Source organism: Pelodiscus sinensis, chromosome 9, assembly GCF_049634645.1.
Source record: "Pelodiscus sinensis isolate JC-2024 chromosome 9, ASM4963464v1, whole genome shotgun sequence".
Taxonomy (NCBI): Eukaryota; Metazoa; Chordata; order Testudines; family Trionychidae; genus Pelodiscus; species Pelodiscus sinensis.
The window spans coordinates 22,867,952-23,071,110 of NC_134719.1; the positions used below are offsets into that span (position 1 = coordinate 22,867,952).

The window sequence follows — 203,159 nt, forward strand, 5'->3', positions numbered from 1 at the left end:
ACAGTACGGTTCTATGGAGCTTTGTGGGGCTAGCAGTTTAGTCTTTCATATGTGAGGAAATTTTCAGCTTTTGAGTGCTAGGGGTCATGTGACCATCCCGTTTTTACTGATCTCTGTCTACCCATTACCTTAGCCACTAGAGCCAATGGCTAGCAAGACATATCTTCTGTAGCACAGCAGTAGTGAGCTTTGTCACTGTGCCCCACATCAGACTCATATCCAGAAATGGGTCGAGGAACCTATCCCTACAGTAGCGCAGCATCCTTGCTTTTGCATGCTTCCCGTCTTGCTCAAAATCTGAGGTCATTAATAGAGACGGGTGACTCTCAAAAGTCTCAGCCTTTGCATAAGTAACAAGTTGTGATGCTTATAATTATTAAATTGCTAGCTAATAATATGTTTCTAGGGCATCTCTCACCAGTGGATCACAAAGAACATTACAACTTACTGTAAGCCTCATGCCACGCCTGTAATGTTGATACAGTGAGAAATACTGGACTCACCTGCTTACACTGAGGAACAGAGAAGTGAAGTGACTTGCTCAAATTTACATAGCTTGCCACTGCTTTAGCCGCTAAACCGTTCTCCCCACTCACACAGTACGTACTCACATCCATAGTCCCCCTTTATGTCAGGACACATCATTGTACTATCCCCCTTGGCTGCGTCTAGACTGGCAAGATTTTGCCAGCTGTCTACACTGGCCGCTTGATTTTGCACAAAAGCACTGGCGTTCTACTGTCCAAAATCAGTGCTTCTTGCACAAATGCTTTGATGTTCCCGTTCGGGAAAAAGCCCTCTTGCGGAAATGTTTTTGTGCAAAAGGGCTAGTGTAGACAGGCAGCTAAGAAGTTTTGCGCAAAAGCAGGCTAAACAGAAAAACCCTGAGTGGACGCTCGGAGGCTCCGTAGCCACAATCAGCTCTCGGACTTCCTGGTAACCCGAGCCTCCTTAAAGCAGATGCAGGCTACTGAGGTCACAAGGCAGGAGGCCTCTGGCCACAGCTCTGCCACGTAGCCCTTGCCGTCCAGAAGACGCCCTCCCAAGCACGATGGCAGCTCATGGTGGGGATCAGCCACCCGCACCCCCAGCACAGGAGGCCCCCAGGGCCAGAAAAAGAAGGGCCCCATCCTGGTCCCCGGGGGAGCTGGAAGCCCTCCTGGACCTCTGGCAGGAGGAGGAGGCCCAGCATGAGACCCCGCTCCCGGCACTGGAAACCGACATTTTTTCCCACATGGCCCAGGTGCTTGACCAGCAGGGTCATCCAGCCCAGACCCTGGAGCAAGTCCAGGCAAAAGTCAAAGAAAGGCACCTGGGCTATGTGCGGGCCAGCGAGGGCCAGGGGGCAGGAGTTGACACCTGCCCCCATTACCAACAGCTCCACACAATCCTGGGCCAGCCAGCACCAGAGGCACTGGATGTCCCGGTGGACAGCAGCATGTGCCCCCTCCCATCACCAGGATCATCGAGGTGGGGGAAGGAGACAGCAGTGCGTTGGAGGACGATGTCAGCACTGCCATCCGGCAGGCCCCCTCCGGCAGTCTTGATGTCTCCTGTGCATCCTCAGAGGCTGGGGAAGGATCCACCGGTGAGTGTTGCACTTTGCACTCACAAGGGTGGGGGGGGGTGGGATAGCATGTCACTCAGGCCGCGCGAGCTGCACGCTGTGTAGCATTAGGCAGGAAGCAGCACGTGCCACCTGGTGACCAAGCAGGATGTGGCCACAGCAGACAGCTGCAGGGCACGCCTGGGACCGTGCTGCTCACACATATCCGGCAGAACCAGGGGGAAGGGTGGATGCCAGCTGGAACCAGCCAGGGTCCCAGGGACTCAGGCCAGAGCCCGCACCTCCGCAAGGGTGCAGCACGCAGAACGGCACACTGTCCCATGCCTGGCTGTGAGGCACAGCCAGCTGCTCGTGGGAAAGCCGCAGCCTCACAGTCCTGTGAGCTGCTCCCGGTGCCTTGGCTGGCTCCCCAAGGGAAATCCCCATTACGGTCACACATGTCCCTGGGCTACGTGTGTGAGGGAACAAATTATGGGGAGACACTTCCACTTGGGGGAATCATTTAATACTTTAATATGTTATCCCTACATACTAGTAGTGAGGAACTATTAAAATTCTAAGTAGTGTAAGTTTAAGTAGAAGGATATAAGTGTTTAGATTTATTCTTGTTAAAGTGTTAGATTTAGTGTTTTCAAGCTTGATAAATGTTTAGATTTATTATTATTATTATTAGTTAAGATTATTAAATGTTTAGATTTATTACTATGTAGCCAGAAACAGCTCCCCTCTCTGTGTCCCAGGGCATGCTCAAGCTTTTGCAATGGGCTGCTTGAAATTGACATTGCAGCGATACATTGTAACAATGCATTGTAAAGTCACTAAGGGTATGTCTACACTACAGCGCTAATTCGAACTAACTTAGTTCGAATTAGTTAATTCGAACTAAGCTAATTCGAACTAACACATCCAGACTAAAAAACTAGTTCAAATTAGCATTTTGCTAATTCGAACTAGCATGTCCACACAGAGTGGACCCTGAACCGGGGTTAAGGATGGCCGGAAGCAGTGCCAGCAGGGCATCAGATGAGGACTTAGAGAGTGGAGCTGCTTTCTCAGGCTAGCCGAGGGCTGTGCTTAAAGGGACCCGACCCCCACCCCGGACAGACAGTTCTCAGGGGTGCCCTGCTTGCAAAGCAGTCCTGGCTTGGATTGCCCGGAGTACCCACACTGGGCACATCACAGCACTCGGCCATCAGACCGGCTGCACTTGCCGCAGGCTGCCATCTCGGGAGAGGGGGCAATTGGGGGCTGCAGGAGAGCTTCCACCCCCAGAAGCCCACAGAGCCAGCCCAGTCCTCCGCATCGGGGGCTTGTGCCCCATTCCTCCCTCACCTCTTTCCACTTACCCTTCCCTAGCCCCTCTTCTTGACGTACAAAATAAAGATAACGTGTCTTCCAAAATAGAATCTCTCTTTATTGAACAAAACTGGGGGAGACTGGGAAAAGGAGGTGGGAGAGGGGAAGAGAGAGGCTGGGAGAGGGGAGGGCAACTACAATGATGAGGGGTTTGGAACAGGTCCCATATGAAGAGAGGCTAAAGAGACTGGGACTTTTCAGCTTAGAAAAGAGGAGATGGAGGGGGGATATGATAGAGGTCTATACAAGCATGAGTGGGGTGGAGAGGGTGCATACAGAAAAGTTCTTCATTAGTTCCCATAAAGAAGGACTAGAGGACACCAAAGGAAAGGAATGGGTAGCAGGCTTCAAACTAGTAACAGAAAGTTCTTCTTCACAAAGCAAAGAGTCAACCTGTGGAACTCCTTGCTGCAGGAGGCTGTGAAGGCTAGAACTAAAACAGAGTTTAAAGAGAAGTGAGATCAATTCATGGAGGTTGGGTCCATGGAGTGGTATTAGCCATGGGGTAGGAGTGGTGTCCCTGCCCGAAGTTTGTGGAAGGCTGGAGAGGGATGGCACGAGACAAATGGCTTGGTCACTGTCTTTGGTCCATCCCCTCCAGGGTCCCTAGGGTTGGCCGCTGTCGGCAGACAGGCTACTGGGCTAGATGGACCTTTGGTCTGACCTAGTACGGCCATTCTAAGCTCAGGGCTCAGGGTCGGGGGTTTCAGTGGACCATTTTGATTTTCATGCAAACCTGCTCCTGAGTGGCCAGGCTGGCAGCTCTCCTGCCCTAAATGGCCGCTTTCCTGTGCCTAGTGTGGAGGTCGTGGATGAGGTCCATGATGTCTGCACTGGACCAGGCAGGTGCCCGCCTCTTGCAGTCCTAGGCAAGCTCCCGGGAGCCGCCAGCCTGGTCCCGGGAAGAGGGGAAGGGCTGGGGGGCATCGGGTGGCTGGCTCAAGCTGTGCCAGGTGCAGGGTCTGCTGGCTGGGTGCTGGCAGGCTTGCACCTGACACGCGCATTGTAGCCTGCCCGTGCCCCTTTTAGAGGTCCGGGGCTGGGAGGGGGGCAATAGAGTTTCCCTGGTGTTGGCCAGAGTGGCCACCAGGGAAAGCTGGGGAGGGCTAGCCTCCCACTAGTTCGAATTAAGGGGCTACACACCTCTTAGTTCAAACTAGTAAGTTCGAACTAGGCTTAGTCCTTGTGGAATGAGGTTTACTAGTTCGAACTAAGCGCTCCGCTAGTTCGAATTAAGTTCGAACTAGCAGAGCGCTAGTGTAGTGCCTATCAAAGTTAATTCAAACTAACGTCCGTTAGTTCGAATTAACTTTGTAGTGTAGACATACCCTAAGTCTGCTCTGGGAGCCAAGCCCTGTAATTGACTAAGGGCATTGTTATAACTATAACAGTAACTAACTCAGCACTTAGAGAATGTTTTAAGTGCTTTTTGTAACTACAACTCTTGTATATGTAAAGTTGTTATTATACAAAATACTGTATGGGAAACATTAATTAGGGAATGTATGTAAGAGAGAGAGTGCTTGGACGATGAATGAATGGTTTTGAGAGGTGCCAGCCTGAGAATGCAGCAACAAAGGGCTGAAGAAGGCATCAGATGCCAGTGCAACCAAAAGGTGTCAAGTGGAAAAAACCAAGTACTGGAGGTCCACCCTATGAGATCACTGACGAGCACCTGACAGCTACCCTGGACACCAGCATGATGCAGCAATTCTTATAGACTGGCATAGGAAGAAATTCCTATAAGAACTGGACTAAAAGACTATGGAGTCCAAGGTTCTGCTGTCAGCCCACCAGGAGCTTCAGATGCGCATCTGATCAGGACTTCGCTCCCCACTACCATCACTTGTATACAGAGTACCTGGCCAGTATTCTGTCACAAGCAACTTCCAGGCTGGTAACTAACAAATACACAGAACCTGAATGAATGGATGAATGATTGAGTGTGTGTGTGTATAAGGGTTAAGTAGTGATATGAATAAGTAGCTAAACAACGTTGTTTGCTTCTATCTTTTCTTTATTCTTTATTATTATCTTTACAATAAATGTGGCTTTTTGCCTTATCCCCCTCATAAGATCCTGCTTGCTTTTATTGGTACAACAAGCCTGGAGTCTTGGCTGCCCCTGGGCATGGAGTGCAGCACCCTCCCCCCACCCCGCTCCCCCTGGGACTTACCTCCATGACGATGACGCTGACGGTGTATCTGCCCACCCCGAAATGGTGTGCCACCGATTGGTAGCTGTTCGGGGTGGCCATCTTCCAGACTGCGATGGCGACCCTCTTGTTGACAGGGATGGGTGCCTGCAACCGGGTGGTGGCTCTCTGGAGCACAGGGGCAAGCCAGGCACACAGCTCCAGGAATGTCCACTTTCGCATGCAGACGTTCCGGAGCCATTGCTGGTCAACCCATTGCTCCAGGATCAGCCGGTCCCACCAGTCCGTACTGTTGTCCAGTCTCCACAGTGGCCTCTCCACCCTGGGGTGGGGATGCCACAGGGACACCATGGCCTCCCTGGTGAGGGAGTCCAAAGCAGTCTGCACCTCCTGGTCCTGGAACACCAGGGCACTGGCCTGGAGCACCAGCTGCAGGCACTCCAAAATGGCCAGCAGGGGCCAGAGCAGGCATATGGCCACCCCTGGCTCCATGGCAGACAAAACAAGACAAAAGAAAAAAAAAACAGGCAAAAGCACTAGGTGGCAAAAGGCAGTGGTATCCAAAAGGCAGAGGGCAACCACCAAAACTGCTACAGCTGTCAGTCCCTACAAGAGGTACTAAAGCACGGAGCAGGAAAGAAACGGCTGTCCAGGGAGATCCCTTTAAGCACATGTCTCAAAGGAGCTCCAGCTCCCACCCCCTGAAAGCCCTCTGCAAAATGGTTCCGGGCTTCTGCTTTTGCACAAAAGCGCATCATTATAATGATAACTCCATGCCAATCTAGACACACTTTTGGGCAAATACTTTTAACAGAAAAACTTTTCCGTTAAAAGTATTTGCACAAAATCATGCCAGTCTAGACGTAGCCCTTGAGTCTTTGTTCCACCATGATCAGCTGCCTCCATTGCCTGGTCCTCCATCTCTCAGCCCAGTCTCTTTTCCATCCTTAATAGGAAATGAAATCTCAACTCAGAATGACTGTCTGGGCATTAAGGTCTATAATACACATACTAGTTCTTTATGGAGAACCAAAGCAAATATTGTCAGAGAATCATAGACCTGGAAGAGACCTCAGGAGGTCATCAAGTCCATCCCCCTTCCCAAGTCAGGACCAATCCCACCTAAATCATCCCAGCCAGGGCTTTATCAAGCCAAGACTTAAAAACCTCTAGGGATGGAGATTCCACCACCTCCCTAGGTAACCCATTCCAGTGCTTCACCAACCTCCTAGTGAAATAGTTTTTCCTAATATCCAACCTAGACCTCCCCACTATAACTTGAGACCATTGCTCCTTGTTCTGCCATCTGCCACTACTGAGAACAACCTCTCTCCATCCTCTTTGGAACCTCCCTTCAGGAAGTTGAAGGTTGCTATCAAATCCCCCCTCACTCTTCTCTTCTGCAGACTAAATAAGCCCAAATCCCTCAGTCTCTCCTCATAGGTCACGTGCTCCAGCCCCCTAATCATTTTGGTTTCCCTCTGTTGTATCCTCTCCAATGTGTCCATGTCCTTTCTGTAGTGGGGACTGAGGGGGGGAGCAGAACTGGATGCATTCCTCCAGATGTGGCCTTACCAGAGCAGAATAAAGAGGAACAATCACTTCTCTAGATCTGCTGGTAATGCTCTTCCTAATGCAACCTAGAATTCCATTCACCTTCTTGACTACAAGGGCACACTGTTAACTCATATCCAGCTTCTCATTCACTGTAATCCCCAGGTCCTTTTCTGCCGAACTGCTACTTAGCTATTCGATACCCAGCCTGTAACAATGCTTGGGATTCTTCTGTCCCAAGTGAAGGACTCTGCACTTATCCTTTTTGAACCTCATCAGATTTCTTTTGGCCCTCTATCTGTCTAGGTCACTCTGGATCCTATCCCTACCCTCCAACATATCTACCTCTCCTCCTAGCTTACTGTCATCCACAAATTTGCTAAGGGTGCAATCCATCCCCTCATTCAGGTCATTAATAAAGATGTTGAACAAAACCAGTCCTAGAACTGATCTTTGAGGCACTTCACTTGAAACTGACTGTCAACCTGAGATTGAGCCATTCATGACTACCTGTTGGGCCCAACAATCTAGACAGCTTTCTATCCTCCTTACAGTCCATTTATCGAATTGATACTTCCTTATCTTGGGGTACCTCTAGACTACAGGCTTTTCTCAACAGAGGCTTTGTTGACAGATACTGTTGACAAAGCTTCTGTCGGCAAAGAGCATCTAGACTACATCCAGTTCTGTCGACAAAGCAAGCTGCTTTGTCGACATGAGAGTGTAGACGCAAAGGACAATGTAGATGCAATAACGCCTTCTGTCGACAAAAGGCATTATTCCTCATAGAATGAGGTTTACCACCGTCGACAAAACTGACGAGTTCTGTCGATGTTATGTAGACAGAACTCTGCAGCAGTGTAGATGCAAGTATAGTTTTGTTGACAAAAGGCCACTTTTGTCGACAAAACCCTGTAGTCTAGACACAACCTTGCTGACAAGAATATTGTGGGAGACCATATCAAAAGCTTTGCTAAAGTCAAGATATATCACATCCACTGACTTCCCCATGTCCACAGAGCCAGTTGCCTCATCATAGAAACTAATCAGACTGATCAGACATGATTTGCCCTTGGTGAATCTGTGTTGACTATTCCTGATGACTTTCCCCTCTTCCAAGTGCTTCAAAATGGAATCCTTGAGGATCCCCTCCATGATTTTTCTGGGGACTGAGATAAGGCTGACTGGTCTGTAGTTCCCTGAATTGTCCTTCTTCCCTTTTTTAAAGATTAGCACTACATTTACCTTTTTCCAGTCATCCAGAGTCTCTTCTGATCTCCATGAGTTTTCAAAGATAATGGCCAAAGACTTCAATGACATTTGCCAACTCCCTCAGTAACCTCTGATGCATTAAATCTTGGCCCATGAATTTGTGTTTTTCTAGCTTTTCTAAATAGTTCTTAACCTGTTGTTTCTCCATCAAGGGCTGCCCACCTCCTTCCCATACTGTGTTGCCTAGTGCAGTAGTCTAGGAGCTGACCTTGGCTGTGACAACAGAGGCAAAAAAAGCATTGTGTACTTCAGCTTTTCCCACGCCATCTGTCACTAGGTTACTTCCCTCATCTAGTAAGGGCCCTGCATCCTCTCTGATCACCCTCTTATTGCTAACATGCCTGTAGAAACCTTTCTTGTTACCCCTCACATCCCTTGCTAGCTGCAATTCCAATTGTGTTTTTGTGTTCCTGATTACTCCCCTGCATTCTCAAACAATATATTTATACTCCTCCCAAGTCATCTGTCCATGTTTCCACTTCTGATAAGCTTCCTTTTTGTGTTTAAGCACATCAGGGATTTCCCCGGTAAGCCAATCTGCTCCCCTATCGTATTTGCTTTTTCTTACTGTGTATCAGAATGGTTTTTTCCTTTGCCTTTAATAAGGCTTCTTTAAAATACTTCCATCTCTCCTGGATTCCTTTCCCCTTCATGTTAACATTCCAGGGATCCTGCCCATCAGTTCTCTGAGGGAGTCAAAGTCTGCTTTTCTGAAGTCCAGGGTGTGTATTTTGCTACTTGTCAAGACAGGTGCCTGCTCAGGCCAGGCCTCACCTTGGATAGGGCAGGGAAAGCCTTCATCCCTGGCTTTAGCCAAGACTGACCTGTCGAAAAAAGCAGCCAGCCCTTTGTATCTAGCTTGATGGGCCCTAATTTGCCTCTACCTGCTCCTGACACTTCTAGGTGTCGGTGGAACAACTCTCGCTAGTTCTGCCTGCAGTTGATGAGGGTAGGCTTCTTTAAGCAAGCTCTAGAGGTTAGAACTTGCTGCTCTTAACCTTCTATTTGTGCACCTTCTTAGAGCAGGTTGGGCTAAGGCTGTGAGGCCTCTGGCCCAGAGCAAAGAACTTCTGGTACACCCTGGGTCACATGCTTCTCCATCCATTTGTGATGCAAGCCATTTAAGTATTGTACTGAACTCCAAATCAGACAAGTGGCTCTCTCTACTTCAGGCTCCTAGTATGGCAATATCATACAACATCTTTGCTTAATTCACAAACTTATGACGAAGATATAATACTCTGTGTATAAACACATCTACTAAAATAAAGGCTAGCAAGCCATTTGCTTCATGACACACACTTCTATAAATGTCATGAACTTTTATGTTGCCATAAAATGGTACAATGGAAAAAAATTTCTATCTCACGGTAAGGGGCCAAAGCTCTTTCGCTGCTTGCTAGGGCTTGTTCACTGAAATTCAAAAAATAAGCACTTAGAAATATACACAGAAAGAGTAGAAGGCTGTATATCTCTAGACAGCAACCTGATAATTGAGGTTTACCAGCATGGCTGTGTGTAGTGGTTCTATCAAATCACAGGTTTAGATTATGAAAACTTTGGGGCATGGTCTGCATCACTTTCTCTCATCATAACAATTTGCATTGCTATCCCAGCTTTCATCTTAGCTTGATGGACATTAATTCATTCAGCCTGTGAGGAATATGTAAATAATATGACTATTATTTTGAGGTTAAGGAAACTGAGTCATATTTAATGTCCGAGGTAGGAATAGAACCTAATAATGTATTTCTATTCTCACGAGATATGAATAACTCCTACAGCTTTGTTGTACCTAAATACAATTTATTTCAGTGGGGGATAAATATATACCAAAGAGGATATTCTGGGCCTTAGGGGTCCTGATTACTGTGCACACTGTCAGCACTCTGAAAAATAATGAAAAACATTTCAACAGCCTGAAAATAAATACACAGAACAATATCTGAGTATCATTTGTCTACATACCTTACACACTAGGGCTACGTCTCCACTGGCCACAATTTCCGGAAAAGCCATGCAAATCAGGTAAGTCAGGATAGGGAAATCCGCGGGGGATTTAAATAAACATGTCCGCCGCTTTTTTTCCGGCTTGGGGAAAAGCCGGAAAAAAAGCGTCTAGACTGGCGTGATCCTCTGGTATAAAGCCCTTTTCCGGAGGATCTCTTATTCCTACTTTGAAGTAGGACATGTTTATTTAAATCCGCGGGGGATATTTAAATCCCCCGTGGATTTCCCTATTCTGACTTACCTGGTTTGCATGGCTTTTCCGGAAATTGTGGCCAGTGGAGACGTAGGCAATGGGTATGTCTAGACTACATTCCTCTTTCGAAAGAGGAATGCAAATGAGGGAAATTGAAAATGCAAATGAAGTGCAGATTTCCAAATCTCATGTTTCATTTGCATAATCACGTCTGATTGCTTTTTCGAATTTTTTTTTAAAAAACCGTCTAGATGCGGTTCTTTTGAAAAAAAAAACAAACCTTTTTTCGACTCTGTAAACCTCATTTTTTCAGGAATAAGGGTTCTTTTGAAAAGGGTTTTTTTTCTCCGAAAACTTCATCTAGACTGATTTTTTTTTAAATCTTTTTTGAAAAAGCCATCAGACACGATTATGCAAATGAAGCGCAAGATTTGTAAATCTGTGCTTCTTTTGCATTTTCAATTTTCCTCATTTGCATTCCTCTTTTGAAAGAGAAATGTAGTCTAGATGCACTCTAAGGATGATCTGTGGAGGTGAGTCAGAAATGTTGTTAACCCTAAGTTTTTTGATGAAAAATGTCATATTTATCAAAATCTAAATGAGTTGAATAAATGTGTCAAATGACAAAATTTTGGTTAAGAACACAAAAGGAAACATTTCCATAATGCCAAAGTATCCCATTTCTACTCTGAAGTGGAACATTTAAATTTTAATTTTGAAAAGTTGTTTTGATAATAATTTAATTGCTTTTAATATAAAAAAAGTTTGAAAGGTCAAAATAAGAACAAATGTTTCAGTTTTCATAGAATGATAAAAGATTCTGGTTGGAGGGGACCTTAGGAGGTCATCTAGTCCAACCCTCTATTCAAAGAAGGATAAACCATAACTATAGCATCCCAACTAGGCCTTTGTCAAGCTTCACCTTAAAAACTTTTAAGGATGGAGATTACACACCTCTGCAGGTAATCCATTTTAGTGTGGTTCACCACCCTCATAGGCTATGTCTAGACTATGCCAAAGTTCCGAAAGAGGGATATGCAAATTCCTATTTAATTTGCATATCTTCTTCCAATCTCACTTTCGAAAGCAGAGCTTTTGAAATTAAAAGTCGTCAGAATGTGTTTTTTCGTCAAACCCTCCTTTTTCAAAAAGCCACTCATCCTCAAAAAATGAGGTTTACGTGGCTTTCAAAAAAGGGGAGGGGGGAATGCTGTAAAAAACATGTCCCAACTACTTTCACTTTCGAAAGCAGAGCTTTGCATATCCTCTTTCAGAACTTCAGCGTAGTCTAGATGAGCCCTTTGTGAAGCAATTTTCCTAGTCTCGCACTGCAACTTGAGACCACTGCTCCTTGTTTGGTCATCTGCCACCTTTTGAACTTCCCTTCGGGTAGTTGAAGGCTGCTATCAAGCCCCCCTGATTCATCTCTTCTGTAAACCAAGTAAGCCCATTTTCCCCAGTCACTCCTCTAAGGTAATATGCCCCAGCTCCCTGATCATTTTCATTGCCCTCAGATGGACTGTCTCCATTTTGTCCACATCCTTTCTGTAGCAAGAGTATCTGGATGCAATACTCTATATGTTTTATTGAAACAAATTTTTTTTAAACATTTTTGGTTTGTGGCTAATCTCTAAGTTTTGTTTTCATTTAATTTTAGAATAGAAAAATATTAAAAAATCTCAGACAAAAAATAAATCCCATGAAATTAAAACTGCATTTTTCATCCACTTCTAATGCCATAGACAAAGTGCCTCCAGTCTCAGCGTAAAAGTCATGAAAATAAAACTATAAAGGAATGGAGGGGGTATGTGTGTTTTGCAGACAGAGTGTATACTAAACATGATCGGGTGTCATATTGTCACCATCTCAAACTTTTGCCAACATAGGGCATTTTGCCTTGACTAATAGCCATCATAATTCTATTAAAGTTAGTGGGAGAAAAGGCCACTGATATAAATTTGACCAGAATGTGTCTGTTTATTTACAGTATTACATACCATATTTAAATTATTTAAACATTTAATCAATATTACATTTTTTTATCCTTCTGCTTATAAAATTGTCCTAATACCTGAACCATGAACCCAACTGTACAGACCTGTGAAAGGAAAAGTTAGCTCATTTTAAGAACCTCTCTAAATGATAGAAAAAAAGCTTTTCATTATGATAAAATCTGAAACCTGATTGCAGGCTAGGATAATTCAGTTAATAGGGTGAGAATGGATTCACAGCTGCCACATGTTATAAAGCAGGACTTTTTGGCCAACATGCTTCATGAAATATCAAGCTGTGAAGTGTCACTTGTCCCGTAAAAAAATTCCTAACTCTGAACTTTAGACCTGGGGGGAGAAATTCCACCGCTGATTTAAAAGCAGGAATCACTTTTGTGGCATGTTGTTTTTAAAAAAGTAAATAAACAAACAAGTAGTGCCTGTTTTAAAGTTGGATCAGATGTTTGTAATGCTATATATATAGTTGGAACTGAAATGAATGCATGGATATATTGCAGGCAAAAAGGTTACAGTTGCAAAATAAATGCAATATAAAGGTTGAACTTCTCTGGTCCATGACTGTCTGGTCCAGAAACATCGGTGGTACAGCAGGACCATGGATGTTGCTTGATCAGAGAGCCCTGAGACCAGAGAGCCTAGTGTCTGTGAGTCCCACGGGGCTAGGGACAGCTGCCCAAGGGTGGGGAGCCCAGGTGGTAGCCAGGTTGGTAACAGAGCCCAGCCGCAGGGAACCTGGTAGCCAGGGTTGGCAGTGCAGCCTGGCAGCTGGAGACATGGAGCCTGGCTGGGGGCATGGAGCCCAGAAACCAGGCCCAGTGGCTGGGGCTTGCAGAGGAGCCAGGTCAGCAGCTGGAACTGGCAGCAGAACCTGGCTGGTGGCCAGCAGGAGATCTTGGTTGATGGCCCAGAGGCACAGAGCCCGGTGACCAGGGCTAGCAGCAGAGTCTGGTGGCTAGAAGGGGAGCCTGGCCAGGTCTTCTGACAGAGCCAGGAGTCCATCAGCAGAGGGGCCAGAATTGACCTCACCTGGTCCAGCAAACTCCCCTGCTCAAAACCACTCAGGTCTAGCGGTGCAAGAGCAGGGAATTCCAACCAGTAACACATTATCCTACAACAGAACTATCAGATGTAGTATGCATTACATACAGAAAGTACTATACAATATATCAACTACACCTATCATTAAAAGAAAGATTATACACATATTCTATGATGAGTTGTACCTGTGCGTCATATTTATTATGAGAAGCTTTTGTTGTTACAATAAATTAAAGACACAAGCTGGCCCTAAATTAACACATTGCTTTAATTCACATTCAGGGATCTGCTACCATTTATTTCCAGCAGTTCAATGGCAGCCGAGCCCTGTAAGTGAATTACAGCAGCAGAATGACTACAGGGCCATTCATTATCCTTTATGTTCTATTTAGAAGGTGTCATTATATGATTCACAGAAGAAGAAAAAAACTCCTTGCATTTCTTAATTTAACATCATGTGTAACTATTATTTTGCACCTTTCCATGTACCCACAGGAGGGTGGAGGTAGACAACTAGCAACTTCACTGTACAGAAACCATGCAGTTGTTTAGGTTTTATGTACTAATAATGTTCAAATCCCAACTCCCAGCGTTCAGTGTACTGTATCAGCAATAATGACTAGAAGTATTGAAACTCATTAAAGAACTTAGCCTCAATTAACAGACTGATCAGTATCTACTTCCCATTATACAGAGACAAATTAAGCAGGTTAAAATGGTTCCCAGAAAACATTTGCTGAAGCAAGTAACAATTAATCTTCTATATATTTGAGAGAGCCTGTCTGTCCATCTATCTGTCTAGCTGTCTGTTCAAGAACTCCTACTAAATGTGAAGAGCTAGGATCACCAAATTTTGAATACAGCTTCCCCTTATCCTAGCTTAAAGCAAGGTCAGGTTTTGGTTGTGTCAGGAAAATGGGATGTGGCTAGAATGGAATTGCCTCTCAAAGTCATAAAAAAAAGGAGACAGAACACTAGGCAGGAGAAAGGGGCAGGCTGGGGGTGCACTACTACCTGTGTGGGACTTACCCAGCCCAGATCCCTTCCTCCCCCCCAAGGCGTCCTTGTGTTGAGTCTGGGGGTATGTCTACACTACCCCGCTAGTTCGAACTAGCGGGGTAATGTATGCATACCGCACTTGCTAATGAAGCCCGGGATTTGAATTTCCCGGGCTTCATTAGCATAAGCGGGGAGCCGCCATTTTTAAATCCCCGCTGCTTCGAACCCCGTGTAGCGCGGCTACACGGGGCTCGAACTAGGTAGTTCGGACTAGGGTCCTATTCCGAACTACCGGTACTCCTCGTGAAACGAGGTGTACCGGTAGTTCGGAATAGGCACCCTAGTCCGAACTACCTAGTTCGAGCCCCGTGTAGCCGCGCTACACGGGGTTCGAAGCAGCGGGGATTTAAAAATGGCGGCTCCCCGCTTATGCTAATGAAGCCCGGGAAATTCAAATCCCGGGCTTCATTAGCAAGTGCGGTATGCATACATTACCCTCCTAGTTCGAACTAGCGGGGTAGTGTAGACATACCCAGGGGGAGTAGGAGCTCCTCCACCCCCATTCATACAGGAACATTGTTGGCTGTTCCCCTTCATCACGGAGTGAGGGGGAAGCGCACAGTTTGCTGCATTCCTCACTCTGACTGGGGAACACTGCCCCAGCCAGGGGACATGCATCCCTCCCCTAGCTGTCCCCACTCAAGCTGCAGCAACCATGGAGAAGTGCTTCTCACCTGGTCCCAAGCTGCTGCAGTGAGAGAGCACTGGGTTTGACCTCTTTCCCCAAGGCAACCTACATACTGAACCCCTCATCCCTAGCCCAACCCCAGAGCAATGATTTAAAATTTCAGGGTGGGGAACCTTTTTTGGGTGCAGGACCACTGACCCACTGAAAAATAATTCAGAGGCCACAAAAAAGTTAAGAAATTTAAAAAAAAAAAAAAAAACATTCCCCTTGAGTTGCTCAGATTTTTTAGTAGATTGTGGCCCCATACACTCTGGGGTGGGCCAAAAAAATGTGGAGTTCAGTGTGTGGGAGGGAGCTTCTAGGAAGCAGGCTTGGGTTGTGGGATCTGAGCAGGAGGGAAGGTGCAGGAATGAAGAGGGGTTGCAGGATCAGGGTGGGAGAGGGGCTGCAGGACTGTTCCTCTGCGCTAAAAGGGGAGCTCCGAGCCATGGGTCCAGACCAGGCAAGCCAGGGGCCAGATCCAGGCCCTGGCATTGGGGGTTCCTGACCCCAGTGAAGTTTGTACATTTTCAAAAATCAGAAATTAATTGAGTTAAGGACCCAAGCAACACACGGTAAATCTTCTCATAACCAATAAAATGGAGCTCTCTTTTTGATAGATTTTTTCACTTTTGCACCTATAAAAATGCTATGAATGAATACTATTCATTATCTGTCAACCCAAAAATCAACTACACGCCATGAACTACTCTCCCAAAATAGTTAAATCAGAGGTGAACGTAAGCTGAAATACTCCCCACTTGTATAATAGTTTGTTACTAGCAAAATATCACCCATTCCTACTGAACAAAATTATAAATCATGCCTAAATTATTCATCAGAAAATTATTGCCTGGCTATAGCCTATGGAATATTGCATCAAGATTCATCTTCTTCCCTGGAAGGAAGGAGGAATACAAAAATTGGAACTAAAAAACTGCAGAGAGGGGGGATAAAAAGATCTCTTAATTGCACTGTTGCTCTGGCCCTTTTTTCAGATGGATCCCACTCCAACCCAAGTAGTGCAAATGACATGTGACATACTGCAGATGGCTCGCCCGTCACAGAGGCACACATGCGGCTTGCTCTATCCAGCAGCACAGGTGTTGAATTTTTCACTTGCCAGCTAGCCAGTAGCAGCCAGATTTCCCCTCAAGAGAAAGGCATAAAATCCCCCTCTTAGAATGCAGAGGAAAGAACAGTATTCCACCCCACTGCCCCCTCTCAGCCAGCTCACATTTTGATGGGTAAATTAAAGGAATAGATGTGTTTTAAGCTCAAGGAAGATTTCCAGATTCATTTAAGTAAGCCACATGCTCAACACTGTATGTGCTGTGCAAGGGTCTCCTGCCTGCAACGATGCCCCCAGCACCACCAAGTATAGAGCACAGCACACTCTGCTCAGTGGAGGGGGCTCTACTAGGTAACAATGATTCTCCCTTCTCCTCCCCCTCTCCCCCCGAGAAAGCTATGATCAGGCTTGTCACTAGATCAGGGAGTCTCCCTGACACTGATGAACATGTTGTCATGGAGCTATTGTTATCTTTAACACAGCTGCAGAGAATTTTGACTGGGTATCTGAGTGATGACAAATGGTCCCAGATATTCATTTGCTTGGTTGCTTATTACATTGTCAATTAATATCTCTGCTCCAATTAGCTGCATTGCTCTTGCTATTGTGGTTTCTGGTTTCCACAATCCCCATGAACAGCCGCTGCTTTGACAGTGGGAAATCAAAAAGGGCAACAAACAACAAAGTCTCCTGCAGCAACTCCAAAGTCTAGTATAATAGAATTGGGCAGCCAGGTGCTTTTGAAAATCCCACTGGGCACCTTTGGGTGCCTTATTCCCTTTGAAAATCTGGCCCTAAAAGACAATTGGTATCTGCATCATTGAGAACACCCAACTGACATCCTAAGCACGAACTTAGAGGCCTCATTCAGGGGCTCAGTGATGGGAACCAGAAAGGTATGCAGGAGCCAGAGAGGCAGCAGAATCAGAGCCATGTCAGCTTAAGGCAATGTCCACACTGCACTTCTATTTTTAAAATCTTTTGTTGCTCGGGGTTATAAAGAAAGCCCTATGAATGACAGAAATCTTAATGGTTTCAAAGAGGTAGCCGTGTTAGTCTGTTTTAGCAAAACCAACAAGGAGTCCAGTGGCACTTTAAAGGCTAATTAATTCATTACAGTATTAGGGCAAATGCTTTTGTGAATGACAACTCACTTCATCAGATGCTGAAGAGAAAAATGGATACAGAAGGCAGTGTGACATCACTGGTAATTAAATGAGAGAGGATGTGGCTTATCTCCAACAGAGATGAGAAACTGAGAGGACCTGATTGGAAAATTAGCTATTGTAATGTGAGAACCACTCAATGGGTCTATTTAAACCTTGGCTTAGGGTATCAAATTTGTATATGAATTCCAGCTCATCAGTTTCCCATTGCAATCTGTTTGAGAATGTCAACTTGCAAGTCAAAAACTGGGTGTCCTAAGAGATTAAAACACTCTCCCACAATTTTTTGTATGTTGCCATTCTTGGTCTGATGTGTCCATTTATTCTTTTGCATGGAGACAACATGGTTTATTTGATGTACAGGGCAGAGGGACATTGTTGGCACAGGATAGTATATATTACATTAGTACATAAATGTTGCTCTTTAGTCCTGCAGCAACATTTGTGATCCAGCATGATTTTAGTTAGCCAGGTGTCCACTTGTCATAGGTGTGGCCAAGTTTCCCACAGTCCCATAAAGTTTGTTTACAGCCACCAGTCCTGGCTCTCAGTGTTCTGTACTGTTATTTAGCTCTAATTTATCCCTAAATGTCTTCTAAGAGCCTGGTAAGCATCGGAAGTGTTGGTAATGCTGCTAGACAATATTGACTTCCTGTGGTTCGGCAAATTCTCTGGCTTGGCATCAGTCAGGTCCCAAGGGTGCCAGACTGGAGAAGATCAACCTGCAGATGTGCATGTGAATGAGCCTTTGATGATGTAGCAGCTGATGTGGTTAGGTCCTGTGTTGGTGTCACTAAGGTAAATATGTGGACAGAGATGGCAGGAGAGATTTTGCAAGGATAGGTTCCTGGATTTGTGTTTCCATAGTGGGCTGTGAAGTTGGTAGTGAGTGTGGACAGTGTTTCATCAGAAAGAAATACTCTTCTAATGATGAAGCTCCTCCTCCCCATTGGGTCTGGTTTTATTTTGTCAACAGGAGAGCTCTCTCTCCAGGCAACAAAGAGTGGCTTCACTGAGGGTATGTCTATACTTGCATCCTAGTTTGAAGTAGGGATGCAAATCCGGGCTTTTGAAATTGCTAATGAAGCGGGGATTTAAATATCCCGCGCTTCATTAGCATGATCTCGCTGGCACGCTAGTTCAAATCACAGCTGATTTGAACCAGGAAGTGCGTGCCAAGATGTGTTAGTTTGAACCAAACCCCTTGATTCGAACTAATATTACTCCTCAAAAAATTCTTGCGCAAGAGCATGTCCACACTGCCATGTGCTTTTACGCAAGAGATGTGCTTTTGTTCAAGAGCAGCCATGGCAGTGTGGACGCTCTCTTGCGCAAGAAAGCTCTGATGGCCATTTTAGCCATAGGGGTTTCTTGCACAAGAAACCCCTGTTGCCCGTCCACACTGCCTTCTTGCGCAAGAGCGGCTTATTCCTCACAAGGAAAGGAATAACTCTTTGCACAAGAAGCCCTCTCTTCTGATGCTTTACTGTAAATTTATTTGCGCAAGAACACGTGTGCAGTGTAGACACTCTGCAAGTTTTTGCACAAGAATTCCCGTTCTTGTGCAAAAAGCCTGCAGTGTAGACGTAGCCTGTGGGGTTTTGTTATAGAGACTGACAGGTAAAATGAGGGGAGTTATGGACAAATTTTGTGGCTCTTTCAAAAGAAATAGTTAAGTCCCCATGTGTTTTCCTTTGTTATAACATTTTGGTATTTACATTTCAGTAAGAGGGTTTTTATATTTTACATGTGCAGATGGCTCTGACACACGTTACTGAATTCCCTTTCCAGAGAAGCTGTTCTGTGGCTTTTTGAAGTACAGCACACAAGAGTAGTCTGTCCTCCAATTTCAGTAGTGCCAAGTTTCCAATCAAGATCCATCAGGAAACTTGCAATCATGAGTATCAGAAGCAGAGTTTTACTCTCTACTCCAAAGGAAGAAAAATCCCACCAGTAAAGCCACACTGTTGTTGTCAGCAAAGGAGCCTCAATGAAAATGGCTCCCCAGCTCTCAAATCTATTTTGAGCACCGAGATGATTGACTCTGCTCTAGCACTCCTACCAGCAATATGAAAAGAAGGAGCAAGGTGAAGAATGAGCCAAACATTCACAAGGCTATGAGATCATCAATGCATAGTGCATATTCAGTGCTATCTTTAATTGCGTGGCACTTTGACAACTCAGTAATAGGTACTTAGGCCAGGTTTACCCTGTGGGGAAGGACAAATTAAGATAAGATAAAGTCAACAAACTTTATTTTGAGTTTCTGCAGTCTCCACACCGGGAGGTTGACCTGAGTATTTACTCCTATTGGCTTCCTTTACTTCTTACATACAGAAGTAGTATCAGCACTGACAGGGGTGCCCTCTGAGTTCAACTTAGCAGGTCTTTACTAGACCTGCTAAATTAAACTCTGGAAGATTGATTGCAGCAGCATCAATCTTCCACATAATGAAAACAAGTAAAACACACAATAGACAGTTTGACTCTGTTGATGGTTATTGGTTACTGTAACAAATCCCAGTATTAAAAGATCCTCTACTAAAAATGTTCTGCTACTTGATATTTGAATCTATGGATTGCTACTCTGAGTGCCCTGGCTGCTCAATATCCATGGCAGATTTCAGGAAGATAGAGAGTCAAAAAACACTCTGAGTTTTCAAACCCAAGGTAAATAGTCAAATTTAGCAAACTTGTAACCAATTGAATGCAAACATAATTTAATTTTTGAAATCCAAATTCATATGAATTGGAGAGAGAAAGAGAGAGAGAGAGAGAGATGAGTGACTGATTCTCTCTGACATCATAGTTGTATTGCACAGGCAAAAGCAGGGGCCAGCAAATGGGCACTATATGGGAAAAGACATTAAATAAAACAAAAAACTTCGAGATTTTCCAGTATTCTGATTTTCCAAATTTCCTAAGAAACCCATAACAAACACAAAATACACCCTGGAGATCATTCCAAACACATTAAACAAGTGACTGAAATTTGGTCCAAATTTCTCATAGCATATTAACAAGTGTTCATTAAAAGGTCAGACACTGAGGGACAAACCCCGCAAAACAGAAAATTCTGATGCAACTTTAGCTATGATCTAATTATTACAATTGTAGTAAGTAACTGCAGCAGCAGGCTACCCAGAGTTATTGTGCTTGTGTTTGTGAAAAGAGAAAAATCTCATAAGCCATCTATTAAGAAGTAGTCTACACTCTAAAAAGTTTGAAACCTCCTTTGGCAAACAATGCTATTGCACTGACTAGGCAAATGCAAACACAAGTTGCACTCGTTTTCATTGAGTTGCCTGTTCATTTCTAGTAGAAAAAGAATTTTAGAAAACTGTTTTGGACAGACATGATGTAATTGTAAATCATCACAGCAAGTTAAGGGAGCTTTGATCATTTAAAGCAGTTTAGGATCTGTCCTCTTCTGTTCAGCAGGCTTACATCTGTACTGGAAAAATAGTGCTCATCCATGTTCTTCACCCTTCACTGCTGTATCTATACAGGAAGAGAACCAGGTGCAAGTGTAAATTTTGTAAGTTCTGCCCAGGCTTAACTCTGGGTCCAGTTTGCCTCCTTCATGGTAGCAAATATTATATTATCCTACCACAGAACAGAAAGAGGGACTTCCTGGTTTCCTGTGGGCTCCCTGCTGAAATGAATGAGATGTCCATGATGAATGAATTTCTACTATCTTTGATGGCTGGAAAAGTTAATTAGAACTTCTTAAACAATGAGCCATTCAATTTTTCAACTATGAATCATTCTGTGCCTGGACTGGTCTCCTAAGGGTCATTTTCATCATAAATTAATCTTTCTAATGTCAGACTTAAATTATCAGAAGTGACACATATGACTAGTGTGTTACTCAGCAACAGTAGCTGCTGCCATGCTGTGGAAAGGTGTGGTGAAGACACTGAAGATATTGAGTCTGGCATTGTGAAAAATTAGTTTAAAATTAAAATAACTCTGATAACATTAACCAAAATAGAGGCTCACTCATGTCTAGAACATGACTGTTATTAGCTATAAACTTTCTTGCCTACTTCTAGGTAATGAAGAGGGAAGGAGCCTAATGAATATTTCCAATATCTGGGGGTGGGAGGAAGTAAGATGAATAATTGACCAGCTGCGATATATTTGTAACCTTGCTATGTACTGGAGATGCATTGTCTTCTGAATAGTCACTCTTCTGTGGCAGAGAGAGACTTTAATACTATTACAGATAAAGGAGAATTTCTCTTAGCTCAAATGATAAAGTAATGTATATTAGGCTCAAAACAGCTTGAGGTGTGTTCACCAGTGAAGTTTCAAGAGATCATGGTGTGCAGTGGAGCTCAATGAATAATTTATAACAAATAATGTATTCAATGAATTTTGCCTTGTTCTGTCTGCACATGTGATTGTCTCAAATGCATTCTCACTTTGAAACTATTTACTGAATGAATTCTGTGAATGATTGGTTGAGTGTGGTCTTTACAGTCAGGTTTCCAGTGAGAGTATTCTTAAATTCTAATTTCATTCTCCATAAATATTCCATATAATTTGCTTAATGTTTCCTTTTTGGCAAACACTCTTGCCAGAAAATTCATTTCCTGGTATTTGCACAAAGCAAACATAAAAGGAGCTTTGTCAAAGCAAAGTAATTTGAAAATTCATATGAATATTAGTGGAAATAGCTTTTGACACTATTCTCTCAGTTCTAGTGTAGAGGATAAAGTAGGTGATAATTATTTGCTCATGGAATCTTTATCCAGGTAAGGTAACTTGTAAACCTGTTTGAAATTGTTTCTTGGATCTGAATGTGATATAATTGGATAAAGTAATCAATCCTTTGAATAAGCAGATAGTAACTTTCACTAATACTATGAAATGCATAAAGTGACATTTTACAATCAAAATCTATTCAGTGAAAATTCTGAAGTATTTCACTTGTGACTATCAGTTGGAGCTCATTCAATCACTTTTCTTCTCTTCAGCTATTTTGTGAGGCATGCCCTTTTCACTTGGATATCTCTGTTTATAAACATGAAATTTAAAAACAGGTGACATGTAGTTAAAGAGGACTTTTGTGAATTGGGAGCCTATAGAATTTGATCAATTTTCCTGTGCAAGTGTCTAATAGGAATTCCTATATGAAATAGATTATACAACATATAACAAACTGGACCCATAGAAAATTACATAGCTTAGATAGAACCAGATAGATGGAACCAAAGAGAAAGTAAAATTTGCATCTTAATCAAGCATAAAGAACTATGTATGCAAGCCACACCAAGCAGTGGCAATTTCTTCATGATAGTAAATACTGGATTAACAAAACAAGAATGAGTTCCTGACTTTCATATCTGTGAGATCCAGACTCTCATATCTGTGTAATTAATATCTACTCTTTGTAAACCCTGTAGATTAAAAGCCAATAAATAAACTATTGCACTGATCAAATTACTCTTCGTAATGTCCAAAATAGCACATACAAAAGGAAAACCAAACACAGTCTATGCTGCTATAATTGCCACTTTTTCCCTGACATTTTAAAAAACAATTTCAGTTCTCGAAGTTAAATGAGTCATGGAATACAAAGGATACTGGATGATCATACAGAGGTAAAATAGGATATTAACCCCACTCATGAGAATTAACTTTCATAATTCACTGGTGCCAAAAACTCATGAATACATAACCTGAGCAAATATTATGCAGACTCAGAGAGAGGAACAGACTTAAATCAGTCACAAAGAAACTCTGGTTCCTCTAATAAAGTTATTTTTAGCATATATTAATTTTAGTTATGCTATGATGCATGTAATGTATGCAGCTATTCTCGGCACCTCTAAATGTCAAGGAGATTGCTATGTGAAGAATGCAGTTGCCATTTAGGTTCAGATGAGATTCAACAGATTATAGAAGAGACTCATTCTGCTCTTTCTTGGTTACTTTATGTTTGTTCTTTCTTGTGCTGCTGTTTTCTCTCAGTCCTGTGTATAATCTTAATGACAGTCTATTGTGTATTTAAAACATAAAAGTGCATTCACACAATACTGGGTGTTGAAATGTTTCATTCCACTTTGAAGATAATACAAAGCTAATCAGAACCTCGCAGAATTAGGAACTAAATAACTCAACATTAATGAATATCTTTGATAGCCTAATCCTGTAAAATTAAAGCTAATGGCAAGATGACTATTGGCTCTGACAAGTACTAGATTGGACCTTTTCTGTGTGTTATTTAAGAGTTCATATTGACAACTGAGGATGAATGAATTGATTCAGTTAAATCAACGACCCAGTCAAAGTCCCTTCCCCAGAAGAAAACAAAATACAACAAACAAAACCTTTTCTGAACTTTGTGAAAGTTTGTCTGCCTACTGCCCATAATTTTTCTACACCTTTGCACATCTTGGCTTCAGATGGAACTAGAGTCAGAAAATAAACTCATAATTCTGTTACAAAGTTTCAGAGGGATAGCTGTGTTAGTCTGTAGTACCAAAAAAAACCCTTAATCAATGAATAGTCCTGCAGCATCTTTTACTAATCTCTAAGGGTATGTCTACACTACAAAGTTAGTTCGAATTAACGGACGTTAGTTTGAACTAACTTTCATAGGCGCTACACTAGCGCTCTGTTAGTTCGAATTTAATTCGAATTAACGGAGCGCTTAGTTCGAACTAGGTAATCCTCATTCCACGAGGATTAAGCCTAGTTCGAACTAGCTAGTTCAAATTAAGGGGTGTGTATCCCCTTAATTCGAACTAGTGGGAGGCTAGCCCTCCCCAGGTTTCTCTGGTGGCCACTCTGGCCAACACCAGAGAAACTCGTCTGCCCCCCTCCCAGCCCTGGACCCCTTAAAGGGGCACGGGCTGGCTACGGCAACTTTCTCTTACTAGTTTGAAGCTTGCTACCCATTCCTTTCCTTTGGTGTCCTCTAGTCCTTCTTTATGGGAACTCATGAAGAACTTTTCTGTATGCACCCTCTCCACCCAACTCCTGCTTTTAGAGACCTCTAACCTGTCCCCCCTCCGTCTCCTCTTTTCTAAGCTGAAAAGTCCCAGTCTCTTTAGCCTCTCTTCATATGGGACCTGTTCCCAACCCCTGATCATTTTAGTTGCCCTCCCCTCTCCCAGCCTCTCTTCCCCTCTCCCACCTCCTTTTCCCAGTCTCCCCCAGTTTTGTTCAATAAAGACAGATTCCATTTTGGAAGACACGTTATCTTTATTTTGTACGTCAAGAAGAGGGGCTAGGGAAGGGTAAGTGGAAAGAGGTGAGGGAGGAATGGGGCACAAGCCCCCGATGCGGAGGACTGGGCTGGCTCTGTGGGCTTCTGGGGGTGGAAGCTCTCCTGCAGCCCCCAATTGCCCCCTCTCCCGAGATGGCAGCCTGCGGCAAGTGCAGCCTGGCTGATGGCCGAGTGCTGTGATGTGCCCAGTGTGGGCACTCAGGGCACTCCAAGCCAGGACTGGTTTGTAAGCGGGGCACCCCTGAGAACTGTCTGTCCGGGGTGGGGGTCGGGACCCTTTAAGCACAGCCCTCAGCTAGCCTGAGACAGCATCTCCACGCTCTAAGTCCTCCTCTGATGCCCTGCCGGCACTGCTTCCGGCCATCCTTAACCCCGCTTCAGGGTCCACTTAATGTGGATGTGCTAATTCGAATTAGCAAAACGCTAATTCGAACTAGTTTTTAGTTCGAGATGCGTTAGTTCGAATTAGCTTAGTTCGAATTAACTAATTCGAACTAAGTTAGTTCGAATTAGCGCTGTAGTGTAGACGTACCCTAAGGTGCTGCAGGACTTTTGTTGTTTTTTAATTTTTTTCATAATACTGTTGTGTCATCAATCAACACCATCCCCATTTTATATTTGGGGAAACTGAGGAATGGAGCAGCAAAATGACTTTCCTAACATCACATAGCAAACCACTGGCAACACTGAAATGAGAACAGAGGTCTCCTGATTCCCAGTCCTGGGCTCAGTGCACTAGGCTACCCTGCTTCCCCACAATGTCACTTCAAACTGTATCTCAGCAATGGTCAGTTTGACATTAGCTCATTCACTGACCATTTTTAAGTTTACTTACTGATAGGCTGGGACATAGGGTGTGTGCTAAGGATCCACTAATCCATCCCTTCATGGCTTGCATTATTATCTCCCCACAAAAAAAATAGCACTTGCCTTTTTGATTTATTGGAATGTCATTGGCTAATCCCTGATTCCCCATGGGCATGGAGGAAGCTGTACTATATGAAGCAGAAGAACAGTTAATGTATATTAACATCAACAATCTATTAACTGAGGCAAGAAATGGGGAAGGGATTTAAGAAAGAGACAAGGGCCTCAGGGAAAATACTGTTGCTTTCTGTGCTTTTGACAGCTGCTAAGACCTTCTGCCATTGGGACAGTTTTACATAAGAACATAAGAACGGCCGTACTGGGTCAGACCAAAGGTCCATCTAGCCCAGTATCCTGTCTACCAACAGTGGCCAGCACCAGGTACCCCAGAGAGGGTTGACCGAAGACAATGATCAAGCGATTTGTCTCCTGCCATCCCTCTCCAGCCTCTGACAAACAGAGGCCAAGGACACCATTTTATCCCCTGGCTAATAGCCTTTTATGGACCTAACCTCCATGAATTTATCCAACTTCTCTTTAAACTCTATTATAGTCCTAGCCTTCACCGCCTCCTCTGGCAAGGAGTTCCACAGGTTGACAACACGCTGTGTGAAGAAGAACTTCCTTTTATTAGTTTTAAACCTGCTACCCATTAATTTCATTTGGTGTCCTCTAGTTCTTCTTTTATGGGAACTAATAAATAACTTTTCTTTATCAGCCCTCTCCACACCACTCATGATTTTATAGACCTCTATCATATCCCCCCTCAGTCTCCTCTTTTCTAAACTGAAAAGTCCCAGTCTCTTTAGCCTCTCCTCATATGGGACCTGTTCCAAACCCCTAATCATTTTAGTTGCCCTTTTCTGAACCCTTTCCAAGGCCAAAATATCTTTTTTGAGGTGAGGAGACCACATCTGTACACAGTATTCAAGATGTGGGCATACCATAGTTTTATACAGGGGCAGTAAGATGTTCTGGGTCTTATTTTCTATCCTTTTCCTAATAATTCCTAGCATCCTATTTGCCTTTTTGACCGCCGCTGCACACTGATAATAAAGTTTTGATAATAAAGTTGTGCCTTTATATATCATTTTAACATAAAATAGGTTTGCCCTTGGCAATATCCACTTTTCACAACTGTCCTATCACATTCAAATGCATCCCTCTGGTTGGCATGATTACCACAATCTGGCTGTAAAACTATCTTTAACTGTCCAGAAAGGATCACCTCAGTGTTTGAGGGACCATTAGTGGTGTATATCCAACACAAGATATTGTTGCCATTCAACTTCCTGTTAACATTGGAAAACCAGATATAGTTGAAGGAAAGAAGGTACAACTTGGACAGCTATGTGCTACACAAATCTTCAGCCCTTTCTGACCACTGCTCAAATCTTTAGTCCCTTCTGATCATTTCAGGCTGGCAGAAGTTAGAGTACCAAAAAGACTGCTTTATCATGGCACAGAACAGCATGTGGACCAGGGGACTATATGGGTGAATGTTAAATCACCTGGTACACAATTCCCTGATTTGTGGGAAAGACACCTTGAATAAAATAGAGTCTACTTCAGTTTTAAGGATGACAAAAAGAGTATCAAGTTTTAAAAGTATTTTTATTAAAATCATGTCCTTGTGCTAGAAATACTATGCTTATATACCTCTGAGTAAATAACAGCTTTATAAATAATGGATAATTAGCTCAACATAGGGAAAACAAAACAATTTAGCTAAAACAATATTCCTTTGCTGCTTCTGCACAGTTCAAATGACTACAGGTAATTTCAACAAGCCACTCATTTTTCAGTGAATGACTAAATACTAAATTTAAAGTCAAACACTTTTACCTTTCCCAAAATAGAAACACATAAAATGAAACCCAAGTTACCATTCAGTAACTACTATAATTTTATAATTACAAAACAAACTATGCAGCACAATAAATGAGGTTGGTAATTTGTTATAGTTCTATTGCTTTGTAAGTATACAGAATATTGTAAATTGGGCACTGTATTAAAAATGACAGAAAAACATTAGATCCTAAGCTAAGGGATCAATTTTCACTAAGCTCTTTGTGTGATTCATCTTATAATACAGAGGATTGAAAAAGACCAAAATTCTAATGCAGAGATATCTAGATACAGTATGTACTGACTGCTAAGTACATAGAAATAAAATACACAGTTGAAATAAAATACAGCATAGAAATAAAATACACAGTTGCCGTCCAGTATAATTAGCATGTTTCTGATTTTAAACAGTGTTTCATGAAGACAGCTGTGAATCACATTGGATTACATTGTCATGAGCAAACAACAGTGAGAACCTATTAATTTGTAATTGTAGGATGGTTGGAAAGTATTTTAGAAGAAAGAATTATAGGGCTCTATTATGAGGAGCTCTCTGTGTCACGCTAAAGCAGATTTTATGCAGTCATGCAAAACAACAAATTGTCTCTCCAAATGCATTGTGACATCTTGGACTAAGGGGTGAAAGGAGTACACAAGTAAACAGATTTAGTTAGAGAAACAGAATGTGAGGGCACTATTAAGGGTTGTGTAATGGATAGTCTATATAGTGCAGAATAACAGAGCATGTGGAAGAAAAATAAGAGTATCAACAAGAGGATGAGGTATTTTAGGAGAATACAGGTGCTTGAAGAGAAAGACCAAAACCATAACAATTAAATGAGTCTGGAAAGAAATAATAGGGGAATTGTCTGTCTGTAACAGAAGAGTTTGGTGGCTCCAGACATTTCTTGTTTATTATGGTTTGATCTTCCTAAAGGGATTTACTTCAGAGAGGGAACTCACATTATATGGCAGTATTACCCTTATTCTTTCTGAATTCTACAGAGTACAAATAATTATTTATGAATTATTGAGATTGCCATTTTCCATGCACATTCTGGATAATGGCAAAGTCAGACTGTTAAGAGGAAGAGCCATAGATTATAGAATTTTCCTTGGCTTTATTAACATAACATATCAAGTATATACACATCTAAAACATACTGAAACAAACTGCTCAAGTCCACATTGTGAAGTTGAGGAACACATTAAATAAAAAAAAAAGTGTAAGCCACCTGGAATATTTTAAATGGGGGGGAGGGGTTAAAAATATTTTAAAATAAATAAAATTTTAAATAAATAAATAAAATAACTTACAAAATGACACTTCTTTCCTCTGCCCTTTAGTAGTTTCAAGTAGCCCAAACCATTTTAATCTGTGTCCCTTCACTTTTCCCTTATGAAAGCCTTATGATGGGGACTGTAATCATTTCAAAATAAGCTGAATTCTTGGTCTGCTAAACAATTTAGGTTTCAGATGCATAACTACCTCTACAAAGCAGACGTCACTGGCTTAGAAGAAACTTGACATATACTATGTCAGCTGTTGGAAACAGCTCTGCCAGTATAAACACAAAGTATCAAACACACCCAATGTTTCCTAGCTTATTAAAATGGGAAATTATGGATACATCTCCTGTAATGAATGACCTAGGGGAGCAGGCTTTAAAAAGGCAGAGCGACCAGGGGAGCAAAGCAGACAGGGGAGTTTAAGGGTACGTCTAGACTACCGCGTTTTGTCGATGGAAGTTTTGTCGACAGATACTGTCAACAAAACTTCCGTTGACAAAGAGCGTCCAGACACATTGAGTTCTGTCGACAAAGCAAGCTGCTTTGTCGACAGAACTCCGTAGTCTGGACGCAGTGTTACAGGCAATAACACCTTCTGTCGTCAGAGTTCTGTCGACAGAAGGTGTTATGCCTCGTAAAATGAGGTATACCAGCGTCGACAAAACTGCTGAGTTCTGTCGACGTTATGTCGACAGAACTCAGCGGTAGTGTAGATGCTGGTATAGTTTTGTCGACAAAAGTCCACTTTTGTCGACAAAACTTGGTAGTCTAGACACACCTTAAGAGGCAGTTTGAAAGAGGGAGTCCTAATATGGTTAGGGAGACCCACAATACCTCTTCCAGCACCGCTTATGTCTCCTCCGTCTGCACCTGTAGCCAAACAGACCACCTAACCATGGATGCTTCTGCCCTGATCCGGGTGTGGTTTTGCAGGGACTGTAGCTTGCAATTCTCACTTACTGACATCCAGGCTGGAGGGACCATCCAATGTGAAAGATGCCTGCTGGTGGAATCTTTCAGGAAGCAGGTGGGAGAGCTACAGAAGGAGGTGGCTAGGCTGAAGAGCATCCAAATCCACGAGGAATTCCTTGCAAGTATTCATGTGGAGACAGCATGTCTGAAGAAGCTACCGATTACAAAAGACTACTGATACACCACTGGTGGAAGAGGAGATGGCTCAGAGGAAACACTGGCAGCTGGTCACTTCTGGGAGCAGGTGTAGTAAGTTGAGGGTCGGTAACATGGAGTCAGCTGGCCTGAATAAAGGCCTGTAACATGACAATAGCAACAGGCCTGGAATCTAGTGATCAAGACTTTGGTTCAATAACACAGGAGCCAAGAAAGGGCTCTATTAATAATTGTGTGATTGTATAAGATAGGTCAAGCATGGAAGGACAAGGGAGGCACTGGGTACAGATTGTAAGCCAAAGGGGAGTAGTGGAATGTCTTAATGAGAAATGTCTGCTGTGTAGGAAAGACAGAAAGTATGGCAAAAGACCGCATTGGCTTAACCAGGACATCTTGTATGATCTAAAAATCAAAAGGGAGTAATATAAAAAGTGGAAACTAGGTCAAATCACTAAGGATGAATATAAGCAAACAATACAGGTATGCCGGGGCAAGATTAGAAAGGAAAAGGCATAAAATGAGCTCAAACTAGCTAGAGACATAATGGGTAACAAGAGGACATTCTATAAACATATTGGAAGCAAGACGAAGATCTAGGATAGGGTAGGCCCATTGCTCAGGGAAGAGGGAGAAACAGTAACAGGAACCTTGGAAATGGTAGAAGTGCTTAATGACTTCTTTGTTTTGGTCTTCACCAAGAAGTCTGATGATGACGAAATGCTTAACATAGTGAATGCTAGTGGAAATGGGGTAGGTTTAGAAGATAAAATTTAAAAAGAACAAGTCAAAAATCACTTAGAAAAGTTAGATGTCTGCAAGTACCAGGGTCTGATGAAATGCATTCTGGAATACTCAAGGAGCTGATAAAGGAGGTATCTGAGCCTTAAGCTATCAACTTTGAAAAATCATGGAAGACAGGAGAGATTCCAGAAGACTGGAAAAGGGCAAATATAGTGCCCATCTTTAAAAAGGGAAATAAGAACAACCCAGGAAACTACAGACCAGTCAGTTTCATTTCTGTGCCAGGAAAGATAATGGAGCAGGTTATTAAGGAATTCATCTGAAAGTATCTGGAAGAAAATAAGGTGATAGGTAAGCCAGCATGGATTTGCAAAGAACAAATCATGGCAAACCAATCTGATAGCTTTCTTTGATAGGAGAACAAGTCTTGTGGATAAGAGGGAAGTGGTGGACATGGTATACCTAGACCTTAATAAAGCATTTGATACGGTCTCACATGATTTTCTTATCATTGATGATCTTCTTATCAATAAACTAGGCAAATACAACCTAAATAGGGCTATCATAAAGTGGGTGCATAACTGGCTGATTAACCCTTCTAAGGGTATGTCTACACTACCACCCTAGTTCGAACTAGGGTGGTTAATGTAGTCAATTGAAGTTGCAAATGAAGCCCGGGATTTAAATATCCTGGGCTTCATTTGCATCTTGCCGGGCACCACCATTTTTAAATCCCCGGTAGTTCGGACTCCGTGCCCGCGGCTACACGCGGCACGGAGTAGGTAGTTCGAATTAGGCTAATTCGAACTACCGTTACTCCTCTATCAAAAACGGTGGAGAAACACTGGTCTAGACCGTGTTTGGTCCTGGTGTGAGAGCAGGGGACTGGACTCAATGACATCTCAAGGTGCCTTCCAGTTCTTGTATTCTGTGATCCTTTTATTCTAATGCCAGGATGCAACAGAAACTTCAGTAACTACCTGTGTTTCATAACACAGAGCAAATACTTCACAAATGTATTCTTGGGATAATAGTTAAATAAAATGTTATTATTATCACAATTTTGATTAGCATTGTGCTACTGCTCACAATTATTTTAATCACTGTATATGTAGTTATAAATATGGCTACATGTAATTTCAATTTTTAAATGAAACAGAACAGCAATTTACAAATAATGTTTGCATTATTTGTTCAGCTGTTGGCTACAAGGTTTTAAAAATTTAAAATACATACTTACTGCAGTAAAAAGAGAGCTTGAGACATAAGTCCTTGTTTCAGAGACCTAGTATGAGGCCTGCAATCTGAATTGAAATAACGACAACCCCTTGCTGTGAGAAAAGTCAAGCTCCACCTGTCTGCATGCCCACAGAACCTGGCAAGAACAGGGCTGGTATTGCAACAACACACACAAACACTTTCCAGAAGGGTGCTGGAACACACCATACCAAGTGTGGTACCAGTCTCCTCATACCCCCAATATAGCAAGAATATCCTGACCCTTCCTAAAAGATGACAGCATGATGGAAGGCGGAAGGTGTGTCTTTGGCCAGCCAAGGGGATAGTAGAAAATCCTGCCACTAAGGGTGTATCTACACAGCAATTTTATTTCAAAATAACTAGCATTATTTTGAAATAACTTAGTTCGCGTCTATACAGCAGGTGGTTATTTTGAAATAATGTAGAAATACTGTCAAGCTGGAGGACTTCTTACTCCAACTCCTGTAACTCTCATTGTATGAGGAGTAAGGGAAGTCGGAGAAAAAGTGCTCTATTTTGAAATAAGAGCTGTGTAGACATTCCAATTTCAAAATAAGCTATTTTGAAATAAGCTATGCAATTGACGTAGCTCAATTTGTGTGGCTTATTTTGAGTTAAGCCCTGCTGTGTAGATGCATCCTAACTGAGCCACATCCATTGTCATGAGCATACACGCACTGAGTGTACTTGTAACAAATATAGGGCACCAATACTGTGATTTGTTGACAATAAACTTGACCTACTGCTTTCATATCTTGATGAACCTCTGTGGTCATTGGGCAGTTTGATCAATATCTGCTGTGCCAGCTGCCTGCGCAGAGCTGGGACAGCACACAGAGAGAACACATACCCACAGCTGAATATCTAACATATACTGTCATGTGTGATAAACTTCACATCACACATTACAATATCAAGATATAGGAATAACTTTATAAATATCTAGTGGTTATATGCCATTGGTTGTAAAAAGATCAATCAATCAATGAGTATGTTTGTTATCAAATATTGTATGGTAATGAAAGAGTGAATTCTGAAGTTCTGAAATTTTGACAAGGCTAGTTTAAATGACAACAGAAAATTTACTATCTACCTAAACCTGCTTCATGAGAAAAATTAATGTAACTCATCCAGACTAGATAATCAAAGCATTAAAAGTGAGGACATTCACAAATAAGCTCACGTACCAGAGCACTCAAGCATCTGTTGAACATTAAACACATGTAAAGTCCATCCCTATTCAGCAAGGAAAAGATTTAGTGAGGTATTTGAGCATATGCATTATTTAAAACACATAGGCACTCCTGTTAACGTACATGGGATTGTTCATAGAATTATAGAAGAATAATAGACAATTAGAGTTAGAAGAGACTGCAGGAGTCCCACTAGTCCATCCTCATCTAATCCAACTCCCTCCTCAAAGCGGACCAACTAAATCAATCACAACTAAATCATTCCAGCTAGGTCTTTGTCAACCCTTGCCTTAAAAACCTTTAAGGATGGCGATTCTACTGCCTTCCTAGGTAACCCAATCCATTGATTCACCCAAACTACTGAAATAGTTTTTCCTAATATTCAATTTATATCTTTCCCACTGCAACTTGAGATCACTGCTTTTTATTTGGTCATCTGCCACCACCGAGAATATCCTAACTCCATCCTCTTTGGAACCTCCCTTCAGATACTTGAAGACTAATATCAAATTCCCCCTCATTCTTCTCTTTTGAAGACTAAATAATCCTAGTTCCCTCATCTTCTCCTCATAAATCATATGCCCCATCTCCCCCAGTCATTTTTATTGCCCTGGGCTGGACTCTTGTCCACATCCTTTATGCGGGTTTGGGGTGTCAAAACAGGATGCAATACTCCAGATGTGGCCTCGCCGGTGCCGAGAATACAGGAAAATTATCAATTCCCTTGATTTGCTGGCAACACTTCTAGGGTTCTAATGGAACCCTATTATGGCATTAGCCTTCTTGGAACTAGTGCACACTGTTGACTCATATATAGCTTCTTGTCTACTGTAATTTCCAAGTATTTTTCTGCACAACTGCTGCCTACTAGTCAGTCTTTCATATGCTTAAAAATTATAAATAGGTTTAAAAAACTTGCTGAAACAGGCACCGTCTCAAGAAATCTAAAGAGATCCTCACTGAGGCTCAGTGAGTGGGACTTAAGCATTGATTTATGTGTTTTTTTCTGAACATGGACATACATAAGTACCTGCTTATCTACTTTGCTGAACTGAGGGCCATGCAAAGAGAACTATTAATATTTTTACCTTGAAAGGTAAACACATTTAACAAGACATATTCCAGTGTCACTTTTAATAGAACCATTCATGTAATATACTTATCCAAGTAATATATGCATTCTTTCTACCATATTCTTCACCTATCTGTACATAAATATCAGATAAAGTTGTATTTTGTTTATTAAATATTTAATTGTGAGCATAGCATAGTTATAAATGAATAGATAAATAATAAAAATCAATAACTGTTGTATAAAGATTATGAGTAATGCTAAGTAACGCAATTAAATGTGATGTTTATTTCTTTGTCTCTCTGTGAATGATAAGATTTCTCTTATGACTATCCAAGGATCTGATTCATAGCATTGGGGTAACAGTTCAGAGGGCCAATAAAATTCATTCTTAAATATGTCATTAGCAACAGTTTAAAATTAATGTAAATGATTAGTGGTAAGCAATACAATAGCATTTGGATGTGATCACTTATGATGACTGGCCTGGTGTTGGGATGGTTGAATAACTTTGAACTGAAATAAGAACTCCAAAAAGATAAACACGTAAAGTTATGGGGGAGGGGAGAAATTCTAATATGTGACCCTAATATGATGTGACTAGACTAGTATGTCCATATTCTCAGATAAAGAATCTAGACCAACAATTGTAAACAGCAGAAATTAATCAAAATCAGAAATGGATTATGAAAATAGGTAATTTGGAAACAGAACAGAACAGACTTTGCCAGGTACAATCCACAGCAGTGAAGAATCTGCAGCCTGTGGTATCTGTCACCCATAGTAGCATCGTCTGACCCACCACTGCAACTCAGATCCCAGCTTGCTGTGCAGGAGATAGCCCTTGGAACTGGGAGGGTTCTCCCCTCCACATTTCTATACTGTCTCCCCATTTAGTTGCTGCCGTAGGAATGGCAACCAGTTTTGATCGTGCATATGCTGATTTAGATGTAAGAACTGCTTTCATTTTATGTAAATCAGACTATGCTGTACCTCACAATACTTTGTGGCTGTAGTTCCCAACCTGGGCTCCACTAAACTGGCCAAAGAGAATACAAGTCCCACTCTGAGAGTCTGTATTTATCCATAGCCCTGGTCCAGAAATTCTAACCCCCAGCATCCTGTGAGAAACACACCAGTCACATTCTGGCTTCCAGCAGCTTTGGTTACTACTTGCTGGGTAACCCCAACATGCTCCCAGTCGCAAGCCCCTTTCCCCAAAATGTGTGTTCTGCACTATCCAGCCCTTTCCTGGACAGATATATTAGGTCCATTGCATCTCTAAAGGGATCAGTATACTAAAATTTGTTATCACACAGTTGAGTTTAAGGACAAGACTGGATTAATTTTAATTAAAGACTTAAACAAGTTTGTTTAACTACAAAGAAATTATTATTAAGTGAACACAAGTATAAGGGTTAAAGTCAGAGTCATCACAAGATAAATAAAGGTACCATGCTTTCTAAAATTAATTAATTAGACTTAGTTCAAGATGAAATTTTTACCACAGGTTCTCAGAGGAATTTCTGCTCAGAATCTGCTACAAAGCCATGGGGTTTCCTTTTGTCCTTGTAGGAACAAAAAAAAAAAAAAAAAAAAAAAAAAAAAAGATGAATAGGGAGATATAATTTGCGGTTGCGTTGCCCCTCATTTTTATAGTTCATTCACCCTTTGAAAAGCATTTTCTACTTATCTGGGGCTACTACTAGATAAAGTTCTTTCCCTCTGTGAGGACAGGGATAGGGAGTGGTGAAAGTGGTTCCATGATATTGTTTGCTTCTGCCTATCTTTCTTATAAAAAAACAGACACTTGATAGGTGATTGCCCATCAGCTTTAATAACACCAGACTAGAGGTGTCAGTTTGTCTTTTTTCTTTGAGAAATAAGATTACTCAGTCCCCAGCCTTGACTGCTAACCAATCTTCAGTCATGATTTCAGTTTATGTTCATAACTTTACAAATAATGTCACTGTGTACATTTCACCTTGATATTATTGGCCAGCAAGTTATTAGTTTTCAAATGACATTCATAAAGCATATTTGTACAAAGACAATTGCAATAGTGTATACACTGTGAATTCAGTCATCCTAGCCATCTACAGTAAAAGTTTCTGAATACAAACAATATTGTATAAGAGGCATTTGTTTCTATTAAAAGTTACTCCTTTACCCATAGTTCACAAACGGCTAAATACGGTTATTGTTTTCTATTTTAAAGTATAGGGAAATATTGTGATATATAAGGTCCCAGAGCCCTTAAATCTTAGCTTCTCTGAATTGTGTTATATTTTTTCAGAGAAATTCAATTTTATTCAAGGGAATTCATTCTTCTGGGCAAGAAATCTCCTACAGAAAGAAGTATTGCAATGTGAAAGCTCCAGGACATTTTAGCTAGTTGAATCATTCAGTGAATATCATTTATCCAAAGCATTTTAGATTCTTTACTGTATACATTTTCACTATTTTCCTCCCATTATTTGACCAGCTCTAGAAGAGGACATTAAAGGAACAGTCGAGTCGCAGCCTTGTCAGGTGTTCTGCAAACCGTACAAAACACCCATCACTACTATATAACCAAAAGTATGTCTATGCTTGTAGTGATAGAAATGTAGCCGTGTTAGTCTGGGGTAGCTGAAGCAAAATGCAGGACAATGTAGCACTTTAAAGACTAACAAGATGGTTTATTAGATGATGAGCTTTCGTGGGCCAGACCCACTTCCTCAGATCAAATAGTGGAAGAAAATAGTCACAACCATATATACCAAAGGATACAATTAAAAAAAATGAACACATATGAAAAGGACAAATCACATTTCAGAACAGGAGGGGGATGCAGGGGAGGGGGGAAAGGAAGGAAGGTAAGTGTCTGTGAATTGATGATATTAGAGGTGGGGAGAGTGGGATGTTTGTGAGTTAATGGTATTAGAGGTGATAATTGGGGAAGCTATCTTGATAATGGGTAAGATAGTTCAAGTGTTTGTTCAATCCTCTTTGGAGAGTGTCGAATTTTAACATGAATGACAGTTCAGAGGATTCCCTTTCAAGTGCAGATGTAAAAGGTCTTTGTAGCAGAATGCAGGTGGTTAAGTCATTGAGAGAGTGTCCTTTCTGGTTAAAATGGCACGAAACTGTTTCTTTGTGATCTTGTCTGATATCTGTTTTGTGGGCATTAATCCTTTGGTGAAGTGTACATAGCAGATGGACACTTTCGGCACATGATCTCTACATGAGAGAGCCACTTCCTGGACACCACAGTACAAATCAACAATGGAAAATTAGACACCACTCTCTACAGAAAACCCACCGACTCATACAGTTACCTACATGCTTCCAGCTCCCATCCAAAACACACCACACGATCCATCGTCTATAGCCAAGCCCTTCGATACAACCGCATCTGCTCTAATCCCACTGACAGAGACCAGAAGCTTCAGGATCTCTACCAAGTATTTATAAACCTCAACTACCCACCCGGAGAAATAAAAAAGCAAATTGAAAGAGCCAGACGAATACCTAGAAACCATCTACTTCAAGACAGACCCAAGAAAACCAACAATAGAACACCACTTGTCATCACCTACAACCCCCAACTTAAACCTGTCCAACAAATTATCAATAATGTCGACAAAGAGCATCTAGACTACATTCAGTTCTTTCCACAAAGCAAGCTGCTTTGTCGACAAAAGCCTGTAGTCTAGACGTACCCCTAGATGCAATAACAACTCTGTCGACAGAAGGCGTTATGCCTCGTAAAATGAGGTTTACCAGCGTCGACAAAACTGCTAAGTTCTGTCGACGTTATGTCGACAGAACTCAGCAGTAGTGTAGACGCAGGTATAGTTTTGTCGACAAAAGTCCACTTTTGTCGACAAAACTCTGTAGTCTAGACACACCCTAACTGTGGTGTTTTGCCTTACCCCTAAAAAGATCCTATGAAATTCTTTCCAGGTATAACACCTAGAAGGGGAGAAAGATCTGCATAGTGCATGGCCAGGGAGCTGCACTCCAAAGGGGATTCTGCAAACTAGGGAACAATATGAGTCCCAGAGATGGAGTGGAAGTGACAACAGGAAAGACCACACTAGAATAAGGCACACTGAGACAACTTCTACCAGAGAACTGATGTATGTACATCAAACTATGCAGGAAATGAACCCAAACCTATGCATTTCTGCGCAACCCAAAGATATCACCCGGAACAAAGTTACATTAACATTCAACCTATTACACAAAGAACCCAGCCAAAACTCAAGTGGGTAATCTCAATCTTGAGGACTGTGAGGTCAATAGATACTCAACGTCCTCTGGAATGGGCTATTACTTTCCTGCTGCTGGAATCTTGTTTACCGCAGAGTGAGGCTAGACTGCACTCTTCCCTTCAAAGCACACATTAGCACTCAAAAATTAGTACTCAGAATAAGATACTTAGGAAGAGCTTACAAATTCAAAATGGAGCACCAACCCAAGAACATTAAACTCATATTTTGCTGTTCACTCACTGAATACACCTATCTAGTGTGGAATAAATCAGTTCAATCAAAGAAGCCTAAGCCTGCACTGAGTGACAGCTATTGTTACATCACAGAATTTCTAAAACCAACACATTGAACAGCCTTTACATGTTTGCAAGAATCGTTCCATGGGATCTTAAGAGCCTGGTCACATTCAAAACAAATGATTGTGATGGGTCAAGTATACCTGATATCCACTACATGGCCATATCATGGCAGTTAGCAGGCTGAAATTGAGGAAAAGTTTAAGTGCAACAGAACTGTTTTAAAAAATCACCAATGATGGATATATAACTGGAAATGTGGTGCAAACAGGTCAAAACACTTCACACAATCCATGGAATATATTGGTCTGTCATTCCCAGAGGAAACATCATGGAAGATTTCATCCTTAAGATCTTGCTAAGGCAGCAGCAGACTGGGCCATATTGCATATCCAATGCTGGAAAAACCTGGGACTGCAATGGATGTACAGGAGAGCAAGAAGAATCAGCTCTAGTAGAGTCTCAGATTCCTGACTATTATTCATCTGTCAATACAAAGTATGACTATTTCTGTTGCTCTTTATCTCAGAACAGTAATTAGTCAGAATCAAACACAGTAGTGACAAATAGACAATTGTTGATGAAACATTAGCAATGGCCCTGAAGAATTGGAACAGTAAAATGAAATGGTTCTCTGTGAGCTAAATATTACAAGAAGGCCTAGGAAGCCTAGTCCAAACTACCTAGTCCGTGCCGCGTATAGCCGCGCGGCATGGAGTCCACACTAGCGGACATTTAAAAATGGCGGCGCCTGGCGAGATGCAAATGAAGCCCGGGAAATTCAAATCCCGGGCTTCTTTTGCAACTCCGGTTGCCTACATTACCACCCTAGTTCGAACTAGGGTGGTAGTGTAGACATAACCTTACTGAGTTAAATACTGGAGTCCAGTTCAAATAAAACTCCCATTCTATCATACTTAAATAAACTCTGTTTTTATGCCACAGTCAAGACTGAGAAACATCTGTCTTTTTAAAAAAAGACATATAGGCTCTCAGTTCCTGTTTCTAAATGAAGTGAAAGGGAATTTTTGATTGTCTGTTTTTAAGCAGGAAACCTAACTTGAAGAAGTGTGTATTGTATTTTATCCTGAAGGAGGTAACTTCAGTGGGGTTATGTCAACACTTTAGAGTTTATCCAGGATACCAAAGGTATCCTGAAAAAACACTGCCGCATACAGGGAATGTGTCTACTTTTTCGGATCAGTTTCTGAAAAAGCGGGCACCTTCTTTTGGAAGCCCTGTATTCCTCATTTTATGAGGAATAGGAGGTTTTTCCCCACATTTGGCCCCATGTAGATGGGCCAAATGTTAGAAAAGCCTCTTCTGAAAAAAGAATCAGAAAAAGGTACACAAATGGCGGTTCAGAATTTGCGTACCTTTTTCTGAAAAATTACTGCAGTATAGACATAGCCTGGAAGTTTAGCTCTCTTAAGGACTGAAAAATCTGGTCCACTAGGATAAACATGAACTACATCTGATATATTGAGATGAAAAGTTTCATCCTAGATTTTAACTTAATTGGACAATCAAAAAAGGATGCAGCCAGAGATGAAACTTTGTGTATGTATAAGCAGGAAAAACTGGATTAAACAGATCTGAGAATTAATCTAAACCCATATTTTACATAGGAACTAGGTCTAGATTTGCAATACAGTAATATGATATACTAGTCACACTTCTGCCATTCTAGTTGTGATCAGCCTTGATTAACCAAACCTCAAACAATTAAAACATTCTGATATCTAAAACAGAATTATGTCTTTCAGTGCCTATTAATTTTATTGAATAGTCTCTCAATCATCTGAAACCTCGTTTAACCAAACTTATGTAGTGTCCCCCAGGATATTCAGATAATCAAAGTTGCACTGTATATGAAATACAGTATGTGACTGATGTTAAATTGACTACCAGGTAATTAGATGCTAATGTCACCATTGTGTCAGGATAAAATGTCACTTTATAACACTTCTGTGTAATTTCTGAGTGACTGTAATGTCACCTTGAAGCTTGTGTAAGGTATTATGCTTGTGATAATGATGAAATGATTCTAATGTTACCCTATAAGTGGGTGTGTACTATTTAGGTATAGACAGACACTTAGATTGCTAATATTTTAGAAATATGAAGTAGAGTAACATACCATTTTAGCTAAAACTGTTAAACATTTTGCAACCAAAGCAAAACTAGCAATAAAATGTGACCCTGAACTAGCCTCTGTCATTCTGAGTGTGAAACTAACTAACGATAGATAGCTAGGATACTCAACTACAAGAAGCTATGTATTGCCATAATCTTTGTATCTAGAATATAACCAGGTGTGAAGCCATGCAATAAACCATTCCAATACCTGAGTCTATACTGTGTAGCTAGTTTAAGTAAAGGGCAAATTATTAAACCCTTGCACTGAATTTTGCTTTATCCTATAAATAGTTCCATTAAAGCCACCATCCCATGTGTGTTAGGTTTTCAAAATCTGACCCCAAACCCTACTCTCCCCTATAAATAAGCGCCTTTCTTCTCTGTTCTACAAATACTGTAGAACAAAATCCAGAAATAATTCTGTTATTTTGTTGTGTTCATTTCCCCATGCCACCAACATTTTTATTCCACTTTAAAACAAAACTGATTACTGTGCCTAACTCCTCAATCTTTCCTCTCAATTACACCAACATAACTCATGCACAAGGAGATAATTTATTCTAGTGATAATTAAACACACGTATCCAAATGCAAACTTGGCCCAAATTCAATTACAGCCAAAAGCAGAGACTCTACAAAACTGATATTGTGGATTTCCCATATATATATACTCTCTGAATAACTACCATGTTCCTTATCAGTCAAAAGAAAAAATTCAGTCACAACTTACATGACAATTTTCATATTGATGCTCAAGATAAACTAGAAACTCCCCAAAAAATTATTGGTTTTGTTAATAAAACATGTGGTTGGGACTTGATGACAGAAGATATAGGGGGACATTTGATCCTGAGCAGAGAAGCCTATGCACCACTTTAGTCTCTAAAATAAGAGTTAAATGGGATTTAAATGCTACACAAAACATATGCACAATGAGTTAGAAAGTGCCAGTTTTACACAATCAGTTTAGCTCTTTGTCATTGATTTCATCGAGTTAATTATAAATGCATTTTAATTTAGGATGGACTCTGCCACTCTTATACTGAAAAGTATAATTTTGGGCACAGACAAAATCTGGCTCTGAGAAAGTTAAAGTTCCTTTGTTAGGAATATCATTGAGTCCATAGGATTTCTAAAGCAGTCCTATTGCAGAAAAAAAACATTTATAGCAGATAACATCACTACTCTGGAAAAATAGCATTCATGAAATGGACTGTGGTAACACCCATCGTGTATTTGTAGTAAGCTGCTGAAATATTCAAAAAACACCTCCCAATCTTTTTTTTTTTTTTTTTTTTTTTGCTACCACCAGAAGCTAATTAGGTACTTTAGTCTCTTCCTATTCCCTTCTTCCCTCTTCCAAGTGTTAAAACAGCCTTCATTTCTCTCTCTTTGACCCAGTTAGCAAAGTAGGTGAACAATATAGGGTGTAATTACATTTGTCATTGAAATGAATTGCATAGCTTAAACCACACATAGGTGATGGGGCAAAAAAGAAAAAAAAAAGACACGTCCTTAATAAATTCATTAATAACCAATTAACAATAAAGCAAAACTAATTTATTAAATAAACATATCAAATTTAAATATCACATTATGTACTATATTCAAATAGTATATAGAAATATAGAAACTGTTCTTATTCTTATGTTAGCATCTCTGTGCAGGACTTCATTGCCTCCAAAGTAAGCTTATGTCTCTTTTGTTTCCAACTCTCAACACTCTTTCAAATTACCTCTCAGACAGAACCCTTGATTATTTCTACTGTTTATTTTTGCCTGGAAACACCTTCCATTTGGGATGCTAGACCCAAAATTCCAGTTTATGAACTTGATGATAGCCCCTGTAAACTGGTATATTTCAGGGGAAGTCAATGGAGCTACATGGATTGACACCAGCTGAGGATCTTATCCTTCATTGGAAGGTAAAAGGGTCAATGGTTTGTAAGTAGCAAAAACAAAGTTTTAAGTTGACAAACTTCATTTTCTAGTAAAAAAACAACAAGAACCAACTATATTCAATAAAATTTAAACTGATGAAGGGTCAGCATGTTGTTTGTTTATTTAAATGGTAAAGGGAACAAAGATACATAGCTAAACTCTGAAACAGGGAAGGCTTCCAAATCACCTCCTAGAGCACCATCAGCAAGCAACATTTATTCACTGCAATATATGATAGAAAACATTAATGAGCGTTCAGTGTCCATAACACATTTATCCCTCCTCCTTTTTATGAGACCTATACAGTGTTATTGTAGCTGTGCTGGTCCCAGGATATTAAAGAGCTAAGGTGGGTGAGGTAATATCTTTTATGGACCAATGTCTGTTGGTGAGACAGACAAGCTTTTGAGCTTCCACAGAGCTCTATAGACTTGAAGAGGATCTTTGTGGAAGCTCAAAAGTTTGTCTCTCTCCCCAACAGACGTTGCTCCAGTAAAAGATATTACCTTAGCTATCTTGTCTTTTTATGAAACCTGACATGTTAAAACTGATCCCTTTTGTACTGCAAATCAGAATATTTTTTAATCTCAGTTGGATCTTTTCTGGCATCCAGTACCTATCAGCTCTTTGACACAGACATCAAAGACAAACATTCAAACTATAAAAGTAAAAAAGGGGCATCAAAAATTAAAAGGAAAAGAACAGGTATAAAATGTGAATTTTATATTCATAACTATATATCAGAATCCTCAAATGGGTTTATCATCACAGACATTGTTAAAGCTACAGGCCCAGTTCAGACCCAGAGTAAGCCAGTGTACCTTCATTTACTTCAATTGAACCTACAATCCTTTACATCAGGCCTAAATTTGGTGTGACGATACTAGAATCTACTTTTTGATTATACCTTCAACATTTATTTAGCTCCTGAGCACTTAGAAGTGCAGACAGTCTAGATGTTAATAAATAAATGTGTCTGTGGTTTGTGAGATCCAGGCACATATGTTTGAAGCTTAAATGTTTTCTACTGGGAGCTCTATAGAAAACCTATTATCGAGAATTAGATGATTTCATGCCTCATAAGTTTAATACTAACTGGCAGAAGTCAAAAGGAATTAACTTTTTTTGCAACTGAGTCAGAAGTTGAACTCTAAGTATTGTGCCAACACGAATTTCACAAAGTCAACTGAATAGGGGCTTATGTTCTTGTTACCTTTATTAAACTTCAAGCAAAGATACTGTTTTGTATTACAATAAAGATTTATGTAGCATGAAGAGAGAAAGGGACAAATTCTGTTCAAAATAGCCATGTTGACGCATGTACTCATGGAAATTAATTGACTGATCCTGTGAACAGTTAACTCAGGTTCACAAAGGAAATGGTGGTAACCCGTATGCAATCCATGAGAGCCAGACATGGGCATGACTAAGGTGTGAATGTATCAGACAGGGAGTGATGCAAATCAACCTCTCCCTTGTCCCTACTAGTCCTCTCTAGATCCTGCTCCTTAACCCTTGTTCGCATTAAAGGACTCTAATGTAACAGGACTTGCACAAAAACAAGTCTACCTTATGCTGAGGAGAGATTTGTAACCTCATCCCCTCCTCCAATCACTTTGGAGAGGGGAGGCCTGGAGTCCTAATGGCTGACTAGAGATGGTAGGCCATTGGTGCTAGCATCACTAGAATGGAAATAATGTGTCCGTTGTGTTTGGGGAGGGGTATCATTTATGTTTCCACCCATGCATGCAGGTCTTAAGCAAGTGACCTCATACCCTCAGGCTAGGTGGGGCTCTGTGGCTGTTAGGGTGGAAAAGAGAACGTGAGTTGGATAGGATGGAACAGCACCATTTTGCCTGAGATCAGCCAGGCTGAAGGTAGAAACTGGGGTACTCTGGCTGGAAAAGAAAGACGTAAGTTGCTAATACCACCCCCATGATCCTAGTCTGGGCTGGATGCCCCCAGTCCTACCTGCAGAGTTGCACTCATTCTCCACATGTGCCAAGAAAAGCTCTCATCCTCCTTCTCAGATACCCCAACTGTCTCCCACTTCTTATGCAGAGCTCCACCCAACTCCCCTCCCTATCTGACACCCTGATTCCTTCACTCCCCACGGAGAATATGCACACCATTCTCCCTCCTGTCCCTGACCCCCCAATATCCCCCCGTTCCCCTGACTCTTTGCTCCCCATTCTTAGTATGTTTAGGTATCATTGTGCACCTCTGCCCTCCCCTCACCTCCTATTCAAAATGAGCTTCTGCTGCCTCTGTGACTGACAGCTCTGTTTCACAGCTGTTGTGTGGGTGATTTCTGTAGGAACTGTAGTATCACTGTAATGACCCCCAGGAATCCTTCTTCTCCTGCCACTTAAGTTAATGACAGTGTTTGACAGATTAAGCCCTAGGATGTTGACATGTTCAGGTACCCTAATTTCATCTCCTCTCTGACGCTCAGGCAGAGCCTGTGCTCCATGGTTGGGCATAGGGAAGCACTGGGCAGTCATATAGCTGCTTCTGAGGGGTGTTACCCACCTGGAGAGAAGTGGTGGGCAGCAGTGTAACATCTACATGGCTGCTCAAGCCTGGCCCTGGGCCAGATTTTAAAACCAGTCAAAACTCAGTATTCCACAGGCCCCAATGAGGCACCCAAATAAACAGATAGATTATCAGGAGAGTTCATCTCTCATGAAACACCAAAATAAAGTTTTTCAAAACTGCTCAGCAACCAGCAACTCCCATTGAACGTGCAAAGACATGTGTAACTGTGTACCTAATTTGCACAAGTAATTACAACATGAAAACAAAATGGGTATTTTTACATTCAAGTGGGCAGCTGGATGCAAAACTGCCCATTCACACATTTCATTCTCAATGGGAACAGCTGAGTGATGAGCACTTTTGAAAAATACCTTAAAAACATATGAGCTAGTACATAAAGCCACCCAGCTTAAAAGTCATTGCCATGGCTACATGACAAGTTATTCTGCAGTATAGTATATTCTGTAAAATATGTATGACCTCATTTATTTTTAGCACTTTAGTTTGGATAACAGCCTTCTAATAATATCCACAGTCTTCTAATTGTTGACATAATTATAATCTTATAAATTAAGGTGTTTTATGTGAAATATACTAAACTCTTTCAGAAAATATTTTTTTTCATGGTAATTGAAATGTTGCTTTGCACTTTGCACTGTGTGGGAACTATCTGTGGGGAATGGTATTTAAAAGTCTTGCTGGATTTTTATTTCCCTTATCCTGGCTGGGAAGTGTTCCTCATGCCCATTTTCTTTTACTTAAAGATGTCATTAAAAGGGCAAAGTCAAACATCAGTGTTTTCATATAAAATGCCATTGATCATATGACTCTACCCTTCATTTTTTGAAAAAAATCATAAATCATTACTGAAAATAACCTTAGAAACGCCTTGTAGGCATTAGAGCTAAAAACATTTAAGAAATATGGTCTCCACTCTGCCAAAGATATAACTTCTTGTCCTCAAAATAATTGATAATATATCTTTATTGATTTTTTCCACTTTTTCTGGAATAATATTAGATTGCTAAACGAATTATAACTTTTTCTCATTTTTGAAACCCCGTGTCTTTTAAGCTTTCATAGTCTAAAAATATTGACCAATTTCAGTAAGGCAATATATCCCATATTTGGAAAAGAAATTTCATATTATTAATTTGATCAAACAGTGCCCTATATTACAGAAGATGGTTTAATTATATATCTAACTCCTACTCACTTATTTTGCCAGAGTTTCATTACATTTTTATTAAACATATGGCTTAAGATACAAGTACCTTTATTGTTAATTTTTTCCTCCTTTATTTTAATTCCTCAGTAAAAGTACAATTAAGCAGTTGCAATGCAAGCTCCTTCTTGCTGTCTCTCCGGTGACCTCAACCTTGACCTGGCTCGACCATGATTTGTTGATGTAACATGTAGCTGACACACCTTGGTGTCCAATTCTGGTCTAACTTTCAACAGAGTAAATTAGGAATTTCTTTGTTACAGTTCAGGTAAGAAAAAAAACCTCACTCTATGAGGCATGAAGAACTTTTTACATTATATGATTTGATTAAATTTTCTAATTGTTGGCATAATTATAATTTTTTAAATTAACATGTTTTATGTGAAATTTGAGGAACTCTTTCAGAAAATATTTATTTTTCCCTATAATTGAAATAGTGTTTTGCAACAGCAACATAGTTTTCCTGGGTTGTCATCAATATATAACGTGAATAAAAACACTTGAACTTGTCTCTTATGGGGCTCAAACCTTGAAACATGTACACAATTGAGTAATGTTGTTCACACGGGTATCCATACATGTTTGCAAGACTGGGTCCTATGTAACTAGTGACTTTGGGCCCGACTAATTTGCTGTATTTATATTTTGTTTGGGCAGTTGCAGTGGTGGCAGGGGGACTTGGAGATATCAAAAATGCTTCACAGGCCTAGCCAAAAGCATCCTGCTGACAGAAATCTTAGCTTGTATTTTGGGTTTCTGAAAGTCTCTTTCTGAAGAATATATTTTCCTTACAAAGATCTGGCTTCCAGACCAAAAGAAGGAATCTGCAAAGTCAGTTCAGGTAATAACTGCTTTTATTTGCCCTGTATATGGTGACCCAACATCCTGTTTTTAAAGGGACAGTCCCATATTTAAGTCCTCCTGCAGGTGTCCTTTTTCTTAAAATTGGAAATTGTCCCATATTTTCCATCTTCCCAGGGGTCCTGCTGCTGACTGGTTCCCTGCTCACAAGTCACCTTCCTACCAGCAGTGAGTGGGAGGGTCCAGTGGCTGACAATGGGTGTGGGTGTGCAAGGCTGTTCATTAGCACAGCCTCTGGTGAATGGCAGCTCTCAGACAGCAGGACCCTGCCCCCCTCCCCCCCCTCCCATGCCACTGGCTACATGTGGTGAGCTGCAGTGGCTGGTGAGAGCAGGCAGGCACCAGGCAGTGACAGGTTTGAGCTGTTTCTGCTGCCCATCCATTGGCCATGCTGATTCTCTCACTCCTCTCTCCCCGTATTGTCCCTTTACAGTTTCCCCCAGTCCCACTACTCCTTCATATCCCCCACAGTGGGGCATATCCTGCTTCCAGTGCTGTGCAGAAAACTAATCCCTGGTTGGAGAACTCAGCTCACCAACAACCTGGTCGGCAGGCTCCTTCCTTCCTTCCTGCACTGCCTCTGTTTGGGCCAGCACCCTGAGAAAGGCCAAACCCTTGTCCCAAGGTGCCGGCCAGGCATCAAGCCCTTCATATAGAATCATAGAATAGTAGAACTGGAAGGGACTTCAAGAGGACATCAAGTCCAGTCCCCTGCCAAAGCCCTGCCCAGTGCAGGCAAGGGCAAGCCTCTTTGCTTCTAAGCTAAGCTGTGGAGGGGCAGAGGGTTGGGAGAAGCAATTTACAGCATGTTCATGCCCCAACCCCGGTTTGTGGCTTAGAACCCTCTTCTCCCCTCCAATCCTTTACCCCCTGGGCAGCACATAAACCAACATTTTGGAGAGGCTAACTCCTGACCTCAGCCCTTTTGCCTGAGGTCCCTTCCCTCCCTTCTCCCCAAGTCATGGCCAACTGACAGGTTTCAGCCACTGCCCCACCAGTAATGGACTGCTCAGCCTGAGTGCCAGGTAGAGGCTCCAGCTGTCCTCAGCTCCAGAGCAATAGGTGATCCCAGCTCCCTGAGTCCCAGCCACCTGCTCTCAAATCCATAAACCCAGCGCCTGCCTGCTTTGGGGAAGAGAAACAACCTGGACTGGTGCCACAGGGGAAGAATAAGAAGTCCAAAGGGGCCTCAGAGCAGAGCATGGATGGAGCAACCCCAGGCTGTTTGTGGAGGCTTTGCCTCTCCTGGCCTGATACACCTGTCACTCATGCTCACCCCCAACCATGGGTCCTGCCCCCAGGGAGTGCAGGGTTGCTTTGTTCCTTAGGCACCTTCCCGTTAAGTCCCCTTCTTTGGCCACACTCACCGAAGTCCCTACAGTCAGGTTATCTGGGCCCTGGTGCACAATGCATCCTTAGGGCTTGACCCTTCTGCCTATGCTGTAGATGGGAGACAGGAGGCAGCTGGATTATGTCAATGAGCATCAGCAGCCTGAAGATGTTAGCTGCCTTTTGACACTGAGCTGGGGAGGATGGTAGAGGTGGGGAAGAGATGAGCTCTACAAAGATACGGACCAGGCCATCCCTTCCTACTCAGCCCCCACAGCTGGAAGCAGCTCCCATTCCTTCTCTCCCATACAAAGGCTGCTACTGGCCACATTCTGGTGAACCTGACAGAAATCTGATGGGCACATGTGACCCTGTATGCCACCTATGTGTTGCCTCAAGAAGATACTCGGGGCCTGGTAACTCTTTTGGTGGCCCAGGGCTGTTAGATTTTGTGGAGACCCCCTAGGCTCTGGCATGGGGCTAAAATGAAGGGTTCAGTGTACAGGAGGAGGCTTCACATTGTGGCAGGAGGGTATGCATGGGGGTGAGGGCTTCAAATGGGGGTGCAGGCTTTGGGTGGGGCTAGGAATAAGGTGTTTAGGGTGCAGGAGGGGTAGGGTGAAGGGGTTTAGAATGTGTGAGTGGGCTCAAGGCAAGAGGTTGGGGTGGGGTGTGAAGTCTGGGTAGGAAGTAGGATGCAGGAGGGGACTCAGGGCTGGGGCAGGGATTAGCACATGGGGATCTTATCTGGGACAGCTCCCATTTGATGTGGGAGGGAAGCAGATAGGCCCACACTGACCTATGCTTGTCTGCAGGCACCACACGCATGATCAGTGGGAGCTGAGGGGGGTGGAGCCTCCAGGCAAGGGTAGTGCAAGGACAGAGGTTCTTGGTGGCAACGTGGCTCCAGCCAGGCAGAAAGGGGAGGCATGGCATCATGCCAAGCACTTCCCTCCACTCCACCAGGAAGGGACAGCCTGGAACACAGGGGAATTAGAGGGCCTGGCCTGCATCCCCTAAAGCCTTTTTCTTTGAAAACAGCTCTGAAGACATTGCACCAAAGTACCCATAGAGACAGGTCCACCCCAGGCCCAACCAGACATGGAGGACAGAAACCGCTGTTCAGGGATGGGCAGGTCAGTCACATATGCTTCCACCCCCCACATGAGACAGATGCATGCGAGTGTCTGTGTGTCCCCTCTCCTTATGTGAACCCTAAAGCCTTAAAGATAAGAAAGTAAATAAAAAGAATCCAACTACACAGCATTTCTTTTTAACAGGGGCTCAGTCAACTTGACGTTAATTTGAACGTTTGTACCGCATAGTTCTGATTGATGGCCATTGAATGCACTTCCATATAATTCATTTTAACAGGTTGCCCATATTCAATGTAGGGAAATATTGTCACCCTAATCCTGGATGACTAATAACATGACAAACAAAAGGCAGTTGCTACAGACAGTAATTCAGGGACTAATTCTGTAAATACTGAGGCACATAAGTAATTTGATTCCTATGATCTGTGTCATTTTCCTTCGATGGAACTGTGTATAATAGCAAAATTATTCACATGCATAAGTTTGCAACACTGGGATTTTGGGGATATTCAATGTGGATAGAAGGACATTGTTAAAAAAGGAGAGAGAGAAAGGTTCATTTTGAAGCAGCAGCAAAAGGAAAATTGTTATGTTGAAGTTAGACCCTCGCTCCCTTATACAGCTCCGTTATGGATCAAAATCACAAAGAGCACTTGCACTCACAGCTTTCATTCCTCAAATGCTATACTTATTTCTTCTTTTTTTATTACAAAAAGAGATCAAAAATGATAAAATGGTTTTAGAATCTCCAGCACTTGAAATCTAGTCCATTTCTATAAAACGAGTTAAAAATAGTTTCAGGGCCACTATCAGTTTTACAATCCAATTTCCCTACTTTTAAAGATATTTTTCTCTCCACAGCTGCAGTCTAAAAGACCCACCCAAACTACAGGGAACCATACAGGAGAAACAATGAAACTATCTACAGAAAGCACCATACAATATTGTAATCCTATGGGTCCTAGACAAAGCACTGCCAATTGATCAAAGTAAACAAATTAGAGCTAGAGAGAAAGAGACTTTCCCCTTATGTTCTCCATTTATAGTAATTCTAGAGGCCTAAGATTTCTAAAATAAACATTCGTGGAGTTAACTGTTGTGGATGAATTTGTCCATTCTCTGATATAAGCAACAAAGTGATCAGCGAAGAAACAGTAGCATGCTTTCAATTTAAGAGCAACAAATGTAACTTCTACTGGATTACTGAGGCAACAAGGCCACTGGGTCTGATTGTTTCCTCATTACTATTTACTTTTCAAGAGTGGCCTTCTGTCTAATTAACTGACAAGACCTAATTTTCAAAAAAGTTCATGCAATACAGCATGATATTATGATCAAACACCAAAGGAAGCCCAATCGTAAGCAATCTGGTTCCCACAGCCTCTGCCTGATCTTGCTGATTGTATGCACAGAAGGGATTTAGAATGGAAGCCATTTGGTTGATAGCCAGAATAGCAATGGGAAGGCCAAACCCAGAAAGCAGAAGTTAAATGACACTTGTCCCAGTCTTTACTGTACAGCCGGTCTCCGACTTACGACCACCTCCACTTATGACCATCCGCACTTACGACCAAAGCGGTTGTACATGCAGTCCCTGAGTTATGAATGCGATCCGCGCTTATGAACATCACGGTCGCCATGTAACTCAATGGGTTCCAAGTTACGAACACTTCGAGTTACGGCCAAGTGTTTGGTCCGTAACGCGTTATTAACCCAGGGACCGGCTGTAAAAACAAAACTGGGATGCAGAAATTTCAAGAGTATGTATTTTTGACACCAGAAAAACTGCATTGTTAGTATGGACTTATATGGAATATCTAAACTGTTTGGGTGGCTCAACTTAGGCTCCTACATCCATATTTAGGCAAAAAAAGCTGGAGAGCCACCTAAAGCCTTTATGTTCAGTCCAGTCTCTATTTATAGGCCTGCAGACATTTTATGTAACTCCATTTATACTGAAGCAGAGTTGACTCTACTTTACAAAAGAAAGTGCAAAGTAAACTATCTGTTCAACTGGCTTACTAATAAATCAAATGAATGCAGATGGGTAAGTAGAATGAAAAGTATCTAGAGGTTTTATATCACTAGTGCTATAACTACTGATTACTGTTCAGAAAACTGCAAATGCATAATCATTACTCTCTCTGATTTTCAACCTTTGCAGACTCCTAAAAAACTTCAGATGGAGGTGTGGACCTTGGAAATCTTAGACAATGTGGACCACCTTTTGGAAAGAACAATTCTATGGGAACAACAAACTTTCACAGATCCCTTAGATAAAGTCTGTGGCCCACCAGGGTCTGCGGACCAAGGGTTGAAAACCACTGCTCTAAAAGACAGTTATTTGCAGTCCAGTATCCTGGGATAGTGCACTGCAGAGTTATGCAGGACACCTGGGTTTAATTCCTATTCCCACACTTTCACTTTGTAGGCTGAGGTAGAAGAGTGTATCTGGCATTGTTTAGTGGTGACTTTGGTACCAATCAAGGAACAAGACTTCACGTTCCAACAGGAATCTTATTAAGTTTCCCTTACCTAGAAAGAAGGTGACTGTGAGGAGTAAAGAAAAAGAGAATTTTCAGTTTTAACAGAAGCCCCAGGGAAAAATGTACACAAAAGCTGAAGTAGCTCAGTGCAATCATTGCTGCAAACAACCATGGCAGAGTCAATAGTATGACAGTTTGGTCCATTGCTGTGCTGCCTCCCTTTTTCTAAAGGCATTATTGTGTAGTGTCTTCTAAAAAGTAATCCAGTAGAGTTATTGACATCACTCTCTTTCTGATGCTGAAGTACATTTATGGCTTTGTTTGCTTTGCTTCTGACTTTGGCACCAGCTTATAACTGCATTACAAGTCTGTGCGAAGTCTGACATAAGCCCTGTCCACCTTGGCAGTAAGCTAACCCAGACCTAAGTAGAATTTGCTTTGAAATAGCTTTCCAAACTGATGTAGTGGGTCCAATATAGCTCCCTAAGGGGTAGTGGACTCCATTAGTCAGGCTGTGTTTGAGACTAACCTCCATCGGTAATAGCACTCAAATGTAGATCTGTAACATGCATGCAACACCATTTAATAAGTGCATGGTGTGGACATAAAACATGTTGTACAATTTTAAATTATTATATTTGTTAATATATTTGTGAGAGATTTAGAGCAACAGATGGTTCACCCTGGAATAATAGGAAAGAAAATGATCTTATTAGGTGTCTTGCCGGAGTGGGACTACAAATAACACTGAAGAGTAGTAGAGGACAGAGGAAAGCCTGATACTGATTAGCTACCCCCCAAAGAATAAGAAACAAGAATCGCTGTTTCTTCAGGTTGGGCAACAAGTTGCTCACTGCCCTTTGTGGTTGGAAAGGGCAATGTAGTACCTAGCATGCCTGCATCTATTTGTGCTTTGTCACTCAGTAGCCAGTGATGTCTCTTTTTATTTGTGTTGTCATCACATGTCATGTGAGAAAGGACTAAGAACTGATCTACACTACAGAGTTAGGTCAACACATGGCAGTTTATATCAACCTAACTATGAATGAGTTTACTCTTAAATTTCATTCCTGCCAACGTAACTACCCCACTATGCTGATTTAATAATTCCATCTCCATGAGCAGCATAGAATCACCGTCAATGTACTTAGGTCAACATAGTGTTAGTACAGACACTGTTATTTACATCACCTGTTTCTGGTTTTCAGAAGCATCCAATAATGCCCCACACTGATGGTACAAATGATACAAGTGCTCCTGGTGAAGATGTGTACCACAAATAAAAGGAACAGAGTAGAGACACATATAAGTGATGTAACTAATGTGGTGGCTGTATGCTGATGTAAATTAGATTGACTTAATTTTGTAGTTTAGATATGGCCTAAGAGATGAACAATAGTATTTTACCTCACCTGAACTGAAAATAGAATATTTGGGTGGACCTGTTATTATATAATTATGCATCCACGGATATTTTAATTTTTTCAATGAGGAAAAACTCAATTTAAGGATAATTATAGAAGATATTTTCTCTATAGTAACAATAGAAAGAGACCATAATAACTATTATTTGTGGAAGCATTTTGAACAAAAATGCTAGAGAGAAAAATAATTAAAATAAGACACGCATGCCTGACACCCAAAGAAAACTAGTTATGCTTAATACATTAGAGAAATTGTTCAAGAACAGTTCTGCAAGAACCTGCCTTATCTGTTATATACAGGATAGTACATGCTGGTTCCACAAGTTAAAGAAGCCCACTAGGTACAGAACACATTCCAAGTATCTGTTTGCAGGAAAGTGAAGTGGCAAGAGGCTACATTCCCCATGGAAAACTACGTAAAATTGGAAGGCATTTTATTTTGATCGAAAAGAGCCAAATTAAATTGGGACGAGAGCAGGACTTCTTCAAAGCGTGAAGAGGATTACAGAAAAATTACAGCACTAGATTGAGGGGAAAATGTTCAAAACTACTTATGTGACTTAGCATCCTAAGTCTCAATTTCAAAAGAAGGAGGTAGGCTCCTAAATACAATGTTATAGGGATGTGCTTAACAGTCAATGGGAACAGCCTAAGTTCCTAAAGCCATACTGAAAGTGAGAATTAGGCACCAAAATTAGATGTTGCACAACTGAACACAACAATGCCTAACTACTTTAACAATCTGTGCTTTAATCATCTTAAGTTTCAAGCACCTACATCTTACATTTGTTTTGGGAATGGGATTTAAGTGTTTTTGAAAATATTACCATCTATATGCAATGGAATCCTAATGAATCAAAAGCTCTCAACCTTGCAATATCCATTGGGTTCACCAGTGTGTCTGATCTTGGATGAATCTACTAGAAACTGTCATTGATTATATATGATCAAGCCATTTTGACTATACAACTGTAGAGGAAATACATGGCTAAGTGGATAAGGTGTTGAACTGAGATGCAGGGCAGCTGGGTTTCATTCCTGGTTCAGCAACACACTTCATATTGGCTTCCTGGGAAAGCTATTTAATCTCTTCAGTTGAAATCTGTCAAAACTCATATTGACTTCAATAGGGCCAAAATTTCGATGTGGTTTCAAGGCTCTTTATCTGTAGGGTTCCTTCACATGGGACACAATGGAGATAAACAGGGTAATATGCATGAGGTTCTTTTAGAAGAAAAAAGTCCTTTGTGGCAGGGCCTATTATTATGTGTGTGTCCTGTAAGGCGATGAATATAAATTGTTTATAATACATCCATATAAGTTTATCCAGATTGCCAGGCCACTGTCAAAGCTCTAAAATGACATGAAATAAAATCAGTTATAAAGCCAATAGCTGCTCCTAATATGCTAGGCCAGAAAACAAACAAACAACATATCAAACCAAATCATTGATTCCCTCCCCCACAAACATCAGACCATATGTTGCTCCTCCATCCTCTCAAGCCTAAGTATGCAGTGTGCCCTGATTGCCAACAAATTCAGGGTATTTTGGAACAAGAGGAACCAATGGAGAGGGTTTTCACAGAGAATGCCATGCTGATAGCTTTCTCTCATTGGGTATGTCTACACTACAGAGTTAGTTCGAACTAACTTAGTTCGAATTAGTTAATTCGAACTAAGCTAATTCGAACTAATGCGTCTAGAACTAAAAAATAGTTCGAATTAGCGTTTTGCTAATTCGAACTAGCAAGTCCACATTGAGAGGACCATGAACAGGGCTTAAGGATGGCCGGAAGCAGTGCCGGCAGGGCATCAGAGGAGGACTTAGAGCATTGAGATGCTGTCTCGGCTAGCCGAGGGCTGCGCTTAAAGGGACCCGACCCCCACCCCGGACGGACAGTTCTCAGGGGTGCCCCGCTTGAAAACCAGTCCTGGCTTGGAGTGCCCGGAGTGCCCACACTGGGCACATCACAGCACTCGGCCATCAGACCAGCTGCACTTGCCGCAGGCTGCCATCTGGGGAGAGGGGACAATTGGGGGGCTCCCTCACCTCCTTCCACTTACCCTTCCCTAGCCCCCCTTCCTGATGTACAAAATAAAGATAACGTTTCTTCCAACATTGACTCTGTCTTTATTGAACAAAACTAGGGAAGACTGGGAAAAGGAGGTGGGAGAGGGGAAGAGAAAGGCTGGAAGAGGGGAGGGCAACTAACATGATCAGGGGTTGGGAACAGGTCCCAGATGAAGAGAGGCTACAGAGACTGGGACTGCTCAGCTTAGAAAAGAGGAGATGGAGCGGGGACAGGATAGAGGTCTCTAAAAGCAGGGGTTGCGTGGAGAGGGTGCATACAGAAAAGTTCTTCATGAGTTCCCATAAAGAAGGACTAGAGGACACCAAAGGAAAGGAATGGGTAGCAAGCTTCAAACTAGTAAGAGAAAGTTGTTCTTCACAAAGCAAAGAGTCAACCTGTGGAACTCCTTGCTGCAGGAGGCTGTGAAGGCTACAACTAGAACAGCGTTTAAAGGGAAGTGAGATCAAGTCATGGAGGTTGGGTCCATGGAGTAGTCTTAGCCAGGGGGTAGGAGTGGTGTCCCTGCCCAAAGGTTGTGGAAGGCTGGAGAGGGATGGCATGAGACAAATGGCTTGGTCACTGTCTTCGGTCCATCCCCTCCAGGGTCCCTAGGGTTGGCCGCTGTCAGCAGACAGGCTACTGGGCCAGATGGACCTTTGGTCTGACCCAGGACGGCCATTGTAAGCTCAGGGCTCATGGTCGGGGGTCTCAGTGGACCCCCTTGATTTTCATGCACACCTGCTCCTGGGTGGCCAGGCTGGCAGCTCTCCTGCCCTAGACGGCCACTTTCCTGTGCCTAGTGCGGAGATCGTGGACGAGGTCCACGATGTGTGCACTAGCCCAAGAAGGTGCCCGCCTCTTGTGGTCCCGGGCAAGCTCCCGGGAGCCGCCAGCCTGGTCCCGGGAAGAGGGGGTAGGCTGGGGGACATCGGGTGGGTGGCTTTGTGCCGTGCCAGGTGCAGGGTCTGCTGGATGGGTGCTGGCAGGCTTGCACCTGGCACGGGCACCGTAGCCAGCCCGTGCCCCTTTAAGGGGTCCGGTGCCGGGAGGGAGGCATAGAGTTTCCCTGGTGTTGGCCAGAGTGGCCTCCAGAGAAACCTGGGAAGGACTAGCCTCCCACTAGTTCAAATTAAGGGGCTACACACCCCTTAATTCGAACTAGTAAGTTCGAACTAGGCTTAATCCTCGTAAAATGAGGTTTTCCTAGTTCGAACTAAGCGCTCCGCTAGTTCGATTTAAATTCGAACTAGCGGAGCGCTAGTGTAGTGCCTATGAATGTTAGTTAGTTCGTTAGTTCGAACTAACATTGTAGTGTAGACATACCCATATATACTGAGGCAGCTCCAGCTGAAGTATCTCCACTCGTCAGAGGTGTGGCTCCCCAAGTATTCGGACTCAGGTCATGTAGGGCTTTGTATCAAATGCAGCAGTCAATGCAAATCATGGCATGCTGATGTCTCATGCTCTTGGCAAGCAGCAGGGCTTATCAAGTGCAATACTGCATTTTATGTCAGTTTCATTTTCAGCAATGCATTAGTGTAGTACTGTGTTGAGTGCATTACAGTAGTTTAATCTCACAGTGACAAAGAGAGGAATCACAGTAACAAAGCTTGCATGCGAAAAAAAATTCTTAAAGCCAAACAAAGATGGAAAAAAGCCTTCCACAGCACTGTTACTATATAGGCATCTAATAGCATATACACGGATATATAGCTCTCAGTATGTTAACTTAAGTAACAAATATCAGATAAATAATTGTGTCTTCTACTTTCATCTGCAAGCCTGCAAGAATTGTAACTTATTAGATTGTGTTTCAATCAGCTAGCTTTCATCTATGCCCAATCTTGCCCAGACACTGGGCAAGCTATTCAAACAGAGTGACTGGCACACCTGAGACATATATAGACCTGGGTGTTATCAGTATATAGAGATGTCCATACCCCATGCCTCCTCACTGACCTTCCCAATGACACCATATACATGTGGAACAAGAATGGGACAGGACAAGACCAAGACCCTTATAGAACTTTATATGACAGCACTTATATAGATTGAGACAATTGACCAAGACCCTCCCCTGGAAAGACTCAGCAAGGATGGAATGGAGCCACTGACAGCAGATTGTAACAGGCGTGGCTAGACAATCTATGGGTAAGTGTGGTGGGCCCCTCCCACCTGAGTCCCCAACACCGCTACGATGCAGTTTATAGCTGGCCCTTTAAGCAAGGCCTAGGCCCTCCGGCCTGAGTCCACACCACAGTCTATAGCTGGCCTTTTAAACAAGGCCCAGGCCCTCTGGCCTGAGTCCACAGCGTAGTCACAATGCAGTTTGTAGCTGGCCCTTTAAACAAGGCCCTCCGGCCTGAATCCACAACACAGTCTATAGCTGACCCTTTAAACAAGGCCTAGGCCCTCTGGCCTGAGTCCATAATGTAGTTCAGGGGTTATAGCGGGGCACACCCCCGGGTAGGGGGACCTGGGCCCACCCTACTCCACTGGGTTCCAGCTCAGGGCCCTGTCAGCGACCGGGTAACGGGTCACTCCCTCAGCGGGGCAGTCCGACCAAAACGCACCGAGGTTCTCTGGGCAGGAGAGGCGGCTCCTGCTCCTGCCCTGGGCCACTTCCTACCCAGTCCCCAGGGGTGCCTTCCCCTGTACCTGCCCAGCTGGCTGTGAGCTCCGTGCCGGCATCCCCTCGGTCGATAGTCCCAGGGTTGCCCCAACTCACCTCCGCTTCCCTTTCCGCCTCTCCTGGCGTCCCCAGCAACAGCTGAGAGGGAGCTCCCTGCCCCGGTCCTTCTCCTCCGGTCGTCTCTCCAGACTGAGTCTTTGCCCAGGCTTTTATAGCCCTGCTGCAGCCCGGGCATGCTCAGTAGAGCTGTGAGGGAGGGGCCTCTGCAGCCAGGTAACCCTGGCTGGGCCCTGTAGGTTCAGTGCAGGGCTGCCTCCCCTCGTCAGAGTAAGTCTAAACTACAGGCTTTTGTCGACAGAGGCTTTGTCGACAGATACTGTCGACAAAGCCTCTGTGGACAAAGAGCAGCTAGACTGCATTACACGGATCGAAAAATTGATTCGCTTTGTCGACAAAAAGCGTCCAAACTGGTGGACGCTCTGTCGACAAAAGGTACCCAAAACCGCTTCTGGCAGGGTATGGGGGCAGCATTTACTTCCTGGTACTGCTGCCTGCTCTTTGCAGATACGTGTTTTTAAAGAGAGCCCCCTGAACAGCTGTTGCTCTGCTCCTCCAGCTACCTTGCTTATTTCCTAGAGGGACAGCAAAGGTTTTGCAGTGCTTCCCAGGACACCACAACAGTTGGGGTTGTTGGTTTTTTTGGAGGTTTTTCTCATTTTGATCCATTTTTTCACCGTGGAGCCAGAGCTGCCCCTGGGCAGGTGATGGCCCCACACCATCATTCTGCAAGTTCTGCTGCATCTTCATGACACAGCCATGATTCTTCTTCCCCATCTGGACCCAGACCAGAGATTTGAAAGCTTTGCCGAGGATGCAGGACCAATGCCCTTGCCTCCAAACTTCTTCCTGGAGAGGTGTTTTTGGAAGCTTGACACCAGCTCCGACTGGTGGGACCGGCTCGTTATGGAGTTGTGGGACAATCAGCAGTGGCTCTGCACCATCTGGATGTGGAAGACCATGTTCCAGGAGCTGTGTGCCTAGCTCTTCACTGCTTTCCAATGACAAGACACGCACCTGTACCCCACCATCCCCTGGAAAAGAGGGTTGCTATTACCCTCTGGAAGCTTGCAACGCCCGACAGCTACTGCTCCTTGGGACACCAGTTTGGCATGGACAGGTCTATTGTTGGGGCCATCTTGATGGAGGTAAGTCATTCTAGGGGGACAATCACTGCTGGGGGAGTGAGAAAGGGGGACTGTCAGGAAAGGACAAGGAGGAGTGGGGGATGAGGTGGAGTGAGAGGGAGCTCCTTCACTCACCTTGAGCTGCTCTGGGGGGGGGGGGCGGAGAAGGGAGTCATGAGGCAGGGATTCCTGGGGTGTTTGCAGGAGCAGGTTGGGGGGTGTTCTCCTCCCAAGGGCTCAGGCACCCTGTCTAACATTTTTCTTGTCTATTTGTCTCTTTCTGCCGGTGGTGAGGGCCATCAATTCCAAGCTGCTGAACAGGCTCGTCAGTCTGGGAGACCTGGACATCATCGTGGCCGGCTTCGCTGCCCTTAACTTCCCGAACTGTGGAAGTGTGCTTGATGGGACACACATCCCAATCCGTGTACTGCCCCATCGAGCATCCCAATTCATTTATAGGAAGGGCTACTTTTCAATGGTGCTCCAGGTTCTGGTTGACCACCGGGGACAGTTTACTGACATTGGTGTTGGGTGGTCGGAGCGGGCACATGATGCCTGCATCTTCAGGAACACCTACCTCTACCGGAGGCTGCAGGCAGGAATATTTTTCCTGCATCAGGACCTTGCCCTTGGAGACATGCACAGGTCAGTGTGATTAAGGCTGATGACACTTACCCCCTGATGCTGTAGCAGCTGATGAAGCTTTACACCGGCCACCTGGATGTGAGCAAGGAGCAGTTTAATGCTCATCTTAGCCGAGCTCACATCCACTTGGAATGTGCATTCGAATGTTTAAAAGGGAGATTGCTCACATGGCTAGAAATGGGGGAACACAACATTGCTGAAGTGGTGGCTGCATGTTGTGTTCTCCATAACCTTGTGGAGAGAAAAGGGGAGGCCTTCCTCCCAGGGTGGGGTACAGGTGCTGATGGCACAGAGAGGCAATTTGAGCAGCCCCGGACTGCTGCCATTTACCAGGCTCCCAAGTCTGGCATTCGCATCCGGGAGGCCCTTAGGGTGTGATTCTCTGAAGGAGCCCACTGAGTCTCCTGAGGGCTTCTTCTATGAGGGCTTGTCCCTGGCCAAAATACAACCTTCCCTCCGTAACCCTCACCCTGACTCTCTTCGTAGAAATAATAAACACCAGGTTTTGTTTAAAAAGAATAAGTTCTGTTTTGTTGTTATCAATATCATTAACTGAAAGCATCTAGAAATGTTGCTAAAATATAAAATCTTTTGTTCATTGTTCATAGTTTTCTCTCAAAGCATAGTTTCTGATTCAAAAATATTTTTTTTCTTAAATAACCAACATTGTCTGTAACTGGAGTGGTGGGGGTGCTTAAAACCTGGAGGGGGGAGGGGGGCTTAGAATCTGGAGAGGGGAGGGGGTTCAGGTGGGACGGTGCTTCCCTGCTCTCAAGCTCCTGCTGCCTCATGTGTAGGGACTACCATGGCCTCGGTGTCGGGTGGGGTGACTGACAGAGTACTGGACAGGAGAGGGAAGGCGCACTTGGGTCTGGGAGGGCTGGGGGAGAGGAGGGTTGGATGACCGGGGTGGGTGGCTGGGGCAGAGGAGGGTTGGGGCGAGGGGGCTGAGGGAGAGGAAAGTGCAAGGGGAGAAGGGGGGGTTTGGTGGGGCAGGGTCATGGAGTGCTGGAGGACAGGAGCAGGCAAGCAACAGACCTCACAGATTGTGGCACAAATTGAAGTGTGCTGCTGTACAAGCTCTTCCAGCAGGCAATAATGCCACAGAGCTTCTGCCTCTGTCCTCTCTTTCAGGGTCTTGAGATCTTGTAGGGCCACCACATGCATCTTCAGAACCTCTCTATAAGCATGCCAGTGCCTGCAGCTCCCGTGTCCCCAAGATGAAGGTAGGGCTCGGGTGCTGCAGACCTGTTGCACAGGTGGTCCAGCTGTGGAGGAAAAGAGGAAGAGACAATCAGTCATGTGTGCAACAGCAGTCCCCGAGAGCATGCCCTCGCTGTAAGGGACTCTCCTTCAGACAAGGGACTCGGAGGTTCTGAAAGTAACACCATGTGTGAGCTGAGAATCAGCCTGAGCATCACACGGGCCCCAAAGTGCCAATGGTACCATATACCCCCTCACACTGCCAACCCACCCATGTGTGTTGTGGCAATGGCTCCTGGCACTATGTGGCACACACCCACGTTTCACACTCTACCACTGCACATGTTTGCACATGCACAGCCAGCTGCATGATGTCCAGGCTGAGCATGACACGTTTCCCTTGTGCATCACCCACTGTGCACCCACCTCCCTCACCTTCTGTGTTGCACAACCTCACGGCACTCAACTGCTGGTTCTTCCCCGATGTCCGAAGACACCTCGGAGGCCTCTGGAGTCTAGGTGACCAGCTTCAGGGTGAGGGTCATGGTGTTGTTGTCATCTTCCTCCTCCAGCAACAGGTCTCACTCTCCAGATTACCTGAATTGCTCGTGCTCCTGCTCTGGTTCATCCACCACAGGCTCCGATAACCCAGACTGCACGAGACTCAGTGGTGACCAGGCTTCCCCACCACCGAGAATGTGTGCCAGCTTTGCATAGTCCGGGCATTATTGTGGGGTTGTCCCAGAGCGGGAGTTCTCATCTCGGGCCTTCCCATACCCCGGCACAACTCTTTAACTTTGGCCTTCTCTTGCTCCAGTGTGCGGGTGTGTTGCTCTCTCCTGGCCAGTCCCTGGGCCATGCAGCCATAAATTTCCTGTGGTGTATGTGGAGGGCTTAGGATTCCTCCTCGGACCACACCTTGAGGAGGCTCTTTATTTCTGTCCCAGACCATGCTGGTGTCTGGCGTTTGGAGCCCCTGGGTGGGTTCTCAGAAGGGTCCCTGGAAGGGCCAGGACAGTCTTGGGGCTGGGGCATGGAATAGTCGTGTGCTGTGACTGGTTTCCTGCCACTAATGGCTTGCAGGGTGCCTATCCCTTTAAAAGATGGCTGCAGACAGGAACAATAGAGAAGCCAGGCATGCAGATGGACTGTCCACTAGGCTTCTTCCTGGAGGCCTTTTTTGTTGACAAAACTGGCTCCCTGCATCCATGCACACCCTTTTGTTGACAGAACTCTGTCGACAAAGACGTTATTCCTTGTATAATGAGGTTTACCGCTGTCGACAAAACTATAGTGTTCTGTCGACTTACTGTCGACAGAACATGGCGGTAGTATAGACACAGGTATAGTTTTGTCGACAAAAGGCTACTTTTGTCAACAAAACCCTGTAGTCTAGACACACCCTCTACGTAAGACAGCAGCTCATGATCAGCAATAAGCAATGCAATGAAGAATCCACCTAATAGCATCACTGATGCAGTCTTTGATATTGACCCAGCTCTGTATTAAGACTGGCATGGGTCAAGACAATGGAAGGCATATAAGTACTAAGAGTTGACTTGCCACAGTCTTTTCTATAATTTTAATAAAAATTGTAGATAGTGAATTAAATAGCTGGGTACATTAGCAATGGCAGTGTTTGTTTGTTGGATGAAAACCTCACAGCAGCGTCCATAAGAGAAGTTGACTACATGTTATCCTCAGGATGGCATTGATTGCCTCCACAAGAATTGAATTCTGTCCTTCATGACTTTCACTCACCAGGAAAGACATGAGTCCAAAGAATAGGTTGTGGAATAATAGTGGAATCAATTGCAGAGTAATGTAGTCACTGTAACCAATGGTGGTTGAACTGGGAACTTGAGTATTAATTAAGAACGTAAGAACAGCACTACTGGGTCACAGCAATATTTCTGCCCAGTATCCTGTGTTCCAACAACAGCTGGTATCAGATGTTTCAGAGGGAATAAATACAACCATCTAATTTTTGATTGAGCCATCTCATTATCTAGTCCCTGCCTCTGGCAGACAGAGACTTAAGGACACCGGGAGCATGGGGTTGAGTCCCTGACCATCTTGGCTAGAAACCACTAATGTACATGACCTCCATGAATTTATCTAATTATTTTTTAATCTGGTTATACATTTGATCTTCACAACATCGCCTGGAAACGAGTCCCACAGATTGACTATGCAATGTGTAAAGAAGCACTTCCTTTAGTTTCTTTTTTTTTTAAACTTTTACTTAGTTATTTCATTGGGTAACCCCTGATTATCGTGTTATGTGAAGTGGTAAATAACACTTCCCTATTAACTTTCTCCATACCATACATGACCTCTCCAGTCACCTACTTAGTAGTCTCTTTTCTAAGCTGAAGAGTCCCAGTCTTTTTAATTTCCCCTTATATGAAAACTATTTCATACCCCTAATAATTTTTGCTGCCCTTCTCAGAACTTTCCCCAAGTCTAATTTATCTTTTTTGAGATAGCAGCCAGAATTGCAGGTTTGGACATACCATGGATTTATATTGCAGCATTATGATATTTTCTATCCCTTTCCTAACGGTTCCTAACTTTTTGTTAGCTTTTTTTTTTATTGCTTTTTCACATTGATCAGAAGTTTTTTAGAGAATTATCCACAATGATTCCACCATCTCTTTCTTGAGTGGTAACCACTAATTTATAATCCGAACTATCCATACAAAAAGAAGGGATTTATTTTCCAATGTGCACTCTTTTGCCACTGATCATCACAGAATTTCATCTACCATTTTGTTGCCCAGGCACCCAGTTTTGTGAGGTCCTTCTGTTATTCTTCACAGCCAGCTTTGGACTTAACCTTTTAGAGTAATTTTGTATTATCTGAAACATTTGCCACCCCTTTGTTGAACAGCGCGTGTCCCAATACAGATCTCTGGAGGACACTGCTATGTATCTCTCTTCCCTGTAAAAATGGACTATTTTTTCCTACCCTTTATTTTCTATGTAATAATCAGTAACTGATGCATAAGTTAGCTTCCCTCTTATTGCAGAGCTGGCTTGCTTTGTTTGTGAGCTTTAGGATTAATTTAAAAAATGAATAAACTTAGAATTATTTAAAAGATTAAAGAAAAGCTATCAGAGTTCACTTATTTTTGACCCTCATTTTAATTGAATCAATAAGTAATGAATAATAATTAAACCTTTAAGTATTGCCTAATAGTAACAAAAGAAATGGTTTGGGTCTCTTTACATTAGAGCATTTCTTCATACATTGTAACTATAGATTATGAATCAGAACAAGTTATCTTTTAATAAGATAAACTTTTGCTATAAAATATTAATGCTTACTGCAAGAATTAAGAGGCCAGAGACTATGAGGGTGTCAAATATCCTGACCAAGAATTAAGGGTGCTCAGCATCTCAAAGGATTTAGTCCAAGGTGAAATTTGTCTATTGTCAGAAAAATATTTTTTATGCCATTTCGTCTGGGAAGAAAGGATATTTTTATCTTTCCAGTCCAGGCAATTATTTTTTTAATCAGTAGCATTAGGTGACTATGTAGTTATTATAATAATTCATTCTTGGATTGGTAGAAATGGAATCTTCAGACATTTCTGAACAACACTGTAATGAAGAGGCACCAAAACAGAAACTGAGTTTACAAATTACGTGCTTCTCTTTCAATTAAATCCTACCTGAATAATAACTTTTAGATTACACCATGGTTCATAGTGGGTTAATATTTTAAAGTGAATTAAACCTATAAAATCTAACATCACTTTTTCCTTTGTTATGGTTAAATCTTTTTACAGAACTTCATGCTGAAAACTTACAATTAGACAAAATATCTATCTACTGCAGACCGCCCGCCCCCAATTTTCCTTGTTGAGCTCCTATAGTATGGTTCTCTAGACCAATTCTTCAAAGTATTTATTAACACTAAAACCAAACAGAAATCAAATATTTGGGGATTGCATAAAACATAAGTACTGAGCAAACAATGTCTGAAATTTTGTTTTGTAGACTTGAGTTTTTTTCTTTACATTTATTTTTCACTTACTAAATTCAGATTTTCTTTAAAAAAAAGTTTGAATGTATGCTGCCATCTACTGGAAAGTACCACTTAATCAAGCAAAGTTGACATTATTTTCACCAGAAAACTTAACAGGAGCATAATTTTACTGCTTTTGAGCAGCTATTTTGAGTCAAGGAGGCTAAAATTAAGCATATGCAGAAGTGTATGCATGAATGGGGCCTAAATTACTGCAGATTATATTGGGAAAATCACTATTTAAAATCTACTGCATAGAATGGATTCCTTGTAAATTCTTTGAACTGTGGACTATCTCTTTCTACGCACAGGTACAGCACCAAGCACAAAAAAGAGTTGGCCCATTTGCCCCCATTAGGAATTGCCACAATACAAATAGTGGTATTAAACAGTCTAGTGATACAATCAATACATCATCTACTTTTCAGTTATGAAAAATAAATAAATGGTCATGCTCTACATAACAGTAAAAACTTATTTTTCTGTCACAGACGAGGCTATGTATTAAGAACAATTTTCAGCTTAGAATGAGGCCAGGATATTCCCTGCTGGCCACTCTGGACAACAATACTCCCAACCTAGCTTCAAAGGCATCAGTCTGGTGGATTTTCCTTGATTGAAATCTATGCTGTATAAGATGAGATCACCTCAGAGTTGAGCCTTTAGCATCTGAAAGGCGTTCTCACCTTCTTTCATCCAGTGGCTCTCTTTGGGCTACTTTCCTGGAGAAGACTGGTGTGAAGGGCCACATTAGGTGAGAATCCCAGCACAAACCAACAAGAGTTTCTCACCACTCCCAGAAACCTTCATACCTCAAAGACTCAGCGATGTAAAGGCCAGTAGGGACCACCTTGATCATCTAGTCTAACCTCCTGCGAAACATAGGCCAAAGAACCTCACCCACCCACTCCTATAATAAGCCCATAATCACTTGAGTTGCTGAAGTTCTCATATCTTCATTTAAAGACCCTGTTATGCCACCATTTACTGGAGTTCAGACTTGCAAGTGACTCATGCCCCACACAGAAGAGAAAGATAAAAAACCTCAATCAATCTGAGTAGGGGGAAAATTCCTTCTTGACACCAAATATGGTGATCAGGTATACCTTAGGCATATGGGTAAGACCCACCAGCCAGACCGCTGAGATATAATTTAGATAATTCAAAGTCTCATTATCTAGTGTCTCATCTCTGACCTTGGGAGATATTTGCTAATAGATGTTGTGGATATGCCATTGTAGGCAACTTCATTCTATCATTTTTTTATAAACTTATCAAGCTTAATCTTGAACAATTTCGGGGTTTTTCTCTCTCCCCCTCCCCCACTTCCCTTGGAAGGCTGTTCCAAAACTTCACTTTTCTCGTGGTTAGAAACTTTCATGTAATTTCAAGCTTGAACTTGCTGGAGGCCAACTTATATTCATTTGCTCTCAAACCTGGCCTCTCCCCAAGACGTTCTTCAGGTAGCTTGTCTTATCTTTGCCTATGTTGCATTTGTTGGAGGTTTTTGCTAGCATGATCTCTGTGGGTCCAAAATAAAGCAGCAATGTGCTTTAGGTGTTCATCCCAGCTCTGGCTATAAATCATGACATCATCCTTAAATAAGGTGACATAACTATTATGGGGATAAAGGAGTTGGTCAGTTAGCTGTTGAAATGGTTCTGGAGCACCAGGTACATCAAACAGCACAGGATAGAACTGATGCAAGACAAAGGGGTCAGCAAAGGTCATTTTTTCTTGAGCCTTTGGCATGGGTGGAATTTGCCAATATCCTCTGGTAAAATCCAAGGTGATCATGTATTTGGCTTTACTCAACTGATCTGTTAGCTCATCAATACTCAGCATGAATTATGTGCTAAAGTTTGATATGATATTGACATTTCTAAATTTGATGCATCTGGCTTAATTACCAACATGATAGGACTGCTCCAATTAGTACTGGACTCCTCATTTTCCCCCAGATCCAGAACAGATTGTATTTCAATGTAAAAGAAAAAGAGAATAGTAGACATGAATGTAGTTAAGAAGGCTAATAATACAAATGAAACAAAGATAGAACTACAGAAGAGAGGGAAAAGAAAGGACAAGAAATAGAGCAAAAGAAAAGCACCGAATCATTCTAATGAAGAGGGCTGAAGGAAATAAGAAAATTTCCAAAAATATAGAATTCCACAAAAAAGATAAAATTAAAGAGCTAAATAGGGTCTGTTAAATACATCTGAGGGTGGAATATTAGATAAAGAAATACAAAGGAAACTAAAGTAGTAAACAATAAAAATAAAAGTGTTAATTATGAGTTATTGAGTATTGGGGTTATCCATAGCAAGTTAGCGATAAACAGATACTACCGGGATATCAGCAGGACAGAGCAAGACATACCCAAGAGCAGATTAAATAGAACTACCAGCAATCACTTTTGATGAATGTTGGGAAACAGATTTGGCCACCCTAGTTCCAATCTTCAAAAGGGGAGAACTGGGGAAGTACTGACCAGTTAATTTAACTCTGCTCTATGTAAGCTATTGAATTACTAATAAGGAAATCTAATGTAAACATAAGAACATAAGAACAACCATACTGGCTCAGACCAAAGGTCCATCTAGCCCAATACTCTGTCTTCCGATACTGGCCACTGCCAGATGCCCCATATGTCATGCATCTAAGAGAAGATGATGGTAAGGGAGCACATGGACTAATCAAACAGGTTTTTCAAACAAATTTCAACTGTTTTGTTCTCTGTAACATTAGATAGCAATAATTAAGTAGATACAGCTTAACTTGATGTGAGTACATTTTTGAGAACTTTCTTTTTGAAAAACTTATTGAAAAATTGGAATCAGGCTGTGTGGCTTATACATGTATTTTGGGAAATAAACTACCCAAAGGTTACATAATTACTAATGGGAGTAATCTTCAAATATTGGAAGGTATCAAATTGGTTTTGCAGGATCTGAAGGACAATGTAAATTTCACATTAAATAAAACCTTTTGAGGATGTTAAATTAGAAGGACAGTGCTTAATTTTTTATTTACTGTCATACTGGACGTGTCAAGCCTTGAGTTGGTTGGGGAATGAACTGCCAAGCCTACAGGTACCAGGGACCAGCCCTGGCAAGCCCTGGGTACAAACTAAGCACTGTAGAAGGGATAGAAAGCACTCCAGAGAGGATTGATCATAAATAAAGAATAATTTAGCAATTGTAAAGAGATGGACAAATTTGCATAGGAGATGAGACATAATACAGGTAAACTTCCTGAGCTGTGCTCCTCAGATTTTGTTATAGAGCCTCTCAAGCAAATTACAGCCTTCAGTCTACTGTACTCAAGAGTCATCTCCTGTCCTATATTTTAGGATAAGAAACATATTTTACATTGTAGTTTCCTTTATTTTTATTTAGAAAGGGATCTTCAGATAGAATATTGATATAGCACTGTCAAGATTAGTAGCACTCACACTTGATCTACTTTATATCTTATTGCAGGCTAGACTGCTGCATCAAAATAAAAAGTTCAGCATTCTTTTTCTGTTAATAAACATAAGACAACAATACCAGTGTGACCAAGCAGAATTCTCAGACCACACTCTACACAGCACATATATGCTGAGTTAGCATTCAAATGCCCAGCCTCCTTTCTTGGAGAATAGTAATAGAGATGTAGCCATGTTAGTCTGCTCTTGCTGAAACAAAAGACAGTCTTTAAAGTGCTACATAGTCCTAACAAGATGGTTTATTAGGTGATGAGCTTAAGTGGGTCTGGCCCATGAAAGCTCATCACCTAATAAACCATCTTGTTAGTCTTTATAGTGCTGCATAGTCCTGTCTTTTGTTTCACCTTTCTTGAGCTACGTCTACACTGGCCCCTTTTCCGGAAGGGGCATGTAAATTTCACTAGTCGTCGTAGGGAAATCCGCGGGGGATTTAAATATCCCCCGCGGCATTTAAATAAAAATGTCCGCCGCTTTTTTCCGGCTTTTAAGAAAGCCGGAAAAGAGCGTCTAGACTGGCCCCGATCCTCCGGAAAAAGTGCCCTTTTCCGGAGGCTCTTATTCCTACTTTGAAGTAGGAATAAGAGCCTCCGGAAAAGGGCACTTTTTCCGGAGGATCGGGGCCAGTCTAGACGCTCTTTTCCGGCTTTTTTAAAAGCCGGAAAAAAGCGGCGGACATTTTTATTTAAATGCCGCGGGGGATATTTAAATCCCCCGCGGATTTCCCTACGACGACTAGTGAAATTTACATGCCCCTTCCGGAAAAGGGGCCAGTGTAGATGTAGCCCCAGGGTTTATTTTCTTTCCAGTAGACTAACATCACAACATAAATTGTAGCCTGAGCTTCCCTAGCCCAGGGGTAGGCAATAATTTTTTGCCGGGGGCCACTTCAGAAATTTTTGAAGTGGTCCTGGACTGCCTCCAGCAGAAGGGGTGGGTCCATGATACTTCCCTGCTTCCCCACCCACAACCATGATTGGTCTGGGGGTAGGAGAGTGTGTGAAGTCTTTGCCCCTCCCAAGAGGCTCCCCATAGGAACAAATGCCCCTGGGGTGTGAAGAGACTTTGCATGCTTCCCTTTCTGCCCCCAAGCCAATCAGGGCTTGGGGGTGGGTGAGCATGTGAAGTCTCCTCCCACCCTGCCAGGAGTGTGTGGTGCTTCCAAGTGCCTCGCACTCCTTCCAGGGTGGGGACATGGTAGAGGAAACTTCACACGCTCCCCTCACCCCCAAGCCCTGATTGGCCTAGGGGCAGGGACAGCATGTGAAGTTTCATCTTGCCCTATCCCCACCCTGCAAGAAGCGCAAGGTACTTAGAAGCCCCACCCACTCCTGGCAGGGTAGAGGAAACTTTGTGTGTTTCCCTCCACCCTCAGACCCTAATTGGCCTAGGGGTGGGAGAGTAGCAGGGCCTCCATGGGCCAGATCAACCCACTTGGCAGGCCAGATCTGGCCTGTGAACGCCCTTTTGCCCACCCGTGCCCTAGCTATTTATCATGTGCCTAGAGGCTGCAGACATCTAGGAGATGCTTACTGGGAGCTGCAATAAACACCACACCAAGATCCCACACCTCAAACTTCACCCCAGCCCAGAGCCTCTTCCTGTACCCTAAACTCATCCCTACGCCTGCCTTACAGTCTGCACCTTCTCCTGCACTCCAAATCCCTTGTCTGAATCCCAAAGCCCTCTCCTGCACCCCAAACACCTCACGCCCAACCCCATCCCTAAGCTTGTATCCCTAACCAAAGTCTTCATCCCAAACTCTGTGCCGCCCTCTCCTGCACCCTGAAATCCTCATTTCAGGCCCCCCCAGAGTCTCACCCCAGACCAGAGGCCATACCCCAATTCCTTGTCTCAGCCTCCTCCTGTATTCCAAGCCCTTTGTCTCCCATCCCAGCCAGAGCCCTTACCACTCCCCCACGCACAACCCTCTGCCCCAGCGTAGTAAGGTGTGCGTGGGGAGTGGGGCCTCTGAGAAGAGGGGCAAGGGTGTCTGATTTTGTGGGATTAGAAAGTTGGCACCCTTAGGTGTCATCCCTGAAACACCTCTGTGCTAGGATTTGTGAGGGGAAGCTGTGTACAGCAACCTATCACTGCCAACACTGGGCAATTCTTCCTCAAACTGATATGGAATTTTTATGACAACATAGGGGGATGTAGGAAAGTGAAAATGTCACTCTGTGGGTGTGTCTAGACTACAGGTTTTTTTTTGTTTTTTTTTTGAAAAAAAGTGTCCTTTTTTCAAAAAAACTTCACCTGCATCTAGACTGCTGCTGCATTCTTTCGAAAGTAAATCAAAAGAACGCGGCAGTTTTTTTGACCACGGAAAACCTTATTTTACAAGGAATAATGCCTTTTTTCGAAAGTACTTTTTCGAAAAATGGCGCTATATAATGCAAATTGTGCTTTTTCAAAAGAGAGCATCCAGACTGGGTATTCTCTTTCAAAAAAGCGGCTCACTTTTTAGAAAGTACTGGCTGTAGTCTATACACTCTCTTTCAAAAGAGGCTTTTTTGAAAGTATCTTTTGAAAAAGCCTCTTTTGAAAGAGGCTTGTAGTCTAGACTCACCCTGTGTGTTCTCTAAACTCTGTTTAGAAATTAGCAATGATTACTTAGCTCAATTCCATGTAAACTCTTACTTACATGAGATGCCTTTACCCAAAATGATTTTAATTTTCAAAACCTCTATACACACATCCAAGTGCAGTTTTTGTGACTGACACATCTCATGGCAGTGGGAATCATCACAGTCCAGTTTTGTTGGCCCTGAAACTAAGTTTCTCTCAAGCCTCCTCAACTGCATAGTCCTGGCATTCCACTGTAGCTCTGGACACTTTCTGAATTACTGTTTTCTTTTTCAAGGATTATGTGGCAGGATAAGCAAGTAACAGATTCTACAAAGGAATTTCTATCACCCACTCTTAACTCTCAGGCAGCATTAGATATATACTGTGCTAAGAAAAACAACAGAACCTATGCACTAAATCCCTGCCTCAATCTCTCTTCCATGAGCCCTTTGGGATTTACACAGTGTATTTTCAGAGTCTTAAAACCCACTTCTCTTCCTTCTTCTCTTTCTTGCTTCTGCTGTCTTTCCTCTAAAATATTTTTTGAGAGAGTTCTCCTTTTATAAAGTTGGTGTACCCTTTCTCAGGTGTCAATAGCTACTGAGCTATTTACAGTTCCTCCTTAGAAGATCTACTGCTTGGTACAAGGCTGCCTGGGAGAAAGGGTTTCTCTGAATAGTACCTAACTCATTGTCCAGAATAAGTTAATGAATCAAATACTGTGCATGGTTCACCCTCTGTCAATACCTCAAGCTATCCAGATCCAAGATGGAGAAAAAAAAGCGATGAAGGCACAGGCCAATCAAAATGGCACCTTCCAAACAAAATTGAGTTTGCATTCTGATATAGATACAGACATACACTAAATTATATATTCTAATGTCCCCTCATGTAAAGAGACTACAGCAGAAGCATAGGGAAGAGTGATCAAGAGTAGCCCAAATGCTTATAGAATTATCCTGTCAGGGTGGAGAAGGGGCACCAGAGAAGTGGAGAGAGACAGCTTGCCAGAGTGGGTGCATCCTTTTCCACTAATCACAATCATCCACGTAATGAGAATGATTACTCCTTGTATCCTCTATGGAATCCCAAACTACTCTACCCCCAAAGAAGCAGTCTGGCCTTTTGTACCATCGCCACAAGTTTGAGTCCATCAAGGCAAAATATCACCCCTGACATACATCAAATGAGTTGATAGGTAATGAATGAATAAGAATCACAGTAGGCTTTCACAGTTATTTAATAGAAAGTTCTATTACTTTACAGAGTATTTTTTAGCTTTTAGAGACAGACCTTCTCATGTTTTTATTTATGACAAGGTTTTAATATACTTGTGATTTAATATATCATCTCCTTATAGGATTCATTAGCAATTTCACTTAACACATGACTGTGCACAGTGAGCAGATCAGAAGACAAAACTTAGATCTACCGTTTGCCAAAAAAAAAAAAACCAAGTTAGATTCATGAAGAAAGATGAACAAAAACTGTTATACCACATCAAAGAGTCAAAATACTATTTGAAACAGGCTATTTAATAGTACATAAATGTCTAAAATTACAGTAAAATAGAAACAGCAGATATAATGGAATATTTTCATCCTAATCAGTTTATTCTGCAATTATGTATTCTATACTCCTGCTGAAAAAACTATTTTTGCTAGATTGGGTATTTCACTTGTTTTTCTCTCTCCAATAAATTACAGCTATTACTTTCCACTAGTTACTAATCAGAATTTAGAAGTTTCAAGCAGTTTTAATGCTTGCAAAATCATGTAAAAATTGCTTAAAACATGACTTTTATAAAATATTGGAATCTCAGTTTTCTATAACTTCCTACTCTGGATGATTTCTATATTCTGCTAATTAATTGATGCTACAGAGCATCTTGATTTCAGAAAAAAGTTCTATTCAAGTACAAGTTTTCAAATAGGCTCAGAAAATGAATGTACAAAATTTAAGATTATTTGAAATTTGGCCTTTTCTTAAAAAGGCTTAAAAAGGATTTCTATATTATATAAGGGATAATATAAACAAGCTGCCCCTCCATCACAGGTGGATTACAAAGTATGAGACTGAAAGACAAGTGCTTCCAATTAGCTCAGAATTAATCCCACTTATACAGGAACAAATGAGAATAAGCAGAGAACAGATCCAGAAAAACATGGCCAGCCACAGACTCTTTCTCCCAATTTCACTCATTGTTTCTTTCTTCTGTTGCTGAGACTGTGCCTTATTCATCAAAGAATCAACCCCAGCAGTCTATCCCAGTTAAGCGGTCAGTCAAAGCAAACAACTGTGCTGTCCCAATGCCTCCTGATCTGATTCTAACTCTCAGACTGCAGGTCCCCAAAGATTTTACCATAATAGATGCCTGCATTTATACAGTACTTTTGTCCTCAAGACTCCCTAGCCAGTTTCTTATCGTCCCATCACTCCTTCTTGTGCACACCCCCTCATCCCACCCTCTGGTACACACACATGTGTAACGTTAAAGATAACCATATACATAAATATGTTCAAGTTTGGGGTCTATATATGCATACAAGAATAACTCTCCGCCTCCAAATCCCCCCCCCCCCAAATTGTAATCAAATATGGGGTTCAAATGACTAGATCTCTTTTTTACATGCCATTGTTGGGACCTTTGCTTTACATGTCATCCAGAAGAAGGCCCTTTCATCCAACTGCCATCATACTGGGCACCTATGCCAGTCGGTCTCAGAGGAGAAAGTGGAACTTACATAAATGCTGGCACTATGTCCCACTTGACTTTCTTTGTAACTCTCCCTATAGCAGTTTGGCAGCAGTAGAGCATCCTTGTGGAACTTCTGGGCAGCCTGATATTACCACAGGTCTCTCTGGGTGGGTGGGAAGAAGTCTCTATTTCCTATACCCACTCAGGCAGGCTCTGGCCCAACAGCTCATTGTCCTTGGAGTAATATCTCCTTGTGGATGTGGCTGACGGGCTCTGCTGCAAAAATGTTCAACAACAAATACAACATGTAACTCAACACTGGCCCACCTGCCACTCTCCCAAGGGAAGAGAAGTATTCCCAGCCTTTTCTCTAGGCTTGATTCCCAGTCTCTGACTGGTGTGTTGCTCACTCCTTGAGATCTAACTATTCATCCACTATGGCTTCTCAAGCTAGCAGCCTCTCTCCATAACTCTGCAAGCAAAGTTCCTCTCAAGAAGAGAGGTAGAGCTCAATCCCTCCTTCTGGCCAGACTGGACCAGGCTTTCTCTTTTGTATTTCCTCTCAAGCCTTGTCATTGACTACAGGCATAGAAAGGCAGAGCAAGCAGAGCCCATGGGCTCTCCTTAATCCCTTTGCTGCTGGTATAGGACCTCTCTGTCCCATCACACTCCCATACAAGTATTGACTATGACTCATCCTGTATAGCTTAAGAGATCATAGCGGCCCACCTAACACTTTGATCTGGCCCGCGGACTGCATCTTGCTGTTTTCTATTTATATTCTGCTGCCCATGCTACCAAATTTCAGGCAGTGGCTCAGGCATTAGGATCCTATTTAAATGGCTTCTGGCTCCCAGGCACAGTGCTACCCCAGCAGGTGCTGAAGCCACGGGCCCTTTAAATGGCTGCAGCAACCTGGGCAGATCCAAGGCAATGTAGTAGCTGCAGGGCCGTGAGCTGTGAGTCCTTTTCTGTGTTTTTAATTCAAAGCCTTCAGCCCCAGACAACTCTGGGAAGACTAGTCTCCCGCCCTGCCCCTATCTCCCCAGACCTCATCCCTTTCAGTGGGGGAGCCAGCCCATGACCATGTAGCAAAATTCATGACGTGTCCGTCCTTCAAAAAATTATTGCCCACCCCATCATAGCCCTAGTCACTCAAGAGTATTGAATGTTTATGGTTTGTATATACAAACAACTAGACCACAGCAAGCTGGGGTGTGAATCTACCTTGCACTAGTCTGTGTCATTGTGAACCCTCCTGACACACTAACAGTTCATTACAGTGCTTTGATTTCATCCTTGAGAAACAAGATTAGCTCAAAGTGTATTCTTGAACTGTCAATGGACATAGATAGACCATGGCAGGGGAGGAAGGGTTGATTCCCAACTCCAATTCCATAATCTATTGTTTGGTAAAACAGCCCTAGGAGTATGATCTTTGGGGAGGAAGCAGTCTCTTCATTCCCATACATGGAAGGCAATGCCATTCTGCTTACCAGCTATTAAAAAGATGGGCTGTGTCTAGACTGGCCATTTTTTCCGGAAAATCAGCCGCTTTTCCGGAAAAACTTGCCAGCTGTCTACACTGGCCACTTGAATTTCTGCAAAAGCACTGACTTACTACTGTAAGAAATCAGTGCTTCTTGCGGAAATTCTATTCTGCTCCCGTTCAGGCAAAAGTCCCTTTTGTGCAAAGCTTTTGTGCAAAAGGGCCAGTGTAGACAGCTCAGATTTGTTTTCTGCAAAAAAGCCCTGATCGCAAAAATGGCGATCGGGGCTTTTTTGCGGAAAAGCGCGTCTAGATTGGCACGGACGCTTTTCCGCAAAAAGTGCTTTTGCGGAAAAGCGTCTGTGCCAATCTAGACGCTCTGTTCTGAAAATGCTTTTAACGGAAAACTTTTCCATTAAAAGCGTTTCCAGAAAATCATGCCAATCTAGACGCAGCTATGGTGTCTGTATAGCTGTGGCCTATGCTCATCTATAGGCAGAGAATTGGCAATAGGACATATAGTATGGAATGAATGAAAGGGACAGGTTTCAAGGAGCTGGAGACAGAAAAGAATAAAGGAAAACTGCATAATTTCCACTATGAAAGATCTAGCAAACAATGGGAAAGTAGGAGGTTGCCTTTTATTTTAAGCTATCATAATAATTTAGTTTTAAAAGATCTATCCACACAATAGTTATTTAGAAAAATTAATATGCTCAAGTTTATCTCCCTCATGACATGTGAGATGCTTGAAACTTGCTCTCACTTTCAAGAACAGTGTTTTCTTGCTGCTATATCCAAGTTGTCAAGGTCCTGCCATCCAAAAACTGTTTTTTACCAAGAACATTTATGCAGCATGAGGGATCAGTAGTGTTCCTCACCAAGCAGCCATTTTTATCAGAAGGGTAGCCTAATTCTGTTTCTATACCTGGAGACTTTTTTTTTAACAAGGCTAAGGATTTAATTGTGTTATCAGTCCTCTCCACTTTATAGGGAGCAATGGAAGAGACTACTTCTACCCTGTATGCCAAGTAATAATAAAGACTCTATTTTACATATGCAGTGTAATTGTTGCTGTGTAGGTCCCAGGATATTTAGGAGACAAGGTGGATGAGATAATATCATTAATTGGTGAGAGAGCTTGTCTATTGATCCAATAAAATATTTTAACTTATCCACCTTGTATTTCATATTTTATATAGACATGAGCATGCACACATACACATACACAGTCAGAAGTATTTATAAAAGGAATGTAAGCAGAATAAATTAAAAACATAATTAATTACATGTATGAAAGCAGCACATGAGACTAATCAAAGTACACAGTGTGCTAATGAAAGTTAGCAGCTAGCATAAAATGAAAGCAGGGTTTGCCAGAATGAACTGGAAAATATATTCTGGCTAGAGCTAATGGCTTGTGGCATTGTTGTATGTATACATTGACTGAGGCAGCATAGGCAAGGCTTCAGCAATATTGTCTGCAATAACTGTAGTCAAAATGTTAATTATCTTTTTGCTATTTGGCTACATTAGCAACTCATGAGGTCTCTACCTCTTATTTTTGTTGTACTGAGTAATTACAGATAACTGCATATACACTTGTAATGAACTCCGTTTAAAAGCAAACTTTTACCACCAATTACCACACACACACACACACACACACACACAAACTGCAATCTGAAATACATAGTCACTTCTAAGGTGAGGAAAATACTGAGCTATGTCCTACACTAGAGTGTGGAATCTAAAAGTAAATGTTGATTATTTTTTAAATAAGACGAGGGTTGAAAAAGCACTTACCATCATAATTTTATACATTCTAGAAGTTAACATAGAATTATCTTTCTTCATTATGTTTTTTTCTTCCTAAATTAAGACCTGGAAGCTCAGTTTAAGTGATGAGAGTATAGACTTCCACATTTAGCATTCAAATAAAAACATGCTATTTGGTTTATATTCATACACAGTATTGCATGTTAGCATCTTAAACACTGGAGTTTATTATACACGCTTTACCACACTGCAGTCCAATGGCAGTCTGATCATAATTTTTCATATTGGCTTGATGATCCTTTACAGCTGCAACTTTTGCCTTGGCTTGCTGTAATCTCTCATTGGTCATTTGAGAAACAATGGAATCCAGAACCAATTTTTCTGATAAGTTTTCTTTTCTTAACATTAATTGCCTGGAGAAAAATAAAGGAAGAGACTTTAGTCTTACAAATAGCAACTCACAGCCAAGGTTTACCATTCACAGATCAGCTGAGCAAATTTCCTGATAGAAATGTTGTCTCTAAGAATTAGACTCTTTTATATAAACATGCTTTTAGCTGCTTCTTTATATTTTATAACTGTATCTAGCTTCTTTTTTCTCCAATTAAACTAGACTAATTAAATTGACTTTAATGAACATTTCTGCTAGATTTGGAATTTGACATGCTACAGCCATGCTTTTCTTTCACCTCCTTTCCCATGGTAATTAATGTATATATAATTTAGACAGGCCACAGGAATAATTTTTGCTCCTGTGCCTGAATATTGCCTACAGTGCAGATGACCGTCCCAAGGCTCTCTGCATCAAGGATTCTCAACCAGAAGTACAAGACAGAAGCTATGCAGAGGTCTTCCAGGCAGTACATCAAAGTGGGTGGCGACACTGGCAGGAGGCATAAAAGGCAGGGAAAGGCAAGGCCTTCCCAAACTGCCAGCCTGGCCCCGTCTATATTCCACCCTCATGCCCTGCCCTCCAGAGCATCATGAGCCTGCCTCAGCTTCAGCCCTGCTGAGGCTTAGAGCCATGCTGCCAGCCCTCCTGAGACTGGGAAAGCTGGAATCGGGTGCCTCCCATGCTCTGTGGGCGGGGAGCCATCTGCAGCATGCCCACTAGGGCTGAGTACTACCTTTCCCATGCTTCAGGAAAGGCTGGAGCTGTGAGCCACCCACCCTCTTCCACATGTTCAGCCAGGTCCATGTGCCTCCCACCCTCTCTCCCCCAGTCCTGCAGGCAGGGCTGGAGAAGGCTGGGGCTACTTGCCCTTTTCCCTGGTGTTCCGCCAGAGCTGGAGAAGGCTGGGGTCATGCCCTGCCCACCCTTCCTCTCCCTAGAGCTCTGTTCAGGGCTGTGCACTGTCCACTCTCCCTTTTCCTAGTGTTTATTGGCCTGCCTCTACAGTGGGGGTGCTTGGCTTCCCACAGGGTCCTGGGCAGCAGGGGCAGGCCTTCACATGGCAGGAACAGGGTTGGGAGCTTAGGTTCAGCCACCACCCATGGGTGGCAAATTCATTTTTATGGAAGTACCAAGACCAGAGTTAGACACACTGGGGTCCAGGGCAGAAAGTCAAAATTCAAGCTCCACTACCTGAAGCAGAAGCCAAAGCCCAAGCAGCTTAGCTTTTCAGGACTCCCTGTGGTGTGTAGAGCAATTCCACTATCAGTCAGACTAAAAAGACACTCAAAAAGAGTTGGTATTGTCCTGTTTGTAAGAAATCCTCATTGACGAACTATTAAAACATGAACTTATTTAAAATGTATTGTGCTCTAATGGTAAAACTTGAGTAAGAAATGCAGCTGTGGTTAAAAGTCTCCAAGTATCTCTAGTATCAATCAAATTAAAGTGGTTTATAATTTGATTACTGCACATTTCATCAAATTGAAAATCAGTAGACAATGTAACTTCCAAAGAGGTAAGTATATTTTTAAAGAAATGTACAAATCAATTAAGCTGCAAGTAGTATACAACATAGGCCATATTCAACTTAGTAAATCTCTTTTTTCACTTTTGTACAGAAAGACCATTCCCCAAAAAGAAACCCTCCCAAATTCAATCTAAGTAACAATGTAATTAATTATTTTAAAAGAAGTGCACACGTACTGGCATTAATTTAGGACCCAATACTTAAATCCTTACTTAGGCAAAATTTTCCTTGAAAGCAATGGGAGTTTTGCCTATGCAATTCTTGAATGCAGAATTTATAACAAGGGAATAAAGGAGAAAGCCTGTTCAATCTTCCTTTGCCAGTGCAAAAGCCAGATAGTGCAGGGCTACATAGTAGCAAGGAAAAAATTGTGGAATCCATGGGGACAACGCTTATTGAAAAACCAGTTACTTTATATGGCCACACTCAAAAGCTCGAGGCATACTCTTATGGATGATTGTGGATGAGAATGTAGGCTTCTGAATAAGTCTACCACAGTCTGGACTCTTTCCGGTGGTAAATAAGCCCTTGCTAGTGTGGAATTTAGCACTTCCCCTATGAACTGTTCTCTGTGTTGGCAACAATGTGGTACTGAGTCTGAGTAGTACTGTAGAAAGATGTGGAATTAGGTGAACTAAATAGTTCACCTCTTGGGGTAATTTTCCTCAAATGAGTCAATTTTTAATTAACAGATATAGCTGGATCCCTTGTCCTCTGTGAGCCACCATGACCACTAACCACTTGGTGAATTCCTTTGGGGCTGATGAAAGACAAAGAGCAAAACTCTGTACTGACAGATACTCCCACGTGGAACCTCAGGTATTTTCTGTGTATCTATTGAACTAACTGTGTAAAGAAAGTGTCTTGTAAAATAGAGAGCCACCAAGCTACCCTGCGGATTTGGGAATTTAATAATTGCATTATAGAGACCATCCTTACATTCCTGCATTTGAAATGACGGATGAACTTTTGCAGATTGGACTGATTCATATCAAAGTGATTTATATTGAATTTTAATCATGACTTAAATCAGCAAGCAAGAAACCTTGATTCAAATAATCAATTTTAATCTTGTTTTGCATTTGTACTTTTTACTTATTTTCTAAAGGAAGTTTGAGTCTCACTGGTTAGTAACCATTAAACTATGTTGATTTGCAATTTAAGATAGCATTTATGTAACTCCAGAGACCTTTGTTAATCTCTCGTTTCCAAAGGTTGTGGTCTTAAATGTGATTTACCCATTTGTCCACATTGAGGTCTTTCTTGCACACATCTCTGAAACAGTTTTGAAAATGCTTTGCCAGATCACCATAGAGGATGTCTTTTAGGAAGTGGCCTCTATTCATTCAGTACATATGCCCCTAGCTAGTAGAAGCATCTCTGTTTGAGGATTGTTTGCATGCTCTGAATGTTGGACCATCTGAGCAACTCAGTGTTAGTGACTGGCCCTCCAGGAGATTGCAAAAGTTAGAAAAGTTGAGCCTGTTTTCCTAATGCCAGTATAAATTACATATCTCACTCCCATACAAAAGTGTGCTAATAACACATGCACAATACACACAGATCTCTGTGTGTTGTGTCACCTTGTTGTTTAGACATACCCTCTTGTTCAGTCTAGACACTGTGGCAGCTTTTCCAATGTGGATGCTGAGTTCTGTTTCAAGTGAAATGTTGACTGTGGCCCAAAATAGGACTGCCCATATATGTGAACTAGTCTATCAATTCAAGTTCATAGATGTCAATCTTGATGGAGAGTGCTTTTTCAACTCACTGGCATTTAAATTTAGTTTTCTTTAGGCTTATAGTAAGCCAAAAGTCTTGGAAGGATTTGGAAGTACTTTTCATTAGGCTTTGAAAATGAGCTTCTGTGTGGGTTATCACTATTGTCTCCTCAGCAAAGAGGATGTGTTGAACAAGAGCCTCCCAAGCTTTGGTTTTAGATATGAGTCTTCTAAGATTAAACATCTTTCCATCAGACCCTTCGTGCAAGAAGACTCTTTCGGCTGAGGAACCAAACCTTGTTTCAATAGCAGGGAGCAAAAGATCCCAGAGTTGGGGTAAATACACAACCTTGCTTACTTCCACTATTAATCTGGAAAGCTTCAGAGACTAAGATGTACATGTTTTCATGGAAGGATCAAATCATGCTTAAGAGCTTGGGGGGTCATTTAATCTTTTCTAAAATTGCGAGTTGTCCACTTCTACTGAGAAAGTCAAAAGCCTTTGTGAGATTGATGAAGGTTACATAGAGGGGCTTTTCTTGTTCTCTGAATTTCTAATGTAGTTATCTCATCAAGAAGATCATGTCAATAGTAGAGCTGTCAGCTCTGAAGCTGCACTATGATTCGGGATAGATTCTGTCTGTAAGGGTCTAAAATCTGTTCAGCACTCGGGCAAAGGCTTACGCCATAATACTAAGGGAAATGTCATGATAGTTGATATTGTCATGCCTGTCACCCCTGTTTTTGTGGAGAGTAATGATGTTGGCATTACTCATTTCCTGTGCTACTTTACCTTCTTTCCAGCACAGGTGGAGCAACTCATGAAGATGTTGCAATAAAATAGGTTTTATTATTTTATGACCTTTGATGGTATGCAGTCTTTTCATGGGGCTTTTCTATTAGGGAGGCCATATATGGCAAGGCTAAGCTTCTCAACTGTTGGTTCATTGTCAACTTGGTTCATAACAAGATGACTTTCGATAGTCTGATGTCTGCATTGATAATATTTTCATGAGAATAAAGTTCGAGTTAGCATTCTACCTAAGGATGAAACTGTTTGGTGCAGTCATTCATAGCTTCCCTTATTGATTTCAACACAGGTATCTTCTTTGATGCTAGACCTAAGGCATTCTTGAGCCTGGCATACATATTTTTGATGTTACCTATATCAGCATGTCCTGGGATACTTTCACATAAATGCAGCCAATAGTCATTGGCACAGTGTTGAGCATTTTGTTGTACCTTAGTTCTTGCACTCTTGTAAGGTTTTTTTTCATTTGGTTTTGGCTGTGTGTTTGGCTTCTATGCCTGGTGACAACACACTGACTGACATTTTGTTAACCCAACTGTTAAAAAGCTACATCTTATTTCTAGTCTGAAATTTGTCTAGCATCAGCTTCCACAGCTAGATCTAGTTTAATCTAGCAAAGATATAAGAGCGTGATCACAAATTTTTTCCCGACATAGGTGCTTACAAACCATGATCAAGTTACCTCATAATCATCTCCTGGATTAACTAAAGAGATTTAGCTCCTTTAACCTCTCAATGTAAGGCAGATTTTCCAAACCTTGAATCATCTTTGTAGCTAATTTCGGAGTCATTTTCACCACGTCACAATTTCAGCTCATGATCAGTAGACTACCTATCACAGAGTCACTGCTTTCCAGAATGCAGTCCCCATTCATGTAAGAGTGATCTATGCCTCTTTGTTCTTAGTGTACACAGTGGCTATATTAATATGCATTTGTTCAAATGAGTGCATTTTACCAAGCTGTCCAGATTGCTCTGTAGAACAGATCTGGTCTTTTCATTCTAAAAATTGCTTTTTATTCCCCTTAGCACAGCAGATCCAATAGCTAAGAGGTAGGGAGCTAGATTCTATTCCATCCTATGCATCATCAACAGAATCATTTCCAATCAGTTCCACAAGTGCAAGCCCACTGAAGACGATGGAATCATTCAACTGTCACTAATGGCTTAATTTGAGACAATAAGGTTGCAGAGGTGCAACTGGAGGTTTAATGTGGCTTGCAAAACCTTTGTATATGGTAAAGATACATAACATGGAAATTGGCTGTCTCACCTCTCAGATTGGAGGTTGAGTTTGTAGTTAAAGAAAAACATTTGTGTTGTAAAATAAACATATTTCATACGGCTGTCATTGAAAGCCAACAAACATGGACTCTTACAAGTAATTTTTCGTAGCAAAGCTATGCTTTAAAATGTGAATGGGTGCCTTTAGGGATTAGGAAAAATACTTTAAAATACATAATGTAATTGCCTGAAAAATGTAGTTAGTATGTGTGCAGAATAGTTATATTACACAATAGAATGCACTTTTTTCATACATTTACAAAATCCTAACTTTCATGGTTCAAGGCTCAACAATTCCAAATTGTACTAAGCTGAATTCTAATGAATGCATTGACAACCTCAGTTCAATTTTTGCCCCCAAATTGTCTTGGGCCTTAAAACTGTTAAAGATTTATTTGCACCACTGATTTCAATCCAACTCTGCTTAATAAAAATAATATGGCATTGTGCTTCACATAAAGGCACTGCATAGTAAGACAAAAAGGTTGCTATTGTGTCTTATCTGAACAGAGCACCATTAAGCAAGCAGCATGGGCATTGATTGTTATATATATTTGCTGTATATTTTCTACTACACAGAGTCTCAAGGAAAAAAATGAGAAATCTCAGCCACAATGCTGAAGTCTTGAACTAATAAATACTCTGATGCTTTTTTTTTCTTGGTTTATTTTATGCACTTTTCTCCATGTAATCCAGCACAGGTGACACTATATAATAAGAATAACGTACTGTCTGCTTTATTTTTATGGGTAAAAAAATCCAAAATGTTTTTGTGGAATTTTCCCTTTAAAAAGTCACATTAGTGTTGAAATTTGTTTATGGTCACTATTCTCACTTCATGTAAAGACACAAATCCTGTCCCAGCCTCCTGACCCATGGAAGATGGTGCACCCAGAGAACTTTCATGCTGCTGCTCAGTTGCGTGAGCTGAGAGAGGTGGCTCTGAATTCCACTATACAGGCCACTTCAGACCTAAAGTCTTCCCTTCCCAAGTACCCAGTACATGTACACAGCACTTATACCCAGATTTGGTGCAAGGAACAGGATTGGCCTGTGTAAGAGAGGAAATAAGAATGTTCTTAAAGTTCCCATTGATTTTGTGGTTTCTTATCTAGAGAATTACTTTGTTTACAATACTGTAACTCTGATATTTGTTCTGCTTTTGGAATTAAGAGTGTGATTAATTGGGCTACGTCTACATTAGCAAGATTTTACGCAAATACTCTTTAACGCAAGAGTTTTTGCATTAGAGTATTTGTGCAAGAGAGCATCTACACTGGCATGTGCTTTTGCGCAAGAGATGTGCTTTTGCGCAAAAGCATCCATGCCAATGCCGACGCTCTCTTGCTCAAGAAAGCTCTGATGGCCATTTTAACCATCGGGCTTTCTTGCACAAGAAATTCATGTTTCCTGTCTACACTGGCCTCTTGAGCAAGAACACTTGCGCAAGAGGGCTTATTCCTGAGCGGGAGCGTCATAGTTCTTATGCAAGAAACACTGATTTCTTACATTAGAACATCAGTGTTCTTGCACAAGAACTCGCGGCCAGTGTAGACAGGCAGCAAGTTTTTGCGCAAAAGTGGCCGCTTTTGCGCAAAATCTTGCCAATGTAGACAAAGCCCTGGTGTTTCTGTCTATTCTACAAATAAGCATCCAAAACATTCTAACATGTGGATGTAGTTCAGTCTAGAAAAATGATCCACTTTTGTGTGCAGCATTAATATTTATAACACTGAGTATTAAGAAAAGCATACCTGTGCTCTTGAAAATTTTTAATCAGCTCCTTCCATTTTTCTGCATCTTCTTTGTTTTCCTTAACAATGCTCTTTCTTTCCTTTATGGTTTCCTCACTTTTCCTCCATCTGTCAACTTTAAACAAACTCTGTGTCAAAGAAGCATGCTGAATGCTGAAGTTTTGAATTAACGAATACTCTGATGCTTTTTGGTTCTTGTTTTCTAAAAACTGAGCATGCCTTTTCCTTGTTTTTTCAATAAATTCTGATCTTCTCAATTGATGTTGGTGTAAAGCTTCTTGAATTCTAATGTCTTCTTCTTTGCATCTTTTCTGAACACTATTCTTTTTCTCCTCATGAAAACTCTTAATAAAGCAGTCAGCTTCATCTTTGGCAATTTGCATCTGCATAACCCCAGATATCTTTTTAGCTTGGACCTCACATCTCTTACTGTCCCTGTAGGCTTTATCAATAATATAAAATGGTCTAAGTCTCACAGCTCCGTACATTTTAGCAAAAATTCTCTTTTCTATATTTACTGGGTGATTCACAGCTTTAAGTTGTGGAGCACAATCAACAAGAGAATGGATTGGTTGTACAGCATGATACATTTCTTCCTCTTTCTTTTGAAAAATCATCACCTTATCCTTCACTGAATGAAAAGCAGGTTTACAAACAGAAAGCCTAAATTTAGTTTCTGCCTGTTCCTCCATATTACGTTTCTCCACATCCAAGAAACCTACAATACAAAGAATGCAATCTGTTAGTGCATATTTTATTATAAAAATTTACTATTTCTTAATATATCAGACTCATTAGCCTTTTAATCTGCTGATGCTAAATGTTCTATTTAAGTCAATCTATCCTTCTGTGAATTTCAGCTAAATTAGATTACTTTAAAAATAAGACATTATGGGTACATTAACACAGCAGGGCTAAAGTCGAATTAAACTACGTAATTTCAGCTACGTCAGTTGCGTACCTGAAGTCGAAATAGCTTAATTCGGCTTTTGGCGTCTAGACAGTAGGAAGTCAAAGGAAGAACACTATTCCTTCAACTTCCTTTATTCCTCCTGAAATGAGGGTTACCATGAATTGGAGTACAAAGTCCTCCAGCTCGCCATTATTTCAAAATAATGCCTTGTACTGTAGACACGCATTATGTTATTTTGGAATAACTAACATTATTCCAAAATAACGTGCTGCGTAGACATACCCATATTATCTTGCTATTTCACTACAGTATTATCATCTGCCAAAATTTGCTCATTCAAAACTCTTAATGGTGATCGGCAAAGGCTTAGAATTAAGTCTAATAGATTGCTTTTTATTGTGTCAAAATGGCTCTGCAAAATTGTAAAATGTTTAACAATAATAATAGTACGTGCCAGCTTAAAAATCATTTACTCTTCTTGTTGGAACCTAATCCAACCCCTCAATGAATTTAATTAGAATCCTTCAATTTACTTTAATACATTTTAGATCAGCATTAGATTACTCGTCCAAAGAAAAATTATGGTATTTTGATAGTTTCACAAGTTCTTATACCTTTTATCTTTTTAAAGGCACGGTTTTTAACATTCTGACATTGAAAAAAAATAACGGCATAAAATAATGTAACAGTTAAAGAATATTATTAGGAATAATATCTAATTTTATTCAGAGTTTTTAAAATATATCCCTTGTTCTACCTGTATTTCACTGCATCTCTTAAAATTCAATATCAGTCAGATTCAATTGGGTACTCCATCTTCTATATTCATGTCCACAACAAATTCTTTCCCTTTTTATACTCTGAGTATAATAGATGTTCAAATACTGTCGTTGGTTTTATTTATGGAAAAATCTTTACAGGAGAAGTGTATTCAAGGCAATTAATGGTTTTTTGCAGAGTATAAAGCACAAAATGAAGCTAAAGCTTGTCTGAGTACCACACATGCCTTTCATTTCAAGCATGTTCTAACTTACAGATATTCTATTTGTTGTGTGGTAAGGAAAATAAAATAAAATAAAATAAAATAAAATATTGTCTTGCTTTGTGAGCATTTTAAATTTCTTTGCTTCTACTTTCCAGTGATGTAATTTGGAGGTAGTGGGAGTATATTAAAAAACAAGTAAGTTTTCAAGGATGTGGCCTGGGTAGAAAGGAATGCTGAGATGGGATATGTTTATGGTAAATGAGGGCAGATATCTGACATGATCTCAAATTTTCATAAGTTTTTATTTAATAACTAATTCAATCAAATCAGCTGAATTGAATTAGACAGGGTGATCCTTGTTTAATTGCAGCCTGACCCATGTGCCTAGATGAGCCATGCCATCATATGTTTCAGCAAAAATCATGACACTCTCTTGATCTGTGGTTTATTCAGGTGGACCCTCTTCCCCACCTTCCTACAATGGTTCACCAGAGCAAGCATACAACAGGTTCTAAACAATTCCATTTTGTTATGGCTATGCCGGTCCTGGCAGTGGCCCAAACCTACCACATCAGCTTTCATACAGGTTTTCTCCCTTCTCTGTCTGTTGCAAATGGCAAGATTCTGTGCTACACTTACCAATTGGTTTAAATGTGTTTGCTTCTTCCCCTAGTCTATGTACACATGGGCCAGGTCATTTAATCCTTGGAACATGTGGTATCTGAAACAACTATAACTGACTATAAAAAGTCGGAATAATTAAATAAAAAGCAAACAAATTGTGACACACACACACACACACACTTCCAAGAATTCTCCAGGACCTCAGAGTTAGTCAGATCATCTAATTTCACATGCCCCTGAGATGCATAAAAATGTAGAGCAAGGTAATCGGAGAGAAAGACACTAATGAGGTCCAAAATATAGAATTTTAAGCCAAAGGAATTGAGTAAAGAATGCAATGAACTGACAAACAAGCAATTGGGAAGATAGGTAAAGAAAGCAAAGACGGTCCGTGATACAAAATGCAGGGACAACACCTGCTACGTGGGAGGGCCTTTTATATACTGTAACATAGGCAACCACAGACAAGTTAGAAGGCTGCATGACTCCAAGCACCAGCCAGTTGCCAAACATGTCAAATCAGCATCTGCAGTGCCTCATCCAAGGCTAGCGTGCTTATTCCATCATTGCCTTATCATCACCTTTAGAAGGGTGGCTGGATTAAAGTTCAGATGGGGATTACAGAGTGCATTTTGTTCAACTGTTGTGCAGAAAATCCAGCCACAGTCAGCAGAGCCAACAGCCTTGGCAGGCTCCTGGGCAAGGTAAGGGAAACAGCTCCATGCTTCCAGAAGGGATGGGCTCAAGGGCAGAAGGGGCAGGGCTAAGGGCTTCTGGCCTTCAGCACTGTCCGGAGCACAGCAGAGGCTCCCCCAGACCTTAGTGCTGGCCGGAGTGTGCAGCACAGTGTTCCAACAGTAATTTAAAGGGCTAGCGGCTCTAGCCGTCACCTCTGCTACTTTCACCAAACCCCAGGAAAACTGTCCTCTTTGCCCCACACTCCTGTCAGTTCTAGCCAAGCCTTCCCACAGGTCAATATGATCCCACAGTACTGCCAGTGAGGGTTAGTAGCAAATTGCCTCAATCAAGCACCAAATAATTGTGCAATATGCATAATATATTACATTTCTGAAAGAGAGCTAAATGTTGCCAAATACTTTATAGATTATTTTGAATTTTTTAAAACATCGCTAATCAAAATGCACTGATTTGAGATAACAGCAAAAACTTAACTACAGTAACTCAGAGGAGGTAGCTTTTTGAATAAGATAAAACAACTTCTAAAATATTTCAACATAATGAACAGGGGAAAAGTTGTCTCTTCTATGTGTTTACTTTTGTATCATGGATAGCATTCTCATTAATAACATAATGGCTTCTGTACTTCTGATTAGCAATACTACACTATGAGATCAACTGTCTTCATAATAAAGATTAAAATTTACTTTGATGGCTCTTATTTGGGTTGTGGGTGTAGTAGCTGAATGTTATTTTTATGCAATAATTGCATTTGCAATATAGTAAGGGTCACAAAACAATTTTGTTTTACCTGTTTTCTGATCAAATCCTTTTTTTATGTGTGTTCTAGTCATATTTGCTTTACTTACTCATAATATAAGTTTTAGCGCTGTAAGAAATGCAGACCCAATAGTCAGTAGCTGCACAAGAGCATGCTGTATTTTGTTCTACCTCATACATCATCATGCAAAGCAAGCCATATGCTGACTACAGAATATTTATTGTTGACAATGTCTGAGGGTAAAAAAATGGCTTGATTTCCAGATACTTGAAGCGCTGCAGTTAAAAAAATCTTGGTTTGATTTGAAAACTGAACAATTTTGTTACAGAGTGACTTATGGGAATAAATATTAAACACCAAAATGTCAATTTAAAGCATCATTTTTTCTAATCGTAATAATATAAAAAGTGGGTATAAACATTCTCTCTTTTCAACCTGAAAAGGATTTTTTGTGGATGAAAACTAGAGAAAGCTTTACATGAAGTTTCCTTTTGAAAAGAATATGTAGCTACATGTCAGTGACAGAATACAAGTTTTATCTAAGATTTCTGGCAAATAATGTAGTGTGTCATATTTCAGATTTTCCCCTTTGCCATCTCCAATACAGTAATCCTTTGATTGTGTCAACTGGAACAATTCAGTATGGCTACTAGGATGTTTTCTTACTCTTTGAGGTACGTGAGAATTCAAAAATAATTTTCTTAAAATCCTCCTATTCTCAGTTAAGAGGGACTCCTAACATACATATAAAGTAGACATAGTGGCCCTCTGTGTTTATTTAGCACATCACATACTGAATCAACATTTCCTTACGTATACTCGATTTTTTAAATGTCTACAGTGCTTTAAAGACTTTGTTCAATAGCAAGATGTTGTTATAGACATTACTTTGATTCCCTGGAATTATCATACCAATATAGTTGCCCAAGTCTTTTATGAAAGCTCTCAGCCTACACTGCATACAACGAATCATAACTTAAATTAGCCACTTGAATTAACAGAGTAACTAATAGCAACAGTAGGTTGTACTGGGAAGCAATTAAATACAATTATCTATCATGAATTAAAGTAAGAAGCACCTAAATATGTAACCAGCAAAAATTATGACAACATCGTTTAAATAATGTATGAACTTGACATTAAACTTTGAGTAAAAAGTACCCTGAACAGGCATGTTTGAGAATGAAAAAATGGTTGATGTTAGAGAGGCACCATATTCTCCATAATTTCACCATTCAAATAAAAATTAAAGGTCATGGTATTAAAAAGATGAGGTGGTGATATATCTTTTATTGGACCAACTTATGGTGAGAGAACAGAGATTAAAAATAAGCCAGCGTGCCCCGTGTAGTGCTCAGACAAGAAGCCATCTGGCTGGGGTACTCGGCTGAAGTGGGAGGGACGGGCGCTCCCAGCCAGGCTCCCAGGGCTTCCTGCAGGCTGCCACACTCAGCAGCAGGCAGGCAGCTTAGAGGGGCTGGCTGGGGCATGCCTCCCAAGACTGCCCCAGCACTGAGCTCCCATCCCTTGTCAATTCAGTGGGGGTGAGGGAGGCTGTAGCCGCACATACCAGGCCCCTGCTACTTTTCCTGCTTCCTCTGACTAGGGAGCAAGGAGAAAATTCATAGCTTGCTGCATTCCTCCTCTGCCCTTTTCTTGGGCAGTTGGGAGCGAGAGGAATGAAGCAGGCTCTGCACTTTCCCCTCACTCCCTACGCAGAGGAAGCAGGAAACACAGCAGGGACCCAGTATATGTGACTCCAGCCCTCCCCCTGACTCCCTGAAATGGCACCCTTGCTCTCCCCTACATTCACCTCGACACACACACAGCCTCCTACCCAGAGCCCCCTGCTCTGAGTCCTTCCCCACAAACCCCTTGCTCTGATCCCTCCACACAGTCCCAGCCCCCTGTCCTGACTCCCCTCACTCCAACCCTCTGCCTCCTCTTACCCCCAACCCTGACTCTTGAACTCTCACCCCTGCCCCAAACCCCTTCTCATACCCCCAACCCTGACTCCTGCACCCCCTAACCCTTGCCATAAGCCCCACCTCCTCCCAAATCTGGCTCCTGCAACCCCTATATCCCCCCTACTCTGATAACCCACACTTCCTGCCCGGATTCCTGCATCCTCCACATCCCCCATTCCTGATTCCTACACTGTACAACTCCAGTTCCTGCCCTGAATCCCTCATCATACCCCCAGTCGACTCTCATATCCCCCCCACACCAGCTGAGTTCCTCATTCCCAAGCTCCTGCCCTGACTCCTGCTATGCTCACCTCCACATCTCTGCCTGCCCTGAGCCTGGGCACTCACTGATGAATCTACAAATGACTATACTATTACAAAGCAATTTCAAAAATTACCTTGAGAGAGAAGCTGCAGAACTTGGTTTCATTTATAAGTTTGACACCAGTAATCAAGATAACCGTACTCAGAGAGTAGTTATTAATGGTTCACAATCCTGCTGGAAAGGCATAACAAGTAGGGTTCCGCAGGGACCGGCTCTGTTCAATATCTTCATCAATGATTTAGATATTGGTATAGAAAGTACGCTTATTAAATTTGCAGATGATACCAAGCTGGGAGGGATTGCAACTAATCTGGAAGATAGGGTCATAATTCAAAATGACCTGGACAAATTGGAGAAATGGTCTGAGATAAATAGGATGAAGTTTAATAAAGACAAATGCAAAGTGCTCCACTTAGGAAGGAACCATCAGTTTCACACATACAGAATGGGAAGCAATGGTCTGGGAAGGAGTACAGCGGAAAGGGAGCTAGGGCTTATAGTGGAACACAAATTAAATATGAGTCAGCAGTGTGATGCTGTTGCAAAGAAATCAAACATGGTTCTGGGATGTATTAGCAGGTGTGTTGTGAGCAAGACACGAGAAGTCATTCTTCCACTCTACTCTGTACTGGTTGGGCCTCAATTGGAGTATTGTGCCCAGTTCTGGGCACCACATTTCAAGAAAGATGTGGAAAAATTGGAGAGGGTCCAGAGAAGAGCAATGAGAATGATTAAAGGTCTAGAGAACATGACCTATGAGGGAAGGCTGAAGGAATTGGGTTTGTTTAGTTTAGAAAAGAAAAGATTGAGGGGGGACATGATAGCAGTTTTCAGATATCTAAAAGGGTGTCATAAGGAGGAGGGAGAAAACTTGTTCATCTTGGCCTCTGAGGATAGAACAAGGAGCAATGGGCTTAAACTGCAGCAAGGGAGGTTTAGGTTGGACATTAGGAAAAAGTTCCTAACTGTCAGGGTGGTCAAACACTGGAATAAATTGCCCAGGGAGGTTGTGGAATCCCCATCTCTGGAGATATTTAAGAGTAGGTTAGATAAATATCTATCAGGAATGGTCTAGACAGTATTTGGTCCTGCCATGAGGGCAGGGGACTGGATTCGATGACCTCTTGAGGTCCCTTCCAGTCCTAGTATTCTATGATTCTATGATTCTAAGGGTTGAACAAAGACCTGACCTGGATGGGTCGCTAGATTACACACTCTAATGACATAAAAAGCTAAGCACCAGGTACTTATGTTCCACTCAGTTTGCCTCATTTAGCAAAGACACCCTAAGGGTGTGTCTAGACGGAGCCATGTAAAGTAGTTTACCCGACATAGTCAATGAAACGGGGATTTAAATAATTCCCACTTCCTTAAAATAAAAATGGCTGCCGCACTGTGCCAACAATCAGCTGATCCGGCACAGTGCCGCAGTCTAGACGCAGCGTGGTCGACAAGGGAAGTCTTTGTCGACCGTTACCTTATGTCTCATGAAACGAGGTTTACAGGAGTGGTCAACAAAGGCTTCCCTTGTCAACCGCGCCGCGTTTAGACTGCCGCACTGTGCCAGATCAACTGATTGTCGGCACAGAGCAGCCGCCATTTTTATTTTAATGAAGCGGGGATTATTTAAATCCCCGCTTCATTGACTATGTCGGGTAAACTACTTTACATGGCTCCGTTGACGGAGCCATGTAGTCTAGACACACCCTAATTAACAATATTTTTTCCTTTCTCTACTATTTATTTGTACCTTGAACTCCTTACTCCATTCGTATGAAGAAGTGGGTTGTGCCCACGAAAGATCACAATACCATCTACATTTCTGTTAGTCTCTAAGGTGCTGCAGAACTATTGATTTTTTTAAAGTTTTTTATGCCTGTGAGAGGCACAAGCTTTCAAGCTCTTGTTAAGGTCAGGGAAAGGTACTACAAGCATCTCAGCTAAATACAAGATCAAACATATAGTTTAGCATAAGTAGTTAGCATATATTTTAAGGGGCCATTCAAGGTAAAGTAGCCCATTAGCATCTCTGCAGACATAGAATACAAAGGGGTGTTAGTGGGTTGCAAATTTTTGTAATAAACCATAAATCCACTATCTTTATCAAGACTATAATTTTTTGTTCATCTACCAACAACTTTGCTGAGCTGGTCACATAGTCTGAATGCTTGATCAGTGCCTCTCAAAACAGATTCTGTTTTCCGAGCTGAGGGAAGGACAGAGGAGTGTTGGGGGCCAGAGGAAGCAATTTAAGGACATGTTTAAAGCAAACATGAAAAAGTGTGGTATCAGTGTCGACACTTGGGAATTTCTTGCCCAGGATGGTCCCCAATGGAGAGTGGTAATCCGTGAGAGGGTGGCGCAATATGAGAGGTCCTGCCGCAGTGCAGATGAGGAGAGGTGGAGAAGGAGAAAAGAGCAGCAAAAACTGCTTTGTGTCCCTCCAATAACCACCAGCACCTGCCCCTTCTGCGATAAGACCTGCATTTCCAGAACTGGGCTGATCAGCCATCTACAGATTCATAAATAGGAGGGTGACAGGAAGACGTCCTACTCATTATTGAATGACTGATAAGAGTGAGAGAGATTTTTAGTGTCTAGCAAAATTATGAATTTAAGCTCCCAAGTTTGTCTTTTGAAAGTGTAGTTCTAGTTGTTCTGGTTTCCTTTGAGGATGAGGACTGATAAGTCTGATATAGAATGATTGCTTTGTGGAAAGTTTTCGCCCATTTTCCTGGACAGCACAGGAAATTTGATGGACAAATGTACACAAGAAAACCACGGATCACCACACCTAACTTCATAGACCCAGTAACTACCCCAAACAAATCAAGAAATTTGTTATCTATAGCCAGGACTTCAAATACCACATAATAAGATTCAAACAGAAAGTCTGAGACATAGACCTTAACACACTCAAAACTGTCTTCACCCTTGGGTATGTCTACAGTGCACACTATCACGCATCTACAAAAGCCACCCATTATTTCAAACATTTTTTGAAATAATGGGTGTGCTATTTTGCCATCCCGATAAACCTTGTTGCGTATCTTACTTCAAGCTTATGGTGCTGTGTAGATGCACCCCTAGAGAAGACTGGTTCATACAGAGATAAAACCCCATCTAACTGCAAACCTCTAGTTGTCACCTACCACCCCACATGGGAAACCATTCAGGAGATCATCAAACAACTCCAACCCATGCTCAGTGTGGACCGTATGCTGAAAGAAATCTTTCCTGAACCCCCTCTTCTGGCCTTCAAATAGCCCCCCAACCTCATCATCAGAAGCAAGCTTCTCACAGACAAGGCCACACAAACATAAAGCCATGCCAGATTCAAGAATATTCAGTTCTGTTTAAGGGGTGTGCTCTAATGGACACAGATTCTTCTGCTTGTTCTCTCTAAGCTTGATCTCTCTTTTCTTTCTTCCCTCCAACCTATCTCTGTCCCTGCCCCAGTTCGCTTTCCCAGGTTCATTTACCTAGTTTAACCAGGATTGCTATAATCGTTATTAGAAGCTTTGGCCAGGTCTACACTAAAGGGGAAAGTCAACTTAAGATACGCAACTCCAGCTACATTAATTACATAGATGGAGTCAAAGTATTTTAAATCGTGTTTTGGTGCCATCCACACAGCGGAAGGTCGATGGGAGCACACACTCCCATCAACTTCCCTTACTTCTCGTGAGGAGCAGGACTACCAGCACCAATGGGAGCATCCTCTGAGTTCAAATTAGCATGTCTTCAGTAGACCTGCTAATTTGAACCCCGAAAGATCAACTGGAGCAGCTTCAATCTTCTCCGTAGTAGAGACAAGCCCCTTATCTCAGTTATGGTTACTTAGATTTTTTGTTTTATAAAGTGTTACAAAAGTTACGTAACAAACCCTTCTTTGGGATTCTCTTTTCCTCAAGTTTTTTCTTTTTTTCTTTTTTTCTCAATGTGGGTGAAATGGAGAAAACTGGTTGTTTTTTTCTTCTTAGACATAAAAGAGGAAGCTTTTCAAAATTATCCATATATAGGACCTGTTAACAAAACAACATTTATTTTAATTGAACTTGCCATTATAATCAAGAAAAATGAAGACTTGTAGCAAGAATGCCCCATATACTACTTTTTCCTATAATTAAATGTTCTATATACTTTTTTTAACTGATCTGATTAAAAATCTCTCCATTGTGTTTCTGATTTTTGTAAACAGATGCTACCCTTTTTCTTTCAAAACTAATTGTAACTAGGCAAAGTCTCTATTCGTTTGGCTAGGTGACTACTTGTTCCAGCCTCACATTTCTATAATCCTGGAAAAAAATACCAGTTTTTAGTTTAAACAACTCTTTAGTCATCATCTGTTATACCATGATGCATTTTTCTGCATCTTGTTAGTAACAATGACTTTAGCTGTGTGATCAAAGAGCTCTAAAAACAGGTTTTAATATTCTCATTTTCAAGTTAATACAGTGCTTGCTGAAACAGTTGAAGCTCCTACCCTTTATTTATCCAGAGAACTGGTATATAACATGCAGTAACAATTAATGCCATGTTATATGGTTACCTGCCTTTTGGGTGGGTGGTGTATGTGTGATTTCACTGCAAGGAGCGCCTGGCCCTCAGAGACTGCATATGGGCTTTGGAGGCCAGGGTGGCTAAATTGGAGGAGCTAAGGGAGGCAGAAAGGCACATAGATGAGGCTATGGCCACTGTAGAACTGTCCCACCTCCATCAGACAGCCTCTGTGCTGTTAAGGAGGATGAAAGGCTCAGGATGTCTACACCACAAAGTTATTTCGAAATAACAGCCCTTATTTTGATATAACTTTCTTAGCATCTACACAGCCAAACCGCTATTTTGAAATTAATTTGAAATAGCGGAGCGCTTATTTCGAATTTGGTAAACCTCATTATACAAGGAATAACACCAAATTCAAAATAGTTATTTCAAAATAAGTGCTGGGTAGAAACTTATTTCGAAATAGGGGGCCTCCAGCCTTCCCAGGGTGCCCTGGTGGCCATTCTAGCCTCAACCAAGAACATTCCACTCCCTCTCCCCATCCACGGAGCCCTTAAAGGGGTAGACTCTGGGCAGTACCAGCTCCAAGCCTGCCAGCCCAGAGCCAGCAGTCACTGCTCCAGAACCAGTGGCCCAAAACATGAGCCAGCAGGCCACTGGCAGCCAGCCCTCCACTGCTCCCCAGGAGCAGTCTGCCAGCTCCCAGGAGCCTGCCAGGGCCCAGAGAAGGCAGATGCCTTCCTGGTCCAGGGTTGAGATCATGGACCTTATTCAGATTGTGGGGGGATGCCCCCAACGTCCACGATCTCTGCACTAGATGGAAGAACATTGCTGTCTATGGCAGGATAGCTGCCAGCCTGGCCACCAAAGGCAACATGCAAACCCAGGAGCAAGTTTGCATGACAATCAAGTTGGTCCGGCAAGATGCCCAACCCTGAGTCCTGAGCTTCCCCTTCCCCTTCTTCCTCCTGCTTCCCCCTTCCAGCTCCCTCCTCCCAGGTTTCCCCCTCCCCTCTCCCACCATCTCTTCTCCCCACTCCCACCTCCTTTCCCCAGTCTCAATAGAGTTTCATTCCCCCCACCACAGTTTTGTTAAATAAAGAGAGTTGGTGTTCATGAAAATACGTGCATTTTATTTTACATCAGGAAGGGGGGGTCAGAGAGGGGTAAGTGGAAGGACGTGAGGGAGGAATGAGGCACAAGGCCCCAGAGGGGCAGACCAGGGAGGCTCTTAGTGCTCCAAAGGGTGGAAGCTCTCCCGCAGGGCCTCTTGGATACTGACAGCCCCCCGATGGACTCCCCAGATGGCAGCCTGCAGAAAATGCAGCCAGGCTCACAGCAACGCGTCCAAGAGAAGCACCAGAGTGCCCAGGAGCAGCTCTGGCTCCATGTTGCAGAGTGCTGTGGTGTCCTGAGTGAGGGCAACCAGAGCACGCAGAGACAAAATGCTTTGCTGTCCCTCATCAAGGTAGACAAGCAAGCAGGGAAACCTGAGAACTGGCTGTTTGGGGGGGGGGGTCCCTTTAAGCACAGACCTCAGATAGCCTCAGGCAGCAGCCCCACACAGTAAGTCCTGACCTGGTTCCCTGCCAGAACTGGTTCTGGCCAGCCTTAAATGCGATTCAGAGTCCACTCAGTGTGGACGCACTATTTTGAAATAGCAAAATGCTATTTTGAAATTAATTTTGTGTGTAGTTGCCTTATTTCAAAATAACTATTTTGAAATAAGATATTTTGAAATAACACTGTAGTATAGACGTACCCTCAGGGAAGGAGAACAGTCAGCTGGAGCAGAGGGAAATGACCCCATAATTGGGACCCTCCTTCCAGATGATTTTATGGTATCCTCTCCCCCGAGGATACTTCTCCGGGGGAAGGAACTCCAGTCATTAGGAAAAGTCAGGTGTTAGTAATGGGGGATTCAATCATTGGAAACATTAGATAGTTGGATTTGTGATGACCAGAAGAACTGTATGGTGACTTGCCCACCTGATGGAAAGATAGCAGATCTCTCGAGACATCTAGATAGACTTAAGTATAGTGCTGGGAAGAAGCCAATGTTCATGGTACATATAGGTACCAATGACATAGGGAAGGGTAGGAGAGAGGTTATGGAGGCCAAATTTAGGCTGATAGGAAAGAGATTGAAATCCAGGACCTCTATGGTAGCATTCTCTGAAATGCTTCCATTTCCACATGCAGGGCGAGGTAGACAGGCAGAGTTTCAGGGTCTCAATGCATGGATGAGACAAAGGTGTAGAGAGGGATTTAGATTTATTAGGCTCTGGGGAAATTTTTGGGATAGGGGGAGCTTATACAGGAAGGATGGGCTCCACCTAAACCAAAATGGAACCAGACTGCTGGCACTTAACATTAAAAATATTGTAGAGCAGTTTTTAAACTAAGGGCTGGGAGAAAGCCAACGGGTGCGGAGGTGCACATGGGTCGGACAGAGACATCTCTTAGGGGAGGGTCTATTAACAGAGATTCTCTATGTTCTAGTCAGGATGGAAGAATGGGTCAGATCAGATGAGACACAATCAAATGAAAAAACGACTCTTAACGCATCAGGAAATGGCAGACAAATAAATAGTGAAATTTTTTTAAAGTGTTTATACACCAAAACTAGAAGTCTAAATAATAAGATGGGTGAACTACAATGCCTCATATTAAAGGAGGATATTGATATAATAGGCATCTCAGAAACTTTATGGAATAAGGACAATCAATGAGACGCAGTCATACCAGGGTACAAAATATATCAGTAGAACGGAACAGGTCATGCTGGTGGGGGAGTGGCACTATACGTGAAAGAAAATGTAGAATCAAATGAAGTAAAAATTTTAAATGAGCGAAAATGTTCTATAGAATCTCTATGCATAGTAATTTCATGCTCCAATAATAAGAATATAGAAGTAGGGATATATTATCAACCATCTGATCAAGACAGTGGATGATGAAATGCTATGGGAGATTAGAGAGGTTATCAAAATAAACTCAATAATAGTGGGGGATTTCAACTCTCTCTATATTGACTGGGTATACGTCATTCCAGGACAGGATACAGAGATCAAATTTCTTGATACCTTAAATGACTTATTTGAGCAGCTGGTTCTGGAATGCACAAGGGGAGAGGCAATTCTTGATTTATTCCTAAGTGGAGTGCAGGATCTGGTTAAAGAGGTAAATATAACTGGATAGCTTGGAAATAGTAAACATAATGTAATAAAATTTAACATCCCTGTGGTGGGAAAAATACCACAGCAGCATTGTGGCATTTAATTTTAGAAAGGGGAACTACACGAAAATGAGGAGGTTAGTTAAACAGACATTAAAAGGTACAATGACAAAAATCAAATCCCTGCAAGCTACATGGAAATGTTTCAAAGATACCATAATAGAGACCCAGCTTAAATGTATACCACAAATTAAAAAACACAGTAAGAGAACCAAAAAAGTTCCATTGTGGTTTAACAACCAAGTAAAAGAAGCAGTGAGAGATTTAAAACAAATATTTTTTTTAAAGTGGAAGACAAATACTAGTGAGGAAAATAGAAAGGAGCATAAACTTTGTCAAAGTAAGTGTAAAAATATAATAAGAAAAGCCAAAAAGGAGTTTGAAGAGCAGCTTGCTAAAAATTCAAAAATAGTAAAATGTTTTTTAAGTACATCAGAAGCAGGAAGCTTGCTAAACAACCAGTGGGGCCCTTGGATGACCAAGATGCTAAAGGAGCACTCAAATATGATAAAGTCATTGTGGAGAAGCTAAATGAATTCTTTGCTTCAGTCTTCATGGCTGAGGATATTGGGGAGATCCCCAAATCTGAGACATTCTTTTTAAGTGACAAATCTGTGGAATTGCCCTAGATTGAGGTGTCATTAGAGGCGGTTTTGGAACAAATTGATAAACTTAACAGTAACAAGTCACAGGGGCAAGATGGCATTCACCCAAAAGTTCTGAAAGAACTCAAATGGGAAATTGCGGAACTATTAATTGTGGTATGTAAACTATCCTTTAAATCAGCTTCCGTACCTAATGATTGGAAGATAGCTAACATGACACCTATATTTAAAAAGGGCTTTATTGGTCATCCTGGCGATTACAGACTGGTAAACCTAACATCAGTGCCAGGCAAATTAGTTGAAACTATAGTAAAGAATAAAATTGTCAGACACATAGATGAAAATAATTTGTTGAGGTAAAGTCATCATGGTTTGTGTAAAGAGAAATCATGTCTTACTAATCTACTAGAGTTCTTTGGTGGGGTCAACAAACATGTGGCAAGGGGGATCCAGTGGATATAACGTACTTAGATTTCCAGAAAGTCTTTGACAAGGTCCCTCACCAAAGCCCTTGAGTAAAGTAAGTTGTCCTGGGATAAGAGGGAATGACTTTTCATGGATTGATAACTGTTTAAAAGACAGGAAACAAAGGGTAGGAATAAATAATAATTTTTCAGAGTGGAGAGAGATAACTAGTGGGGTCCTCCAAGGGTCTGTACTGGGACCCATTCTATTCAACTTATTTATAAATGATCTAGCGAGAGGGGCAAACAGTGAGGTGGCAAAATTTGAAGATGATACCAAACTGCTCAAGCTAATTACAACCAAAGCAGACCGTGAAGAGCTTCAAAAAGATCTCACCAAACTAAGTGATTGGGCAACAAAATGGCAAATGAAATTTAATGTTGATAAATGTAAAGTAATGCACATCAGAAAAAATAATCCCAACTATACATACAAAATGATTGGGACTAATTTAGTTACAGCTACTCAAGACAGAGTCATGGAATCATTGTGGATAGCTCTCTAAAAACATCCACTCAGTGTGCAGCGGCAGTCAAAAAAGCAAACAGAATGTTAGGAATCATTAAAAAAAGAGATAGAGAATAACACAGAGAATATCTTATTGCCTCTACATAAAACCATGGTACATCCACATCTTGAATACTGCATACAGATATGGTCGCCTCATCTCCAAAAAGATATATTGGCATTGGAAAAGATTCAGAGAAGGGAAACAAAAATGATTAGGGGTTTGGAACAGGTCCAATATGAAGAGAGATTAAAAAGACTTGGAATTTTCAGTTTGGAAAACAGAAGAGTAAGGGAGGATATGATAGAGGTCTATAAAATCATGACTGGTGTGGAAAAAGTGAATGAGGAAAAGTTATTTACTTATTCCTACAATATAAGAACTAGGGGTCATCAAATGAAATTAATAGGCAGCAGGTTTAAAACAAACAAAAATTAGTTTTTCTTCACTCAGGGCATAGTCAACCTGTGGAACTCCTTGCCAGAGGATGTGGTAAAGCCTAGGACTTTAACAGGGTTAAAAAAAAAAAAGCTAGATAGATTCATAGAAGTTAGGTCCATCAATGGCTATTAGCCAGCATGGGTAGGAATGATGTTCCTAGCCTCTGTTTGTCTAGAGGTGGATGACAGGAGAGGGAGCATGTGATGATTACCTGTTGTGTTCCCTCCCTCAGGGGCATCTGTAACCAGTGTTGGCAGGCAGGATACTGGGGATAGATGGACCTTTGGTCTGATGCAGTATGGCTGTTCTTACGTTGCCATGCACATGTGTAATTCTTGTCCCAGTGTTTCCAACTTTATGGTAAGAGGTAGGTTTTGTTTCTCTGCTCTCTGGCATGCTGGTTTTATTGCTTGAGACTTTCATAAAAGGATGCCAACTGATACTAACTGAGATTATGCATTTTATTATAAAGATGCCAGCCAACTGGAAATTGACATGAAATTCATTTAATGTACACTGCCAAACAGCTATCAGATAATACTTTTCTTTCACTTCTCAAGTGAGCCAGATCCTAACTAGTGACCTTCAGTTAGTTGAAAAGGATTGGTAACGTGAAACAAAACATTAAGAGTATATCTAGACTACATGCCTCTGCTGACAGGCATGTAAAATAGGCTACCCAACATAGTCAATGAAGCGGGGATTTAAATATCCCCGACTTCATTAAAATAAAAATGGCCACTGTGCTGTGCCGGCTCAGCTGATCATCGGCACAGCGCACGAGTCAAGACGCGGCTCAGTCAACAAGAGAAGCCTTTGTCAACCGCTCCCTTATGCCTCGTGAAACGAGGTTTACAGGAGCGGTTGACAAAGGCTTCCCTTGTCGACTGATCCACGTCTTGACTTGCACGCTGTGCCGACGATCAGCTGAGCTGGCACAACATGGTGGCCATTTTTATTTTAATGAAGCCAAGGATATTTAAATCCCCGCTTCATTGACTATGTTGGGTAGCCTATTTTACATGCCTCTGTTGGCAGAGGCATGTAGTCTAGACGTACCCAAATAATCCAGTGCACCAGATCTATGATATTCTGTAGGTAGGTCAGTAAGATATTTGAGACCTTGAACACATGATTTGATATATATATTGTAACTTATATATGTCAATGTTAAAACTTATAATTTAAAAAACTCTTTACAAACTGTCTGGCAGTAGTGTAGGAGTGCACTACACTTTCTTCAGAACTTTATGACATCTACTTGTATGAAAACAGCCCCCACTGTCAATTTCCCCACTCCAGACTGTTTCCTGACTGACAAAGCTGTATGCCATTGCAAGCTTCTATAGGGCAATTGCCGCTTGCTTCTCCATGGTCAGAGTGGGTCTCATTATGGTATCCTGGCGCCTGGGAGAGCACAGGGAAGAGCGATTCACACAGTTCCAGGAATGTGGCCTTGCTCATTCTGAAATTCTGCAGTCACTGCTGATTGTCCCATCTCTGCATCACAATGCAATCCCACCAGTCTGAGCTTGTCTCCCGATGCCAGACCCGGAATTCCACTGCGTCCCAAGGACTGAGTTGAAGGAATGCTTGCATGAGCACCAGGCATTGCCTGAGTAGCATGTTTATGCCTCACCAACCTTCGTTCTCATCCTCTGTGAGGTGGAGCAATATGCATATGCTCTTGAAGTACAGTGGCATGAAGCGCATCATGACAGATATGAGCATGATAATGCTTTCATGGCAACCAGGCTTCATGCTCATGCTATTCTGGTGTCCATGCAAGTAAGCAAGGTACCACGAGGCATGAACACACTGCTTCTCCTTTATGTCATGCGAGCTGGAAGGGAGTAGGCAAGTGCCTTATGGGATGCTGCTGACATGAGCCCCTCCAACCACCCGCTCCAGAATTTTGGACCCAGTGGGCATCAGAAGCATAGCCTGGACTGCAAAGCTACCCATGGTGCCTCACCCTCTGAATCAACAATAGGCCCCCTAATGGGGATATACTATTTCAGACAACATTCAATTCTTCCCCACAGAGAGGACACAGACCTTTGACTTCTCAAAATTGGGTGTCCAGAAATCAACCATAATAGATTCAACTTTATCTCGTAAACATGCTCTCAGTGAGGAAGCAGTTACAACTCTATTTTGAGGCAATTTTAAGACAAAAATCTGGTTTAGGCATAAGTCAAAAAGAACAATGAAAACTGTATTTTTACTGTTCAAATAATCATATATAGAATAAACCTCTTTTTTCACTACATAAATACTTTTGTTAATATTGTGGTCAGATTACAGAAATACAACTTACTATGAAGGCATCAAGCAATAATTTTCCATTACACTGAAATAATTTCTAATGGAGAGTTAAGCTGCTGTCAGCCGAAATGGTCAGGGCAGTGTGTGTGTGTGTGTTACACCCAAGTCTTCAACTGCTGAGACGCAAAGTCTCATTGCAGTGGGCAGCCTAGGAGGCTGGAGGGTGCCCCGAAAAATAGTTTAACGTCTGTGACTTTACTGCTAGGACCGGAGTCCCGTCGCAGAGGGCAGCCAACAGGCTCTCAGACGCCCCAGTGTGTGTGTGCGCTATACACCCGAGACTTCAACTGCTGAGACCGGGGTCCCTTGCAGTGGGCAACCTGGAGGAGGTTGATGGGCGCCCCAATAAGTTTATAGGGAGAGCTTATAACACCTCAGATTTTAGCTGCTAGAATCCAAGATTCCTTCGCAGCGGGCAGCCTGGGGAGGCTGAGAGGTGCCCCAATGGATCTGCCACCTGGGAGTGACACAATCCAAAACGCCCAAGCTCTCCCTATACCTGTCCCTTTGACCGTCTGAATTTCTTTTGTTTGTGTTCGGTTTGGGTACAGCAGCACGGGTTCAAGTCAGAAGCTTGACACTCACTGGCTTATTATAGGAGAAAGAAAGAGAAAATAAAATAAAAGAAACTTGGTTCAATATATATATATTTTATAAGTGAATGAGGGCATCCCACTTATTCCCAAAGTTTATAGCTAAATCACCTTACCAAAGGCAGTTTACAATAGAAATGAAGCAGTTTACCTTAAGAAACTATAATAAAGTAACTAAACTTATAACAGAGAGACAATTAAAGTGTACACATAAAGAAAACACATTGCAGGTACAATTCTGGCATGGCCAGCGTCTTTCTCTCAATCCCTCGGGAAGAATTAGGGCGAGGTTGGGCGTCCCACAGACCTCAGGAGACAATCAATACCTGCCAGCAGGTGTAGGTGATTGGAGCTCAGATGGGGTGGGCAACTCAACCCCTCTTTATACCCCTTGGGTCACATGGGCTTCTTCCTGGTCTCAAGTGGCCAATTAGAAAAAATGGCTTTGAATGCCAAGTTTCCCACAAAGGGTGCAAAGCATAATTCACACCTGGGAAGATGCAGACAATGGGCACCTCTGGTATGTGATGGGCGAAGATTCCTCTCCTGAGACAGTGCAGGCGTGTCAATTACTGATACTAGCCATCAGGGCGACGGGAGGCCTCCCAGTCGTCAGCTAGCCCATTTACTGTCTGGTTTCTGTTTATGGTAGAGTCAGGGACAGGCACCACACTTGCGTTCCCAGGGCATCAAAGGCTGACTGCCTTTCTCTTGCTCTCTGGGGGGGGGGAGGGGGGGGGGGACAAGATGGGGTTTGTGTCTGGCTACAGCTGCAGACATAAACACTTTGATTATACTCTTTCTTTTTAGGCCCAAATGAACTTAGAAAATCACAGGAACAACTCTACAATCCACAAAGACTGCATTAGGGGTTTGGACACCAAAAGGGAGACACAGGTACAGTATAAACAATGAGAAGTCCCGTGGCACCTTATAGACTAACAGATTTATTGGAACATTAGTTTTCATGGACAAAGACCCACTTCGTCAGATGCATGTAGTGGAAATTCCAGAGGCAGGTATAAATATACAGGCACATGGAAAAAAAAGGAGCACCAATCAAGAGGAAGGCCAGAGGTAACGAGGTCAATTCAGTCAGGGAGGATGTGACCCACTTCTAGTCAACTAAAAAAGCAGTTTCTCCTCTCTTGGTGTTCATACCTCCACATCAGCTGCTAGAAGTGGGCCATATCCTCCCTGACTGAATTGATCTGGTTATCTCTGGCCTTCCTATTGGTTGACACTCCTTTCTTTTCATGTGCTGTATATTTATACCTGCCTCTGGAATTTCCACTACATGCATCTGACGAAGTGGGTCTTTGCCCACAAAAGCTTATGCTCCAATAAATCTGTTAGTCTATAAGGGTATGTCTACACTACAGAGTTAGTTCGAACTAAGCTAATTCGAACTAACTCATCTAGAACTAAAAACTAGTTCGAATTAGCGTTTTGCTAATTCGAACTAGCATGTCCACATTGAGTGGACCCTGAACAGGGCTTAAGGATGGCCGGAAGCAGTGCCGGCAGGGCATCAGAGGAGGACTTAGAGCGTGGAGATGCTCTCTCAGGCTAGCCGAGGGCTGCGCTTAAAGGGACCCGACCCCCACCCCGGACAGACAGTTCTCAGGGGTGCCCCGCTTGAAAACCAGTCCTGGCTTGGAGTGCCCGGAGTGCCCACACTGGGCACATCACAGCACTCGGCCATCAGACCGGCTGCACTTGCCGCAGGCTGCCATCTGGGGAGAGGAGGCAATTGGGGGGCTGCAGGAGAGCTTCCACCCCCAGAAGCCCGCAGAGCCAGCCCAGTCCTCCCCATCGGGGGCTCGTACCCCATTCCTCCCTCACCTCCTTCCACTTACCCTTCCCTAGCCCCCCTTCCTGATGTACAAAATAAAGATAACGTTTCTTCCAACATTTACTCTGTCTTTATTGAACAAAACTGGGGGAGACTGGGAAAAGGAGGTGGGAGAGGGGAAGAGAAAGGTTGGGAGAGGGAAGGGCAACTAACATGATCAGGGGTTGGGAACTGGTCCCAGATGAAGAGAGGCTACAGAGACTGGGACTGTTCAGCTTAGAAAAGAGGAGACGGAGCGGGGACAGGATAGAGGTCTCTAAAAGCCGGGGTTGGGTGGAGAGGGTGCATTCAGAAAAGTTCTTCCTGAGTTCCCATAAAGAAGGACTAGAGGACACCAAAGGAAAGGAATGGGTAGCAGGCTTCAAACTAGTAACAGAAAGTTGTTCTTCACAAAGCAAAGAGTCAACCTGTGGAACTCCTTGCTGCAGGAGGCTGTGAAGGCTAGAACTGGAACAGAGTTTAAAGGGAAGTGAGATCAAGTCATGGAGGTTGGGTCCATGGAGTGGTATCAGCCACGGGGTAGGAGTGGTGTCCCTGCCCAAGGTTTGTGGAAGGCTGGAGAGGGATGGCACGAGACAAATGGCTTGGTCACTGTCTTTGGTCCATCCCCTCCAGGGTCCCTAGGGTTGGCCGCTGTCGGCAGACAGGCTACTGGGCTAGATGGACCTTTGGTCTGACCCAGGATGGCCATTGTAAGCTCAGGGCTCAGGGTCGGGGTCTCAGTGGACCCCCTTGATTCTCTTGCACACCTGCTCCTGGGTGGCCAGGCTGGCAGCTCTCCTGCGCAAGCCGGCCACTTTCCTGTGCCTAGTGCGGAGATCGTGGACAAGGTCCACGATGTCCACACTAGCCCAGGCGGGTGCCCGCCTCTTGCGGTCCCGGGCAAGCTCCCGGGAGCCGCCAGCCTGGTCCCGGGAAGAGGGGGAGGGCTGGGGGGCATCGGGTGGGTGTCTCGATCCTTGCCAGATGCAGGGTCTGCGGGCTGGGTGCTGGCAGGCTTGCACCTGGCACGGGCACCATAGCCAGCCCGTGCCCCTTTAAGGGGCCCGGGGCCGGGAGGGGGGCATAGAGTTTCCCTGGTGTTGGCCACAGTGGCCACCAGGGAAAGCTGGGGAGGGCTAGCCTCCCACTAGTTCGAATTAAGGGTCTACAGAGCCCTTAATTCGAACTAGCTAGTTCGAACTAGGCTTAATCCTCGTAAAATGAGGTTTTCCTAGTTCGAACTAAGTGCTCCGCTAGTTTGAATTAAATTCGAACTAGCGGAGCGCTAGTGTAGCGGCTATGAATGTTAGTTCGAACTAACGTCCGTTAGTTCGAACTAACTTTGTAGTGTACACATACCCTAAGATGCCACAGGACTTCTCGTTGTTTATTCAGATTCAGACTAACACAGCTACCCCTCTGATACTTGTCACCATGACAGATACCATAGAATGCAATCCACAAAAGTCAATACACTAAGCTAGCCAATGGCAGATGCAAATGACAGAACTGTGTCCTAAATCATGCCCTCTCTCAGAGATTGGTGACTAAATTTGGGCTAAATCATAAGTGCGTATGCTTTTAAAAAAAATTTTCAGTAACAGAACACCCATCAGTGGCATTTCAATTATTTCATTTGTTTTGTACAATTAGACAAAATGCTTGCATATTTCTATATTATATCAACAGGCAGGTACATTCTTGAGTTTGATCCTTTCTCCTGTAGCTTCATCAGTTCTTAATGTGAATCAGTTAGCTTCCTTCTGAAATACTCACAGATAGTCACCATTATCACTAATATTTCCTTTGAATAACAGAATGTTATTCACAATTAGAACCATTTGTTCAGAATTCCAGCACTATTGCTTCACTAGATTGATAAATCTGCCTTCCTCATGTTCGTGTGCCTATAATATTTCTTCCCTCTCAAGAAATTATAATTTATATGTATGATTATTTTGCGCAGTCTTAACATTATCAGATTAGTATTTTACTTTAGAGTTCTAACCTTCCACAATATTAAGAAATACAACTGGATGATTTAAAAGATGCTGTAAACTAAATTGATAAAGGATGTTTAATTTAGGAATACTAGCTAAAAACAAAAATTAAACACAACTTGAAAAGATAGAGTACATAATTTTTAATTAAAGTCCTCATAAGTTTAAAAAGACATTTTAAAAGTTCTATAAAAGATTTGACAATAAAACAGAAAATATGGAATAGCATTACAAATTGCTCATTGTAAAATTTGTAGGGCACCACCACTATGCAGAATAACACGGTATGAAAGTAAATAAATTATGTTCTGCTGATAGGCATTGAATTTAAAGATGTGTGCACAGCATCTCTATAACTAAGCAATGCATGGTATAAAGTGTCTTTTTGTTTGGGTCTAACTGATGCAGAAATATTCAGAGGCTGAAAAACCCAAACACTGCAAGGGCAATGATTGTTACAGTCTTTCGCACCATGCCAAAATTTGACCCTGAGGGTGTGTCTAGACTACATCCTTCTTTCGACAGAGGGATGTAAGTTAGACACTTCGAAATTGCAAATGAACCTGGGATTTGAATTTCCCACGCTTCATTTGCATAATCACATCATGGCACTCTTTTGAAAAAGCTCTATTTCAAAAGTGAAACCGCAGTCTAAATGCAGTTCTTTCGAAAATAGAAGCCTTTTTCGAAAGATCCTGTTTTGAAAGATCTCAAGTTTACAGGATCTTTCGAAAAAGGCTTCTATTTTCGAAAGAACCGCTTCTAGACTGTGGTTTCACTTTCAAAATAGAGCTTTTTCAAAAGAGTGCCATGATGTGATTATACAAATGTGAAGCGTGGGAAATTCAAATCCCAGATTCATTTGCAATTTCATTTACAATGTCTAGGGATGTACTCTAGACGTACCCTGAGTGTTTACACTGGCTTGGGAATCAAGTACTGGTAGTTTATGTTGGTGATTCAGATTCTCCGGTTAAGTGGTCAAGCAAAGAGAACAGAGACTTCTCAATAGCCTAATCAAGGTTGGAATCTTATGTCAGTATGAGTTTCTCATAGCAACTAAATTGTAAGTCTTTTTCAAGAGGTTGTTGGTACGATGTTTTAAAATTTTAGAATTGCTAACAAATAGTCATTTTTCTGGTTAATAAGTTATTTTTGTAATATTTTCCTTTGCTGTATGTTTCCAACACATATGGAAGTGATAGCCACATAAATTGCAGCAGGGTGATAAACAATTGCTCTCCCAAATAAAATACAGCAGAGTGATAACTGCCCCCCCCCCAAATTCCAGACCATTGAACAGTTTCAATCAGTTATTACTTTTATAATCCAGTTCATTGGAGAAATATTTCCTTCCTCTCAAATGAAAATTCCTCTCCACCAACCTCAGATTATGCAAATTCACAAGATAAGAATCAATTCTCATTGAATAAATTGAAATACACATTTTGTAAACAATCAGCATTTCTGAAACTAGTGATGGAGACAACCATGTTGCCTAGCAATGGAAGCAACTACTGAAAAGTAGTTTCATCTACAATAATAATGACTGAGATGTGCTTTGAAAATGGCTTAACAATCACAAGAACAATTTCAGTATGTATAAACATTAAATGCATATATGCTAAGTGGATTGAAAAATTATATACAATCTTATAATAGGCTTCCACAGTACTAATGTCAAAAGTGACATGTTCTTAAAAAAAAAAAAAAAAAAAAAAAAGTCCACCGCTAGCATTGTTCTATAAAATGTCAATCTTAATTAACGATGAAAAAAATAATATTGTACAACTCAATAGCAATGAAAAGTGTTTTACCTGTTAAAAATGTAAATATTAGGCTAAGGAAAATGAGTGCAATTTTACTTTCCTTCTAATTCTTAAAATCACATTGTATTAATACCTCAACTACATTTAGTGTAAAATAAATATTGATTTTAGTTATACTTTTTAAAGAAAAACACAATATTAATTATGTGTACAAACACTAACCTAATTATTTCCAGTTGTTAAACCATTCAACTCAAGAATCTCTGAGCAATGCTTTTATAAGATTTCTGTAAATCAACATTTATAGGTTCACTAACAAATGTACCTGGAGTTGCTCAGGTCTTTAAGTGAAGGAAAATGTACATGCGTTATTTAAATTAGTGTATTTTTCAAAAATGAAGGAAAAAAGAAGTTTGTATTAATAAAAGAAGGAAAGTAATTCATATATTAGATAGAGCTTGTTGGTAGACAATATTTGCAAGTTTTCTGTCTTTTGCTAGAATAAAAAGTGCAGGAATGAGGACAGAGGGTTGGGGAGACTCAGGGCAGAGGGTGTGGGGCTGAAAACAGAATTTCATATGGGGGGCGGTCAGGGTAGAGGGTGGGGATTCAGAATTCAGGACAGAGATGGGGGGGCTGAGGGCAGGGAGTGGGGAGTCCCAGAGCTAGGGCAGAGGCTAAGAAGCTCAGTGTAGGAGGTAGGGGTGTAGGATTGAGGGCAGGAGGCAGGGAGAGTTAGGGGAGTTCAGGGAATAGAGTAGAGGCTGCTTCAGTGTGGACAGGTGGTGCAGGGTACAGGGTTTGATGTGTGATGGGGCTTAGGGCAGGGAGTGGCAAATTCAGGACTCAGGGAAGAGGCTCATGCCAGTGGGCTGGGAGACTGGGGGAGGGGAGCTTATGAAGACCATCTGAGGCAGCAAGGATGGTGCTGCTGTGGCAGTGGTTCCTCCTGAAAAGGTGGGGCTGTGCTCTATGACTGGCAGCTCCTCCTGGGGGGGGGCTGGAGCTGCACTCCTCAACTGGCAGCTCCTCTGGGGGCCAGGGCTACACAGGGCATGTGTCTAGACTACAGGGTTTTGTTGACAAAAGTAGACTTTTGTCGACAAAACTATATCTGCATCTACACTGCCACTGAGTTCTGTCGACATAACTCAGCAGTTTTGTTGACGGCTGTAAACCTCATTCTACGAGGAATAACGCCTTTTGTCGACACAGTTCTGTTGACAGAAGGCGTTACTGCATCTACACTGTCCTTTGCGTCTACACTGTCATTTCGACAAAGCAGCTTGCTTTGTCGACAGAACTGGATGTAGTCTAGATGCACTTTGTCGACAGAAGCTTTGTCGACAGTATCTGTCGACAAAACTTCTGTTGACAAAAGCCTGTAGTCTAGACATACCTAGGGTGACCCTGACCTCCAGATGCACCCCTTGACATCCAGCCTGCCCAGGAGGACAGGGCATCCAGCTGCCCCCTCTCTGCACTGCAGCTGGTCGGGTGTGGGCAGTGCTCTGGGGGCTGGCCCCAGCCTCTAGCTGACCCCTCCCCCAGCCTGTAGGTAGTAGGGGAAGAGCAAGGGTTTGGAGGCTGGCCCTGGCCTCCAGCAGCCTCCCTCCCCAACCTCACCCTGTGTTCAATCTGTCCCAGAGGGGAAGGAAAAGGTTCCGAGGGTTTGCCCTGGCCTTCAGTGCCCCACCCCCCTCCCCACTCCTGGCTTGCAGCTTGATCATGGACGGGGGAACACAAAGCAATAGCACCGGCCACCATCGGCCTTCCACTCCAGCCTGCAGCCAGGAGTGGGCCATGGTTCCTGGCTCTAGACTCTCCTCAGAAGGATCCTCTTCTCCAGGAAAGGGCCTAAGCCTGGTTCCTGGACTCTTCCTGGGGGCGTTTCTCTTGCGTGTGGGTTGGGCTCTGCTTCCTGGCCCTCAGGGTGGTCCCAGGGGGTCTGAGTCAGGGAGGCCACGGTTGGGGGTCTACCCCCAACATCTGGCACTGTTTGGGGCTGATGAACCACTTATCCAGTCCAATGGCTGGCTATGTGAAACCCCATCCCCAATTGGCCACTGTCAGGCAGATGTCGCTGCTCCTAGTGGTCACTCTGTAGTATGGATATAAAATACAGTTTAATTGGTAAAGTAATTAAATATTATGTTTATCCAGTTAATCAATTAAAAAAGGAGGCAGGAGAGCCACCACAGCTGGTCTGGAATGGATACCCTCTCTCCCCCGTTGCAATCAGGGGCTGCTCCAGCTCTCCCACCAGTTAACCGGAACTGGTAAGCATCACCTGTATTTCGTGATGTTCACTGGCTAACTGGTTAACTTTTCACATCCCTACTCTGCAGAATAGCATCCCTTATCTCTGACCCCTCCTTTTCTGTGTTCTGGAAAACATTCTCATTACAGGCACTTCCAGTTTTCCTGGCACAACCAAACCATGACCTTGATTTCAGTTAGGGTAATAGGAAGCTGCATACCAAATTTGGTGACCCTGGCTCTTACCATTTAGGAAGAGTTTTTGAACAAACAAGGATTCACAGACAGATGCACAAACTCTCTAAAATATATGGTAAATAAGCAGAACCAAGAAATATTGTAACAGAAGTGCAAACTTAAATGGCTGATTCTGCTGGGCCTTATCTACACTAGGACCCTAGTCTGAAATCAGCCCCGCAAGGTTGATTTTGTAAGCGATTCATCCACACTACCAAGCCTGTTATGCCAGAATAATGGGGCCCAGAATTCAAACATTGTTCTAGAGCTTTTCATCAGGAATAACGCTATTCCCGAACTTGTAAAACCAAAATAATGTTAGTGCAGACACTCTGGTACCACTAATTCAAACTAACTGGCTTCCAAAGGCCTCCCACAGCTCCCCGTAGTGCTTCCTGAGCCTCTGAGTCCGAGGTAGTGCATTCACGTTAATGGAGCCTGCCTCAGACTATATTCGATTCTTCCCCATATTGAGGACACAGAATTTTGAATTTGTAAAATCAAGTGCCAAGAAGTGACACTTAGTAAATTTGTAGTATAGACATGGCCCTGATGTCAGTGGAATGCCACTTGTTTAAAGTAGAGTTGAATTTGGCCTCGAGTCTGACATCTCTACCTTGTGGTGTAACTTGTCAGACACAACCCTGCTTCCTCCTTGCCACTTAAGTCTAGCTAACTGGACATACTCTTCTGCTTTTCCCTTCTTCCCTGATCTTGGCTTTCTTAGTTATAATTTATGTTAAGCTTTTTATCATGCCTTTGGCATGTTATCTTTAGGACAATGCAATTTCTTGTTACTCAAAGCCAGGAGGCCCAACTTTGCCTAGAAACCATATTGCTTATGAATATGTATGTAATCTGTAGAATGTGTGTGAGGTATGAATGAGAAATACCCAATCAAAGGCAGTTTAGGATCTGTGACCTTTTAAGGCAGACAAAGACCCTGCAAACAGATAAATAAACTGAGAAGTGGCCAGAAAATCTCTATCTCGCTCGCTCTCAGACAAAATGTAACATCACAGCAGAAGCCTGGGACCAGCCCAGAGAAAGAAAAGCCTCCTGCAGATCTGAAGGGATCTCCCAAGGAACATCATGGTTGAGTCTCCAGAAATCTGATGCCTGGCCAGCACTCCAGCCACCAGTGAAATCAAAAGTAATCTACACTGCACTGCCTACAAACTCCCAGCATGAACGAGGTGTGTGTGTGTGTGAGTATCACTTTACTCTTAAGAATCTGTACCAATAAACAACCCCAAAAGCAGTGGGCTCCAGCCCACCCTTTGTCCGGGTCTGTTCCTCAGCAGGTCTGAGGAAGTGCAACAGTGGAACAATCATCAGCTCAGGGTGTTTGAAGTTCATTGCACTTTGTCATTACATTCATCCTGTATAATGGAGTTTTCCATTTTGACCTAAGGAAGATTAATATCGAGAAGAAAAGTCAGAGATGCAATGTGTGATTCTGAACCCCATATTCTTCATAATGATATTTAAGGTATGATTATGGCATAATTATGATGCATTTTATGCAAGATGGGTCATTGCAAAAGTTATGATTTGTTGAATATGATTATCCTACTTTGTGATATACCATCTTTGTAAATGAAGTTATGTATATTGTTTTAGATCTGTTATGCATCTGAACCTGTTTTTCAATGCATTCACACCTGGGTAAAGTCCACTAAATAAAATGCTTTCAGTATAAAATGGTGGGAAGGGAAGGGCCCTTCATGGCAGTAGACCATTAGAGAAAAATATGCCTTAGGAGAAGCTTATCTTCCACCTGGTGATGAGCTTTCCTTGAACGCTCACGACAACCTGTAAGTAACGGCTGCTATGATTTTACAAGGACGCGTGAACAGGTTGCAGGATGCTGGACGTCATCTTACGATTGCAATGTTTTTCCACATACTGGTCTAGAAGCCAAGCTTTTAAACGAGTTCCTGCTATATGAAAAAACTGTATAAGGCAAGAAATGACATCAGCTGGGGTTCTTCACTCCCCACCCAAGAAGATAGAAAACTTGAGGAAAAAACCTAAGGAACAAAACCTGGACTGGGAGAAGCTCTGGACTCAGGCTAAGGGGTTTTTAGGCTGTGAATGAAACACCTGGAGAGTCTAAATTCTAAAACAAGTACTGCCTGTCCCTTAAGAATCTACAAACTGCTTAGGGTGTGAATCTGCTATTCATATCCAATCTATTAAGTATATTAAGCTTATTTTGCATTTTTTGTTTATTTGCTAGGTAGCCTGCTTTGATCTGTTTGCTATTATGTATAATCACCTAAAATCTATCTTTTGTAGTTAATAAAGTTGTTTTTGCTTTGTCTAAACTAGTCAGTTGGAGTGAAGTGTATGGGGATCTTAACTCCGGGGTCAAAGGCTGTTGCATATTCCTTCCTACATTGAGGGAGGGGATGAATTTGAGTATACACAGTACAGTTTCCTGTACAGTGCAAGATAGCAAAATTGTGGGTTCATACTCTAAAGGGGTGTGTGCCTGAGGAGCTGGTAGTCACCCTAGTGATAGCCTTCCTATACATGGACTGGTCAGTGCGCATGCATGTAATTGCAATTGGGCGAATCCCTACCTTTATGTATGTTTGTGAAAGTGCAGGCTGGGGGCTTTGCAGCTTGTCAGAGAAGTACAATGTTGGAGGGCTCAGCAGTACCCCGCTTTCAGGTGGCACATCGCAATATGTAACCCATCACAATATGTAAAAGAAAATATATGTAACAAATAGCTTACATTTAGAATAGTACTTTACATGGACTTATGAATTGGCAAAATGCCTTAAGCTTATGTTTACACGGCAGGTTATTTTCAGATTCTTTTTTCAGAAGAGGCTTTTTCAGATTATTTTTTCAGAAGAGGCTTTGCCAACATTTGGCCTGTCTACACAGGGCAAAATTTGGGAAAAACCTCCTCTTTCAGAAGAGCCTTTATTCCTCATAAAATGAAGAATATAGGGCTTCTGAAAGAGCATGCCTGAATTTTGGGCAACTGATCCGAAAAAGTGGATGCATTCCCTGGACGCAGCACTCTGTAGTGTAGACATAGTGTTAGACTCTGGGCCTGAGCTTCATTTACTCTAAGGTCTTAGCATGGTAAGGGAGATTTAATACAGTGTAAAGAACTTTACTATAAATGAGAAGCAGGCTGTCTATCATACTAATAGATACTAAAGTGTATCTATTTCTGGGATGCAAACCAAGCAACCATACTACCTTCAGCAGCACTTTCCTCTATGGTCCAAAATTTCTTTTTCCTAAGTTCAGAACTGTATTTATGGGCATATCTATGGAGATTTGCCATATTAATTCTAAACTAGTGCAAAAAGCATTGCTAGATTAAAGGATCAGAGACAGTTTTAAATTTCAATAACTCATATACGATCAGTGCTAGAAATTAATACTGTATATCATAGGCAAGTTTTTTTCCAGAGTTATATATCATGTGTATCTAGCGCTAGCAAGTCACAGAACATTGGAACTTGAAATCATATTATTCAGGCTACTTGTTTGTTTTTTCCACCCCGTTATTTCATTATCAGCTAAATCGAATATTGCAAGAGCTAAAATCTGAAACTGGGGTTGTATACATCTGAAACCTTTACCCTATCATTCAAATGTTATACAGCACAACCCATTGACTGAAAGGCCAAACTCCCACTGATTTTGAAGGAAGAAAAATAACATCAATAAAGCATTAACCATATTACATGTCCACCAGCTACTTTCTATTAAAATCATATCAAAATGTAACTGCAGAAAACAGTCAAATGGTAATAAGAATAATCTGATTTTAAGGCTGGATATTTCAAACTACCAGATATTGACATACTGTATGAACATCTCTGATTACTGCTCCTAGACTAGTGACCAGAAAGGAAAAAGGTTAGATTTCTGGAAAACAGATGACAGGGAAAGCAAATAGTTTAAGGCTGTAAAGCTGGTTATTAAAGGGGCTCTGTGTCAATTAGAGATTAAAAGAAACATAAAAAGCTAGAATCCAATAAGGAAATTTACAGGCAGTATCAGATGGAAGGCAATTGACAAGTACCTTTCCTGATTCCTGGAGTTCCTGAAGCTGTGACTAGAACCACCTCTGGTAACGTATTATTTTTTTAAAGTTCAAATTAACAACATAGGTGGTTTAAAATTAATCAAAATAACATTAAACATCAAACATGTTTCTACATGAAAACATCATAAACATCAACATTTTCTACATGAAATTCATTCAGCAATTATATTAAACTTGTAATATACAACCCTATTCACTTCATAAAGAGAGGCTATTTTGGTTTTTAACTTCAAAAAGGGAAGACTCTGATTCTCTTCTATGAGGAGGAAAACTACAATTATGTGCAAAAGTGGCAACAGTAGCATGCTATATAATATCTGACAGCAATAAGAAAGCACAAAGAAAGCACAGAGAAAGGAGGAAAACAGAAAATTGTATTTGCAAAAGGGAAACAGATATGCTTTTTGTATAAGTGGATTTTCTACTGCTCTTTACTTTTGTGCCACAGAATAGCAGCTCTGTATTTGCAAATTGTGTCAACAAATATTAAAAAGATTTAAATAAAAGAAGTGCACTGAATGGCATGTAGATTTTACAAAACTGCACAGCACTAACAACTAGAATACTATAATAGATAGAGCCACAGTATGTATTAGAATGTAAATGGGTAAGTGGTTTACCAGATACCCGGTAAGTATCACCCTAACTGGGTTAACTGTCAATACGGGCAGGCAGGAATAGCCCCCACCTAATGCACAGTGTAGTAGGCCCTGCCTGAGAAGTCCCCCACAGTGTGGTGGGACCAGCCCAAGCAGCCCCCACCCATAGCACAATGGGCTGCGACTGGCCTGATCAGAGCAGCCTGTGGCATGGTGGGTACAGCTGGGCTGGAGTAGCCCCCTCAACCGCACCACGTGGCAGACAGGGGGCTGCACCAGTCTGGCCGGCCTGCCACGCCATGCTATGGGTGGGCAGCCACTCCAGCCCCCCATCTGGAGGATCCCCGTTAATCGGAATGTTTTAACATTCTGTTTACCTTGTTAACTTTTTAACTGGAATTTTACATCCCTAGTATGTACACTAAATATTAGCAATTCTGTCTGTTTTATCCATTTGTACCACCCATAAGCATTTCACATGATATGTTCTAGACATACAGGAAGAGAGACAAGATGTGATGGTTGTGCTTTAATTAGGCTATAACTTGGTTAACTTAATTCATCTGGGAACTATCCTGTAAAATCCTATACAATGCAGTTCATGATTCCTTCCTTACTCATTCCCATCTGACAGAAGGCTCCCATCCTCCTTCCACAGGAGTTCCCCAGCCAGCTGCTGGGACCTCATCACTTTTCCCTCATATATGGGTTAAGGGGCTATCTTCTCATCATACCCAGACATTAGGAGCTTCATAATGTTCAACTACAGTTAATCAAGACACCTACCACAACGAGATGCCAATAATTAGCTTGGCTGCTTTCTTCCTCACCCTCAGCTAGTTTTCCAAACAGTTAACATTTCTGTCCCTAGCTTCAGCCAAAAATATATCCACTCCCCAGTAAGAGAGGTGTATCCCATTCTCCCTAAACATGGGGGCTCCTGTTGGAAGGATTGGGTGTACATGGTCTCCACTGGGTGCACTGGGACCAATATTTTACCTGCCCAACTGTTCCATTGATGCCTTCCTTGCCTCTCTCCCAATCCTCAAGGAGAGGGAATCCCTAAAGGAGCCAGTACTCCTTTTTGCGCCTCTGAGTCCAGACAAAGACCATCCTGTCTTTAAGGTTGTAAAGATTGCAAAGTGACTTGCAAAACAGAACCATAAATATCAAGAACAAAGTTTTTTCAATAGAAGCTCTTTATTCTTAACAGATTTTCCTGGAATATTTACAATGATCTTTAATACTATATGCAGAGTCCAGATTTTTCTGAAATAGTTATTAAATTAATATTTAATAGTACACTTACTTGTTTTACAGATGTAAGCATTTTGTCCTCTATATTCTGTTCTGGTTTAATGATGTGATACACAGAGCTTTTACTATCACTTACTGATAGCATGCTTTGACTGTAAATTTGTTTTGCTCTTTCCCTGATAAAATGTCTCTTCAGAAGAACTTCAGCCAAAGGAATTTTGCTGTAAAAACAGAACTTCTGTTATTTTTGTTCACAGTAGATAAAAATGTAGGTAATTCTGAGTGACTGAATAAGTTGGACTGTTGATGCTTTTATTGTTATTAAAGAATAAAATGAAACTCAGTACTTATAATTTCCTTCTGTACACTAATACTTAAGAAAAATGAAAAACAAAGTAAATTATATGCTAAAAACAATGGTACTTAAATATTTAGATTGAAATTTTATAGGCATAAAAGAAAATTCAGCTGAAGATTTCCACTTCTAAGTTAACTCAGTACCCTTGCTGATATATGAAGTAAAATAAGATATATAACTATATACAAAATAAGAAAAACTGGAAAGGCCATTGAGTTAAATGCAAGTCTCACAGTTGTATTTAAATGTTAACAGCTATAGAAAGCTAGAGGGGTATCAGAAAATAATTTAGTGATAGACACTGAGATTTGAAAAGTTAACACTTTGCAACCATTAAAATGTTAACACAAATTGTCAAAATCATATCAATATGTACAAATAAATGTCCTTAAATCTAACTCTAATAAATTCTCAAACATTATTTTTCTAACTTTACCTATCTACGGAAATTTTTTTATGGTGAAAATGGAAGCTTACAGCCAGTTATCAAAAAATCTAATCCTTCCGAGACTAATTATATTTACATTCACTTTAAGGATACTTTATACTATCAGTGTGGTATAAAGGGACTGTGATGTAAATGAAACTCTGACACATTGTTTATTGTAAACATGAGCTCCTTTTTCCACAGCTCATCCAGCTCCCACTGAAATCAACTAAGAGGTTCTCCCAGTATTTAGGTGAGCTCAGGCCCTAAATATAGGGTCTGTTCTCTTTGTTTCAGGCCCTACATAGTATTTCTACCTGTCATATGGAAAGTCAGCCTGTTGTCCAGCCATGACACTGTACAACTCAGAAGTCAGTAGATAAATTCAAATACATAAGGCTACTATTATGTCAGGGAGGTCACAGATTCCATGACTTTCTGTGGCAGGACTGCAACAGCCTCAGGACTGAAGGAAAAGTTGACACATGGTCAACCATAGGGCTGCTGGGACAGCACCCCTATTCTACGAAAGCCACAACTGAAGTTGGATCAGCCCTAGATGCAGGAGCAGCAGTGGGGCTGGAGCACCTGTAAGCTCTGGCAGCATCCTGTTTGTTCCTCTAAGTGTATTGTTAGTAAAAAGAAGTCAGGGGCACGTTACAAGCTTACCTTACATTTTGTTTATTGCCAGTGACATGTCCATGCCTATTACTAAAATTACCTGTGACAAAATCAAAGCGTTATGCAAAAGACACAAAGAGTTGTGACATCTTATTTATAAATATTTGTATAACAGTTAACTCATTCTCTGAAAGCAAGCCCCACAACATACATGTACAGCGTGTGAACTGCTGGCTTGGAGGCTTGCACCCTGCTCTGCCCACTGCTTCTGCATGCCCCAGAAGTTATCCAGAGGCCTCTTACCTCCCCAACCAGGCTGGCTAGCACCTGCAGTTTCTACCACCCCAGCAAGCCAGGAGGGAGAGCACAAGAGTATGCAGTAGTGCCACTGCAGACTCCCCAGCTCCAAGAAGGTGGATGCATGACCCCAGTCCCTGGAGCCCAGCAGCACCGCCAGAGCAGGGCCTTGGGTCGCAGAGTGGGCAGGGCCATACCTGGCTGTTTGAAGAGGCATACCCCCACTTGCTACCCATGCCCAGATCCAATTTACATCTGCCATTTAACAAGAAAAGGTCTACAAATATATCAGGACAAATTCCAGTGATAGTGTATGTTGTGACTGTTCCACTTAATGCATTGAACAAAACAAGAAAAAATATATTTTACTTCTGCTAACAAGGTGCAGAATTACAAAGCAGAATTTGAACTCTTTCAAAAAAGGAAGTATTTTAGTGGTGGGGGTTTCAGACAAATTAGGTTACACGTGTGGGGAATGAAGAGGGTATTTGTAAGGGGAAATTTAATTTTTATGTGGAATCTTAGGATCAACAAAAACAAGTTTTTGCCTACTACTGGTTTTCTTTTTATAACAGAGGGCAAATAGGGGACCATCCACTGCAACTGACTTCAATGGGATGTTGTATCAGCACAAGTTGTCATTTTACTAAACAAAACAAAAAAAATGGTTATTTTTATATCAAGATAGCTAAAGTCATGTAAAGCCCTAGTGGAGACAATGCATAAAAAGTCTTCAAGTCAGTGTGGCTAGTCAAAAATCAACCTAACACACTCCCCTCCTCCCCCACCCACCCACCCACCCACACACACACACCCCCCTGGGATTTGTAGTTAGTTGATGGGGGATATAGGTTTGATCTCTACTACACTGAGGTAAACTATGACTTTACATGAAAACAATTAGCTTGAGTTTTCTATGTTAATATAAAAACATACAACTTTTCTGAATTTATTCAGAAGATAGTGAAAATATTCCCGAGGCATTTAGTAAATGTCTCTATAACAGAAATCATTGCAAAAGAATGTATAACTGCTGTTAATATAGAAATGAGTGTAATATAGGGGAGGTAATTATATGCACTAGGAAATTAAAATCTTTAGTCCCTGCATGGAGATGATATAAACATATCATTAGATGCAAGAAATAAATCAGTATAACTAAATGGTAAGGTTCAAGAAGGTTATTCAGGCCAAACAAGTATAATTATGAAAATGGAAGTCCAACACTAGTGGAGCTTAAGGCAATAGGTAAAATGGAAATTAGGAGAGTTAAGTTGGAATTTGAAGAGCAAAAAGCCAAAGGTATAAAAATCAAGAAGAAATTCTGTATATCAGATATAGGATCTCTGAAATAGAATTGGTATTTCTGTTGTTGTCCAGCTATACAAAAGATGGAAAGGAGATACTAGATACAGTTTTAATCAGGCTGCAACTTTACTATTTGCTGTAAAAGTACACAGTCCAGGTAACCATACCCTCTGCCACACACACACACTTGTAAAGCATCCTCTCTTTCATCATGCCAAACAATGACCACTCTCCTCCTGCTAAAAAATGTGGTGGGATCAACTAACAAGTAAAGGGGACAAACAAGGAAGATAATGACACTGCTCAATGTGGGGAGGATGGAGTTAAACTGAAATTATTTAAATCACTACATTTAACCATGATTTTAAACAAGCAGAAAACCTGGATTTAAATAATTTATTTTAATACTGTTTTCTATTTGTACTTTTCAGTTACTTTCCCCAAAAAATGTTGATCCTCATTGGTTGGTAACAGATAAAAATGTTGATTTGCAATTAAATATAGCCATTGCACATATTTAGTATTTATTTTTGCTAACCAGCTGGGTATACTATATCTATGAATCTTAATTTAAGTAATTACGTAGTTTGATGTACATTTATTAAAATTCTTAAGTTTTAGATTTTATTAATTACATCAGAATCCTCACAGCATAAGATTTTCCCCAAGCTTCACCCTGCTGCCTATGCATAGTGCTGGGAGACTCATCTCTCTGACATCCTGGACTGTTACTCTACCTTTTCCCTCCTTCGTCTTATCTCCCCCTTTAATCAACCACAGCTCATGAGCTGGATTCCTTTGTTAACTAATTAATTAACCAGTCTTTAATCAATTACCTCTCAATTTAGCCCATAGGGGTAAGCTTTCACAGCAATGAGTCAGCCTTAGGCTATTCATACTGGCTACGTCTAGACTGGCATGATTTTCCGCAAATGCTTTTAACGGAAAAGTTTTCCGTTAAAAGCATTTGCGGAAAAGAGTGTCTAGATTGGCACGGACACTTTTCCGCAAAAGCACTTTTTGCAGAAAAGCATCTGTGCCAATTTAGACGTGCTTTTGCGCAAAAAAGCCCTGATCGTCAGTTTCGCGATCGGGGCTTTTTTGCGCAAAACAAATCTGAGCTGTCTACACTAGCTTTTGTGCAAAAGGACTTTTGCCCGAACGGGAGCAGCATAGTATTTCCGCAAGAAGCACTGATTTCTTACATGAGATCGTCAGTGTTCTTGCGGAAATTCAAGCGGCCAGTGTAGACACAGCCACTCTGTTTTAGGAAACATTAGGCTTATTTTATTACTCTTTGGCCAGGAGGTCAACAGCTGATGTTTGGTCACTGGTTTGATTATGTGAGCCATGGTTTGTCACTCACAGGGTGCATCACACTGAAGGTCATAATTTTTCAATTTACAAAAAGTGGGAGATAAATATGTACTCCAACAGCACACAAAGCAACAACTGCAATTTGTGTGTGCATTGGCAAGCCTGCCATCATTAACATATATACTATGTCTTCAAGCAGCTCTGAAGAATGCACAGGAATCCTGCTATATTTGTGGACAACTATAGTAGTCACCATATACAATGGGGCTATGCCTCAAAAACACTGCAGATGAAAAACTCACATAATAAGCATAGACAAAAGTATGATCCTCCTTTCTGATGTGAAACAGCAACTCATTTTCCATTCTGTAAGATGGAAGAGTATACTGCCCTCATCTGGCTTTCATTTCTAAAGATCATAGAGTCACACCAATACTTACATTGTGGATCACCCTCAAGGACTTCCAAACAGCCAGAACAGACCAGTCTTGATCTGTACAGGCACTCAAATCACAGATCTCTACTAAAAACTTGATGGCAGGCTGGAGTTTTAAACAAGCATAGTGGGCCACTTTCACTATGACTGTGAAGACTACAATACAATAGTGAAGACTTTTGGCAGTTTTACTGAACTTCCAATCTCTGCCACAAGGAATAACATCCCTGGAGACACAGATCATTGTACACTCCTTTCTGGACTGCAGAGAACCAAAACCTCTTCTACAAATATGGCAAATGTAGAGACCAAGAAATTGGAAAAACCCTCCAGGCATCACTGGATGCAACAAGGTAGAAACATGGCTTGAAAGTGTAGAAGGCCTTATGCATGCAATCAGACATTCCCCAAATGATAGCACAATAAATCTGAATGTGCTGATGATTTGGAAAACCAGGCCCGTAATTTTAAATAACTTGAAGTGATCCTTATATCTGACTTTATGATCATGGCAGAATACTTTCAAAAATGGTGGCTGAGACCAAATCTGAGCAATCATTAGTCTCCGCTTTCCATCTTGATGACAGAATCAAATAAAATAGTATCTGTCAAGTTTTGTAGCGAAACTGTGTGTTATGACCAAAAGCAACATATCTTGGTGTCATTCTTGACTGCACACTGACCTTTCAGGACAACCTTAAAAAAGTAGCCTCTAAAGCAGGGTTTCCCAACGTATGGATCAGGACCCAAATATGGGTCGCTGTTACATTTCAAAAGGGTCAGCAAGTGTCTCCCCAGATGGCTCTGCCCTCCCTCCTTCCCCTGTTTTTGAATTGCCTTAGGTCACCAAGTCTTCCTGAATTGTCAAAATGGGTCCCCATTTAGAAAAGGTTGGGAACCGCTGCTCTAAAATGAATGAAGACTTGCATCAACATTATTCAAAAATTAGCAGGAACAAGATGAGGATCAACTGCCCCTGCACTATGAATATCAGCTGTGGCCCTTTTAGAAGCTATCAGAAAAATTAATAATATCCTTAGAGATACCTGAAAATGTTGTAGTTGGAAATTCCACTCGAACAGGAGCCTTCAGAAGCCAGAGCAAGTTATGTCGGCCTTAAGGCTGCTCCAACTTGCATCACAGCACCCTAAGTATTCTGGGCACTGGAAGAACACATGGATAGCTTAAAGGTATCTTTTCCCCCCAACCCAGATGAATTAACTGAGGCCTGGAACACATTAAGACCTGAACCTGAGTGGGGTTTGTTTGTTTTTTCTGAGTCTTCAATTAACACACAGTTTGTGCACTCCTGCTGGCTGGGAACATCAATTAAATTACAGAGTACTTGTTATTTTTTGTTTTTCATTAGTTTCCTAAGGTCCCCGTTAGGCTCAGGCTCCAATCCACCATAAAGAAACTAAGGACTTGTTTCCACTATGCCAGGGATCAACGCTGCAGTGATTGATCTACTGGCTGTTGATTTATCACATCTGATCAGACACAATAAATCGATCTCCGAGTACTAACCTGTCAACACAGGTACTCCAACAGGACAAGAAGAGTAGTGAGTCTCAATGGGAAAGATGCTCCCACCAACCTTATTACACACAAATTGCCACGGTAAGTCCATCAACTTCAGTTATGCTATTTGCACAGCTGATGTGATGTTGAATAGACTGACAGTGGGGGTTAAGACTAAGGGTGCATCTACACAGCACCCTAAACTTGAAATAAGATACATAATTTAAGCTATGCAAATTGCGTATCTTATCTCAAACCAATTTCAAAATAGCTTATTTTGAAATTTGGTGCATCTACACAGTGCCAAATTTCTAAATAACATGCTATTTCGAGCCATTCCTTATTCCTCATGCAATGAGGTTTACCAGGATGGCGAAATAGGATGCCCATTATTTCAAAAGATATTTTGAAATAACGGGCGGCTTGTGCAGACACGGAGTAGCAGCTGTGCAGTGTAGACGTACCCTAAAACACAGAAAGTCCCTGGTCCAGAAGAATGTATAGTCTAAGAAGACAAAAAGAAACCTATAGCCCACAAAAGACTGCTGAGGTGAAAGATACTATGCAAGTACAAGCAAATTATCAGTGAGATGGCAGGTATATATCAGTTCTGCCTACCTTTTTCAAGCTATTTGCATAGATTATCATTTGTTATCAAAACTTAGTTTTAGGATTTTTTGGCAGCCCCAGGACAAACGTGAGAAAGGGTTGATGAAATAAGAAAGGGGAGTAGGTAAAAAGGTAAGTGAAACTGAGGAAGAGACAGGTGAAAATTGGAAAAGAAGAGGAGTCAGACTTAGACTGAGCAGGAAAAGAGGCTGGAGAGCTGAAGAACTTCAGAGTAGAAGTACCCTCAGCAAGATTAATAAAGCTCATGAGGTGAACAAATTCAGAACCTCAGTTTCAAGGCTGGATAAATGGTATGAGAAGGCTGTGAAAGCTCATCACAGTTGCCTCTGTTCCTCAAGGGGTGGAGTGAGGCACTGGGCATTGTAGCTTGTATGAGTTTTCTTGAACACAGTCAGAGTATTAGATTATCCTGATTTAACCCCTGAATCCTTGGCTGTTGATGCTAAGATTAAAATCTATTATGTTATTAATTTTAGGTTCAGTTACAAATATCATTAAAGCAAGAAAGAAAAGGTTAAAAGTGGCTTACCTAGTATAAATGAGTCTAAAATTATAATTGAGGAAAAAACTAAGACAAGGTTCAATGAGTTGTTTAGGTTACAAAAGAATAATTGCAAAAGCAAGGATGAGAACAGCATATTAGCTGACAGCATTAGGAAGAACAACAAGTCATGTTTGAGGAAAAGATTATTACAGGACCACTCAAATTTAAACTGACTTAAGATAGAATCTGACAGATGTGAGAATAGATCTGAGGATGGAAAAGGAGCTAAAAGTTCTGGGCTGATGAACATGTCCAAATAAACAAACATACTGCAAGCACTAGTAAGTGAATCAGTTCTCATGCCTTTTGTTGTTCATGCTCCACTAATTACTACAAGGTCCTCAATGACATGCATTCATTCTTCTGCCATAAAGACAACTTGGTGTTGTATCAGGTTTTTCTTGCTAACCTTACTTTCTATCATACTTCAATGGGAAGATAATTATCCCAACTTTGTTTTAAAATAATCTTCTAGTAGCTCTTGTATAATAAAAATCTCATTAAAGTCACTTCTAATCTTGTGTAGTAGTTATTTCTCAGTCTTAAAGTGCTGATATGCTTTATCCTCCATATTACTAATAATGAGCTATTAAATATTATTATTTTGTATTATTCTGGATATAACGATTACCACTAGGATGATAAAAAAAATGAGCAGCAAAATCATGAGGCCTGTTACACAAGGCTTTATTTTTCCATATTAAAACAATTTTTCCCAAACTATCAAAATGGCATTTTAACAATATGTTGGGTCAAACAAATTACATTTTTTACATTTACATACAATTTACCTACTAAAAAGCAGTAAGTCCAAAAGGCCACGAGAATGAGAATTAGTCTCCTTCATTTCAACTTCAGCTTCTGAGGAACATAGAAGACCACACTTGGAACATATCTAAAGTGGGAAATTATAACTCCTGAAATAACTATTTCAAAATAGCATGTCAACACTACGAATGCACATCAAAATAGTGCAGAATTATATTGAAATAGCATGTCCACACTCATTGGAGCCTAAATTGCATTTGAAGCCCCCAGAAGCACTCCGGGGAGGGCATTAGGAGAGCAGTCACTTCCTGTAGCTGCTTGCTGAGGCTAGCTGAGACTCATGCTTAATGTGGCTCCTCACTTTAGCCGCGTCTCACACTTCACTTCTTCACTACCCCTTGTGGAACACCGAACTCATGCCACATGCTCTGGTTGCCGTTAAGGCTGCCACAGCACTCACACCAAGGAGCCGGAGCTGCTGCAAAGCAGTGCCAGGTTCTTGGACCTCATGCTGTGCCTCATGGCGCACTTCATCCATATTGCCCACATGGTACTTCAAGAGTATGATGAGCAACCCATACCTCTTTACCCAGGGCCTGGCCCTCATGATGCACCAAATTCCCAAGCATTCTCTCCACATCATGGAACACTGCTTCTGGCAGTGGGAGACCAGTTCTGAATGGTGAGACCGCATCATCATGCAGCAGTGGAATGACCAGCAGCGGCTTCAGAACTTTCGCACATGGAAGGCCACCTTCCTTGAGCTCTGCAAATGGCTCACCCCTACCCTCAGGTGACAGGACATCCATCTGCAACCTGACATCCTCCTCCAGAAACATGTTGCCATCACTCGATGTGGAAGCTCAGCAACCCAGAGAGTTACCGCTCAGTGGAGAACTAGTTCAGCATGGGGAAGTCCATAGTAGGGACCATGCTCATACAGATTTGACTATTTTACTATTTCACTAGAAAGGTGGTGAGGCACTGAAATGGGTTACCTAAGGAGGTAACATCTCTATCCTGAGGTAACCTACCAGATAGCTGCAGTGGCACAGGAGCCAAGCAAACAGAGCTGTAAACAGGGGAGTTTGAGTGGGAGTTTGTAAGGGGAGTTTGGATATTGGAACTTGTTTGGAGTTTGTTTTTTCTGTGGAGAGGGTGTTCTGGTTTGTTTTTGTGTTCACCGGACTAATAGAATCATAGAATCATAGAATCATAGGACTGGAAGGGACCTCAAGAGGTCATCGAGTCCAGCCCCCCGCCCTCAAGGCAGGACCACCGCCCTCAAGGCAGTTCCACGAGGTGTACCGGTAGTTCGGACTAGGAAGCCTAGTCTGAACTATCTAGTTCGAGCCCCGTGTAGCCGCGCTGCACGGGGTTCGAACCAGCGGGGTTTTAAAAATGGCGACTCCCTGCTTATGCAAATGAAGCTCGGGAAATTCAAATCCCGGGCTTCATTTGCAAGTGCGGTATGCCTACATTACCCTCCTAGTTCGAACTAGGAGGGTAGTGTAGACATACCCACTGAGAGGGAGGAAAACGAAGTAAGAAAGGATATAGCTGGGGGTAGGAGAATGAACATGAGGAAGGGTGGGGTGGATACTAGTCTAATAGGTCATATTGGAGGTATAACATCTGTGCCAAATTGGGTAAAGTATGTGAATGAGGCCAAACAGCAAAAATTAAGATGTTTGTACACCAATGCGAGGAGCCTAGGTAACAAAAAGGAGGAACTAGAGCTATTGGTCCAGGAAGTGAAACCAGATATTATAGGAATAACAGAAACATGGTGGAATACTAGGCATGACTGGAGTACAGGTATTAAAGGCTATGTGCTGTTTAGGAAAGACAGAAATAAGGGTAAAGGTGGTGGAGTCGCATTGTATATCAAAGATGAGGTAGATTGTAAAGAAATAAAAAGTGATGGAATGGAGAAGACAGAGTCCATTTGGGCAAAAATCACATTGGGGAAGAAAACTATCAGATCCTCCCCTGGGATAGTGCTTGGGGTGTGTTATAGACCACCAGGATCCAATTTGGATATGGATAGAGACCTCTTTAATGTTTTTAATGAAGTAAATACTCATGGAAACTGTGTAATCATGGGAGATTTCAACTTTCCAGATATAGACTGGAGAACAAGTGCTAGTAATAATAATAGGGCTCAGATTTATAGGCAGTTGTGTTAGACCAAGCTGGATGAGCAAGCATCTCAGAGAGGTGATTAAGAAAAAGCAGAAAGCATATAAGGAGTGGAAAATGGGAGGGATCAGTAAAGAAAGCTACCTTATTGAGGTTAGAGCATGTAGGGATAAAGTGAGAAAGGCTAAAAGTCAGGTAGAGTTGGACCTTGCAAAGGGAATTAAAACCAATAGTAAAAGGTTTTATAGCCATATAAATAGGAAAAAAACAAAAAAAGAAGAAGTAGGACTGCTAATTACTAAGGATGGAGTGGAGGTTAAGGATAATCTAGGAATGGCCCAATATTTGAACAAATACTTTGCTTCAGTCTTTAATGAGGCTAATGAAGAGCTTAGGGATAATGGTAAGTTAACAAATGGGACTAAGGATAAGGAGGTAGATATTACCATATCCGAGGTAAAAGCCAAACTTGAACAGCTTAATGGGAGTAAATCGGGGGGCCCAGATAATCTTCATCCAAGAATATTAAAGGAACTGGCACATGAACTTGCAAGTCCATTAGCAATTTTTTTTAATAAATCTCTAAACTCAGGGGTTGTACCATTTGACTGGAGAATTGCTAATATAGTTCCGATTTTTAAGAAAGGGAAAAAAAGCGACCTGGGTAACTATAGGCCTGTTAGTTTGACATCTGTAGTATATAAGATCCTGGAAAAAATTTTGAAGGAGAAAGTAGTTAGAGACATTGAGGCTAATGGCAATTGGGACAAATTACACCATGGTTTTACAAAAGGTAGATCGTGCCAAACCAACCTGATCTCCTTTTTTGAGAAAGTAACAGATTTTTTTAGATAAAGGAAATGCAGTGGATCTAATCTACCTCGACTTTAGTAAGGCATTTGATACAGTACCACATGGGGAATTGTTGGTTAAATTGGAAAAGATAGGGATTAATATGAAAGTTGAGAGGTGGATAAGCAACTGGTGAAAGGGGAGACTACAGCGGGTCATACTGAAAGGTGAACTGTCAGGTTGGAGGAAGGTTACTAGTGGAGTTCCTCAGGGATCAGTTTTGGGGCCAATTTTATTTAATCTTTTTATTGCTGATCTTGGCACCAAAAGAGGAAGTGTCCTAATAAAATTTGCGGATGACACAAAGTTGGGAGCTATTGCCAATTCAGAAAAGGATCGGGATATCATACAGGAAGATCTGGATGATCTTGTAAATTGGAGTGATAGCAATAGGATGAAATTTAATAGTGAGAAGTGTAAGGTTATGCATTTAGGGATTAATAACAAGCATTTTAGTTATAAGCTGGGGACACATCAGTTGGAAGTAACGGAGGAGGAGAAGGACCTCGGAGTCCTGGTTGATTATAGAATGACTATGAGCCGCCATTGTGACATGGCCGTGAAAAAGGCTAATACGATCTTGGGATGTATTAGGCGAGGTATTTCCAGTAGGGATAAGGAGGTGTTAGTGCCATTATACAAGGCATTGGTGAGACCCCATTTGGAATACTGTGTGCAGTTCTGGTCTCCCATGTTAAGAAGGATGAATTCAAACTGGAACAGGTATAAAGAAGGGCCACTAGGATGATCTGAGGAATGGAAAACCTGTCTTTTGAAAGGAGACTCAAGGAGCTTGGCTTGTTTACTTTAACCAAAAGAAGGCTGAGGGGGGACATGATTGCACTTTTTAAATATATTAAAGGGATAAATACCAGGGAGGGAGAGGAATTATTTAAGTTTAATATCAATATGGACACAAGAACAAATGGATATAAGCTGGCTAGTAGGAAGTTTAGACTTGAGATTAGACGAAGGTTTCTAACCATTAGAGGAGTGAAGTTCTGGAACGGCCTTCCAAGGGAAGTAGTGGGGGCAAAAAATCTATCTGGTTTCAAGATTAAACTAAATGGGTTTATGAAGGGGATGGTTTGATGAGATAACATGATCTTGGTAACTAATTGACCATTCATTATCAGTGGGAAATAGGTCAATGGAGGGATGATAGGAGTTACTATAGAGAACTTTCTGGGTGTCTGGCTGATGAGTCTTGCCCACATGCTCAGGGTTTAGCTGATCGCCATATTTGGGGTCAGGAAGGAATTTTCCTCCAGGGTAGATTGGCAGAGGCCCTGGAGGTTTTTCGCCTTCCTCTGTAGCATGGGGTACAGATCACAGCTAGAGGATTCTCTGCATCTTGGGGTCTTCAAAGTATTTGAAGGCTTCAATATCTGAGATATAGGTGAGAGGATTATTCTAGGAGGGGTGGGTGAGATTTTGTGGCCTGCACTGTGCAGGGGGTCAGACTAGATGATCATAATGGTTCCTTCTGACCTTAAAGTCTATGAGTCTATGAGTCTACCCCTAGAGTCCCTGTTTGACAAAGCCTTGGCTGGGATCATTTAGTTGGAATTGGTCCTGCTTAGGGCAGGGGGTTGGACTCAGTGACCTCCCAAGGTCTCTTCCAACCATATGATTCTATGTTTCTATAGGTGGTCAAGGCCATCAATGCCATCCTGCTGTGGAGGGTCATCACCCTGGGGAACGTGGATCCCGTTGTCACTGGCTTTGCTGCTATGATCTTCCCCAGCCACAGGGTGAGGGGGATTGACAGCACCCAAATCCCCATTCTGGCCCCCGACCTCCATACCTCCAAATACATCAACTTTTCCATGGTGCTACAGGCCTTCATAGACCACAAGGGATAGGCTCAGCAGGTGTCACATGGTGGTAGAGTGTGCCTTCGGCCGCTTCAAGGGGAAGTTCAGGAGTCTCCTCACTGACCTGGATCTCAGTGATAGGAGCATCCCCCAGGTGGTGGCAGCCTGCCATGTGCTCAACAACATCTGTGAGAGCAAGAGAGAGACTTTCCTGCTGAGGTTGGGGGCAGAGGCTGAGTGGCTGGCCAGGGTTTATGAGCAGCTGCCATTTGGCACTCATCTGGGAGGCCTTGAGGGAGAGTTTCAACCAAGGCGAGCTGTGAGACTCTTTCCTGGGCCTCTGTCTACTCTGGCCTCTGCATTGCCCCTGTGTGCCTTTCCTCCCCCACTCCTCCATGCCCATCTTCCCCCCTCCCCTGCAGACCAAATAAAAAAGCACTTTTGTTTGAACACAAAACTCTGATTATTTATTTGGGGATATACAATAGGGAAGGGACTGAGGAAAGAACCTGGCAGGGGGTAGACGGGATCAGGGAAATGTTCCTCAATAAAATCCATCATGGAGCATGTGGTCACCTGTATGCAGCAGTCCACCAGCCACCTCTCTGCCCCCCCAACTCCCTGCCCAACTTCCTGCATCCCCAACTCCAAGCACCCACACCTGCCCCCTAGCTTCTCCTTCTAGCCATCCAAGGGGCAGCTGGGATCTCCCAGGCTCTGAAGCCTCCCAACGTACCCAAGTCAGGCACCAGTCCCAGCTCCATCCCTGAGCCCTTCTACCCCCTCCTATCCACTCCCTGGTTCATGATTATGGCTCCTACATGCTATGGTAATACAAATAATAAACAGCAACTGTGGAAAATTCTATTCTTATAAAGCATTCCATGGGCTCTTTTATGGCCATAAACAGCAAACCTGTCGTGGTTTTCAGTGTGCCATCTTAAAATCACACATAGAGTACACTACTCACCTTATCTACTACAAAAAGATGAAGAACATATTTGACCCTTCTGTAATTTAGAACTGATATTCTATTGTAGGGATAACATATTAACGTATTAAAAATGTGATTCCCCCAAATGGAAGTAACTCCCCATAATTTGTTCCCCACAACTTAAAGTGTTTAGATTTATTAGGATTCTTCTTCTTATTATTATTATTTGTTAAGATTGTTAAATGTTTAGATTTATGATTATTATTGCCCCTTTAGAATATAATATATTAGGTCATGTAACTTAGAACTGTTAAAAATATAATCTTAACTGTTAAGAATATAATCCTATGTAGCCAGAAACAGCCCCCCCCCCCCCGCCCCCTCTCTGTGCTCCAGGGCATGCGCAAGCTTGTGCAAGGGGCTGCTTGAAATTGACATTGCAGAGATACATTGTAACAATGCATTGTCAAGCCACTAACTCTGCTATGGGAGCCAAGCCCTGTAATTGTCTAAGGGCATTGTTAACTTTACTTAGCAGTCAGAGAATGTTTTAAGCAATACCACCCAGAAACTTTCTGTAACTACAACTTTTATTATTATACAAAATACTGTATGAATGTATGAGAGAGTGCTTGGATGATGAATGAATGGCTCTGAGAGGTGCCAGCCTGAGAATACAGCAACAAAGGGCTGAAGAAGGCATCAGGTGCCAGTGCAACCAAAAGGTGTAAAGTGGAGAAACTGGAGGTCCACCCGATGAGATCACTGATGAGCACCTGGCAGCCACCCTGGAGACATCAGCATGATACAGCAATTTCCATAGACTGGCATAGGAAGAAATTCCTATAAGAACTGGACTAAAAAACTATGGAATCAGAGTCCAAGGTTCTGCTGCCAGCCTACCAGGAGCTTCAGATGCGCATCTGATCAGGACTTCGCTCCCCACTACCATCACTTGTGTACAGAGTACCTGGCCAGTATTCTGTCACAAGCAACTTCCAGGCTGGTAACTATACACAGAACTTGAATGAATGGATGTATGAATGAATGGTTATATATATATACATATATATATATATATATACACACACAAGTGTATAAGGGTTAAGTAGTGATAGGAATAAGTAGTTAAACAACGTTGTTTGCTTCTATCTTTTCTTTATTTTTTTATTATTATCTTTACAATAAATGTGGCTTTTTGCCTTATCCCCCTCATAAGATCCTGCTTGCTTTTATTTGGTACAACACTATAGCATCTTGATATTCAAAACTGAGGCTTAAAGTGATGTGTAGGATTTGTTTGTTTTGTTTTCTGTCTAGTCTCAAAACTAACCTATATGTGTATGTGTATCACAATTTTAGTATTGTATCTATTGTATAGGAGCCTGCCTTTTGTCTTTCTCTAAGAAATCATGACCTGGATAGGACCTGCCTACCTATGGTTCATTATACTTGACATTGCATTCATTCAAACGTCTCAGGAGAACATTTTTCATTCAGAGATAAACAGGCAGAAAGAGTGCATAAATATGTAAGAGCAACCCAGAGTTTATGAGAACTACAAGTAGTAAATTCTATGTGATGCACCAAATCCCTTTGAAGCATCCTATGTTTCTTGCTAGATAAATGTATTTTCTTCAGTAATATAATCTAAACATTCAAAGGAGAAGAGTTTTCCCCCCTTTGATGTACAATATTGCTTTGATGATCTATGAATACATTCTTATACTAGATATCATGGATGATAAATAAAAACTTTAAAGGTATAACCCTGTTCTAAAAGCAATGAAAATATAACATATATGATGACAATGATAGCAGAACAACTATATGTTAAAATGCCAACTATGCAAAAGACTGAATTAAATGATTTCTCCAAGAACATGAACCACAGTAAGAGAACGAATACAAATTGTCACAAACCTTGTAAAAATACAAATAAAACACACAAAGAAGTGAAAACACAATATGTGGTATTACTCACAGAACCAAGATGCATCATATCGTATTTTCAGAACAGACTTGAGTGAAGTGGTTAAGCCAAAAAAAAAAAAGTACTAATTTAAACAGCAATCCTTTTGCCATGGGAAAGTAGGTTAAACATCAAATGGTTAGAACCAAATTCTGCCATCAGCCACTCATGTGACCCACCTGTGACATTGTGGCTCCATATTTTTATGGATATGTGTTTTTGATTATGAATTTGCATAATTCAAATATGTTTTATGCAAATTGGAGCATAAAAGGAGCTCTTTGAAAGAGCTTGTAATCTCCTGAATGTATGCACCCATATATAAATGTAGATGAGCTAGTGAAGATCATTAGCAGTACTTAAGGAACTTAATAGCCCAATACTAAAAACAATGATCTATGAATAGTCTTATTTTTCCTGTAAGCCCGGACTATGGTTGGTCCTACAAAGATATGTGGCTAAGTCACCTGATTCTGGAACCTATTTTGAATGTAGTACTTTTCCTTGGCAGGGGAGAAGGGGAAGGTTGAAGCTAAAGATAAATGACTCCTCCTACTTTGGGAAAATCTATTAATAGGCCGGAACGAGACAACCAGAATTTATGACACCCAGGCACCTCCTGTTTATCATCAAGATGACTAATGGAAACAATTATGACTGAATGGGGGAGAAATCAGACCCAAATTAGGAGGCTGCCTACTTTGTGAGAAAGATGATTAAAACTACTATTAGTGTGAGGAATTGCATAAAGCTAGTTTCTTAGAATATTAAACTTAGCTGGCGTGCTTTGTTTTATTTTGCTTAGTAACTTACTTTGATCTATCTGTTGTCACTTGCAAACACTTAAATCCATACTTTTTAGATTTAACACAATTTTGTTTATTAACAAACCCAGTGTAAATAATTGTTACCTAGGGGGGATGGTAGAAACAGCAGTGTTATCTTTCTTTCATTGATAAAGGGGGCAAATTTATTAGTTTGCTCTATTTAAAACTTTATGCAGATAGGACAGATTTATCTGGAGTTTTGATCCCATTGGAACTGTGCACCTGAGTGTTGTGTCAAGTCCCCATGACTGAGCTGTTAGAGAGCTGAGCTGCTGTAAGTATCTGTGTTGCTCTGTTGTGAGCTGTAACCCCAATTCTGTGCCTTTGGGGGGGGGGACCAGATCTTCTGGCGTAGCAGGACAAGGCAGTGGGGCACCCCAGAGGGCAGGCAGTGGGCTCAATGCTATAATCAGCCCATCAAGTAACAATTACAAGGGGATCTCTGTGTCCCAATCTGTTATATCATCACCAAAATCCTTTGTAATCTCATGGATGTAATTGAAGGCAGAATTTTCTTTTAATAATAATACTCTGCACTTTCATACATAGATCTCATGGTGCTTTAAAAAGGTGGGTATTATCCCCATTTCACAAATGGAGAAGAAAACTGGAGCATAGTATGTTTAAATAACCTGTCCAAAGTCTCAAAGCAAATTAATGGTAAACTCTGGAATAAAATTCTAAGTTTCCTAAGTCCCAGGCTCATATTCAGCTCTTCAACAATAATCCAAATTTTGGTCAAGAAACAGGGAAATCTGTCAACTTTTCTTCTGAGAGCAGAGCTTACATCAATTAACACGTGGTTCTTCACTACAGTGGTCACTGAATAGCTTTGATAAATCAAGGGGAGAGGTTACTTTTCAGACTTCCCACAACTATTAATTGCTCTGTGAGTAAAAAAAGTTACTGGATATTGTCTCATATTATCAGGGATCATAAGAATAAATGTACTTAACTTTTATCATTATTTCCTTTAAGTGAAGATACAAGAATTTTTCTACCAAACCTTGTATATAGGCTTATAATGAGGCCCTAGAAAGAGAGGTGGGTTGATTAAATGGACCCAAATTGGATTGTAATAAATCTATCAGTGAATACTAGTGAACTTAAAATAAATCCCAGAATTTGGAATTTAGGAAGTATTTATTGTGATTTGATTTTGTTTTATCCAATAAACTTGGCTTTCAAAGAATAAGTCATTTTACTTACTAGGCATTGACTCTTTTTAGAGTACAAAAGGTATAGATCTATAAGCAGTCTAATCTTCTGATTTCTACTAAATTAAATGTAATTACAAGCAAGTTTACACCTGACATTCCATGTTTTCAGGCCAACAATATTATTATATAAGATTAATCTATTATATTAGTCCTATGTGTTTATTTGTTCTCTTTGGTTTCCTCTTTTTATAAGAAGACTGTCAGCAAAGTTTGAATCTCTCAGTTAACCTGCTTCTGGAAAAGTTTCATCAGCAGAATTTTTTTAATGTTTTCTTCCATCTTAGTAAATTGGATGTTCTTTGTTTTTCCTCTTCTCTATGGAAAGGATGAGATATATCTCACAATGTACATTTCTTTTCATTTTAAATAGATTTTGGATGGATTTTTTGAATTATTAAGAGTCAATGATGATTCACGTGCACCTCTTGTAGAGTGAGCAGTGTGGTTGATAATATTGCAGTTGAATTTTAAATGATCTTGTTTCTCAAACATTATATTAGTTTTTAAACCAGATAGTGATCATTAACTGCTATGTGGGTGCATTTCTGCTCTTTCACCACTTTATCCTAAGGTAAATGATACCTCACTTCTGATTTAGAAGCTGTAAACTGAAGCCAAATTAAGTGGAATACAAGTCTAAAATCAGAGAGAAACGTATATTCAATTATTTGTGAGCTTGGGAGAACCAGCTTTTGGACCTTAATGACTCAGGAAAAGCCCACAGAGTGTTTTCTGAGATTGTTAACAAGTCAGTGAAGTCAGTACACAAATATTATATGGTTAAGAACACTGAGGCTTAAGATATTTTAACTGCTAAAAGTTTGTGCAAAACAAATATTTAAGAGGAATGACTGGGCTTTCTACTTAGAGCTCAGCTGTTTACTTTACGTACAGGTAAAGGAAGTTATGACTTTGTTCAAAGTTCAATACCTTTATAGCACTCACAGGCTCATCTGGAGGAACAACTTAACAATTTATAAACTTTAGATTTTTTCTGCTTTTTGCAAGCCCATTCCTTGGATCCCCAGAACTTGACTTGACTAGGACTGTGTGCATGCATGTGAAATCTATAATTAAGTTAGAAGACATTTACACACATTTGAATATGTCAATGACCAATAAAATAAAAAATGCCCTCTAAAGAATATTCAGAATTATGAGAAATATTAGGCTATTTTGAATAGCAGTATAGTTGTCTGGGGGCCTTTACAGGTCTTCGTTCTATAGCTGTGCAGTTGGCCTATTTAGAAAGAAGTTATGCTGGAACTGAGAGTGTGTCTAGACTACAGGGTTTTGTCGACAAAAGTGGACTTATGTCGACAAAACTATACCTGCATCTACACCACCGCTGAGGTCTGTCGACATAACCGAACTCATCAGTTTTGTCGATGGTGGTAAACTTCATTCTATGAGGAATAACGCCTTTTGTCGATAGAGTTCTGTCAACAGAAGGCATTATTGCCTCTACACTGTCCTTTGCATCTACACTCTCATGTCGACAAAGCGGCTTGCTTTGTCAACAGAACTGGATGTAGTCTAGACGCTCTTTGTCGACAGTGTCTGTCAACAAAGCCTCTGTTGACAAAGCCTCTATCAACAAAAGCCTGTAGTCTAGACGTACCCTGAGAGACAAAATCATCTTGGCCCATGTAGGTCTGACAAAGTTGAAGATTTAGCAGATTATCCACTTTCTTGTAGCCTCCATAACTTGTCTGAGAAGCTTTTTCTTGCACCAACTCAAAAACTAGAATACTCACTATATAATGAAAATGTTTTGGCTACGTGGGCTGTCAACCTATTTGTCTCAGCAGCAAAACCAAGAAAAACTATGTGAAGGAAAGGTTCCCTTATAATCTAAATGAATCAATTAATTTCTAATCATTGTTATTTTATTTTCATATGTTGATGGGGGGCATTCTTAACCCATGTAACTGATTCTTGGAGAAAGTTCTTGTGTTTTTATGTATTTCAGTTTGGTTGATTTTAAATTTGGTATTTTATTGTCTGTATACCCTAAATCTAAGGTTCTAAATTAATAAACTTTAATTTGTCTAAATAAATAACATTAAAAAATAACAAACAGTGTCAAAGAAACACCTGTGAAAATTCTGACGTTCCCATGTCAAAGAAAGTTATTTACTTCAGTATTGCTGACATGTCCTTTTGTCAGAAAACTCTAGTGAAACAGAGAAATTTTTCCACTTGAAGAAGCCAGCCAACTTTGAATACCATTTTAAAATAAGGTTTGTGTGTGTGTGTTTATATTTTAAAATTTGTAATTTTAAATTAGAAGGGATGGGGAATGGAGTTATTTAGTGTACCAATAGTTTTGTTTTAAAATTTACTTATTTTTATTTAGCTTATAGACAGAACTGTCCTAACTTCCTTCCTTGGTATCCACAGACAAAAAGATTGAGCTACTGGTATTTAAATTAAACATACCAAATTTCTGTATGAATATTTTGATTTCTGTGTAGTACTTCTCCATGCTACAGACAACCCCTTTATTACTTATTGTAGAGCTAAAGTAAAAGCAGTGGGAATTAAAACATTTTTGTTAGCAACTTCTTTCCCTTTCTCCTGACACAATACATAAACCTTGAAAAAACATATCAAAATTCAGAATATACAGCATATACAGTGCTCCCAAAATATTAACTCTGCCTTGTTGTACATGCTGTAAATATTAGTATAAATTAATAAAAATATGTTAAATTATATTTAACAAATGAAATGTGAATAGAAAACACTGCATATGTGCAGTATAGCTGAGATAATGTTACAGAAACAAGTTTAGTTTTTGGAAATTCCTAACTTGAATATATCAACTTCAACTATGCACTATTACTTTTTTTCCCATTTTATTTCACTTTTCTAAAGGAAACAATGAAAAAGACAACATCTACAGTTCTTTAACTCAGGAATTTAAAAATACCATTGCAAACACCAATGGATATTGTAAATTCACTGATTCAAGACTAAAGACTCCATGGTCTTCTTATAACTCTGAATTCTCCAGGTCATACTAATGAAAGCTTTTTAGCTAGGGAATCTTTAACAGCCTATAACTACTCATTCAAATTTATCAAAATACATGTTGAAATATGCCTAAAACAACTTTGTCAACTTCTTCTGAAATCGAAAGTAGTTGGGGAAAAGTTTTCTATATATCAGTGACTTGAACTTTTTAGTATTTGGAAACTTAGGCTCATGAAGAATACCAATGCCCATGTATTCACAGAATACAAGAGTGAGCTGTGCTGGCTTCCAATTAATTTCTTGGTAGAATTTCAGGTGTTAGTTTTCACATGTAAAGTCACAATTTATGTGGATCCTGGCAGCCCAGGGGTCTCTTTATCTCCATGATATTACTAAAACTGTGATCACTGGGATGCTGTAGTAGCTCTAAAGTGATTTAGAAGAGACAGCAGGGCATTTTATAAATAGTTTTTAATTCTCAAAATCAATGCTTCACTGAGACAGACTGAACCCAAGTTGTTAACCTTTAGGGAACAGTGTAAGTTTCATGTAACTGCTCAGGATTTTTCATTTGTTTGGTGAGGATTTTTTTAATGGCATATTGCTTTATAATAAATGAACTGGAATGGGGCGGGGGGACAGAAGTGAGCCAATAGTACTTTAACGTGTAGTTATTTTGTTTTCTTTTTTGCAAAGCATCTTAAAGTACTTTTGAAAAAAACAGTTGATTAAAAAAATAAATTATATAGTAAATTATTTCCCTTATACCATAAGAGGAAGTTACTCACTTTGTGCAGTAACAATGGTTCTTCGAGATGTGTCCCCCTGTGGGTGCTCCACTGTAGGTGTTGGCTCATCCTGGTGCCACAGATCAGAGTCTTCAACAGCAGTAGTCATGCGTGGTCAGTGTTTCGTGACGTTCGTGCCCTTCCTCTAGTGCACGCAATCCAGCTCCTGCCAGTTCCTCTCATCCTCCTAAGTATCTGAAACAAACAATTACTGAGAGAAAGACTCCAAGACGGGGAGGAGGGCGTGTAGTGGAGCATCCATGGGAACACAGATCTTGAAGAACCATCATTACTGCACAAGATGAGTAACTTCCTCTTCTTTTTCGAGTGATGTCCCTGTGGGTGCTCCACTGTAGGTGACTTTGTAGCAGTGGTCAAGAGCCCTTGGACAGCAGGGCTCTCAGATTCATGGTCCAATGGCCGTGGAAAGTACCGCAGAGTCCACCGCTGAATCTGTGGCCCAATGTAGTATGGCATAATGCTTCATAAAGGTGGCATTAGAAGACCATGTGGCTGAACGGCAAATGTTCGAAAAAGGAACTCCTTTCAGGGATGCTATGGATGTCGATATGGTTCTGGTAGAATGAGCCCTAAGTGTTGTCGGAAGTGGTTTGTTGCGGATAGTGTAACATCTCTCAATGCAGGAAACTATGAGGTTCGAGATGTGTTGAGAGGATGTGTCCCTTGGAGCAATCCGCTAGATACCCCAGAAGACAGTGGGACTTCCTAAATTCCTGAGTCTTCTAAATGTAAAAGGCTAGTGCTCTTCAAACATCGAGGGTATGCAGTAGTGTCTCTTGAACAGATGTATGAGGCTTAGGGAAAAATACCGGAAGAACGATGGGTTTGTTAATATGAAACTGGGAATAGACCTTAGGGATGAAGGTTGGGTGGGGGTGTAGTATTATACTGTGTGTGTTAAAAACAGGGTATGGTGGTACTGCCATCAGAGCTGTCAGTTCGCTGGCCCTACAGGCCGAAGTAATTGCCAGTAGAAAAATAACCTTTATTGTAATCATTGGAAGAGGTACTGTCACCAATGGCTTGAAGGGAGGTTTAGTGAAGGTGTCCAGGACTAGATCCAAGTCTCATGGAGATGGTGGAGGCCTGTGGGGAGGGTTGAGGTTAGTTAACTCTTTGAGGAAGTGCTTGGTGGTAGGGTGCGAGAATATGGACATGCCATCCACAGGCTGTTGGAAGGCAGTAATGGCCACCAAGTGCACTTTTAGTGATGCTATAGCTAATGCAAAGTGGGGTAAGGACAGGATATATTCAAGGATTTTGTTCAGAGGCACCATGTGTGGGTCCATGTGTTTGTTAGTGCACCAGGAGACAAATCTGCACCACTTATGCGTGATGGTTGTTCTTGTTGTGTCCCTCCTGCTATGTATTAGGATTTCTTTGACCTGACAGGAGCAGAGGTTCTCGGCATCAGAGAACCAGTGAGGAGCCATGCTGTAAAGTGGAGAGCATGAAACCATGGGTGGAGAAGGATCCTGCGGGTCTGGGTCAGTAGTTCAGGTAGGGTGGGGAGGGGATAAGGTGGCAGAAGAGACATTTGATAAAGAAAGGAAAACCATGACTGGCAAGTCCACGATGGCTCTACAAGAATTACTTTGGCTCTGTCCCTTTTGATTTTTTCTAGGACCCTGGGAATGAGCGTGGTAGGGGGGAAGGGATAGAGGAGTGGACCTGTCCAACTGAGAAGGAAAGCATCGCCCAGAGAATTTCTGCCAATCCCAGCCCTGTCGATATTTTGAGTTTTTGAGGGAAGCAAACAGATCTATTTGTGGAAAACCCCAGAGGTGAAGATGTATAGGAGAACATCTTCCCAGATCTCCCATTCGTGGCCTTGAGCGAATTGTCTGCTTAATGCACCCACTGTGGTGTTGCTGGTTCCTGGTAAGTATAAAGCTACGCATGTAATCTTGTTGCGGATACAACAGTTTCAAAGGCCTCTGTGCAAAGGGAAAGGGATCGGGACCCTCCGCGGTGGTTGATATAGTACATCGTGGTGATGTCAGTGTGAATTCTGGTCATGGTACCGGAAATATGTGCTCTGAAATGTTTGCAGGCATTGACAACCGCCCTGAGTTCCAGAATGTTGATATGAAGGGCTGCCTCCCGTGGTGTCCATCGTCTTTGAATGGACAGACCATTCATATGAGCACCCCAGTCAACCAGAGAGGAGTCCATTGTGATCTGAGCGGATAGCTAAGGCTGATGAAATGGAACTTCTGCAAGTTGGTTGTGTGGTCTGGTCCACCACTCCAGGGAAGATATCACAGCAGATGTTGGAGTGACTCGTTTGCTGACGTGGTCCCTTGTGGGAACATACACTGACTCCAGCAACTGTTTTAGGCACCAAAAATGCAGTCTTGTATGGTGGAACACATAGGTTGTGGCTGCCATGTGGCCCATGAGATGTAGGCACATGAGGACAGAAACCAGAGGGCTAAAGGTAAGTACAGCCATCAGATCTTGTATAGCTTGGTACCTCTGTTTAAGTAAGGCTCTCATTGTCATGGAGTCCAAACGTGCTCCTATGAATTCTAGATTTTAAGTTGGCTCTAGTGTTGATTTCTGGTCATTTATAATCAGACCTAAAGTCTTGAATGTCTCTCTCTCCATCACATCCATGTGGGAGGTTTCGGCTTTGGCTGGACCTTTCATAAGGTGGTCATCGAGATAGGGGAAGATTACCACACCTCGCCGGCAGAGGTGTGCAGCTACCACCACAAGTGTTTTGAACAAGACTCTGGGTGCTAAAGAGAGTCCAAAGCGTAGAACTCGATATTGGAGGCGGTCTTCCTCAACCATGAAACAGAGAAACCTTCTGTGGGCAGGATGGATCATCACATGCAAATATTCATCCTGAAGGTCGAGGGCTGCAAACCAATCCCTGTGGTCTAGTGCTGGAATTATGGTCACAAGAGTCACCATTTTGAAATGCTGCTTTTGCAGGTAACGGTTGAGTTTTTGAAGATCGAGTATAGGTTTCCAGCCTCCCATTTTTTTCTGGGAAGTAATTGGAACAGAAGCCTCTGCCTCTGAACTCGCACGGTACCTTTTCCACTGCTCCAATGGTAAGGAGGTGATGGACTTCTTGTTGTAACTGGTACTCATGAGAAGGGTCCCTGAAGAGGGATGGGGAAGGTGGGGAGGTTGGCGGTATTGATGTGAATGGGATGGTGTAACCTCTTGAAATGATCTTGAGAACCCAACGGACAGTGGTGATGCTGGCCCAATTTTGGTAAAAGAGTTTGAGCCGATGATGGAAAATGGCAACTGCAGGATTGGGTTGGTGCCTGGTGCAGAGGGTTTGCAAACCCTCGACCAGGTGGTCAAACATTCTGCTTGTTAGCAGGCTGAGCGGAAGCGCAGTTGTTTTGGGCATGCCTCTTTTGGAGTCTTTGCCTCATTCATTGGTGCTGATCGAATGGACATTGATGGTATCTTGGTTGCAAGAAGTCGTAACATCTTTGGAACAGCGTGTATCTCTTGCAGTGGAATGGGGGGCATGTATATCACTAGGGTTTGGAGAGTGGTTCTCAAGTCCTTGCTCGAGTGGAGGACGTCATCTGTTTTATTAGTAAACAGCTTTTGTTTATCGAATGGGAGGTCCTCCACCTTAGTCTGGAGCTCCTGTGGAACTCCTGCAGTTTGTTAGCATGAAGACCTCCTCATAAATAATGGCTGTGGAACAAGCTGCCGTGTCTGCCATATCCAATGTGATTTGCAGCCCAGTTGTGGTGAAGGTGTATCCCTCCTAGACGATGGATTTTAAAATGGACCTTTTAGCATCTGGCAGATGTTCCATTAGTGCCATGAGCTTAGTATAGTTGCCAATGTCATGCTACGACATGAATGCCACGTAGCTGACGATGCGTAGTCAAAGAAAAATATATCTTCCTGTCAAAAAGGTCCATATATTAGCTGTTTTCCTCCACTGCAACATTCTTATATTGTGGAGTTTTTGACCTATGCTGGGCTGCATCCACGACCAGAGAATTTGGTTGTGGGTATGAGAACAAAAACTCTGACCCTTGGTCGGAATGAAATATTTTTTGTCAGCCCTTTTGTTTGCAAAGGGTGTAGAAGCCGGGGTCTGCCAGATTTCCTCAGTGGACTCCATAATTGCTTCATCTATTTGGCAGTGCTTTTTTTGTATGCTGGGACGGTTGCATATTTTTAAGGAGACTATATTATTTCCTCTGGACTTCTGTTAACTGGACCTCCTGGCTTGCGGCCACTCTTTTAAACAGTTCTTGAAACTGTTTGAGGTCGTCCAGGGGAGATTTATCCCCAGGGATGACAGCCTCATCTGGTGAAGAGGAGTAGTAGTCTGTGGGTGATGTATCCAGCTGTTGCTCCTCTGGTTCAGATAGCTGACCTTCCTCCAGTTCCAAAGTGGTGTGGTGGGGAGTAAGGTACATGACGTGGGCTGTGTTGTGCAGGAGTAAGCAAAGGGGATGGTTCGTGGTGTGGACTCCTGGATCTGTAGCAACAAAGAACCAGTGTCTTGAGGAAGAGCAGTACTGATGTCAGTCGTATAACCAGTATGGTCGGTCATAATATTACCTATAGAGGTCATGGCACAGATGTCTCTGTGATGACTATCTAGAAGAATATGTGTTTCCGTGTTCCTCCCAGCTCATATCACAGCCTGATGTAATTGGAGAGTGGTGAATCGTCATCGAGCCTCTCGATGAAAGAGGAGGTGAAAGAAACATATGCTTCTGCTGAATGGTGCAGTGGAATGTGCGTCCCGGTGTAGGTGGTAGAGGCGAGGGGGACCTGTGATGTAGTAGCGGTAACCTTGGTGCCAGTGGTGAAGGGGACGGCACCAGTGAGAAGGTTGGTGAAGGGCTAGGGCTATATGGTCCATGCCTTTCTCAGTTCCGAATGTGTATTCGGTGCATCCGGTGCCAGGGAAGGGCAAGATACTCATGCCGGCATGGCCGGTGGTGTCAGTGCCATGGGTTGTAGCGCCGACGCCTTTGCCGGTGCGGATGCCGGTGCTGACAATGCCTTTGGCGCTGGTTGCTCGGAATCCTTTCCTGTTGTCAGCACTAACAGTGCTCGGTGCCAGCTCTTCAGGTCTGAGAGTGCCCTAGGATGTGGCAAAGCAGGGCTTATCCGCAGTACTGATCCTGCTAACTGGTACCTGTGGCAAGGAACATGCCAGAGAAGTGCACTTTTTTTATACAGACCCCATAGTGGGGGAAGAATCTCTGTGCTTTTGAGCCTTAGGGTGCTCTGAAGGAGCCGTGGGTGAAGCAGAGTCTGCAGGCCACAGCGCTTTATCAATCAGGAATATGCGTAATCGCATCTCCCTATCTCGACGATCTCTAGCCATGAGTTTGAACAATGTGGGCACTTCTGAGGCACATAGGCTTCTCCAAGGCATCTGATACATGCTGAGTGTCCGTCTGACTCTGGAATGGCCTAGCAACATGTGTCACATTTTTTAAAACTTGGAGAAGCCAGCATTGTAGGAGGGAAACTATCAGGAGTTCACCTCAATCTGTGTAACCTCAGTCTTTTCTTCTTGTTTCTCTTTCTTCCCCCGCCTCCCTCCCCAGAAAAGCAGCGAAAGCTGCAAACGGTTTTTTTTTTAAATGAGTAACTATAAACTAACTAACCACTATGCTATGAACTATAAACTCTGTACAGAAATAGTAAACTAACTAACTAACAGAACTCTTAATTTCATGATCAATAGTTGAGGAGAAGAGCTCGCTCCATCTGCGACCGAGGGTGGCACAGAAGGAACTGGTGGGAGCCGGACTGCGTTCATGAAAGAAATGGTGCATCGCGAGATGCTGACCGCACATGCGGTCCAGCTGACTACTGCTGTTGAAGACTCCAATCTGCAGCACCGAGATGAGACTGACACCTCCAGTTGAACATCAGAGACATTACTTGACGAAGAACTTCATCTTTTGTCTCTCTCAAATGCTTGTTCCTCTTCACTTTTAGACAGCATGTAGATAGATGACTTAGTCATATTGATTGCCATTTGATGGTTGATCTGTGCACTTTTCCTTTATTTTTAAATTTGGTTTTAACATATTTTCATAAATACTTAATGCCAAAATAACAGGAAGGAGGTGGAAGTGGAGACGAGTCCTCCTCACAGCCCAAATCTATCATTAGAAAAAAAATCCAGTGACGTGACTCTGCACTGTGCTAGTTTTTGGTCTAAACTAACTCCTAAATTGATGTGTTACTGGTCTTCAGTGAAGGTTGCAGTGGAGCTATATTATCAAGTTTCAAATGATCCACTCTACTCTACCATCTCCTGTCAAATCCCTACATATTTGCACCTAGCAAACTCTCCTCAAAAAGAATTCTGGGTTAGAGCCCTGCAGTAAAACTGGGATCCCGCAGGTCCCACATGACCTGCTTCCACAAAAGCAGAGGCACATAAAATGTACTTTGTTGCAAGCAAGACTGGGGGGAGGGGACCCACAGATTGTGGTAATTTGGGGGACAACACTAAATCTTTCATCAGTTTGTCATAAATAGAATTTCAGGAATGTACAGCAAGATTTCCCTTTATTTAACTAAAGGTTTAATACTTAAAGGTAAGCGAGAATAGAAAAAGATTTGATGTCTATTATAAGAGGAGTTATACAAGTATTTTTATGTGGTTTAAGCAAGATTTGTTTAATTTCTTTAGTGTTAAAAATTGTGTGTGAATTCCGTGTGGGTGAGTGGGCGTATTAACAAAATTAACATTGTAGGGTTTGGTGGGGGGATGGTTGTAGGATGAGGGAATCTCTCTCTTGCAAGATTTGAGGGATCTAAGATTTTTGCAAGTGTGTGTGTGGGATAAAATGCAAGAAACAATGCAGGAGCTCTTCCTTTATGATCAAAACCTTTCATACTTCTGGAACACTGGAGGATTTCTCTCTCTTTCAGACCCACATCAAGGAGACATGTCCTTCCATAAGGGTGCCGCTAGTCAGCAGTGCTATTTTGGGATACTTTGAGTATGCTGAAATAGCATTTTACGCATCTTGACAGCACACCCATTTGTCACACTACCGAATTGGAGGGAAGCAGCCAGATCGCTGCTGCACCCCTAGGTGGGGGTGTTGGCCCCAGAAATTGGTATAAAAGGGAGCCATGTGGGGTATTGAATGGAAGCTTATTGTTTGCTGATCTTATGTACGCTATTTATGTGAGTGTATAATGTCTGTGTGGGTAGGTAGGAATCTGTAATCTGTGTGGAAGCTGAATATTTCTCTGAATGTGGTTAAGCATTGCTATGGACAGGCTGATTAGCCAGGCCCTGTAGGACAATGGCACTTGATGGGCCAAGGACACACCCAAAGAATGGGGCTGTCACCTGAGAGCAGCCAGCAGGAAACACAGAGATTGGCCTCTGACCAGGTGACCTGCTGCATACAAGAAGAGGCCAGGAAGGAGGTATAAAGAGGCCATGTGGTCGATGCCATTTTGTCTTCAGCTCAGCACTTCATCCCAGAGGCATCATTGCAGGGATTGAAGGGCCCGAAAGACCTGTGGACCCATTCTGATCTTAGGATGTGCAATAAGAACTTTTAAACCAGCAGCTGCAACATCTCTGCTAGAGCCTGCATCGAGAACTGGGAGATTCGGTGCATGTAACGTACTGTACTTTAATAACCTTACTCTCATGCTTTTCTTTCTTGTTTTAATAAACCTTTAGTTGTTAGATGCTAAAGGATTGGCCCAGCGTGATTTGTGGGTAAGGTCCAAAGGATAAATTGGCCAGAGATCTGTGGCTGGTTTCCTGGAACCGGACAGTACTTGTTCGGGGTAGGTGGGATTGGGTGCTAGGACCCCCCCACCTGTGTATGAGGTCTGGGGCCATCTGGGGCACGGATATTGCTGGGGTGTCGGAGGGGTTTTGCTCGGGAGGCTTCAGGCAGGTTGCTGAAGCGCTCTGTGGGACTGGTTTGTGGCCTGTTTGGAGAGGTCACCAGTCTGGGGGCTGTAAGGAGCCCCGGATTTGAGCAATTCGCCCTGAGCGGGCGCCCTCAGCTGTGCCCAGACACGGCCCGGTCCGTCACACCGTTATTTTGAGATAGCTTTTGAAATAATGAGTGCACTATTCTTACATCCCTGTAAACCTCATTCCAAGAGGATTAAGGGATATTTCAGAATAGTCCTCTATTCCAAAATTTGGTGTTGTGTGGACAGCGCAAAATTTCAGAATAAGCTATTTCAAAATTAACTCAAAATAAGCACGTAATTTGTGTAGTTCAAATTGCAGAGCTTATTTCAAGCTAAGGGTTCAGTGTAGATGCACCCTCTGTGGGATACTGGATTCAGCAAAAATTTTAAAAACCAAGTTGTTAAATCAAAACAATTTGTTCTTTCATAATGCAGATAACACCCACATGTTACAATCAAATTTAAAATATAAAGACTTTTGCTGCTTTAGTGCTTCATGTTTTACACTTTCTTTGACCATTTTCCAAAAACACATGCATGGTGGGCATTATTTGCTCTATGAACTGCTTCCATATTAGACTGCAATTTCCAACCATTCTAGATGCAGAGCAGGCGTAGAGTCAGATTGTGAGAGTGATTTCAGAGCAGATCATTTCAGCAGATAGTAAAAATGAGCAATTGTGAATAAATGCTGTGAATGCTTTCAGCATTAGTCTGGCTCACTTGCATAATGACAAATGCCCTGATGTACTTATTTTGGGTGCAATCATCCAAGCGAACATTCTACAATGTAAGTACCAAACATCTTGTCCTTATTATCATTATTATTGATTGGCAGTGTTGTATAGCTGTGATATATGGACAACTCTATATGAAAATTAACTTCTTTCACATCTTTACAGGAAAATGCAATCAACTTCTAAGATATATAGAGATTAAGATAAAATGAACATAGAATCGAAATAAATAATGCACTAGAAACTTTATTTGCAGTGTGAAAACACTACTTATAGCAGCTCTGCTTTCTGACATTTAGTTGATTGCTATCTACTAAACTAAAGACACACTCAGAGTCTCTGCACTCTAGCCATCAAGCAACACAGTAGAATTTGGTTGAACGATTTCTTCAAGTATACGTTGCAAGCACACAGAATGTTTCTATTTCTGGAATGCCCACAGGTATATCATTCCTGAATATACCTTGATTGTCCTTAAATATGAATCTGTTGCATAAAGTGATTGCAACTGTGCTACGTATTATATAAATTTTCTAAATATGTACTTACTAGCACATGTATCCACCATTGCTCGGGTCTTTAATTGGACTAAGTTTTTATTTAAATAAAATAAAAATGCACATGCTTTATTTCAATTATTGTATTTTTTTAAAAATGAAGGAAAATGAAGACTGGAGTGAGGGTTTGGGGTAAGGAGAGGCAGGGGGTTAGTGGCTTAGGGCAGAGGATTGGGAGATGTGGGAGGGCTCAAGGCAGGGGGTGGGGGACTCAGGGCAGGTAGACGGGTACAGAAGCCAAGGCAGGTGGGAAGTACAGGACACAGGGCAGGGGGCTGAGGACAGGGGGCTGGGAGATGGGGAGGGGCTTACCAGGGCCACCCATGGTGGCAAGGGTGGTGCTGCTCCAGTGGCGACTCCTCCCAGGGTATGGAGCAGTGCTCCTCTGCCAGCGGATCCCCTAGGTGCCTTACCTACAGTCTGTCTGAGGGGAAAATGCTCTGGAAGCTGCTGCCTTCTCCAACGCCCCACCCCATAGCCGGCAGGCTGTCTGGGTGGGTCCTGGCTCCAGGGGCGTCGCCCGCTCCATTGCCCCACCACAGCCTGCCAGCTGTTGGGGGAGCCATCCCTCCTCTATGTGCATTTCACTTTTGCATTCTTCCTCTCTCTGCCCTCTCCCTTTCCATGTATGGAAAATAGTCCCATTCCCAGAAAGTCCTATTTTCCGGGTACAACCAAACCCTAACCTTGGTTTAACTTAGGGTAAGAGGAAGTTGCATACCAAATTTGGTGATCCTATCTCTTATGGTTTAGGAGGAGTTCTTGAACAAACAGACTCAGACAGACTGTCTCATAGAAGACACACTCTAAAATATATATATTCTTCAGCATAAAAAAATCTCCATTTCCATCTTGAAATTTTTTTTAAAATGTACCTACCCAAGTCTTTTTCTAGTCAAATATCCCCTTATCCATCTTTGAACAATCACAACTGGTGAATGATGAGCTAGAATGTGATTGATTTTTGAAATGATGTCTTTGACCACATTTATATTCTCCTCAACGATTGCTTCCTGAATGAATTCAATTGAAAATGTTGAATATCATGCCTTAAAATCTAAACTTCTCTAATAAATAATTTGAAACAATGTATTTAAAATTATTATTTTAATTTTCCTTTAATATCTAAAGATTGAAAGAGAAGAGCAAGGCCTTTTGCTTAAAATTTTTTTAAAACAAGCAGAATAAGACTATCAATTTTATTGAAACAGAGCTGAGAAATCATTTATAACCCAAAGCTGAGTCAGTACCCAACGTCCCATATAAAATAAACAGCTGTCAGTGAGACTATTCTGCCCGTTGTAGAAATTTCATTCATTTTAAGTTACAAAAAAGCCATTTAGCACTCTGAACATAAAAATAACCCTGGACTATTATATTATTATTGTTACAGTAGTACAATTAAAAATACTGTTTTCTTTCTTATAACATCTGAATAACTGAACAGATTATAAGGAATTATGAAAATGAGAATACAGTTTGATTATAAAATACAATAAAAAGTAATATAAAAGAAGACATAGCTCACTTTTCTATAGTGTTACATTAAGCCTAAAATGAACAAATATATTTTTCATTTTTCACAAAATATTGTGTCTTCTAAGCTACCAGGTCTATCTACTGACTTGTTTATGCCTAAAACTACACAGAGCTGGACTAAAATACAGGGTGCTATTTTAAACAGCCTGCAGCAGTTACAAACATTAAAATTCAGAAAATGTTAATCAAGTCAAAGATATCTTCAGCAGTTACTCAAATGGACTGACAAAATTGGTTGTTTAATAGAGGTGGTTGTCTACCATAGGTAGAGTAGAATTATACATAGTACATTTTGATATGCTTAGAAGAGTTCTCTTACATCAAAAGATGCCTTATATGATTGGGTTTCAATCACATTTCAATATAAAAATACATGGCTTTGTTATAATATCCTAGCATCATTTGGAAAATATGATAGGAGATAATATTTTCAGTGTCTACCCTGCCTCAAAAATAGAGTTGGTTCCTAATTTAAAGCCCAATACTCCAGCTATTACTATGTGTATAGTACCAATAAAACCAAGTGGTCTCACCCCTTTTAGTAGTTTGGGGTTTGAAAGGTTAATTTTTCTACTGTAAACCATCCCAAGAATCTATTAAGTTAACTGCACAAATCTTTTGTCATTATAACCCTTTCTTACCATCTTCAGTAAGATACAGTTTCCATTAAAATACTCCCACAAAGAGAAAGGGAAAATAACATTATTTAGGGGAGTTTTCCTAATGTCTATGTTTACTGAATGCTTTTTCTCAAGTTATATTAATACTTTTAAATTTCTCAGATTGTCATTATTCAAATATATTTAGTCACCTTTGGACTATTGGAACTTGAGAAACACAGGATTTACAGGCACCAAAAATACCTCTCAAGTCCTTTCTTCTTAGGGCAAAGCGTGTGTTTTCAAAAACCACTTTAATAGCATACAGTATATAAATTTTCTTTAAAGTTCTAAACTTTATTTTTGACAAAAAAATGGTAGGAAAACTAGATCTATTTTATTTTAATAGGAGTTATGCATATCTCTTATCAACTCAGCTCAAAGTTACAACTCGTTTCTAGTGTAGTGTAATGAAAATATTCATGCTTCTAGTTGCGTTTAATATGTTTGTCTTCTATTGCAAAAATCCATCTCTAATTGATGGAGGCTAGGAAGAAATATCCAGGCACCATCTATTACTGGCTGTTGTCAGAAAAAGAGAATACTAAACTACATGGTCTAATGGTCTGATGCACTATCTCAATACCTATTTTCACAAAATGAGAGGTGTGTGCATGCTCCATAGCAGCAGTGTATGAGAACAAACTATAATATTTGGATTCAGATAAGAATCTTAAATCAACCCCAGTTCAAGGTTGTTCAGAGAAAGGGTTTTTGCAGCCCTGCTGCTTAATATATTAAGATATTTTCTTTTCTTTTTTGTGATACAGCAGATTGCTCTATTGGTAAATGATATTGAAGTTTTTGCATCATATAATACAGGATTATTACATTTCTGCATCTGAGATTTATTTTGTGATGTCAGTGTTGTGGTATTCCAAGAATGACAAATTTTTGTAACACAATTTTTCAATTACTTTTCCAGTAAGAATGTCAAAGAACTATCCTTTTAAACTATGATACACACTACAGAGAGAAAGATGAGTAATTGATTATAGACAGTCTCTGGAAATTGTCTGTATAAAGCAGCAGATTTATTTCAATGGCATATGGTTCAATAAAATTAAAACTCATTTACAAAACATTAGTTATCAATTTAAGAAGACATTAGCTTGGATGAATGAGTTTCTGACATGGTGCAGTTATTATCCAAAGCTATCAAAGGCCACTGTACGTTTAAAAGTAGTGTTTGGCAAATTAATGCTTAATGTCCTATGTGCTGCTACTGAAAGGTTTTCTTAAATATATATATCAAGTTTTAACCAGAGTAACCCAACAACCTCATAATGCCAACTGACAAGTGAATGCAGAGGGGCTGCTGGAATATCCTGATTCTGGTACTTATATTCTTGTTCCCCACACTGCCATAGGAGGCGTCAAATGAAAGCTGGTTTATACTGGATATCAGTATCATTGTGAAATGTACGTAAAGGTACTTGTGACGGGGCCACTCCACCGCCCCGCACTTCGGCAGCATCATCCCCGGCGTGCTGGGGAGAAGTGGCTGCCCTGCGCCAGCCCCAGCAGTGCTCCGCCTTATCCGCCGTGGCTGGGGGGCCGAAAGAGGTTGCCCTGCACCCCGCGCCAGAGCCCGGTGGGACCCGAGGGGCAGGGGAAGATGCGGGCGCTCTGGCCTCTGCCAAGACTGTGCATGCCCGGGGTGGCCGGCAATGTCAGCCCAGGCCAGAGGCAGCAGGGAATAGGAGAGGGGGAGTGGCCAAGGACGTTGATGTGTCCCCTCCTCCCCTTCACGTTGGACACACCGGCGGTGGGACATTTAAGAGAGGCGGTGCCACCAGGAGATGAGGTCGCTGAGAGGAGAGTGGAGGGGCGACCCTGAACCGCAACAGACGCAAGGAAGGTAGGAAGCGACCCAGGGCAGGGTAATTACCCGGGGGGGGGGGGGGTTGGTGTGTTACGGATTGGAACCCCCACCAACCAGAACTGAGACTCCGTCCCAATCCTTAGGGCTCTGGGTCGGGGCTTGGAGTGAGGGAGGGCCCGGGAAGCGGACGATTCCAGGACAGTATGTTGTCAGACTGCCGATGGCATGGGTAGCAGGGAGCACACAGAGAGGGTTGGTCCAGTGGGACGTCAAGCGGGGCGTGGACTGTTGGACTTCTGGTGGGGTAGTCCACCTGCCTCCTGACAGTACTCTTAAGAATGTATGCATACATACTGAAAATATATTCTTAAACTTTGAATTAAGTTATTTCACCAGCAAAAGTGAAAAAAACATGTTGTTTTCTGTCAGATTATATCTATCCATTTAACCTGTTTATGTGTAAATCAAGTATTTTCTCATTCACAATGGGTCATCTATCACCACTCTGTACTGAATGCAAATTAAGGAGGGCAAGATCTCTCTGAAGTTCTTTATAAGAGGAAGAAAAGTACAATGGGGAAAGAGAATTTTATTAAAGACTCCATGGCACCCTTCAGCTGAGAAGGAAAAAGGAACAGTGTTTTGTTCATGCAAAAGAATTCTCAATCAGTGTTTGAAATATTAAAATTTTGGATGAGTTCAGTCTTTCAGGGGGAGAGATAGCTCACCGGTTTGAGCATTGGCCTGCTAAACCCAGGGTTGTGAGCTCAATCCTTGAGAAGACCATCTGGGGCAAAAATCTGTGAGGGATGATACTTGGCTCTGCTATGAAGGCAGGGGACTGGACTCAATGACCTTTCAAGGCTCCTTCCAGTTCTAGGAGCTAGGCAATCTCCATTCATATTGTTAGATAGTCTGATTTTGATTTACATAGAATTATTTGTTTCCAATACTCTTACTTACTATTACCTGAATCTCTATTCTTTAATTATAAATTTATTGCTTTCACTAGAGATATATTTAAGTCAGTGATGGCCTCCATCTGAATGGGCCACAAGATTATTGTAACCAAGATGGTCTCCCAATGCGCTTGCATTCCTAATATGTCAGGTGAGCCAATTGAACTATAGTAGCACTTTGATAGGATACAGAGTACACAGTTCTTACAGTCAGTGTTGCATGCAATCAGCACACATCTCACTTCACATGCTCGTTTTACATGCATCTCACTTTAGTAATACCGTTAGGAAAAAAACTGCACATGGAAACCAGTGGAATCTGGAAACCCTGCACATGGGCCATGATAAATAAAATGCCTCACGGGCCACTCATAGAACCACGATGGGCCACAGGTGGGTCCATGAGCCACAGGGTTGCACACTGCTGATTTAAGTGCTGTGGTGTTAAGCAAAGTGTTGAATCTTATAAGCTGGTGTGTACTTTTCCCAGTAATTCTGTAAATGTTCAATGAACACTATAGATAATGAACCAAATATTTGGGGGTAGTTGGTATGTACCAGTCTTTACTTGTACAGAAAGAGGAAGGCCTAGAGTTAGTACTTGTGCTGCCAAAGTCTGGTGGATTCAGGAAGCTGATCTACAGCTGGCACAGACAAGTCTATTTTATGCTAAGGGCAGGTAGCTGGAAGATGCCTCACAAACCTGGTACTTATGGGGTAGGATGGAACCTATTTCAAGTGTTCATATATTGTATGACACATATTAATGTTTTGGGTTTTTTTAATCAAAGCACTAGAAGATTTAACCGGTGTTGCTCAGGTCCTTAACTCAATTTTTGTTTTTTGCAAAATAAAATGAAAATGTACATGCTTCATCTGAATTGTTGTTCTGGGGTGGGGCTGAGGGGTTCAGTGTGCAGGCTTCCCCGGGGGGGAGGAGGAGAGAAGAGGACTACAGGTTGCACATCTGAAAACCGGTACTCTGGTCTGGCAACATCTGTGGTCCAGAAGCATAATGGCAGAAGGGCTAGCCGCCTGGTCAGGGGCAGCAGGGCCACAACCCCACAGCAGTGCTGGAGCTGAGGCCTAAGAACCCCAGAGGCCCGCAGTAGTGTGGGACTAGGGAACTTTAGCCACCCGTGGAAGAGCAGGGCTGGGAGCTGGAGAAGCCCAGCCGCCACTGGGAGCTTGGGGCCGGAGAATAAGATCGGGGCTGGAGGACCCCAGCCATCCATTGCAGCCTGGGGAAAGGACCAAAGGACTGGCAGCAGCAGGGCAGACAGCCTGGCTGAGGAGAGGATAGAGGGAGCCATAGGCAGTGGTTTGGCTGGCTCAGGGCCAGTGTCAGGGGAAACTTTCCCGGTCCAGCAAATTTTCTCATTCAGGACCAGTTAGGTCCCGACGGTGCTGGACCAGGAAGGTACAACTTGTACAACCCCACCTCTCTCACTGCAGCAGCTTTGGGCTAGGTGAGAAGCACCTCTCCATGGTCACTGCAGCTCCAGTGGGCACAGCTGGGGGAGAGATGCTTGTCCTCCTACCTGGGACAGGTCCAGGTTCCTCTGCCCCTGTGTACCTCAGTCAGAGTGAGGAATGCAGAAACTGTTCATTTCCCCCTTGCTCTTTGATGAAGGAGAACAGCCAGGAATGTTCCCATACAAATTCAGGGGGAGCTTCAACCCCCTGCACTCCCTAAAGGGCACTTGAGGGGTGGGAGGCTCGGGACAGAGGCGGTCCTGGTCAGTAAGAAGATAGGAATACAATGGCAAACCAATGGTTGTGTACTATATAGATTAAGATTTTTATTAAATATAACTGTTTTAATATACGTGCTTTATGCCACGTGTTGGGAACCTTTTTTGGGTTGAGGGCCACTGATCCATAGGAAAACCAGTCAGGGGCCACACACAAATGAAAGTAAAAAAAACCATCCCCCACTGACATGGATCCCAATTGAGGAGATAGACAATCTCCACATTCCCCTTGCCAATCAGAGCTTAGGGGGACCCATTTTAGTAGATTTTCTGTGCTCCGGCCCTGCAGTGGGGCAGCAGGGGGCTGGAGTACTAATGCAAGCTCCCCAATGCAGGGAGGGCAGTATCTGAGCCTCGGGGGCCTGATCCAGGCAAGCTGGGGGCCACATTGAGCCCCTGGGCCTGAAGTTCCCCACCCTGCTTTATGCTAACCAAAAAATGTGGAACAGTTTTAACATAGTTATCATAAACTGTATAATAATCAGTGCAACACATTCAAAGAAAACTACATCAATATTGTATTAATATATAATAATAATTGTTGTAACATAATTGCTTACCTTTCTAGGAGCAGGGCAAAAATCAAGGAAGAGGCTTGGGCTAAATGATTTATATTTTGCAGGGAGTTTCCAATTCTCAACAATTTCCTCATCAGAAATTACATAGTAATCCAGTGCTTTGAGCGAGAAAATGCTGTTAACAACAATATGCCTATATGCTTTTCTTAGGCTTAGTGGAGTATCAAACAAGGTAAGGCCTATCAGATTGGGACAGAAAGATAACGAACGCACAATATCCAGTTTTCCAATTCCATTGTCATGAAGATAGAGTAGATTTAATTCCTTCATGCCTTCCCAAAACACAGGGCCAGGAAGACTCTGAATCTGAAATAATGATAAAAATGAAACTTGAAGTGTATAATTTATTAAATCCTGCATTATAAAATGCCACAATGACCAAAGTAGCTGCAACTCCATTGACTACACCAGGGCTATATGTAACCCTAATTTTTATTCAGAATTAAAGCTACTTTATGATTTGACCAACAAGGACACCATTTTGGGAGGATAGAAGGGGCTGCAGTTGTGTGCTCCAGGATGCACCTTGCTTTTCATCCCATTCCCCAGACGCTAAGGGAGTGAGGAGAAACTGCTTGAATTCCGTGCATGCCTCTCACACCTGGCTGGTGAGCTCCCTTTACCAGGCAGGTGAGAGGCATGAACAGAATATAAGTACTGTCCCCTCACTACCTTAGCATTCAGGGAACAGGATGAAAAGCTAGCCACATCCTGGAACACATGACTGCTGTCCCTTCTACACATCCAAAATGGCACCCTTGGTGACCAGAATGTCACTAAATATGTAAGCCTTCCAGGGCATCATGGCTGTTAGCTATTAACAATGTAAGAAGATGAAAAATTTTGGAGCTAATCACTTTTTAGTGTAATCAGTTTACATATGTATAAAGCCACAATCTCACACAAACCACAATAGGTAGCAATATTGGATTTGCTTCTTCTGTTTTGTTTTTCAGCATCTTTCTGTTTGTGGCTTCTCTCATATCTCCAGCTCACAAAAAAGATCAAAAGGTCAAATGTTGTTGAAAACTTTTGCTCCATGAATTGAAAATCCATTTCCAGTGACATTTCCAATGCCACATGCCAAAGGCTTTATTCCCAGTAGATGATACTTTTTTCAACACTAGGAGGATAGATTTTTCTATTCACTTACCCCTCCCTCCCAAAAAAACCCCAGTTCTAATCTATTATATTTTAAGAGTATTAATGGAACAGACCCATAAAAGGAAGATATTGACCTAATATAAACAAAAAAGTTGCATAATAATGTAGAACTGACTCCCTAAGGAAGTAGTGAAATCCCTACTGTTTCAATCATTTAAAACAAGACTTAGAATAGCTTGTTAACATAGAAGAAGGAACAATCATTTAAAGATGTGAGAAAATTAAAGGTATGTCTACACTGCAATTAAAAACCCACAGTTTAGCACATGCTACCTGATTCAGATTCACAGGTCTCAGGTTGTGAGGCCATTTAATTGCCAGGTAGAAGTCCCGGTTTGGGCTGAAGCAAGATCTCTAGGAGCCTGCCAGGTGGAAGAAGGCCAGAACTCAGTTGACAGCCTCAGCTGGAACACCTACACCATAATAAAACATCTCTGCAACAAGAGTCAGCTGGCATGAGCCAGCTAGGTGTCTAATTCCAGTTTAGATATGCCCTAAATGGAGTAGGTCTCTTCCACTGTTAACATCTATGTATTAGAAGATGAATGGAAAATTGGGGAAAACTCTATTACATGCTATCACTCTTCAACCCACCAAATTCTGTATTTGTATCATCTTGACAGACCTTTTTAAATGTTATGCAAATGTGTGGAATTATTACTATTATTGCTTAAGACGTTAGCTATAGAGGCTCCAGAAAGAATGAGAACCCCCTTGTAATAGGTGCATTTTTAAGGCATGTCCTGCAGTTAGAAACTATTTTGAAATTATTAAATTTGACTTAACTCCTGATTTACAAAATTGAAATAGCATGCTCACACTCAGGGAAAGCCTTGAAATTAGTCCAAGGTAGGCTCTGTTAACGTGGACATACTATCTCGACTTAGAGCCCTAGGAAGTACTGAGGAGTAATTCATTCAAATTACTCTGGGGAATAGTTATTTCGAAATAGCAGCACCAGAGCATCCGCACTAAGGCTATTTTGAAATAACTATTTCAAAATTAGCATTGTTCCCCAAGAAAAGCAGGAGTACAGATTTCAAAATAAGCGGCTCCTTATTTCAAAATAACAGGCTTGGTAGCGAGGATGCGCCGCTTATAAATTCGACCAATGGGAGTTATTTCAAAATAAAGCCCTTGTGTAGACCAGGGCATAGAAAAAAGGTAGACATAAGGTAAAATCCTGGGCCCACTTGAGTCAATAGCAAAACTAATTATCTCCACTGCATCCAAGATTTTACCAACTGTTCCTGAATAGAGATTTTCATAGCAGATTTAAAATATTAAATCAGAGAGAAACTGCTATGAACAAATAATGCCATTAACGTCTGCATTTAAAACCTAATTGCTTCTAAGAAATATTATGAAAACACACAAGTTTACAGATTAATTTACGTCACTGAACTATTCTGTTTTGCATATCTTCAAAACAACTGTTTACCTGATTTCCATGGAGATCCAACTTAACTAAATGAGTACAACACTGAAGTGCATCAATATTTGTAATATAATTATTAGACAAAATGCATACTTTAAGCAAAACACAGTATTGCACATGTTTCACGTTCTTTAAATATAGCCCATTTAACTGAACTATAACAAGATCTTTCAGTTTCTTATCGTGGGTTTGATTGGTAGTTTGTCCATATTCAAGTAACAGATTTTCAGAAGTAGAGACAAGATGTTCAGTTAATTCCTTCATGGCTGGTTATACGCTTTGTGGCTCATGCCCAAGAGATCTTAAAAAAAATAATAATATAAAAAAGGGCTATATAATGTGTTACATTTATTCAACTTTAAAAAAAAATCCTTCAAATACCGCGAACAAATATCCAACTATTCATTATAGATCAAGCCATATTGTAAAACATTATGCATCAATGGGGAAAAAACTCTTATGGGACTAATTTAAAAACATAAAAGTGAATGAAACAGTACAAGTGCATGTTATTCATATTAAGCATGTTAAGAGGCGGGTAATTGGCTAATCATGTAGTCGATATAATTTGTATTGTCTACACAATTAGTCAATGAGAGAAGGCACTCTATCCTGGCTCGTGCTGGGTCCAGGAGCTATCCCCACTGCAGCTCTGCAGTTTAAACTTAGTAGGAGCAAGGCATGCAAACAGAGCTGCAGTGGGGGTAGGTCCTGTATCCGGCACTAACTGGGGCGAACTGGGACTGAGCCGGGTTTGCTCAGGCCCAGCTCGCACTGGGTCCAGCAGCCCTTGCCCACTTTGGGTCCCAGCAGGGATCTGGAATGCCCTGTGGACAGAAGCCGCTGCTGGAGCAGCCTGTGTTTGCAGTCAGCCCATCCACTGTACAGTGGCAGCTTTTCGTAAGCCTCCTCTACCCTGCATCCCACACTGCTGCCTAGAGGCAACAGCATGGGAGGGGAGGCAAGCAGCACCTCAGAGATGAAGCTGGGCAGAACCAGCTTTTAAGCTGGCTCCCCCCAGCACTGGCTCCTGCTTCCCCCCTTGCTGCATCTGATAGAGATGCAGCAAGGGGTGGGAGGGGAAATGTGAGTAATTGACTTAACTACCCGATTTAGCCTCAGGCTTATCAAGCAGTAGACTTCTTGACTAGTCACTTACATCCTTAATTCATATAGGCTGTGTCTACACTGGCATGAATTTCCGGAAATGCTTAAAACGGAATACTATTCCGTTTTCAGTTTTTCCGGAAAAGGAGCGTCTACATTAGCAGGCTGCTTTTCCAGAAAAGCCCTTTTTCCGGAAAAGCGTCTGTGGCCAAAGTAGACGCGCTTTTCCAGAAAAGAGCCCCGATCGCCATTTTCGCGATCGGGGCTTTTTTCCGGAAAAGACTACTGGGCTGTCTACACTGGCCCTTTTCCGGAACAGTGTTCCAGAATAAGGACTTATGCCCGAGCGGGAGCAGAATAGTTTTTCCGGAATAGTGGCTGATTTTGTACAGTAGAGCATCGTTGCTTTTCCGGAAATTCAAGGGCCAGTGTAGACAGCTCGCAGCTTATTCCGGAAAAGCAGCTGATTTTCCGGAATAAGTGGCCCAGTGTAGACACAGCCATATAGCATGTTTTATTCCAAAGGAACCTAAGCTGTGCTTTTGGAAACTAAGATTGATTCTTCACCATTTATATTTTGTAATTACTTAACCAAGCAGTCAATGAATTGTACATGCATAAATGTACTGAGATATTTATTAGTTGATCCTGCCTCTGGATTTTAAGGATGAATTAATCAGCTAAAATGCAGCTACCTTGGAAGCGAGGCAATGTTTAACAATGCAAAGTAGCACAACATAATAAAAACAAAGAATACCATAAGCCATTGAAACTGCATGGAAAAATATGATGGTAAAATGTAACTTCCTGAGTTACACTGTGGACACTAGTGCTAACTGGCCTACTCTTAAAACAAAAAACCTTCTCTGAATTCCTTAATCACAAATGGTTAACAATTTTGGTTTACATCTTATCCAAAAGATACCCCCCCCCCTTTTAAATAAAAAAATAATTGCAAAGAGCAGTTGACGTCAGCATTTTTAAACTTTGGTTACTTATAAATTATCAAAGTCAAATAATGCCACAATATTAAAAATAAAAAATTTAGTACAGCAACATTTTACTCCAATATTAGGGAGCTAATTACAGATTAAAATATTTCAATTAAACAGAAATCATATTACCAATAAATCTTTCATTAGTTTTATGTCTTCTGCAATTTTCTAAATTTCTTGTAAATTATCATACATTTTTAATCACTGTGAAAACTATGCCTCTGTTGAGAATACAGCATACTAGTTACAATAGACACTGCTATACGCTCAACCTTTATTTAATATATACAAATTAAATGAAGTATCTGTGGCAGAGGTGTATGTGAGGGAGGCAAGGGTTGAGTCAATGAGAATCTTTAATAAAGTATTAAACAGCACTGTAAATCAGTCTTCAGAAGGATGGGAATTTTCTCTTAAAGGAACCATTCCATCTGCAGAGAATACAATACATGAAAATTTGCAATCTTTTTGATGAGGGTACAACACTGTTACAAGAGGCACTTTTTACTATCTTTTTACTTAAAATCTAAAAATGTGTATCACTATCTGGGATGTGTTTTTAATCCATTTTATACAACATACTTTTGAACAAAGATATAATGTTCATAAAAAGAGAAATAAGAGCAACTCAGGAAACTACAGACCAGTTAGTTTAACTTCTGTGCCAGGGAAAATAATAGAGCAAGTAATTAAGGAAATCATCTGTAAACACTTGGAAAGTGGCAACGTGATAGGGAACAGCCAGCATGGATTTGTAAAGAACAAATCATGTCAAACCAATCTGATAGCTTTCTTTGATAGGATAACGAGTCTTGTGGATAAGGCAGAAGCGGTGGATGTTGTATACCTAGACTTTAGTAAGACGTTTGATACGGTCTCACATGATATTCCTATCAATAAACTAGGTAAATACAACTTAGATGGGGCTACTATAAGGTGGGTGCATAACTGGCTGGATAACCGTACTCAGAGAGTAGTTATTAATGGTTCACAATCCTGCTAGAAAGGTATAAAAAGTGGGGTTCCACAGGGGTCTGTTTTGGGACCAGCTCTGTTCAATATCTTCATCAACGATTTAGATATTGGTATAGAAAGTACGCTCATTAAGTTTGCAGATGATACCAAGCTGGGAGGGGTTGCGACTAATCTGGAGGATAGGGTGATAATTCAAAATGACCTGGACAAAATGGAGAAATGGTCTGAGGTAAATAAGATGAAGTTTAATAAAGACAAATACAAAGTGTTCCACTTAGGAAGAAACAATCAGTTTCACACATAAAGAATGGGAAGCGACGATCTAGAAAGGAGCATGGCAGAAAGGGATCTAGGGGTTATAGTGGACCACAAGCTAAATATGAGTCAGCAGTGTGATGCTGTTGCAAAAAAAGCAAACATGATTCTGAGATGCATTAACAGGTGTGTTGTGAGCAAGACATGAGAAGTCATTCTTCAGCGCTACTCTGCGCTTGTTAGACCTCAGTTGAAGTATTGTGTCCAGTTCTGGACTCCGCATTTCAAGAAAGATATGGAGAAATTGGAGAGGGTCCAGAGAAGAGCAACAAGAATGATTAAAGGTCTAGAGAACATGACCTATGAAGGAAGGCTGAAAGAATTGGGTTTTTTGTTTAGTTTAGAAAAGAGAAGATTGATTGGGGACATGATAGCAGTTTTCAGGTATCTAAAAGGGTATCATAAGGAGGAGGGAGAAAACTTGTTCATCTTGGCCTCTGAGGATAGAACCAGAAACAATGGACTTAAACTGCAGCAAGGGAGGTTTAGGTTGGACATTAGGAAAAAGTTCCTAACTGTCAGGGTAGTCAAACACTGGAATAAATTGCCCAGGGAGGTTGTGGAATCTCCATCTGTGGAGATATTTAAGAGTAGGTTAGATAAATATCTATCGGGGATGGTCTAGACAGTATTTGGTCCTGCCATGAGGGCAGGGGACTGGACTCAATGACCTCTTGGGATCCCTTCCAGTCCTAGTATTCTATGATTCTATGAAAGCATAGCAAACTAATAGGATCCATTAATAATTGTACATGTCTGCCAATTGGGAAATCAGAATGAAAATGGTACTAAAATCTAAAACTTCAGGAATATTCACCTTAATTATAAATAAATTGCATAATTATATCTGCAACAGTGAATGAAGTATCCAATTTTCTCTCACCAACATGAATAGAAGTTTTTGCCATTCATTCCAATGGGAGTCGGAGTCTGGAAAATAAATAAGCATGCATTCTGTAAAAGTATTTTATGCTTTTACCTACATTTACTCAGCAATATGGGGAAATTTAAAAGTGAAGGACAAAAAGAGTAAATTTTAAATGATTTTTAAAAGCTTTTTCAACCTATATTGCCACTGTGATATCAAACTATATTTAATGGATCACTGAAAAAGCTTCATAATTCCAGATCAGTAGCACTTTGATATTTTAGGGTCTGTCCACATTTATACTCTATTCCACCACTTTTAGCATGTTATAACAAGGTGATAAAAATGGCTTTTTAGTAAAACTAGGGTATTTTTCTCATGATGACATACTTTGTTTCCTAAATTCCTGATTGTTTCCATATTACTTTTAAGGACTTCCTTTATTTCATGATTTGTGTACAGTGATATTTTATTTATAGATACCAACACTTCATTCTTTTCTGTTTGTATTTTAAATTCAGAAATGCAAATCAAGATTACAGATTAGGAGTCACAACATCCAAATAAAAGTAATAAGACAAGAAAAACTTTCAGAAATATGCATTATAATAATAACCTACAAGCAATTGTGCAGTAAGGGCCAGCTCTGTGTAAAATTAAGCATACATGTTATGTCTTTGAGAATCAGGAGAACCCCATTCTTTATTTGCAGTATCACTGTGGTATTACGGAACTGAAAATTACTAATTTAGTACTGAGCAAAACAACTCAGCCTCACAATAATGATGTTTCCCCCCCCTCCCCCCCCACTGGTAGTGATAAATGAACACCAGTTAATATTTGAAAATTAAAACCTGCCTATCTGGTCCACACTAGAAAATTAAGTTGTGTCAGCTGTGCTGGTCAGCAGTGTGAAAAACCTAAACCCTTGAGCAGCACAACATAAACCCCCGTATTTGAAGGTCTCCATCAATGGAAGAATTCTTCTCTCAACCTAGCTACCATGTCGCCGGCATTCCCTACACCCGTGGTCACCAACAGGTCGATCGCGATTGACTGATCGATCGTGAGGCCTCGACCAGTCGATCGCGAGGCCTCCCCACCCCCATTTCCCTCCCACCTCCGAGAAGCCCTACTACCTACCTCCAGTGAAAATGAAGGTTCTGTAGGCTTCCCAGGGGTGGACAGAAGTCCCACAGCTTAGCGCCACTTCCGGAGATTCCGGAAGTAGCGCTAGCTGCTCTGCCGGGTGTACTGCAGGAGGGAGCATCGGCTCCCTGCACCGCACAGGAGGGGTGAGTCAGCCCTGGGGCAGGCGTGCACAGGGTTCTCCTGCGCCGGGGGGTCGGCACCAGGGCAGGCGCACGCGCGTGGGGGGCTTCCCTGTGCGGGGTCGGCCCTGGGGCAGGCGTGCGCATGCAGGGCTTCCCTGCGCCGGGAGGGGGGGTCAGCCCCCGGGGCAGGCACGCGCAGGGTTTTCCTACGCCGGGGGGTCGGCCCCCGGGCAGGTGCATGCTGGTTTCCCTCTGGGGGCGGTGGAATCCTGGGAGGAGGCAAATACAGGGGACTCTCTGCCTCCTCTGGCACCCCACTCCCCAGTGCCCACTCCCCAGCCACAGAATTCTGTCCCCACTCTCCTGTCCCCAGCTACAGAACTGTCCCCACTGCCCTCCCCACTCCCCGAACGCTGTCCCCACTGCCCTGTCCCCAGCCACAGAACTCTGTCCCCACTCTCCTGTCCGCAGCCACAGAATTCTGTTCCCACTCCCCTGTTCTCAGCTACAGAACTCTGTCCCTATTCCTGTCCCCACTGGCACACTGTCCCCAGCTGCAGAAACCTGTCCCCACTGGCACTCTGTCCCCTGCTGCAGAACTCCATCCTCTGCCCTCCCAGCACCCTGTTCCCTCTCCCCTGCCCCCAGCCGCAGAACTCTGTCCCCACAAAATGTATAATTATAAATGCTTCATTTTAGATTTAAATAGCATGAATAAAAACAGACCATTTATTTCATAACTATAAACATGTGATTTTTAATTTTATACATCGCATAATTTAAAAATAAACTGTTTATCAGAGTGTGTAAGTAAGGGCTGGGGATAGCAAATGATGGACAGGAGGTGAATAGAGAGGGTGGGGCTTCAAGAAAGGGGCGGGGCGGTAGATCTTTGCCTGTTCAGAGATTTTAAAAGTGATCTTGGGTGTAAAAAGGTTGGAGACCACTGCCCTACACAAATGGGAGAACTCCTCCTACCAGTGTAGGAAGCATCTACCCTGAAGTGCTACAGCAAAGCAGAACCTGGGGGAGGGCTCAGCCTAGTAGATTTTGTGTGCTCCAGATTTTGTGGGACAGCGAGGAGGCTGGAGTATCAGCAGGTGCTCCCTAATGCTGGGGGCAGGGACTGAGCCTAAGGGGCCAGATCCAGGCAAGCCAGACCCCCGGGCCTGAGGTTCCCCACCCTGAGCTAAGTAAACAGCTGCACATCTGTAACTATTTGAGTGTAGACATACCCCAGCCTTTGTAGTTGAGCCAACACACAGAAAATACATTTATACATTCCTACAAAGGGGAGCCCTTAATAAAACTAGAAGGAAAGGGGTTTTTTTAAAACAAAAATTAGTAATTTTTGTTTGCACTGCCATTATATACCTGCGCGGTTGGTAAAGCTTCCACTTGGGGAGGCAGTAATTTCTCAGGTTAGGCCCTGCCCTCTTCCCAGCCTAGGCCCCACCCCCTTCACACTGTTTCCCTTCTCTCTTTCCTGCACATTCTGTGTCCCTACTCACTGTGTGCTTGTCCCCTTCCAGCCAAATCCCTGAACCCAAACAAATTATTTTTTAAAAAAAACCTCCACTTTTCTGCAATTTCTTTCTCAACAAAGAGAGTTTTAGAAAAACTAGGCCGGGGTGGCCAACCCACGGCTCTGCTCAAAGAAATGCAGTTCTTAGGGTTACAGCTTGTTTGGAGCTGCGCGCCCGGACTGCTCACAGCTACTCTGTACATGCGCCCCAGCGCCTGAAGGGAAAAGCGTGTGGCTGTGACAGCGGCTCCAGTGAAGCTAGGATTTTTAAAATCCATGGGGCAGTGTGTGGACACATTGGAGAGGGTCCAGCGAGGGCAACCAAAATGATCTACAGGGAGAGGCTGAGGAATTTGGGCTTATTTAGTCTGCAGAAGAGAAGAATGAGGGGGCATTTGATAGCAGCCTTCAACTTCCTGAATCTCTAGAGGTGTAGCTGAGGTAGTTTTTTGTAACAGAAAAAACTTAAAAAACAATAAATAGACTAGTAGCACCTTAAAAGACTAACAAAACATGTATATGGTATCATGAGCTTTTCTGGGAAATCTCTAACCTTTCTTCACACAATCAAACAAGGTGTCAGGTCTCGCCCTGAGCTGGCATTTGCCCCCTGAGATGAAGAAGATGACTACAAGGGGACTGAAAAAGTTACCACCTCATTTTCACTTCACACAAACAAGTGAGGGCTTCTTAAGTTGATTGTTTGAACAGCAGTAAGTACCTCAGACAATGAGTAAAAACTGCCAAATGACTTGCCAATAAAATACCCAGGCTGCCTGCTACTTTAACCCATTCAGCTCACAGAACCAAGAAGAAAAATCTTAAAAAAACAACAAATACTCTGGTAGCACTTTAAAGACTAACAAAACATGTAGATGGTATCATGAGCTTTCGTAGGCATAACCCACTTCTTCAGATGACCAGTGTTGGAAGTCCAGAACAAAGAACAAATAAGGGAAGGGGGGGAGGAGGAGACACTGGGTAGATAAGTTTCAAAGAGATAGCGGAGCCAGTCTGTGACAGGAAAAACTTAAAAAACAACAAACAGTTGTTTAACACTTTAAAGACTAAATAGTTGAAAGAGACTGATAAGAACCATTAGTTTGCAAAACTGAATACCCACCTGGTGAAGTGAAAAATCAGACTGACAGAGCCAAAAAAGTACCCAGACGTGAACTACTTCAAGACAGACCTAAAAGAGAAAACAACAAAATTCCACTTGTAATTACCTACAATCCACAACTTAAACCCCTCCAAAGCATTATCCACAATCTACAACCTATCTTGGGAAATGACCCCTCACTCTCAGAGGCCTTGGGGGAAAGGCCTATTCTTACTTACAGACAACTCCGTAATCTGAAACAAATCCCTTCCGGTAACCACTCTACACAGCTACATCATAAACATCCAGGAATCAACCCCTGCAATCAACCCCGGTGCCAACTCTATCCACACATCTATACAAGCGATTTCATCACTGGACCCAACCACATCAGCCACCAAATCAGAGGCTCATTTAACTGTACATCCAGTAATATGATATATGCTATCAAATGCCAGCAGTGCCCCACTGCGATATATATTGGACAAACTGATAGGACAGTCCCTACGGAAAAGAATTAATGGACACAAATCACATATCCGAAAAGGCAACACACAAAAACCTGTTGAGGAACACTTTATCCTCCCTGGACATTCATTAAGCGTTCTCCAAGTTGCTGTTTTGTTTCAGACCAATTCCACAAGCCAAATACACAGAGAAGGATTGGAACTCCACTTCATTCTCAAGTTTAACTCTCATGCAAATGCTCTAAAATTATCAGATGGCTCGCACATTATCAACCAACCAACCAAAGAAGGTGATAATAGTTCTTGATGTCTGTGTAGAATCTGGTGTTAGTACTCTTCCTTTCCTAGTGCAAACTAATGGTTCTTATCAGCCCCTTGTAACTATTAGTCTTTAAGGTGCTACTAGACTATTTGTTGTTTTTTAAGTTTTTCCTGTTACAGACTGACTTGGCTACCCCTCTGAAACTTTAGAACCAAAAAGGTAAAATGTCCCATTCAGGCAACATGATGGTGCCAGCTTTAAATATCAGACTAGTAGACCCAATATCTCCAGGGGTGAAGGAAGCAAATCCTCAGCCCTTTTCTCACCAGACAAATTAATCTCCCAATCACTGAAAAGAGTTGGGACCTATCCTACCAATAACTCCTCTCATCCTTGCCACCCCATCCTTATCCACTATTAGTTTGGTTTCTTTAATCAGTGGAAAAACTCTCCTTGAGGCCAAGCTTCAAACGGTGGGTCCCATGTTCTACTGGAAGTCTGTGACAGGAAGGCATTGAGAAAACCCCTCATCTTCACATTTCTAGCAGAGGGGAGCACAGGCCACTGGCTGCAATGAGGTGGGGAGATCATTTGAATCCCCAGCTTCCCCCAGTATAGGAATTCCACAGTGAGGCTGCACCCATCCCTAACACAGTGTAAGGGATGGTCCTGCCCCTCTGTGCCAGGCATACCAGGTGTGTCTGGGCAGGCTCAGCCCAGCATGAGCTAAGGGTGGAGAGGGTTATTGTGGGGGAATCCAGATGTGGGAAGCTTAATGGGAGCTATGGATGCTCAGGAGCTCAGCGGGGTGTTTTGGAGTAGGAGCAATGGGACTCTAGTTCAGCTCAGCGGAGGAGTTGAGGGGAGGGGAGTTTGATATGGAGTCCAGGTGCTGAGGAAGTGGGACTTAATTTCATAGGATAGGGGGCCGAGGTGCAACTTGCTGGAACTCAGTGGGCTGAGGGTCTGGGGAGCTTGTTGGATGAGTTCAGGTTTAGGAGATAGGGCTTGTCAGGATGAGGGTTCGATGGGACTGCTTAACCAGGGAGCCAGTCCCAGCTGGTGTTGAGGGGACACTGCATGCTGGACTCTTGCTGCTCCTCATCTCCCCAATTCATCATCCCCTTTCCTTCTCCATCCCTCTCCTCATTCCTTCCCCACCGCCTCTTCCCCCCACTTCTCTCATTTCCACCCACCCCCATCCACTGCAGAGGACGGAAAATAGAAAGCATGGGGGGAGAGGGCAAGAAGGGGAGGGGATTGGGCAGCTATCACTGCAGGAGCTAGACAATCCCCACCACCACTCCACACACTAGCAAGGGGGAAGCCAACTAAGCAGGGAGAGTGCAAAGGAGAAGGGGGGGCAGCAAAGTGGAAACCCAACCCACCCTGGGTCAAGATGCAGGGAGGGGATGCTGAATGGGGTGAGAGGCTAAGCAGGAGCAGAAACTGGCAAACAGAAGAGGTGGCAGCAGCAGGAACATAGCAAGCTAGGTAGGGCAACCTGCAGAGGGCTAGCAATCCTCCTGGAGCTGGTGAGATTAATGGAATTGAGGCTGCTGCAGTAGCAGAGAGAAACCAGATGACTGTAATTGGAGCCTGGTGTCTGTCCCATGCGGGTTCAGGGACAGGCTGCTGAGGAGGCTCCCCTCTTCTTTGCCTTCCCAGGAGCCCTGGAACCTGCCTGAACCATACAAACAACATTCCACAGCAACCCCACCTGGCAGATGGAGGTGTGGAAGGGTGGTGCCAGCAAAGCCCCAGCTTTTGGTAAGCTGTGCCTTGTTTTGCCTTACAGATCACACGCCCATGATTATATACAAATTGTTTAACAATATTATTCAAAGCTTTAATCTGAGCAGTCACAAAACTTCATTGAGGAATGCTTATGGTTTTAAATGTACAGGTTGTTGTTTTTCCTCATATGTTTTTAATTAAATTATATAAACATTGTAATTTTTTTTATCACTGGTGACATCTTTAGACACTAGAACATACAAAAAGAAACAACACTTTCTCTTTCAATAAATAACAAAGGGAAAATAAGTGATACAACACAGTACAAACACATTTTAGTAAATTCCAAGTTTTCCTATCAGTGTGAATCAGAAAGAGAACCAAGTAGTCTACTCGTGTTGTTCTTGAAATTCAGCTAGTAAAAACAGAAAACAAGGGCCCTGAGCAACTTGGGTAGACTTTGTGTGTCCATGTGAAACCTCAAGTGCATCTGCATGAATCCAGTTGTAAGACTGGGCCAAAATACTGAGATGCATCTGAATATTATAAACTATTTCTAATCAGATAATTGAAAGATACCATGCTACTTTAACATAGCATCTATTACTATACTTCTCAGTGTACCTTTTTTAATAAGTTACCATTTCTTCTCAGTCAAAGATGACAGCACTTCACAGTCTTTTATAATTAGGCCTCATAGGGTATGTCTACACTACAGAGAAGATTGAAGCTGCTGCTGTTGATCTTCCAGGGTTCAAATTAGTGGTCTAGTGAAGATAGGGTAATTTGAACTGAGAGGGGCACTCCGGTCAATGCTGGAGGTCCTGCTTCCATGAGGAGTAAGGGACGCTGAAGGGATAGTGTGCTCCCTTCAACTTCTTGCAGTGTGGACAGCACCAAAAGTCGAGTTAAGGTACTTTGACTTCAGCTATGCAATTAACATAGCTGAAATTGCGTATCTTAATTTTACTTTATCCCATAGTGTAGACATATAGAGCACTTAATTCTGCCCTATTGAAGTACATGGGTGTTTTGCCACTGATTTATATGGAGAATAAGGTTTCTACTACTGTTGGACATCTACCTGCTCCCCTTCCCCACATATATACCCTTGGGTACTACCTTCCCCACATCCAGAATACTGTCTCCCCATCTCAACTCCCAGGAGATGGAACCACCACCTGTGGGCTCCTACAGGCACCGACCCTCTCAAGCTTGCAGTGGCGCCAGCCTCATTCACCCTGCAATGACCCTCACACTTGATACTTGCCTGATAATAATGACTGGGTACTGCCAGTCCTGAGCCCCTATGCCCACTCACTATACATGAGCCATCCTGTCACTGTGGCTTCCAGACAACTCTCTCTGTACAGGAACCACTGCCCATAAGGCTCCCCTGCTACAGCCACTGACAAAACCCAGAAGTTGTAATGTCCTGGGAAGACTTACACATTTCTTTTGAACAGATAAATAGATGATATATAAATAAATTGGTCCTAGGAAAACCAAACAGGTAGGAGCAAAATCAGACCCATAAACAAGGCAGGATTTTGGGCAAGCAACCCAGGTATAAATTATTCAAACATTTAAGAACTGCAGGGAAATGGTGCCAAAGATGATGTTTCCTGTCTGGCACACCATCGGGACTATTTTAAGAATGAGTACATGGAGATAAAGTGGAGTTCAGTAACTTGTCCACACATAAATATATAAAATGAGTCAATAGCAGAATTGAGGCTACAGGTTGAACCTCTTTAGTCCAGCACTTTCTGGTCTGGCAACATCTAAGGTCTAGCATAATTTTAGTTATCTGGATGTCTATTTATCCTGGGTACAGCCAAGTTTTCACAGTAATATAACATTTGTTTACAGCCAGCAGTCCAGGCTCTCAATGTTCTGTGCTGTTATTTAGCTCTAATTTACCCTTAATTGTCTTCTAAGAGCCCAATAAACAGTGAAAGTGTTGGTAATGCTGCTAGACAATATTGATCTCCTGCAGTTCAACAAATTCTAGGTAGTGGTCAGGTCCCAAGGTGTTAGACTAGAGAGGTTCAACTATGTAGCCTTTGTTCCCAATTGCTTGCTCTCACTATTAAATTACACCATACCTAGATGTGTCACTTGTTTATTGCTGGAGCTTTACCTCTTTTGATCCACAGAAACCTACTGTTTTCTCACACTTCATAAACTGACTTCACAGGTGCAAGTTTTTTAAACTAAAATAGCTTACAGAAATGTTTTAAGCCTTCATTATGTTTGGTCATCTACCTTATTTTGAATCTTCATGACGTATTTACAGGCCAGAAATGAATGTCACACATTTGGGTCTCATGATTATTTTTTGATCTTTCACAAATACTTTATTTTTAATAAGTGTTTAATTTATAAACAAACAGCTACAGATTGACCAGACAGAAACAAACACACTTGAATATACAGAGCCCGAATGATGCCCAATTAGAGGTAAATTGCTTGGTGCATCAGAAACCATATCACATTTTATAACAAAGTGTTAAGAAACTTAAAGCAAGACACACGGATTACTTTTTGCACTACTGACATGCAGCCACTTCTGGGCCAGCGGACTGCAGCTTGAGCGAGAAGGTGAGGAACCGCACAGCTACTGAAAGGTGAAGATGGGCACTCAGGGACCAATGCCAGAACCACTCAAGCGGGAATACAGCCAGGGAATGGAGTTTAACAAACTCGCTCTTCCAAATGTGATAGAAATGGAGCCGTGTTAGTCTGGTGTAGCTGAAACAAAATACAGGACTATGTAGCACTTTACAGGCACTTTAAAGACTAACACTTTAAAGACTAACAAGATGGTTTATTAGATGATGAATTTTCGTGGGCCAGACCCACTTCCTCAGATCACTAGTGGGTCTGGCCCACGAAAGCTCATCATCTAATAAACCATCTTGTTAGTCTTTAAAGTGCTACATTGTCCTGTATTTTGTTTCAGCTCTTCCAAAACAACGCCAAGACACCTTTGGGGTTGCGCGGTCGCTTGCCAGTCTCGGCCACACTTCTGCAGGCAGGGTGAAATGACTTTGCATTGCCCCCAACTCGGCGCTGCGCAATTACCAGCCAAGCTGGGCAGCCCTCAGCGACCACCAGGACCCCGCTTTAAATCTTCATTCATTCGTGTCTGTCGGAGACCCCCGGGGTGGGTTCATCCCCCCCAGCCGGGCGCGACCCAGGCGCCTCTGGTTCCCCGGCGTTCAGTCCCGGCCTGGGCTGGTCTGCCTCGGTCCCCGCTGGCTAGTGACCCCAAGGTTGAGCCCCGCGGCCGGGCGCACGCTCTACCCACCTGCTTCCGGCAACGCCCGCTCCCAGCCGGCCGCGAACACCGAGATGTTCGGCTGGGAGCTGCGGCCTTGTTTGCCTGGCGGTTACCATGGGGACCGGCCCGAGAGACGCCCGTTGCTCCCCGCCTCCGGGCAGGACAGCGCGGGGAGGCGGGGCCGGTAGTCGAACCCGGAAGCCCCTGGCTTGGCGCCGCCGCGATGCCTACGGAGGAAGAGCTCGATATCCGTCTCCAACAGGCCACTCGGCGGAGACTGGCGAAGTTCGACGAGCTGCGAGGTAGGGGCCGGGCGGGGGCCACTGGCCCCTCGGCCGGGGTGATGGAATGGAGCCGCGGCTCCCACCCTGGGCACCGCCCCCCAACCCCGCTTTCAGCTGCGCGGCTTCCGACTCAGGGGAGTCAGCCTGACCCTGCAAAATGTGACTGGATTCCCTTAGGGCTCGGCCATGGGCTGCCTTAATCCTGGTGCACTAGCCCCAGTTGAAACACGTGGGCTTGACTCCCCTCAGTGGCTGTGTCTAGACTGGCCAGTTTTTCCGGAAAAATCAGCTGCTTTTCTGGAAACACTTGCCAGCTGTCTACACTGGCGGCTTGAATTTCCGCAAAAGCACTGACTTCCTACTGTAAGAAATCAGTGCTTGTTGCGGAAATACTATGCTGCTCCCGTTCAGGCAAAAGTTCCTTTTGCGCAAAACTTTTGCGCAAAAGGGCCAGTGTAGACAGCTCAGATTTGTTTTCCGCAAAAAAGCCCCGATCGCGAAAATGGCGATCGGGGCTTTTTTGTGTAAAAGCGCGTCTAGATTGGCCACGGACGCTTTTCCGCAAAAAGTGATTTTGCGGAAAAGCGTCCGTGCCAATCTAGACGCTCTTTTCCGAAAATGCTTTTAACGGAAAACTTTTCCGTTAAAAGCATTTCCGGAAAATCATGCCAGTCTAGACGTAGCCAGTGTGTCCCTATTGATCTCAGTTGGAAGCACTGGAAGCAAAGCTGAGCACGTGTGGAAGTGTTTGTGAGATCCAGCCGAGGCTTGTTTGTGTAGTGCTCTTTAAAATCGGAAAGACAAGAGTTTAACACAGAAGGAAAGTAATACCACTCTTTGTAACAGATAGAGAATTTGAGAGGCAAAGTTGTGTCCAACAAGATCACTCAGCAAGGCTACAGTCTTGCAGACACTTTTACACACACTCTTAATTCTAAGGACAGGAGTATTCCCACTGAGTTCATTGCAACTGCTCACATATTTAAAGTTAAACACATGCATGGATGTTTGCAGGCTCAAGGCCCAGGTCAATCTGGGAATAGAGCTCAGGACTCCTCTGTATTCTGTGCTGTATTCTCTGTTTTAGTCCCCCGGTGCTTCAAACGAGTGCACATGATAGTTTCCTACATCAATATGACTCCATGGATTTAGATCTTTTGGTTGGATCACAATTTTATAGTAGGGTGTTAAAAGTAGAGAAGAAAAAAAGCTTCAGGTCTGGCCTGCAATAATGAGTGCTGGGGAAAAACTGTAGAGTCTATATAGAGTTTTAGGGGACAAAGGAGAAGTAAGGAGGGAGTATTGCAAATTATTTTTTCTTTCCCCATTTTATTGGCAAGATTTGTTTTCAAAGCCACTTTTTAAAAATAATTTCTAAGTTTAAGATGACTTGTATTACAGGAGAAATGCTGGATATTGACTATATGAACTGCCCTATACAATCATATACATATTTTCAGAAAAAATAATTCCATTGAGAGTCTCAGAGGGGTAATAGTGTTAGTCTGTAACTTTAAAAACAATAATTATATTTTTGTTAATTTCTAAGGTGCCACAAGACTATCTATTAAGAATACATAATGTAGAATGATGTAATTTTCATTGGATTTGAATTACAATGGGTTCCTGGGTAGTTCTGAGCTTAGAGTAGGAGTCGTCAAGAGGCAGTCAGCAGTCACCAAGCCATCGGATCAAGCTCACAGTTGCCTAGCCGGGACCCTTAGGCACAGAGCAGTTGGAACCACTTTAAAGGCTGGCTGCTCTCTGCTCTCTGCTCTGGAGTCTGCGGAGGGAGGAGGAAGGCTTTACATGCTCCCCCCATCCCTCCAGCAAAATTTCTCAGCTCCCATTGGCCAGTTTCTGGTCAATAGGCGCTGTGAAATTTTGCTGGGAGCAGGAGCAAGATGTGAAGCCTCCCTTCTATGTCCCCTCCTCCCCCCGCCCCTGGGCAGCCATCCCCCTCAATGTTTGGAGTAGAGCCACATGGATCAGCCGGCCGACCAGCCTGGAGCTTCAGCACACGGCCTGTTCCAGTTCCTGCAGGGCCGCTGGCTGGGAGCCACCTAAGTAAGCACCTCCCAACCAGATGCGCCCTGGACGCCTCTCCATCTCCCCGCTTACCTGGTTCCGCAGGGGCTTGTCTTGTGGCTGGATCAGAAAAACAAAATGGCTGCCAGCAAAAAAGCCTCTTCTTAAAGGGGCTATGCTGGTTTGTTTTGTTTTTTTTGCTTAATAACTGCTGTCAGGGTCCTTTTTTTAACAACTTTAGTCTCCCCCTTTTTTTTTCCTCAACAGAATTTTTTTCCTGGTATTTTTTTTTGGGGGGGAAGGGGGAGCGGAGGGTTCGGTATTTTGAGTTAAACCATCTGGCAACCCTACCTTAAGCACACTAAGATTTTTTGAAACAAGATAGATACATAAAATGCTACGGCTAAGTCTACCCTGCACTTTATAGCATGTAACTTTCTGGCACAGGGGTGTGAAAAAAATACTGCCTCCTTGGCTCCCTGTAAATCGCCAGTGTGAATCACGTTACAGAGCTGAGAGCTGTGCTCCCAGCACTGTTAGCTACTCCCCTTATGGAGGTGTTTTACATAGAGCTGTGTCTTGGCCACACTTTCATGGCTGCACTTAGGGTTGCCAGCTGTCTGGTTTTCTACCGAATAGTCCAGTTTTTTGGGGATCTGTCTGGTAAAAAAATTCAGAAAATACCGGACATGTGCAACGTCCAGTATTTTCTCGTTTTCCAACTGGGTGCCCGGTAGCCTGGCTGGGGGAGTGGCTGGAAGGCGGTGTGCGATCGGTGCTGGGAACCCTGGTTGCATGTGAGGAGGAGGGGCAGCCCGGTCCGTGGTCCTGTGCGCTGGTCAAGCACAGGGTGGAGCTGGACTGACTCGCACTTCACCTGGACTGTGCAGGGGGCGGAAGCACCCTGGGATCTGCACTGCCCAGGTCAGTCCCGCTCCCCACCGGCTGATAGGCTCCTCCCCTCCACCCCCTCCTGGCCGGTTGGTTCTTCCCCATTTCTCCTCCCAGTCTCCCCCAGCCAGCCCCGCTGTACCTGCCTCCAGCTCTACCTCCCGGTGGCCGGTTACTCCTCCCGATCTTCCCCGGCCAGCCCCACTGCACCCCCCGCCAGCGCTGCTTCCAGTGGCCAGTTCTCCCCTCCTCCTCCTGAGCTCCCCCAGCCAACTCTACTCCCCCCTCCCTCCACCGACCAGCTTTGCTTCCCGTCGGCCGCCCCTCCACCCCCGATCTCCCCTGGCCAGCCCCTGACACCTTTCCGCCCTCCAGCTCTGCTTCCTGGCCCCCCCTTCCTCCTCCCAGACAGCCCCCGACTCTCCCCCCCCAATGAAGTGTGTCCGGTATTTTTTTTAAGACTACCTGGTAACCCTAGCTGCACTTTAAATTTTTAAGTGTAGACAAATCCTAAGGTGACATTCTGGCTCAACTGAACTCTATGATAAAACTCCCATTGTCTTCAATGAAGCCCTGATTTCACATCTGGTGTAAACAGCAAGTTGTAGCCAGTCCAGGGGAATCCTAGTAGGAAGGTTAGGATTTCTGTGATTTCCATCTGCATTTCCACTTAAAAGCTATGTATCGGTTTTTGGACACATCCATCCCACTTAATTAGCTTCATTAACACAGGTCTTACAATTGACAGGTACTTCTGCTATTATATATATCTCGTGGTTTCCACTCCAATTCATCTGATGATTCTAGGATAGCTCATGATTCTATCTATATTAATAAGTCTTTAAGGTACCACAGGACCACGCGTTGTTTTTAAAGTTACAGACTAACATGGTTAGCACTCTGTGATTTTGTAAGCAGTATTGATCAAGTCTGACGTAAGAATATGCATGAAGTGATGAAATTGAGATTGTATATAGGCCCTGTTTAGTGGGGCATTCAATAATTTTTGAGTGCTTGATTTTACAATGTAAGTTCCTATAATGTAGTTTTTGTATTAGTTTTGGACTAGAGAGAATGCCATTAATTTCTCTTTTTTATACCCTGTTGATGGTCTGTCCTGTTAACTCTTTTCAAATAGGTAAAGTCACACAAGCTAGAGAATTCTGGGATGCTGTTGTGATTACAGCAGCTGACCAAAAACAGCAATTGGCTTATGAGCAACAGCTATCAGAAAAGTTGAAAAGAAAGGAACTTCCCCTTGGAGTACATTACCATGTTTTTGTGGATCCCCCTGGACCAAAAATTGGTGGGTATTTTACTGCCTTTTTTTTTTCTTGTTTTCTCTTACATGCCATAGTCATGGATAGGGATGTGATAACTGGTAACCGGTGGGGGCTGGAGCAGCTCCCCAGCTGCCACAAGCAGCCTGGGTGCTTCTGTTTGCAGGGAGCCCAAGGAGCCGCATAGGCAGATGCTTCAATGTCCAGAGTATTCTCTGTTCTCGGTAGGCCGGGCACCCTGCAAGCAGGGGCTCTTCCAGGATCTGGAGTGCATCTCTCCGCAGGCCTGCCGTGGACACAGGCTGCTCTGGTAGGGGCCAGGAGCTGATGGCAGCCAGAGCTTCCACACAGGGTCTGGGAGCCAGCAGCCAGCCCCACTGCAGGACCCCACAGGCTGGGGGCTTGAGCAGTCCTTTGCCCGAATCCCACTTAGTCAGGTAACCTGTTTCACATCCCTAGATAAAAAAGACATGCTAACAATCAGTCAAAGAAATTAAGTTTACCAGGTTCTAACTACATTCATTCAGTAAATAGATACCAAATAGATTGCAAAGCCCGATGGCAGCTTTGTCACAATCTGGTCTCTATCCTTCTGTATAACAAAGGCCTTAATGATTTCTGTGAGCCCTAATCTCTTAGAAAAATAGCCAATCTTGATTTTAAATGTTTCCGGTGATGAAGAAGCCACCTCAACCATTGGTAAGATTCGTTGTTTAATATTTCACTATAAATTGACTAATTTTCAGACAAACAAAATTGTAGTAAGTATTATGACAGTTGTCTCTTATAGGGAAAGATTTCCAGAAATCTATTAGAAGCTTAATTGTATTAATTAAATCACAAGAAATATTCTAACAGCATTAAGCAATATGTTTTGATTCAAATGTCTAATTATTAGCATTAATGAGTCTCATGTGCCTTTGGACTTCACATAAGTTCAGTAGATATATTAAAAGTCACTTAGAAACATTTATATATTGCCCTTAAAGTGCATTCACACTACATAACCTGGTTAGCCTTTGCATGTTAATAATAATATAAAGCATGTATATATAAGTGCATAACACAAAATATTACTGCTTTTCATATATTCATATTGCACATCATAACAGATCTATTCTAATCTGTACTGTAATGTGTTTAAACCTATTAGGTCCAAAATATTGAATCCATAGCAGGAGTCTTAATGAAAAGTAGTCATTGAGCATGCACAGTGTCATCTTGTAAACTTCAGTAGCTCAGCCATTTGTTTTTAGAAAGTAATTAATCTGATTGAACTGTAGAATTATTTACAAAGATTTATTTTCAAAAATGGAATTATTTTAAATGATAGGATAGGTCGGCAACATCCGGCACGCGTGCCATAAGTGGCGTGGGAGCCGATTTTCAGTGGCACATGTGGCAGGAGCTCAGTCCTACCCAGGAGCAGCCTTAGACGAGCTGCTGGCAACTGGTGAAATGCGTGATCGGCACCCCCACCTCCAAAGCCTTCAATGGCCGTTTATCTTGGCGCCCTAGACGACCGCCTAGTTCGCCTGTATTGATGGGCCGCCACTGGTCCCGCCCCTTCTCCCCAGCACAGCCATTGGAGCCCTCCCTCTTCCCTGGCAGCAGGTTAGGCTGCAGTGGCAGCAGTCAGCACTGCTGCTGAGTAGTGGTGCCTCCGGGTCCAGCATGGGATCATGTGGCCATGGTAGCAGTGGGTCCAGGGCCGGCCTGGGACCATGTGGCTGTGGTAGCGGTGCCTCTGGGGCTGGCCTGGGATCATGTGGCCGTGGTATCGGCACCTCTGGGGCTGGCCAGGCCCGAGTGGCTCCTCCAGTTGCTGCAAGGGGGCGCAAAGCCTGATAAGTGTCCCCCGTCATGCCCAGATGACCCCATGCCCCAATCCCCCTCACTCACTTCCCTCCCCCTAGCATAGGCCCCACATCCCCAGCTTCCTCCAACATCCTCCATTGTTCCTGCACCCTCCCTCCTGGCCAGATACCCTACCCCTGTCCTAGTCCTGCATCCTTTCCCCTGGCCTGACACCTACCCCCACCCTGCTCTTTCATCCACCATTGCTCCTGCACCCACTCTCCTGGCCACACACTGCACCCTCCCTTGCTCTTGCTCCTGCTCCCTCCACCTGGCCAGACATCCTACTCCCAGCCTGCTTCTGCACCCCACCTCCCTCCCAGATCCTGCACTCCATCCCTATCCCACTTGCTGGCAGCCCTGTGTCACACACTGAACCCCTCCTTTTTGTCCCTGCTCCAGAGCCTAAGGGGGTCCCTAAAATCAACTAACTCTGGAACTCCAGAAAAGTAAATCTGGCCTATGGGAAACTGTGAACCTCTTCACTCCTGTGGGGCTGAAGCACCAGAAGAGTGAAGTGTCTCAGTTTGGGGCCACATCAGTGAAGGTTGGGGGGTTTTGGAGGAGTTTTTTTACGTCTCACTTGTATGGACCTCAGCTGAATTTTCTGTGGGTCAGTGGCTCCCAACTCAAAAAAGGTTCCCCACACCTGTCATAAAGATAACATTGAAACCTTTTGTTTTGGCTATAAATTAATATTTTACTTTATTTAAAATGAAGTTTGATAAACCAACATAAAACGCTTAGTCTGTTTAATCATTTAAATTAGACCATTCTCCCCAGCTGCAGCTGGTTCAGAAAATATTTTCACTGTACCCAGCCTACCCCTTCCCCCACTTTCCCCCAGCACACAGATCCGTAAATAGAAGTGAATAAGTTAAATCTAGGCACGCCACTTCTGAAAGGTTACCGACTTCTGTTATAGGAGAACAATAAGTATCAAAATACTGGTAAACTAGGGGTGGAAATCCTCTTAAAAAATTAGTTAGTTAAATTTTAATCACTTAACTGGGGTCTGGACAACCTATTCCTCCAGCTGTGCAGGGGTTGGGAGAGGTTTTCTCCACGGTCCTGTTGCACTGTGGGCAGGGATGCTGCTCTGGCCCACCAGAAAACCCCATCAGCCAGGCTGCCACAGGAGGAGGGCTGCACCCCACACTGGTTACTGGGTAATCATGCCAGTAAGGCTAGTGCTTACCAGGTAACGAGTTACCTTTCCTCCTTCCTCCTCCCCAACCCTTTTCTGTACTCTACCTGTCAAAAAGTCCTTTTGAAAACTTTCTTAAAATCATGAAAGGCCACAAGTTAGAGCCAGTTTTTGTAGCTGAGTTTTCCCCCCCTTGACCTGATGGCAGATCTTTATTGATGTCACTCAGGGGATGAAGTGGAGGGGAGAAAAGTGGTTTTTTCCCCCCAAGACCTGAATATTTGAGATGCTGTTTATAGTGGATTGTGCAGACAATCATAAGGTGACTCCCAACCTCCTTCCCGCAAGGTTTGGTCAACATTATTGGCATGGAGCTGAATAGTACTCTCCTTTCAGAGTTGTTTTATGCAGTCTCAGGTAGACCTTTTCACATCAATAGATACTCAGTTCACAATTTAAAAATGATCTTTGCAGCCATGAGGACTAGAGAACTCATTTAAAAATAATTAACAATTTATGCTCTGAGCAAGGGGTCAGCATCTTGAAAAGCGTTTATATGCCCAGCTTCTTCAAGCCAGCCTGGTTCAATTCCTGATACAGGTTGGACCTCCTTGGTCCAGCACCATCAGGACCTGATCAGTCCCAGAAAAGGGAATTTGCCAGAGGTCTCCTGACACCAGCCCTTCAGCCTGCTGCCCCTCCCCGCTGCCAGCTCCTTCAACTGCCTACTGGCCAGCCTCAGTCCCGGCACTGCTGCCCGTTGGGTGGCGAGTGGCCTCGGCCATCTTCTGCTGGGCTGCCGTGGCCCCGGCCAGGTTTCCCCTCCCAGGCTTCTGCGGCCACAGCTCCAGCCTCACTGCCAGGTGGCACATGGTCCCAGATGCACTGATTCTGTGACAGTCCCAGCTCAGCTTCCTTTCCAGGTTGCTGCAGCTGCAGACCCAGCCCTACTTTTACTGCTGGGCAGCAGGCAGCCCCAATCATTGGCTGATGAGGCCCCGGACAGGCTTCCCCTTCTGGGCTGCCATGGTCATGGCCCTGCTGCTGCACAGAAGGCAACCCCGATACCACTCCCCCGCTGCCAGGGCTGCCTCCGCACCACAGCTGCCCTGGCTGTTGCAGTCGCACCGCTACTAGAGTCACCGTGCTCCCAGCTGCTGGCCTTCCTGCTCCAGGGCTGTCTTATCCAGGAATATCTGTAGTCATTCCTGACTATGGATCTTGCCTGATGAGAGATTCACGGTTAAGGGGGGTGCAACCTGTACTGCTTGCATATAATTTTTGTACTCTTGACAGGTTTATGTAACTAATGTTGATGTTCTTAATTTATGTATTGAATCTTTTGTAGGAAATGGTGGATCAACACTGCATGTCCTTCAGTGCTTGGAAGAGATGTATGGTGATACATGGACGTCTCTTACAATCATATTAATTCATTCTGGTAAATTGTTTTCCTGTTGTGAATTATCTGGTGCATTGTGCTATTTTTTTTCTCTTGAATGAAAATATGGTGATTGGGAGAAGAAATTGTCAGATCTCTCTCAAGTGAGCTCAGATTTGGCTGACTGACTTGGAAATCTAATGGCATCTGAACGTGGGTTTGCAGTTCATGTCCAACTATCTCAGCTAAAGGAATATGGAAATGCTGTGTAATAGCAACCTCAGCTTTTTAAGAGAAAGAAACTTATGTCACCATATAGCAACATCCTCTGGAGGAGATGAGTTGTTTGGCTCATCTATGGTTCAAAATTGCAAAAGAGCCTGCTTACATGTTGTAAGAAGAGAGACATTAATGCAGTTTTGCTTTATGCCGGATATTTTCTGACTTTCAGATAGTGAGAGAAGTAAATATCGAAAATAAAAGAACATAAGAACATAACATAAGAACGGCCGTACTGGGTCAGAACAAAGGTCCTTCTAGCCCAGTATCCTGTCTACCGACGGTGGCCAGCACCAGGTGCCCCAGAGAGGGTGGACCGAAGACAATGATCAAGTGATTTGTCTCCTGCCATCTCTCTCCAGCCTCTGACAAAGAGAGGCCAAGGACACCATTTTATCCCCTGGCTAATAGCCTTTTATGGACTGTCATGGGGCGCACGCCCCCCAGTAGCCTCAGTGCCCCCTGACTGTCTTCACATGGCCCATCTCAGGGCAAGTTACAGTCTGTATGGGTTGCTCATCATCGGCTTCACCGCAGTTTATACTGGCCCTTTAAACAGGCCGAGTCTCCAAACAGATTCTCGTCGTAGCTGGGCACCTCCCTGGTAGGGGGACCCGGGCCCACCCTACTCCACCGGGTCCCGGCCCAGGGCCCTGTGAGCGACCGGGTATAGGGTCACTCCCTCGGTGGGGCTAGCTAGCCAAAACCCACCAAGTCTCTCGGGCTAAGAGGGGCGCCTCCCGCTCCTGCCCTGGGCCACTTCCTACCTGGCCTTGCCCAGCTGGCTGCGATCTCCAGGCCGGCGTCCCCTCGGCAGGTAGTCTCCAGGTGGCACCAACTCGCCTCTGCTTTCCTCCCGGCCTCTCCTGGAGTCCCCGGCAACTGCTGAGGGAGAGCTTCTCTCTCCAGTCCCTCTCCTGCAGCTGTAGCCCTCCCAGGAGCTCTTGCTGCCTCTGCAGTCAGCCCTGCCTCCCCTCCAGCAACTGTGCCTCTCCTTTTGTAGCCGGCAGCTGGGCTCATTAGCCTCACCATCTCAGCTGGTCTTGCAGCTTCCCTCAGGCTCGGGGCCTGAGCCTTGGGCTTAAAGGCCCAGTGCAGGGCAGGCGCCCTGTCACATACCTTCCCCTTCGGCTCGTGCTTCCCTTCTTCCGCCAGTCCCAGCCGGGCCTCTCTTATCCCTTCCCTCGGGGCCTGGTATCCCCTGGAGGCCTTAACTGCCCTCGGGCTCGCCCTCGCGGCCTCTGAGCATGCGCCACAATGTCGGCGGGTCGGCAGGTGTGCTCCCCAGAGGGTCACCCCGCCAATGCTGGTATGGGACTCCACTGCCCCCTCTCTCGCCCCTTCTCCCAGGACTCCATCCCCTTCCGCCGCCTCGCTATTGGCTAGGGACCTAGAAAAAAAATCTGCATTGTTATGGGTTTTCCCCGGCCTATGACAGACCTCAAATTTATAAGGCTGCAAGGCCAAGTACCATCTCATGACCCGCGGATTGGTTTCCTTCATCGTCTGGATCCATCGTAATGGTGCGTGGTCTGTTATCAAGGTGAAGGTCCCCCCTAGCAGATAATAGCGGAGTGCCTCTATTGCCCACTTAGCTGCCAGGGCCTCTTTCTCGATCGTGGCATATTGTAGCTCCCGGGGTAGTAATTTCCTGCTCAAATACAGGATGGGGTGTTCCTCCCCTTCCTGCTCCTGCGAGAGGACGGCTCCTAGTCCTCGGTCTGACGCGTCTGTCTGTACTATAAATGGTTTAGTAAAGTCCGGTTGATGGAGAACCGGTGTCTGCATCAATCGGCGCTTTAACGTTTGGAACGCTTTCTCACATTGCGCGGTCCACTGGACCCTTTGGGGTCGTGCATTTTGGGTCAAGTCTGTCAAGGGCGCCGCAATCGTGGCAAACTCTGGGATGAACCGCCGATAGTAACTGGCTAATCCCAGGAATTGGCGGACTTGCCTTTTTGTGGTGGGGGCTTTGTAGCTTCGTAGGGCCTCCACCTTGTCCACCTGCGGTTTTATCCTTCCCTGCCCCACCACATAACCTAAATAGGATACTTCCCTTTGTCCAAAGTGACACTTACCGGGGTTAGCCGTGAGGTTGGCGTCGACCAGGGCCCCAAGGACCGCCTTTAGATGTTGCAGATGTTCCCGCCAGGTTTCACTATAAATGACAATGTCATCAATATATGCAGCAGCATATTCCTGATGTTTGTATAATACCTTGTCCATTAACCTCTGGAACGTCGCTGCGGCCCCGTTCAATCCAAATGGCATTGTGGTGAACTGGAACAGGCCAAATGGTGTGGCAAATGCGGTCTTATCCTCCGAGGCTGGCGTCAAGGGAATCTGCCAATACCCCTTAGTGAGGTCGAGCGTAGAGATGTAATGTGCTTTACCCAACCGTTCCAACAGTTCATTTACTCTGGGCATAGGATAAGCATCAAATCGTGAAATTGCGTTGACTTTCCAGAAGTCTATGCAGAAGCGCATCGTGCCGTCAGACTTAGGCACCAATACGATGGGACTGCGCCACTCGCTTCTCGACTCCCTGACCACCCCCATTTGCAACATCCGTTGCAGCTCTTCCCGAACGGGCTCCCACATTTTCTTGGGGAGGGGCCGTATGTGGTCCCGGATCTTTTTACCTGGGGTTGTCATGATATGGTGGCTCGTCAAGGCCGTCCTGCCCGGTTGTGTAGTTAAGACCTGTTTGTATTCCCGCAGAAGGGCGTTCATCTCTCGGCGTTGTGCCTCCGTCAACTCTGCCCCGATATGCGTTGCCCCTTCTGCCTCCAAGTCGCCTCCCCAGGGTCCAAGCTCCGGCTCTGGTTGCTGTAAGGTGACAAGCATACCCTCCCGTGCATTCCACTTCTTTAGTAAATTGACATGATAGATCTGCTTGTCTTTCCGTTTTCCTGATAATCTGATCTCATAATCAACTGGCCCCACCTGCCGTATGACCTCGAAGGGTCCTTGCCATTTGGCCAGTAATTTCGAGTCTGGTGTTGGTAACAGCAGGAGTACCCTGTCGCCTGGTTGAAATGTTCTGGATTTGGCCCCTCGATTATAATATTGGGCCTGCCTATTTTGGGCTTGGAGAAGATTCTCTTTAGCCAGTTCACCGACGGTTCGGAGTCGTTTTTGTAGGTCCAAAATATACGGTACTGTACCCTTCACCCTTGAATCCTGTTCCTCCCAGGCCTCCCGCACCAAGTCCAATATCCCCCGGGGTTGTCGGCCATACAGCAGTTCAAATGGGGAAAAGCCCGTTGAGGCCTGGGGCACCTCCCGGACTGCGAATAATAAGGCCGGTAATAACCGGTCCCAGTCCTTTGGGTCTAGCTCCACAAACCGCCGCAACATCCCCTTTAGTGTCCTGTTAAAGCGTTCGACAAGTCCATCTGTCTGGGGATGGTAAACTGAGGTACGCAATGCCTTAATGTTTAATAGGCGGCAAAGTTCTGCCATCAGCTTAGAGGTCACATTGGTCCCTTGGTCTGTTAATATTTCCCTCGGGATTCCCACCCTGGAGAATACTTGCACCAATTCCTGTGCCAGCGTTGACGCTGTCGTATTCTTAAGGGGGACCGCCTCCGGGTATCGGGTGGCATAGTCAATTATAACCATTATATATTGATGTCCTCCTCGGGACCTCTCCAGAGGTCCTACTAGGTCTACAGCCACCCGGTCGAATGGTACCTCTACCACGGGGAGGGGGACTAAAGGGGCTTTTGGTACCCCTCCCTGTCCCGTCTTCTGGCAGTCTGGGCAGGACTCACAAAAGTCTCGGACTTCCTTATAAATCCCCGGCCAAAAGAACCTTTGTGTTATGCGCTGTAGGGTTTTTTCGCGCCCCAAATGGCCTGCCCAGGGATTAGCATGCGCAAGGTCTAATACCCGCCTTCGGAATCTTGCCGGGACCAACAGCTGGGTAACCTCCGTCTGCCCTTCAGCCGTCCGCGCGACCCGATATAATCGGTCGGCTCTTACCTCGAATCGCGGGGTTGGTCGGGGCGCTGTCCCGTCGGGGTCTCCGTTCTCTCCAGTCGCTTGTTCCCAGGCATGGGTTAAGGAGGGGTCTTCTCGCTGGTCTCTTTGGAAGTCCTCTTCCCCTCCTACCTCCTCTGAAGCGAGGGTTTTCTCCGGTTCGGGCTCCTCCCTTGGCCCTTGTGGCATGCCCCTTGTCGAGTTCGCCACCCCAGCTGGTGGCAGTTGCTCCTGCGCATCCCATTCATGCAGGATGCGTCTGAACCCCGGCCAGTCCCGGCCCAGCAGTACCGGGTATACCAGTTTCGGGGCTAACGCTACCCGGCAGATCGCTTCGTCCACCCCATCTGACAGGCGAACCCACCCCGTGGGGTAGGTCCGGACATCTCCATGTATGCATTGCATGGAGATGTTTCCCCCTGCTGCCTCCCACTCTGGGACCAGCTCTGTCCGTACCATTGTCTGGCTGCACCCAGAGTCCACCAGGGCGGTCACTGTCTTCCCCTCCAGCTTTACCTGTAGGGTAATCTTTGTCCTATCCTGTGGTCTCGCTCGGAGGTCTGCAGCCATCACCTGGCCATACACACCCTCGGTAGGGGCGTCGCCGGCCCGCCGGGGTCCTATGGGTACCGGCCCGTACGACCTCTGTGAGGGCTTCCCGCCTGAGCTCCCTTGCTCCTTGATTCCACCTGGGTCCAAACCACCTTCTGTTCGCCCTTTGGTTCCCCTTAACGTCAAGGGCTGGTGGTCCCCCGGCCTCCTCCCGGGGCTTTGGCTCTTCATCCTTCCCCTTGAGCAGGCTGGGGCTTCCCTGGTCCTACTCGGACATGCCCTCCGTAGGTGGCCGGGCTCCCCACAGGCCCAGCATAACTGTGCCTCCCCGGTTACCTTCACCGGGGCTGCTCTCCCTTTGTTCCTCTTAGTTGGGTGGGGCCTCCTGGCTCCCACCCCATAGGGGCACTCCCTCCTCACGTGTCCCTTGCGCCCACAGGCCCAACACGTTTTCAGGCTCGGCCCTTGCCCCCAACTCTTGGGGCCTGGTTTATTATGGAGTCCAGGGTCACCCCTTTTCTGTGGCCGGCTCCCCTTTTTCCATGGCCAAGCCTGTAGGGCCTCCCAGGCCCTCCAATACTTATTCATTCTCATAAGGAAAAAAAAGGTTTTTTTGTTTTTGTTTTTGTTTTTTGTTTTTTTTCCAACTCCCGGTCTAGTCCCGCGGCCGACGGACCACTATTGGTTCATGAAGACCCCTCTTTTACCTTGGGGTTGGGGTATTGCCCATATTCTCCACCATCTGTCATGGGGCGCACGCCCCCCAGTAGCCTCAGTGCCCCCTGACTGTCTTCACATGGCCCATCTCAGGGCAAGTTACAGTCTGTATGGGTTGCTCATCATCGGCTTCACCGCAGTTTATACTGGCCCTTTAAACAGGCCGAGTCTCCAAACAGATTCTCGTCGTAGCTGGGCACCCCCCTGGTAGGGGGACCCGGGCCCACCCTACTCCACCGGGTCCCGGCCCAGGGCCCTGTGAGCGACCGGGTATAGGGTCACTCCCTCGGTGGGGCTAGCTAGCCAAAACCCACCAAGTCTCTCGGGCTAAGAGGGGCGCCTCCCGCTCCTGCCCTGGGCCACTTCCTACCTGGCCTTTCCCAGCTGGCTGCGATCTCCAGGCCGGCGTCCCCTCGGCAGGTAGTCTCCAGGTGGCACCAACTCGCCTCTGCTTTCCTCCCGGCCTCTCCTGGAGTCCCCGGCAACTGCTGAGGGAGAGCTTCTCTCTCCAGTCCCTCTCCTGCAGCTGTAGCCCTCCCAGGAGCTCTTGCTGCCTCTGCAGTCAGCCCTGCCTCCCCTCCAGCAACTGTGCCTCTCCTTTTGTAGCCGGCAGCTGGGCTCATTAGCCTCACCATCTCAGCTGGTCTTGCAGCTTCCCTCAGGCTCGGGGCCTGAGCCTTGGGCTTAAAGGCCCAGTGCAGGGCAGGCGCCCTGTCACATGGACCTAACCTCCATGAAATTATCTAGCTTCTCTTTAAACTCTATTATAGTCCTAGCCTTCACAGCCTCCTCTGGCAAGGAGTTCCACAGGTTGACTACACGCTGTGTGAAGAAGAACTTTCTTTTATTAGTTTTAAACCTGCTACCCATTAATTCCATTTGGTGACCTCTAATTCTTCTATTTAGGGAACTAATAAATAACTTTTCTTTATCGGCCCTCTCCACACCACTCATGATTTTATAGACTGCTATCATCTCCCCCCTCAGTCTCCTTTTTTCTAAACTGAAAAGTCCCAGTCGCATTAACCTCTCCTCATATGGGACCAGTTCCAAACCCCTAATCATTTTAGTTGCCCTCTTCTGAACCCTTTCCAAGGCCAAAATATCTTTTTTGAGGTGAGGAGGCCACATCTGTACACAGTATTCCAGATGTGGGCGTACCATAGTTTTATACAGGGGCAGTAAGATATTCTGTGTCTTATTTTCTATCCCTTTCCTAATAATTCCTAGCATCCTATTTGCCTTTTTGACCACCGCTGCACACTGCGTGGAAGTTTTCAGAGAACTGTCCACGATAACTCCAAGATCCCTTTCCTGATTTGTCGTAGCCAAATTAGCCCCCATCATACTGTACGTATAGTTGGGGTTATTTTCCCAATGTGCATTACTTTACACTTGTCCACATTAAATTTCATTTGCCATTTTGCTGCCCAATCACTGAGTTTGGTGAGATCATCTTGGAGTCCCTCACAGTCTGCTTCTGTCTTGACTATCCTAAACAGTTTTGTATCATCTGCAAACTTTACTACCTCACTGCTTACCCCTTTCTCCAGATCATTTATGAATAAGTTGAAAAGGATTGGTCCCAGGACTGACCCTTGGGGGACACCACTAGTTACCCCTCTCCAATCTGAAAATTTACCATTTATTCCTACCCTTTGTTTCCTGTCTTTTAACCAGTTCTCAATCCAAGAAAGGACCTTTCCTCTTATCCCATGGCCATGTAATTGACACAAGAGCCTTTGGTGAGGGACCTTGTCAAAGGCTTTCTGAAAATCCAAGTATACTATATCTACTGGATCCCCCTTATCCGCATGCTTGTTAACCCCTTCAAAGAACTCTAATAGATTAGTAAGACAGGATTTCCCTTTACAGAAACCATGTTGACTTTTGTCCAACAAATTATGTTCTTCTACATGCTTCACAATTTTATTCTTTACTATTGTTTCGACTAATTTGCCCGGTACTGAAGTTAGACTTACCGGTCTGTGATTGCCAAGATCGCCTCTAGAGCCCTTTTTAAATATTGGTGTCATGTTGGCTACCTTCCAGTAATTAGGTACGGAAGCCGATTTAAAGGCTAGGTTACAAACTACAGATAATAGCTCAGCAATTTCCCATTTGAGTTCTTTTAGAACCCTTGGATGAATGCCATCCGGTCCCGGAGATTTGTTAACTTTAAGTTTTTCTATTTGTTCCAAAACCTCCTCTAATGACACTTCAATCTGGGACAGTTCCTCAGATTCACCACCCACAAAGGACAGTGCAGATTCGGGAATCTCCCCAACGTCCTCAGCCATGAAGACTGAAGCAAAGAAAGCATTTAGTTTCTCTGCAATGGCTTTATCGTCCTTGATTGCTCCTTTTATAGCTTGATCATCTAGGGGACCCACAGGTTTTTTAGCAGGCTTCCTGCTTCTAATGTACTTAAAGAACATTTTGTTATTTCTTTTTGAGTTTTTGGCTAGCTGTTCCTCAAAATCTTTTTTTGCTTTTCTTATTACATTTTTACACTTGATTTGACAGTGTTTATGTTCCTTTCTATTTATCTCACTAGGATTTGACTTCCACTTCTTAAAAGATACCTTTTTGTCCCTCACTGCTTCTTTTATATGGTGGTTAAGCCACGGTGACACTGTTTTAGGTCTCTTGCTATGTTTTTTAATTTGGGGTATACATTTAAGTTGGGCCTCTATTATGGTGTCTTTAAAAAGTTTCCATGCAGCTTTCAGGGATTTGGCTCTAGTCACTGTGCCTTTTAATTTCTGTTTAACTAACCTCCTCATTTTTGTGTAATTCCCCTTTTTGAAATTAAATGCCAGGGTGCTGGACTGCTGAGGTGTTCTTCCCACCACAGGAATGTTGAATGTTATTATATTATGGTCACTATTCCCAAGCGGTCCTGTAACGGTTATTTCCTGGACCTGATCCTGCACTCCACTCAGGACTAAATCGAGAATTGCCTCTCCCCTTGCGGGTTCCTGCACCAGCTGCTCCAAGAAGCAGTCATTTAAGCCATTGAGAAATGTTATCTCTGCTTCTCTTCCTGAGGTGACATGTATCCAGTCAATATGGGGGTAATTAAAATCCCCCATTATTATAGAGTTCTCTATTTTGGTAGCCTCTCTAATCTCCCTCAGCATTTCAATGTCAGTATCGCTGTCCTGGTGAGGTGGTCGGTAATATATCCCTACTGCTAATTTCTTATTATTGGAGCATGGAATTTCTATCCATAGCGATTCTATGGAACATGTTGATTCATTTAATATTTTTATTTCATTTGATTCTACATTATCTTTCACATACAGTGCCACTCCGCCACCCACCCGGCCTGCTCTATCCTTTCGATATATTTTATATCCCGGTATGATTGTATCCCACAGATTTTCCTCATTCCACCAGGTTTCAGTGATGCCTGTTATGTCAATCTCCTCATTTAATACGAGGTACTCCAGTTCACCCATCTTATTAGTCAGATTCCTAGCATTTGTGTAGAAGCACTTTAAAAATTTGCCACTGCTTATTTGTCTGCCCTTCCTTGATGCATTGGATTCCTTTGAATGCAGTTGTTTGTCTGCTCTGGCCCATGGTTTGTCCTCTCCCCTCCTCTCTTTCTGACTACAGCTTAGAGAGTCTCTATCAATGGATTCTCCTCTAAGAGAAGTCTCCCTCCGATTTATGTGCATCTCTGCACCAATCGGCTTTCCCCCATCTCTTAGTTTAAAAACTGCTCTACGGCCTTTTTAATGTTTAGTGCCAGCAGTCTGGTTCCACCCTGGTTTAGGTGGAGCCCATCCTTCCTGTATAGGCTCCCCCTCTCCCAGAAGTGTCCCCAGTTCCTAATAAATCTAAACCCCTCTTCCCTACACCATCGTCCACGCATTGAGACTCTGAAGCTCTGCTTGCCTACCTGGCCCTTCACGTGGAACTGGAAGCATTTCCAAGAATACCACCATAGAGGTCCTGGATTTCAGTCTCTTTCCTAGCAGCCTAAATTTGGCCTCCAGGACATCTCTCCTACCCTTCCCTATTGGTACCGACATGTACCATGACCACCGGCTCCTCCCCAGCACTACACATAAGTCTATCTAGATGCCTCGAGAGATCCGCAACCTTTGCACCAGGCAGGCAAGTGACCATACGGTTCTCCAGGTCATCACAAACCCAACTATCTATGTTTCAAACAATCGAATCACCCACTACTAACACCTGCCTCCTCCTAACTGGCATTCCCTCCTCCTTAGAGGTATCCTCAGTGCAAGAGAATACCGCAACATCATCTGGGAGGAGGGTCCCAACTACGGGATGGTTTCCCTCTGCTTCCATTGAATGCCCTGTTCCCTTCAGACTTTCATCCTCCTTAAGAGCACTGGGGCTCTCAGACTGGAGGCGGGACAGTACTACAGTGTCCCGGAAAGACTCGTCAACATAGCTCTCTACCTCCCTTAGCTCCTCCAGTTCAGCCACCCTGGCCTCCAAAGCCCGAACTCGGTCTCTGAGGGTCAGGAGCTCCTTGCAACGAGTGCACACATACGCCACCCGCCCACAGGGCAGGTAATCATACATGTTACACTCGACGCAATAAACAGGATAGCCCCCACTCTGCTGCTGGGCTTCTGTCTCCATTTTTCTAATGAATAAGTTTAGGTGTAAATGGGATTCTTTTTAAACCTCTGGAATATAGATTATTCTAAGAGTTATGTTTTAAAGAATGCCCGAAGTCACTTGTGCCCTCTAAACTCCCTCTCCAAACTCTCCTGTTAGCTGTTCCTGGTCACAAGCTCCCTGGTCGCTGAGTCACCGGCTTATATAGCTCTGGTAGCCCCCTCCCCCTGACTGAGGCTCAGCCAATTAACAGAGGCTTCTAGGTTTCAAACCTTTTAGAAGCTCCTTCAAACAAACAAACAAACAAACAAACAAACCACCAAACAGACAAACACAAGCTCAGCACACAGCAAATAACTCCCCCACACACAAACACACACTTCAGACAGCCACTTACCACAAGGGTCCCGTTTTTACTCCCTCTTTTACCTGGAGAACTCCCTCTCCAAACTCTCCTGTTAGCTGTTCCTGTTCGCAAGGTTGATATGGGCAGAAAAAGACAGTATGGTAGAAACGTTTATCTACCAAATCGAAGATGATATGGAAGTAATTCATTTTTGTTGTTTCCATTGTATGCAAAAAGTCCTTTTAGTTTACTAGTTTAAATTGAGTACAAACTATAGAGGATGAAGTCAATACAGTAGGAAATGCCCCCTTTTATGCATACTGTCCTTTGAACACTGAGAATTTAGATGAGGATCCATCATTAATTCTGTTTGAAAGAGTTTGACATTAAATAGGTCAGTTCTTTAAATCTTCATTTTTCTTTTTAATAACATGCTTAGAATACATCTACATGCATGTGTAAAATAGCTACTTAGATATTGTAACCTATAGCTAGTTTTTTATAATTGTATATACCAATAAGTGAGATTCGTAAAGAGGAGTATGTGTGTGTATATGAAACTTGTCTATAATAAAATTTTCTTTTTTTAAGGTGGCTATAGTCAACGTTTACCAAATGCAAGTGCACTGGGGAAAATTTTCACAGCTTTGCCTTTTGGTGACCCTATTTACCAGATGTTGGAGCTAAAATTGGCAATGTACATTGATTTTCCTGCCCATATGAATCCAGGAATTCTCATTACTTGTGCAGATGATATTGAACTGTATAGTATTGGAGCAACAGAAGTTATCATGTTTGATAAACCTGGATTCACTGCATTAGCTCATCCTTCAGATTTGGTTATTGGTACCACTCATGGAGTATTTGTGTTGGATTCATCTGGTATTTCAGAAAAGGAGCTTGAATACAGATCTTGTCATCATTTCCTACATAAACCTAGTATTGAAAAGATGCATCAGTCTGGTGCAGTATGCATAAGGAGGAATTGCTCTCAATCAAACTCTTCTGGAGAACATAGTGACTTAAAAATGGACTATGAGTATGTGTATACAGACAGCTTATTTTACATTGATCATAACATTGCAAAACAATTACTAATATTTTTTAAGCAGCTGGATACTCTTTGCTGTGAAATAGATGCATATGGTGATTTTCTCCAAGCTCTGGGACCTGGAGCAACTGAAGATTACACAAAAAACACTGATAATGTCACAAAAGAAGGATCACAGTTAGTAGAAGTAAGACAGAAGCTATTTTCTTTTCTTAAAGGAACATCACTTAATGTTATAGTCTTAAATAACTCTAGGTTCTATCATATTGGGACTACACAAGAATATTTATTTCATTTTACTTCTGAGAGTAAATTGAAATCGGAGCTTGGCTTACTATCTAAAGCATTTAGCATCTTTCCAGATAAAACGGAAAACTCAGATATATCAGCATGTATCATTCAAAGCATACTGGATTCAAGATGTGATATAGCACCTGCCTCTGTTATTGAATATTCTAGGCTGGGACCTGAGGTTTCAGTAGGAGCAAACAGCATTGTCAGTGGTTGTTGCATAAGTGCTAAAGCAGATGTACCACCAAATACTTTTGTGAGTTCACTGAGCGTCAGGATTAATGAAAAAGTAATGTATGTGAGTGTGGTGCTTGGCATCGAAGACAACTTGAAAAAGAATGTGACACTGTTGTCAGACATACATTTCCTTCAGCTTTTTGGAGTCAACTTACTGCAGTGCTTGGATCTTTGGGACCTGAGAATTTCAGACCAACTCTTCTCTGGTGACAAGACAAGCTTAGGTTTGTGGAGTATTCGGATTTTTCCTGTTTGTTCTACTTTAAGTGATTCAATTAGTGTGTCATTAAAGATGTTAAGTGCTGTACAAAATAAGTCAGCTTTCAAACTGGGTAGCTGGAAGCTCCTGTCTATTGAAGAAATGCTCTTCTACAAAGATGTAGAATACATGCTGAAGTTCAGGCAGCAAATTTATGAAGAAATCACTCTAAAAAGACAAAAAGAGAAATCTGATTTATAGATGTGCTGCATTTTAAATATGAAGATGATTGATTGTTTTCAAGCTTGTAAAACCCAAAAGCAAAAAGTGAAGAACTTTTTTCTGATTTAATTGAAGTAGAAATAATGAAATTGCATTAACAGTGTTATTGTAGCATAACATTAGTAATGCAGAAAACACAGATAAACTATTCTTTTGATGAAAGAATTAATGAAATATTTCAAATATATGAAAACACGAAGAGATGAATATTCTTGGCGTATTCATAATGGGTCTTTTTTTTAGCTTTGTTAATAAGAATATGGAATGAACATTAATTAGGAGTTTGAAAAAGTTTTAAGTAGTTTTCAGTCTACAGTGTTGGCTCCTGCAACATGGTGTGACCTAGCAAACATCTTTTCACTATATCCTTCGAAAATTAGTATTTCAAAATGTGAAGGAAATTGCATATATTTATATCTGTAAGCCAACTCAGAAATGGTTTGGATAAAATACCTCATGTAACCTATCAATTTTAATGTTACAATCTGTTGGATCTGTATATCCAGATTTGGTGCATGTTAGGATATAGTCGTGTAAATAATTAACTGATAAGCCTGGGTTTATCGGTTAATCCAACAACTGCATGCATTTCCTCCCCATTGCTGCCTCTGCAAGGGGGAAGTGGGAGATGGAAGATGGTGCCTGTGGGGAGCCAGCTTTTAAGCTGCAGAGCTGCCTGCCCTCCCCACCACCACGCTGCTGCCTGTGATGGAGAGGTAACAGTGCAGAGGGTGAGAGGAGCAGGCAAGAGCCAGTACACATGGGGAGCTGTATTACGGGCTGCTGAATGTGAAGTTAGAAATATGAAATATGAGTCTGTTTATAGCTTTAAATGTGCTAATGAGAACCATTACCGATGCCCTAGAAACCTAATGACTTGGTGATCAACTTAACCTGCAAACAGCCTTGTTTGTCCTTTAAGTCCATAAGGTGGTTGGTCCTATGAAAACATGTGACCATACCACCTGATACTGGGATTTATGAACCTGGTATTTTTTCATGGAAGGGGAAGATATAAAACAAAAGATTCCTGCTGGGGGGGGGAAGAGGAGGAACGGGGGGGGGGGGGGGGGAGTCTTTTTAAGCAATGGGAAGCTATCAGACTCTGACTTGGAGATTATGACTGAAATATCTGAAATAATAAGAACAACTCTTTAGTTTAAGAATCTAAATGACATAAGTTTTAGTGAATTAAAACTCGTTATATGTTTTCATTTTAATTTAGTAAATTACTTTGATCCATCTGTTCACACTTGCAATCACTTAAATCGGGGTGGGCAATAATTTTTGACTGGGGACCACTTCAGAAATTTTTGAAGTGGCCCTGGGTGGGACCAGGACATTTCCATGCTTCCCCGCCCACAGACCCTGATTGATCTAGGGGTGAGGGAGTGCATGAAGTCTTTGCCCCCATTCCTCTCAGAGAGAACTACCAGCTGTTCTGAACAGCTGGCAATTCCCTCTAGACGCCCACATCCCTGGCAGTGGAAGGAGACTTTGTGCGCTTTGCTCCCTACCCCCAGGTCAGTCGGGCTGGGGTCGGGGGAGGAGCACACGAAGTCTGCCCCCACTCTGCAAGGGAGCACCACACTTAGAGACACCTGCCAGCTGAGCAGCAGCTGGTGGTGAAGTGCCGAGCCCCTTGTAGGGAAGGAGGAGACCTGGTGTGCTCCCCCCGCTCCAAGGCCTTGATTGATCTGGGGCCCACAAAGTCTCCTCCCACCACCAGGGCATAGTGTTCTAAGTGCTGTTTACTCCTTTCAAAGCAGGGCGGGTGGAGACTTCACACACTTCCTCCCACCCAGCAGCAGATACAGGGCAGGACGAGCGGGGCGGCTCACCCGGGCCCCGCGCTTCAATAGGCCCCGCGCCAGCCCCGCTAGCCCTGCCGTGTATCTGCTGCTGCTGCCCTCACCTGCTGGAGCCGCCTCTGCTGCTGTCTTTCGCTGAGAGTCCACGAGCGGCTCTGTTAGCCAGTGGCGCATGCGGTAGCGGCTTGTTGCCAGCGAGGCAAAGGGCGAAGCTTGGCCATGGCGCCCGGGTATCCCGCTGCTCCACCCTCCTGCCCCCCAGAGAGGACGGAGATGGCGCAGTTTCTCCCCCGGGGGAAGCCCAGACCCCTTTCCCGCCGCGCCCGGGGACAGAGCAACCCGCCCGCCAGGGAGACCCCATCTCCTCCCACCAGTCCCCACCTCCCATCACTTGTGGGCGCAGTGCAATCCAGCTCCAGAGACAGCACCCCCTCCCCCCTCACACATCCCTGGGAGCAGGAGGAGTTGGCAGCTGCCCCTGCCCAGCCAGGAGCTGTTGGAGAGGCTGAAATGGTCATTTTGGCCTGTCTGATGAGTCAGACACCACTGCCCTCTGGTCCTCCCTATGGCCCATCTGTGTGCCATCCTCCAGGTAGCCACACCCTGCCTGCCCCCCAACCCGAGTAACCAGACGCTGCCTGTCCCCCCAAGTCCCAGCACCCACACGCTGCCTGCCCCCCAAATCCCAGCACCTAATGCTACCTGGCCCCCCAAGTCCCAACAGCCACATGCTGCCTCCCCCCAAATACCCAAACGTGCCTGCCCCCCCAAAGCATCAACACCCACACTTCACCTGGCCCCCGCAAGTCCCAATGCTGCCTGGCTGCTGAACACCCAACGCTTTCTGGCAAATACCAGTCATGGGCAGCCAAAGAGAATCGACTGTGACCCAGGAGCGTTTTGTAGGTCCATTGAAAACGACCTGTGTAAAGAAATGGACTTTACTGAGATAATTGGAGAATGTGCTGCCAAAAGAGGTAAACAGCTATAGTAGACTTAAATACAAATTAAAATGTTTAATTAGTAATGCAGAATTGTGTTTAAGAATGAATTACAATATAATTAAAATAAAAATTATCCAACTAAATTAAGTTTCTATCAAATTTACCCAATTCACATTTAATATGAAAAATAGCCTCCAATGTGCGCATTTGACGCCTTTTTTCTATTTTGTCTCCAAAGTGGGGCCCCAAAATTGTGCTGCCCTGGGCCCCGCAAAACTCTCATCCGCCCCTGCTCCCACCCCCAAGTTCTGATTGGCTTGGGGGCAGGGAGCGGAAGGATCTCCGTGGGTCAGATCCAGCCTGCAGAGGCCCTTTTGCCCACCCCTGACTTAAATCTTACTGTTTGCATTTAATAAACACATTTTTGTTTACTACCAGACCTGGAGTCAATAATTGGGGGGAGCGGGAACCACTCTGTATATCTCTCTTTCATTGATAAAGAAACATCAGTCATGAGTTTTCCTTATGTACAACTTTTACACAGAGAAAGGTGGATTTAATTGGCGTTTTGATTCCATTTGGGGATTGATTTCCTGGGTTCAGTGCTCTAGAACTGCATCTCCCAGTGGTTTAGTGTCTGCAGTGCTCTGGGCCTTGTCTGAGAGGGTATGTCTACACTACCCCTCTAGTTCGAACTAGGGGGGGTAATGTAGTCATACAGAGTTGCAAATGAAGCCCGGGATTTGAATTTCCCGGGCTTCATTTGCATAAAGCCGGCCGGCGCCATTTTTAAATGCCAGCTAGTTCGGACCCCGTGCCGCATGTAGCCGCGCGGTACGGGGTCCGAACTAGCCGACATTTAAAAATGGCGCCGGCCGGCTTTATGCAAATGAAGCCCGGGAAATTCAAATCCCGGGCTTCAATTGCAACTCCGTATGACTACATTACCTCCCCTAGTTCGAACTAGGAGGGTAGGGTATACATACCCAGAGAGACCAGGGATCCGTCCAACAGGACTAGGTGGTGGAGGAGCCCCACAGAACAAGAAGGCGGGTATCAGTGGGATGATCAGCACACCGGGAAACCATCTCAAAGGAATTTCAGTGACCACACCTCATCACAGGAATTTTTCATTACTTGAAGCAAAGCAAAGATTTTGTTTGTGTTGGTTAAACTTCAGCTTGTCATCACTTTTACAAACAATGGCAAGCATATGTGCTGTATGTATCTTCTTGCAGAATACTGAATAATTTGTAGAAAGAATTTATGTAAAAGCCTGTGATCTGAAATGTGTCATAAATAAATGCACTTTACATATCTCTGCATCCTGGTCCTTTCTGGGTCAAAGATGTCCAGAACCTCATTAACTTATGATTCCACTTCTTTGAATCCTCTTGTGGTGCATAAGTATCTCTCAAGACCCTTATGTCTTGTGGTCACTTCATAACTTCAGTTTTCAAAGGAGACCAGGGACAATTTCTGCTTGTTTCATCTTTGAGTAGCAAGCTGTGGTAATGTCTCTTTCTGTGTCTCATGTTCAGATGTGTCTGCCTGATACCTACAGTGTCTCCTACAAAAAGTCTCCTTTCATTCTATAATACCGACATTCACAATATTCAGTGGCACTGCAATAAACTTCTGTTTTGCCCAGAATTTAAACTGCATTAAGGATCCCTATACAGTCTCGTCTCTGACAATTCTTCCTGCCCTCTTTAGACTTTGCACATTTTCCAGAAGCTTTTAAGTGATGAATATATCTGCTCTTTTTCATCATCTTGGAACATGCAGTCACATTCTCAACCCATGTCATCCCTTCCATCATGCATTTTTATTCTGTTGACTATGGGTGATCTTGTGCCGTAGCTGTCCATTTTGTGTCTGTTTACTGAACTAATTAACCCTGCACCCTCCACACAGTCATTTAACTATATTTTTTTCTCTGATTGTTTTACTACATTGTTGCCATTTAAATTATTTTAACTTATTTTTTCCTTAAAATGTGCCCATTAAGCTATCACAATGCTAGGTGAAAGGTATTTGTGCAGTAGCTGTGTGACGGGACAGGCCCGCACAGTGCGGAGGCGCCCTCCCAAACGGCACTATACGGCGGGACGCCAGGCGCCAGCCGGCTTTGTCCGGGCTGCTCGGCAGCCGCGCAGAGCGCTTTGGCCTTAGGCACGCCAGATGACGTCGGCCGGACTCCGTCGGGGGCTTGGGGCACGTCGCCGTGGCAACGGGAGGACGTCCGGACGCGAGAGGTGGGGCCGCCAGGAGACGCTGGGGTCACGGCCCCGGCGCCAGATTTAAAATGGCCGGCGGAGGAGAGACAAGAAGGGGGAGTGGAGGTGATCGCCCCCGACGGAGGCCGGCGGCTGAAGGAGCACTCGGCTGACCCATTCCCCAGTCCTCCCAAGTGGGCACCGAGCATCGACGGTGAGCGAACCGATCGGGAAGGCCGGGTGCCAAGTGGCGCCGGCGCGGGAAGAGAAGGAAGCAGCCCAGGGCAGAGTCTGGATTGACTGGTGGGCTGACGCGTTAAGGGTTCACGCCCCGTCAGCCGGGTCGGGTCAAACGGAACCCGAACCCTTAGGGCCCTGGGCTGGGGCCCGTGAGAGTGGGTGGGCCCGGGCCCTCCTTCCCCTCCCGCCTTGCTAGGGAGTGGGAAACTGAAGACGAACACGTCTGAGAGGAAACTAAAGGAATTGGTTCACTGGTTAGGAGAGGGACTCCGGGCGAGGCGACCTGGGATGTCACAAGCTGGAATGTGAGTAAAAAATAGAACTGCATTTCTCATGAAAAATATATTTGAAGTCAAGTGTGAATTTTTTGTCTCCAGACTCCTAAAATTAATTATTTTTCTATTTTTTAGCATGGAGCCAGATTCTTATCTCTGGCACTAGTGTAAATTTGGAGGAACTCCTTGGATTTACTTTGGTAAAACAGATCAGAATTGAGTATCTTTAATGTTCAACAATAGTTTTAATGACTAAAGAGAGTATATACTGAGTGCAAAATGTTGAGTACATGTAGCTTTTGTCTTATCAAGGAATTATCAGTAATAAAGCTATTCCTTGTTGAGTTCTTCAGAGGTTTTAGAAGAAGGGGAAACGTAGGGTGGAATTTGTGGTTTGGCTTGTTAGGGCAGAGAGCCTAATGAGTGCATGCGTTATGGTTCACAAAAGATCCTGTGTTTAGAGTGGGGTTGTAATCAAAGAAAAATAGCAGATTACATTTGTACTATCTTTTTTGACATCTCACAGTAACAAAGTGCTTGTGGGATGCTCTTTTAACTCCTATGTGTTCTTTCTTGATCTCAGTTACAAGGCAATGGAATATCTTATGAATATTATTTAATAGCAAAGTCATCTTTAACTTTCATCATGTATCACTGGTAAGACACTACAGGTTGAACCTCTAAAGTCCAGGACTCTCTGATCCAATGGACCTCAGATGATGCTGGAACAGAGCACCCTAGTTAGCTGATGTGGTGGGGAGCACAGCCCCAACCAGGCTGACAACCAGGAGCACAGCCCTGATGGGGCTGGTGGCCAGGAGCACAACCCCAACTGAGCCAGAAGCAGCAGGGCCATCACAGTGGGGACTGGTGCAGCAGGAAACGCAGTCCCAGCCAGGCTGGAGGCCGCAGGGCCAGCACATCAGGGAGCGCAGCCTGAGCCCAGTGTCTGGGTTTCCACAGCTGGTAGGGGAGACTTGATCTCTTCTGGTCTGGCAAACTCCCTGGTTCCGGGCTGCTCAGGTCCTTAGGGTGCTGAACCAGGGAGGTCCAACCTGTTGATTCTTTTTGGAAAATTTATCTATTTGACTTAAGTACAGAAGAACCAAATCCCCTCCCACAGGTTTGAAGGGGAGTGAGACTGTGGGTTTAATTTGCAGAAGGGAATGAAAGCTGAAGAAAAAAGGGAACAGGATGAAGTGCTGGTTAATTTTTTTTAAATGGCTTCAGAGCAGCATGCTTGTGAAGACTGAGATTAAAGATTGCAATCAAATGTCACAAATCAAGAAGTAAAATTAGTCACAGAATATAATGCATGAAGGCATGAGAATGCTTAATCTATTTTCAAATTTGCATAATCTTTGTCATGAACTATTGTGGTGCTATACAAAACATTGTATGAAAAACAAATGTTTGTCATAGAGACTTTGCATCTTCAGTTAGACTACATCTACACTGCAGTGCTATTTCGGGATACCTCTGGTATCCCAAAATATCTATTCCACATCTTTTGAGTCCACCTGTTATTTTGAAATATAATGGGCTCACTATTCTGACGTCCCTGTAAACCTCATTCCACGAGGAATAAGGTGTGTAGCAGAATAGTGATTTATTTTAAAATAAGTGCTGTGTAAACAGCACCAAATTTCGAAATAAGCTATTTCAAAATAACATTGAAATAAGATATGCAATTTGCATAGCTCAAATTGCATATCTTATTTCGACCTACGGTGCAGTATAGACGCACCCTTAGAGACTATACTTTATTGCATGGTTTTCATGCTGAATTGCCTCATCAGTATAACAACCTAACTACACAGCCACAATAACCAGCTATTTATGCCCTTTTAACATGCTCATTAATTCTTAACACTTATAAGATGATTTATTCTAAAAAAGTCCCCAAACATAATGAATTAATAGTTACTTTGTTCACCAAAATTAGTTTTAGTATAAAGATAGAGATTTTGTTTTTTGTGCCAACAGCTGGTGTTTGGAGATGAGGAGGGGAGAGAGAGGCACAATGACCAAATAGCTGCTGAGGAGTGCGAGGTAGCCTCAATGGACTGGTAACTACTGCATCCTGTATTACCTCCCAACAGGGAGGATAGAAAGGGAGGGAGGCTGAAAAGACTGCAGCCTGTATTGCCTCCCAACAGACAGGATGGAATCCTGATCAGAGCCCACCTCACCCAGCCATGACTCTGTGGCCTGTGGAATGCCAGAAGCATGTAAACATTTGGGACTTGTGCTGGGGTCCAAAAGTATGCACTACAGTTTTACAGCTCTGTAGTCTGAGACCCACAAGCCCAAGTCAGCTAATACAGGCGAACTGTAAGTGTTTAATTGCAGTGTGCATACACCCTAGACCCCTTTCACTCCCTGCACAGTTGCACAAGGAAGAAAAAATCTCCTTGAAGTCTCTCCTTTCAATTCAGAAGAGAAAGCACAATTGGTCCCAGAATGTGGAAACATGGATGTGCTGCTTATTGGTAATGTGTTCATTGCTGTGTTCATTGGTAATTCTTTGTCCCATCATTTATGTATTCTTCCTCACACTAGCCAGGTTTCAAGAACTTAGCAGTTTTACAAAGCCAGAGGGTGTCTGTTTAAACACACTGAGGGGTTAAAGGTTGATCCTATCTCTATTTTTCCTTTGTGTTGTTATAATCCTCACAGCTTCCTTTGCTTCCGCTAGTTAGTTTTACAAGCAGAACTGTCGATAACGACAAAGACAATAATTGTTCCCAACAAGGTTTCTTGTTATGTGGAGCTGTTCAGTCAGCATCCTATTAGTAATACTATCTATGAAGTAGTGCATTCACGGTATAAGAGCTGGTGGGATGCCAAGCTCAATACAACTCATCACAGCACTGATACAATCTATCCAGGCCAAGTTGCATTGAAATCTTTTATTGCCAAAATATGCTCACTAATCTGTGGCTAATTCTTTTTTTTACTAACATGGAAATTAGTATATTTTAATTATGGTGTCATGATAGGACAGTAATTGCATAATTTGTAAAATGCAGTCTACATTAAATCTGATTTTTAAAACCCACCCACATCCTTTCCTCTTGTTTTGTATTTTGTTTTGTCAGGAACTTCTTTTTGGAAAAGGTAACTACAAACGTTAAAGCATGTTCCTTAGGGGGAGAGGGAATTATGGATTTAAACAGTTTGAAAATGTGTGTTAATATATCTGGGTGGGGTATAAACAAGGGTTTTACAAAAACCTGTGGGCTCAAATCAGCTTCATCCCACTAAATCTGCAGTAGCAGGCAGGCATGGAACTTGGCCTAACTTGTTTTGGAGCTTGGATACCCTAGAAGGAATCTCAGCTAATTTAACCAGAGAACTAAGTCAGCACAGGACCTAACCATATTGGAGGCACATGATGTCTATTGAAGAACTGGAAGAATAGTGAGGCAGGGTGTGTCACAAAGGAGCGCTGAATCACCTGACTCTCAACAATTTCCTTGTCCACCTTTAACTCAAACAATGTGGGCTAAAGATTTCAAAATGGTTTTACGCATTCATCCCCCATGAAAAGGAACAGGCCTGCTTTTACCTGTCTGACTGAAATTATTCTCAGGCATATAATTTTATTCAGTTTTATAAAACTTGGCTCATATCATGAACACAGTTTTAAAAAAAAGTTACACTTAATAGTATAGAATTGTATATGTTTCAGAATAATGTTGGCATCTCTGTTATGCAGGATTTCTTCTTTACTTTTTATAGTACAGCTATTCTCCAAAGTAAAGATTGCTTAAACAGTTCTCTGTATTAGATG

At 42.8% G+C, this 203,159-nt stretch overlaps 2 protein-coding genes across 17 annotated transcripts; one reads left to right on the plus strand and one right to left on the minus strand.

Moving 5' to 3' along the window:
* Positions 1-72,402: 72,402 nt before the first annotated feature.
* LRRIQ3 (leucine rich repeats and IQ motif containing 3) lies at positions 72,403-172,631 on the minus strand. 15 transcript variants are annotated; one of them, XM_075936245.1, is made up of 10 exons: positions 172,491-172,627; positions 166,733-166,801; positions 162,826-162,872; positions 158,554-158,851; positions 155,931-156,254; positions 149,514-149,647; positions 117,688-117,856; positions 94,796-94,934; positions 84,637-85,354; positions 72,403-77,557 (listed from the first exon to the last, which is right to left on the minus strand). In XM_075936245.1, the coding sequence occupies exons 4-10, from the start codon at positions 158,812-158,814 to the stop codon at positions 77,356-77,358; spliced, it is 1,947 nt and encodes a 648-aa protein (XP_075792360.1). In that variant the 5' UTR covers positions 158,815-158,851; positions 162,826-162,872; positions 166,733-166,801; positions 172,491-172,627; the 3' UTR covers positions 72,403-77,355. The 15 variants fall into 15 exon arrangements, with proteins under 15 accessions (XP_075792360.1, XP_075792356.1, XP_075792358.1 ...); XM_075936241.1 differs by having other exon boundaries at positions 162,760-162,872; XM_075936243.1 differs by lacking the exon at positions 172,491-172,627 and adding an exon at positions 172,265-172,484 and having other exon boundaries at positions 162,760-162,872.
* Positions 172,632-172,637: 6 nt separating this feature from the next.
* Positions 172,638-202,434, plus strand: FPGT (fucose-1-phosphate guanylyltransferase). 2 transcript variants are annotated; one of them, XM_075936256.1, is made up of 5 exons: positions 172,638-172,765; positions 176,805-176,972; positions 181,299-181,391; positions 192,406-193,617; positions 201,350-202,434. In XM_075936256.1, the coding sequence occupies exons 1-5, from the start codon at positions 172,687-172,689 to the stop codon at positions 201,364-201,366; spliced, it is 1,569 nt and encodes a 522-aa protein (XP_075792371.1). In that variant the 5' UTR covers positions 172,638-172,686; the 3' UTR covers positions 201,367-202,434. The 2 variants fall into 2 exon arrangements, with proteins under 2 accessions (XP_075792371.1, XP_006130459.2); XM_006130397.2 differs by lacking the exon at positions 201,350-202,434 and having other exon boundaries at positions 192,406-194,085.
* Positions 202,435-203,159: the final 725 nt, after the last annotated feature.

Coding starts and splice junctions, on each gene's coding strand:
- LRRIQ3 (XM_075936246.1), bottom strand. CDS start 158,814: ATGAAGGAATTAACTGAACATCTTGTCTCTACTTCTGAAAATCTGTTA. Junction 149,648..155,930: donor TTTGCCCTGCTCCTAGAAAG/GTAAGCAATTAT, acceptor GAATTCATTCAG/GAAGCAATCGTTGAGGAGAA. Junction 94,935..117,687: donor TGCTTACATCTGTAAAACAA/GTAAGTGTACTA, acceptor TTTTGTTAACAG/GTCCTATATATGGATAATTT.
- FPGT (XM_006130397.2), top strand. CDS start 172,687: ATGCCTACGGAGGAAGAGCTCGATATCCGTCTCCAACAGGCCACTCGG. Junction 172,766..176,804: donor GAAGTTCGACGAGCTGCGAG/GTAGGGGCCGGG, acceptor CTTTTCAAATAG/GTAAAGTCACACAAGCTAGA. Junction 181,392..192,405: donor AATCATATTAATTCATTCTG/GTAAATTGTTTT, acceptor TCTTTTTTTAAG/GTGGCTATAGTCAACGTTTA.